The sequence below is a fragment of the Myripristis murdjan genome, chromosome 11, assembly GCF_902150065.1.
Source record: "Myripristis murdjan chromosome 11, fMyrMur1.1, whole genome shotgun sequence".
Lineage (NCBI taxonomy): Eukaryota > Metazoa > Chordata > Actinopteri > Holocentriformes > Holocentridae > Myripristis > Myripristis murdjan.
The window spans coordinates 20,710,252-20,998,609 of record NC_043990.1 but is presented as its reverse complement, the minus strand read 5'-3'; the positions used below and the strand labels follow the sequence as shown (position 1 = coordinate 20,998,609).

The following is a 288,358-nucleotide window of genomic DNA, read 5'->3' as shown; positions in this document are numbered from 1 at the left end:
AAGGGTCATTTGCTCAGCTTCCTGGCCGCCTCCCCAGGCTTTCTCTCTCCTTCTCTCATTGGTGAATTTCTACAAACCTCTGATTGGCTACTGCTAATAGCCCCTCCCCGCCATGACAGCCATCAAAACACCTCCCCTTTTACCAGGACACTCCCTCTTCAGCTAGGACAGCCTCTTCAAGCACTCCGCCTCCTCACTGGCGCTCCTCCTTCCTTGCACACAATGCAGAGAACAAGTGTCTTAGAGCGCCACCTGGTGGACCATGGCCTTGACAATGTGCAACATGTTATTCAGAGATCCACGTTACTTAGCAGAAGGCGACACAAAATCCATCTGCTCACCCAAAGACCAAAACACTGACAGTCACTGAATTACAATTAACAGTTTAAGAAGTAGAATTCAGCCAGGAGATCGATACAGAGAAATCTCCAAGCTGGTTTGGAAAATTTAAACCTAGTGTGCCATCTACTGGTTTTACAATGAAACTACCAAACCCTGGCAAACAGCAAAGCACAAATACAAGGTCTCTTTTAAAATGTATGGGAGAGTGGGCAAAAGTGTTCCTGTCAGAATTTGTGACTGCACAATACCTGCACTAATTGATGATAAAGTAAGTCAAAGTCAAAGAGAAATAATTTGGTTGGTGAAGTCTTCGCAGATTTAGTGATGTGGAATCTACCAAAGGTGTAACAGATTTAGGTCAAAATTAAATGGTTTAGTGAGAGGTGAGAACTGTTCAGTGTGTGTTGTGTGTGTGTGTGTGTGTGTGTGTGTGTGTGTGTGCAGGTGTGTCCATATGTAACAGATTAAATGCTTTCATATGATTATACAAAACCTAAAGAAATTTTATTATATCATCTATTCACCCTGAGTTGTCTTGAATGTTCAAAAGAAAGAATGAAAGGTTTTAATCGCACGTCGTTCAGTACGTCCCAAACCAGTGTACTTACACAAAAAAAAACAAAAAAGAAGAAAAAATGCAAAAGTATAAAAGATTTAATGTAAGTGCTGCTGCACTTACATTCACACTTTAAATTATGTTTATGTTTGACTATAAAACGCACTTAAAACTTTTTTCATTGGGTATTAAAGATGACTCAGGGTGAGTAAATGATACAAAATATGTAGCTTTTGGGTGAACTATTCCTTTAATTTATAGAGTTTATACTGAGGAAAGATAGATCACTTTATATGTGTTTTGGTTTGCAGTTTGCATTGGGCCTACTTCACCTCCTTTGATACTCTTCTCTCTCCTGAACCCTCTATCTATAAAGTTGAGGTTATTTAGTCGGGTACCTTTTAACTGGATGCGGTCGTATGAGAGATTTGGGTCTGCTATCATCATTACCCACCACAACCACAATAAAACAGTACAGGGATTACAGTGGCCACACATACTGTATAATACGAGCCTGTGTGTCAGTCTGCCTGGCGTCAGTTGCACTTCCCATCCATCACAATGCAGCGATCACATAGAAATGGATTTGATCATTGATAAAACTATAACCCGTCAGAAGGCCTTGATGAATGTGTCTCCATGCTGAGTATACAGGCATGTAGAGTGTTGTGATGATGACCCAGCTGATGTCTAAGTGAGGGGGAAGATAAAACTCCACATAAATCAGCTCAACAGGGGGATAACGGCGCGTTCCCACAAATCATCCCGAGAATCCGAGGGTGTCCCAGTCCCGGGCCGGAATTCTGGGAACGATGCCAGATCCTCGACGGAGGGAAACAGGCGAGGATCAGGGGTCTCTTTGTGGCCTGTGCCTCTCTGCTTCCTTTTCCTATCTCGCTCCCGTCTCTCGATCTTTCTCTTATCTCTGAGTCTTTGGATTTATCTCCATATATCTCTCTCTGTCAGTGAGTTCCTTCCTTTATTCTTCATTAGTCGTCCACAAAAGACAACGAAATCCCAAGGCAGACAGACAGTACGACATGGCGGACATTATCACTGCAGCATAGCATTTCAAGAAATCTGGCAGGTCTCATAAAAGTGATCTGCAGCTGATAAACATGCAACATTAAGGGTGCAAGATCAGTCCAAAAAGACATTAAGGATGGGAGATGCAAAGTCTGTTCAATTAAACCTCGACAAGGAGGCACTGCCTGTCTTCAAGCAAGCCGACAGACAGGGAGAGGCAGAGAGGAGAGGAGGGAGACAGAAGCGAAAGCAAGAAAATGGAAAGATGAAAAGGCAGCCGGGGCTGAGAGGGACGCACATTAAAAACATTAAGGAGAGAGAATTACAGTGGCGGTGAGCAAGGTCTTTGAAGGAGTGCTTGGATAGCCCGGTGAAAGAACAAAGGGAGAGCTTGAGGTAGGGAGGCCCTCTGCGGATAAGTCTCTGGATAAGTGTTGGAGACAGGATCGTAAATCCTGACCCCCATAGTCTGCAGGCTGCAGTCGAGGTCAGAGAGGGAGAGCGAGCCGCAGAGAGGATGACAGAGAGAGAGCACAAAGAGGAGGGCTGACGGGGAGGTGGGAGGAAAATGATAATACAGAGAGAGACAGAAAACACGGCCATAAAAAACATCTTAAGGCTGTTACTTCATCACCAAAACCAGATGCCGGTTAGATACTTTTTCCAGTGAGAGACTTCGAACTTCAAACGCTACAAAGTCACAGACACTCAGAGTTAGCCTTGGACATGGCAACAGTGGCAAAATGGCAATAATGTCAGGATCTTGAGGCATGGATCAAATTAAAGTTCCCTGTGGGTTGTCATTATAATCCTCTATATCTTACACACAGCATTCCTCACATTGTCTGCTCTGGGTGCAAATATAGCACCAGTGACTCATTCGTTCATTTAAAAATGCCATTAACGCATTCAGAGCCTGAATGGCGAACGACGTCATTCCAGCTCCCATGTTGCAATTTTTTTTTTTTCTCCAGGCTGGATGTTCTCTACTAGGTGTGTCCAGTTTCACAGCGGCAATGGTAAATGAATAGCAGTTGCCACGAGAGACAGAGAGAAAACAAACAGCTCCCATTTTGTGAGAAATTTACCTGTCAACTTTCAAACCTTTTTGCTATGGACTAAGATATGTACCATCTGAAAACTATAAAGCATCAAAACAAAATTTGGACAACATGTTGTACTTTTTAGGGTAAAAAAAAAAAAAAAAAAAGCTTACCACAACATTATACAGACTGGATCCTCTGAATTTTGGAGAAATTGAAAAATACATTTCAGAATTACTGTTTTTCCCTACAATGGACACCTCATTCATTGCTAATTTCTAGTTATGTTTTGGGGTTTTGAGCAAACCTAAGAATGCAAAATAAAACCTATGGAAGAAAAGACTGAGTAGGGAAATTAAAATGTAGTATAAATCAGGGATTTTGAAAGTCTGAGACTGTGTGCACCCCTGAGACCAAAGCTGAGTAAATGGTACCCCACTTACTGTAGCTTATCTCAGTACAAGGATGTCTGTGGGATCATGTAGGAACTATTTGATCTCTCAGACATCCAACAACTAAGCTATGATAGTCTAATATTGCTGACTGACTAACTTCAAATGGCACACAAACACATGAAAAGGCCTGTTGGTTCAGAACTACCTGTGAACTATCTCTTTATCTCACTTTATCAAATGACTCCTACTTAGGCTATTGACAGCATGTTTCTTTTTAAAAATTATTTTTTTTAAATAAAAAATCTGTTTTTTTTTTTTTGTTTTTTTGTTTTTTTTACCCTTTGTCCTTGAACCTGCTCTGAAACTATATGGTGCCCCCCCCGGGGAGGCCCGTATCTCAGTTTGAAAACCTCTGATCTAGATCATATCAAGAAACTGATGCAGTGTTATTTGTGTGTATCTGCATATACCAGATACCTATACTGATGTCTTACTACTATGCCATGATCACAATTATGTTCCATCAAATCTGCCCTGCATACTTACAGTATAACACAACTTATTTGGTCATGTTAAGGCTTCATTACCTTTAATTCTTTGGTAAAACTCAACAAGCGAAGTAGCGAGTTGCTTCATTAGGGCGTTTCATGGACAAAAAAGAACAAAGACAATGTTTTTTCTGACATACTGTTTTTCATTTTGTTTCTCCTCAGCGCTACATCAGGTGATATCATGGTCCTTTAAAAGGCCTCTAAATCTTGAGATTTATGTTGCCACCCCCACTGTAAATTCAGCATTGTGCTCTTTAAGGAGTGTGTGCGTTGATTAGCTCTTTCAGTCCTTCGCCTTTTCATGGACACAAAAGCTCATCAACAATTAACGTTTCTTTTGACGCATCATTGATATTCTCCTGTCATATTTCCTATAGAGCACCACCTCTCAGTTGCTATGAGCACCTGTCATGTTCCTGCTTTAACAAACTCAGGAACTTGTTCATTTCGTAGTCCAATTAGGGCATACATACTTTTAAAAATATATTTTCTCCGAGCTGGTGATCAGCAAGTCAGGAATTTGTGACGCTTAAAGGCAGAGGAAGTCCATCCAGATACATATGTCTATGTCTGTGTGTGTGTATGTGTGTATGTGTGTGCGCGTGCATGTGGCATGAGGATGGGTCAAGACAGATCAGTGCATCAAAGTGTGCATGTGCGTGTGTGAATGTATGTGGGTGTACCCAACACACGCCATAGGTGACGTTGACAGTGGTCTTTAATATGAGGAGCCAGCCTGGTCCACAGGAAGTAAGGCATGTGTCCCTCTGCTGTTAACATGTTACTGACAATGTTCGCCCTCTTGATGCTGGGACACCATGACAGAATAGCAGCCTTTGATCTCCAGGTCTATGGGAAATCCATCCGCAATGACAGCAGACACACTGTCAGAAGACAGCCACACCAACAGGTAAGAGCGCAGCAAAGCCAGGCTATGTCTCCTACCGGGCTGCTAGATTTTTTTTTTTTTCTTCTTCTCAGATTTGTCTTGTGCTCTCTGAGTTAGACATGACATGACACTTGCTAAAATGCCACACATTCACATTGGCCTGTACTGGAAATAGATGATAAGGGCCTGACAAGGTTCTGACAAGGCTGAGCCTGAGTACGATGTAAGAACTAATTTTCTATCCAGTGAAATCAAATTTACCCATTTTTTTTTACCTATTTGACCACATTTTCCCAAGTTTCCCACTGTACTCTTGTACTGTAGAAACTGATGCAATTACTGCCATGCCAGCAGGGAGAAATAAAGGCAAGCATTGATGGCAAAATATGGAATTATAATGTTAAGTGCTGAGGAAGATTGATTTTATAATTATAAAAGGTCATAACACAGATGGAAGAGTGGTCGACTGTCTTGAAAGTCAGGCCAGATATTCCCTTAATTTTCCACCTTAGGTAGCTTCAACATTAGAAAAAACTATATATTTCCACACTGTACAACAAAAGCACATAAACACATGCCATTCTTGTAAAATTCTGTATCTGCTTGTTGCAACATTTCACTGAAGCTACATTAGGCTTCTACTCTGTGAAATATTCAAAATCAAGATGCCATTGTTTTATCGCTGCAGCATCACATCAAACTAGATGTCTTGTGCATCAGGACATATTTGGTATCTTTGGAAACCTTGGGATCTCCACTATAATTTAAAATAAAGTTTTGGGGATTTGAACAAAGCACGACCGTGCAGCAATGGCACACCCATTAACAGGAGTGGTGGAGTTGAGGTTAAACAGCAGCAGCCACTGAGGATTTACTTTAACATACACCTTCATCTTCTTATTCATTAATGCAAATGGTGTAGCCAAGCTTAGTTGAAAATACCATTAATTGCTATAACGCATCAGAACGCATCTAAAATACACTGATGTGAATTTTTAACATGTTTCTCTCTCCAGACAAGCAATGGAATACGTAGAAGTTTGGATTTCGAGAACTTCAACATACATGTGGCCCCCACCAGCAGCAAAATAAGCCTCCCGACCATGGTCAGACTCTACCCGCCCACTGCCAAGCCTCTGCACATGCATGCCAACTTGCCCTTGCGCTTTGGAAGAGAGTATGATTCTGATGATGACAGGTTACCGAAGTCCTCACCCAATTTGCCACAAAGGTTTGGAAGGTCTTGGGAAGTGATTCGAATGTGCGCTGAATGCCCTGATGTGGAAGAATCATCTCTTCCCACCCTGCCTCAGAGATTTGGGAGAAGCAGCCTCTCCTGGAGCCTGTTCAGGACGCTGGCCAGTGATTGGCCATTGAACACTGACTGGTACAGGTAGGCATTTCTTCACTTAAGCATAATCACACTAATACATATTTCAAAAGAACAACACCATGACACTGCAACTTGCAAGCAAAGAAGCCATGTATCGAAGCAGTGCCTCAAAAAATGCTGTTTCACCAGTAAGTGCAGTGGGATTCTCCTTTGGACATACAATCCTAACTCTGATTAGCACTAATTTAGTGTAGTTGTTGAATATTTATGTATTTATAAAATAAATTTGTGTTTATTATGTATTATTTCCCTTTCGACAGGAAACTACTAGACTACAAGCAGCTCAGAAGAAAATGACATGCATGAAAACCTTTAAAAGATGAAGAGGACAGAGCATGTTGATATTAAGCCGACACTGCAAACTTGGCATCTATGCATGTAAAGCTCAATGTACACTGTCTCTACTGTGAAGACAAAGGTTTCAAATCAAAAGAGAACAGCCCGTTTTAATTTCCGGAGGGCTATATATATATATATATATATATATACACATAAAATTATGGTAAATGTAGTTGTAAATGTAGATTTAGCTGAAATGTACTTATGGGAAACACACATTAAACAACAATTTAAAAAAAAAAAAGTGAGTTGTTTGTGTTTATTTTGCACCATTCTTGATCACTACTGATTCTGACCATAATTTTTTTTACACACATCAACTACCCTCCCCCTACAATGGGATGGCACACACTGTGGCTGCACTCAAGGCCAGACTAAAGCCACATCTGTGCTTAGCTTGAGACACCAACTGTAAACTTCATTTGGCCCCGAAGACCAATTGGATTTGCAGCAAAGTGACATAAACCCATATTAGTAAAAACATACATAAATAACATTACAAAAACACAAGCATGGCTCTGAAAGCTCCACAGCAGGAAGTGGTGAACAACTAAAACACCTATAGAAACACAGCACTGCTGGATACATATGATGTTAAAATCAGTAGACACCCATAAAGAATCACCATCATTGCTCTACCTGAACTAAGTAAGGTGATGGCTACGGGAAAGAATGGGAGTTTGTGTCTGAATGTTTTTACTAGGGGGAGAATCTGAGGTATCTGAGGGGGAGCGCAGTCTGACCCTCTTTGTCATCTGCCTGTCACAAAGAATAAACAAGTTCCTCTGCTGGACACCTGCAATGACTGTTTTCGCCCTTAAATTCTTGGATTTGACAGATATAAGCCATGCCAACAGATAAAGCAAAATTGATTCATGAGAGATCTGCCACCTTCAAACTTGGGTAAAACCACATCAATTATATCACAGCTCCCCCCCAAAAAAACTGACTGAGAAGCCATTTTTATTTTAAGAGCATCTCTGCTGTGAGATCATCAGGTGGGCTGTAAGCATTCAGAGGACCAGACATGAAGCTCCTAGGGTGTGAGCTGGGCTGGTAGTGGAAGGCTTCGAGGATTTCACTAAACATCTGAATTTAGTGGATCCAACACCTGCTGTACCACCATCACTACCCCGAACTGACACATGGAGGCAGCAGGTAGTCTCACTCCAGAGATCTTGCATGCATGCCCGAAGATATCAATATCTGTCTGTGTGTGAGCAGAACTGTGTGAGTGTATTTTCTATTACCGTGAATCAGACTAACAGAATCTCTATCCTGTGTTTTGACATGAAACTGGGATCTAATTCCAGCAGGTAAATTGAATGCAGAATAAACATCTCCTTGACATTTTTTCAGCCATCAGGAGTGAAACAAGCAAGTTATTCCTCAACTAATTGCTTTGATAATGCCACATGTCTTACTTTTAAAAGGGCACTTTTCTGTGCAGGTGATATAAGTGTGAATTTATTCTATATCGTATGAATTAACTGATCTTGGATGACCTGAACTTGTTACTGAGAGTTTTAAGTGTGAGAATGTCCATCAAACAAGATGACGATGTCACTGTAGAATAAGCATGAGACAAAAGGAGAAAAATATTCTAACATGTTTCATAATATAGGGGAAAATCTGCAGAAGCATGAGCCAAAATACATTCAGACTAATTCCTGGTTAAATTCCTTTCAAAGGAATCAAAATGGTATTCTGAGTTTTTCACCTATCTCTACCACTTCCTTATGACTTCAAACCCACCTACATTACTATACAGTGCTACTGTGTGCATGTGCTGGTGACATTATCTTCCCCTAGTCATAGGAATTCAGTTTAGTTTAACCTATGCTGAAACATGTTTGTCTACCTGAGACTCAGATACAACAATTTGAACTGAAAAGCTACTTCACTTGTAGAAATAGCTTCATTGTTCCTTTAAGGCAATTACTTTGACTACTTCCAGTTAGTTTCTGGTCAAGTAGCATTAGAATCAAATCATTAAATATAAAATAGAGACATTACAGAGAAAATAAACCAAAAGATGGAGTATGGCGTTGTGAGAAAGTGACTAGCATAACAGCATTTGTTGATCTCAAGCAAATAAATAAATAAATAAATTTTGGGAAAATTTCTGTTACTGGGAGATTTCTGCTCTAATTAGACAATTGTGAACATATGTAGAAAAAATCTTTGTTTACTAAAAATCAGAAATTGCTTCATAAATGTCTTTTCAACTGATTGAAAAGTTATCAAGCAAGGATTAAATAACTTAACACATGATACATCATACAGTGTCATCTCGCTCAGTTTCTGTTGCTTAAGTCTATATACAGTAAATGCAACAGTGCTTAGCTGAGCGTAATGAGGCCATGTCCAACCTCCAGGTACAGGAACAAAAAGAAGCAAACAGCCATGATAGAGGAACATCAACACCACAAGCACGGTGGAGGCCCTTTACCTGAGTACTGAGAGAGTCCTCATGTCATTACCTTTATGATAAAAACCATTATATCTTTCAAAATCAGTTAACAAACATCATGATGTACAGTCAAGCAAATTAGAAAGCTAAACCATGCTACACTGATTTGTGTAACCTTAGGGGAGGTTGTGTCTGGATCAATGATCAGTTGTAAGTGGTGCCACACCATATTCAGAGTGTCCATCTGATATCAGACTTAGTTTGAATATTCACCACCTTGTTCAGTACAGTGACTGACCACTAGATGGAGACAGAAACCAAGCCCAAGTCTCTCCTGAGGCATTTGTCCTTCCTGTCACAGAGTTCCCACACCAATAGAGGTTAACATCAGGTGAAGTGCCACTTGTAAACATCATAATCATTTAGTGTTTAACCCTTTAGCAGGCCATTTCACAACAATTAAAATGGCTGAGAGAGGAGCACAGAGTATGCAGTTGAATGTATTTTTGTTTGATCTTTTTTAAATAGAATTTAGCAGAATTTGGTTTTAGTTTTTCTAATATTTTACTTGTACTGTTGGCATATGTAAAATTTCTGTTGTTTCTTATGTATTGCTTTCTCCTAATCACATGGAGACATTGTACTGAGTCATCTGCTGCCATATCTTAAAATGTCAGATAACTGTACATAGGGCAAATATAACAATTTGATGTTTTTATTAGCTTTATTACAGCACTTTGTTTTGTTGTGTACTATTTCTCAAGTGGTTGGGTCAGGGTTGCTGCTGTAATAACAGTATTCACAGCTACCATCATAAATAAAGTAAAGAGTCTGGAGTGAGGACGAAGGATGAAGAAACCATCTGCCAACCACATCACTGTCCTGTATAAAGGGAACAGTATGTATGTGGGGGACAGACAAAGAAACAGAGGCAAAATCACAGGAACGCATATTGTAATATAAAAGATGGTTCACAAAAAGACCGGAAGCAGACCATTTGGTTGCATTTACATGCATACCAACGCCACAGTCCAATTATCTAGCAGTTAATAGTCATTTGTGAAGTCTAAGACTAGGGGATACGCCTTCAGTGATATTAGTACTTACATTATTGAAGGGCTGTTTGGACATGTAAAACTCACATACAGCACCAAGGCGTGCCCTGGGTGAATTCGCAAGTAGCAACACTTGCCTGACATACCATGAAGTCTCAACTTTTACAGCTTCTTCATTTACATCCCACCCTCCCAGCTTAACTTGAGTCTCAGCACTGGGTAATGTGGGACTAACGGAAATGCCAAAGCAGATAATGGGAGCAGGAAACTGACTGATGACGCTTGTAGCCAATAGCATATGACGACGAGGCATAATTGCTGGATGAAAGATAGGACACCGCACCACCACATATTAACGGCACCTTATTCTGCTTTGCTTGTAGTGAATAATCAAATTACTGCGGGCATGTGAAGGTAGACACAGAGAAATAAAGTAAGACAGAAAACAGACAGAGATACCAGGCTACAACAAGACACAGAGACTGTAAAAGAGTAGAAATGGTTGATTACATTTCTAAATCACTGCAAAGTCACCCTCCTGATTTGTTGGGGAGGAGGGGCATTCTGTCATGAGGTGATTGATTGGAAAAAGTAAACCAAAAACTAGTCAGCTTGTTTGCCAGGCCAGCACGGTTTCTATCTGGTGAGAGGAGAGATGAGACATTGTGATGAATAACCACAGGACACCGGCTATTAACAAAGTGGTGGGGCATGGCGATGTAGCAAATGCACACATCACATTTTAGTTCCACTTATGAAAACAGAAATTATACATCACTGTCATGTCTTTTTGCCAGTGTGACTTCAGTGCTCTGGGTTCATCATTTGTGCCATGATGAAAATGTTCTTCAGTTCTCAAAGTGTGTGAGCAGGGAGAGGGAGGTGTTGCACGCATCATCACCCATGACGGTCCTCCCCAACCTAACCCAGCCCAACCCAACTCTGAGAGCCTGAGACATCAACGTGAGCCAGCACACAGCGAACATGTTTCACAAGCTGGAGGGGACACACATGAAATGAAAATTGAATGAAAATCTAGGGAAAACAGGAAATTAAAGTAATTTTTAATGTATTTATTAGCCGAACAATTTTTGGAATATTAGATTTATTTACTGCTTCAACCCTAAAATATTTGTATTTCTGTTGGCAAAACCCTTGTTCATACACACACATACAGCTGTACAACTGGATGACCCGCATGAGAGAATGACAAAAGCCCAGCCCCTACTCAGCTTGGCAGATGTTCCCAATCTGAGCTCTAATATGTTTGCTTCACCTTCACACACCCTGTGCTCCCTCTGTGATCTTTCAGAGGGATCACTCCAAACCTGTCCTGATCCCTGCACACCCAAAATACAAACTTAAGGCATGCCTCCTGCAATGACAACATCTCCTAGAAAGTAAATATTGGCCTAAATCCCACCAACATGGCAACCAGTTACACCCTGATGGCACAGCCAGCAGCTCCAACCTCTGCAATCCTTTCCCCAGGGATGGTGACTATGTATACAGCGCTCAACAATGTATCTGTAATGAGCAGATAAGTAATGTTCCTGCACCTTGTGGGGCATTTCAGACCAGATGATATGCCTGGTGTTACACTTCTGGTTCAGAAGGAACATGTGAATGCCAAACTCAGAGAACTCCCTATGAATGCAATCCAATTCCCAGGAAATTGTCACCTAACCTGAGCGATGAGGTCCAATCAGGATGTCTGTGTGGTATGGAGGAGATCTAGTGGAGGTTTCCCTACATCCACTCCCGAAGGCAGAAAGGGAGTGTGCTGAAGGTTAGGGCATAAAATAACAGAGGGAAATCCAAACAGGTTCTGTTCAGCCCTACGAGATTCCTTCACCATGACTGACATCCACAAAAGCCTTCGTGAAGCCATGAGGAGTGGTATGCTAGACCTGTGTGACTGCAAGCAACTGGGAGGAAGCAGTTATTGTAGAGCTTCAGCCTCCAATACTTAAATCGATTCACACTTGAGCAATGGAGGGTCTAGGGGGTGGAATGCAGTGGCAGCTATGACCTTGAAAAAAGGCCTTGCCACCCATGCTGCCACCCCAGTTTTGGGCAATCTAAAAAAAAATGTTGTGGGTTAGATATGTACAGTACCAAAATGCTGCTGTCTGAGTTCAGGCGAATGCAGCACTGTGTAGAAATCTGTGCACAACAACAAGAGGGATGAGACTACTATGTGATATTGGTTGGTTGGACTTTCTATCTATGTAGGCTTTGCACAAATAGATACATTGTATCATTAGAATGGAAGACAGAACACACATGAGCTGATACATTGTGCAAGCCTACATACAATGTATAAGTTCATGCAAAGTCGGTGGAGAAAAGGCCAAGGCAACTCACTGCCATCAGACAGAAAAAAGGAGTGCAACACAGTCTTTTGGACACAAGGGGCAGTACTGAGCACTTGCTCAGCAGAGTAAAATATAAGTCAATGAGGCTACCTGCTATAAAATTATTACTACATTTGATTTCGAATGTTTACAAGAAACTATACTGTTACTGTTATTGTCACATGGCCCAATATTTATGATAAAGGCATAAATATAAGTTGAGGTGAAACTGATGGTTGTAAAATCACTGCAATTTCTGAAGATTTTCACTGGCATTGAGGATATGTGCTGTTGGCTGGGTTTTTTCGCAGGTGGTTCCAGATTCCATTTATCTAAGCTGCTGTGTATCTTCACAGCCACTGTCCAGGACAGTTTTAGCACTCTATGTCCCCCGGTATAGCAACAACTCTTGGTCCTGGTTTAGACTATGAGGTCTCTGGAGAGATTGTCTGAGGAGTCTGTTTCCCTGAGGAGATTTCTTGTGAGGAGCTGTAGGCAATTATTATCATTGCACCTCCAATCTGAGTAAATTAAACTAATTCTCCTTAATGCTGCCCATTCTACCCTAAGCCACCATGCCAAAACTCCATGCCACCCATGAAAAACCTCTAGATCTGCCCCTGCACAATATGGCACTTCATGGTTGACAGTAACAAGCGAGAACCACAAAATTACATCTTTTCATCTGCTTTGAAATAAACTGTTTTCACTCCTGGTACATCCTGGATCCAGCATGATGTAGGACACCTTTCATTCCCTGTTAAACACGCCCTTCCCACCTACAGACACCGAACGGGTGTGACCCAAATAGCTGGCATCTTCCTCCTTGTGTTGCGCAAGTCTTTCACTGTTATGTAGTTTTATTATTGTCGTCGCACATCGAAACGATCCCCGCCTATTCACCTACTCCCGACGGAAATTTGAATGATTTTTCTCTGAAGGTTCAGTCCGGACGTGTTCTTGTAAGAGTTGCGGGCTATTTTTTCCTCTTTTAAAAGCTGCAAAACTAAGTTGCAGTCGAGCGATCACCTCGGAGTGGCGAAGTTGACTTCTCTTCCCGGAGAAATTGGAACAACTAATCTTCTATTCATCCCGTCAGGTCATGTAAGGTAGGCTAAAGCTTGTTATTCTGTTGTTTACGCTGCCAAATGCCCATCCCAAACAAAAACTTACTACAGTATTCCTACATGCTACATGTGCGGCTTTTTTTTTTTTTTTTTTTTAAACTCCTGTCATCATAACGTCCATATTTTACCTTTACTTTGATGTCTCCAAAATGTACTCTATATGAATACTAAAGGAAAGCTGATCTGTTATCACTGAACTAGTAAACACAGGGTTTTCATATTCCCTGTTTTAGGCTTCTGTTAACACACTTTCACTGGCATAGCTATATACTTTTCTAAAGCAGCCATCTTCACAAGTGTAGGCCATGGAATATTTATTACTGTTTTGTAACTGTTGCTGTTTTGTGTCTGTGCTGATTGTCACTTCTTCTGCTCTCACCCTATAGCTGGTGGTCATGGGGGACATCAAGAAAGGAAAGAAAGTTTTTGTCCAGAAATGTTCCCAGTGTCACACAGTGGAGGAGGGGGGGAGACACAAGGTGGGACCCAACCTGTGGGGTCTGTTTGGGAGGAAGACTGGCCAGTCACCTGGCTACTCCTACACACAGGCCAACATCGATAAGGGTATGCATCACTGCTGAGGCTGCAGATTGAAATTGTAGGCAGGCCATAAAAAATAGTGGGGGAGGGTCCAAGTTTTGTGTGAATTCCTGTAGCTCGAGGCCATTCCCTAGTGAAAAGTGACCAGAAAACCTTTTGTTTCTGCATACACAGCAGTGTCAAATGTAACTTCCTATCCAGAGGATTAAAATGACTCTCACAATTACAGTGAGAACAGACTATAGAAGTTTTAGGACTCCTGCAACACTTAGAACCACAACTTTTCAGAGTTCAAGTTCACTACCAAGTCAACTTCAATTTCAAAGAAGCAACTCTGGTCTGTAATGAATGAAAAACAATGGGAGAGATTTTTTTCTTTCTCTCTTTCATAACCACAACCTTTAGATGTAAGCAGGCCTTCAGTGAAATTTAACTCGGCTCGTCTGGCTATATTACTTCTGCCTCCAAGCAGATCTGCCTTCAAGAAATGTTGTGTAATTCCAATCTGGTCATGGTATGTGTCTGTATGCTTGAGTTGTATGAGTTTCAGTGGAGAGTTTTAGCACTGTACTGTTGTGGAGGCTTTTCCTCCCTGCCAGGAATAACATTCTGGGGAAGTTGGTGTGTATGTTTGCGTGCAATAAATGAGATGGTCATTGAACTGGGAACTGGGAACTGGGAAAAGCACTTAATACTTGAAGATCTTTATGTTTAACAGACTGAGCAGCAGGTCTGGACAGGCAGGATGACATCGACAAGATTCCTTCTCTGAGTCTGAGCATGTCTGTTAACAGGAGGCGATAAAACCTACTGCCCTACATTCACCTTAACACATTTAGCAGATGTATAGGAATGTGTCTGAACACTGAACATTGTTATTGCCACCAAAAAAATAATACGTTTTATTCTCAAAATCATACGACCCTTGTGTATGTGTGTGTTTCCAGGTATAGTGTGGGGAGAAGAAACACTGATGGTCTACCTTCACAACCCTAAGAAATACATCCCGGGTACCAAGATGATCTTTTCTGGGATTAGAAAGAAAAGGGAGAGAGAGGATCTTATAGCCTATTTAAAGGACGCCACCTCCTAAAGGAAACACACACACACAACACACATGCAGACGTGTGGAAGGAGGCATCATACATTTAGGAAAAAACACAGAAGTTAAAGGAGGCTGTCATATATTTATTTTGTCATCATGTCATATACTTGTATGTATATTTGCTCATTCATATCTGTGTTAGCACACTGTGGTCTGCTTTTTGCATTGTTCCACATTGCTGCCATGCTTTTGTGAGTTGGAGACTGCTTTTAATTATGGTGTGAGTCACCCTTACTTCAACTTGTGGGTTTTCCGGAGAGTTCTCAGTCAATGCCTCTTAAAATATGGCATCCTGCTCCAAACTTAACTACTTTTCCAAAGCTTGCACAAAGCGATACTGTATGCACTTTGTATTTTCACCACTTTTATTCTTACTGTGGGAATGGCTATTAGGCATTTTTGTTCTTTTTAAATTGCTTTTTTTTTTTTATCTTGTATGACTACTGCTTGCTAAATTGATTTTCTACTACAATCTTTAGTTAGGTAGATGTAATGTTGGTTCTACATGGATATAATCTAGCAATATTTTTGACCACAGAGTGTTAGAGTGATTTTCATTATTATCATTATTTTAATGCTGGCACGTTTCAAAATTAAGGGTTTGATTGTTTTTTTATATAATAGTTTGACAATGAGAATTGTTATTAATGTTAAAACAATAATTTATCACTTTGCTTTATGAGGACACCAAAGTGACAAAGTAAAGCAGCACTTGCATTTAAATCATGTTTTTTAGTGAGCTAGTCTTTTACACTTCCAAACAAATATTCTTTCATTGACTTGAATAAAATTTGATTGAAGTGGACATCTTCTGCTTGAGTGAAATATTTCAGTGGACCTATACCCATCCTTACTTGACTTATGTTTTAGCTTCAAATTCTGAAATGGCACATTTACTGAATGTTGTATCTTCTGCTCTTTGTCTTCTGCTCTTTGTTGTTGTTGTTGTTGTTGTTGTTGTTGTTGTTGTTGTTGTGTGTGTGTGTGTGTGTGTGTGTGTGTGTGTGTGTGTGTGTGTATACACACACAACAACAACAACTAGGTAGTAAGTAGTAAGTCAAAATCAATATATTAAAAAAAAGGAGGTAAAGGAGGTTAAGTGAGTTCACTATTATTTAAACATGAAGTAGAGTTAAATTGCCTTTGCCTACACATCTAGAAAGCAGTAAGCCTCCACTTTGAAATGAGGATATAACCCGGATTGGTGTAACTTATATATTTTTTTTGAAAATGTAATTTACTTTGTTTATACTGCTTATTTGTCTGATGATAATATTCCTAGTTTACCGTCCTTTTATTTACTTACCATTAACTGAATTGTATGCAGATGAAATCATCTTGTGCATGGACTAAAATGTACAGCAGAGGGCGCCATTACACTGCAGAAGAGGGGATAAACGCCTGTGAAAACAACTAGCGTCTCTGAATATCCAAACCTGAGTGCCAATGTCATCCCAGTTGTTCAACCAGAGACTACATTACAAATATAGCCTATTGATCCAGACCAGCTCTGGATAAAGCTGCTTCTCCTGTGTCGGCTGCACTCAGTGGCATCTGCAGGGCACTGGAGCAGCTGGAGAGAAGGTCCTCCCACCTCAATTGTGTTATTATTGACCACTGAGGAAAAACGCGGATCGATACGCGGATCTCATTGATTAGCAGCCCAGAGACAGGACAGGAGCCACAGTTGGGAGGACCGCACATCACGCATTTCATTTAGCCCAGGTCAGAGGAGCGCTAGAGCCAGACAGCGCGTCTGTGCGGGGCAGCTCCAACTGGAAGGTAAGACGGATCTTGTGCGTAAAAAAAAAAAAAAAGAAAGAAAAAAAAAATACGTGGACTGCTAAATCTCTAGGGTGTGGGGAAAATCATGCATGTTTCATTGGACAATGTGATTACCTAATATAACAGGCTCCCTCTGAGGCTGGGTGAACCGGTGCTGCAGCTTTCTGCAAAACACACGTGGTTCAACACGGGACTGGTGTGTTTCGTTTTTCAGGTTATTTAACTGTGTATTTCGAGTCCCATTGCATTGCATGATGATTTTGGCGACCATACAAACTCACTGCCTTTCACCTGTTTTATTTAATAGGCTATATCTATCGTTATTATTCCATATGTGAGCTGTTGGAATAGCCTATATGGTTGTGTGGATGAACCTGTTAGAGCTTTGTTTTGACGCCAGCCAGTGAGAGACCCCCCCAGTTTAATTCTGGCACATGGCTGAGGGGTGTTGGTGTACGGCTGGAATTACAGAGGTGCCTGCATCTGCTGCAGTGTGAGGCTCCAATAAGTTTAGGCTATATTGTAATGACAGGAAAGAGAGAGGGTGGGAGGGAGAGAGAGCGAGAGAGCAAGAGAGAGAGAGGGAGAGAGAGAGAGAGAGAGAAGGGGACCAAGTGGTGACAGCCTCAAGAGGGAATTAAGGAAAGTGGCAGCCACCAGTAAGCGCAGGGAGCACAGGCTGCCACAGGGAGTGATTGGCAGTGTGACAGCTTGACTTGTGTGTTGCAGGGGGAGTGAACTGACAGAATGGACCTGGTTAAGACTGCAGTGTCCCTCCACATTCTTCTTTGCTGTGCAGGGGCCCTATCCCACAACACCTATATGGACAGCATCCTCCCACCGCCCTCAGGTAAGTGCTGCCGCTGTGTGTGGGCGTTTCTTGTAGGATGATATGTGCTTTGTTGGACACTATCATCTAGACTGGCCGCTGCACAATCTCAGGAGCACATGTTGCATGCACACGCACCTTTCACTGCACTGTGATTTATTGTGGTGGATCGCCGATGAACCACGCTGCTATCTGTCTCCCCTGTCAGCTCTCAGGCAGCTGGGTGAGCCAATGAGGTTTGACCCCTGTTGTCTCATGTCACCGCCTCCACCACCGTTGTTCCCTCCGCCACCTCAGCTGTGGAAGCGTGGGACCCCTGTAGGTGTTCACACACACACACACACACACACACACACACACACATACTAGGGCTGGGCAATTTGGACAAAATCAAATATCAAGAGCTCGTCAGTTGAATAAGTTCAGAAAATTACATCCCTCTACTGTAATGCAGCCTTTCAAACCAGGGAAGACAACACTAATGCCATATCACCATATCACTGATATATATTGCCCATCCCTAATATGTACAAATGTGCCTAAATAAATACACCCCTATATGATTAAGCTTGCTACACCCACAGTGGGCTACTTGTTGGAAATTTTATCATTACTCTGAAGATACTGAGTTTCAGATTTGATGTGTTTTCTAAGGATGGCTCTGGCATGTTAGAGCCAGCTGTGGATAAAGAAGAGGAGAGAGAGCAGAAGCAACATAAAGAAGTGACTCCGGGGTGTGCAGCTGGACCTCCAGGACCCCCTGGACCACAGGTAAGACCCCACATTAGGTTAAATGCTTCACATATGAAAACAGTTGTTGGACTGCTCTCCAGTCTGATTAAATCATACATGCATCAGAAAGTGTAATTAGCTCGCTGTAACCATTTTAGATGGAAATGCTGTTAAACAAGCATGGAAACTGAACAAAATTACCTTTTTAGTATTGATCTTTCTAGAAATGTACCGTGCTCAGTGGCGATATGTGAGCTATTTAGAAATATGGTTTCATTTTTCAGGGTCATAGTGGATTGCCCGGCATAAGAGGACCAAAAGGGGAGAAGGTTTGTCCTTGTGTGTATGTCCTTGTGCATGTGTTTTGGTGTGTTGGTTACTGACTTGAATGTCTCTGATGTTACTTGTTATTAGAAGTATTTGTGTGTGTGTCCTTGTATGTCTCCACTGTAATGAGCGCAATGTTTCCTCTCCCCTCATTTATCCTCCACCAGGGGGAAATTGGACGTCCAGGGTCAAAGGTGAGCCACTCCTCCCCTCCTGCTTGTGTCATTCCCTCACTTATCTCTCTCTCGTTTCCTTGATTCATCCAGCGTGCCCTTGGCATAATGGGATCTGGACTCTCTCTCTCTTCCTTTCTCCCTGTTGTCTCCTCTGTGTATCTCTGTGATGGGTTTTGTCTATTGATATGCTCAGAATATCCTCTGCCACTGCTAAATGGGTCATGCTACATTAGTCTCAGTAGCCACTCTAACCACACAGCGAAGCCTGATCACCTCCTCAGCTGTCTCCCATCATCCTCTCGCTCCTCTCCTCTCCTCTCTGTCACTCCCCTCTTCTTTCCTTCTCCCTCCCTCCACTCTTCCTCTTTGCTTGGCCTTGCTCCATTAGCCCTTGTACTGGCGTCCAGTCCTGCTGATCCAGGCTATCCAGCGCTGCGCTTCTGCACTCTAATCTCCCTAAGTGCCTTTGCTCTCTATGATAAATCACTCAACACAGCAGCAGGATCCACTGTGTCTCTACAGGCTGCTGTTTTAATGACAGGCGGCTAAATGAGAGCACACTGCTAGAACGGCAGCACTGGGATACTTGTGCAGGTGTCACAGAGATATGAGGATATTGCGTAATATATTTGGCTCTTCTGTTGGGAGGGAATTGGTGATAGAACAAGATTGATTAAGTTCTTAGTCCCGTCCCCTAATTAATGTTTTCTCAGCGGTACTCTCTAAACCCTGCATCCCAGGTTTTGTCCTCGGCCATGTCACATTAGGAAATCATAGAGGGAGATATTAATATTAATTATACATTGTGTTTGTGTTTGTATTTAACCTTTATTTAGCAATGTTAACCCCAGTGAGACCAAAGATCTCTGTTTCTGAAGAGACCTGGGTAAGAGAGGAGCATCATGGCAATGTGGTCAACCAAACAAAATACAACAATGTTGTAAAAAAATGTGGTTAAACTCAAATTAAAGAAAGAGCAAGTAAAACACTGTATGAAATCAAAATACAGTCAAAACTGAAGAAAGGAGAGAACATGGTCAAATGTGTCGGTGCATCCCAAAAGACCCTTGTACAGTATCAAACAAGCTTCTTAAATCTTGACTTATTAACTTATTAGAATTGACACATGGCTTTTTTCTGATTTTTTTGTTGCAGGGACGGACCGGAGCCCCAGGCCTCCCAGGGAAACAAGGACTTCCAGGGTGGCCTGGTCCTGAAGGCCCCAAGGTGAGTCTCGTGCTGCTCCTTCCAGACACTTGACACATTGTTGTAGTATGATGGTTCCAAAATGGTGCAGTGTGTCACATTGAAAATACCTTGAGATTTTGCATAAATGTGAAGAAATCCAAAGTACTTTAAATACTTTAATTTTAACTCTCCACATTGCACTCATTAAGTCTGTGCAGAACTATGAAATATGAAAATGGTCACAGTCCACCCCTGACTCACACTGGCTCATAACTTGTATCATAATTGCTAATCTATCCATGCAAAAAAAAAAAAATCAGCAATTCTCTTTGTTGCACTAATATTGTTCATGTCAAGCAGCCATGTCGAGTTAGTCCTGTTTTTTGAAAATAAAACATTCAAGTGACCGATTAGAAAAACACATTTTTGAGTCGAGGGGGCCTTAAATGAAATTCCTAGAATAGTTTCTGCTAGTGAAGATAGTTATTTTGGTTAGATCATGGTCCAGTATGCAGCCCGATCTGTTTTCTGGCGGTCACACGTGAGTACACACAACTTTGTTCAACATGTCTATGTAATCACTAATTTGATGTCCCTCAGGATTTAGTCATTCTGCCAAAGAGTCCATCAGCACCAAAAAGAAAAATACAAAAAAATGAAAGACTGTGAAACACTGACATAGTTTGTCATTTTTATGAATTTTTATTAGGGCGAGAAAGGCGATCTAGGACTCATGGGATTACCAGGACTGAGGGGACCACCAGGGACAAAGGTTGGATGCACACCAAAATACACAAAGTCATGTACTTGGCTGTAACTGATCAGATCCTATGTTATGCATTTACCTGTTGTGAGTGTTTGAAGAATTATTGGATTTCCTGCTGTCTTATTTGCTGTTATATTCCCCCTTTCAGGGTTTGCCTGGTAACAAAGGAGATAAGGTAAGCTCAGGCTTAGATGTTCCAATATACTTACATGTCAGTAATCACCTTTGTTCATCCTTTATTTGGTCCTTCTCTCCTCTTTCTCGCAAAAGGGGGTTCGTGGAGACCCTGGAGTAACAGGACCAAAGGGGGATAAGGTAAGTAGAGAAATGTAATTTTTTAGCTGATGCAATTATCTTAGGCTGTTTGTAAGCATTTCATTCTGCTGGGTTATAGTGGGCCATGTCAGTTCGCGAGATACTGAAAGCATCTTGTTCATCTACTGGTCGGAGCTCAAAACACTTTGCAAGCCTGTTTCTTTCAGGTCCCAAAATGGCAAGATTAGTATTTTAAATTAGTATTTTTAATTAGCCCAATTTTGAATCTCTTGAGCCCCTGATCTACAGAAAAATGACATGCCTATTCTCATTTTGCCTCTATTTAGGGGTCTATTGGTTTGCCCGGGATGCTTGGACAGAAGGTAAGCATGATTGAATACCAAGTAATCTCTAAAAATAGACATCATGTTGAGTTTTGCTCAACTCTGCTCGGCTTTTAGGGTGAGATGGGACCAAAGGGAGAGCCAGGAGTCTCAGGGAAGAGAGGACCCACGGGACGACCAGGGAAGAGAGGCAAACAGGTGAAGAGCATGAGATATAAGAAGGTGTTGAAGGGAATAAGAAAAGAAAAATGATGGACTCGTGGACAGGGTGTTTGGATTCATTTATAGTATCGTATGTGTTTGTTTGACATGTAGTAGGCCTGGGTCAGTGTGTACACAGGGTTAGACCACTGGCATTAGATTTTCCATGCATTTCACACTCATTCTAGCACAGCACACTTTTACACAGCAACATCACTTAACCACAGAGTCAAACAGTGACACTTTGCTATGTCTCATTCTGTCAGCCGAGAGCTATGTCCTCACTGGCTAATTCAGTCTCTCAGGCCTCACTTGCAGCTCTAAGTATAGACTTCCGCCGGGGCTGTGGGGTCTTTAGTGTCTTAGATCTAGTCTACACATAGATCACATGCACGCGCATACACACTCAAACACACACACACACACGTTTCCCATGGACTAGATTATCCCAGCTATGCACAAGTGGCAATGCCATTCAGGTCACCTTCACTGTGGGTGTGTATATACTAACATTGGAGGTGCTCTTTGGTTTGTGTAGGGTATGAAGGGCCAGAGTGGAGCCCCTGGAGTCATGGGCCCCACTGGACCACCAGGTCCTAACGGCCTCCCCGGGCCTCCTGGTCTACCTGCCTCAGGTAACACACACACATACACATTCAGCCTGTTGCTATTATAGTGTAATATCACATCATAATACATGCGTGTTGACCTCTGTGTCTTGCAGGCCTGTATTTAGTCGGGGAGAAGGGAGAGAAGGGTCTTCCAGGACCACCAGGTCGCTGTGAGTGTGATCCCAATGCTGGGGCGAGCAATGCCCCTTATGGAAGCTACACACAGAGAGGCAGCTACAACAGAGTCCCTGCAGTAAGACCTCTTTCACACAAAACATGTCAGGATGCATACCGGTGGTTTTCAAGAACTTTTCCATGATTTCTCCACATTTTATAGCTTCATGTTCATAACCAAAAGAAACTGCTTTTTGGAGTTTCACAGGAAAGATCAGTCGATATTTCAAATACAGTACGTGAGCTTCGCTAGAACACAGTTTCACTCCAAGCTGAAACATAATTTGCAGTTGCCTTGACTAAAAATGTGGACAGTATTTACTCGCTTCAGTAAAATAAGCTATTTTCAACTTTCATCACCAGACTGAGACAAAGTGAAACATAAAGAAAGAACATTTTTTAATATAATGATTTGTTTAGTCAATTATTCTTTTGACAGTGTTGATGCTGCTGTAGTCATATTTTCATGACTTTTCCAGAAGTGACTTTTATAAAATTATGTTCATGACCATATGAACCCTGATGTTTTTTTCTCCAATCTGAATATTAGATCTACACTGACTGCATACTGGAACAATACTGAACATGTAGTCATCATTAGTCATTCTCATTCTTTATGTATATTTGGATGTATGAATGTACGTGTGTGTGTGTGTGTGTGTGTGTGTGTGTGTGCATGCTTGGTTTCATGCATGTAGATATTTGTGGTAAACAGTGAGGAGGAGCTGGGCCGTCTGCATATGGACAACGCCATAGCATTCAGGAAGGATCAGAAATCCCTCTATTTCAAAGATAAAGATGGCTGGAAGCCTATACAGGTACTGAAACCAGGCGTGGAGTGTAATGCAACCAAATTACAGCTTTTCAGCAGCTTTTCAAACTGTTCTGGAGGCAATAAGATTGAAATTTACAGTCTTGCTTACTAATAACTTCTGTAGCCTTTCCAGCCGTTCCAGTCCACAGAGAAAGTCCCAGAGAGAGTCGGTGTTTGTGGGGACGGGAAAGTGCAGGCTCAGCATGGAGAGGAGTGTGATGATGGCAACAAGATTGTCACTGACTCTTGTCTTAGTGAGTTACATTTCCCTCAAGCTTACTCACACACACACTCACACACACACACACACACACACACACACACACACACACACATATATGACTAGACCCAGTGATGCAGTGGTGAATACAAAGGTGTCTGAATACACTCAAATAAAATATTCTCATGTCCTAATTTGCATCATTTTGACACTACTTGTATGACATATGTTATGAATTTACATCAACATTTACATCATTCAAAAATGTGGGGCAACTATTCTGCAAATTAAAAGGATTTACATAGTTGAGGTGGGTTTGCGTTCCACTACATCTCTGCACAGAACACACACACACACACACACACACACACACACACACACACACACACACACACAACCATTCTGTTCTGTGCACAACTGCTCATAAGGTGCCCTGCAGAGCTTAACTACAGTATATCCATTTAGAGTCTGATCCCACATGGCAGAGGGTAAAAGGAGTAAGCATAGTAAAGCCTTTACTAGAGCTTCATTAATCTCACCCTCTCTCGTTGTGTCAGCCTGTCTCACTCTCCACTTCTCAGTTCAATTAAATTAGCAGAAAAATGCTGTATTGGCATCACTGTAACACACAGGAGTGCCAAAGCAATTAGTAATGTCTGTCCTCTCTCTCTCTCCCTCTCCCTCTCTCTTCCTTACCTCCCTCGCTTTCTCTTACTCCCATCGCTTCATTCTCTTTATCTCCTTCCCTTCATCACTTCAGACTGTAAGTGGGCTTACTGTGGAGACGGCTACCGGCATGAAGGCATGGAGGAGTGTGATGGAAAGGATTTCGGTTATCAGACCTGCAAATCCTATCTCCCTGGGTTTGTTCACTAGTAACACCTATTGAGAGTGAATGCACACACATGCACTCAGTATCCACCTGTCACTCAGCCAGAACCATTCAGGACCACATCTTGCCTCCAGGAAGGTGTACTTTAAACTGGCCACTGAATAGGGAGGGAACAGTTTGCTACACTGCTTCAGATTTTAATTATGTATTGTAACATTTTCATTTGCACATTTTTAAAAAGTCACATTTTTGCAGCAGCACTGACAGCACTCTGGGAATTTTTTAACCCTTTGAAGAGGGCTAGGTCTGATGTTTGGTCATATTTTGGGTTTTATAATAATGCTCAAGGGAAGTTAAGAGGATAATAAACTAATCATTTCAAAATTCATGATAATTTTGGTCACTATATACTTTTCATGTCGTCCCATATTTAGTTCTGAATGTAAATACAAGATTGCATTCATGCACTCACTCACATATGTTATAAATCACCCTCTTGTGTCTTCTGCAGATCCTTTGGGCAGCTCAGATGCACTGACGCCTGCCTCATTGACTCCACCGGCTGCAAGTATTTCACCTGAACCCCTTCAAGAAAAAAAAAAAAAGAAACAAAGAAAATGGCAGCTAGACTGGCTGCATTTTGGGAATGTTCATACTTCAGATTTTTACTGGAGTCTCACCCAAAAAGATAACTGGTGGACTGGTGGACTACGAAGGGGAAGCTTTAATGTTCTGAGCCATGAAAAGTCAGGGGAGTCAACTTTGATTTGACTGAACCCTCTGGAGTGTTAATTCCTTTGTTGGCCTCAGGAAATGGCTCCACACTACTGTGTTATACCATCAGCTGCAGCACTGTTACCGGCACTGGTGGTTGTGGACAACATATTTTCACTATGACCGTGTAATGTACTTATAATGTCAATGAATTCTTGACTGTTAATGCAGAAATAAGCTGTGTTCTTAAAAAAACATATTTTATAGCAAAGAGAGAGTTAATAAGGATGGAATTTCCAAAGAGGCAAATATAGTATGCAAATCAGGGGTGTGTAAATATTTATATTTAGGTGTGATGTATTATAATACATATATTTGTTAAATGCCTGCAGTGCTGTGTTGTTGCATGTGAATGTGTTGCAGCGCCTGGCAGACTGCTCTCAACTGTATGCCATTAGCTTTTGCCTTTAACCAATGCTGTGATTGTACTTGCCAAAAGTGTGAACCTGTTGGAGTGGATGTCAAATGTGCAATATCCAACGGGACGAAAATGAATGTTATATTGACAACAAGAGTAATAACAATAACAGTATCTGTGAATGTTGCAGCAGCATGTAGACACTGTTGTATTTCCGTCCATTACAATGAGACTATAAAAGTGGTGCTATATGATTGATAAGGTGGTCATCCTCGTGTGTCTGAAAATGACATGAAACACTGATCAAATAATAAAAAAAACACTAGTGAAGTCACCTGTTTTTCATTGCGTGGATGGCAAATGGGAGTGTTTAGGGGCGGGGCTAACAGAAGGAAACCATCCAATCACATGGAGACTTCCTGCAACAACTTGTATGATGAAACGTCACTGCCACGTAGAGGACCGCTGCACTACTGCACGCCTGCTGCTGTGTGTCACAGCTGTGTATTTGTAGCTGTTATCCTCTGTCCTCCACGGTCAGAGAGTTGTCTTGGTACAATGCTGCTGGCGGCGCTGAGCTGGCTGAGCTCCTCTCTTCTCGTCTTCGTCTGCGGAGGAAAACTTCCAGAGGCCGAGGTGAAGATAGACGTCCTGCACAGACCTTTCCTTTGCCACCGCAAATCCAAGTACGGAGACATCCTGCTGGTGCATCAGGAGGGCTATTTTGAAAATGGCACTTTGTTCTACTCCAGGTAAGTTGGTTGTTGAATGACAGGTGGGCTGTCTAAAAGGACGCTTGTAGTTTGTGCAAAGTTGCCCTCTGCTTTCCGTCACTCCTGATGCTGTGTGTACTCAGCTGGAGTAGCCGGGGGTCCTTTCCTTGCCTTTAGGAGGAGCTATTTCATGCCATTAAGCTTCTGTTCAGTCGCTGCTTCTTTCCCCCGACGCCAGTGTTTACATATCAGTGCGCGCATCACTCGCTCAGTCACTTCACACCCACAGGAGGGAATGGAAGTCTCCGCAAGATTTAGGGAATATTTGTAAGCCGATTCAGCGGTTCACGGTAGTTTGGATCATTTCTGATGTTTGATTTAAAAAAAAAAAAAAAAAAAAGACAGAGAGAGAGAGAGAAAAGAAAAGAAAAGAAAAAGAAATTCTATACACATATGGCATATAGTTGCAAAATGACTGGGTTAATGTGAACTTGATGTAAACAGTAGTAAATGGGCTATAACTCATAATAAGATAAGATAGTAAGATATATGTGGAAATTTGCTTTTGGCTTCTCAAGTTGGTTAGAACACATCACATATGCACACATGTCGTACAGACAGTAATACTGGACATGGTTCCAGTATAAATGGTGTTTCTGACTTAAGCAGAGTTACTTGCATTTGGTTTGAATGTTTTTTTTTTTTTTTTTTTTTTTTTTTGCTTGTTTGTTTGTTTGTTTTTTGGAAATGTTCAACCAAGAACATTTACAAAATGTCTTTAATACCAAATGCAATATTGGCACTGGTATTTTGCTTTCAGCGACTTCTGATTCATCAGAAAGAGATTGTACAAGCTACTTTACCTATTCCAAAAATGTGACACTCTGCTCCCCCATGTCTGTCTCTGGCTCTGTGGTTCACCCAGTCGTATCAATGGTGACAAACAGCCAGTGTGGTTTACACTGGGCATCAGGGAAGGCATCAAGGGCTGGGACGAAGGCCTGCAGGACATGTGCGCTGGAGAGAAGAGGAGACTAGTCATACCTCCAGCTCTGGCCTACGGGAAGGAAGGGAGAGGTATCCTGCACCCACATACACACATGTTGCTATGAGCACACATTGCACTGCCTCTTAGTTTTACAAAATGTGTAATATTGTCAATATTATGCATGATTGTACACCTAATTAAAAAGAACTGTTCAAACACTATGTTGTTTTGAATGGCATTCCAGGACTGCTATGCTGAATGGGGCCTCCATACACTAATATCAGTCCAGCTTTTTCTCAGCATGGAGCATGTAAATCATACGGTGCATGGTTCTGGTAAGGACAAACCACACTAACTCCCAACAGGACCCTTTGTATCCTGAACTAGTCTCTGCCATAACAACAAAAACGTAAATGACATGACCAGTTTGAAACTCAGACCAATAACACGGTCTAAGTTTGCTTCTCTCTGCTTGTCTAGTCACATCCGCTCACAGTGAATGGGATTTGTTCGGCACTAACCAAAAATATATTTCTGTGCCCTGTTATGCTCACAGATCCCTCAGGTAATATCCAGTGTTAGTTTAAATTGATCTCTGCTTTGTGGTGTTATCTGTGGTCAGGTAAGATCCCACCTGAGAGCACCTTGACCTTCATCATCGAGGTGATGGAGATCAGAAATGGCCCCAGGTCGCACGAGTCCTTCCAGGAGATGGACCTCAATGATGACTGGAGGCTCTCCAAGCAAGAAGTGAGGACAAGAGGGATTTGGTTTCTGTGTTTTGTCTCAGCAAGTATTTTCACATAGAGTAGATGCTGATACAGCAGCCTAGGGATGTCACAAGAATCGATACTCAGGTACCAGGTCAATACCAACTTTTTGAAAGCAATACCAACATTATTTTTGTTGATACATCTCCCCATAACTCAGTGTTCCTATTCTAATGTTGCCTTATATTGCTGTTTCAACACTTCCAGTTGCAGACATGCTTAAATATTGATATATTGTTACAACAGGCCATTTCCTAATGTTCCTATCATTTGAAATTAATACAGGATGTATTAAAGGGATGAAACATGGGGTGCATTTCTCTCTCTCTCTCACCTGGTTCTTTATCTGGACAGAGGCCACATTTTCTGTTTTTTTTTTTGTTTTGTTTTTTTTTGTCCCTTTATATTTGTTGTTTCAGTCTTTTTTTTCCCCCTCTCAAAAACTGACATTTTCACTCCATTGTGTCCTCTCTTCCCCCCGTTTGCCAGGTGAAAGAATACCTGAGGAAGGAGTTCGAGCGTCACGGCTACCCTCCCAACAACACTCAACATGAGCAAATGGTGGAGGATATCTTCGCCAAAGAGGATGAGAACAAAGATGGCTTCATATCCTCCAGAGAGTTTACTTACAAGCACGATGAACTTTAAAATCCCTCGGCGTCCCATGACTCACTCAGCGTCCTTCTCCAGTTTTTATTCATTTGCCGTGGAAACGCTTTATTGTAGAGCAACGTGAAATCGCCAGGGCGTTCTCAGGTTACATCAGTGTTTCAGTTTTGTACAGGCTTTGTACTCGGCGGTGTGTGAAACTTATGTGTGGTAGGGCCATGAGGTTATTAATGTACTGCTTTTAGTGTTTTATCAGTTTGGTAGATCATTGTGGTTTTGTGTGCTTGGCTATAGGAGCTCATTGTGAATCACTTATATTTGCTCCTCTTGAGACCATGGTCAGCCCCACTCTCTTAAATTCTAAAAACATCTTAACACTATACAAATCCAGAAAAATAATTCATTGTGTCCTGCATCTGAATTTTCAAGAAAAAAAATTATCTGTTTCTATAATCAGTATAACTAAATGTCTGATGAAAAAAAAATAAGGAAAAGCAACTGACTGTATTATAAGTGAGAATCTTAAATGAAATGAGATGCATGAGACTCTGAGATGTTTGTGTTGCTATGTAGTTTTGAAAAAAACAGAATGAACTTGCCCTCTTCAATGCGCACACATCCTCTTTAATAGTTTATTTTTATTCTCTTTTTTTATGTAGAGATGAGTGCAGTTTCATTCTGGTTTTTCAAACACCAAAGCTCAATTTAACAATGAACTGGAAGCTGCTTTGAAAGTTTACATATAGGTGAATCTTAAACCATAAAGTGCATTAAGTCTCTGGAATGTAATATTTTGTACTATCATGATGTCTACCAAGTGTCCTTCTGTCAGTAGAGCAACACTACAAAGAGTTTTGGCTCTTTTTTTCTAGCTTTGGATACAAACAAATCAAGACTAAATTCTCCAAGGTCATAAGGTTATCATGACTGTTATTACATATTTTCAAGTGTGTGTGTAGTATGTAGGAATTTTGCAATAAATAAAACAACCATGTCAACTTCTTACACAAAAACAAAATACAGTGGTTTAATTGGTGGCTCCTATATAATACTTTGCATATTGAACCAGTAGGTGGCACTGTCTTCACAAAAGTTAGTGTTGGATACAACATTGGAGGAAAATGAAATACCAAGTACACCTCACTCATCAATTTGCAGGCAAAGGACAACACTTAATCTACATTTAAACTTGTAACATAATAGAAATACATTCTCACAGTGCCTAAAATGTCAGTAGTCTTAACATGTTAGATTTTCCTTTACATTTTCATGAACTGGCTGCAGGTAAAAAAAAAAAAAAGCAGACAAACATGTAGAGCACCAATACTGTATACGTACAATTATTAATGAACTCTTGAGGTTAGCAAACCATTGCTGTGCAAGTGAACAGCTGCAGTTTTCACTTGTAATTTCTATTCACACAAGAGTTGAACTGAATAAAAGGGGTTTACTGGTTGCAAACCAGCCAAAGTTCATAGTCTACTACTGTTGGCCGCATGGGTCCTTGAAGTCCCACAGCAAAGGAAACTATTAATAACATCTCAAGAGGACTGTCATGCTGGACGAGTGAAGGATTGAACTAAAGACACTGTAAAGTTTTGGGAAAGCAGTGCATTTCATGTCTGAGCATGTCCAACATTTATTCTAGCCGCTAACTGAGCATCTTGTGGTTCAAAGTTGTAGATGTTGAGGGACACAATTACATATTTCCGTCTAAGAACAGTTTCAGACTGCATGGTTCAAAGGGTGTCTGGCCTAGACGCTAAAAGTAGTACAATATACCAGATCAGAACAGTGCATAACACAGATAGCCACTGTATCAAAACATGATACTTCATATCTTTAAGCTGTTTCTACTGGAAGACACTGTCCATGTATGTGTGTGTGTGTGTGTGTGTGAGAGAGAGAGAGAGAAAGAGAGAGAGAGAGAGAGTAATTGAGAGGGAGCACTGTAGGGAGAACCCTCCTCTCACACACATTCAAAACATTCCACACTGGAAAAGGTTAGAGGTCACATAGTCAGTATTAGGCGGGACCCAGTTTGACACTCACATACACAACAAACACACACACACACACACACACACACACACACACACACACACACACATAAACACTCACAGTAAGTGACCCATTTGTGATCCGCACGGCACACACAATAGACACGGAGCTTGCATCCAAACCAAACAAAGCCCTTGGCCACTGCCTTTGGTGTTCTTCTCATTAACTTCCCATCATCACAGTGGAGGAGGAGGAGCAGGAGGAGCAGGAGGAGGGAGGTTTGAGACTAGCTGCTTGCTGTGTGTGGGGATGAGGGCCAGTTTGAGGCCATGACTCATCTGAGGTGTGTCCTAATCCCAGGTGGTGTGGGGTTCACTACAGGAGAAAAGGAAAAAGAAATGAAAAAAAAAAAAAATCAATAGATGACACAGTCTTGAGAAAAAATTGAGCAGAGATGAGTATATCGTGCTGCTACCTCTGTTTTCTTTGCTGGGGTAGATCCGAGGGAAGGGCTTGAATTCCTCAGGAGGGGGTAAATCTTCTACAGGGTGGAACTGGAACTTGGATTCAAAGTCATCTACAAGGGAAGACCATAGATATCATTGCTTGAGGTTGGTATTTTGTCTGTCCTCACTTCAAAATAAAAGACTCTTCCCTCTTGGTTCTCCAGTGGTGGAATGACCTTCACACCCTTGACACTTTCTCCCTACTGAAGGAAAACCCCTCTATTATTCCATGTACTTCCTCTGTAAAAAAATAAAATGATAAAAAAAAAAAAAACCTGTCCCTTAAATCTTTCTCCTTATTATCTATTCAATTTCTTTTCAGAGCACATCACTCTTCAGTGAAATATTGTTACAATATGAACATTATGGCTTTTGCACAGCTTGTTTTTTGGCTGCTTGTAATGTTCATGCTCCAGAAACTGCAGCTTGTTCGGATGTCTACAATATATTCTGTTAAAGCTGTGAATTAAGTCACACAGAGGCTCACCAAGGCTGTGTAGGTGTCCATTCCTGAGGCTGGACGGGGGCAGGGGAGGCGCTGGAGGGGGAGGAATGCGGCTGGAGAGTTCAGTGGAGGGCGACCGGGCCGGAGGAGCAGGAGGAGGAGCCAGCCGACCCGAACCTGTTACCATGAGCAACAAGGCCCGACCGGATCAGCAAGATTTCATACAAAACAACATAAACTGATGATGATGATGATGTGTCCATTAAATACCCCTTTTTCTCTGAGAAAAAAGCAATGCATTAATTGTAGTATGTGCTGATAAAATAACATATTGCACAATGCACACTTTCTCTCCTGTAATGACAAGCTGCAATACCTGCCACTGTTATGTAAAACTCCCACAACACAGCATACCTGCTCCATATTGACTATTTATAAAAACTACAGTCAATGACCACCATTTTTTTCTGCTGGGGTTTTCTCCAAATTAATTCTGCTCATTATCTTTAACCGTGTTTCACTGTCAGCTGCCTTCATAGAGAGAAACCCTGCTTGTTCTTCTTCACCCAAGGAAGATGTCACGTACAGTATGTACTCACATACATTTTTGGAATGGAGATTTATGTCAGGTTACCTGCGTAGGCAATGCAAATTAGGTAGGTTGCAAGCTGTTGTCAAGATTTGTGCTGCATAGCAATGTAAATGATTTCAGCAGCAAGCTAAGCTGGTAGCAAAGTTAATCTTTTTCTGTCTCTAAAATAATACTTTTCTAAAGTCCACACACAGAAGGTTTGCAGCAAGCCTTGCTTCTTGAGACGCTTTATGTCCTATGAAAGCAGCCTTAGAAAGCTCTCCACCTTGCCAGAATGCAAAGATAAAGAACTTTGAATAACAACATATCAGATCATATTTTCTTCATATACATAAAAAACACATTTGTAGCAAGGAATCCTCAAATGTGGTAACCAAATAACCGAAACAAAGATATGCAGGTTTTCCTTCCCTCTTCCCAATTAACCGTAGGTTTTTCTGAGTTTTCTTGCCTGCTCTGAGGGTGAAACTGTGTCATCCCCTGTCTAAGCCCTTTGAGACTGTAAACTGTAAATAAACTTAAACTAAAGGCTTGATATTTTACGGTTGCGCAATTAACTTCTTAACTGCCGAACCCAACAATCAGCTCAGCTTTTATAATTTACTCTGCAATGAAATCTACTGGGCAAACTTGCAATATCATGGCAGCAACATGTCTGTGCTGAGCTAACACTGGCCGATAATACAGACCAGCCAATATGAAGATGAAAAGTGGGGAACGTCTGAACACAGTTTATGCTAAAATCTTGAGAAATTCCTAGATTTGTAATTGTTTTCCTGCTCCTGGTGTGCACATACCTGCACTTCTGGGCACAGCGGGTGGCCGTCGGGTGGGAGCAGTGCAGGGGTACGAGGGTGGAAGAGAGCGCATGGCTGGGGAAGGCATAGGTGGCACCTTGGGTGGGGGAGGGGGCAGGGTGGTTGGACAGCTGGGGGTAAAGGAAGTGGGGAGGGGAGGAGGAGGAGGTGGCGGAGGAGGTCCCAGCGGGCTATCCCGCAAGATGGGGAACCTGGAGGGTTCGGACTGGACAGGGGAGGGGGGCAGAGGGTAGAAGTAGCCAGAGGAGCGGTCCGGGACGGAGGAGGGCGGCGCAGAGGGCAGAGGAGGAGGAGGAGGAGGGGGAGGGGGAGTGGCAGGCTGGGACACAGCGGTGTGGTGGGAGTGCTGGATGGGGAGCCAGGCAGGCTTGGTGACCTGTGAGGGGGGTGGAGGGGGCGGGCAGGTGGGGAGAGGGGGAGGCTTGCCAGCGGGCCGGTCCTGGAAGGCTGGTGGTGGGGGAGGGGGAAGGGGAGAGGAGGGTGGGGCCGGGGGAGGCGGAGGGGGAGGAGGAGGAGGGGAAGAGGTGGGGGCAGGAGGGGGATGCTTGCTGCCATGAGACGGGGAGGGCGGGGCGGAGGACGGAGCTGTGGCGGGACGGTGGGCAGCGCCTCCTCTCTCCGCAGTCCTGTGAGGCTCGGAGACGCTCGTGTCTGCTGAGGCAGGCGGGTTCCAGAGCGGCTTCAGTGCTGCAGATGAGCTCGATCGAGTCACTACAGCACACACACACCACACACACACACACACACACACACACACACACACACACACACAAATATACACACACACACACACACATTAGACAGAGTCATTGGCATCCCCAAGACGTCCAGAAAACAATAAAAAACAGGCAGAAGATGTAGAGCTGGAGATAAAAAATATTCCACCAACTACGGCTGCCCCTGAGAGTGAAAAATTTGAGTGATCTGTGACAGAAAAAGGGAAAAGTTACAGTCAAGGAGTTGTTTTCCTTAGTTTTTTTTTTTAAGACAGTCAGTGTGCACTGTAATACCACATTAAAACAGATCAAATATAGCCTGTTTCTATAGAGACGCACCTTCATGAGAGGACAAAGAGCAATGTGTGACTGGGCACAGAGCGAGGGACTCATGAAGACATTCCTATAATATTTCTGTACTAATTCAATAATGTAAATTGTCCACTGCTATTGGAAATATGCATGCCGTTGCTGTGAGAAAAAAAATACAGGAGAAGCACTGAAACAAATGTGAATGTAGACCTATTTATGCTAAAGCTATCTAATAATGTAACGTAATTTAATAATTTATTTGTTTACATTTTCCAGTTTTTCAAAAGTGAAGCAGTAAGTTATACAAGTATAATTTAATCAGATTTACCTGTGTACTGCCTCATTTTTACACCAAAGCTGCCAGATAATTCAAACTGTCTTACAATTCAAATATTTATGAAGCTGTCTTAATTGATGTGATCAAACATAAATGTTCAAACATGTATATATGTCTTTGTTGCATCTTTATGATTATGACTGCTTTGGTTATTATTAATGTGGTCTATCAACACTGAAACTTGAGCCAATGCATTTTCTGATTGACACGGGGACTATTAAAAAAATCTGATCGAATCAGAAAGGTTGAAAGAAATGTATAGTAGAAGTTGAACCATCATAATGAACCGCTGATTATAATTTGACTGTGGAAATTCTGAGTTGGGTACAGCTCTACTACCAACCTGGCGTCTTGCCCGCTGTGTCTCTCTGACCTATTGGCCTGAGGGTGGGAAACCCCCCAGCGAAGAGCCCCCCCAGAGAGGGTCCCATGGGTGCCATCCCTCCTGATGAGCCTTGAGAAGCACCAACGCTGCCAGATACATCGCCAGCGCTGGCCTTGGGCTCTGGAGAGTAACACACACACACACATTACAAATTACTATAACACAAAAAATCAGAGTCTGAAATAAGATTATGAGCATGCGCTGTGTCATCATGCCAAAACCACTAAACACTGATTTTGGTCCTTTTTTTTGTTTTACATGGCACTCCTCCAAACACCTACTCAAAACATCAGGCTGATGTTCTGGAAAAAAAATGTTCCTCTTAAATTCTGACAAAAATTCTTCACCAATTCTCATATTAAAGGACCATACCAGTGATTTAGAGTAATATCTACACAATTAAAATAATTCAATTTTCTAATCCTTTCCAGAAGCAAGCAGTCATCTATTAAAACTCTGATCTCATTTTCCCTCCCTTTTATCCAGCCATTGGTTTCCATTCACTCCACTACGATTTGAAAATGAACTTTCAGAGACTTCAAACTTTCTTCACACCAGTATTCCATCACGGTAATAACTGTTGTGTTTTGATGACTTGAAATTGGGTGGAGTGAAACAGAAAATAGTTCCAGGGAGAAAGGTTTTCTTTACACGCTAAATTATCAGTTTATGAACGGTGACAACTTTGCTAGAAGCCGAACGTTATAAGGTGGCTGTTGGAGCCAAAAACTCAAGTTTGGACATCAAGGGATTTTGATTATATGCTGTGAAATCTTTAGGACACTGGCGATATTTTGCTAAATGATTTGTTGGGCCAAACATTCAAAATCACTGCTATGGTCCTTTAAGTTTTTATCTTCCTTCACATGAACATGTTGTTGTTTTTTGAGGCATATGGTGTAGCGGTGACATATGTCCTGTCTATTGTCTTTGCTACCATATACACTAGTTTCCTATTCTGACTGCATTCTTATCTGCTGTATGGCATTCCTTCCTGAAGTGTGCCCTTGGTTTTCTGTGTGTGTGTGTTTGTGTGTGAGTGTGTATGTGTGTAGCCCTGAGCCAAAAGATAGCCAAGAGACACAACAGGCTCTCTGTGAACACATCGTCACATCTAAAAACTATGTTTCCCACTCCTGTTTCCTCTCCCATTCTCTTTCTTTCCCCACTTCAGCTCTTATACTTCCTCCACACGTCCACGGCTTCATGCTGACAAATCAAGTTTTTTTTTTTTACATCTCAACTCTCAACATATAGACGCACTACCAGTCTGTCTCTCCCTCCCCCTCCCTCTTTGTGCCCTGTGAGAATGACTCACAGCCAGTGACACTAGCCGCATGTGAAGGTCATTAAGTATCTAAACCCAGACTCTGTGTGTGTGTGTGTGTGTGTGTGTGTGTGTAACAGTAAAAGGGGTTGCTCTTACTGTCTACAATAGGGGCACTGCGGTCATTGACCTGTGTGACTTTCTTGAGCTTGGCTCCTCTTTGGATGTCAGCCAGCAGGGCATTCCTGCCACCTCCTCCTCCACTGCTCTGTGGCTTAGGAGGGTCCAGCCGCAACTGTCACACACACGGAGCAAAGAAGACATTCTAAACATAATTGAGACCGGTGTTGCATAGACTAGGTCGTTAGAGATCTACCAGATCACTGCCCACCATGGTAAAATATTTGCAAAAGACTTTTATTTTGACTGAAAATGGTGGGTAGGTGAGATACTGCTTTGGTGTGAAAAACATTTCCATGCCACTCTTGCACAATGCAGGCTTCGTCTCGGCTGAGAAGCAGCCACATGAGAGTTAGACTGACGTTAGCTATCTAGATTCAGACTCAGTAAAGAACATTAAATCTAACAAGGAGGCATCAGTTGTCAGGAGTGGTAGAAACAGATTTGTTTTAGGCTAACAGTCAAAAAGAAATTTCTCTCAAAGCAACAAATCTACTGTAACTTTACTTCAGCAACCAATGCTTGGATTATATGTAGTTTTCATGTGGTAGTTAAGTTGACTTCATCTTAAATGTAGTCTGAATTTTAGTCATATTTCTCATTTTCTGACTGATAATAACACTGGTTTGGGGTGAAGTCTCTCTCCTTTTTTTATCATTTTCTAACATTTACTCAGACAAATGTTCAGTTTGTTTTCATTTTATTACTATTTTATTATGCAGGAAAAGATTAAAATGAACATTACAGATGTTAAAATGTGTTACATTTAAACTGGCCTCACTCAGTTATGTTCTGCAGCACATAAAAGACAAAGTCATATAATACACAATAAAATAAGAAACAATCAGAGACAAAACCAAAAACAAAGCACAGACACTACAGGGGAAAGGACTGAGTGAGCGAGATGGTGTGTGTGTGAGCTGAATTAGAGGTTGCAGGTGAGTCCTTCCATCAGATCATGTTTATGGACTTGTTTGAAATGTGTAAAAGAGGTTATTGAGCCAATGTAATATGGGATCTCATTCCAGATTTTAGTGCATGTATGAAAAAATGATCTCTCTGACCACAGTTGTTTTTGTAAGCCAGTATTGTGGTAAGTGCATTTGTTTACAAAAGCACAGACTTCACCACTTAGCCAGCTCTTAATAATGCTTGACGTGCACTCAGGCACAGAGATAGACACACACACACACATGCATGCAAATTAGAGGTGAGGGTGAAGCCTTAACTTCTATACATTCTCTAGTTAGGATCATTTCAGTGAGTTTAATTATACTGATGTAAACTGTCCCCAATTTTGTCTGGGACCCACTGGAAACCCCTCAAAGACTCCCACAAGTCTGCAAACCAAACCGAAGCGTTTCATGACTTCAGACAGCTGCAGTGTCCAGAGGCTACTCAGCCCTGTCTCAGCAGCGTGGCCCTCCGACTGACACATTGCTCTATTTACCAGACGCAGTAATTCATTTAGCATGAGGACACTGTGAGCCCGCTATGGAAACATAACACCACGCTGCTACTGTGTCTGCTGTCTGCCCCACTGTGGGCCTGCCTGTGTGTGATGTGTAACTGTACCTCTAATCAATAATGCAAATGACCTCCAGGTGTTTGGTTGGTGGTCAGTGAGAAGGACATGAGTCAGTGTATACAATTGCATGAGACAGAGACACAGAGAGAGAAATAGAGAACCTAAAAGAGAGAGAAGAGGGAGGCAGAGAGACAAGGAAACAATGGGGGGAAACTGTGTTTATGTATCTGGGTGTGTAAACATGTCAAATATTCTCAACTATCATTACAAACTGCTTGGTATGAGAGATGAGTGTGTTTTAAAAGAAAAAAGTTCAAAAAGAAAGAAAGAAGCTCAAACGGTCAAAAACTTCCATGTGCAAAAAATTAAACAGTTCCTTCCACAAACAATGACACAGATACTAATAATCCAAAGCCCTTGGAGCAAGGATTTTTTTTTTTTTTTAACTATTTCCTACCAAACAGCAGTGGCAAACTGTATCAATCCACCCAAAACAAGTAGGAACTAAAGGCGTAGAGATTCAGTTTGCTGGTGTTCTTTAGCAGGAATTAGTGCCAAACAAAACTCTTCACCCATGAGAGCTGTGGATTGTGCCAAGTATCTAGGTTATGCTTTTTGAAAGACCTGTTTTTCATATGTACATTTTTGACCATTTGAGCTTGACAAAAGAATACAATCCACCAGAGATCATGGCAGTGTGGAAACCATGCCAAATCACACAGAGACTATTTGGATGCATGGAGTGCAGTAGGGGTAAACGGAAACAGGTTTTTTCCTCTAATTTGGGTGAATTGTTCTTTTGATAGTTATTTAAGTCTGTTTCAATCAAGAATGTGTGAGCACAGACTTACCTGTGGCGGGGCGATGCTCGGTGGGGGTGGCGGAGGGGGTGCGGGGGGAGGTGGTGGCGGAGGAGGGGGCGCCGGCATGCCTCGGCCTCAGCTACCTGCACAAGACAAAGCACACCCTTTAACCACCCATAGCAACGGCACCCAAACACAGTCACCGCCCCGTTGCTGCACCACTGCAGCCACTGACCAGCGACTGCCATGTCTGTGACCGAATTCTCCCTCTCTGCCACAGAAGCCGCTACTGTGGAGAGGGGCAAATTCAGTGACCTCTTCCCTTCTTCCCTGAACAGGAAGAGCTTTCACCACCCAGCATCGCAAAACAGGAAACAGCCAGCGCTCCTTCCTCTCCAGGGAAATGTGAGTCCCCCATCCCACAATGCCTAGTGGCGGGGCTGAGAAGTGGAACAATGGTGTGTGTTGTGTGGAAAGTAATGCACCCCTAACCTTCAGTCCCTCACCAACAAGAGGTCTTCACTACAGTTCTGTGCTGACTGAATGGAAAACACATTAAGGAGGCTCTTCAGGAACATGCTAGAGTGCAGACACATTGTTTTTTTTTTTTTTCAGATATTGTGATTGAAAAAGATGATTCAACTATGTAAGGTATGTCTTGTCGAAATAAACATCACTAGCAACAAGTGGTAATGTGATTAAAAGGCTGAAACAAAGCAGTAATCACCTCAATGTCCAGCGTCCCATACACAACAGACTTTCAAGGTGAGAGCTCATTTGCAAAGTGAGTCCTGCTTGTCACAGTGTGGTTCAAACTCAAGATGCAGGCAGCCCAGCTAAGCTCCTGAGCCATGACACTGATAGTCACCAAGCCCTCCACCCAAGTTCATGACATCATAAATTCTTGCAAGGCTGTCTTCCATGGGACAGAGGGAGTGAAAAGAGTCTGAGGTCTGCTCAAATTCAATACTCCAAGGAATTTGTGCATGCCAGTCTTCTTAGCAATTTAATGAAACACAGAACAGAACCTGTTTTTGTTTCTGTGCTCCTGGCCTGAGGTTTCAGTCTAATGCTAACTGATGTGAATCTCTGTCCCAGCCTCTCTTATTTGTGTGTGTGTGTGTGTGTGTGTGTGTGTGTGTGTGTGTGTGTCTGTCTGTGTTTGTGTACATGTGCCGTGTTCATCCTGAATGCAACTGGCAGGCTATCCTTGGTTTCTATTTCTATCTTCATATCTGTGTCAAGCAGCTTCAGTGGCACGGCCAATGTTGATCTTAAAAGGGGGGCGATGCTGGCCAACAGTTGGCTGAGCTCTTGCAGAACAGGTGGGAGTGTGTGGCAGTGTATGTGAGTAAAAGCACCTCTCACAACAGTTCCTCTGTGCTCTCCTTTGACCTGTAATAGTCTGTTTCTGAAGCCGAGAAGACCTGATGTGACACGGTCCAACAGCTGACACCGTCAACTACTAGTGCACTAAGTGTATGGATCTTTTTATTTGTAGGACCCCTAAATCAATAGATTCATATGCCAGGGACCCCCATTTGATAAGACTGGGTCCCACCTGACAGGATTTTTGTATGTCTGACGGAGGACAGAGAGCCACTATTGAACAAAGCAATCATCCTTGCACATTTTTTCACTGTGCAGAGATATACAGAATGAGTGAAAGCCACTATGCCCCATTCCTTTGAGAGACAAAATGTCTCTGCACAGTCTTGCTGTTCACTGTTGTACTTCACTTTTACCCACAAAAGTAAGCGCACAAAGTAGAATAAGTGGGTCAAAACCGCATCCCAGATCCCTCGTGCAGTGCAAGGGAAAGCAAACCGCCTTGAAACAAGAGTCAGGTGCATTTGATGCCTAATGAATAAACTCTACGAGAAGAAAAACAAACAGAACCACATTGGAGCCAATCTGTTATTTCCAAACATGTCAAGAGTCAGATGTGGACAAATTATAGGAATAAGAAAAGAGGCTTACCAGCGGTCAAGACAAATGTACAGCAATCATAATCCACCACATGCATTTGAGCTCGGCTGTCTGGTTACTCTTACCTTCAAATAACAGCAGAAATCCACCTGTAAGCAGTCAGTGAGCTGGAGCGCAGCGGACCGTCATAGTGCGCTCCTCTGACCGGAGTGGGGGCAGCTACAAAGTTCCCAAGTTATTTTTAGTCAAACGAGGACACCATTACAGTTATCCTACAGCAATGCTGGCATCTGGCACGTCAATAACAAAAACTGCTGCAGGAGCGTCTTTAGCAGCAAACCTCTCCAATAAAGTTGTCCCCAAGCAAAGCCTTTTAAAATAAAAAATAATAATAATAATAATAAAATTAAATAAAATAACATAAAAAGCAAAATCCAAGTTGTTGGGAAATTTTAATTTGCGCCCAGATACGAAACGCAAAAAAACACGCCAAACTGGTCTGGCATGGCACAATGGTCTCTTTTATATCTCTTTGGGTCCTTGTTTACGCGCTGCCGGAGGCGGACATCGCAAGGCCACACCTTACCGCTCCACACTCAGCCCCTGACCAATGGAGGTGGGGAGGCAGTGCACTGCTGCACTTGCTCGGATCTATTACCTTCCTGCGTTTTGCAGTTGCCGAGGAACTTTCCCTAAACTTAAGTTACACCTGTCGAATAAAATAAGCATTATGCATGCATGAGAACAGGTTTTGGCGGGCGCAGAGATCCTTTCTACAAGCCCGCACAGGTGAATAGACTGTAACTGTGCCCAGCGCCTCAAGGGCTTACTGAGTAGAAGGTGTCTATTCTATTCTATTCTATTCTATTCTATTCTATTCTATTCTGTTCAACAATATGGAGCTATGGTATGGATATCAGCTCATTTTCTCCCTCTAGTGTCACAAACATGACATTACAAGTCGTCCTCACCTCCAAATGTGTGACTTAATTAAATATAAAAAAAAAAAATGGGACATCTATAGATTACCAGCCTTTGCTCAACATCATAGTCTATAGCATTTTATGGCCAATATTAATTTGATGTACTTGCAGTATCGCATATACTTTTCTTGTGCTTCAAGACGTGCTGGAAGCGAAGTGGGTGCAATCATAAAGCATGCATCAGGCCTTGTTACATAAAGAGCAACTATAGTGGAAACAGACACACACTCACACACACCCCTCAAACCTCAACAGTGACAAAGGAATGCAGCGACACAGGCATGCTCCTCCCTTTAAATGACAGTCAGGGCAGCATCACTTAGGCCAGGGTTTAACATGCAGTGCAAAGGTTGTTGTTATTGCCTTTCTCAGGTAATGTGACATTCACGCAGGAAGACTTTGTGTTTCTTTGTGTCAAGGTTGGATCTTTCATTTTATTTCACAGGGAGAATAATTGGATTCTTTTTATCTGAGGAAGACGGATGTAGTAAACATGTGCACATACACACACAAGATCAGAGATTAGAATTTTTTTTATTTATCACATTTTATCTTCATTTAAGTATTCACAATGATCCAAAATATAGCAGTGTTGTGTACTATAAAGAAAACGACATCAGTAGCTGGATCCACACTTCCTTAGTGACTCGGCCATATTTCTTTCCATATTTGAGTCATTATACGGTTGAATATTGCAAAATTCACTTCAAACTTCAATGTCATTGCTTTTTTAAATATTTTTCATGAGGTCACCCAGTATGTTGTAACACATGCAAGGATCCCATCCTTCATTCATGGCATGTACAGTGTCATTTAGGCATTTAGCTGGCAAGAATTCACTTCTTCTCATACTTTGTGCATGTGTGTATGTGACTAAAAACTTCTCATGAGTTTTCTGTAATTTATCCCACTGACTGATTTTTCTACACATAATAACAAAATCATTTACATGGTTATAAGCATCCTTCAAACCCGTCAGAATCAAGACATTTTTGTGAAGTACCATAAAATAAACATTATAGACTTATCCTTCATTATTAACCATATATTACACAAATAATGTAAACATCTAGAGCAATAATTTCCTGAAGTATATCACACTTTGCCATGTGCATTGACAGAATCTGGCGTCCTTAATTAGCTGACTGTTGCTCTCCTAAGAGAGGCCTGGTGAGTGTTAATCTGTTGTCCGATGATGATGATGATGACAGTGCCCATGACCAAAACAGGAGCACTGTGGGATATGAAGTGCGTGTTACTGCATTTATGTGCACAATGGTTCAACAATCATGCAGAATTCATTATCAAGTCACTTTAGATTTGTTACCATGGCCCTCGTTCACAAGTCCATGCAACATTTAAAAACAGCTGCATTTGAATGTCTTAAGTGTCTTAAAGATGCTTCTTCTGTTATTTAAACAGAACATGGGCTGAAAGGCCAGAATGGTCTTTGTTATCTTCTTAATATAGTTCAAGCATATAAGGCAACCTTCATGTATTGTAATCCCTCTTATTCTCTTCAAGCATAATCATAAAGCAGTCTTTGATCATCATCACATTCTATCACCTCCCTTTCCTCCTCCCGATAACCGTGAGTCCTCTTTCCCGGCTGTCGTCTGGTCTGAGTCTTTCTGCTCAATAGGAAGGCTGGAGCGCACCCTCCTCTTCTCCTTGAAGCGACCTGAGCGCGACACCCTCATGTTTCTGCGACACGTCTGCTCATTGAAGACCGAATCCAACTGGGAGTCATCATAGGTGTCGTCGCTGAGGAGACTGGTGTTGTTGATGGGCTCTGACTGTCCCGGCCGGGCCTGAGACAGGGATTGGTCACCGGGAGTCTTGGAGGTGGCGCTGGCGTCTTTTGGCTTCTCGGGTTTTGGTGCAAAAGGGTCAAAGTCGGGTCCAAGACTGGGGGACGCGTTTGTGTCCTTGGACCCTCCACTCTTCCTCTTCACCAGAAACGCCCTCCACCATGGGACTCTCTCCTCCATCTTTCACTGAGGGTGGTGGACTGAAGCCAAAACAACAATAAAGGTCTTAATTAATTCAACTGTAGTTAAGACACTGACTTCCTCACCAATATCAGCGTTACCTGTGCCATTTCCTCAGTGAGGTTGGTTGTTCAATCAAACCATTTTATCCCCTGGTAGAGCATCCTGGCAGCTCAGGGGTCATGTGTGCTCACCTGACCTCTCTCCTGATTTATCTTACATCATTCTCTTTCTCCTGCCTCCTCCCTGTCACTTCCTCTCTCTACTCTGTGGTTCATGAGACAGCATAAAATCATTCATCTCAAAATAATCTCTGGATGATAGCTGTTCTTTTAGCATGTGTTATCCTCCACATCTTACCCATATAATTATAATCATAACAAAGCATACGTTCAGTTTGAATTGGATACATGAAACCGGGTATAAATAGGTAGCATGCCATGACGTTTTCTGGCATCACCAATTTAATAAGCACAATCCACTGGTTAGGCAACTTCTTACCTACTAATCCTATGAATAACCAGTGTAACGATGTTTAACTCCTCGGTAAAACTGGTTCAATGAGTCGTGAGAATAAGTCAGCAAACCCAGGCCGTGATTCACGGGTGAACAATGCGCACAAGCACCTCTCTTCAGCGGAGCACTCACCTTACCAACACTGGAAAAGGGGGTGACACTTAAAATGGCCCAAAGCAATGTGTGAATATGAGACTCTAGACTGTGCTGTGGTATAAATCCATAGGCCTGCTCAGTGTCTTCTTTAGTGGAGGAGCCCTGGAAACAACTGTGGCAGCAACCCTTCAGAAGGTCTGAGTAGTATCCATTTTACGCACGGGCTGGCTGCTCGCTCGCCTCGCATCTCATAATTCCAGTCAGTTTTATGTCGCTCCTTTCGCTGTTGTCGAATATCTTTACTCTCCTTCAGAAATCCTTAAAGTAATGTACGAATGAATTGTCACATTTATAAGGAGCGTCTTTCGCCTGCCCGACCTGCAGGTTTCCGCCTCCGAAACTTTCATCTCGGAGCACCTGTCCGCGCTCCTGATTGGATGAAACCTGCAGCTCTCTCACGTGAGGGCCGTCCAGGTGAATCTACTACAAAGGTGGGTGGGGCTTATTGTTGCTTAGCAATATAGCCCGTGGGAGCGTGCAGCTCTTCAGCGACAGATTAAAAAAGAGCCCATTGTATCAATAGAACCCAACCCAAAGGAGCCACATTATGCTCAGATTTTCGGACGCCCAGTGCGTTCGTCGACAGGGACACTGTCATGCAAGGGAATGGAATGTTTACTGCCAATAATAATAACCACTGATGGTTTTTACAGCCACATCCCACCAGAAACAGGCTGGGCCCGGCGGGGTGCAGTGCTGAAAATACTAATCATTTGACAAGTTGAATTCGTGTGTCTGCTGAAATTACAACACTACTTAAACGTGCAATTGTAGGTGTCGCCGGCTCACATAACGTTGGGGAAGCAGTCTGGCCCGGCGCCAGTTTCACCTGCTGGGGTTCTTGTTGACATGACTTCTTTCCGGATGCTTCTGCTTGCCCACATACTGTACATTCAAGTGCACCTAAGAGTCATTCATATAGGTTTTATAGTATTGAAACCTGTACATATGCCTAACAGTTTGGACTTCTGAAGGGGTGAAGGAATTAGAGATGGGGGTTTATCAGGATGATCTGAATGAAAATGTATTTTATTCACTGAAGAGTTATTCATAGATGAGTAAGATTGGAAGATGGCAAGTGGCTCAGTGATTTGGACTGAGAACCAGAAAGAAGGTGCTGGGTTTGAGTCGCGGTCCTGGTCCTTTGTGTGCATTTTGCGTGTTCCTCCTGTGTTTCTTCTGGGTGCTTAACTTTCCTCCCACCATTGAAAGACATGCAGGTCAAGTGTTGATGCTAAACTGAATGGGTGAGTGTGTGTGTGTAAGTGTGTCTGTCTGTGTGTTAGGCCTGCGATGGACTAGCAACCTGTCCAAGATGTTTCCCCAAAAACTAATAATGGGATAGAATCCAGCCATTTGACCCTGAATTGGTGAATATGCTGAATAGGTTTGTATGGAAACTGAGTGAATTACCATCATGTCAGTAGGTCAATGAGTTGGACAGAAATGAGTTGTAAAAGGGTGATTTGACTCCCTCTGTTATTATATGCTATTCACAGATGAATATGATTAAAATTCATTAAAAACTGGATGATTTTCAAGATTAAAAAGAATTATCTTGCATAAAAGCCAGTTTGAATGCGAATGAGGTTGAATCCTTGTTATTTGAGAAACCACATCTCACAGACATGACGTGAGTCTAACAGAAGGGGTTTCTCTTGGCAAACCTTGGGAATGCCGGCACAAATGGTTTCTGTGTGTGTGGCTGCCAACAAGGAGGACCCGTTTCAAAACAGAGAGCGAGACAGAGAGAAGGGGAAGGAGGGTGGACTCAGGGAATGCCTGACTGGTTTCCTTCCTCCAAAGGTAGAGTGAAAGTTTGTGTGGCGATAGGAATGTGTGTCATTTCTGTCCTTATCGCTCTGTCTCTCTCTCTCTCTCTCTATGCCAAGCAGTCGGCAGTCTGCATACCTGGGAGACTCCCTCTCCCCCCGCTTCCCACCTGAGTCGAAACTCCGCAGAGTCACAGCACTCCACAGCCTCTTTTGCTGTGTCTTCCCATTCTCACACACACATATAAGCTTCACGGGCAGAGGAGGGTATGCATGCATGCACCCACCTTTGCATGTATGTAAGCATATGCACTCACATCAGATGACCCTCCTCCTCATTCACATTGTTAAATCATGTTTTTCAAAATCTCGACATCAATCCTTTCTGGTCTAAACAGTATAATGTCACTCATATTTATGGAATATTATATAATTATCCCATTTTTATGTTGCTACTAAGCCTCCCCATGCTTCTCCTTCTCTCTGTCCCATATTTCCCAATCTGTTTTCCACTCTATAAACCACCAATAGTCTCAGGCACTGTGAGAGCTGATTATTAACTTTAACCAGACCAGAAAAAAGGAAATCATGCAGAGATTTGCAGATGGAGACATGTTACAAACATTCACGTCAGTCCCTCCACCCCCCTCCGAGGAACGTCTCGGCAATTGAAACGTGTTCCACTGTTGACTGAAGAGTTTCCCCAAGTGAAATCTAAACAGTTGAGACAGAGTTATGTGGAGAATGCGAGTAGAAAGCTAAGGAATATTGTCAAGGGATACTGAAACAGGGACTTGAGTTATGTAACACATTTCTAACATGGAATTGGTTGACCGGATGCCATTAGAAACCACATGAAACACGGACTCACAATCATAGTGGATGAATATCAGCGACATGAATGAAGAGAGTTTAATTTCAACCCATGCATTCTTACCTTAAACTGCCAATTACCTGCTCCAAATTGGGGTAATAAATCACATAAAATACTGAACTTTGATAGCCTGTCATGAAACTACATTAGTGTCACTTATATTGCGACTCCTTTTCATCTGAAATGTACTTAGCATAGAGTAAACCTTTTTTCATTATTGTCATATACATTATCATACACGATGCAACCACTAACAATAATATAAAATATTATTATTAAAATATTAAATATTATTCCTTTTAAATAAAAAAAACTATATAGGCCTGGTCACCAGTCTCATTACATGTTGCCTTTTATCAGCTGTGTTCTGTGCTATCTCGCTGACTGAGATGAAATCTGCAGTGGGAGCTAAACTGAAAACCTACCAGAAAGTGACTCATTCAGCTGTGCTTAAATGTTGATGCATGCACTTCAGATTGTAGTGTCTGTGAAGGCAAGTGTGCCCTCTTTGTGGTTTGGTGTGTGATGATAGAAAGGCGTTGGCACTGCACTTGTGCCATGTGCATATGAGTTCAGTAAGTCATTGTGAAATGATCAACCTGAAAATCTGACTTTGTCATTGTACGGTATTGAACAACAGGTTGAACCAAGGTGTGCTAGCCATGGGAAAGAGAGCAGGGAGGCAGCCAGTTGGACTGGTAGAGTCAGCTAGCAAAAGCCTCTCAAAGGAAGTGAGCAGGCTACTGTATCTAAGGACAATAATGACACACACACACACAGACACAGGCACAAACACAGACAGACACACACACAGTTTACTGCCCTTCCCACACAACACAACACAAACCCTTCAAGCCCCCGAACACTGGTTGCCTCACAATCACATACCTTTCAGCTCACTAGTGAGTGACTAGTGTTTCATGGAGAGGAAGAAGAGATTCCAAATAAATAAATAAAACCATAGCGACTTGCAGAGTGTTTGGGTGGAGCAAGCCTAGGGAAAAGAGTTTCGATATGTGCCACTGTGCAGTTGTGTTTGATTTGAGGTCTCCATTGTTCCATGTTTATTAAACAGTGTGTACACCATGGCCCGTCAGATGAAACTGATTTTCTATCAGTGCTCCAGACTGTCGAAGTGAAACACTCTGGAATGCAGAGGTGACGCAGAAAGGAATCCTAAAGAAACTCACCGTTTCCCCACTATTTTCTCCTGTGTCTCTTCCCTCAAAACGGATAGGACAACACACTGACAAAAAGATGCAGCCGCACACAGACAAACACACACAGACACAGAAACACCACACACAGACACAGAAACACCACACACTCACCTGGCTACATACCCCTAACCTTAACCTTAACCGTCCCTGCTCCATGCCTAATCTATACCGAAACCCTGACCTAAATTAAACCCAATCCTTACTCTTTAACCATTAAGGCAAGTCCTAAAGCTAAACTAAGCCTCATTGTGCTCACTTCATCGTTCTGCCCTATACAACTGGAAGACAACCACCAAGTCTTCCAAACTGCTGCTGTTACAGCCATTCTTTGCATTGCAGCAAAGTAGTACAAGAAGCCAACACATGGGGGCGATCTTGTTGTTTTTGACACTACCTTGGTTTCTGTGATAGTGCTTTTTTCCCCTTCATTTTGTGAGGGGGAGATGTTGTAGATGCACCTCAGCTGCACCTGAGCTGGAGCTGCTCTGGTCTCTCCAGATATCTCACGTCACTGAAATATTGCAAGAAAATTGCATGAAAAGCAAGAAAGAAGGTGAACACGGTTATATGTCAATATCTGTTCTCCCCACCAAATGACATATGTTAGGGCAATTTCAACTGAATCTTATACAACAGTTCAACACTGGTTGCTCATTTGAGCGACTAGAGGGTGAACTGAGCCACGTTTAGTGAGAGACATACAACATTTATTGTCCATATAGTTTTGCCAATATGAACAACATTGCTGTATTCCATAACAAAAAAGTAGCCTACTAATTACCAGTTTGCAACCTATATGCAGTTTAAGTGTAGACTTATTCTTTCAGTACAAAGTAAAGTATAATATATTTTAATAGTAAAGTAAAAATTTGCGCTTGAATAAATGTTTAGTTTTGGGTATTAGGTTTGGCTTTGTCAAAATAAACCTTGTTTTTAAAGGCAGATATGTGAAGCAGTAGACTAGGGTCAAACACCAACTTGCTGTGCTTCTAAAATGAAAGAAAGACTGAGTGAGAGCTCCTTTTTCTTTTTGTTTCTGATCATTATTTTATTTTATTCATTTCCCCAACGCTTGTATAATCAGTGATGATAATTGGCATGAAGCTGCGATTAGAGAAAAAAAAAAAAAAAAAAAAAACAGCAGTACTGCATGTCTTTGTTATGTTGGCATAACACTGACAGAGATAAATTAAATGATGAAGACGTCCCTTTAACCACACTGTGACCGCTAGCAGGGTATTCCAGGACAAGACACTCTCGTTGTAATTCAGCTCAAGACCACTAGATGGAGCTAAATTTAATTTCTTAGATGTTACAAGTCTACTATTTTCCTCTACCAAAGAGGTTCTCCCTGTTTATAATCTGTAAGTTATGTTCCAGGAAAGTTGGACCTGGGTTAACGAAGAACTGATTCGATTTTATTATAGTAACATCATAATCATTCAGTGAGTTCACAGGAACTTAATAGTGCAGGCAGAGCTCTACACAGAAACAGAAATGTATAACTGCTGCCAAATCCAGTATCAAGTATGATATACAATCCCTGAAAAGCATGAGAAAGTGAAAGTCAAGTTTCCCTAGTGCTCTTAAAAGTGTGCACAAAGACACACACACACACACACACACACGTACAGTGCATTCAGAAAGTATTCAGACCTCCTTCACCTTTTTCACTTATGTTGCAGCCTGATGCTACAATCATTTAAATTCATTTTTCTCACTCATTAATTTAAACTCAGTACCCCATAATGGCAAAAGGAAAATAGAATTTTAGAAATTTTTGCAAATTTATTAAAAAGGAAAAACTGTATATGCACACTCAAACAGGTGTACATGTGCATGAGCAATAATAGGTAAAGGCTGATTTTACATGGTAGCAATTAGGCAAGAGCCTTAATTCCTGTGGTTAAGAATTGTTTCCCACAATCCAGTGAACTTAGTCTCTTTATCTTCCTCGTCTCCATCATCGTCATCGTGAGAGGAAACAGCTGCCAACAGCAGAACCTGTTCAGGCAAGGTTCAACAGGTTTCTTCTTTTAAAAGAAACAGGCGTGACACCATTTTCATTCGAATAATGTCACTGTGAATTTGGAGACATACACACACACACACACACACACACACACCGCCCAACCCTCACTTCCATGCAAGTCTTAACATGCAAAATGAGATAATTTTCTCATCATGATTTCATTGCTCAAATTTTTGTCTTTTACACTGTTAAGCTTTACACACCACAAGATTGCAGGGAGTGCTTCTCTTGGAAACACACGCAGGGTAAACTCAATCAGTAACACTTGTAATATTAAGTGACTTGCATTCTTTCAATCTGATAAAAATAAATAAATAAAAAATAAAAAAAATCCATATCTTACAGTTGTCTAATATATCAACAAAAGTCAAGAGGAAAGGTAAAGTGCAATGCTGCATTTGTTATTTTTTTAATCTCAAAAGCACTGTGCATATTAAGGATATTATTTATATTTAAGACCGAAAATGTTTGCTTTTTTCAGCAAAACTTTAGATTACAATACAGATTAGATTACAAAACTTTTTTTATGAACCAAACTTTTATACAGCAATCTGACTGACTGACTAATGTTTTATTAGTCGAGTAGTCTTTTCATGGGGCAGAAACATAGATATAGCAGTGAGTGAGTATCAGACAACAGGGGATAGTAAGGTGCTGAGCTGTCTGACACTGCATGCTGGTGGTGTTGTGGACTGATATACAGAGTTTGTGTTATGAGTTCAGAATCCGTGTGGCCTGGGGAAAGAAGCTCCTTCTCAGCCTCTCAGTCCGGGCTTTGATGGAGCGAAGCCGCTTGCCTGAGGGCAGCCACTCGAACAGTCTGTGGTTGGGATGATGAGTGTCTTTTAAAATCCGACTTGCCCTGGACCTGCACCGCTGGGTGTAGATGTCCTGGAGGCCGGGCAGTGCTGTGCGGGTGATGCGCTCAGCACATCGGATCACTCTGTGCAGGGCCTTCCTGTCCTGGGAGCTGCAGCTGCCGTACCAGGCAGTGATGCTCACAGAAAGCACAGACCCTACTGTGGCGGCGTAGAAGGTTTTCAGCAGTGTGGTGGAGATCTTAAATTTCCTCAGCCGCCTGAGGTGGTACAACCGCTGCCGAGCCTTCTTCACCAGGGTGGTGGTGTGTGTAGTCCATGTCAGATCCTCAGAGATGTGAACCCCAAGGTACCTGTAATTGCTTACTCTCTCCACCGGGGTCCCATAGATCCTGAGCGGTGCATAGTGGATCCTCTGCTTCTCTCGCCTGAAGTCGACCACCACCTCCTTGGTCTTGTCAACATTCAGGTCAAGGTTGTTGTCCTTACACCAAGAAGACAGCAGCTCCACCTCCTCCAGATAGGCCGTCTCGTTGTTGTTGGAGATCAGGCCTACCACCACTGTGTCATCCGCGAATTTCACAATGATGTTGGATTGGTGTGTAGCTGTGCAGTCATAGGTGTACAGGGAGTATAGCAGAGGGCTCAGTACGCAGCCTTGGGGGGCACCAGTGTTGAGGGTACGGGAGCTGGAGGTGTGGGCTCCAACCTTCACCACTTGTGGTCTGCCAGTCAGGAAGCTCTGAACCCAAGAGCAGAGTGAGGAACTCAGCCCCAGGTCCCTGAGCTTGGTGACCAGTCTGTGGGGAACTATGGTGTTAAATGCTGAGCTGTAATCAATAAACAGCAGACGCACATAATTCCCCTTACCGGTGTCCAGGTGGGAGAGGGTGGAGTGGAGGACATGGGTGATGGCATCGTCAGTACTCCTATTGGGGCGATAGGCGAACTGAAGGGGGTCCAGGGAGTCCGGCAGTGATGAGCAGATGAAGTCTTTGATGAGTCTCTCAAAGCACTTCATCACCACGGAGGTGAGAGCTACAGGGCGGAAGTCATTTAGACCGGCTGGGTTGGTCTTTTTAGGCACAGGGATGATGGTGGACTTTTTTAGGCAGGTGGGGACGACAGAGTGGGCCAGGGACAGATTGAAGATGGTGGTGAACACCGGAGCTAGCTGGTTAGCACAGGATTTTAGCAGCCGCCCGGGGATGCCGTCTGGGCCGGCTGCCTTCCTGCTGTTCACTCGCCTCAGAGCTCTCCTGACGTCGTGCTCCGAGAGCGAGAGTGGGCGGTCCTCCTCACCGGTCAGGCCGCCTGCCTCGATCGCGTTGGCCACAGCGCTAGCGCCGCCAGCCTCAAAGCGAGCGAAGAAGGTATTAAGCTCTTCCGCCAGTGAGGAGTCCACCACAGCCGAGGTGTTCACTCGTCCTGTATAGTCCGTAATCGTCCGCAGTCCTTGCCACATGCGTCTGCTGTCGCGGTCGCACAGTTGTTCCTCCACCGTATCCCTGTATCGCCTCTTAGCCGCTTTCACCGCTTTCCTGAGCGTGTAGGCTGCCGCTTTGTACGGTGACATGTCTCCGGTGATGAGTCCCTCGTTATAGGCAGTGGTACGTGCTTTCAGAGCCTCGCGGATAGACTTATCCACCCACGGTTTCTGATTAGGGAAAACCTTCACAGTCACCATAGGAATGGCATCATCTAACAGCTTGGATATAAAGCATGTAGCCACTTCCGTAAACTCATTAACGTCATCCGAGCTCGCCCGAAACATGTCCCAGTCTACGTCACTCAGCGCGTCCTGTAGTGTGGCCTCTGATTGGGCGGACCAGCGTCTGACCTCTCGCGATACCGGGGCTTCCTGTTTTAGCCTTTGTTTATATTTTGGTAAGAGGAAAATGGCGTCGTGGTCAGCCTTACCAAAAGCCGGCAGTGATATGGCTTTGTATCCGTTCTTGAATGGGGTATAACCAACAGTAGGTTGTGCATTATAAATAATGATTTAATTTCTTTGTGCGCCCTCTTGTGTCATTCTTGAGTAACTACCTGCTACAGTGATAGTGTATTTATCAGAATAGTGACTATAGAAAAAAGCAAGGGTAAAATTAGCCAACTACAGTCAAGAATGAATAGTTTTCAGTCAACTGTCAGTGGGGGGCAGCCCCAGCCAAGCAAAATTCCCATAAAAACATACATGTACTTTGAAAAATAACATGATACACACTGCAATAAACATTATATATCAGCAACAAAAGCGTAGCGGTTAACATGATAAACATGTTCATGGACTGCTGTACATAGTAATGACTTCACAAATAGTTCATGCATGTAGCTTGTGGTAGTCTGATATTAGAGGACGAGAGCTTAGCCTGTAGACTGTAATATAGCACAATGTGACATAAATCAAAAGTTTAGTCGTGTGCAGCTGATACAGTAAAACACCTATGATGGGCTTATCAATGTATCTGCAATCACTTACCTCACCACTCCTCTCTAAAATGAATTCCAATAATTAATTTTGGTTTTTTTTCTCTTTAACTATCTGTCCTCCTATCTCACACGCAGACACTCACAAGCATAAATACAAAAAAATTTCCTTGTGTTTGCGTGTTGTGCCTCCATCTCTGTGGATCCACACAGCCTAACCTGGAGGAAACCCTGCATATAGCATATAGATACCGCTTACTACACACAGTATTTTATATAGGCCTCTTTACTTTTATGTTTCAGAGGCTGTAAGAAAATGCTCCCTCCAGCCACGTCCTCAGGATTTTGAAGTTGAGGATGAGATTAAGGTGTGGCTACGGAATTCAAAAGACAGCGGGTGGACGAATGGAGCGCTACCATCGTCGGCTGACTACCCAAGAGACCTTGGGGGAGGAGTGAGCTTTGCCAATCAATACATCACCTCAATAGAAGTATGGACATGTTAGCAGCACACAAGAATATATTTTCAGCATCAGAGGTCAGAGTTTTTGCAGTTTTTGCTTTTTCTTTGTTTGAAGTATGGGCTGAAAAATGTGCCACTAGTAACTGAATTTGAATCATTCATATTTGAATGAATTCAAATTCAGTTAGGGGGTCACCAACAGTATGTAAGTCTCTACATATGATGTCTTAAATGAATAAGGCTGTAATGTGCAGAGGAGAACATTTTTCATTCAGTGTAATGTGTTTGTATTTAATAAATGAATTGATTTGAATCCTTTTGACTATTGTACATTTTTGACAATGCATACATCAATGACCACATCCATTTTAGATGTATGGAACTCCCAAAGGAAATTACACTAGTAGCTGAGATACATTTATGTGTGGAACTGATTTATTGTAGATTAATTTAACTGCAAAATCAGTGTGGGCCTAGTGAGGGCAGTGAGGGCTTCCTGAAGGCTAAGTCAAGGCTGCCTGCTGTGCGCCCTATAGCCAGCCCTAAGTGGGCCCATACAGGGCCAGTGCAGGCTTCCTTAGGGGTTTATGAGGGCTGCCCATGCGGGACCAGCACTGAGGGGCCAACGTTTTGCCAATGAGCAAATTCTCAGGGGACCTGTGTGGGCTGCCCACTGGGGGCCCTTAAGGCTGCCCTAAGTGGGCCTGTAAAGGGCCATTGCAGGCCTGTTTGCTGGGTAAAGGTAAAAATAAAACAAACAAACAACAAAAAAAAAAACGATTAGAAGGTTCAACTGTATGTGTTTTACTGGTAAGCTGCAGCAAACAATGTTTTAAGCCTGGATTTAAGTGAGCTAAGTGTTGTAGCAGTCCTCAGGTGTTCAAGAAGTGGCTTCCACAGGTGGGGAGCAGAGGACAGCGCCGCCCCTCCCTACACGCAGATGCGTAGGGCCTCACGATCTACAGGAACAACTGCAGGAAGGAGCAACTGCAGGAAGGAGCAACTACAGGAACGTCCTCTCGCTCGCCCTCTCAACTTCCATGTCTCCACTGAGAGGGCCAAGTAGGAGGAAGGTCATGTTAGCAAGATGAAGCCTTTATTATTATAAGCGTCAGTCTGCTGCTGCTGGGTAACATTTTTTTTTTTTTTTTTTAAGCTTCCCCATCCCCGATGCCCTAGCGGCGCCTATGTCTGGGACAAAGACAAGCTGGCTGGCCCTTAACTAGCTAACCAGTGTATGCTAACGTACCAGCGTTAGCTACGTTAGCTGCTTGCCGTTAGCCATCAGCATCATGCGTTCATATCACGTAAAGGGTTTTGCTGTTATGCCTTCAAATATTGACTTACCTGATTTCTTTCTCCAAAATTACAAAACTGCTGTTGCGGTCACACGTTTTCCTCGATGGGTCGTCCTCTCCTTTTTGGCGGAATGCGGGAAAGCCACACGCGCTACCACTTCCAGCTTTTCTAGCAGTCAATATGCCTTGCGGTACATTGCTGCCTCTCACAGGCCAGTCTAGGTATCACATCCTGCTGCAGATATTAATTCCAGGGCTGCTTTCATTATCTCCAGCTGGTTCTCAGGGAGATTTAGTAGGTGTCTTACATTCCAATGTATGACAAGGCAGAGCATAGCTGTTGCCTTTGTGTTTTGTATTGGTAACATTAAGTGCATGCTGAACAGTTTGTTAGTGGTTGCAGGTCCACAGGGTCCATCTTCATGCTTTTCCATCTTCACTTCCATTTTTACTTCATCTGTTGGGTTTTACTGTGAGGCCTACTACTATTAATGACACATAACACACTGAATGAATTAATGAATGAATCAAGAAATCAGCATAATACTTATATCAAAGTGCCTGTATTAAACCAGTACTCTCAAATAGTGGATTCTCCAATGTAACACTATTTTCTTCCTTGAGCAGAGACATTAACTTTCCTCTTTCTTTCTTGTTTATATTCATTGGAGCCTATTAGTAAATGTTTGACAGTTTCTGGTGTATTGCAGTCGGGTCCAGTGGGGTGTTTTCCTATAATATGCAGAGTCTGGTCAAGTCCTGTGTGGCCTATTTTTAAGTGGATCTCCTCCCTTGGGCTCCTGCACTTTATCAGTAATATTCCAATATTCTTGCCATATTTTGTGTATTTGATCCTTTATAAGATTTATGACTTCTGCCTTATGCCTATTGTCATATCATTTTCTATACTTCCTGCTTATGAAGTCTCATGTGATCTCGAGATTACATCTTTGTATTCGAATACACCACATGCACGACACAAACTCATCTGTGTCTATTTTTAATGTATAAAATGTATATTTTTTAATTTTTTAATTGAAGAACATTATGAACAAAATACAAAAAATGCTAGTAAAATAAAAAGAACCATCATAATGATAATATCAAAATAGAACATGGAAGAGGACAATAGGTTGTGTCAACATACAGATCTTGTAAAAATTTCAATGTTGATTTATTGATAGGTTGTCAACGTTTCCGCAATTATTTAGCTTTACATATTATTTCAACATTGTTTCAATGTTGAAACAACAACTGACATGTTTTAAATTATATTTCAATGTTGAACGTCGATTGAATGCCAGCTGGGTCTGCTCCTGGACCAGTCGTCAGCCACACTACAAACAGGTGGAAACTGTCACCGAAACGCCAGCGGCGCATTCAATTACAAAACAGCACGATGCCTTACCTGGGTGATAATACGACTTTCGTCGGCCACCACACCAAACAAAAGAGCCAAGCTGCCCAACACGCTGCAGCTACCCCGGAAGATGCGTCGGGGACAGAGGAAGACCCAGGCATGGGCATATATAGGCTCCGCTGATAATTAAGGTATCGAAAGGCTGGCACAGTGCCACACAGTGGCCGGGAGGGAAGAGACCTCTTGCCACACTAAGAAGAGTAAAAACACATAAGAAAAAAATCTTGACACAGGCTTTCATAATTCATGCATCAAAGGGTTAATGTGATGAAACTTGGGAAAAATGACTGGAGGTCACGCCTTGCTGTAGCTACCCTCTCTGACCTCATGATGTTTCAGCTGGCAATCCCCTCAACTGAGGACTTTGACCCCACCTCTGCCGTCCAGCTTTGGCACCAAGACAGCATTAGACCCAGGCAGCCTGATTTCATGGAGAGCAGGAGGGGACAGGGAACAAAATCGGTGTCAGAATCTGATTCTGATTCAGATGCAGATGAGGGATATTGAAGCCAAAAAGTGCAGTAGAGACTTTGTGCAGGTGGGGTAGATTATTAAAGTCTGATGTTAGAAGATCACTCCTGTTGGGGTGTCTGTATTTTGTTGTTCTACCTCAAAAGAGTCTGTGCTGGTGCACACATTTGGTATATTGTCACATCTCTGTTCATTAAAGGTTGATGCTGAAATATTGTTAAGTTAGCACACATGCAAGTTTGTACATACATTGAGTAAAATTAAAAATTGTTAAAAAAAAAAAAATGTAATCTAATCTAATACAATGAATTAAAAATGGATGAACATAAGAATGAATTTTAATAAACATTTTATATATGATAACCCTAACCCTAACCCTAACCCTTTATATAGGATTTTTTTTTTTAACCAAGACAAATTACAAATTACACAAGTAGGGGAGACCGGGGACAGCTGCAACAGGGGGACGGTTGCAACAGAGCTGGTTCAGCCAGTCAGAAACAAGCTAGAGTGATGACACTCACACTGCACATGCTAAGTAAGATCCTCAACTCAGCAAGAAGACTGAAGAAAGCAGGAGGCAGTTTTCTTCATTTATTTGGAAAAATGTGTTTTTGAGGTTTGAAAGTAATTTTCATTACAAATACTTTTGTAGTGATACTGTATCAATGTGTTATGTGAATTAATCAAATTTTTATTTTGTATACCTTTTTTGAATTATGAGCAAGTTATAGTTGGAGTACTATTACAAAAACATATGTAACAATATTGTGGATATAGATTTGCATGTCTGTAGGCTATGTGTTGATCATTAAAATGATCTGATTGTAGCTGTGTATTCCTTTTTTTCAGAACACATGCAAGAATCTCGCAAAGTCCTTGCAACCACTTTTAAAGATGGGAAAGAGATTTGTTAAAAAAAAAAAAAAATCTCAATGTTAACAGTGCTAAGGATCTCATACATGAAAGCCTCGCCCAGCAAACTGGCTGTGTGCTTGACAGGTTATTAAAGTATAACACTGATTTCATGGACTATATTGATGTTGACACCAATGAGGAACTTAAAGACTTGGATAGATTTCACATCTTCCTGTCAGCCAGAAGGACCCAGATTGAAAACTGCCATGTGGAGACTAATCAAAATCAGGTACAGTTTGTGGCTCCAGTTTCCAAAGACAAAAAAGTGATTCAACAGTTACTGTTAATCAGAATCAGATTAACTTGATGCATAGATACTAGCTGATATTAGTGCCAAACGGTATTGCATAAAATAAATTCATACTAAAGTGACATTAAACTGTAGAATATTTTTGGCTCATGGAAACACATTGAATCTGTTGTGCCTCATTTTGACTGTGTGACTGTAAATTAGCTTCTCAATTAGAATTTTTCTTGCTCTAGTAGTGACATTATTTTCTTTTAAAGTCTGATCAGTTGAGTGCCGGTGCAGCTCTTCCAAGTGGTCAACTGGAGGTATGAACAATATTGGTTTCAGATATTAAGCTGATACCATGGTAAAATGTGTAGTGACCTAATATTTTATTTTGTATGGGGAGTGGGACACGCGTGATGGAATATGTTATTTGTAATATGCTTTCCCAGAATGGTCAAGGGCAAATTGATGGTGCGCACAGATTTGATGCAGCCAGTCTGACAGTTCTTATTGAGAACAAAGCCCCAAGTGTGCTAGCCGAATATGGAAAATCAGGATCTCTCTCTGTCACATCCAGAAAACTTCTTGTGAGGACAGGTGTCAGCGATCTGGTGGAGCGAGGGGGACTGTGAGTTAATTCTTAACCTTGCTTGATATCATGAATATAACTATGTTGCTTTTCTATCAAGCCATTGTTACACAAATTTCATGTATTCTCGGTTACAAGCCTTTTAAATTTTTTTCTGGCCTCACAATACTCCATTTTGCTTTCAGTTACCCCTCAAATGCTGACAAACTGATGTTGGCTAAAAGCATTTTAACAGGCTTCCCATCACTAAAGATCAAGATCCAAGAAGAGATTGAAGGATTTGTAAGTGTGAACAGATGTCTTTCAATAGATTACAATTTTGCATAGGAATATTTGTTGCAGCTTATTGGCTGATTTGTTATAAAGCCACTGTTAGAGATTTGTTAAGATTAGATATCCTGGTGTTAGACGGTAACCCCACTGTTTCTGATGCGTTTTCTCCATGTTATTCTTCCCTTGATATTTATTTGTTACATTTGAAAATGAAACGTAACTTTGGGATTAGATTCCGAGTTAGTGTTGTAATTATCTGTGCACCAATGTTTTCCCACATAATTTTAAACAGAATTTATTAGCAGTCAAATGGTCACTATCAAGCAAATTATTCATTTGTGTATTCAGTATTGGAAACCATATTGTCTGAAATAAGCTCATATTAAACAAAGAATATAATAATAATAATAATAATAATAACTTTATTTGTATAGCACTTTTCAAAACACACAGTTACAAAGTGCTTCACAATAAAATAAAATAAAATAACAACAACATAAAAAAAATAATAAAATACAATAAAATACAATAAAAAAAAATAAATAAAAAAAATAGAAGTGAGGATAAAACAAAATGAAATTACAATAAAACCAGAAGGGGTCCCCATAAAATAGTAAAAGACCATAAAAGACAGAACCAGCAACTAAGAAAAGGCCAAATGGTAAAAGTGAGTTTTAAGAAGGGATTTAAAAGATGACAGAGAGTTTGCCTGCCTGAGGCCCTCCGGCAGGGCGTTCCAGAGTCTGGGGCCCCGGACAGCAAAGGCACGGTCACCTCTCGAGACCAAACGAGAGTAAGGGACCTCCAGAAGGGCCCGGCCAGAGGACCTCAGACTACGGCCAGGCTCATAAGGGGTTAACAAGTCTTGGATATAAGGAGGAGCCAGGCCATTTAAGGCTTTAAAAACAAGTAACAACACCTAAAATCAATTCTAAAACTCACAGGAAGCCAGTGGAGGGCAGCTAGAACAGGTGTAATATGGTCACTTCTCCTGGTGTGAGTTAAGAGTCTGGCGGCGGCATTCTGGATCAACTGTAATCTATGAATGTTATGTTGGCTGATACCAGAGTAAAGCGCATTACAATAGTCAAGTCTGGAAGAGATCAGTGCGTGAATGATAATCTCAAAAAGTGCGGGGGAGAGGAAAGGACGGATTTTCGACAGCTGTCTTAATGGGGCGAAGCATGTTTGAACAACCTTGGTTACTTGAGCATCACAGGATAGATTCGAGTCGAATAGGAAACCAAGGTTGCGGTTGTTGTACATCCAGGTTTTGACTTCACTTAAACAGGACAGAATGGATGAGGCATCAGGTTTAAGGGGTACATAGAGCTGGGTATCGTCGGCATAGCAGTGGAAATTGATATTGTGCCTACGCATGATGTGTCCCAGGGGTAGCATATAGATGGTGAAGAGGAGGGGACCTAAGATGGACCCCTGGGGAACACCACAGGAGAGGGGAGCACATGGAGAGGAGGCATCACCGAGACTGACAGAGAAGGACCTATTTGACAAGTAGGAAGTAAACCAGTCTAGTGCCACACCACTGACTCCGACACTGTGCTTCAGACGATTGATCAAGACACTGCGGTCGACCGTGTCAAAGGCGGCGCTGAGGTTGAGGAGAATTAAAACTGAATAAAAACCAGAGTCAGCGGCCAGCAGGAGGTCATTAGCAACCTTGACCAGAGCGGTCTCTGTGCTGTGAAGCCTACGGAACCCTGATTGAAATTTTTCAAAAACCTGATTTTCATTCATAAAAGAAATTAGCTGGGATGCCACAGTTTTTTCTAAAATCTTGGATAAAAAAGGTAGTTTAGAAATAGGTCTAAAATTACTAAAAACAGCTGGGTCGAGAGAAGGCTTCTTTAAAAGAGGAGAAACAATAGCATGTTTAAAATGAGAAGGAAAAATCCCAGACGATAAAGAACAATTAATAATATTTACAATATCCAGGCCAACCGTCGGAAGCACAGCTTTTAAAAACCAGGTAGGAATACAATCAGAAAGGCAGGTGGAGGACTTTGAGCCTGTAACAGTGCGTTCCAGGGTGGACAGAGAAATTTGGCTGAATTGTGTTAAGGTGGAACAGCACGAGACATAAAAAATGGTGGAATTATCCCTTATTAAACAATTTCTTTTGTTTAAATTTGGTCCAGGAACACTTCTATGATCCTGTGTCCCACTGTGGATTCATTGATCTGAGACTGAGGAACCTACGCAGAGCCCTTCATGATGATCAGCAATGCTAATGCAAGCGCGGGAGGTCCAGTGATCCCTCTGGAGTTGCTATAACACTGGAAGTGATTGCGGAAAGGGAAGACGAGTCCACTAAGGAGTGGATAACGGCCACCAAAAGAGAGCCACCAGGAGAGACCATCTCCTGAGAACCTCGCATATATCAAATTGGGCATGGAGAAAACCTTCAGCCACCGAAGGTTCTGGATCACAAGCAAGAGACCAACAGCAGAGGAGATTTTTCAGCAGTACCCTCGCTTTGTAGACCTGCCATATTTGCTAAGTATTTAGCGTATTGTAGTGTAGATGCACATCTGGAGTCTAGAAAAAACACAGATAAATACACTTTGATGCTTTAATGATGCATTTAGCGGTACTCCATTTTAATATGAAAGGGGAACACCACCTAAATTAAAGAATTCCAATATTTATTTCCATGACCTAGAAAAGTGTAATCAGTATTTGTGAACACAAGCTACTCTCTCCCTCAATGCCAGAAACCAGAAAAGAAAGTCTCAAACTTTTGATATCATCAATTATGAAGTCTGAAGGTGCTCCATAGACAATGAATGGGAGACTGATCTTGTGGACCCACAGAATGTTTTTCTTTCTTAATACCAAAATGAGCTTTATTCTATTTTAGTGTTCAGTTCTGAAACAGAAAATGTTCCCATATACTCAGAAAATTATTAGTGTCCCTGAAGGTCATCTATAACATCTTTTCCTATTCATTGTCTGTGGAGTAGTTCCAGAGTTTATATTAGATGACATCACAAACTTGAGTTTTAGCACTTTGCTTTTTAAATTTAGGGGAGGGATTTTCATGTTTACTAACATTATTGGATTGTCTTTGACCGTAGGAGTGACATGAATTTTGAAAATGGGTGTGGTTCACCTTTTGATATTATTGCTGTGTTATCTGCTACTTTTCAATTTGATGTAGAGTTTGGAAAAATGTTTCCGGGGAAAGAGGACCTCTTCCTTCAGAAATGGGAAGGACACATTGTTCCGAAACTCCTGAAAGTGGCTACACTTGAAAATGACCCCAATGTCCTGTCAGCTGGTGAGGACAGCAATGGTAGGTTATCTTCCATGTATACTAGATACAATGATGTAAATCTATTGTTTTTATTTGATTGACGCTAGGCCTGTGCCATTTATTTTTGTCAGACATAGTTTGAGGGGAATCCTAGGGCCTCATAACCATACTAGTAAATAATATCTAATTGTGTAATTTTAATTCATATCTCCACCATTGCTGAATGATTAAAAAAATCTTATTGTAATTATTTTGACTGATGGGTCTGAATTCCCCCAGCACACACTATTGGGCACTGCTTTTTCTGTTATGGTAATTTGGTGGACAGCTTATGTGAGAGGTGGAATCAGTAACTGTACGCATGCCAATTTGTTTTTGTGTTCTGCTCAGTCACTTTTCCTCAGAGCCCTTCAGTTGCTCACACATTATCTACCTCTGACTGCATCAGGAGGGACCAAAGGATGGACCAAATGCAGCGTTAAATCGGCCCTCTCTCACATCTTGGACATGAAAACGGTGGGAAAGTTGCCTTTGTCTATGAATGTTACATACTTTATTTATTTATTTATTTTTAAATCTGTGAATCCCACCTCAATTATCAGCAAATGTTGATGAGGCTTTTGCTTTTACATTGGGTCTGGATGGGTCTGGGTTCTTTAATAAATGAATAACTCAATAAACAAATTGTTATTTACATATTAATTTTCTAAATATATTACAGAAAACACTGACTTCAACTCTACTTTTTGATGAACATGTCAAAATAGACATGACTCCAAACGCAGGGCGTGACAGGGTTCAGTTTTTAGCTCATCTCAGTGTGGTGTTAAGTCAGTGAGCATCTGAAGAGTTTTTGTTTTTTTGCACAAAAAATGATAAAATGGATAGAAAACACCTGGAGCCTCATGCAGCCTCCCGAAGTGCAATCAAGCAGCTGATAGAAACTCACAGCTTGGTTGATGTATGGAGGGAGATGAATGAGAAAGAGCGACAGTACACATGGGTTCATAGTACAGATAGTATGGCACATCTAGATTGTTTTTACCTTTTTTTTAACCCTCTATGGTACAATGTTGCCATTTGGTAACAAACCCATTTTACGCCTTCTACACACAGACAATACATCCCCAGTTATGATGCAATGCATTAAAAGAGAGTTAGGGTTCTAAGTAAACCAATAGCAGTGTTTAAATTTGCCACAACTTTCTGGAGGCAATTTTGAAGCCCTTTTCTGCAGACGACTTCACAGGGAGGAGCCTCGCCATTTGACTCCTCAAAAATCATCTAAAAAAGTGTTTTAATGACATTTTTCAACTGGGAAAAAAATACATATTCAATAATAGGTGAGTTAAGTTGCACTGGTTAAGTTTGCACTGGTAAGTTTATTGCACTGTACTTGATCATTAAATAATAGAAAATGTTCAAATGTGTATGTTGCCATATGGTAATACCGTACCATTATGAATTGCTAGCCTGGCGTGTTGATAACATTTTGTATTTAGTTATAGGCCTACATTGTTCAAAAGCATATTGTAAACTTTATGGACTCAACCACAACCACATAGAATCATTTAGTTATTTTTAAGGTCCATCAGTTTGACAGATACACATTTGACTGTAAGTTGTAGTAAAGTTAATAGCAATTGCATTGGTGTACACTAATCTTATATAGTCTACTATAATAATGCACTTTGTGAGTCCTTTCCACATTGCATATGATGATATTTGACACATCTTTCTTCCATTTACAGAATGAATGCAACAATGTTTTATGGTTCCTCATGGAAGAAAGAAAAACTAGCTCTCCCAGTAGATGGTAGTGAAGATGAATTAGGATTCAGTGATGAAGAAAACGAGCAGCTGGCAACCCTAATCCAAAAATCAAATTAAACGATGAAAAATGTCTTTTTAAATGGTTTTTACTTTCAAATGAGATGCATTCTTAACTGTTCAGGCTACTGGGGATTGTTGAGACTATAACATGAGTTTTTAAATAAACGTTACCACAATTTTAAATAAAATTCTCGTTTTCATTACTTTCCACTATCGTACAGTGTTGCCGTATGGTAACGAACCCTAAAAACTACTAAAAAATAATATTTTTTGAAAATGTTTCTTGATTATGTTTACTTGGTCTATTTTAAGACAAAAAAACACCCAAAACATTTTTTTACTAACAGGGATCATAATGCGTACCATAGAGGGTTAAGCATAATTTTAGTATTTTCAAAAATTGTAGGATTCTGCCTGTAGGTTTTTCACATCATTCACTGGTATCATGTGATGTTTTCATTGCAAAAGTTAAACACAAATCTGCTTATTGGCATTTTAACACTGCTCTGCTCTTGGATGAACACTTTAAGGAGGCTTTTATTTTTTTCTGGAAGAAAAAGTGAATTTATGTCTCTGAAACAGTGGTGGGATTATGGGAAGGTAAATATTAAACAGCTCTGTCAACAGTAGACTTTCAATGTCTCTCGTGACATTACCAAATCAATGAGTGATCTGGAGACTGAATTAGTGGAACTGAAGAGTTCTGCAGAGTCCACAGGAAATCGAGATTGTTTGGACAATCTAAAATCCCAAAAAGCCATGTTGGCTGACTTGCTGGGTTTGAAGGCACAGGGGGCGTTAGTCAGGGCTCGCTTTCAGAGTGCTGTGCTGATGGACTCACCCACCAAGTATTTCTTTGAGTTGGAAAAGAAGAACAGGCAGAGCAGGTTCATGCATGCTCTGAGATCCACAACAGGAAAGTTGCTGACAGAAGATGGTGAGATTAGGCAGAGAGCGGTGGTTTTTACACTCTTCTGTACAGCAGTGAGTTCAAGGAGAATGAAGAACTGTTTGACTCCTTCTGCAGTGGACTGCCATGAGTCTCTTTCAGAGGCTCTGTGCAGCTGGAGCTGTTAAACTGAAACACTTAGTGGATGCTGCAGGTCCGAAGCTTAAAAACATGGGAGCTGCAGCTTCATTGTTGGGTTTGAGATCCAACCGACATGTCAGGGAGACTTACTGCTGAGGAACTGGATATGCTACAAGACTATGCTAATGAAACTGAAATTCCGGATAGTGGAGATCCTTTCCCTGAGTTGGGTCTCCTACAAGAGAACAGACCGGAAAAAAGGATCGCTGTTGAGCTCTAAGGCAACCATAAAGATGGATCTTTACGAGCTGAATAGACTGTCTGTAGGGGAGAGTGGGGTAAGTAGTGCCAATTTTTACTTAAAGTGCCTTTAAAGCGAGGGGATTACAGTAATGCCTCCAACTAAAATATGCACATATAGTTTAGGATGTTGTGCATCCCTGGGAACAATCACTTTGGATCTTATATAAACTGTTTGAGAAATATAGCTTTCGAAAAAAAAAGTGGTTTTGGGGCACAAGTTGCCCCCGGTGTGGGGTAAATTGTGCCATTAGAGAGAATACACTGGGGTAAATTGTGCCATTGATAATTGAAGTAAAACAGGTAATTTTAATCTCACAAATGATAATTCTATATAAAAGCAAAACAAATTCAATACGAAATTATTTATTTAACATTAATTTAACAAGATCACAGGCCACTTTTCTATAACAGCAGTTATAGAAAACAGCAGTGTGTGATGCTGCATCGACAGGACTTGATGAAATTAACAATTAGTTTTCTTATACAAACATAAACTTGGCAGGGGGGTTGGATGCAGCTATGATTCAGTTTTCAAGTTTTTTGTCATACATGTGTGTGTTTTTTTCATTTTATCAAACATTATAAACTTTGTTAAAAGGTAGAATCTATGGCAGAGCTGTTGCATTGAGCTGCATTAGACTGAACAGGTGGAGCTGATAAAGTGACACTGAGTGCAGAACACAGGAGAAATGCCCCAGTGGAAATTCTATTAGGGATAAAAACATAGTATTATTATGACTTATTGCTTCAAGCTGAAAAAAAAAAAATGCATGTACAAACAAGTTAATCATTGTTTAGGCTATTTCCTGACTTGATTGGAATAGGAACTCTAAAAGAAAATAATTGCTTATATTGTTCTTTGATGTTTTTTATTTATTTATTTATTTATTTATTTATTTATTTCAACTGTTGCATAAAAGGGTTTTTCTCCCAGTTATGCATGGCAGTTGTTAGTGTTGAGTCCAGGGAGATGGTTACCCGATGGAACGCTTTTTCAGGCATTTCCAGCACCTGGAGAGGAGAGAGCCTTTCTTGTTGGTGGGCTCAGGCGGTGCCGTCTCCATCCTCTGGTCCTTAGGAAGGGTCTTGTCCTCAGCAGGGGCCTTCCTCTCTGTCTTCTTCTTGCCCTTTGAGAAGGGTTTGGAGAAGATGTTGCGGAGGAAATGACAGAGGCCTTTGCTCTTGCCCTGCTCTGCAGCGCCAGGTCCCGACGTCCAAATGTCGCATCTGCGACCTCTTGGAGACGCAGGACGAGAGCCTGAGGGTCCAGGGACACCTTGGGACCCGCACAATGCGGAGGACATGTGACCCTGATTGGACGGGGCATGAACATCTTTTCCATCTTGTTGATGTGCTTGATGAACTGCTCTGTGCTGGTGAACATTTTGGAGACATCAGGGTGATCAAGGCTGGCCACGAAGTCCTCCACGGCCTCCTTTTTCCTCCTAATCCTGTCCACCGCAGCGTTGATGCACTCATCTATGTGCTGACTGGCGAGGAGGTTGATCTCACCAGTCAGTGATGTGATGGCCTCATCCAGGGTCCTGCTGGCCAAGGATGAGGCCATCTCATCAGTCTGTGATGTGATGGCCGCATCCAGGGCCCTGCTGGCCAGGGATGAGGCGGCCTCATTCAGAGCCTGGTCCAGCTGGGCCCTGCTCTGCCTGGGCCTGGTGCGGCTGGACCTGGTCCGGCGGGTCCTGGACCAGAGGCCGCGTGGCAGTTGGAAAACTGCGCTGATAAGCATGTCTGCTGTAACTGGAGAGCATGTGTTGCTCCCCTGACTCTGAGCACAGAAGAAAGAGGCAGAGAGCACATAGTAGTGTTGTATTTGACCACTGAGTTTACTCTGCATTTAACAAGATAAATCATACAAACACATTCATACAATGTTATTCTTAACAAGCAAATAATTTCTTTATGTCTTTATCATAACTTCAGCCTGATATGTATAAAGGCTCTGCATACTCTATGAAAGATGACTGCTTCAGTACTTCAATAACTTGAAGTTATGTTTCCTTTTATTCAAGGTCTTGTTTCAAATATAAAATAATATGAAAACTAAATGATAAGGTTGACACATAAACAACTGACCCCAGGTGTGGTGAGTATAATCACTGAAACTGTAGCCTACAACCTTATACACTATGTGGCAGAAGATAAATTATCCTTATTTCCTCAGCATAACACCACTCAATCAGCATAAATCCCAATACATCATTTTTAATATACACAGGGATCAGCAGAAACTTTGTTTATTGAAGCATTCTGACTGTTCTCTTGAATCACCGATTACCGATGTGGCTTGCTAGCTAAATGCCACCAGCTAAGCTAATGCTATGGTGAAAAATCGGGTGACTCGTAATTAATGCCATTCTCCATCAATATGTCTCTTAACTCGACCAAACCTTACACATCAGGTGGAAAACATTCCCAACTATCCCAATCCTGTGCAAAACATTGTTTTTTTTTTGAGGAATATGTACTAACCTGAGCACAGAAGAAAGAGGCAGAGAGCACATAGTAGTGTTGTATTTGACCGCTGAGTTTACTCTGCGGTTCCTGCTTCTGTGCGCTATTCCTCTCGATCACAGTCAGATGCGCCACCGTGTGGACTATTATGGTACTACACATTCAGAGAAACCAGTCATTTTCAACAGATAAACATGAAATAAAACAAAACGTAGGGGGTGTCTTTTTTTATGTTAGCTTTTTCACAGGGGTTCTGTACCTTCCTTATTTTTAACCTTTTAAATAACTTTTTAACCATCAACAGTTAACATTTTTAATCATTTTAACCTTTTTAACCATGAGCTATTTATGAATCTTTTAAATCACTATTTATCCATAACTTATCAGTCTTTTACATCATGAAATTACTTGTCTGTATTTTAATCCCTTTTATGATATACTTTATTTTTCCAACCCTGTACACATGCGAGACATTTTGTTGGGGGGGGCAGATTGTGTTTGAGAAAAGACTCTGGCATCGACAAACGTGACATCACAGAGGGCCCGGTTGCCATGGTAACAGCCTTAGAACGCTGCTAAACAAAATGGTCAGGTTCTGGCTGGGCGGCCAGAAGCGTGATGTCACAGAAAGCTGGCCCCGTTGCCATGGTAACAGCCTCATAAGGCTGGTTCTCAGCGGTCAGGTTTCCCTGCAGGTGAGCGGCATCTCGCCTGAAATCAAGACTGAATTTTTTCCATTTCCACTTCTATGTCGCCTCCCTTCTAATTGATTTCTGTCCATTTTCAATAATCAGTCGATCAGTAATCAATCAACATGAATGCATCTGCAGTATAACCGCTTGATCCATTTGACTGGCCGTCTGTCCTGTCAGATGCAGACAGGACAGACGCTCACCTGCAGGGAAATCTGACCACCGAGAACCAGCCATATTGTACATAGAGGGCCATTTCAAGTTGACCATCATTCACATTGCCGTTTTCACTATCACTATATGTACAGAACACTGGTTAATGAGTTAAAAATTAAGCGGAGTTGACTCATCTACTCCAAGATAAATAATGCAGTGTATTGTTTCTGTTGTAAATTGTTCTCAACCAAGTCATACAAGTTGGTTAAAGAGGGACTATCTGACTGGATGAACATTGGAGCCATTTTGAAAACCCATGAAAACTGTCCTGATCACACAAAACTCAAAGGTTTGATGACTGGGGGCCAATGTAGGGACCTGTCCTCCTGCCAGGTCTCCATGGTGATGGTGGCGTGGCTCAGGTCCCGTTTGTCACATCCTTTCTACATCTTATAAACCAGTTCTAGTGTTGCTGTGCCGTGAGTTATAACCCAGCACACTCCTCCACTGCTCTCCCCGAGGCTTCCTCCTCCTCCCTTTTCTCCCTATTTTTTTTTTTTTTTTTTTCAACTGTAATCTGTTTAACTGTAATCCGATGTGTGGCAGTTTTGTCATTTGTGGTTAGGGTTGCCAAGGGGTGGAAAATTTCTGGTAAATTTCCACTAACTTTCCGAAACTTTCCACGGGAAGTTTTGGAATTTTTGTTGTGCCTTAAGCAGACATGCATGCAGACTAATACAAATTTTAAAAATGACGTTTCTGACTTTGATTTATTTTGAGTAGAATTTTGATTGATTCTGGCATGCAGCTTGACAGTGAAAGTGAGTGTGTGACAGACAGCAGTGATATCCCACACATGAGCAGCAGTATGTTTGTGTGTGTACATGTGTGTGTGTGTATTGAGAAACCCCTGCTCTTGTGAGGACATTTTGGATGGTCGTTACAAAGGAAAAGGCTAATTCTGGCTTAGGGTTAGGGTTAGGTTAAGATTAGGCTCGGGACTCCCAGGAATTACTAATGGTATGTCTCATGTTCACATAGAAAAACACACAGAACCAGTGACATCTTCTGGGAGCTTGACCATGGCGTCGTCTGAACTACACGCACACGCACACACACACACACACACACACACACACACACAATGTTCAGTATGTATTTTTTTAAGTAGTATGTTAAATAGGTATAAAGATTCACCTTTTTTGGTGTTCAAGTTATACCTCAGTTTTTAGGCATTTCCCAACATTGCACCAAACCATTTCTCAAATAATATGGGGGTGCAAAAGATTTCACAGCATATAACTAAAATCCAAATATCAGGAACTGACAGGTAAAATGTATTTAAAAACAGGTAAAACCGACCAGTGAATAATAGGAGGGTAAACAGCTCTGCTGTGATGTTCATTGTTCTGGTTCTGCATCTGCTGATGTAAATGTCCTCAAGAGAAGAAAGGCTGCAGTTGGTGATCTTTTGAGCAGATTTCACTAGCTTTTGCAACGCCTTCCTATCAGCCGCAGAGCAGTTTCCATACCATACGGTTATGGAGGATGTCAGGACGCTCTCCACCACACACCGATAGAAGGAGGTCAACACAGCAGCACTGAGGCCAGCCTGCTTCAGTCTCCTCATGAAATACAGGCGTTGGTGAACCTTCTTGACTATGCTAGCGGTGTTCATAGTCCACTTGAGGACGTTAGAGATGTACAGGCCCAAGTTTTTAACTGTGGTCACCAACCCCACAGCCTCTCCTCCAGTGAAGAGGGGAGAAGGGGTGTGAACTCTCCTCCTAAAATCCACCACCATCTCTTTTGCTGTCTCCACATTGATGCACAGTGTGTGTGTGTGTGTGTGTGTGTGTGTGTGTGAGTAGTTGAGATCCTGTTATGTGCAGCTTCTCTGTTAGACCAATCGAGTCTAAGGATTTTCTCTGTCACCTCCAACCTTTCACCTTGGACCTACTGCCTCTGAAACTGACCTGTGTGTGTGTGTGTGTGTGTGTCTCAGTGGGAGTGAGAGAGTGTGTGCCTGCCTGCTGTGCTCAGTCCCCTCAGCTGTTTAAAGGTGTGAACACAATTTATTTTCTGTGGGAGGGAGCATCAGATTGAACGAGAGGAGCAAATCACCACCAAGCACAGGTCACAGCTGGTGGGCGGGGCCTGAGCCTCAGTGACACCTGAGTGCAGGTGTTGAACAGGTGAGTTGTGCGTTTTTGCTGCTCTGCTGTTGCCTTCCATAATTATGTTTTGATGCATTAACACAGCAAACAGAAAATCTACAGAAAATCTTTGTGCACACACACACACACACACACACACACACACACACACACACACACACACACACACACACACATACATACATACATACACACACACACACACACACACACACACATATATATATATATATTACACATATAAAAGAGGCATGGAAGCATGTGGGCAGCAATGGGTACATCATTTAATGTGTTAATTTTTAAAGGAGCATTAATGAGCGAAAAAAATGAAAAACACAAACAAAACATTAAAAAAAACAGGACAACAATTATGATATATTACAATATTACCATCTCCAACATCCCAGGTGAGATCCAGTCTGTCACATCACTTTCACATCATACACAGTTCAGTAGAGTCTATTCTGACATGTTGCTTCAAGCTGAACGCTCAGACACATGCACTTCACCAGACTGAACATTTGAACAAGCCTTTCAGAAATGCATGAACAAAAAAAGTTAATAATTGTTCATTTCTTGCCTTTATTGGTCACTGATGGTTCTCATAATTTTGACTTTTTTTTTTCTTTTCCTGGCAGAAATGAGCCTCCATCCTCCAGTTTCTCTCGATCAGTTAGAAGGGCTGCAACATCAGAGTGGAGATGGAAAAAATTCAGTCTTGATTTCAGGCGAGATGCTACTTACCTGCAGGGAAACCTGACCGCCGAGAACCAGCCTTATGAGGCTGTTACCATGGCAACGGGGCCGGTTCTCTGTGACATCACACTTCAGGCCAGCCAGCCAGAACCTGACCATTGTTTAGCAGTGTTCTAAGGCTGTTCTCTGTGCCGGTTCTCTGTGACATCACGCTTCAGGCTGGCCAGCCAGAACCTGTTACCATGGCAACCGGGCCCTCTGTGATGTCACGTTTGTCGATGCCAAAGTGTTTATATATGATCCTTCTCTCAAACACAATCTGTCCCCCAACAAAATGTCTCGCTTGCTCTCCACTTACAGCAGACATAGTTATCAGCGCAGTTTTCCAACTGCCACACAGCCTCTGGTCCAGGACCTGCCGGAACAAGTCCAGCCAGACCAGGACCAGGACCCACCGGAACAGGTCCAGCCAGACCAGGATGCGCCGGAACAGGTCCAGCCAGACCAGGACCAGGACCAGGACGCGCTGGAACAGGTCCAGCCAGACCAGGACCAGGACCAGGACGCGCTGGAACAGGTCCAGTCAGACCAGGACCAGGACGCGCCGGAACAGGTCCAGCCAGACCAGGACCAGGACCAGCCGCACCAGGCCCAGGCAGAGCAGGCCCAGCTGGAGCAGGCTCTGAATGAGGCCGCCTCATCCTTGGCCAGCATGGCCCTCGATGAGGCCATCACATCACTGACTGATGAGGTCAACCTCCTCGCCAGTCAGCACGTAGAGGAGTACGTCAACGCTGCAGTGGACAGGATTAGGAGGAAAAAGGAGGCCGTGGAGGACTTCGTGGCCAGCCTTGATCACCCTGAAGTCCCCAAAATGTTCACCAGCACAGAGCAGTTCATCAATCACATCAACAAGATGGAAAAGATGTTCATGCCCCGTCCATTCCGGGTCACATGTCCTCCGGATTGTACGGGTCTCACGGTGTCCCTGGACCCTCAGGCTGTTGTCCAGCGTCTCCAAGAGGTCGTAGATGCGACATTTGGACCTCAAGTCCTGGCGCCGCAGACGCCTCAGGAAGACAGCAAGCAGGGCAAGAGCAAAGGCCTCTGTCATTTCCTCCGCAACATCTTCTCCAAACCCTTCTCAAAGGGCAAGAAGAAGACAGAGAGGAAGGCCCCTGCTGAGGACAAGACCCCTCCTAAGGACCAGAGGATGCAGACGGCACCGCCTGAGCCCACCAACAAGAAAGGCTCTCTCCTCTCCAGGTGCTGGAAATGCCTGAAAAAGCCCTTCCAAAAGAAGCGCTCCATCGGCTAACCAGCTCCCTGGACTCAACACTAACAACTGCCATGCATAACTGGGAGAAAAACCCTTTTATGCAGCAGTTGAAATAAAATAAATTAAAAGAAAAAAAATCAAAGAACAATATAAGCAATAATTTTCTTTTAGAGTTCCTATTCCAGTCAAGTCAGGAAATAGCCTAAGCAATGATTAACTTGTTTGTACATGCATTTTTTTTTTCAGCTTGAAGCAATAAGTCATAATAGTCTATACTGAACTGTGTATGATGTGAAAAGTATGAAAATGCATTTTTAATGTTGCTTTAAGTTTGTGTGTGTTCTGTTTGATTCCTCAGGAACTCTGCACATCTCTGCTGTCAGATACAGCTGAAAACTGCAATGCAAAGCCATTAAGCTCACGTTTTTATGCCTAATAGTGAGGCGGCTTAGCTCAATATATCACAACAATCGTTCATTTTGTGATAAAAGCATAAAATTTGGTAGATGTGTTGGTGGATATATTTCAAACAACACCACCAAGCACAGGTCACAGCTGGTGGGCGGGGCCTGAGCCTCAGTGACACCTGAGTGCAGGTGTTGAACAGGTGAGTTGTGTGTTTTCGCTGCTCTGCTGTTGCCTTCCATAATTATGTTTTGATGCATTAACACAGCAAACAGAAAATCTACAGAAAATCTTTGTGCACACACACACACACACATACATATATATATATATATATAAATATATATATACACACACACACACACACACACACATATATATTACGACGGAGTTTTGGGGTCACATTGAGCAGAAAAAATATTTTTTGAGATTTCGAGAATAAAGTCGTAATATTACGAGAATAAAGTCGTAATATTTTGAGAATAAAGTCGTAATATTACGAGAATAAAGTCGTAATATTTCGAGAATAAAGTCGTAATTTTACAAGAATAAAGTCGTAATTTTACGAGAATAAACGGAAGTAAAACAGCCGAGAGCACAGGCAGCCTCTTTGGCGACCACCGTCTCCGGTGTTGTGCCCGGCCACATAATTACACGGTGGGCTGAAGGACGCTGTCTGCTTTCGTTTTGAAATGATCGATCCTCTGCGATAGTTTTTTATCACGTTTTTATGAAAATGGAGCTTATGTTTGATAAACTACCCAGGCAAACGCTATGGAATGTACGGAAGCGTAGAGCTGCCAGACCAAGAAAATAAAAACCGAGAGGCTCAGTATCACGTAATTACGTAAAAAGTTTATTGTTATAACAATATATTTTCACGTTATAACGTGAAATTATCACGTTATTTCATTATATGATTTTTTTCACGTTATAACGTGAAAATATCACGTTATTTCATGATATGCTTTCACGTTATAACATGAAAGTATCACGTTATTTCGTGATACGACTTTTTCCACGTTATAACGTGATAGGTATCACGTTATTTCGTGATACGAATTTTTCACGTTATAACGTGATAGGTATCACGTTATTTCAAGATAGGAAATTTTCATGTTATAACGTGAAAGTATCACATTATTTCGTGAAACGTGTTTTTGTTTACTGTCTGCTGGCCATCTGTAAATCATGGCTGCTTTACATGATGCCATTAGATCATAGGGGGTCGAGAAACTTTAACAAATGCCTCACTGTACTTTGCGTGACAACATATCCAGCTTGGATGCAGTTGAGGTGATGGAGCTTGTATCCATGCAGCCGGCCGTGTCCCTCCAGCTGATCAATGAGGAATGACGCTACCTCAAGAGGGTCCGACTCGTTTTTCCTCCGGTATAATCCCATTGTTTTCAAAATTCTTCTCAGGGTACGCATGCTTATATGAATGTCATCCACGGAGCCCAATAACTATAAAATCTCCCCATGTCTCAAGCCAAGCATGAAATATGATCTAATGGCATCATGTAAAGCAGCCATGATTTACAGATGGCCAGCAGACAGTAAACAAAAACACGTTTCACGAAATAATGCGATACTTTCACGTTATAACGTGAAAATTTCCTATCTTGAAATAACGTGATACCTATCACGTTATAACGTGAAAAATTCATATCACGAAATAACGTGATACCTATCACGTTATAACGTGAAAAAGTCGTATCACGAAATAACGTGATACTTTCATGTTATAACGTGAAAGCATATCATGAAATAACGTGATATTTTCACGTTATAACGTGAAAAAAATCATATAATGAAATAACGTGATAATTTCACGTTATAACGTGAAAATATATTGTTATAACAATAAACTTTTTACGTAATTACGTGATACTGAGCCTCTCGGTTTTTATTTTCTTGGTCTGGCAGCTCTACGCTTCCGTAGGAATGCTATACTGCAAACCAAGTAAATACGGCTACAGAAGCGACGATACTGCTGTCTGGTAAGGTTGAAATATCTTTTTAAATTCATAATTTCATGTTATAGCAATACTCTGTATGCTAAATCTTTGTAGTCATTACTGGGCACCCGCACAAAGCACTTTTATTGTATTTAAATAGCCTACTATTAACGATAGCATGCTAGTACGATAGCATGCTAGCATGTTGTAACACCAGAAAGTAAATTAGGCTCTTTGGTTTGTAGCTCTGTGGAATTAAACTGTGGACATGTTTGTAATCCAGACGAAACCCAAGACTGTATTACAGCAAAGTTAGTTTTATCCTCACTTATGTAAGTGACCAGACAAGACAGAGATTGAAGTGGTAAAGATCTAAACCGAATCTTACTAATTTATTAGTCTTAGTTTTTAAACAGTTCCTTTTTTAACTTGCCCAAAGGCCAACACATAGGCTTAGTTTGAAAAATTCTCACAGTCTAAACAAAGACACATGTCTGTGCATGGTGGCCCATTCATTTTGCATGTACATCTCCCTTCCACACATTGTGATTTTTACAGGAGCAGTACACAAGCTCCAAGATACCAACAGGGGCTGGGGGTAGTGTCATCGAGTCAATCCCAAAGAAGTCTCCCTCGATCTTCCAGCTATGGGCCGTTGGTGGGGGTATATCTGGCTGACTCTGCAAGCACCTCCTGTATATGGCTGCCTGGTTGTTTGCCTGCTGAGAGTGTTTCCCTAAAGCATCCCTGTTTGGTGGGAGACTTCAGTCTGTGCACTTTCCGCCCTTGTACATTTGACCTCTTGCATAGTAGACATCTCTACAGCCGTTCAGGTCACAGAGGGCACATGTAAAAACTTCAATTGCTTCATACAGTTCTGTTGTGGGTTGAAAAGATGTTCCCAACATCCTTAATGTGACACAGTTGTTCTTGATTGTCACCACAAGACAAGAACTTAGACCACTGTTTGGGTATTTTCTGTTCAGCTGAATATATTGTATATTTAAGTAAAACTATGCAAGCATCATCTGCAGAATGTACTGATACCTACAAAACAGAGTATAAAGAATGCAGAACAAGACCGACGAGGAAAAAAAAGGATGTCAGTTGACTACAATATATTCAGCAGAACAGAAAATACCCAAACAATGGTCTAAGTTCTGTCTTGTGGTGACAACAAAGAACTGCAACAGTTGCTTGTGTTGTTTTTACATTTTTATGTTTTTGTGTTTTAATGCTTCTTGCACTCTTATGTAAAGCACTTTGAATTGCATTGTGTATGAAATGTGCTATACAAATAAATTTGCCTTGCCTTGCCTTACCTATTATTAAGTCATGCTTCTGAACAGATTAAGTTACACACCAAAAGCTTATAAACTCGTCAGTTTATGGTCTATTATAAATAAATTATGAAAATTAATCTTGAATATTAGAACAATATGAGAAGATTACATATAAAAATCACAACACTGGCAATTTTAAGCACCTGCAAAAGAATTTACAGTCTGGTTATACAATTGGCTCTGTGCACAAGACGAGTGACGCACATCCGGTTTCGCCAGATAGCGGCACTTCAGTTTCCGGTCTGTGTAATGGCTAAGCCTAACGCTTACATATTCTCCCGGTGCCTCACGGATTTGCCCAGACTAACGATAAACTATGTCTACCGAAACGTTGCTGCCACTTCCCCTGCCCCCCCAAAAAAGCACAACATCGAAGGTATGTAATTTAGAGAACGTTAACGGTCGTTAGCTAGCTTTAGCTAACTAACGTAGATGGTTAGCACCAGGTGAATCACACCGTAACGTTTGTTGTGTAAAATGAATCTCGTTTTTGTATCCAATGGCAAGTTAACTGACTATACCTGAGGCCGGTATCATGAAGCAAGCTCAGTTTTCCCTGGATTTCTCAGACCTATCCGGCTACACTAACAGAGATCATGGTGATCAGGAATAACCGGTACCATGACGCTGGTTATCAACTCGCTCACTCAATCCAGGTTTGTCTCATCAAGAGCCGTGAACGTGCATGTATAAGGGAGGGTTCCGAGGCAGCTGACTGGAAAAGTATGAGGAGGAAAAACAAGATTTACACACTAAATCGAACACCGTGGCTGCCGCAAAGAGAAGGCAGCCACGGCATAAATGCGCAAACTACACATCAGTGGCTCAAGTAGCCCATATCTGACGCTGACACCTCTGAACTCACTGCACTGCACAGACGTGTTGCGTGTCTGTTTTACAGGCTATAATAAAATAAAGCGGACGCCAAAATTCAATCATGTCAGTACATCAAGTTGATAGCAGGGTCAACCCTATCCCTAACCCTAGCAGGCTAGCTTTCAGAACAGGTTTAGGATAGGTATCCTATCCCGATGAGAGGTGAACCAGCTTTGTGATACAGAAAATCTGGAGTTGAGCCTGAAGTTATCTCGCTAACACCTTAATCCCGCTTCGTGATACAGGCCTCAGGTATAGTCAGCTAACTTGCCACTGGATACAAAAACGAGATTCATTTTACACAACAAACGTTACGGTGTGATTCGCCTGGTGCTAACCATCTACGTTAGTTAGCTAAAGCTAGCTAACGCTCTCTAAATTACATACCTTCGATGTTGTGCAAATAGCTGGAGATGTATAACTTAAAACACTTTTCCTGTTTGCTTTTGGGGGCAGGGGAAGTGGCAGCAACGTTTCGGTGGACATAGTTTATCGTTAGTCTGGGCAAATCCGTGAGGCACCGGGAGAATATGTAAGCGTTAGGCTTAGCCATTACACAGACCGGAAACTGAAGTGCCGCTATCTGGCGAAACCGGATGTGCGTCACTCGTCTTGTGCACAGAGTCAATTATATTACATAAACGTATTGATGATGATGATGATGATGATGATTCTATACCATATAAACGTAGTCGTTCGTTTTGACCACAGACTGTAGGATTTTGACACAAGAAGTAAATAAGACGAGCTGTCAGTCTGCTTCCTCCCGGTTAGTGTGTTTGCATTGGGGTCCTACTAGCGCCGTGCGCCATTGGTTCATATTCTCAAAGCTACAATAAGATTGGTTCGTCAGCTTCAGTCGTCCGCTACTTGCCTGAGCAGAGCGACAAATAAAAGTCAAGTTTGTCAAAACATATGATCAAACCAGAGCGGTTTTGCTCATTGAGTGGACCCAGGTTTCCTGATATCTCTCTCCTGAAATATCAGAGACAAGAATTACTTTATTCTCCTAATATTTCAACTTTATTCTCGTAAATTTATGACTTTATTCTCGTTAATTAACGACTTTAATCTCGTAAATTAACGACTTTATTCTTGTAAATGTACGACTTTTTAATATTACGACTTTATTCTCGTAAATTTACGACTTTATTCTTGTAATATTACGACTTTAATCTCAAAATCTCGGATTTTTTTTTTCTCAGTGTGGCCCTAATCCTCCTTCGTAATATATATATATATATATTACTCACAAAAAGTTAGGGGTATTTGGCTTTTGGGTGAAATTTATGGAAAATATAAAAAGTTCACGCTACAGTGATATTATATCATGAAAGTAGGGCATTTAAGTAGAAGCATGTACTGGTGATTTCCTCATCTCAAACAATTTCTTGAAACAAAAGCCAACAACAGTGGTGGATATACCACAACAAAAAATGTCAGTGTCGATAACTTGTCATGTGCCCTTGAGCATCAATTACAGCTTGACAACGACGTCTCATGCTGTTCACAAGTCGACTTATTGTCTGCTGAGGCATGGCATCCCACTCTTCTTGAAGGGCGGCCCTCAGGACATTGAGGTTCTGGGGTACAGAGCTCCGAGCCTCTACACTGCGACTCAGCTGATCCCATAGGTTTTCTATGGGATTCAGGTCTGAGAAAGTGCAGGCCACTCCATCTGAGGTACCCCAGTCTCCAGCAGCCGTTCCCTAATGATACGACCTCGATGAACTGGAGCATCAAACACCTGATGTGAATTTTCAAAAGTTTACAGAAGGTCACATTAAGTTCACCTGTAAAGGTTATAATGCATTTTAGGTTCATCCTGAAATTTAACCCGAACGCCGAATATCCCTAACTTTTTGTGAGTAGTGTATACACACATATATATATATATATATATATATATATATATATATATATATTTTTTTTTTTTTTTTTTTTTTTTTTTTAAATTAAATTGCACATATAAAAGAGGCATGGAAGCATGTGGGCAGCAATGTGTACATCATTTAATGTGTTTATTTTTAAAGGAGCATCAATGAGCAAAAAAAATGAAAAACACAAACAAAACATAAAAAAACAGGACAACAGTTATGATATATTACAATATTACCATCTCCAACATCCCAGGTGAGATCCAGTCTGTCACATCACTTTCACATCATACACAGTTCAGTAGAGTCTATTCTGACATGTTGCTTCAAGCTGAACGCTCAGACACATGCACTTCACCAGACTGAACATTTGAACAAGCCTTTCAGAAATGCATGAACAAAAAAAGTTAATAATTGTTCATTTCTTGCCTTAATTGGTCACTGATGGTTCTCATAATTTTGACTTTTTTTTCCTTTCCTGGCAGAAATGAGCCTCCATCCTCCAGTTTCTCTCGATCAGTTAGAAGGGCTGCGACATCAGAGTGGAGATGGAAAAAATTCAGTCTTGATTTCAGGCGAGACGCCACTTACCTGCAGGGAAACCTGACCGCCGAGAACCAGCCTTATGAGGCTGTTACCATGGCAACGGGGCCGGTTCTCTGTGACATCATACTTCAGGCCAGCCAGCCAGAACCTGACCATTGTTTAGCAGTGTTCTAAGGCTGTTCTGTGTGCCGGTTCTCTGTGACATCACGCTTCAGGCCGGCCAGCCAGAACCTGTTACCATGGCAACCGGGCCCTCTGTGATGTCACGTTTGTCGATGCCAAAGTGTTTATATATGATCCTTCTCTCAAACACAATCTGTCCCCCAACAAAATGTCTCGCTTGCTCTCCACTTACAGCAGACATAGTTATCAGCGCAGTTTTCCAACTGCCACACAGCCTCTGGTCCAGGACCTGCCGGAACAAGTCCAGCCAGACCAGGACCAGGACCCACCGGAACAGGTCCAGCCAGACCAGGATGCGCCGGAACAGGTCCAGCCAGACCAGGACCAGGACCAGGACGCGCTGGAACAGGTCCAGCCAGACCAGGACCAGGACCAGGACGCGCCGGAACAGGTCCAGCCAGACCAGGACCAGGACCAGGACGCGCTGGAACAGGTCCAGCCAGACCAGGACCAGGACGCGCCGGAACAGGTCCAGCCAGACCAGGACCAGGACCAGCCGCACCAGGCCCAGGCAGAGCAGGCCCAGCTGGAGCAGGCTCTGAATGAGGCCGCCTCATCCTTGGCCAGCATGGCCCTCGATGAGGCCATCACATCACTGACTGATGAGGTCAACCTCCTCGCCAGTCAGCACGTAGAGGAGTACGTCAACGCTGCAGTGGACAGGATTAGGAGGAAAAAGGAGGCCGTGGAGGACTTCGTGGCCAGCCTTGATCACCCTGAAGTCCCCAAAATGTTCACCAGCACAGAGCAGTTCATCAATCACATCAACAAGATGGAAAAGATGTTCATGCCCCGTCCATTCCGGGTCACATGTCCTCCGGATTGTACGGGTCTCACGGTGTCCCTGGACCCTCAGGCTGTTGTCCAGCGTCTCCAAGAGGTCGTAGATGCGACATTTGGACCTCAAGTCCTGGCGCCGCAGACGCCTCAGGAAGACAGCAAGCAGGGCAAGAGCAAAGGCCTCTGTCATTTCCTCCGCAACATCTTCTCCAAACCCTTCTCAAAGGGCAAGAAGAAGACAGAGAGGAAGGCCCCTGCTGAGGACAAGACCCCTCCTAAGGACCAGAGGATGCAGACGGCACCGCCTGAGCCCACCAACAAGAAAGGCTCTCTCCTCTCCAGGTGCTGGAAATGCCTGAAAAAGCCCTTCCAAAAGAAGCGCTCCATCGGCTAACCAGCTCCCTGGACTCAACACTAACAACTGCCATGCATAACTGGGAGAAAAACCCTTTTATGCAGCAGTTGAAATAAAATAAATTAAAAGAAAAAAAATCAAAGAACAATATAAGCAATAATTTTCTTTTAGAGTTCCTATTCCAGTCAAGTCAGGAAATAGCCTAAACAATGATTAACTTGTTTGTACATGCATTTTTTTTTTTTTCAGCTTGAAGCAATAAGTCATAATAGTCTATACTGAACTGTGTATGATGTGAAAAGTATGAAAATGCATTTTTAATGTTGCTTTAAGTTTGTGTGTGCACTGTTTGATCCCTCAGGAACTCTGCACATCTCTGCTGTCAGATACAGCTGAAAACTGCAATGCAAAGCCATTAAGCTCACGTTTTTATGCCTAATAGTGAGGCGGCTTAGCTCAATATATCACAACAATCGTTCATTTTGTGATAAAAGCATAAAATTTGGTAGATGTGTTGGTGGATATATTTCAAACAACACCACCAAGCACAGGTCACAGCTGGTGGGCGGGGCCTGAGCCTCAGTGACACCTGAGTGCAGGTGTTGAACAGGTGAGTTGTGTGTTTTCGCTGCTCTGATGTTGCCTTCCATAATTATGTTTTGATGCATTAACACAGCAAACAGAAAATCTACAGAAAATCTTTGTGCGCACACACACACACACACACACACACACACACATATACATACATATAAATGTATATATATATATATATATATATGTACACACACACACACATACATATATATATATATATATATATATATACACACACACACATATATATATATATATATATATATACATACATACATACATATATATATAACTCACAAAAACTTAGGGATATTTGGCTTTTGGGTGAAATTTATGGAAAACATAAAAAGTTCACGCTACAGTGATATTATATCATGAAAGTAGGGCATTTAACCCTTGAATGACCCTTCAAAAAAGTTACACCCATGGCCCTTCAAGTGGACAAAAATGTCCATTTTCTAGAAAGTGACCACCAAAAGGTCACAGGGGGGTGATTTTTGGCAAGGGGGGGTAATTTTGGGTTAAATTTGAAAATCTCACATTTCAGCCTGAAAATCCATTATTTGACCCTGTAATTCATTTTTATCACACCCATGACCCTTAAGTGGACAAAAATGTCCATTTTCTAGAAAGTGACCACCAAAAGGTCACAGGGGGGTGATTTTTGGCAAGGGGGGGTAATTTTGGGTTAAATTTGAAAATCCCAACTTTCAGCATGAAAATCCATTATTTGACCCTGTAATTCATTTTTATCACACCCATGACCCTTCGTGGACAAAAATGTCCACCTGCCCATAGTCCTCTGAAAATCGCCTTTTTGGCTTCTTTTTGGCTAAACAACATATACCTTTGTTTTGAAAACACCGGATGTTGCCGGCAGGTTACCAGGGGAAAATGATTGATGATTGGCAAATGAGAGACAGCCTTGATTTGATTGGACTGTCTTGTCTGTCCTATCACATGAAGTTCTGCAAGTGTTTGGTTGACTTGGTGGTTAAAATCTTGAAATCCATGTCAAAAGTGACTTAGTGTAACTCCATATGAGTAAAAGCAGACAGAGAGAAATGGCAGAGAGAAAAAGCCGAAATGGGCACTCCTGAGGCCAGAGTTAAAGTTTTGGAGTACCTGAGGAAAGCTATAGAGTCAGAAAAACAAAAAGAAGAATCAGAAAGTGAATCAGAGGGGGAGAATGAAGAGGACTACAGCTGCTGCCGTGCTACAGGCCATGGGCTTCTGCAGGACCTGCCCCCCAGCAAAGAGTGCAAAAACAGCGACCTCTTACACTGGTTGCAAGAAGTTGGTTTGCAAGAGATGTATTCAGGCAATATACTGCTCGAAATGCACTGCTTGAGCCACCCCTGTCCTTCTCTCCTCCCCACTTTTATTCCTCCCTATCCTTCTCACCATAGTTCTGCCACACTGTTTTTGGTATTATTCTATTGTTATTGCACTATCTACTGTACTGTTATTGTTCAAAATTTACTGTGTTTATTGTTGTAAATCAAATATAATATTTTTCTTATGCTGAACTCTCATTTTGATTTTATTTCTAAGGTACACCTCTTTCACCTCTTTTAGTGGTTTTGCCCGCTATAGAAACAGCACTCAGAGGTGTTCAAAATGGCCTAGAAGGGGTTAATCTTGAAATCCATGTTAAAAATGATTTAGTGTAACTCCATATGAGTCACTTCAAAGATTTTGAGGATAATAAGTACAAATAGCAACAATAACAAAGGGATAAATGACAGGTGGACATTTTTGTCCACGAAGGGTCATGGATGTGATAAAAATGCATTACAGGGCCAAATAATGGATTTTCATGCTGAAATTCGGGATTTTCAAATTTAACCCAAAATTACCCCCCCTTGCCAAAAATCACCCCCCTGTGACCTTTTGGTGGTCACTTTCTAGAAAATGGACATTTTTGTCCACTTGAAGGGTCATGGGTGTGATAAAAATGAATTACAGGGTCAAATAATGGATTTTCATGCTGAAATTCGGGATTTTCAAATTTAACCCAAAATTACCCCCCCCCCTTGCCAAAAATCACCCCCCTGTGACCTTTTGGTGGTCACTTTCTAGAAAATGGACATTTTTGTCCACTTGAAGGGTCATGGGTGTGATAAAAATGCATTACAGGGTCAAATAATGGATTTTCATGCTGAAAGTTGGGAATTTCAAATTTAACCCAGAATTACCCCCTCTTGCCAAAAATCACCCCCCTGTGACCTTTTGGTGGTCACTTTCTAGAAAATGGACATTTTTGTCCACGAAGGGTCATGGATAGGTTAAAAATGCATTACAGGATTTTTTTGCTGAAAGTTGAGATTTTGAAATTTCACCCAGAATGACACCCCCTCACCAAAAATCAACTCTGGTGAGGATGGTGACTGTCTGTGAGGGAGTTTTGAATTTTGAAAATGGACAAAAACGTCCAGGGGTCACACGAGGGTTAAGTAGAAGCATGTACTGGTGATTTCCTCATCTCAAACAATTTCTTGAAACAAAAGCCAACAACAGTGGTGGATATACCACAACAAAAAATGTCAGTGTCAGTAACTTGTCATGTGCCCTTGAGCATCAATTACAGCTTGACAACGACGTCTCATGCTGTTCACAAGTCGACTTATTGTCTGCTGAGGCATGGCATCCCACTCTTCTTGAAGGGCGGCCCTCAGGACATTGAGGTTCTGGGGTACAAAGCTCCGAGCCTCTACACTGCGACTCAGCTGATCCCATAGTTTTTCTATCGGATTCAGGTCTGGAGAAAGTGCAGGCCACTCCATTTGAGGTACCCCAGTCTCCAGCAGCCGTTCCCTAATGATACGACCTCGATGAACTGGAGCATCAAACACCTGATGTGAATTTTGCCGTTAAACTCCTTGTTAGAGAACAGCAACTTGTGCAAAAAGTACTGAAACATTGAACAGTTGGACATGTGCATTCAAAAGTTTACAGAAGGTCACATTAAGTTCACCTGTAAAGGTTATAATGCATTTTAGGTTCATCCTGAAATTTAACCCGAACGCCGAATATCCCTAACTTTTTGTGAGTAGTGTATACACACACATATATATATATATATATATATATATATATATTTTTTTTTTTTTTTTTTAAATTAAATTGCACATATAAAAGAGGCATGGAAGCATGTGGGCAGCAATGTGTACATCATTTAATGTGTTAATTTTTAAAGGAGCATCAATGAGCAAAAAAAAATGAAAAACACAAACAAAACATAAAAAAACAGGACAACAGTTATGATATATTACAATATTACCATCTCCAACATCCCAGGTGAGATCCAGTCTGTCACATCACTTTCACATCATACACAGTTCAGTAGAGTCTATTCTGACATGTTGCTTCAAGCTGAACGCTCAGACACATGCACTTCACCAGACTGAACATTTGAACAAGCCTTTCAGAAATGCATGAACAAAAAAAGTTAATAATTGTTCATTTCTTGCCTTAATTGGTCACTGATGGTTCTCATAATTTTGAGTTTTTTAAATCCGTTTTTTTTTTCTTTTCCTGGCAGAAATGAGCCTCCATCCTCCAGTTTCTCTCTATCAGTTAGAAGTGGCTGCGACATCAGAGTGGAGATGGAAAAAATTCAGTCTTGATTTCAGGCGAGACGCCACTTACCTGCAGGGAAACCTGACCGCCGAGAACCAGCCTTATGAGGCTGTTACCATGGCAACGGGGCCGGTTCTCTGTGACATCACGCTTCAGGCCAGCCAGCCAGAACCTGACCATTGTTTAGCAGCGTTCTAAGGCTGTTCTCTGTGCCGGTTCTCTGTGACATCACACTTCAGGCCGGCCAGCCAGAACCTGTTACCATGGCAACCGGGCCCTCTGTGATGTCACGTTTGTCGATGCCAAAGTGTTTATATATGATCCTTCTCTCAAACACAATCTGTCCCCCAACAAAATGTCTCGCTTGCTCTCCACTTACAGCAGACATAGTTATCAGCGCAGTTTTCCAACTGCCACACAGCCTCTGGTCCAGGACCTGCCGGAACAAGTCCAGCCAGACCAGGACCAGGACCCACCGGAACAGGTCCAGCCAGACCAGGATGCACCGGAACAGGTCCAGCCAGACCAGGACCAGGACCAGGACCAGGACGCGCTGGAACAGGTCCAGCCAGACCAGGACCAGGACGCGCCGGAACAGGTCCAGCCAGACCAGGTCCAGCCAGACCAGGACCAGGACCAGCCGCACCAGGCCCAGGCAGAGCAGGCCCAGCTGGAGCAGGCTCTGAATGAGGCCGCCTCATCCTTGGCCAGCATGGCCCTCGATGAGGCCATCACATCACTGACTGATGAGGTCAACCTCCTCGCCAGTCAGCACGTAGAGGAGTACGTCAACGCTGCAGTGGACAGGATTAGGAGGAAAAAGGAGGCCGTGGAGGACTTCGTGGCCAGCCTTGATCACCCTGAAGTCCCCAAAATGTTCACCAGCACAGAGCAGTTCATCAATCACATCAACAAGATGGAAAAGATGTTCATGCCCCGTCCATTCCGGGTCACATGTCCTCCGGATTGTACGGGTCTCACGGTGTCCCTGGACCCTCAGGCTGTTGTCCAGCGTCTCCAAGAGGTCGTAGATGCGACATTTGGACCTCAAGTCCTGGCGCCGCAGACGCCTCAGGAAGACAGCAAGCAGGGCAAGAGCAAAGGCCTCTGTCATTTCCTCCGCAACATCTTCTCCAAACCCTTCTCAAAGGGCAAGAAGAAGACAGAGAGGAAGGCCCCTGCTGAGGACAAGACCCCTCCTAAGGACCAGAGGATGCAGACGGCACCGCCTGAGCCCACCAACAAGAAAGGCTCTCTCCTCTCCAGGTGCTGGAAATGCCTGAAAAAGCCCTTCCAAAAGAAGCGCTCCATCGGCTAACCAGCTCCCTGGACTCAACACTAACAACTGCCATGCATAACTGGGAGAAAAACCCTTTTATGCAGCAGTTGAAATAAAATAAATTAAAAGAAAAAAAATCAAAGAACAATATAAGCAATAATTTTCTTTTAGAGTTCCTATTCCAGTCAAGTCAGGAAATAGCCTAAACAATGATTAACTTGTTTGTACATGCATTTTTTTTTTTTTCAGCTTGAAGCAATAAGTCATAATAGTCTATACTGAACTGTGTATGATGTGAAAAGTATGAAAATGCATTTTTAATGTTGCTTTAAGTTTGTGTGTGCACTGTTTGATCCCTCAGGAACTCTGCACATCTCTGCTGTCAGATACAGCTGAAAACTGCAATGCAAAGCCATTAAGCTCACGTTTTTATGCCTAATAGTGAGGCGGCTTAGCTCAATATATCACAACAATCGTTCATTTTGTGATAAAAGCATAAAATTTGGTAGATGTGTTGGTGGATATATTTCAAACAACACCACCAAGCACAGGTCACAGCTGGTGGGCGGGGCCTGAGCCTCAGTGACACCTGAGTGCAGGTGTTGAACAGGTGAGTTGTGTGTTTTCGCTGCTCTGATGTTGCCTTCCATAATTATGTTTTGATGCATTAACACAGCAAACAGAAAATCTACAGAAAATCTTTGTGCGCACACACACACACACACACACACACACACACACATATACATACATATAAATGTATATATATATATATATATGTACACACACACACACATACATATATATATATATATATATATACACACACACACATATATATATATATATATATATATACATACATACATACATACATATATATATAACTCACAAAAACTTAGGGATATTTGGCTTTTGGGTGAAATTTATGGAAAACATAAAAAGTTCACGCTACAGTGATATTATATCATGAAAGTAGGGCATTTAACCCTTGAATGACCCTTCAAAAAAGTTACACCCATGGCCCTTCAAGTGGACAAAAATGTCCATTTTCTAGAAAGTGACCACCAAAAGGTCACAGGGGGGTGATTTTTGGCAAGGGGGGGTAATTTTGGGTTAAATTTGAAAATCTCACATTTCAGCCTGAAAATCCATTATTTGACCCTGTAATTCATTTTTATCACACCCATGACCCTTAAGTGGACAAAAATGTCCATTTTCTAGAAAGTGACCACCAAAAGGTCACAGGGGGGTGATTTTTGGCAAGGGGGGGTAATTTTGGGTTAAATTTGAAAATCCCAACTTTCAGCATGAAAATCCATTATTTGACCCTGTAATTCATTTTTATCACACCCATGACCCTTCGTGGACAAAAATGTCCACCTGCCCATAGTCCTCTGAAAATCGCCTTTTTGGCTTCTTTTTGGCTAAACAACATATACCTTTGTTTTGAAAACACCGGATGTTGCCGGCAGGTTACCAGGGGAAAATGATTGATGATTGGCAAATGAGAGACAGCCTTGATTTGATTGGACTGTCTTGTCTGTCCTATCACATGAAGTTCTGCAAGTGTTTGGTTGACTTGGTGGTTAAAATCTTGAAATCCATGTCAAAAGTGACTTAGTGTAACTCCATATGAGTAAAAGCAGACAGAGAGAAATGGCAGAGAGAAAAAGCCGAAATGGGCACTCCTGAGGCCAGAGTTAAAGTTTTGGAGTACCTGAGGAAAGCTATAGAGTCAGAAAAACAAAAAGAAGAATCAGAAAGTGAATCAGAGGGGGAGAATGAAGAGGACTACAGCTGCTGCCGTGCTACAGGCCATGGGCTTCTGCAGGACCTGCCCCCCAGCAAAGAGTGCAAAAACAGCGACCTCTTACACTGGTTGCAAGAAGTTGGTTTGCAAGAGATGTATTCAGGCAATATACTGCTCGAAATGCACTGCTTGAGCCACCCCTGTCCTTCTCTCCTCCCCACTTTTATTCCTCCCTATCCTTCTCACCATAGTTCTGCCACACTGTTTTTGGTATTATTCTATTGTTATTGCACTATCTACTGTACTGTTATTGTTCAAAATTTACTGTGTTTATTGTTGTAAATCAAATATAATATTTTTCTTATGCTGAACTCTCATTTTGATTTTATTTCTAAGGTACACCTCTTTCACCTCTTTTAGTGGTTTTGCCCGCTATAGAAACAGCACTCAGAGGTGTTCAAAATGGCCTAGAAGGGGTTAATCTTGAAATCCATGTTAAAAATGATTTAGTGTAACTCCATATGAGTCACTTCAAAGATTTTGAGGATAATAAGTACAAATAGCAACAATAACAAAGGGATAAATGACAGGTGGACATTTTTGTCCACGAAGGGTCATGGATGTGATAAAAATGCATTACAGGGCCAAATAATGGATTTTCATGCTGAAATTCGGGATTTTCAAATTTAACCCAAAATTACCCCCCCTTGCCAAAAATCACCCCCCTGTGACCTTTTGGTGGTCACTTTCTAGAAAATGGACATTTTTGTCCACTTGAAGGGTCATGGGTGTGATAAAAATGAATTACAGGGTCAAATAATGGATTTTCATGCTGAAATTCGGGATTTTCAAATTTAACCCAAAATTACCCCCCCCCTTGCCAAAAATCACCCCCCTGTGACCTTTTGGTGGTCACTTTCTAGAAAATGGACATTTTTGTCCACTTGAAGGGTCATGGGTGTGATAAAAATGCATTACAGGGTCAAATAATGGATTTTCATGCTGAAAGTTGGGAATTTCAAATTTAACCCAGAATTACCCCCTCTTGCCAAAAATCACCCCCCTGTGACCTTTTGGTGGTCACTTTCTAGAAAATGGACATTTTTGTCCACGAAGGGTCATGGATAGGTTAAAAATGCATTACAGGATTTTTTTGCTGAAAGTTGAGATTTTGAAATTTCACCCAGAATGACACCCCCTCACCAAAAATCAACTCTGGTGAGGATGGTGACTGTCTGTGAGGGAGTTTTGAATTTTGAAAATGGACAAAAACGTCCAGGGGTCACACGAGGGTTAAGTAGAAGCATGTACTGGTGATTTCCTCATCTCAAACAATTTCTTGAAACAAAAGCCAACAACAGTGGTGGATATACCACAACAAAAAATGTCAGTGTCAGTAACTTGTCATGTGCCCTTGAGCATCAATTACAGCTTGACAACGACGTCTCATGCTGTTCACAAGTCGACTTATTGTCTGCTGAGGCATGGCATCCCACTCTTCTTGAAGGGCGGCCCTCAGGACATTGAGGTTCTGGGGTACAAAGCTCCGAGCCTCTACACTGCGACTCAGCTGATCCCATAGTTTTTCTATCGGATTCAGGTCTGGAGAAAGTGCAGGCCACTCCATTTGAGGTACCCCAGTCTCCAGCAGCCGTTCCCTAATGATACGACCTCGATGAACTGGAGCATCAAACACCTGATGTGAATTTTGCCGTTAAACTCCTTGTTAGAGAACAGCAACTTGTGCAAAAAGTACTGAAACATTGAACAGTTGGACATGTGCATTCAAAAGTTTACAGAAGGTCACATTAAGTTCACCTGTAAAGGTTATAATGCATTTTAGGTTCATCCTGAAATTTAACCCGAACGCCGAATATCCCTAACTTTTTGTGAGTAGTGTATACACACACATATATATATATATATATATATATATATATATTTTTTTTTTTTTTTTTTTAAATTAAATTGCACATATAAAAGAGGCATGGAAGCATGTGGGCAGCAATGTGTACATCATTTAATGTGTTAATTTTTAAAGGAGCATCAATGAGCAAAAAAAATGAAAAACACAAACAAAACATAAAAAAACAGGACAACAGTTATGATATATTACAATATTACCATCTCCAACATCCCAGGTGAGATCCAGTCTGTCACATCACTTTCACATCATACACAGTTCAGTAGAGTCTATTCTGACATGTTGCTTCAAGCTGAACGCTCAGACACATGCACTTCACCAGACTGAACATTTGAACAAGCCTTTCAGAAATGCATGAACAAAAAAAGTTAATAATTGTTCATTTCTTGCCTTAATTGGTCACTGATGGTTCTCATAATTTTGAGTTTTTTAAATCCGTTTTTTTTTTCTTTTCCTGGCAGAAATGAGCCTCCATCCTCCAGTTTCTCTCTATCAGTTAGAAGTGGCTGCGACATCAGAGTGGAGATGGAAAAAATTCAGTCTTGATTTCAGGCGAGACGCCACTTACCTGCAGGGAAACCTGACCGCCGAGAACCAGCCTTATGAGGCTGTTACCATGGCAACGGGGCCGGTTCTCTGTGACATCACGCTTCAGGCCAGCCAGCCAGAACCTGACCATTGTTTAGCAGCGTTCTAAGGCTGTTCTCTGTGCCGGTTCTCTGTGACATCACACTTCAGGCCGGCCAGCCAGAACCTGTTACCATGGCAACCGGGCCCTCTGTGATGTCACGTTTGTCGATGCCAAAGTGTTTATATATGATCCTTCTCTCAAACACAATCTGTCCCCCAACAAAATGTCTCGCTTGCTCTCCACTTACAGCAGACATAGTTATCAGCGCAGTTTTCCAACTGCCACACAGCCTCTGGTCCAGGACCTGCCGGAACAAGTCCAGCCAGACCAGGACCAGGACCCACCGGAACAGGTCCAGCCAGACCAGGATGCACCGGAACAGGTCCAGCCAGACCAGGACCAGGACCAGGACCAGGACGCGCTGGAACAGGTCCAGCCAGACCAGGACCAGGACGCGCCGGAACAGGTCCAGCCAGACCAGGTCCAGCCAGACCAGGACCAGGACCAGCCGCACCAGGCCCAGGCAGAGCAGGCCCAGCTGGAGCAGGCTCTGAATGAGGCCGCCTCATCCTTGGCCAGCATGGCCCTCGATGAGGCCATCACATCACTGACTGATGAGGTCAACCTCCTCGCCAGTCAGCACGTAGAGGAGTACGTCAACGCTGCAGTGGACAGGATTAGGAGGAAAAAGGAGGCCGTGGAGGACTTCGTGGCCAGCCTTGATCACCCTGAAGTCCCCAAAATGTTCACCAGCACAGAGCAGTTCATCAATCACATCAACAAGATGGAAAAGATGTTCATGCCCCGTCCATTCCGGGTCACATGTCCTCCGGATTGTACGGGTCTCACGGTGTCCCTGGACCCTCAGGCTGTTGTCCAGCGTCTCCAAGAGGTCGTAGATGCGACATTTGGACCTCAAGTCCTGGCGCCGCAGACGCCTCAGGAAGACAGCAAGCAGGGCAAGAGCAAAGGCCTCTGTCATTTCCTCCGCAACATCTTCTCCAAACCCTTCTCAAAGGGCAAGAAGAAGACAGAGAGGAAGGCCCCTGCTGAGGACAAGACCCCTCCTAAGGACCAGAGGATGCAGACGGCACCGCCTGAGCCCACCAACAAGAAAGGCTCTCTCCTCTCCAGGTGCTGGAAATGCCTGAAAAAGCCCTTCCAAAAGAAGCGCTCCATCGGCTAACCAGCTCCCTGGACTCAACACTAACAACTGCCATGCATAACTGGGAGAAAAACCCTTTTATGCAGCAGTTGAAATAAAATAAATTTAAAAAAAAAAAAAAAATCAAAGAACAATATAAGCAATAATTTTCTTTTAGAGTTCCTATTCCAGTCAAGTCAGGAAATAGCCTAAACAATGATTAACCTGTTTGTACATGCATTTTTTTTTTTCAGCTTGAAGCAATAAGTCATAATAGTCTATACTGAACTGTGTATGATGTGAAAAGTATGAAAATGCATTTTTAATGTTGCTTTAAGTTTGTGTGTGTTCTGTTTGATCCCTCAGGAACTCTGCACATCTCTGCTGTCAGATACAGCTGAAAACTGCAATGCAAAGCCATTAAGCTCACGTTTTTATGCCTAATAGTGAGGCGGCTTAGCTCAATATCTCACAACAATCGTTCATTTTGTGATAAAAGCATAAAATTTGGTAGATGTGTTGGTGGATATATTTCAAACAACACCACCAAGCACAGGTCACAGCTGGTGGGCGGGGCCTGAGCCTCAGTGACACCTGAGTGCAGGTGTTGAACAGGTGAGTTGTGTGTTTTCGCTGCTCTGCTGTTGCCTTCCATAATTATGTTTTGATGCATTAACACAGCAAACAGAAAATCTACAGAAAATCTTTGTGCACACACACACACACACACACATACATACATATAAATATATATATATATATATATATATATATATACACACACACACACACACACACACACACACACACACACACACACATACATATATATATATATATATATATATATATATATATTACTCACAAAAAGTTAGGGATATTTGGCTTTTGGGTGAAATTTATGGAAAATATAAAAAGTTCACGCTACAGTGATATTATATCATGAAAGTAGGGCATTTAAGTAGAAGCACGTACTGGTGATTTCCTCATCTCAAACAATTTCTTGAAACAAAAGCCAACAACAGTGGTGGATATACCACAACAAAAAATGTCAGTGTCAGTAACTTGTCATGTGCCCTTGAGCATCAATTACAGCTTGACAACGACGTCTCATGCTGTTCACAAGTCGACTTATTGTCTGCTGAGGCATGGCATCCCACTCTTCTTGAAGGGCGGCCGTACAGAGCTCCGAGCCTCTACACGGCGACTCAGCTGATCCCATAGGTTTTCTATGGGATTCAGGTCTGGAGAAAGTGCAGGCCACTCCATTTGAGGTACCCCAGTCTCCAGCAGCCGTTCCCTAATGATACGACCTCGATGAACTGGAGCATCAAACACCTGATGTGAATTTTGCCGTTAAACTCCTTGTTAGAGAACAGCAACTTGTGCAAAAAGTACTGAAACATTGAACAGTTGGACATGTGCATTCAAAAGTTTACAGAAGGTCACATTAAGTTCACCTGTAAAGGTTATAATGCATTTTAGATTTTAGTTTCATCCTGAAATTTAACCCGAAAGCCGAATATCCCTAACTTTTTGTGAGTAGTGTATACACACACACACACACACACACATATATATATATATATATATATATATATATATATTTTTTTTTTTTTTTTTTTTTTTTTTTAAAATAAATTGCACATATACACTGATTCGGCGAAATAACCGGAAGTAGAGCGGCCGCCATTACTGCGGTGTGCGGTGTCCGGTGTGTCCTTTCAGTATTATTCTGTGGTCGTCCAAAAAGCAGTGTAGTATTTGGCCGACCCATCCAGAGCTCAGGTAATTCTGACCCTCAATCAATGACCTGTAGTTTTTGTTTTGCTGGTCATCGCTGGCCAGCCGATGAATAAAATACTCCTGAATATCTAAAAATGGAACAGAAACGTGTTTTTTTTCTTAATCATGTCATAGCCTGGCCATATTGATTAAACGCCACTGTTATGTGCAGAAATTGCTTCTCGCCGAGATCCACCCGTTTATGCAAATGAATGTGAATTTCACACATGCAACTGTGTGTGGCTGAAGAGACGGGATATAAATCTTGGCAGATCTTAGCTGTGCCGTATATCGCATCCATCTCCGACGTTTGCTGGTGAGTCTAAAAATATCTTTAAGCAAGTTTTAACTTAGTTCAAGCGGCGCCGTCCGCACATTTTATTCTATCAACTTTGACTTGGTTGAGCTCATGTTACATCCATTCAGTTCTCAGTTGTCGTGTGTAGATCTTGGCAGGCATGCATTTCTCGGCATAACACTGTTAGCCCACGAAACTAATGTTTAATCCCTACATTATTTTTTAATCACGAAGGCTTGTACACAATGATTAAATGCCTGTTAGCTTGCGAAGATCAGTATAAACGTAGAGTAGCCAGTGTTTACAGTCACACATTTCCCTCTACTTCAGTATTTCACACTGAAATACTTCATAGTTTTCATCTTATTAATTGCCAAATTAATATCGGTATTAATTTAAGATACCTTCATCAGTAACCGGAGGCCACTGTCTGACATCGTCAAACCAGGTGACTTTACTCATTCTGTCAATGATGCTCTCGGTCATAATTTATTGGCATATCGGTCTTTATTGATAGCATGACAGTTTTATGACATCGCACACCGCAGCAATGGCGCCGCCACAAGATGGCGGCGTACACAAACCGCTCACCCGAATCGGTGTATAAAAGAGGCATGGAAGCATGTGGGCAGCAGTGGGTACATCATTTAATGTGTTAATTTTTAAAGGAGCATCAATGAGCGAAAAAAATGAAAAACACAAACAAAACATAAAAAAACAGGACAACAGTTATGATATATTACAATATTACCATCTCCAACATCCCAGGTGAGATCCAGTCTGTCACATCACTTTCACATCATACACAGTTCAGTAGAGTCTATTCTGACATGTTGCTTCAAGCTGAACGCTCAGACACATGCACTTCACCAGACTGAACATTTGAACAAGCCTTTCAGAAATGCATGAACAAAAAAAGTTAATAATTGTTCATTTCTTGCCTTAATTGGTCACTGATGGTTCTCATAATTTTGTTTTTTAAATCCGTTTTTTTTTTCTTTTCCTGGCAGAAATGAGCCTCCATCCTCCAGTTTCTCTCTATCAGTTAGAAGGGCTGCGACATCAGAGTGGAGATGGAAAAAATTCAGTCTTGATTTCAGGCGAGACGCCACTTACCTGCAGGGAAACCTGACCGCCGAGAACCAGCCTTATGAGGCTGTTACCATGGCAACGGGGCCGGTTCTCTGTGACATCACGCTTCAGGCCAGCCAGCCAGAACCTGACCATTGTTTAGCAGCGTTCTAAGGCTGTTCTCTGTGCCGGTTCTCTGTGACATCACACTTCAGGCCGGCCAGCCAGAACCTGTTACCATGGCAACCGGGCCCTCTGTGATGTCACGTTTGTCGATGCCAAAGTGTTTATATATGATCCTTCTCTCAAACACAATCTGTCCCCCAACAAAATGTCTCGCTTGCTCTCCACTTACAGCAGACATAGTTATCAGCGCAGTTTTCCAACTGCCACACAGCCTCTGGTCCAGGACCTGCCGGAACAAGTCCAGCCAGACCAGGACCAGGACCCACCGGAACAGGTCCAGCCAGACCAGGATGCACCGGAACAGGTCCAGCCAGACCAGGACCAGGACCAGGACGCGCTGGAACAGGTCCAGCCAGACCAGGACCAGGACGCGCCGGAACAGGTCCAGCCAGACCAGGACCAGGACCAGCCGCACCAGGCCCAGGCAGAGCAGGCCCAGCTGGAGCAGGCTCTGAATGAGGCCGCCTCATCCTTGGCCAGCATGGCCCTCGATGAGGCCATCACATCACTGACTGATGAGGTCAACCTCCTCGCCAGTCAGCACATAGAGGAGTACGTCAACGCTGCAGTGGACAGGATTAGGAGGAAAAAGGAGGCCGTGGAGGACTTCGTGGCCAGCCTTGATCACCCTGAAGTCCCCAAAATGTTCACCAGCACAGAGCAGTTCATCAATCACATCAACAAGATGGAAAAGATGTTCATGCCCCGTCCATTCCGGGTCACATGTCCTCCGGATTGTACGGGTCTCACGGTGTCCCTGGACCCTCAGGCTGTTGTCCAGCGTCTCCAAGAGGTCGTAGATGCGACATTTGGACCTCAAGTCCTGGCGCCGCAGACGCCTCAGGAAGACAGCAAGCAGGGCAAGAGCAAAGGCCTCTGTCATTTCCTCCGCAACATCTTCTCCAAACCCTTCTCAAAGGGCAAGAAGAAGACAGAGAGGAAGGCCCCTGCTGAGGACAAGACCCCTCCTAAGGACCAGAGGATGGAGACGGCACCGCCTGAGCCCACCAACAAGAAAGGCTCTCTCCTCTCCAGGTGCTGGAAATGCCTGAAAAAGCCCTTCCAAAAGAAGCGCTCCATCGGCTAACCAGCTCCCTGGACTCAACACTAACAACTGCCATGCATAACTGGGAGAAAAACCCTTTTATGCAGCAGTTGAAATAAAATAAATTAAAAAAAAAAAAAAAATCAAAGAACAATATAAGCAATAATTTTCTTTTAGAGTTCCTATTCCAGTCAAGTCAGGAAATAGCCTAAACAATGATTAACTTGTTTGTACATGCATATTTTTTTTTCAGCTTGAAGCAATAAGTCATAATAGTCTATACTGAACTGTGTATGATGTGAAAAGTATGAAAATGCATTTTTAATGTTGCTTTAAGTTTGTGTGTGTACTGTTTGATCCCTCAGGAACTCTGCACATCTCTGCTGTCAGATACAGCTGAAAACTGCAATGCAAAGCCATTAAGCTCACGTTTTTATGCCTAATAGTGAGGCGGCTTAGCTCAATATATCACAACAATCGTTCATTTTTTGATAAAAGCATAAAATTTGGTAGATGTGTTGTATTTCAAACAAATCTGGATATTGGGCCATCACAAAATCGCCCCCTACTGGCCATAGCAGGCATTGGATTTGTTAAAATGAATAAAAATATTAAAATGATTCATTAAAATATTTCAAAAATGTAAATACACATTAAATTAAGAAGAAATACAGTTATACACACTCAGTTTCTCAAACACTTTCTGCCCCACCACCACAACCACCACTGCAAGCCAGCTAGCCAACAAGCTAGCTAGCACATAGTGAGGACCGAAAATTGAAAAAGCCCCTTAGAAAACAACATGGAAGGCATTTTTGAGGAAAATGTTTCTGTATGATTATTTAATGCTGAATCCATTTCTGCCGTATGCCAAGCTGTAAAGGTTACCGTTTAGTCATAATTATTGATTAATTAGCATAGCTATTGATTAGTCGCCCAAAGTTAGAAATGGCTATCAGTTTCCTATTTGTCAATACTCTATATATGATTGTTTGGTATCATTGTAAAGGGGACCTTCTCAGCTTTCATTTAAGCCCATGGGTGTCTCTTTCTGACAAACACGGAGGTCACATGACCCCCTTAAACCAAAAATTACACACATTTTCCCACATTTTTCGCCTAAACTATATAGTTTCTTTCATCCCTGTGGGATCAAGGGATATCAAGGACCCAAGAGACAACAACCACAATACCTAATGGACTTTGAGGATTCAGGAAATGTATGATATACCCATACTATTTCTTTGTGAGAGGTTATTGTGACCCTTAAAATAGCAGTAACCGGCTCAGGCCCATTCATCTCCATTCATTCTTTGGACCAGCATTACGCAAAAACGACCTCACCAATTGTTTACTGTAGATATAATGATATTATGACTAATACAAATGTAATAATAAAAGGCCAGGTAGACATTTTTCATCAATTTAATTAATTTTTTAAAATTAACTGAACGTGGCCACTAATTATTACAAATATGGACGATAATGATTGGATCAAAACAGTAGTGCATTACAATTTTTTTGTGATCACATTTTTTCTTCTTCAGTGCATTACATATTCATGCAAAGGTCACTTGACTTTCGGGCAAGACAGCCTGATGAGGCTGCAAGCCAAACCCATGCACTGCATCTTGTCAGTGCTGAAAGTCAACCCGACACAATACAATGCCGGTTTTGTGAAGAAACTATTGGAAAGGGACACTCCAGTCCCCACGCTGTCTGCAACCGGTACGTGATTTTTTTTCTCTGTCTCATCGAGACGGTAACATCCTGTAATAAATGGATTTGAGGTGGTTCAGGATCTGAGTCGGGCTCAAACTTGTGTAGTTGGCTAACTTTTTCATAGTCTTTACATAGTGGCAATTTGGTCATAATTTCGGAAGCCAGTATTTTTTATTTGCACCTAAACCCTGATTGCGCTTAGGTTTGATACATGCTAAAATGTTTTTTTAATTTAGAAGTTATAAACATGTTTGCCATATGCAAAATTTGGCTGAGAGCAAGTGTTAATTGCAAGCCTGGTCATAACATTAAAAGATACTTATTGGTGTTTATGCAAACCAGGCTTTATAGTGAAATCACAGAGTAGACACATAACCTTACCTGATATAAAATGGGCACTGCAAACGCGAGCATTTTTGATCGTGTCCTCAGTCCAGTCTACAGGAAGCTACATGATAGCTTGAAGCCACAGCCGCCTTCGGTAGCTTTGAAATGGTCGCGATCCGGTAGGTATCCTATAGAACCTGAGTTCGCCTTTAGAATACTGATTTTGACAACCATACACACAACAACTATAATGGAGGTGCATTTAAGACAAAGATAAACCTAAAAGTTTGTGTGATGATTTTGCTCTCTAATTTCTTTTGACCCTTTCTGAGTAAATTGTGGTGCAAGTTTACTTGTTGGGAATGAGACAGAACAACATAACAGAGTACATGAGCAGCTCAGAACAGAAGAAATAGTCGCACCAAACCCACGCAGTAATAGCAATTCGCTCGCACCACCCCGCTCCAACCATCCCTGCGGCCTGCACCTCGCACCGAATCGCTTAACCCCAATTCCTCTAAATACCGCTCCGCAATCGCTCCACTCATATTACTATTAATGATGATTCTGGGTTTCACTACAATAGGTGAACAGGCAGTCAACAATAGGCTATCCCAGAGCTAACTTAGCCTGCCCAGACAAGCTGCACAACAACATAAAACAAGTGATGTCTACGTTAACGTTAGCTAACGTTACCATGGTTACAATAAGGCTAACAGTTACCGGTATTCCAACAAGACCATCAGATAGCGTTAGCATGACAACACATAACTTGCCTGTTCCGCAGGCGAATCTGTGATGTGTCATCCAGATGCTTAAGTAATCGACTAAGGTCACACGTCAGCAAGTGATGGCAACTGTTTTCTGAGTCTGTTCATATATCCAGAGTGCACTGCTGTAGCCTAGCTGGCTAGCTAGCTAGCTAGCTAGTGCTAACGTTAAAGAGCATATTGCAGGTTAAAATTTTTACAAAATGTATACTTAACCGCAGGATTTAATATGTTTTACAAGATATAAGGGCACATATTCAGATGAAAAAGTGGCTGTTTTGAGCAAACCGCCTAAAAACGCTTTTTTTTTTTTTTTTTTTTTCAACATTGCGTCATATGACGTAACAAGTTTGTGTGTTTTAAAAACACGATTTTGTTATAACCAGATGGTCACCAAAGTGCCTATTTATCTTTAATCGTCATTACTGACTGACTGACTGACTGATTGACTGATTGATTGATTGATTGATTGAAATAAATTGTAAATTAAATTATTGAAATTGAGCATGCAAATGAACATTTTTTCAGTTTACACCGCTTGTATTAAGCAAAGCTTAGTTACAGGTCTCTCAATAATATTATTTTTAGTCTGTAGCTTGACCTAACGCACCAGGCCCTTTTTGTCAGGAAAAACCTCTAACACCTTGCCAGGAGGCCAAGAACCACATGGGGCTGAGGAATCCATGATGGGGATTGGAACTCCATTCAACTCCAGCTGAAATCAGAGCTCCTTGAATCTTCTCATGATTTAATGCAGCAAGAGCCTCTCGGAGTTCTCTTTCCGCACCGACAAAGTTGGTGCCATTGTCCGACTTGATATGGGTGACCTGACCTCTCCTGCGGATGAACCAACGTAAAGCATTTATGTACGCATTGGATTCCAATATGGTGCTGAGCTGAGACGTGGCTCCCAGTTCCAGCTACAATTATTTTACAAATCCTGTTTAAAGCTAACTAGAACCTGCCAATAGGAGTGGGACTTGGACACGTGTACACGGTTAGCCAATCATAAACGTTTCGGAAAAAAAAAAAAAAAAAAAACACCGAGCACACGTTGTTTTTGATCACATGACTTTAAATTCACACACTAGCTGATGGCATCCACCAAAAAGAGAAGCACTGTTTGGCAGTTGTTTGAAAGAAACGTAAGTGGAAACACTGTCAAGTGTACACTGTGTCTTGCTGAATTAGCCTTTAAGGGTAGCAGCACAGGCTCAATGGTAAACCACCTTACCTCGAAACTGGACAGTTATGAGAACTACAGCAGAAGAAACAATCTACGGTTGATAAATCTGCCAGTCTGCAAAAGGAAAGGATGCCTGTGCATTCCTGCAATCATGGCTCCCTGAGGCTTTGGGGCTAAATTCCCCGGATGTTACAGAGCGCTCGCATCGCATCGGCCAGAGAAGAGCAGGTGATGTCCCTCCTAGAACGCTCATCATGAGGTTCTTAAACCACAAGGACAGAATCCGAGTCCAGCATGCAGCAAAAGAAGCTGGGAAAATCCTGTACAAAGATCGCCAGGTGAAGTTCTTTCCTGATCCTGTCACCGTGGAGCTGAATAAACAATAGATGAAATACATGGATGTGAAACGCAAGCTTCGGGGGTTGAATATCCTAGATTACCGGGTCATCTATCCTGTCAGATTAAGAGTAAAACATAACGGGCGCTCCCACATCACAACCAGAGGCAGAGGCTTTCGTCGCAAAGATCCAGAGGGGAGGAGACAGAGAACGCTGTCTGAATGAACCATGCCGTGCGTGCATGCTTACAACTGCAGGAGACAACGAGTTCAACAGAAATGATTCTTTACATGGGCGAGGGACGTTTCGACTTGCCCTGTGTTTGCTTTTTGGGAAGGAGTAACAGCTCCCTCTACTGGTGTAAGGGGTTTAAATACATAGCTGCTGTTGTACTACAGTTTATTTTGTATGGCTGTTATGTGGTTTAGGTTGTTTCTTATAACTCTCAGGATTAAGAAAGCTTTTGGGTGTTTGTGTGAGTTTTTTGTGGGGGTGAAAGAACAACAGCTCCCTCTGCTGTTAGAATAGTTTTATGCACATGGTAGCTCCCATTCTGTTATAGTTGACTTTGTATGTGGCTACTATTCAGTTTTCAGTTTTGTTGGGTTATATAGCTTTTAAGATACAGGGTTTTTTTCTTCTCTTTTTTCTTTTTTCTTCTCTTTCTGTGCCTTAGTCTTTAAGTTTTAGTTATAAAAAGGAGAAGAGTAAAATACAGAAGAAAAGATTAATATTTAAAAGACCTACTTTATCTTTCTATTTTTCACACTGACTTATGGTATTGAATAGAATATTTTTTTGCAATATACAAGCCACAATTGGTATTTATATTTTACTTTCATTGAAATTCAAGTTGCTTGAACAGGCCTAAATGTTATTTTCTATTTTCTTTTTTTATGGTATTTCTCTTTTTATGGTATTTTACATGTGCTCTCTTGATTCAAAGTATATGCTGTTGATTGAGAAGGGGGTCGGGTTTAGAAGGGATTAATTCGGTTCTAGAAAAGTTAATTTACAATTTATATTTGTGGCCTGGAGGTGATAGGGACAGATAGGCACCAGTGTGGGTCTGGTGGTAGCTAGGTAATAGCAGAAGCAATATAAGGGTGGGGGAGATCCAAATATGGGTGTTAGGGGGAAATGTTGGGTAAGGTTTTTGTGTGTTGAAATATTGGTCTAGGTTTTTTTTACTTTTATGTCACTAGGGCAGCAACGGCTATCTATATGGTACTTTATATGGTCACATGGAAATTTGTAAAATGCAATACACTTAGTTTGAGGTATGTCTAATCCTATGAACGTTAAATTCACATCATGGAATTGTAGGGGCCTGGGTAAATTGACTAAAGTGAAGCAGGTACTTAGTAGAGTGAAACAAATAATCAAATATTGTCCCATATGATGCAATGTCATATATCCAAAATTAAGAAAAGGTGGCAGGGTCAGGTGTTTTCAGCTTCTCACAGTTCACATGCCCAAGGAGTGTTGATTTTAATTCATAAAAGCATCCCATATCATGTTGTGGATTCAATAATCAACCCCGTGTTGGAAGAGACAATAAGCGCTGCTGGTGAACAAGAGCAGCTGTGATTTCATTTTGTTTGTGCATAATAGCAACAACATCTCCAGATGGAATATTACAATTTTGGTGATTCATGTGTTGTCTGTTTGCCCAAGCAGTTGTGGTACCAGGTTGCAAAAATGGTGATGTTTTTCCATGTTGTTGATAATTTGCATCAGCATCTTGTTTTGCTGCACTTGAAACCTGCATTTGAGTTTGCTTTGCTTTGACGTCCATTGCTGGCTGTTTGTGCTGTGACCAGTCCTTTTGCTGGGCTGTTTTCTGTGCAGCAGGCTCATATTCCTTTGCTTTAGGATTGAGAGTGTTGAGTGGTTCCAGCTTCCTCTTTTCCCTTTCAAAATAAGAGTTCATGCCATTTGTTGATGCATGAGATGAACGTTCATCCGAAACCTGCAGAACTGCTAGCTTAGCAGTAGATGCTGCTAGCTCAGTTTCCAGTTTGAGCTGCTGTTTTCTCCTCCTTATTTGCTGCTCCTGTTCCTCCAACGTGTGCTGTTCCTTTAAAGCTGCCATTCGAGCAACAAGTGCAGCTCTTTCTGCTGCTGCTTTAATTTGTGCAGAGGAAGTGGTACTTGACCTGTTACTGATGTTACTTTTGTTTGAAAGTTTACCCACATTGGAAACACTCATCAGGATTAATTTCATCATGATCATCATCATTTATATCCCGATTACCACCAGTACCTTCATTTTCAGACACACACTTTTCATTGTTCAAAACCCACTCTTGTGTATTGGCAATAAATTCATCATTGAACATCATTTTTGCCTTGAACCATGTTTCATGTCTTTCTTTTTCATCATGTGGCAACAAACCCATTATTGACTCATGCATACATCTTATTTCATCACACAATTCAATGAACCTATCAAGAGCACTTTGCACCTCTGAATGTTTACCATTTTGCATTAAACCTTGTATCGTTTTTCTCAAACTGTTAGTCTTGGGTAGTTTAGTTTTTCTACCATTTTAGCAATCTGTCCAACCTGCACTCCAATTTGACAGCGGCTTTTTATGCAGGTTTCAGTGAAATGTTTCTTGTTGCCATGGAAACCACACAGACTTGGGCAATAAGATATAGGCGGAGTAATATTTTCAGTGATGAGGTATGTTAGCTTCTAAAACAGGGTTACTCCATGTCAAAATAAATGTTTTCAGCAATGTTGCAACGCCTTTAGCCTTTCAAATACATTCATAGATGGCTATTTTGAGACTAAAAGCATACCTGCCATTAAATTGTTTCAGTAGTTTTGATATGTGAACCCCGTCTTTTTTCAGTGTGTAGAACAACAGGGTGTCTGTCACTTTTCCTGTTGCGGTGAGTACTGACCCCACAGCAGGATCTAATGTTAAACTAAATTTACTGTCTGTCTGAGATTTTTGTTCAAATTGCTCCAAGAAATGTTCAGTGTTGATGTCCAGGTAGAGAGAGAAAGGGTTAGATGGTATTTCCATACACAGTTTGTATTGTGTACTGTACATTATGTTTGTGTGTGTGTGTGTGTGTGTGTGTGCATGCGTGTTCATGCATGCCTGTTTGAACCTGATGGGTGAATTGCTCATCCAGGACTTCAAGAACGCTATAGAGTATGATTTCATATTTACTGTAAAATATATATTTTTTTTCTTTTTCTTTTTTTTAACCAGTGTTACAGGCACCAATTTGAGGCCGTCATTTCCATTATTAACACAGTAGAGCTCTCCAGTTGGATCCACTCAATGTTTTAAGGTTCTTGTTGCTTTATCAGACATGTCCAGGTGGCGGAGTACAATGCAAAGAGAGTGAAATATATTGATATTAGTATAAAAGCACAAAATACATGTGGGCTCATCCAGTTTATAATGACTTCATTATGTTTTACACATACACTTGCATGTGAAGAGATCTATTGTTATCTGCCTTTGATATTACAGATGACAGATGTATTTCTATAAATGTGTTTCTTCAGTAGATCTTCACCCTTCAGGTTTTAATATAATGCATAATTTCATGTTGTAGGGCTGCGCTGGACAGCCGAGGCGGAGGAAAGGCTTGTCCATATGTGGCAAGAACACAATAGTATTACATAACGTGTCTTTCAATTAGTGATGCCCGGATCGGCGCTGACTGCATCCCGAATCCGTATGCACGCATTAATCATCCACAGTTACATGCTGCGCCTCGTGCGAAAATACGCACAGCCTCGATACGCACAGCCTCTCTTGTAATGAGGAGAGTTATCGTTTCTCCTGCGGGGATCACTGCAAGTATTTTATACCTCAACTGAGATTTTTTTCACCCACCCGCAACCCATCTGCTATTAATCAGAATGTTCATTGTTATGCCCAGAAACGTCCAAAGACACAACTAACCGTACACAGAGAGAGAAAGAGAGATTAATTTTTCAATTTTTCGTGTATGTTTTGTGGCTAAGAACGTCTGCCTCCTCTTGTCGTGAGCTACTTTTACCGTTCCTGCTCATTTCTTCCGTGTCACAATAAAAGTCGCTGTGTCAAAATAAAAGCCGCCGTTCATTTGGAAACTGGCAGCACAGACAGAGAGACAGAGAGCACTGTTCTTGCACAATGACCCTCTCAACCATGTGTCGCCTATACAGAAATCCCTCTCCTCTTCAGTGTCTCAACTTACAGTGCTAACACCAAATACTTTTTACAGTGTTAAAGTGTTTACAATATTTTAGAATGTGAAGATGTTATGACCCACACTGTTTGTGCATTTTATGATTTTCATGTGACCTCCAACACAGCCAAGTTGCACAGAACTGAAGTTGCAGTCAGGTTGCATCATGTAAATCCAGCCTTGGAGTTGCACACAGATCCCTCTCCTTGTGAGCAGCAGGGAGGGAAGAGTGTGTGTGTGTGTGTGTGTGTGTGTGTGTGTGTGTGTGTGTGTGTGTGTGTGTGTATGTCTGTGTAGCATGTATCACACCACCCTAGCCCCATGTTACAACAAGATGCAGGCTAAATACAAAGATAGTGGACTCCCACTTCCTGACAGCTACATGATCATCAGGCAGGACGGGCTGGAAGACAAAAATGGAAACTTCATGCATTTAAAGTGGAAACTCAGAAACTTGCCATATCATGGTTTGCAATATGTAACCATAATACAAATCCAATTTTACAGAAGCTGAAAATGTCCATGTACCATTGAGTAAAAATCAATGTTTTGGACTCTATTTGAGAAAAGACTTTGTGAAGCTGGTGTGACTGTCTTCATGGTCAAAATAGTAATCTTTAACTGATCTCTTACACAGGTTTCAAGTCTCACCAAAGATATTCACAGTCCAGAAAAATATATGATTGTCCAATGTTAGCTTTGTCAATTTATGAATTTTATTCTTGCTATGACATTTATATTCTAACATGCAATCCATTTTTGCAGTGGGGGCTGGCAGTATTTGTGATAATCAAATCATATTATATCAAATCAAATTCATTAAAAAACAACAATCCAATCCAACAATGGTACAGCACTGAAATTGTTTGAGGTTGTGGGGCCAAAACAAGAGGATTTTTCTTTTTTTAAATACCCTGGTAACCGCACCGATTATGAAGTCTAGCACATGTTTTTTTTCTAATTAAAAACTGTCTGACTAATTAAATCTAACTAGTCCCACATGCTTTGCACAAATCACATGAAAATCACTACAGAGTCAAAACTGACTCCACAGTGCATGAAAATGGCTGTAAAAAAATGCAATCTAAATAAATGAATAAACAAATAAAATTTCAGCTTAAATTTCTTTAAAAAAAAAATCTTGACTTTTAAAAATTATTCAACGTATGTCTTCATGGAAAGCTTTGCATTCAATGAGAAATTTGAAGATTTTAAATGTCAGTTTCTGGATTATGATTTATTCAGTCTGTCAAAATGAATGTCATATTTTTTACTTGTCATCCTACTGACTCTTCTATATCTCACTAAAAGCCTTTTTTCACCTCTTTTCATCTTTATCAAAGATGGGCAGCAGTTGTGAAAGAGAGACTGGATTTTTTAAAAACATAAATTATGAACAGCAGAGGGAGCTATCTGTCTTCATAACAGCATCTCCTTGTCACTGTTTTGTCTCTCCTACTGATAACTTATTTATTTTGTTCCTGTCTCCTATAGCCATAAACTCTTTATATCATATGTCTGCAAGTCTTTTCATAAACCTGTGTTTGTGCTGTTCTAAATGCTCTGAGGTTATGCAGGCCAACAGGGCCCGAACCCTAATGTGCAACAGCCAGAAAATACAGTTGACATTCAGTTGTGAGACATTTCAGATTAATCAGTGTGCTGCATCATTTGATTTAAGAAAAAATTATAACTGTCAAGTAGCTTAGCTGACCCAATAGTTAATCTGGGAAGCACTGCTGGACTGGTCAAGCTGTATTTTCATCTGGATGGGAATGGCTCACATTTAATAATGAAATAAGCCACAGAGGTTAGGGTGGGGAGTGGGCAGTGAGAAAGATCCTGAACTCATGCACAGCAATCATCTATCTGCCCCCTGGCACCGTGTGCTAATAACCTCCCATACTCCGGCACACCAGTGCTATTCTTGGCCCATGGTGCACTTAGCCCAGTCAAGTATGCCACTGTGGGGGTCACATCACCTATTCACTGAAACTCATTCATACAGTATGTCTACTCCCTCGGGGTAGAAGTCAAAGAGATGGATGAACAACATAGTGGTGATTAATACATCTTCTTTTCCATGTTGCATAACTCTCTCCACACCAGCTATTGACTCATTTGGAACTGCTGTGTTTCTTCACTGGACCACCAGAGTTCACAAACTAATTGCTTGATTGATTTTGCTGTGAAATGCAATCCGTGTTCACCTACACTTTGCTCGCGGCAGAGCAACCAAAGTGTTACCTCTGTGAATTACCTGATGCCAAAAAAGAGCAGAGGATTGAAGGACTGAAGCATAAAATAACACAAACTTCCACTTCAGTAAATTCCCATGTTGTATTGAGGCAGGGCAGCATGAAGACATCAATTTAAAGAAAGTGGTTTCAGCATTTTCAGCAGGAGTCACTGTGCCACCCCAACATATTTAGCTAAATAAACTTTCTAAATCAATTTAGCAGCAAATCATTTAGATGCTGCAAGGTAAATGATTTTTTTTTTCTTTTTCTTTCAGTGACCACAAGCCAAATCCACAACAACAGGCAGTAGGCTTTTGTAGCTTCTACAAGGCTTTCATATTCCCTTAATGTTTGAGAAGGGTCTATCTGCAGGGTAGTAGGTGTAGGTGTGTTTTCCTCTGGTGTAGGGTGCTTGTTTTGTATAGTCTGCAACAGATAGCCAGACCTACTTGTGGACTTCTACTGGATAGAGAGAAAGTTTGGGTTTCCACTTTCCACCTGCAGCACAGAGAGAGAAAGTGAAAATGAGTAAATTATAGAGCTCTCGGAGGTAATGTTCAGTGAAACTGCTGAGGAGACTTTAAGAGACTGCTCTGTGTGGAGGATTTAGCCCAGGAACAAAGTAAACTGGTACTGTTATCAAGTTGCACTTTCCTGATCAAATTCAGACGGACAAATCAAGAGACCAATGATAGGACAGTGGGTGGGACTTATTAGCTCCCCTCTTTTTCCACAATAATGTATGGAGGAGAAAGCCTGGAAATGAGGTTAGGCCATCAGGAATTGTCCCAATTCTCCCTATGACCAGACTTGGCCCGACACACACATACACACACACATACACAGACACCTGCTCCTCCATATGGTTGCTATGGTTGCTCAGGTGAGACAATGAATAATTTTCTTGAAAAGTATACCACAACCCACAATGGAAAATCCTGTTTCAATTTGGAGCAAAGTATTCCCTTAGCAACCCTGTGTAAAGTTGCCCTTGGAAAGCAGCACAGTCACATGTTGCAAGTTGGACTGGCCATGCAATATTCATGTCTTCAGAAGGTAGTGCATTTGCACAGTGACAGGTGTGATAGTGTGGCATGGTGACAGTATTGGCCAGGGGGAATTATGGGCACGTCATTGTGAGTGCATATGAGGAAAGCATGGTATTTGATGTTCTTGGTTGTACAATCCGTATTTTTGGGAGAAAGTCACAGAGCAAGGTGGATCTGAGACAGCAGCCCAGCTCTCGCCTGTCCTGCTGAACACTCCTAAGCTGGAACATCCATTTCTCATGTCTATTACTGCCTGACACATCTCTAAACCTATAGCGAGCATGCTGCTCTGTGTGGGATCTGGTGTCACAGTTTACAGCAGAATAGAATAAGATGTGTGAAAAACTTCCCAAAAGAGGATGTGAGGTAGTAAATTAATTATCAAGATCATTCGTGGCAGTCTCTATGGATTGTCTCATCAGTAAGCACTCAGCTTGAACATCCCGGTGAGGTAACATTCTTAGCATGCCACTACAAGTGGGAATTGAGTGTTTTGTTGGTTATAATGTATGGAAAATTAACAAAAGTGCACCCGACATGCAAAGACCACAGTGCAGCCGCCTAATTTTCTCTTCACCTGAAACTCACAGCCACCCTTCCCTTTTCCCCAGGACTTTATCCATGTCTACCTGCATCCACCATTTAATCACCGCTCCAGTTACTAGACACATCTCTAAGTGAGACTATGAGTTTTGGGCACTAACCTGACGGTGCAAGTTGGCTGCGATTGCCATTCTTTCACGAGTAGGCTCCTGTTCAAAATCTGCTTACGAAGGAAATTTTGGTTTTAGTTGTTCTTTCACTCAACTTTTGCACATTATGCCCAAATGCTTTTTCAAAACCAGAGTGCTGTGACACAAATGGATAAAATATTCATAAATAAACACTCAAGGACCACCAAAGCAATTTTAGCAGAAATTCAGCCTTCCTTCAATTTGGGGCTCTGGGTAGGCAGCACCCCTATTACCCCCACCGCAGCCTCCCTGCTGTTTATGAGGATCTGGGACAAGGTTAGGCAGCCATGTGCCACAGGGGTCCAAGAGTCTGCAGGTTTTCATTTCAAAACTGAGAAGGAGCAGATAAGACTGAACACAACAAATTCTCTGATTTAGATGAATTCAATTTTTATCCTTATCTTTAAAAATTGCCATCTTTCAAGTGGAAAACAAGTGAAAACAGATTGTCCAATTTGTGATATTGTCACTTAGTCCACTTTATGGTGGAGGAATGCAATGCAAACATAACTCAATGTCCACATCATGTACTCTGTGTTTCAGAGTTCATGCTCAGCCTTTTTCTGAGGCTGTGTTGACTCACCCATATCCACTTTGTGAGAGAGCTGTAAATAGTAAAGCAGTGTTTGGCAAACACAGTGGCTTAAGTGTTTTCTTGACTAGGCTCCACGTTTACACAGGGGATTAGGCTGCCTCATTTTTCCAATTATCTTTCCTCGCTCCATTCTATTGTAAAGCCTTCCTGTTTCTTCGCTTCCTACTTTTTCGGCCATCACACTCTCCTCCTCTTGGGACTCTTTTTTCATACTGTATTCCCTCCTCTCCTGAAACTGTTCTCTTGTGCTGTGTGACCTGTTTACCGTCACTGTCCTCTCCTCTATTTTCCATACATCCCTGAAGAGCTGTGTGGGATCAGTATTGACAGGGCATCATTGCCAGGGATGAACACCCACATCAAATGCTGATGGCTGTCGGGCATGTCATAGACTCACCACATACCCACAGACTCTTTGCTGCTGTTCTCTCCTCCCCACCATCCCTCTCTCTCTCTCTCTCTCTCTCTCTCTCTCTTACTCTCTCTCTCTCTCACTCTCACTCTGGCTCCCCACCCTTCCTTCCTGGGAACCTGGCTGACTCAGATGGATGTCAGACGCTGCTGCAGGAAGCTGTGGCCCCTTTATTAAGATCCATGGGTCTATTTCACCGAGGACTGTGGTGGTTGTACTTACGGTGTTGCGCCTCAAAGAGCCTTGGGTCTTCTCTGCACCGACACAGTTGTTCACAGTGATCTGTAATGTGGTTGTTGTGCAATTAGGCTATGTGGATGGGCCCCGGGAGCTGGGGGCTGACACTGAGCAAGGATTAAGTGCATTAAAATGTGACGAAAACTCAGCTTGCAGCAGCAATTAAAGTCAAAAACAAAAAAATAAGGTTCTTTAAATGTCTCATTTAAAATGTGTCTGGTGACACAAACACTTTACAAGGGCACCCTTAATATTCTGAAGCAATGTCTCACTAACACACTCACTTCTGTATCACTTTAAATACTTCACAGCTGCTCTTTCAGGTCAAAATATTTGTTTGCCTATGGAGAAATGTATCCAGCAATCACTTGTAGCCTATTTTGAAACAAGTAGAACAGGATACATAACCCATCATCATTATCTAAAGTGATACCAGTGATCCAAGTGACTGATCACAGAAAATGTTGTGGTGTCAGAATTTGTTGATGAATTTGTATCTTCAGCTTAGTCATCAAAGGAACCTATTTTCCCATTTAACCATTTTTTTTTTCTTAAGGTAAAGCATTTGAAGACTATCACGCTTTCCCAGAAAAATGAACAGAGCAACATAAACCTTTCAACAGCCATTTTTGAACCAGTTAATGTTGATAATATATCTCCTCAGTATCCCACAGATACAGCCAGGAGATTTTGCTGTCAATTTGAAAGCATGAAAGAAACCGCGAGGGGTGTGACAGAATATGCAAGAGCTTATGTTCTGCACAGTGGGCAGATTTTCCCTCCAAGTGTGCCGCCCCAGCCAGTTCAGTGGCCCTCTACACAGTGACTGATGATGTAAGCCACGGTCGCATCGCATTCAACAAGAATGCAAGATGTGCACAAAGCAGTTTGAGGACTGGAAGATTTTGCTTATCAGTCCCTCACAGAGAGGTGTTGCAAAAATATAGAATCTGGTGAGGGACTGGAAAGTCTCACTTTATCACCACTTCATCACCTGTAATGCTCCTGTGTTACTCGGGCCTGTTATAGGCAAAAACACAGACATTGACTGCACAGCAGAAGGTAAGGAAACCAACATAAAACAACTTAAAAAAGAAATAAAACAGTCAATTTGTGTACCTGAGAGTGTTATCCTTGTTGTCCAAAGAAAAGCAAAGTTTAGCAACTCATTATCCCTTGTATAAGGTGGATTTATGGGGCCAAACTATCCTCTGAATAAGTGTTTTACTGTAACTTTAGGAATTAAAGTAATAGCTCAATCAATGGTGCTGAATACACAGAGGCACATAGATTTCAGAACAATAAAAAAGCTATAAACAACAAATGGGCCATAACTCGGCATGTTCTTTTAAAAAGTAATAAAAGACAGGTGATTCATATTTTTGTGCTTACATAGGAAAAAAAAACATTGTTTAACATTTTTTGTGCAAAAGTTGTTGAGAATGTTGATTTATTATTCCACAGTCAGATGCTGTCACAGCGCTATCATCTCTTATCTGTAACTCACTGCATTCCAGGGGTTATGTTGTGATGAAGTCTTTCAATTTACTTGCAATTTATGCTCAACATTTTACACTCAACCTGTCTTGTCTACTTTTACTAGCTGATTTTCTACATTAGGAGATAGTCTTTCATAAACTCTGGAAAGTTTATGCCTGAACTTGTTGCATCCAGTAAAGGTAGGCAGACAGAATGACAGTGATCGCTACAGCATACTAAGAGAAAAAGTTTTTCTAGGTGCAAAAACATGACAGTCGTGCCCCTTATGCAAAACACAAGTCTTGTGGCTGCATATTATTGAGGTCTACTGAGACCACTGTCAGTGGAGAAATTGGTATTGGTCCTCTTCCAGAGTGATTGTTGAATGTCGGTGCAAAATGGTGAGTTTAGAAATAAGCCCTTTGTCTTTGATCAGTGTGACTGGCAACAAGACCTGACAAAACCTTTATTGTCGACGTGTTAGATCCTCAATGCCTGCCTGTGCTGCAAGCTTTTTGCTCCAGTACCACCGCTGCAAACCTGATCCAATTACAGTGTCATGAAAATGTGTAGCACTTAATTGGATCAGGTTTGAAAGGACAGAGCTGGAGCAAAAACAGTGAGAAACACTTTCAAATCATTGGAGGTTTTCAATCCTGGTCCACTTAATTGCATTCACCTGGAGTCCCAGGTGTAGTAGTCCCTAATTAGATGGCAACATTGGAGAACACCAGCAGGGCTGTGAATCCTGAGGACCACGGTTGTAAACTAGTGTTTTAGAAAGCTTTAGCTCCATCGTAGGTTTGATGGAATCAGCTCATCATGATGTCACATTATCTGTGTATGGACACCTGTCTGCAAGAATAAGAAAAATATACCACCACACAACAAAATGGACCCAAAAATGCAAGGTTCCTTGCCAAAAGCTGTTAACAGGGTGGATTTTTCCTTTACAGTCACACCACGTGATTTCTGTCCACTAGGGGGTGTTGAGAGCACAAAGTCCATTTGTAAACACACAAGCCACTCCTGCCCCTGGCAACCCACTTGTATAAATTGAAGGTAAATTGGGGGAAAATTTGGGTTGTTTATGGGAACGGGAGACATTTGACTCTCACAAGGCTTATGTTGGATTCTTTGAATTATTTTGTACCTGAACTCCAATTCAGATTTGCAGATTTGCAGATTTTCAGCTGCAAGGTAATCTCTGAATGAGCTTTTTTGTGGCTGCATTGCTGATTTCAGACAGAGGGATTTACGTGATTGATGAACTTTGGATATGTTTATCTCTGGAATGTGAGGTTGAATGAAGTTGCTCAAGATGGCAGCAAGGGGTTGAAATAAAGTACAGAGGTGGAGCTTATTATCGTGTCAACATAGACATTTAGAAAGCTCAAACAAGACGGTAACAGGACAGCTATGAACTGTATGGTGGAGAGAGACCTACAGTGATGACTCACATTGCAAAGGGCCATTTTTCTGAAAAAATATACATAATTTTGCTTAACATAGCTCTATCAACATACAAAAATGTTATTAGCCAGGGAGTCCCAGTGGCTCACCTTGTAGAGCACATACCAGGTATTGTACCAGGTACCATAGCGGCCTTGATTTGTCTCCGGCTCAGGCCCTTTGCTGCGTATCATCCCCTATCTCTCTCCCTTTCCTGTCACTTCACTGTCACTATCAAATGAATCAGTAATACAATAAAGAACGATCAAAAATGTTATTAGCCATACCACAATTTTGAGAAAAGCCTACCGTCTATGTCTAAGCATTATAATCCAAACCTTACAAGGGGGGCACTGCGTCCCTTTACACTAACACAATGGAGGACAAGCCTTTCACCAAGGACACTACATGGTGATAACATCCTCAGGTCTGGCAGCTGAAAATGCCAGACCACTCCCTGACAGGTGAGCAACAAAAGAGGCAATTTAGCAGCTGCTACGGTATCTTCGCTCGACGAGCATAGCCGGCCCTACACCTTCCAGACTGGAAACCTCCATTAATCTCTACTTCTGACATGCGCATTGTTCTGCTCCTTCTCCCCACCGCTTGTAGCGTGGCACCCAGGGGAGCTACTATCGTAGACTCATTTATCAAACACACAGGTTGTCCCGCATGCCCCCCTTTCCCCCTCCATCCATGCAAAAACATCATTTGGATGCGCAACAGCAGTAGCCGTCTCACCTAGAAGTGAGCAGATAAATGTAAAGCCCGTGTATGGAGAGGCGCTCTCTCCACAACGTACATACACTCTGGTAACCACACACAAAAACATGCAAACATGAGCTGGACCACACACATGCACACACACACACACACACACACACACACACACACACACACACACACACACACACAACTTGTTCGTGGTTAATCCCTCCATAGTTCAGCATACATCTAAGCCTCTTTTCCTGGGCAGGCAGCCTGTCAGCCCTCTAAGCATAGAATGGAAACACCACAGCTGACCGATTTCAACAAGGTGGTCACCAGCAACCTGCACAGCATTAGCAGTACTATGGCTGTGAAGATAAAAGGACAGAAGTGAACAGATTTTATTACCTGAGAGCGTGCAGAGTTTTTCACCGCTTGCACAGGGAGGGTGTTTTTTAGTGCTCAAATCTGGGGCGAGGGACAAGTGAAGTGGCTCTTTTCACCAGGATAAAGTGCTCATTTGAATGGAAGAATGAGTGTGTGTGTGTGTGTGCGCATGAGTATGTGTACGTGCACACACAATGTATTTCCCTGTGCATTTAAATGAAAAGAGTGGACAGGATTGAATAGTTGCTGTATTTGGGTCAGGGCCATCATTAAGTATTGTGAATAGAGTGGAATAAATGTACGCACACACATATTGCGATAAAGAGGCAATGAATATGTAACAGAGAAAAGTGTGTGGTGTAAGTTTTTAGGAGGAAGGATGAATGTTTTTGTGCTTTATCGCTCCACATCCCACCTTCTTCATCAATCCCTTTCTCCTTTTTCCTTTTTGTGCATCTCCCTTTTTCCCCTTTGCCTTTCTCTGTGCTTACTGGTGGCCCGTACTCTCCTCCCTGTCCAATTCACTCAGTCCCAACTTTAACAGAGGATTAATAGTGGAGGGGAGGAAAGAATGAAGGCATGCAGACAGGCCTCGGTTTCCTAATGATAGATAAAGGGAAATGGTTAAACACTGAATGAAAAATGAGCTGGCTAGCAGGTGGGTAAAATGGTGCATAAACAGGCAGGATGGGTTTGTCTGTACACCATTAAATATGAATGGGCCCTCACGAGCCCAGTCAAAATAACAAGATCCACACAGATGTGCTGGAGCCACCACTAGACACACAAATCATTCTCACTGCAAACACACCGCCCCGCCTGCAACTCCCTCCTCAGCAAAACACACAAGCCTGGAGGAAAATATTTTGGAGCCCACGCTCCAGCCGTTTAACTCTCCTTCTGTCCCTGAAGTGCACATATCCTCATTGTCGTCTGACATCTCTGCAACCCCTCCAAACGCTCTTACACATATACAAAAAAAAAAAAATTGTTTCTTACACTGCTATCTCCCATCATGTGTCTCACCTGCATCACTGCTACACATATAAAACTGTGAGAGTGTGGCAGATATATTCTTCTCTCACTGCTCACACCAACACACACACACACACACACACACACACACACTTAGAGTGGAGCGGTAGCTGGGCAGGTGAGAGCTGCTGATGACAGGTGTGTCAATGCAGTCCAAACCACACCCACATCACTAATAGGATGTGACGATGCCATGCTTTCACCTGAGATGAACCATAGCTGTAGCTAACAAAGAACACACACACACACATACACAAACAAACAATGCATACACGCTACTATTACAGAAAGAGGAAAGACAAACAACAATCAAGTATGTGAGAGATCAAGCGCAATTAAGTGTGTGACCATGAATGTGTATTGGTGTAAAAAATAAAAAAGAATAATTTGGTAACATGCATATCAAGGACATGTAGAGTTTGCTCCACAGTATAATATCTAGCCTACATACAAATCTGTGGAAAGAGACAGTTGAGGGATTGTTGTGCTTGGCATCCTGATATGCTTTGGTTTCTTCACAAAGATCCCACATTTAAAATCTTCCTTTGATTGGAAGAAATATACAATAAGCTGCTGGATATTCTGGATATTTTATGTACCATTGTCAGCCTCAGATACTCAAGGGCTTCTGTCTGTGCTCTGCTTGTCATTGTCTTCTTCAGTCTGCTAATGATGATGAATTATAGTCTCTGCCAAGGAGGTGATGTCTTCATTCCTGCTGGAAACTGACATAGACTTGATTCAGAATATTTAAGGTGTGCTTGCAGAGTCAAGAAATCACTTTGAGTTGGAATTTAGGGCAATATGAGGTGGATATTAGGTGATCGGTCAGACTCTGTGAGCATCTTCTAGTGGGCTAATGATTTGAGTGGATTCAAATCCATATCAAGAGTCTCACAGTTCCATGGTGCTGCAGTTACGCACCTTTTAGTCATAGGCCACACCCACTACCACACTCCCCTCTGGCCAAATTGGCGTGAATGTTTTCCCTTGTTACATGAATCTGTTTGGATGTTCTGTACCTTTACATGATAGGCCATGCCCCATTTTGGCCAATCATCATGAAAAGTTAATGTGCTCTTCCTTGGCCCATAACTAACAAACTTTTCACAAAGTTTTGTGCAAATCCATTCATAACTTTTTGAGATATCCTGCTGACAAACCAGCAGGCGGAATGGGGAGAAAGCATAACCCCTGTCCAACTCTGCTGGCAGAGGTAATTAGTATCTTCCTAAAGTCAATTAGCAAACATGGCCAGCACCTTCGACAGCCACCTATCAATTTATGCGTACACACAGAAGCCTCTTATGTTTTGAAAGCCATAGCTGCGTTTCCTGACAGCACTTACCTCATTACCTCATTCCACTCTGGTGAATGTTTCTGCATTCAACACTCATCTAGTGTTCACTCACTGGCACAACAAAACACCAGGACATAACAGTCATATTTGTTGTTTATTAGCATAACAGTTTTTTTTTATCTAATAGATATCAAAATGGTGAGGGAGAAAAAAAAAAAGAAATTTGATTACAGTACATTCCATTTGCAGAGAAGCTAAGAGTCAAACCTACGTGAATTCAAAAGAGAATAGTAGATCTGTTGGGACGAGGGTATCACCTTTATCTGGGTAAGATTGCATTGGCTGGTACTGGCAAACACCACCGCCATAGCTTCATACAGTAGCATCATTCACTGCTACCCCATATGCTTGCATTCTTTGAGATAAAAAAATACATCTTTAGTATCTATACATTCATAGAAATATAAAAAGTGTCTTTATTTTGTCTTGTGCTTTGAGGTGGTGGAGATATTGCCATCATTCTGAATAGCTGAAGATATGGATCTCAGAGTTGGTACCCATGGGCGATAGGAAAAAGTCAGGAAAAATGCCGTTGTCGTGGATCATGAACCAATTTACTGTTGGTTGCTTGCCTCAAGGTGAATTCACAACGGGGTTGTGTCCGACTACCTTGCACCTAAAATTACCCAGCTGTTTAAATCGAGCCCACATCCAATAAATATGCATCAGTAAATGCCAGGCTCAGTTTTTTAAAGAATGATCGATGTTTCCTTTAAATAGATAAATGGCAAGCTGGTTTTCCGTAGGGTGACATGCAGCGTGTTAGTGTGTGTCTACAGGCACTACTCAAAAGGCTTGGAAAGGCATGCAGAGAGCAAGAGAGAGAGAGAGAGGGAGAGAGAGAGAGAGAGGAGGAGGAGGAGGGGGGCTAGTAGGTGTATGGATAGAAACTGGAGAAAGAGAAAGAAAAAGAGAGAGTTCTTGTGCTCAGCGTGACAGACGACAGCAGGAGCTGTGTTGCCCCAGGCATAATTTAACATACTCCCTCCCCCCTTTCCCAAAGGACCAGCACTAAAGAGCACAATCCAACAATGCATCCCTTCTCTCTCCCAGTCCAACCAGCCCTGACCAACCACTCACCAGCCTCCACAATCCAGGGCATCTCTTGCTCTCTTGACTGAGCAAGAGATGATGGGAGAATGTGAATGGGGGGTGGGGACCCTTACAGCCCCCCAACCACCACACACACACGCACACGCACGCACACCTTCCTCCAAACAACCTAGTCAATCTGAAACAAAGAAAATAAGAGAGAAAGTACTATCTTCCTCTACCTCATCCTTCTTTTACCCCCCCACCTCTCTTGTCCTGTTGTCCCTCCTATTGGCCCTCAGGATGCGGAGTATAGGGTGGGCTCATAACCAGAGCAGCACACAGAGTCACAGTTACCATCATGAAATGACAACAGACCGTCTCTAAAATCCTGCTAACAATACTATGTCTCTAGAACATAAAGCTAACATACCTAAACCCTCTGTACTTGTTTTCATGCGATTGGATTTCTAAAAACATGCCTTTGAAACAAATGGGGAAAAAATTAGATTATATCTGAGTTGTGTCCCTGTGAGTGTACTCCACTGATATGGGGGACCCCCGATTTGTCAGATTGATCTATAGTCCAGGAGTAGATCCAAAATACAGATCGTGTAGAGTTCAGGTGAGTCCAGGTGGGGCTCTGCTACAAATCCCTGGGTTGGTGATGGTAGGTCCCACCTGGCTCCGGTTGAGGGAGACACCCAAAGCTCTGACCAGCGCTGAGGACGCCCTGCTCTCTGCCTTCCTGTGGTGGTGGTGGAGAGTCCTCCAGACTGTGCAAGGCAGGGTCCACGTGGTGCATCCCAGCATGCTGCTGAAGGAGTGTGAGGGAAGGAGGAGGAACAGTGTTGGGGGAGGGCGATGAGAGGGGAGTGTCTGTCCAGATGGGGGCAATCTGAGGGGAACAGGGGGAGGAATAGGACTGAGGGGGGCTGGGATGGGACAGGTATACAGGGAGTCCAGGAGAGCAAAGTGTTGGGCAGACCACTGAAGGTTGGGGCACGAGGGTCTCCATGAGCTGGGCCATTCTCTTCATGACTTGACCAAGTTCAGCCATGTCCTTCCCCAGGGTGCTCATCTGCACACACAAACACAAAGCACACAAATTCTAAAGCTTTCCATAAATTCTGAAATGGCCATTTTGGGTAATGAGTTTGTGGCTGGTCTGTCAAAGCCAGGCAAATCTCACAGGCTTTCACATTGTGAGACATGCCTGGCTACCCACGACACTGGTAGCACTTAGAAGAGGCAGGCTGGTCCAAGATTCAACCAACCAGCCAATCAGCTTCACCCCCGAGTTTGTTGCTAGGGACAGCATGAATAATGCAATTCAGCAGCTTGGTGAATTGTAAACAGTGTGTTGTGTACACTGGGGAATAATGGTTGATGAGGCAGTATTCACCATGGTGCAGAATTTGGAGAAAATACATCTGCGTCTCAGTTTGACTGCTCTGGCCACTCGAAATGGTTGTCAGACTGTCCTTAACAACCTTTGCAGTGTGACACATGATAAAGGCTTCACATGTGAAGCACCGGAAATGAAAACTATGGCGAGCTGGTCTCCTTTACCATTGATGTTTTCTACTGCAAGGAAGGAATTCTGCAATGCGACTTGATAAATAAATTGTGTGAAAGCAAGACTGATGTGCATGGATCAATTGCCATATGTACGCATGTCTACTCCATTACCACAGCAACCATGACAGATAGTTTAATGGTGCCTGAATACACCAACAGATCCAACCTGATCGCAGCATGAACGGTCTGTCCTAAAGATGGAATTTGCAACCAGATTTGCCTGCAGTCTGAATAAAGCCTCATTTTCTGGGTAACACCAATTGACATCAAGCATATTTATCTCGAACTGTAACTGTGGAGCAGTTTCTAACTCTCAGTACTAAAATGTCTAGCTAAAACCTACTGTATAAATTAAGGTGATCTCTACAAACTCTCTTGTGAATTATTTAGTCTTTACTAAGAAACAAATGAGATGTACAGGCCACAAATAAATGATGTGCAGGCCTGAGATGAAGACCTGTACGTCATTATGAATTTGGTATAAGAGGTCAGTCGTTTTGGGTCAAAATGTCTCCCTCTTCTTGCACAGCACTTTGCATGTAACACCCTGCTGTTATAATTGGTCATTAGACTAATGAGTGGGGTATGCGATTAGCTGTGCTCTGCAAGTGGCGTGTCCACAGAGGGCATAACCATGGAGCCCTGCCAACGTGCCATCTGCTTCTGCCAGTCAAGGAATTCATGGCCGTTTATCAGACCAATCAGGTGCATCGGTGCCACTGGATGCACATCAGCCCTCTGCAGGACACCCTTCTCCAGGGGGGAGCCACACCAATCACTGCATGAATAGGTCAGGGAGTGATCAGGCTATGCATGTAAGCCAGTAAAGGATGCTGTGATCATCACACACAAAATCAAGCTAGATCAAGCTTTTTCTCTCTCACTTTCTAAGACACATAACAACACAGTATCAGGCATACATCCTTGCACAGACAGATGTGCCAGCAACACCTAACAGCAACACTACATAATTGCACATATTTTACATATGTTGTAAAATGAACTGCTTACCCATGCATTAATGTAGCAGGAATCCCAAAGCCAACAGAAATTATGTTTAAGCATGATGATGAGCCGGTGTGTTTATTCATCCCTAAGCTATCAGACTCAGTGTGTCCTTTTTGTTGTAATTTGTGGTGTTTTGTTTCTGTACAATTTCTACATCTTTCCCCATGGAGATCAAGTTTAATTTTCAACCAGCATACTGAGGCCCCAGGTAATTTTAAGATAGCAAAAGCAATCTTTCACTTTGGAGGTGGAGATAAAAGTCAGGGTGTAAACTCTGGTTCTGATAAAAATAGAAAACCTGAGAGTGACAGGACAGTCCAATGTGACATGCTGTCAACATGATCCAAGTGCTCCATCCTCGGGAACAAACATGCATGGGGACTGCAGAGAAATAGCAGCCGCTGCATCTACAGGTACAAGTTTGGCTCAAGTTTGACATTTTCAAATCATCTAGTGCCAATTCTACCATTAACCATGAAGGGTATTAAATCAATATCAGTGATAATATGTCGATGATTATGTTTGATATTTTAACATTTACTGTTACATCGGAAACCCACTGAAATCCTGATTGCCCATTAGGCTGATATATCAATAAGTATGTAGTAAGGATGCAGTGTGACTCACGCTACAATATGACTAAACAGCTGCTAACAAGTATCGTACTCAGCAACACCAACACAGTCACAGCAGCCGGCAGGTGAAATGACTGCTACATCACATTGGTGGTGGTGTTCATTTTTTAGATCATTTTGAAGGTTTTTTTTTCCCTTTGTTAATTTACATTTGTATTTCTTAAACATCCATTTGAGAGCTGCAATAATCATTTCTAAATGTGTTTCTGTGCACTGTTGGTGCAGATAATTTTGTACTTTAGCATTTGAATTGGGACTGTCAGTCTTATTTATTTGTAGCAATTTAGTGATTAGTTGATTTTGTAATTTGCTAACTGCTTTGCTGACTGGTGTGCATGTGTGTCTGTAGGTGTACTCAAGTGTGCGCGCATGCACAAGCATGTGTGAGTGCCTGTTCTCTACTGTGTTGAGTGCAATTACTCAGGCTATTCAGAGAAATCATCACCATCTATCACTGATCCTGTGTAGGCGTTCATTATGATTTTCATGAGGTGCGGAGGGTGGCCTCCATGTTGACCTGTGTTCTGGCACACTAAGGCCTAATCCATCTCCCACTAGACTGAAGGCTAAGGAGGAAAACCCCTCAAGGTCACAAGGGCAATGATTAGAGGTCGCCAGGCAAGGCAAATGGTCACACAATTTGTCGTCCATTAAAATTTTGCTGGTTTTGTGTTTTAAAAAACATTTTTTAAAGTCTCACCATAGCTCCCTCCCTTCCCAGAGTCAAATTTTGGTGTCTTAGACTTGACATATGTCTTCTTTGTTCAGTGGGTCTCGAATGCCCCAATGCAGTTGTAAAACAGTAAAGAAAGTTATTGCCCATTTGCCCCATTGCCCACATTTCCCTCAAATCAAGTGTATTGCAATGGCATTCTCACCCTCAGGAATCATTACTGTACATCTAGGAAATCTCTCTGGCGTCTGTGTCTGTACAAGTTCTGGAAAGCCCACAGTGCCCAGACGCTGCCAAAACTGTCCACATGGGCTAAGAACAACATTTGGTACAACACAGAAACAAACTACAGTCCTTGGTAACCAGTACTGTCAATCACTGCTGTTTCATGTGTATGGATGAGGCATTTTTCTGTGCTCTCAGCATTGCAATGACACAATATAATTTTTTCCACTTGAATAATGTAAAATATCTTCCACAGTCTGTTTTGCTTCTTATATTTGGAGACAAGCTTGTCGACACACAAGAAAATAGCCATTATGTATTTTTAATACGTATAAACAAATGTATGGTACCAGTTAGATTAACTGCCTCGCTTGCAGTCATTATCTTGCTTTATGTAACTGTGATCGCTGCACCTCAGAATAGGTCAATGATCATTGACTACCAAAAAAAAAAAAAAAAAAAAAAAAAAAAACTCATTTTGGTCATCGGCCGATATTCAAAAAATCCAACACTTAACACCTTTAGTGCATATTGGGCCATTGAAACCATTTATTACATTTGATGCTTTTAGTATATTTCTGCAGTCAGAGCTGGCAATACTCCTTTCGGAATATTTTGACATTTTGCATAATTGTTCATATATAATTGAACTGAAACTGTGACTTACTTGAACATTTTGGGGGACAACTGACCAGGGTGTAAGTTGGTCTCGGAGGCTGAAGACTGGATAGACAGATAACTGATTTGTCTCCTTAATTTAGAAGGAACCCAAGTTTCATTGTGATCCCCACATATTCTTTAGTTTTAGTTGCATTGTCTTTGATAATAAACACTGAACTTTAGCCTGCATTAACCAACATACAGTAACTTATAGTTGACATGTATAGGACATCCCATGAGCAATATTTATATAAGGACTTGAGTTTTAAGTACATTTTAGGGGCATTTTTTTTTTTTTTTTTTTGATAGCTTTTGGCCTTTTTCCAATGTTAAGTCTCTTACTAGTCATCTTGCTATGATAAAAGTGACTGTGGGTCTGTGCATGACGTGTGTTTGTGTGTATACAGAGAGAGCAGGTAGGGGTTATACCAACACCCCCTTTCATCTCCAACGGTGATCAGAGTGGACCGATCCAGGTGAGGATTAACACTCTGCAAGACCATGCTGAGAGACATCCTGTCAAACACTGGTGACCCAGAGAGATGGAGAGAGACAGGATGGGTGTGTGTATGTGTGTTTGTGTTTGTGTGTGTGTGTGTGTGTTTCCTTGTATCTCTCATATCCCTCCTGTGTTCCTCTCCCCCTTCCTTGTGATTTCTTCTACTTTCTCTTTATTCCATCTCTCTCTCTCTCTCTCTCTCTCAGTTCAGCCTAGGTGACAGAGTGTGGCTCAGCAGGGGGAAATCAAACACTCCTCCTCACCTGACAAAAGTCTAATGTCAATTTAGCCACCCGCCAATCAAAACCATGGGATACTGCATGATAAACTGTGTGTGTGTGTGTGTGTGTGTGTGTGTGTGCGTGCGTGTGTGTTTGCCATCTGAAGATGAGAGACAGATTAATTCACACTAGAAAATGGTTGTCTAGGAGGATATGGTAAGGGATTGCGTACTATGCAGTAAAAAATAAAAAAGTAAAAACACCTGCGGATCAGCAATTTTCATGAGCTCTTACTGGTCACAATAAAAAATCATTGTCAGGTTCATGAAATCACAATTTGGAGAGCCAGCAGTGCTAAATTATATGACACATTCTGCATCACCAGCCTGTGAAAGCAGCATCTCCATGGTTGGAAAATACACTGTTGTTTCTTTCTTTTAGTAAAAGCTGATTTTTCACTATCCATGTAGTCTTGTCCTCTGGAGCTGTTTGGTGTGTCTGCTTGCTGTTTTGCTGGGTCTCTATTCCTGTTTTGTTTTTGTTTGTTTGTTTTTTTCCCCTGCCTTTCACACATCCAGTTAGCCATATGGCTGGTGTGTCGCTGAACACCAGGAGCTCACCTGAGTAATGTTACTGCTTTCAGCCAACCTATCATAGACACACACACACACACACAGCTCTACTGTACCTGCTGATCAAGGTGTCGTAGCTGTCCCCTGGTCTCCTCTACTTTAGCTGCTAACTCTGCTGTATTAATCTGCAGCATATCTGTGACACAAATGATAAAGTTACAAATCACCACAGAAAAACTGCAAAGTTGCATTCAGCAGATATTGCCTGAGGGCTGTTGATACACCAAACCGGCGCTGAAAGATACTTCAAAATCACATTAATAATCCCCATTGTACATAAACCAACAGCATTGCAGGTTGCTGAGTGTGAATAATATCCACAGCCAAGCACTCAGGAAGTAGAAATAATAAAAAATGTAAATAGTTCAGATATGTGCGTGTTTAACTGGGTGGTGTGTATCATGTGAAGACCTGTGGCTGAAGCTGAGGCACTGATTGGTCCGCTGACGGGACACCCTCGGTTGGGAGAAAAAGAGAAAGCCGGGGAGCTTTCTGTCCCCTCACTGTCCTCAGTACCGTCCACTATCCTGCACACAGAGAGAAAAGTGTGTCTCTATGTGTGTGTCAAGTCAAGTTTATTCACAGGAGTGGGGGCGGGGAGGTGGGGTGGGGTTGGAGGGTTGGGGGGGTTAATGTACCAACTATTACAGAGATTAGACGAAGTCATACACATAAACTTTTCTTTATGGTCCAGGAGGAAGCGGATGTGAGAAGTTAACATGTTGTTCCTTAACTCAGGACACACGTTGCATCCAAATTTTGTGGGAAGTTATGTGACCAATTTATCCTCACCTTCTGATCTCATTGGGTGGGTGACAATATAGAGGTGAGGTAGATCAAGAGAAGCAGAAGAGTGAGAGAAGAATTTTCAAGCTTTGAGACAATTGGGGTGTGAAATGTACATCAGAAGCTGCAGCCTAAGATAAGAAATATGTCCCTAATAGTGTGTACATTTAGTGTATAAACATAAACAGGGTGCAAACAGGGAAACATCAAGAGGACAGGTCAATCAATGGCCACAGCCTTAACAGGCTCTAACTCACCTCAGGCTGAGGTTGGAAGGGTCAAGGGTGGTGAGAGTCATCTGCTGGATCTTCGTCTTTGCCCGGGACCGAGTGAAGCTTGGGCCTGTGTTTTTACTCTTCTGGCTGGGCAGGCCAGGTGGAGACTTACCACCGGTGCCATCCCTGAGGTAAACCACGCTGTTCTGCTCTAATGATGGAGACAAAGACACAGCCTCGTCTTCTTCCTCCTCGTCTTCATCTTCCTCCTCCTCCTCCTGTTGCGTCTTCCTCTCGATGATGGATGGATAGCCTTGGATCACTCGTCCATTCCCCCTCACCCCTGACTGGAGATCAAAATAGGAAAAAAGGTGTGAAAGCGGCAACAAATATCAATCATCTATACTTTGGGTAGCAATGAGCCATATTCTGTGGATATTTTTGAATAAAGCCTTGTAGCACAGGTACTAAGAGAGCATTAGAATGATTACATAACTAGAGAAAAAGCAGAGAATGGGTATATCCATTAAAATCTATTCATTTGGACCAGTCAGCTGAAGCCCCGACCCTCAGGCTGTGAAATTTGCCTGCCAAAAGCCTGTCATCCTCTCCTTTTTGTCACCATCTTCAAAGATGATGAATTCAGTCAGTTGTATTTAATTGAGTCGGAACCCTTCTAAAAAAAATAAGTGAATACTGTGACCCTGAAAGAAACAGAGGTCTTTTCAATACAGAGATGCACTAATGACTGCTAAGTGCAGGGAACCAGACACTCAGCAGGTTTTTGTGAGTGGCAAGGCTGAACAAAAAGCCGTAGCAAAACACTTTGGTTAGAATGGTGACCTGTGGAAGAATAAAGGCAACGCCGCTGAACTTTGACACCGTTCATAATGAACACAGAGTCCTGGGACCTCCATTACCGAGGTCAAGGGTCAGCAATTCTGTTGGATCACTAGAATGCTGATCAAATGTAAGATGAGGATATGATCAGGTAATAAACAAAAATAAGGTCCACAGCTAATTATTGATCAGCTCTCTCCAGAGGAAAATCACACTAGCAGGAGGTTAATGGCGGCGACTGCTGTATTGATTTTTCCCGTAAAATATCTAACTGCAGATTATTACATTCACATTATTTGTGTAGGTTCTCAGCTACGTCGGAAAAGAGTGAGCATGTACAGCATTTCATCACTCTCTCTGTTCCAGTCCAGCCTTGATGGCTTAATGACTGCTTCAGCTGGCAATTGATTTCCTCATTCTTTCTCCACATCTCCTCTCAACCAAAAAAAATCAAGAAAAAATACCCCCCCTCTAATCTCTCCATATCAGATTCATTAAGTCTAAAAGAGTGATTGGGTCCATTACCTGTGAACAAGGTCAAGCTGCACTGCCTTTATCAAATGACAGACCAAATGATCTGGGGTTGAATGTTGATTCGAGTATCCTTATTTCTGGGCTGATTAAAATGCTCTGGATTGCTTTTCCCAAATAGAGCTGACCCGCTGATTTCAGAAAAGTGCCAGAGTTAGTAAAAAGCACATGGCTCAAAGCAAGGCATACACACTGCCTTTAGATTGTAAGTCCTCAGTCAGCATTTGTGCGGCAACTGTGATCTGTCTTTGGATGGTGTGTGTGTGTGTGTGTGTGTGTGTGTGTGTGTGAGTGAGTGCCTCTGGACCAATACCTGAGTAGCTAGGGTTGCTGAGGACATCCTGGACTTGACCTGGAGGAAGGCCACAGAAAAAATACAAATGAGAGTCAGGCGTAAATTATTTCATAAAGTGGACGTAATTAGAAAACGCTGCTATATGGCTTGGTAGTCGCAAGGTGGATTGTAAATAACCTCAGTGCACTGACACTATGAGGTCTCCTAATATCCCATGAGCAACATGTCAGTGCAGACATGGGCCACATATACACCTTCCATCCTGTGCTGCCTCCTTCCTTTCTCTTCCAACCTCCCTCCACTTAATTTTCTTGTTTCAGCTCCACTCAGTCCCGAGTTTTGGGCTGCCCAACTGAATATTAGTTTCACCTAAAAACCCTGCGGCATGGTAGATGTGTGTGTGTGTGTGTGTGTGTGTGTGCAAGAGAGAGAGCGAGAGAGAAAGTGGGCCAGTGGTGTTTGGGCAGGAGACACACCTGACTGTAATTATACCAGCAGAGCTCCTCCAGGAGACCAAGCTATTTCTGCACTCCACCACTTCTTTCTCTCTCTCTCTCTTTCTCTCTCTCTATGTTTTCCTGTTTGTCTATCGCTCTTTCTCACTTTTAATGCAACGTATCCCTTGCTCTCCCTTGCTGCCCCCTGCTTCTGTGTCTCTTGACCTCCACCTCCAGTCCTCCTTGCCATCCTCCTTCCTCTCTCCCAACACATCAGTCATCTTCACACATTATTACAGCACCTTGATTGATTACACCCAAAAACTGTCAGTTTCTCTCGCACTGGACTGCGGTGTGTAACGCGGTAATGAAACCAGGAATGATAGCAATACCTATAACAAGAGAATGGCTAAAACAGGTGCTAAAACCATCAGTTTGTCATACAGCGGTGGGACAGACTCACGTGTGTCTCATGTCCCTCCCTAAGGTTGTAGGTGAGATCCTGCTGGATGTCCTGGACGAAGCGGTGCGAGTATTCAGGGTAGAGGTCCAGCACCTCGTACAGCCCCTTCAGGTTGATGCACTGCAGGTCGCAGTAGGTCAGCGCCTTCACATCCGCGTTGGTCTTAATCACCCGGTCGTCGATGGATAAGTTAGCACCGATCAGGTCACCCTTACCTGGAAGAGAGAGCCATGGGTTGGGTAAGTCAAATTCATGGTCATGCTGGTAAAGGACATAACGGGAGTTGAGGATTTACACAGATCTCTTTCTAAAAGGCGTGTCTGTGGAGGTTATGCAGGCAGGCTGGCGCAAATGTCTACCATGGGACAGCCCTTGTGTCAGCAAGCACATGCTCTGCTGAAGTGTCTATGAGCAAGTCACAGCAACCTTACACTCTCCAGGGTGCTGTTCTCTAGCTGATCCTGACCTCTGACCTCCCCAGGGACAGGGGGCAAGGGGGAAAAGGATTTCAGAACATGGATCAATAAAGCATCGCATTTATTCGCTTAATAGTTCAGTCACTCCTCTGAGCAGATGAGATAAATGAAGGAATGCTGTACTTTACAGCCCTATACTGCTGATAAACCATACAGTATTTTTCACACTTGTACATCTGGTTATTGATAGTGTTTACTGTATGGCTGAAATGAAATGGCTAGGAACACTGACTCCTCTTCTCTTGACACATAACAGAGCAGTAAGCAAAATATCTTGTTCCTGTTCGTGCCCCTTCAGCAGTGACAAAATATTCATAACGGTCTTTGTGAACTGTGAGCGATCCTAAATAATGCTGAGGCTGATGGAGCAGCTGTCGTGACTGCTCTCATTGCTCCCCCCCACCACACTCCCCCATCTCTGTCTCCCTCCGTTTTGTTTTGCCGTCCGTTCCTCCTCACCTTCCCTGCCCTCACTCCAATCATTATTTCTCTCCCTCCTTCTGTTCTACATTTCTCGCTCCTCGGTTTCCCTCCTTCTCTATCACGACCCCACTTCCTACTCGTGCTCTCTTCCCTCTTAATCTTTCTTCTCCACTTTTCTTTCTTTCTCCCTTTCTCCCTATTCTGTTTTACTTCTCTATCTTGTCACTCACTCTCTCCACTGTCCAACACCCCGCCTTGCCTATGCCCTGCTCATTATTTCCTTCCCCATTTCACTTTTCTATCTTCATTTTCTCCACCTCTCCTTTTCCTTCTCTGTCACCCTTTCTCGCTCCCTACCTCCATGGCGTCCCTCAGCCCGGCCTCACTGTCTCTCAGCTTTTGTTTTCAGCATTGCAATACAGATTTTCTCCATCAACCACCCATCCTCCTCCGTCTCTTCGTCCTCATGTTTGCGGTCCCTCTCCCCCAGTTTCTTGCTGAAGAAACTGTCTGTCTCGCTACCTTTCCTAGCGGCCTGTCTGTGGCTGAGGATTTGTGGTCTGACACGGCTTTTGGAGACAGAGAGAGAGAGAGAGAGAGAGAATGAGAAGTTTTTTTCTCCTCCAGTCAGACACTCAAAGTCAGCCTGACCTTCTGCGCAGTCAGCAGGTGAGCAGCGATGATGCTCTCCACCTGTCAAACCTATGCACACACACACACAAGCACATGCACACACACTGGGGGAAGAGGAGCAACACAAGGAGGAAAGCAAACAAAAACAAAGAGACACAAACATCTTTGTGTGCAAGCACACAGGAACCTACTACATAAATACACACACACACACCACCACACACGGACACACACACGCAGGTTTTTATAATGAACATGGGCACAAGTTTTGGACAAAAAAATAGGTAGAGACATTTGACACAGATACGCACACACATGCGCTCACACACACACACACACACACACACACATCACACAAGAGGCTAAACGATCATTACAGACTAAACAAGTGTCTAATTAAAGAAAAAGTGATGGATGGAGAGGCAGGGGTGTTCATTTAGTTCTTTAACTCTGTCTGTCTCTCTGTCAGTCTTTGGTTTACACACAAACACACACACACACACACACACACACACACACAACTGACATATGTGGAAGACTGGTCTATAATGCTGTGCATGAAGGTCAGATAGAGCACCTGCCCTTAAGGTCAGTACAGGAGGTTATGTTATAGCAGCTGTCAGGGACTTATCTAAGACACAACACTGTCAGACTGACAATCACTAAAAGTTTGACCTCTACCACCTACCTCTGCACATAGCTCTGGATTAGAAATGACTGAAATGTACTGTTGGATAAGGATGGACTGAACTATAATGGGTTGGACTGAGCTGCACTGGACTGCATGCTGGACTGCTAACTCATGCATAAAATGATGCAAGCTGAAGTATCTGAATGCTCAGGGCTGTTTCATTAGTTCCATATCTGCCTATGGGCATTGTTCTCCAACAATGGACTTGCCAATATTTTTCAAGCTGACACTGAAGCTTATGTTGCCTAACACCCAGTAAAGCTTTGGAAGATAAGGCACTTGCCAGAAGGATTCCAGCTCCCTCATTGGCATATGCAACTATAGATAAGCCTTTCTTCAGTTCCTACACTAAGAGAATACTGCTGAAACAATGGCACAAAACTGGAGTTTATTTTATGGAGGTTTTATAACAATAGGCTCCAACAGTGAGCCGTGGCCTTTAGGACATTATAATGCTCCTTGTTCTGAACAATGGGCTCCATTACAGGACTCAGCTTTATCACAATGAGCCGCACAGAGCTTCATTACCAAGCCCGCTGCAGGGAGTTTCACTGTTAAACTATAATGATGGTACAGAGGGATTTACACTCCCTCTTCCCTGCCCTCTCCCCGTCCCCCCCTCCACTCATCCATCGTACCCAGTATGGCCAGCACCGTGTTGTCTTTCAGCACCTCCATAGACCCCGAGCAGACGAAGAAGATGGCCTGGAGCGCGTCACCCTGTCGGAGGAGGTACTCCCCCGGGGCACAGAAGGACGTCTTGATGTGCAGTGACAGGGAACGCAGGCAGCCACGGCTGGCTGAGGAGAACAGCGAAAGCTCCAGGATCTCCTTGTTGAGGTGCATGGTGATGTCGGAGCGCAGCTCATCAGGGAAGTCCTTCAGGAGCTATAAGGAGGAGGAGGGGGTTGAGGGAGAAAGAGAGGGTGGGTGTTGGGGCAGCGGAGGGGGGCAGTGAGACATGCAGTGAAAATGATGCATGTTGCAACTGATTGATTACATGACTAAAATGTGACCAAAACTATTAGCTTCACTGTGACAAAAGATGATGACTGGGCTAAATAAAAAAAAATATGTGATAAAATTCACAGTTATGGCAAAACTTACACTTATAAAAGACAGTAAAACTGACAGTAAAACAAAACCAAGCCATATGGACTTCAATTACTGGGGGGAAGGAAGCGTTTGTTGTCACACAGTGGATAAGGTAAGAAACAAAATGGGGAGACCTACTCCAAACAGTCTAGCAGATATCAGCAGCTAAGAAAAACATTCACACAAACCTTAATAATTGTAGGACAGTGCAACTATTTAGAGTGGCAGTAACATCAAGTTTATTTGACCCTAAAATCACTGTTCACAGTCTCAAACAGGGCCCCAAAGACCCACAAGTATACAGCAAACAAAACAGGATGCTACCCCCCGACTTAATGCTCATAATGGCCAATAAAAAACTCACAGAAACAGAACAGAAAAAAAGGAAGAAGTCTTGAGAAGGACCACGGAGAGACGAGACCAGGCAGGTGTGTAATCGCTGCCGTCCCACGGAGCAAATTAAAGAGCAAACAAAGCAGTAACCTCTGTATCAACACACAGTGGCGCCCCAGTCCTATATCCAAACTACAGGGTAATACAGTGGCAGTGCTAAGGCAGAAAACAGTTCTGCCATTTTGGAAACCAGCTGGCTGTGGAGTGTTGAAAGTGAAACCAAAACAAATGTGTGTTGTTGTGCGTCATTGGAAAAATTTTTCAGCTCACTGTCCCTGCTCAAAAAATGTGCTGCTTTACCCATCTGTATCTACTTCATTCATTTTGGGATAGTACAATCCTGGTGAAGCTCGTTCTTGTGACAGGGAAGGGGTTAACTGACCAGACATGGTGGGTGTATCACACTCACATGGACCAGTAAATACCACCATAAGGGTAAGAATCCAAACTATCACTTTAAAGGTCATTCTACTTCCATATTTATTTTAGGGCATTTAACTGATCATTAAACTCACTGATGTACCAAAGAAGGAAAACACCTGATTTCCTGTATACACAGTCGCTCAAACATTCATGCACACTCATGATCTATCTCTCCCCCTTGTCTGTCTCTATCACTCCCGTATACATAGACAACCAAAAACAAAGATAGCCAATTCAAATAAACCCAAACATCACAAGTCACCTGTCTGTGTGTCTGTCAGTCAGGTTCCTTGTCAGGACAAAGATCTGGCGCTCACTGTCATGTAGAGTCGATCAATGAGTCATCAGAGCCAGGCTGACTTTAATCAACGGGCCCATCTATAATTCATATGTCTGGGATTCATCATCATCACTCCATCTAAACACTGGGCTCTGACAGCTGTCTCACAGGCATTCACAGCCCACAGGGATGAGCTGCTATTGCTACCGCTGGCTGTCTGCCTCCGTTTCCCTGTGCTCACCGAGAAAGGTGATGTTCCACCTCCTTTTCTCTTGGTGTTTCCTGCAGGCTATTCTCGTTTCCACATTCTCAAACCTCACTCTCTCCACACGCTCGAGCCATTCTCTCTGCTGATCTGTATTGTTTACATTTTCACCATTTAGACATTTAATAGAGATGCAGATGTAAGTCCTGCAAGGGAATAAACCCCTGACGATTAATGTGACCAAATACTCCTGTCTTCTTAAAATGATTATCAATGACATAGACAAGTTATTTCTCTTTGTCTCTCTATCTCTTCCCTCATGTTGTCTATCTTGATGGTCAGTGCTGAAATAGGTATCATGCTCCAACATTGTGAGGGATTGCTTTATATTGATCATAGTCCCATTTGATAACATATGGGACTAATGGACTAATCTGAGATTTGAAATGAATTATTGACCCATATATTCAGTGATGTTAAGTATCGAAAGTAGAGGTTGACTGGACAAAAAACAAGGTTACAGGTTATGCCAACTTATGCAAGGTGTGCATGCAGGTGTACATTTTGTGTGTACGTATGCATGCTGGTATGTGTGTGCATATGTGTGTGTGTCTGCCAAAGTGTATGTTGTGATTTATAGGTGACAAATAGATGGTTCAAACTGAATCCCATTCCTACAGTACCTCATTGGAATCAATGCCGTTGTTGACCGACCAGGTGGTCTGGAAATATTCCAGCATACGCTGCTTGAGGATCTGCGGCAGACGATGGACACGTATGAAGTCCTTTAGGTCTTTGGTTCTGGTGTGATACTGGGACCAGCGAGAGTACATCCGCTGAATGATGGCTGTGACGTTACCAAAGACCAATGCATGCATCAGCGCTGCAGGGAGGGAAAGTGAAGGAGGGAGGGAGGGAAGAAGGGGCAGGTAGATGTGCAAGGATGAAGGATGAACGACAGTGAAATAGATTAGATTCATGATGAATCGAGACAGATAAAAAAGACAAAAGTTGGTTTATTTTGCATGACAGCTAAATTGTTTATGACGTTGTAGACTACTATGCTTTGTGTAACACCTTGTCGTTTCCAATCTCATTTCTCTTCTGCAGACATTTGTCATATTTCAAACTGTATAACAGGATTAAGGAAGAAGGGAATGGGTATTTGCGCTGTAACTCTCTAATAATGCAATAATCCAGTTTCTTCCCCAAGTGCACAAAGTTTGACCTACGCTCTGCTGTAAATCTGAACAGGCACTTTGTATATTTATGTTTGTTTTCATTTCACATTAACAGAGAGGGTGACAGTGTGAGTATGCCTGTGCATTTATGTGTGTGTGTGTGTGTGTGTGTGTGTCTCAGGGACTGTTATTGCCCCCAGGCAGCTAGGGACATTTAACATTTAGCCGAGCCAGAGTGGGGAGTGTCCACAGGGGAAACCCTGTCACTGTGACCTCCATTCATCCCCCAAAAAATAAAACCCAGTTTACTGATCCAGTTTAAGCTGGCTGAGACCAGCCTGCTGCACCCTGCTTAATACGAGTATTGGTCAGTGGGTTATGATGAAACTATTGTTAAACTGTGTGCATACAGTATGTGTGTCTGTGTACACCCTAAAATAGGTCAATCTTAAATGTGTCCAGGGTCCAAAATTAACATTTTGGCTTAAATGCCAAAGGTGGCTGGTGGATGAAAAAAAAAATTATAGCCAGACAGATTTATTACCAACTGAAAATAATTGCTTTTAATTTGCTATTATTACTTCTTGGTCTCATATGCGGTTCTCATTCTAACAAAAAAAATCATCAGCCATCAAACTATGGTTTGATGACTGACACAATTACATACTACACACGGCACACACAGCATGGCAGATAGCTGATTGAAGTGACAGCAAACCAGCAGCTTTCTCCAGCACATGTAGGAATTTTTTTTCTACCAGCCAGAGTGGCAGGTGGTCTTCATAATTTACTTGCCAAAGACTAAATTTACCCGCATTTTGTGACTGGTGAGTGTTAATTTTGGACCCCGAATGTGTCCAAAAACAAAAAAACAAAAAAACTTATCAATCATGCCAGAGCATATTAAGCAACTAGCCCAAACAGTGCAGTCATCGCTACTTTTGTATCTTCTAATCAGACATGTTGTATGTATGAGGAGTATGGCTATGTATGTGACAAATAAAACTCTTGAAAGTCTTGCATCTCTAAAAGATTGGATGGAATTCTACAGTGAAGTCTGGATTCAAATCCAGCAAGAGGCAATGTAAGGACAAAGACGGAGAACAGGAAAACGTACGCAGTAAATGCACAACAGCAAGATCTCATTGTTGTAGTGCGAACCTACAATACTGCAATACAGTGATGTGTTTTCATGAAACCAGCATTTTAGGATCAGATCTCAAAAATGATCTTGAACTGATAAGTGTAACCACTGTCATACGTGCACATGGTGCAGTTTGTGTATGCATTCTGTCCACCTCCTATAAGCATGGTGCAGATAGAAAAGATCTTCTCAGCATCGGTGTTGGCCGACACGTTGCCAAAGCCTACGCTGGTCAGGCTGCTCAGGGTGAAGTAGAGCGAGGCGATGTAGACGCTGCGGATGGAGGGACCGGTGCCCGTCCCGTTCACACCACCCATGGCGCTGTAGGGCGACTCCAGGCGCCTCCCAAGCTCATGGAGCCATCCTGGGGGGAGAGGCAGAGAGGATTAGGGAATGTGATGAATAATGAATAGAGACAAACAGACAGCCAGTGAGGATATTAACATTCGTCTTATGCAATGACACATTTTCCAGGCTAATAACCTTTTCCTCATTCTGTCTATCATGACACCACACAAAGCACATTCAGGTCAGTCGGGGTGAGATACTTCTCTTTACTTGTGCACTGTACTGTAAAACTTCTTCACAGTGTACAGCAATTAAGAGAACCCTTTTCTACTAATCATGTCTGTTTTCTGAGTAGTATCTAATTGTCTCCAAGGACTGAAAATCAGGGAAGGGACTATTTTGTCTCCATCGATCTGCCCACCCATCAAGTGCACTTTCCGAGCCTTTGCTGGGCGTAACTTGAGGGAATGATGGATTTTGACTCTGTGGTTTGGCAATTTCCATATGAACCTGATTGGAATCACCACAGTGCCATCTCCATACCAAGAGGACCCATAAACATCATGCTAAATATCTCACACACTGCCAGGTCAGCTGTGAGACCTTTGGACAAGGACAATTTTCACTGATATCCATTCATCCAACATTAAGTATGAATTCCTGCCATAACGATGCGTGTATAAAAAACTATACGTCAGCACCAAGACTGTTCCCTGGAACTGCACCAAATCTGTGCTTGTTATCAATTTAATTACAAGAAGCTGCACCTCAAATGTCAAAGCTTGGGAATGCTTGGGAACTGGAACTGATCCCTGGTCAGTCTGGTACAGAGACATTCAGCTCATCCCAAGAGAGTCTCCAGCAGAAACTGAAGAACTGTAATTGGACAGAGGCCCCTAATAGCCACCTGGCATTGGTGCAAGATCAGCGTCAGGCTCGCATAATTTACAACACATTCATCCTGCCAGATACACTGACCTGTGATCATGTGACTAATGCCCAAATGAAGTAATTGGTAAAAAAAGAAATGTGCATCCGTCTCATGACCCAGTCAATGCTGACCCAGAGCCAGTTTGGAGATGCCAGGCAGAGGTAATTAAAGCTGAGTGTGGCTCATCAATACTGACCACGGATCAGCCCTGGAGGCCTCATTATATGTGGGACCTTTAAGCTGAGGGTGAGCATTAATTAGGATGCGAATCACTCCATTGTCTCATTGTCAATTTCACACACACACACACACACACACACAGTCTAGTTGTTGCTGTCATGCTTTCATTCTATTCATATTTTACTTTCATTAAGGGTTAATAGAATCAATAAAGAAATCACAAACCCAATTTAACTACTGAAATGCAATGTTTACTGAGCAGTTAACAGAGAAAGTCACGTCAGCAGTAGTGTACCTGGTCTATTGAGGCGAGTTAATCTGCAGCATGCTAGCTTTAATAAAGCTGAAATTAAATCCTAACACGCAACTGCAATGAGGAGCACAAATAAAGCAGGTGACAAGGATGAAAACACCGGTGTCCGGTTTCAAATTTTTATGTCCATAAAACCAGCAGTCCTGGAAAAAAAGCTTGAAAAATCACTTCTTTTACTCACTTCAGCTGGTCAAAGCAAAATCTGACAATTTACTCTAATGGCTATAATGCCCATTTATTGTAATTGTGGCCAGAAGATTTCATCTACCCATTAAAGTCCAATTTTCCCTTAACATTGATTTAGGTGTGCTGGCCTGTCACAACTGGAAAATGGCTCCCACTGCTACAAAAGTGTACATAAAAATGGAAATTTATCCATAAAACGAAACAAACCAAAAAAAAAAAAACATTAACAGTGAGAATTGAAATGACAGTACAATTGCTCTTGTGTCATGCTATAAAAAAGAGCCATTTGTAAACTGATCCTCGAATGGACCTCGGACCAAACCCGGATATCAGAACCTAAACTGAAGCCACTGTCCATATTTTGTGACACATTGTGAAGACATTTATTCTTTACCACTGACCAATCACTGAGCATCTTGGTGTGAAATTGTTCTTAGAGGTAATGTGTGCCACCACTGGCCAACTGTACTCCATACCATGCTCTCTCATTTGACAGTTAAAGCATCTTGTCATAAAAAAAAATAAATAAATAAAAAAAATAAGCTTTTCACAATGTTGACACGTTTTGATTGTGCAAATAGAGTTTAGTTTCTTGACAACTAACTGAACCCATATCCACCGGACTGGTTTTACTGGTGGAAAGTCCGTCACTGAAGCATAAATCCCTTCTTTAATTTCTGTCCAGAATAATCCAGCATATGACTTTTACAGGTCTGTATAATAGATCTGGAGCAAAGTCCTAGTGTTTCATGGGAAACTTAGCAGTCATCAGATAATTGCAATCCACTTTCATCTGAATTTCCATAATGTCATAATGCATTACATTTTTTTTGACAGGCCAGCAGATTATCATAATGCATGCCTGGAAATGTAGAATGTATAATATGCCCTTTTACATCCAGGCGATGAGCAGGTAATTGGAGGCAAATCATATCAACCCTTTATCCCATAAGAACAGGCCTACACACTCTCCTCCAGTAATACTAATGCAGTTCAAATAGCGTTTAAGACACCTTCCATTACTCACCGATTTCCCAGGAGTAGGCGTTGGCCTCTATCTCCATCTTGCCGATGATATACCAGATGCAGGCCATCCAGTGGGCCACCAGGGCGAACACGAACATGAGCAGGGTCAGGACCACCGTGCTGTGCTGCGAGTAGCGGTCCAACTTCTGGAGCAGCCGGAGAAGACGCAGCAGCCGCACTGTTTTCAGCAGGTGGACAACAGACACCTGGAGACGGGACAGCGGTCAAAGATATCGCTTTACTCTGATCAAGTTATTGTCACAGGGCTGTCCTGATTTGAACTCTAATTAGAATTGCCATAACTGAAACACAGAGCTCAGCCACCACCGCCCTCATCACCATCATCATCACCATCATGACCATCATCATCATTTCAACAATTACAGCTACTGAAGGCAAAATGTGTTTCATTCCTCGCCGAGCAGTGATCAAATACCACTGCCACATAATCTCCTTTTCATTTCCTGACATTTGAGGGTGTTCTGCTGACGGCAATGTCAGAGAGAGAGAGAGAGAGAGAGAGAGAGATAGCAGACAGTTATTCTCTGATAAAAGGATGCCTGAACAGGTACAACATGTATTTAACAATATTCTCGCTGTTGTCTTCTTTTTAAAGACAGGAATGCTCATGGGAGGAGTGATAAACAAGAGGCTGCTTAACACGCACACACACTCGCACACACAAAAACACACATATGCGCACATGCATGCGCAACACTGCCTCAGCAGCAGAGAGGCCTTCCCCAAGATTCATGTCCTATCCACCCCCGCCCCCTTTCCCATGTAAAACATCACAAGCTGATTCAAATGCCTTCATATTCTATAATTAAAGCCTGGAAAATGCTTGTAAAAATGTCGACAATATGATCTCTGTGCACATTTGTGAGGATAATTGAATGTAAAAACACCAATTAGAGCAATCATGTGCTTCCTCACAGGTGCATTTTTGTTTTTGTGACCTGCCATCCTCACCCTCTATTTCTCACTTCCTGTTTTCTTTCAGTGATTCTCTGTATCCCTTTTCTCTCTCCCTCCCTCAGTCTCTCATGTGTTTCACCCAGAGCTTTCCACATTCCTCGAACCACCTACACACACTCTTTCTCTCTCTCTCTCTCTCTCTCACACACACATACACGAAAACCGATACACATGACACGTATGACTTTAAGTTCCCTTTCAAATCTTTCCTAGATTCCTGTGCTGCTGTAGAGGTGCTGTGAATGTCATCTATTGTGCGCTTACTCCTCAGGCAATCTCCAGCAGCAGTCTATCATATGGGCCTCACCACCACGTATCCCCATTAGACACACACACACACACACACACTCACTCACACACACCAGCCCAGACTATTATTTAGAACCATGTAGGACAGGGAGGATATTTGTAGCCTTTCCATGAGGATGTGTGTGTGTATTGTATGTATAATGTGTGTGTGTGTGTGTGTGTGTGTGTGTGTGTGTGTGTGTGTGTGCGCGCGCGCGCACGTGCATGTATGTGTGATAGAAGTGGGAAGTGAGAAGCATTACAGATAAGGGGGAAGTCAAAAGTGAGACAGAAATGGTATGCAGCAGGTATATAAATTAAAAAGTGGGGTGTGGGACACAAGTAAATACAGATAAAGAAAACAGAGGATGGAGCAGTGTATATGTGTGTGTGAAAGTGTGTGGAAGACAGAGAGTGAGTGAGAGAGAGTGAGAGAGAGAATGTCGGGTTCTTCCTCCACAGACAAATTGGAGGCAGCTGCCTTTCAGTCCCAGTGCAGTTTAACACATTTTTGTGCTCAGACTAATAACCATCATTCTGTACAACAGAATTTTCTAATTTTTGCACTATACCATAGTGCCATAAACTCAGAGCTGCCAAACAAGAAGATCACCTCTGAGTTTGTGCTCACTAGCCTGGCTAACTGGAGGCTAAATCAGACAGACCGAGTGACTGCACATGTATGGGGAAAATTTATTTCAGCAACTGTATAATAACTCTAGTCAACACAAAATACAAGGATTGCATTGGTATAATATAACATGTGGTATGTATTGATTGTCAGATACCGTTTAGAATAAAACCAAGGTATTTGTCAGTGTGCACAAGCACAGACTGCCGGCTAAATGGCTGACTGTGACACATTCTATGCTAGCTGTTAGCAAATTAGATAAAACAGAGAACACACAACATTCTTGATGTATAACATTACTATATATAAGAACAAAGACACCTATAAAGTGTATGTAGGGCAAGACAGCAAAATCTAGCATCACTGGCTTCCGAGGGCCATGGCGCTGAAAGAAGAGGTCAAATCGCTTCGATTGCTTGATTTGATTCATGCTCAACATTTTTGGTATATTGTATGCGTATGTTTAGTTCAAATTGTGGGTGTGAATAGCCCGGACAATGTTGTGGTGAATGCTGACAACTGGGACATTTTAGTGTATTAGGGATATTTGTTGGGACTCATAACACCCAGCTTGAAACCGGGACAATCCCGGGCACACCAGGACGTCTGGCCACTGTATGCCTTAGACATTGTTTGCCTGTGAATACCCACAAAACAGAATGTTGTTTTATAGTGTTTTCCATTTTTACAGGAAGCATAGATTCACAGTGTTGAGGCTCTTCATTTAAATAGTTAAAGGAAAGTTATGCCTTGGTTATTGTTGGACTCCGTACTGTTGACTACCTGTCTCCTTTGCAGGCGAAATGCATTGCAATTGTAGTATAATTAACATTGCACTACATAATTTATAGGCCTTCTGCAAAAAAATGCATTATCACAAGTTTAAGTGTATAAATGATGAGAAATGCTTTGACCCAAATGAGACTTAACTCATGGACGTGACTGAGTTGCTGCAGGAATATTATAGAGATGTTTGAGGTGACTTTGCCTCTGTCTCATTTTGTACCAAGAAAAACCGTGGAATGAGAAAACTGCAAAAGCGTATGATAGAGAAGAAAGAGTACTTGAACGAAGCAGGTGTGCAGACACTGTCCCATCGCAGCTCCTCCTGCATTCATCTTCACTTCTGTATGCTTTCGGAACATTTTAACACCCTGAGCTGTGAGAAACAGTGAACTGGTGCAGCGTGAGGGATAATAAAGCCTCTTGCCAAACCCTGGGGAGAAGCAACATCTCCTCTCCTCTATCTATCACCACTCTACCTTCCACCTATAGACAGAGCATCGGTGGGAGGTGCTTGCTTACAACAGGAGCAATGAACAGTGCACACATCACTCCTATACACTTCGCGCTATTTTCTCCTTCTTCACATCACCCCTCCTGCATCTGCCAATCACGTTTCCATTTCTGCAGCTTATCAAGTACAAAATTTACATTTTTTGCTACCTGACTTTGCTTCAGCTTTCATGACAGTATGTGCACACATGAGAATGAAGGGTTCATTATCTTTCCCCCTGCGGCCACACCTCTAGCCCTTCAGGCCAGTCACAACTGCGCATTCGGCTGTGTTGTCATTGTTGATGTTGTTGTTGTGGTTTGCACACTAGGTCTGGGCCAATAAGCATGAGTCACGTGGGGCTCCGTCGCACCCAGATACCAATTAGGCCTCCAGGCTCCAGAGACTCATAGGAGCCTTAATAATCACTGTAGCAGTAAAGTATTAATATCAATGGGAACTGCCTTTGGCCTGGGTGTAATAATACTCCAGCAGAGGAGACTGCTGCTTTAATCATCATCTTACTGATCATTTTATGTAGATGAGATTATACGCCTCTTCAAAATATAGATGGAGGGGACAGACAGGGTCAGCCAGTTTAGTTTAGTTAACTTTACTTGGACTGCTATAAAATTTAAAAATACAATGACGATGTCGATGAAAAAGATTCAGAATGAAGCGAATTTATTTGATGGATGGACAGACGAATATGCCCAAGTTTCATCGTGTGGGACAGTAAATTGTTTCTCCAATGACTTGGTTGATTTAAAATGCTAGAGTTATCGTGTCTGTGTGAGCCTCTACTTTTGCAGCAGTTCAAACAGTAGAAGGAAAAAAACTCAATACTACACAAGAATGGAGTATAAAATGAGACAAGGGAGTGTCGAAGTTGAGGGGATGAATGGTAGAACACAAGCACAGCAAAACAGCACAGGTGAGTGAGAGGGTACAGTATGCGCCGAACAGAAAAGAAAAGAAAAAAATAAGGCAGAGTAAAATGGGAACAATTTTTAGAATGAGGCAGAAAAAAGCTAAAATGACAGATATATAAAACAAAAAAGAGAGCGAGAGAGAGCCAAGGTGGAGATATTGCTGAGGCCCCTTGGCTCATTTTGGTGAAAGATGGCTTGTGTCCTCAAAGGGGACATCAGTCTGAATGCTCAGTCCTTAGAGGGCACATTGTGCCGAACGCTCCACAATTACTGGCCATTCCTGGCCTCCCCTGGCAGCGGGGAACTCGTGGCCCAGTGGACGTGCACCCAAGCCCCAATCCGCTGAGAGCACTTGGTATTTCCATTAATAGAGTCTGGAACCAAACAGGCCCCTTTGCCTGAAGCACCATGTCACTGTGCCCACACCCACCCACGCCTCCCACCCACCATATCAGCCGCCGTCTATTCTTTTCCGCTCACACTTTCTTTCACAGTACCTTTTTTCAGTTCAGCATCGGCTTTATTCCTATTCCTCTCATTCTTTCATTCAATGTATCACTCATCACAGCTTTCTTTACAATTCTGGACACTCACTCTGTTCAAACTTCTCTCTTTTCCTTTCTGTTTTTCACCTGTGTCCTTTATTGCGCTTCAGTTTAAATTAGCCCCAGTGGACCTGTTTTGATTTCCTGTTGTTCTGCCTACACAAAGACTCTAAAATGCCTATATTCTGTCTGTCTGAGTGTGTGTGTGTACGCTCTCATTCATGCAACGCAAGACTAGATGTTTGTGTGTATCTATTCAATATAATGGACCCATCTGATGTGAGTTACAGTGGTTGACCCAAAGTAAACAGCAGCACAAAGCAGTCAGACAGTCTTTCTGCCAATTAGGGGCCAGAGAAGCAAAATCTTCCATAACATCAAGAAACCAATCAAAACCTCCCAACAGTGTAGCTCTTCCACTGGGTAATATCATTCAGCCAGGGACAAGACAAGGAGGCTTACCTAATTGCTCTACATCTCTATTTTTTCCACCCATTCAGCTATTCTTAGGGGGACCGTGTATTTGGCTATAACAGAACAGGAAAAGGTTTTAATGATACCGCTTTGATTGTTTCCTCAGCCTTTGTAGAGTATGTGAAATCAATACACAGAAAATCAAAGAGGTGCTTGAGCGGTGCTGGAAATGTCAAACGAGGCACTGTGCTGCACACTGCATCGCTGTTTTGATAGCATTACATATTGGATCCACTGAATTGGGCAATCCATCAATCATGAGACGCGGTATTTTACAGTTATATTTAAAGGCATATTCTATAGGCTTGTATAAACACTTGCATATGTTCTTTCTTTCTAAAGGTAAAGAGAAAAGGAGCCTCTTAGAAACAAAATAAAGGAGTGGAATCTACACCTTGTCTTTTTTCTATGTAAATTCTTACATGAATATGGCATCCAACCCTGTATTTACAATATGAATGCACAGGAGCTGATTGATTATGTTTGTTTTATATATTGAACCCAGGAGGTTACGCAACGGGACGATGGCTACTCACCACGCTGACTTTGAAGGCATACAGAAGGTCGAATGGTAATGCAGCCACCAGGTCGATGATGAACCACGTCGTCAAGTAATGGATGCAGATAAGGCGAGCGTCAAAAATCACCTGGCCCGACTTGCTGACGTAGGTGGTCCGGAAGCTCAGTACAATGTCTGACAGGTGAAAAGAAAAGTGAGATACACAAACAGAGTTGGAGATGAGTGATAATAATTTATAGTATGTATCACCATAAACAAACTAAGCCAGGTTAACTAATTTGTTTGCTAAAGATTTACTTACTGAGCTGCTGCATTAAGATACTTTAGAGTGGTTTTCACACACTGGTTCTAAACTCTCAGTATTTATATCATTACCTGATAAAGGCTACAGACTGAATCTTTTGTTAACAATATGTCATCTAGTTTAACTTTGAGCCCATTAACCACTACTAACTTAGAGCTGTCCATACAAACTGAAACAAGGTATAAAAGCACATTTTATTGACCGTTTCACAAATAAAGTTTGCTTTTGCTCTGTTACCTCTCTCCTAATAAAGATAAACTAAACATCCAATGAGTATTTTTTTAATTTACTTCAACAAAGCTTATATTGTAGCTGTCAGATTTTATCAGTAATGGGAAATCATTTAAAGGTGTAGACTTCAGCTGAGGTTGGCAGAGCTAGAGATTATAGATTTAGTGATTATTATGCCTCTGTTCAGGGGTCGGGCATACCAATATGGCATGGCGGTGGCTTCATGTTTTATTATGCCATCAGCAATCCAGTTTATATTAGAAATTTGCATTATTGCTTTACAGAGGGATGCTGCTTTGCGGCACAAATAAAGGAAGAGGGCATTTCATTCAGCGGGGTTTCAAATGGGGTTTATGGGAAATGTGGTCTTGATTTTGATAAACAAGGCCACTGACAATACCACTGATACAAGATAGAAGCTGCCAATACTCCTGACCATGGGCTAATGATTTCTGTGATTAGACCACAACTTATTTGACAATGACATGTATGATTTAAAATGTTAGACATGGCCCTTTTATTGTATGTCCTCATTGTACTTTGTTATTTTATTGTGTTTTTAATATCTACCTGCCCTGGAGATGGAAATGAGCTGTTTAGCGAAATCTGGCACAAAACATCTTTGCTCTTTGAGTTTAATGAATTTTGTACATGATCCCTCATCAAATAAAGCTATAAATCAACAGGTTCAGCTATCTACCCCCTGCAGCTGTGCGACCAACCTATGATAAACAGTAGCTCTACGACGATGTCACTGGCAGTGGTGCTGCGGGTCATGTCATCATCGCCGATGAAACACACGTTGTAAGGTACCGTCACAGCGACATAAAATGTAGCGAGCAGAATCAGCCAATCCCAGCCGGCCTTGAACGTGCTGAAGTGAAGGAGGATGAACTTGGACTTCTTGGCGTCTGCGACCTTGTACTCTGGCAGAGCAGGAGGGTCCCCGAACACGTTCTGGATGGGAGAGGAAGAACAAACAGGTCAAATGTTGTGTCACAAATCTGTTACACTCCCAGGTCCACTCAGCGGTCCTGTGTTCCAACAAACATGGGAATTTCATACGTTCTGTAAAGAATGTGTCAAATATGAGCTCATAGGAAAAAATGTATATCTATTTAAATGTACCTGTAAGCATCGTAATGGTGATTATTAAATTTATTTACATACTTAATGCGTTTTCACAAGCTTATAGAATGTTTCCTTTGCTCTCTGATATACTGTTAAGTTGATTACCCTTTTATTATCAGCAGTAGCAGCACAGGCTAAGAAAACCTTTATGAAACTTGTCTTTATAAAACTTTATGACCACCTTCATGTGCTTTGTTTACTTTAAGTACAGTGTGAGCCTCACTACTGTGTATTATCAAGCTTTATAAGCCTTTCCCAGCTTATCCTGGGTATTTTATGATGGCAGTAAGACAATGCTCCTAAAATGTAACTGTGCACACTGAGCAAAGCAAGCTCTCTCAAAAGAATCATCAGTAAGATCAGCAAAATGGCTGAAGTTGATATTGCTAATACGCTCCTGAGAAACTGGACCTCCAGATTATGCAAATGAACCATTTGCACATTGAGCCAGGAGTGACAGACAGTTGCTGAGTCGCTTAAGCCCGCCACTCACGCTCATGTCTTGAAGTCTCCAAGTAGGAAGTAGTGCCAAAATGTTTTATTTAATAACTAGGTGCTCTGAAAATATACATGCTGTACATAATAGTGTAAGACTTTGTTATAGCAGCTTTCAGTTTGCAAATGGTATCTTATATTCAACTAAATTCTCAGCACACTGGCTTATCCTTCATGAATGACCACTGAAAAGAACTGCTTTGCCCGTCACTATTGCCTGGTTTGAGCTTTGTAAATTTTTGTTGCATCCAAATAAGCTCCTCCTCTGCCATCCTCTTCACCCTCTCACTGCCTCTACATCATTCAAAAGTTCTCTCAAACTACACACTCTGCAGATAAATGTATTCAAATTTCAGATCAGGCGCGTGAATGCCTCTGCCACTGCAAGCAGCAATGTGGCCACAGAAAAAAGAGGAAAATATTCTGTTCCCTAACTCTCCTAACATACACATTTACTACAAATGGCATATACATACTAAATTTAAATTTCCTGGTAAGCCTTTTGTTGCACTGTGTTGATCTGATATCAAGACTGAATTATCAACTCGTTCCAATCTGTTCCACTCAAATTTTTTTAAAGTGAACATGTGATTCACAGGTCTAGAAGCAGGCTTGTATCAGGCATACAGCTTTTGAAATTACAGCCAATAATATCATCACAGATTTTTCACCCAGAAGCACAACCTGGCATTTTGTGTTGTCTTTAAATGTTTTGTGCTCAGCGCAGTGTCTGCTACCTTGTTGAGTTTAATCTTGCTCTTCTTCTCCCTGCTGTGGAGGTGACCAGAGATGTGGTAGAGGATGGTGCTGCTCCGCAGACGAGCTGAGCTAAACGGAGAGCCTGTTTTCACCCTGCCTCGCCGGCGCTCTGAAAACACACCAACACACACACACACACACACACACACACGTACATACAGTTATTTCACAACCCCCCTACAATCGGCCTACTTTACCCCCTTTGGTTAACTCCTGATGACTAAATCTGTCATTATGCTTGATGAAACACTTAATGTCCTGAAAATGAATATAACAGTAAGAATGTGCCATTTCCAAGCAAATTGCACAATTTCAGAGTGCAGTTTAAAAAAATACCTGGGTATTTATAGTCATTTTGCCTTTGTAAATGTCAAAGAACATTTGTTACCTGCTTTGAAAAATGCTGGGTTGTTTCTATAAGCCAGTCGCTGGTTTAAACCACTGGGTTATTTTTCTGGTGTGTGTGTGTGTGTGTGTGTGTGTAGTGTGTGTAGTGTGTGTGTGTAGTGTGTGTAGTGTGGTTCTGTGTTGGTCCATTTCACTCACCCAGTGATGGGTTAGCTGCTTGGTTATGTTCAGTAACCCTGTGGCTGGGTCAATTCAACCAATTCAAGCCAAACTGTATGGGTGTTTTATGGCAGTTTGGTTTTTGAACAGTCCACCGTTTGTCCCTCAACACAGACAGAGGCAGCTTTGCAAGATGTACAATATATCGTAGCCTATTTGCCCTCTGTATGATGTACGATAAATAATACAAAAACATGGCCAAATGTAGCCTACGATAATTTCAACATTTCACAGATATAATGCATAAACTAATTTTATTTCCTGACTGCTGATGCAGGACCGAGTTTATGTGTGTGTGTGTGTGTGTGTGTGTGTGTCCACTAGTTTACAACAGACAAACCAGGATGACACCCCAACACCTCCCCCCAAAAAAGCAGCACCTGGATGGCTCATTTACACAAGGCATGCATACTCAAGCATATGAGACACACAAGAGACTTAATAAAGCAAGGAGAGAACGTGGTACATAAATGAATGAAGAAAGCAAAGTTTTCTTCATGAATATCCACACAGTGAGACAACAGAAAACAACACGGTCAACACAGAGACTGAAAGTAGAGAGGAAAGTGAAGAAGAAAGAAACTTGGGGAGACATCTACTTTGGCAGAGGCGAAACTAAATTAAGACAGGAGAGCCTAGAGGCAGAGACTGAGCCTCCCTCGCTGGTCAAATCAGCATTATATTATCCATGAGTTACAGAAAAGAGATAAGTCTTAAGCTTGGCTTTAAAGGTATCAAGAGAGTTTGCCTACCCAATTTCTGCAGCGAGACGATTACAGAGGAAGGGAAAGTGATAGGAGAAGGCTCAGTGGCCAGCTGTGGGGGCGGATGGACTCTTATATGTCAATAAATGGACCTTAAAATCTGCCCTGGCATGGATTCAGAGCCAATGAAGGGAAGCCAGGACAGGTGTGACTGGGTCAAGCTCCCTGGTTCTGGTCAGGACTCTGGCAGCAGCAGTTTGAACCAGCTGAAGACTTTTGGTAGCAGAGGCTGGCAGAGCGGAGTATTAGCACGTTGCAGTAATTGAGGCGAGGCGTGACAAATGAATAGAGAATGGTTTCTGCATCAGTGTGGCATGGGCCTAATTGTAGCGACACTACAGAGGTGATAAAAGGCAGGTTTGGTTGTGTTTTTAAGATGAATGTCTACTGGTTAACAGTGTCTGCTAAAACACCAGCCCCAGCAAAACAGAGCACTTTTAGGTTTTGATAAGTCACTATTGGGTAGGTGGTTCAATATCAGGTACATTGCTGCTAGCTCTGTGTGTGTAGGTTTGTGTGTGTGTGTGTGTGTTTCTTCCAAGTCCAGTAGATTAAGAAGATAGCGCAGAAGTGATGTGCTCAGATTGAGGATCTAGGTAATGGGAGAAGGCACTTTATTGCTGCTGGGTTTGAGGCCCCATTCTCACTGTTGCGAACCCACAGGATTGGCTCTGGGGGAATAACAGCAGTAACAGGACTGGAGAATAGAAGTGATAACTGCTTTTGAGTGTCCTTTGAAAGTGGGTGCGTGCGTTCTACGGGGTGTGTGCATGTCCGTGCATGTGTGTGTGTGTGCGTGCATGCGTACGGACCCCAGATGAGGCAAACAGACAGGGCCCATCCATAACTCGGCGCAGCCTTGGGGGACGCGACACGGCAGGAGCACAGAGACAGAGACGCGCTTATTTTTAGATCTAATGAATTTCCCTTCGCTTTTATAGCCATGGTGGGAGGTCGGGGAGTGGAGGGTGTGTGTGTGTGTGTGTGTGTGTGTGGGGGGGGGGGGGGGGGGGGGGGGGGGGGATGTAGGTAGGGGAGGAGTGGGGTGGAGGTGGGGTGGGTATGAGGGATAGGTGGGGAAGGGGTAGTTAGGGCAGATTAGGAAGGTGGGAAGGAGAGATAAAAGCACCTGGGATGGATGGAGGGGGGAATTGGCAAGATAGCTGAGAAAGGTGGAGTAAAGAACAGACAAGTAAGGAAATGTGTCAGATAGCAAGATGTGGCAGGACTGACAAAGGAGAGGAGAGGAGAGGAGAGGAGACAGGGGCTATTGACAACAGAGGCTGGGTTTCCCTCTTGTGCTCACGCTGTCCAATCAGTGTGGAGTACATGCCGAGACAAAGCTAACTGGGTTATGTCTGACGTGAGTGTCTCTGTGCCTGTCCGTCCTTGAAAGGCTTCCCCTGCATGGAGTGAAACGCCCCATTGTACCACGACTGCACAGACTCACGCATACCCACAAACACACAGCAACGCACCTTCTGAGAACAGCATCAATATGCAAATGTTTGGGAGAATTACCATGGCTGCGTTCCCATTTAAGAGAGCTTGTCAGACCCAAACCCATTATGGCGAGGCGTTCATCTCTGTCTAAAAGCATGCTGCATCAGCCTTTCCTTTTCAATCGAAAGTGCTTCATTATGTGGGCAAAAATAACTACGCTTTCTGTTTCCTGTTCGCCGTTATTTACAATAATGAGAGCAATTAGGCAAATCCAGGAGGAGCAGACGTGAGATGAGAACAGCCAGAGTTCTGCCTTCACACACACACATACACACACACTGACCTTCCCTTGTTCTTTCTGCTTTGCCTTTGGCTTTAGCTCAGGTGATGTCCTTAAGGAAAGCCTTTGGGGCAATTGATTTTGTGAGCAAAATGCGCTGCTTTGTTTTTCCTTCAGTTGTTCTCTGTATTTACAGTAATTAATATAATTAAAATCCTGAGGGGGGAGGCAAACGCTAGGTGAAGTTCTAACAAAGACTAGGGAGGAGAGGCTGATGATTCCTCAATCCCCCTCACACTCTCTCCACCCCGTTAATAAACCACAGTCAAAACACCACTAATGTTGGGCTGTGACCCCATCTGTAACCCCTGGAATCATCATGTTATTATGTGAGGATTCATAATGAGATTAGAAAAATCAAGTAACTGTAATCATGAATATAAATATGAATTATAAACAAACCAACTGGGTACCTACTGAGCACTAATACCAGACACCCACAGTGAGCTCCTGACTAGTTGTTTGAATAGGGATGGATCTAAGTGTGCAGTAAGACACTTTGTTCTCATCTTATTGCCCCTTTGGCTGAATTAAAGAAGTTGCAACCAACTTAAACTCTTCGACTCAAATTCCCCTTAAATTTTCCCTATTGTGCAAAAATGACACCCATTCTGTATATAATATATTGAATAAACTGTTCAAATTCAACATGCCATTGTTTTGTGACTGCAGCATTACATCAAATCAGAAATATCTAGATGCCTTATGCACCATCTTATACACATTTCCCTGTAATTCAACAGGACATGTTTGGTATGTTTGAAACCTTGGGATCTTACCAAGAATTTAAAATAAGGTTCTGTGGGTTTGAACAAAGGTATAGGTCCTGTAGGGTTGTAGACTTAAAAAGTGACACTGGGTTTGTTTTGATATGTATGTTGACTGTTTTATCTATAAAAAGCAAGCGCCATGCTATAAGATATGTGGGTTTGACTTGTTAGACCTGGCCTCCACACCACCAAAGTCAATATACCTCACCATTTCCCTCATTTAGTGCGAAATCTTTCCTTCTCACTCTCCTCCTCCTCGATCGGTTAGAGGGAAAATGGGCTGTAAACCACAAGTAATCCATCTGATAACAGCAACAACAACACACACGTGCACATGCACACACACTGACCTTCTCTCTTGTCATCATGGATGGCTTTGGCTTTAGTGTCGGTGATGTCTTTAAAGGAGGCCAGAAAGAGCACCACGTCTCCCTTTTCGTTCTTAATGGGCACGATGTCCAGCAGGCACCAGAACAGCACCGCTGCAAGGAAATACATACGTTAGCATGCACGTTCACACACACATGAAAAGTTTTTACACACATCACATAAATGTTCTGTTTCTTAGATTTAGATGACTGTAATTTTACTCAGAACAGATTTACAATGTATGTGTGTGTGTGTGTGTGTGTGTGTGTGTGTGTATTGAGTGGGGAAAAAAACAGAGTAAAAGGTTATGCAAGGTGTTCATGCAGGTGTACGTTTTATGTGTACATATTGATGTTTGTATGCGTATGTTATTGTGTCTGTGTGTGTGTGTGTGTGTGTGTGTGTGTGTGTGTGTGTGTGTGTGTGTGTGCGTGCGTGCGTGTGTGTGTGTGTGTGTGTGCGTGTGCATGCATAAAATAAGTAGATTTTCAGAAGCTCAGCAGGTCAATACCTGTGTGTGTGTATGTGTCCCTGCATCAGTGTTTGTGTCTTTCTCTTTGTTATTTTATCAGCTGGATAAGTTCATGATGTAGCAGCCTATGCTGCAGTCACTGTTTTTTTTTTTTTTTTTGTTAAAAAATGGACCTGGAACAGCACTATCACTTACCACCTGAACCATTTATTTTGCCTTATTGTTATTGTCCATATATTGTACCCAAGAAATAACCTAATCTTTTCTCTCTTTCTGGACACATGCAGTACTCCCTTACTTTTTATACTCCAACTTATCCAAATAACTGAGAAAATGTGAGAAAATATGCCAACACAACCTGGCAAATTATCCCTGCACCTCCTCTGATCAGACTCATTACAATCCAGAGAACACTTCCAGCATTTTATATGTAATAATAATTTATTAGCATACTATTTTGCTGCTAGTCTGCCACTTTTGCACATACTGTACATTACAGGACTTTGTAAGTGAATTACTGGTACTTATCGAATTCATTAACTGCCTTAACTGTAGGTTACTTCAGCCATGATACCAAAAAGCAGTTTTCCGACTTAACCCCAGTGCAATCGATCCATCCACATATTTTCTGTATGAATTGGCAAGGTTCCCTTCACCCCAACACAACTAGGTGGATATTCATTTGTCATAAATGTACATTTGAAAAACAAAACAGCAACAAATCTTCCCAAAAACAGTGACATAGATGTCCACCATGATCCAAAGTCCATGGTGGCAAAGGACAGTGGCAAACAAATACAAACTAGCGGTGGATAGATACAGTTTTTCGTGTGTATATTTGGCTGGTTTGAGCTCCACAGACTAATTCCTATCCAGTCCTGTCATATTGGGGTGAAGGGAGACAGATGAAATCATGGCACAGTGGAAACCTCACCAAATCACACAGGAACTATCTGGATGGATAGATTTCACTATAGTGAATGTGGGAAAATATTTCTTTTGTATTTTGGATGAACTGTTCCTTTAACTGTTAACTGCTCATATTACCTAGTGCTTTTCTTTAAAGGCCTCACCCAGCATTTCCTCTGTGTCTCTAGTTGTTTTGTGACATGCAAACTTCGTCAGCATCAAGCTTTCTAATGTGCAAGCTGAATTCAGGCCTTCATTCTTGTATTTGACTTAGCAAAGTGTGTTTAAACAAGCTTGAGCAGAAGCGAATGGCTGATGAAGAGGGAATTCCCATGGAGTTCCCTCCCGTCACTCCCACTCACTAAATCGTCTTTGCCTGGTGATGACTCAATCACAGTGTGTGTGTGTATATGTGTGTGTGTGCCTGTAAGACAGGGCAGCAACATCAAACACACAGTGAGCGAATGACTGCTCCTAATTGCGCACATGCAGCTTTCTCTTTTCTGGGCAGACAGATGGAGGATGAACCGAGTCAATCAGCTACGTCTATTTTGAGGACTCTGTTGTGACAGACCGAGAGGAAGGGATGAGACAGCATGAAGAGACAATGAGAGAGAGAGAGAGTGAGAGATGAGAGAGAGATGAGAGAGAAAGGGTGAGAGAGGCATGGCAGACAGTCAGAGAAACAACACTATCTCGAAATAGCGAGTGGGTGAAAAGGGAAGGGATGTTAAGGAAAAGGTGTGGCAGGCAAAGAGGGACAGAGGCAAAAAGCAAAACACAATAGGCAGCAGGGAATAAGAAAAGAAGGGAAATGGGGAGAGCAGGGAAAGGGAAGAATGAAAAAGATTAGAAAAAGAGAGACAGGAGGAGAATGATGCCCAGGTTTTAGCCAGGCTGTGTCTACACTGATTTTATGAACTGGGCTGAGCCAGCTAGCCATGTTTCATAAGCTGCTGGTCAGACTGTCCTAAAGCTATTGTAGCTGCAAGCTGTGACAGCGAGGATGAACAGCATTGAATTCTATTTAAAAAGTTTCCTATTTCCATTGGAAGAAAAAAGCCTTTCTTTTTCAGTAATTACCCATTCAAAGCTCTTGTCAAATCTGCATTACAAAACAAGCAGCTGGGAGACAAAAATACAGGAAAGGAAATATCTGACACAACCTGCACCCTGTCTGTGCAAAATTATATCCAGAAAAATACACCACAAGCTACCCTGGCGCTTGTTTAGTTTGTGCACAGACTAGAAAGGAGGGCAATCCTAACATCAGGTGAATCACATCATCTTTTAACAGTGATTTGTCATGGAGCAACAGCTGAGAATCTCACCGACAAATAGATGTAACTCTTAATTCACAGTAAAAACAAATCTGCACTTCAGTCTTATAATATTGATGGCACCCTGCAGTAAAACAAATACAGTGACTTTTCTTCTATTTATTTATTCATTTTTCCCCCCAAATATCTGAGAATCTGGTTAATTATAGAGTGAAGTTTGCCACAATCATGTATTGAACAGCATCAGTAAGCCATTAAAGAAGTCCATTAATGCCCATGTTGTGGTCTTCTGAAAATGTGGGCATGAGCAAAAGTGAAACATGCTAATTATTTTCAAATCCATTTTGTGCACTGCCAAGCTGGCTAATCAGTGCTGACACAAACCAGTGCATGCCACACCATGGCTACACTGGACTCTGTGTAGTTTAAGAAGACAATATTAGAGCATTACTGAGCTGACTGCAATGCAAGTTTAATGTGTCTCCGTGTTAAATAATAATTGGAGGATGTTTCTGACTGATGGCTTTGTTTAATTGCCTTTTAATGAGGGCGGGCCACTAAAAAGACCTATCTATCTATCCCTCCGTCTGTCTCCATCCATCATGGCTCCATCTATGTCCTCTTAAATGGGGTCTCTTCAGAAATAGCCACAGAGAAACTGTCATCTATTTAAAGAAATACACAGGCAAAGTACCACAGTAATCATTCTAAAAAACTCTGGCCAGGCTCGCTGTAATGGCTTTCTGTACTTGTCTACTTTTCTTGTCCCAAAACCTTCATTGCTGACTGGTTAAATGACAGAACATAATTTCTTCTTTGTCTAGATATCGTGACGAGGCACTTTAATGCTGAGGGGAAGGAAAGGGAAGGAAAGGAAAGGAAAGGAAAAGAAAGGAGAACAGAGTAGCACAGAGTAGATCAATGGAAGCAAAATGAACAGAACTTCGACTGAGAAAATGATGACCACTGAGACCGACTGAGGCAGCAACTGGGACTCAATAAACATTAAACATTTTGAACCTTGCTGACTTTTCCGAAGCTCACCCGTCTTCTTATAGAACATGATCTCATCCTTGAACTCCTTGCGCTCCTCCAGGGCATCGTTGATGCTGAGGATGATGCCATCGCTGGTCTCCGGCCCGTACAGGAACTTGCAGGCGCAGCTCTTCTGCATGACCTCGGCCCGCGAGAAGCCTGTGAGCTCACAGAAGCCATCGGAGCAGTAGACGATGGGGAAGCCCTGGGACACCTGAGCATTGGCCAGGATGAAGTTGCTGTCTGCAGGAGGGAGAGGAGACAATGTGAGAAAGTAAAAGACACAAATCAAAGGCAGTGAGGCAAGCTGACAAAATCATTTAAGGAGGAAAGGAATTAACACACAAAATGAGGAGCAGGCAGTGATTACTTTGTACTCTACGGCAAGGATTTTCAAACATTTTCATGTCATCGATTCCTGGATAGGAAAACATTAGGACACAGAGACCCACATTTAACAAGATTTTGTGCCAGGACCCATATGGGAATATTTTTGTTGTGATTGATTCTGTATTTAATTACATGGCGAGTCATCCTCTACAGAGTGCAACATGTGATGAGAACAGTTTGATTTCCAGTGAAGGGATTTTTAATTATTTATCATTTTGCTGGCGATGCCCTAGAACTACTTCAGCATGAGCCGCTGCAAAGCATGATACAAATGCAGTAGGTCACCATTACCATTGGAGGTTGTCGTTCATTTATTCATTCACTCCTTCATTCCTTCTCAATGCCCACTTATACCTCATCAGGCTCATAGGGCAGCTTAGCACCTTTTTGCTGTGAGGTGACAGTGGTAACCATTGAGCTACAGTGCAATCCTCATGGCAAGTTATGTTTTCTAAACCTTGATTTATGCATAGGGTGACCATATTTTTAAACCCCCAATCCAGGACCCCTACGTATACCGCCTGACAGACGAAAAAATATTTTGTCTCCCAAAAACTCTAGTAAACAGAAAACAAGGATTGCACTGGTGTAATATTACATTTGTATTGATTGTCAGATACCTTTCAAAATAAAATACCAGGTATTTGTCAGCCTCACAAGTGCACATTCTCTGCCACCAATTTTACTTATTTTATTAAGTGTTATAACCCTGGCATCATTACATTCAGCAGATAACAATGACCATTTTTGATGTATAACATGTCTATGTTTGTTTAAAAATGTGGCAACAAAGACGCTCATCAAGTGCTTGTAAAGCAGGATGTTTCTGTGGGGATCTGCCAGCAAAATCTGTGTTGAACACGATATTGCTGGTTTCCAAGGTTCATAGTGTCAAAAGTAGAGGGCGGACTGCAACGCTGAACATTTTTGGTGTAAAATGTGTTTGGTTCAAAGTGAATAGCAAAAAATAAGACAGTTTGGCAGTAAATGTTAAAAACCGTGACACGTTAATGATTAGAGATATTTGCTGCGACTTGGGATATCTGGTCACCGTATTTATGCAGTGAATGTTGACTGAGTGTGCACGCTCTGTTTCAGCTGCCCGGTATAACTGCAGTCCTGTACTTTTGGCCACTGAGCAGCTTTGTATAAAATGCCTTGCATAAGGGCACCTCACCAGTACTTTTTCAAGGGAGAGACTTTCACCGAGCTCATCCAGAAAGGTGGAGGTTGTTCATATCATCAACCCACTCCTGTAACCCCTGGGATACTGACATCCGGTAATAAATAATAAGAATGGGGGGAAAAATCAGCTGCTCTAAGAGTGCATCTCTGGGTGCTGTGTTGAATAAATGCTTGTTTGCCATCGACTGACTTCCAGGGGAAGGTTACCAAAACTAATGGCATCTTCAGCTCAGGCTTGAAGAAGGCCCGTGTGGGCGACAAGATGGAGGTCATTTGCCTCAATTGATGGCTGTTATATCTACTATTAAATGCACCATGGTATGCTTTTTTTTTTTTTGAAAAACATTACTCACTACCTGTATCAAAGAAAGTGAATTCATATTGCCTCCAGTGTGAGAGCTACAGTAAGGAGAGGTTATGTCATGTGTTAAGGAGAAAGTTTGGTGAAGGAGAAAGTGGAAAAAGGGGAAGGATCGGGGGAGGATCAGTGTGGAACAGGCTGGAGTAAGAAAGTGATGACAACGAGAAAAGAAACCCATACTGTAAGTGCTGAGGTCCATCATAATTAATTTGCCTATTTGTGTCTACCTTTGAATGAGTACCCTATTGAAATGGACCAGCTGTTTACACCTGGAGCCATCTATTAAAACATGCAAGCACACACAACCATGTACACACACACACACACACACACACACACACACACACACACACACACACACACACAGAGTGCCAGCTTACAGAGGGGGAGGATGGTGCTGAGCTGTGCTGATAGAAAGCTAATGTTTACAGTACAATACACAGTAGGCCTGTATCCTTTGGCTTGGTAGAATCTATATGGTCTGTTTGTGTGTGTGTGTGTGTGTGTGTGTGTGTGTGTGTGTGTGTGTGTGTGTGTGTGTGTGTGTTCAGAGTCTGCTGTAATTTGATAAGAAGTCAAACCTGCTGCTGAAAAGCTGAGTTAGGTAACATTCTACAAATCTCCACCCACACACATGCAAAAACACACAAAACCACCCTCAACTACATGCTATCACACAAACGCAAAGTGAGATAAAGTATAATCATTGCTTGAGACATCCCACAAAATAACTTGTTGCAATTACATTTCATTACAAAAATCAATTTTCTGCATCAATAATTCCTTTATCCACCAGCCCCTGATGTGTAATTGTTTTATGTTGTATGTCAGGCTTCGTCAAAGGAAACCACCGTACATTTGAACTGGGAATACAACAGCTCAGAAGAAAACCCTTGTATGTGTCCCTCAAGAGGAATTAGCGACACGCTGCTATTCATAATCCCATTCACCGGCCCACAATCGCATCGCTGTGCTCAATGCTGCTCACAGCAAATCGAGATTTGAGTCTGAGGCAGGGATGCACGACTTTGAGCAGCTTGATAGGATATAGAGGTAGAGATAACCTAGGATGATGTGATGATGAGGCGGTTAACGCTGGTTAGGGATTCCCATGTGGGAAAAGCTGCTGAAAGCCATACTGCAGTGTTGGTGACACTCTTGTCATTTCCAGAGTCACCATAAACGAATGAAACAGAGTGACAGTGAGCTGCATTTGCTCATGAAGGAGGAAAAAAAGGAAAATGTCTTGAGGAATGTCTTGTCAGCAGTTATAGTCTGCGTAACCCAGACAGCGGGTCGTAGCATTGGGACCGGCTGTCAGACGCAGGGCCCCTCCAGGCTCAGGGGTAAGCAGAGACTGAGCAACAGGGCTGCTCGCCTCCCAGGGGCCCAAAGCGGGGGCCTGCAGCCTGTCTGGTGGCAGCTTCCAGAGCGGGAGAAGATAGTGCTGAGCAGGGCTGACAGAAAATATTTACAGTATAATACACAATGTATTTGACAGAGGATTACATCAGATGGGTAGAATCATTATACATTATGACTGAGAGTGTGTGTGCACGTGTGTGTGGTTGTGTGTGTGGTGAGGGGAGACGAGGAAAAGGGATGTTGGGTAATTTATGTCCTGCTTGTTGATGCAGCTTGGACTGCTTATGAAATTTCAGCACACTGTGCGTGGACACACACAGATACTCCCTCACACACAAACGCACACACTCACACACACACACACAAGAAAAATACATAGTCCCCATCTGGAATTCCTTGCTGTGTAATAGGAAAGTTTGGATTCAAGCACAAGACTGATTTGGAGCCAGAGAGGTTGCAGATAGGTTTGAATAATCATGAAGCGAGGTGAGGAGGAGGTAAAAGAAGGCTATAGCTGAGCTCCCTTCCTTTCATCACTTACCACTGCAACTTTTACCAACTTACTGTCTCCCTCACTGTTTCTCTGCCTCTATATATTGATAATAATCCCATCTCACCCCTTTTTTCACTCCCTCCTCTCATTTTTGAGCAAGCAGGAAGGGTGTGTCTCTATTTTGTTTATTTTCCATGTAATATCTCAAATTCTGCGGATTTTGATAAAACTGAGGCATCTCACTGCAGACTTGAGAAGTGGACAGGGTTATATTGGTCAGCCATGTTTCCAGAAGTAAAAATCCCATTCATTTTCCCAAATGCAATCTTAGATAACAACCTCATCAAGTATTTCCAATCCTTTGATTGGGTAAGAAACTAGCTTTGAGTCAACTTTATGTGCACATTTTTTAAAAAATAAATTCAACACCTATTGTGTTCCTGTAGTGTGTATTTTGGTCCTGACTGCAGCAACTTATCTGTAATACAATTTGCCATAATGTTGAATATTCCTGAATATATTTGACAACCTTAGCTGGCGTCATCACCATATTAATGTCGCTGAGTGAATTTTGTGCCATTTGACAAATCGAGCCGAGAGAAAAACATGATTCCTGCAGAAACAGTTGAAATATTTAGAGGCGGCGGTCATAAATGAATGTGTTCATTTGTTCAGGAGACTCCTGTGAATCTGGAAAAACGACAGATGATTCATTTGTTACTGACTGGCAAAGGAGGGGATTTCCCTTATTGTCACATCCATTGTTCCCGTCCTCCTTCCTACCCTCCCTCCTTTCTTCTGCTCAGCTTTCCCTCCCTCTCTCTATCTATTTCTCCATTCCTCTCGCTCCGACCATAATCCTCACTTACCTCCTACCTTCCTTCGCTGCCCCACTCCCTCCCTCTTTCGCTCTAATCATCACACTCTTGCTCTCTTTCCATCTTTCCTTATCTCTCTTAACCTTCACTCCACCCCCTATCCTTCCTCCTCCCTCTCTTCCCTCCCAACTGTTCTTTATATCCCTCCTACCATTTTGGATCTCTCTGTCTAATTACTCTTCATGTCCTCTCAACCACTGGAATCCTTCCAGTCCTTCCCCAATATTTTCCCTGATTTATTTATTTGCCTCACTTTTTTGCAAACTTCATACCCCATAACCTCTAGGAGAGCGCCATCTATCTGTCTTTCTCTCTTTTCTTCCTCTGCACACTGATCCTTTAGTAAAGGAAACAAAAGGACGTTCTCGATTTGTTTTTTCCTCCTCTGAATCTTTTCCATCTTCCTCTCACTCTTTCTCTACTACCTCTTATCGCTCTTCGCTGCTTCCATCAACTCTTCTTTTGTTTCTCTTTCTTCCCGCTGTCAGCCCTGTCCTGTTCTCTCCCTCTCAAGCTCCCGCACCCTTCTTTACCCTCCCTCCTTTCTTTATCTCTGTCTTTCCTCTGAATTTCTTCTGGCTAATTGCTCCTGTGTAGAAGCCCATAGATCATCTCCCCTCGTGCTCACTACTGCCTGACAGCTGCTGGAGAAACCCCACAGGGATAGAGGGAAGAGAGGGAGCTGGAGGGAGGGGGGAAGAGGGCAAGGAGAGAGGGGAAAAAGAGATGGAGAGGAAGATGAAGAGAGACAGACAGTTAGAGAGAGAGAGAGACAGAGAGAGAGAGAGAGAGATCGTGAGAGAGCCTTCTTATGTAATCAAAGTCAACTGTGCACCGCGTAATTGTTGCTGAGAGAACGATTTGTCAAGCATCAGTCAAGAGTGAGCTATTAATAAATGAGACTTTCGAGTGTAATCATACATCATCAACTTATTTTTTTCCATGCTACTTGAATTCCCGTCGAGTTTTAATGCAAAGAGCGCGTTCTCCTGTATTTTCTCAGCAGGTCGTCGCTATAATAACTAGGTGGGTCAGAGGGAAATGTGTGGCAGCACGAAATGCAACATCAGGTACGCTCCCTCACTAAGCAAATGAGATATGGAGGAGGGAGGACGGTGGGGGGCTGAGGAGGATGTGTGGGTGGAGGGGGTATCTCATCAACACGGTGTTTTGTCCCAGATTTGGGGTGTTATAACACACACAAATGAAAACACACTCATAAACACTCCATGTAGAGTTTCAACCCCCCTCTCCTTGAAAACACCCTCACCACTACCAACTACAACCCTTGAGCTATTTAGGGAACAGTTGACGTGATGGGTGAGCGAGCTCGGGGAAGCCAAGGAGAGAGAGAGAGAGGGGGGAGAAACTGACAGGGAAACACAGTGGGGAGAGTGAGAGATGAATGGAGAGGCAGGTGGAGAAATCGAGACATGAAGAGATGCAGGGACAGGTAAAGAGGAAGAGAAGGTGAGAAAATGTATCGAGACAGACAGATGAGGGTTGGCGGAGGAGAGTGGGGAGTGAGAAAGAGAGTGACAGCGTGACTCGAAGAAAAGGTAGAGAAAGTTGAAACTCAGCAAGACAGAGCTGTGAAAGGTGGCGTGATGAAGGACGGAGATGGGGATGAGGATGGAGCGTGGTGAAAATGGGCGGGGCAGTGAGGAGGTGGATGGAAAGGAGCTTTACCTCCTCACCTTTCTGTGGGAATTCATACCAACCACCACATAAGCATAGGATCTACTAAACAAAGTCACTCCAGGGCAGCCAAGGTTACAACTTTAAAGTTTGTCTTAGCAAATGGACACAGCATCTTCTTAGTCAGCTCTTGGGATTTTGAGATTAATGTTACACAGTCAGTTCACTCAAATATTCATGGTATTGGGAGGTGTAAAAACTGCAAATCAAGTATATATTAACTGTATTTTTTGGTGGAATTGAAAAAAAAAAGTGCACACACCACCCAGGATATATGCAGACACACACCCACATCCATGAAAACCAAAACATGACCACAAATAACATAGCAGAGAGTGACATTAAGTTGTAATCCAGTTACACCGAATAACTGGAGAGAGAAAATCATTAGACAAATCCACAGCCTTAATCACTTGTGTGGCTCTTTATCATACATTCCCCGAGGCCCTCAGCAACAGAAACATTACACCAGTCATTAGCCTACATTCCTGCAATTTGTGAGCTCACCTCCCTCCCTTCCCATTCACTTTCCTTCCCGGTCAATATCACTTCCACCCTCCATTTGTCCATTTCCCTCCCTGCTTTCTCTAAAGTTCGTTCATAGCCAACCCCCTCCCACCCTCCACCTGCCAATGCCGATCCCTCTTCCCCATTTGTACAATTAATTGAGTCTAAAAATGTCCAACTTGGCCTAGACTTGTGCTGGTGAAACCCCGTTTGTCGATCGTTTTGGACAGTCCATTAGAGAGTGTGATTAGGAGAGGAATCTCACTAATTAGGCTCGTTAACGAGGCAGAACGTCCGCTGCAGCGGGGATGTGGACGGGCATGGAGACGGGGACGCTCTCATCAGGAAGTCCCTGAAGTTTGCAGGAACAGACGAGGGACTCACCCTGTATAAGTGCACAGTGATAATCAAGCGCAGTGACCTTAGAGGGAGGACAGCGATGGCGTGCAGAGTCCACAGTTTTGATGGTGACTGTCTCCCTTTAACTAAACGCTCTTTCAACCGATGCCAACTTTGCAGAGCGGCCTTGTTAAAGCCAGTGGACGCTCGGTTGCTATTAATTCAAAAACGCTCATTTCCATTCTCAACACTCAGCTGTACACCGTGTCTACATCAAATTACAGTTAGTGAGTATGAGGTTCAGTATCTTGCTAAAGGATACATCAACAAGATATTACATGCTGTAATGAGTACACCTAATGAAAATCCAAAACATGGTCTCATGAAGAAGCTATTTTTTCTATTTACAATATGGATAATATTTCACGAAAAGAGAATCAGTTACATTTGACATGACTTGTATGCCAAGTTGCAGCACAACACCATCCTTTTTGTTTATTTTTGTCCTCAAATAAGACATTCCCAATATTAAGTGGGCTTTGGAGAAAATGGAGCAGCAACACCAGACTGCTGCCAGTGAGTGAGAGCCACCCTGCGCACCCTGCAGCACTACAGTCAATGATGATTGATGACTCCCTCATAGTCTCATAACTGTGCTCATTACTTCTTTCGCCGTCATTCTCTGGCAGAGGGCAACACCGGACCTGCCTTTTCACAGGTAAGCATAATGAGATAGGAAGATGGACATCCCGCTAAAGCTCTGTTAACAGAAATTAATCAAACGTTGCAGTTTGGAGCACTGGATGACATAATCCAGGTGATTTCAGACAAATAATCTGAGTTACCTGTGTCTTAATGATGCTCATTTGAAAATGCCTGTGTGTCAGCAGTTAGTCTGTGGGTCTCAGACTCAGTAATTAGCTCCCTAGGTTTTCCTGGAGGTCAGAAGGTTGTCACTGAGATGGAGCCACAGGGCTAGAGCATCAGTGCTTCGTCTCCTCATTGAGACGCCTGGATATGCCAGTGACAGCTCCCTCTGTTGTGTGTGTGATGCCCAGGTGAGTTTTTAAGCATTCATTTGGCAGCAAGTGGTAATCATGACTTGGGATCCCCCAGCCGCATTTCAACAGCTTAATTAGAGGTGCTGTATTTAAGGGAAGTTAATCAGTGCAGGGGAAACCTCCGCTTTACTCCCCTTATGTTCAAAGAATGGGGTAGCAGAGCATATGGGCATGTGCACTCACACACACACACATGCACAAACCCACACACACATATATATATACACACACACACAAAAAGCTCTGTGGCACAAAGTAGCAGAGTGTTGAGAGTAATGCACCCTCTCCTCTTTCTCTTCCTCTATCTCTCTTCCACCTGTCTCGCTTTATCTCTCTCTTTTAAACACACACACACACACACACACACACACACACACACACACATACGGGCTTTCTCTGTCTTTTCATACACACACACACATATACACACTTAAGACATTACCACCGTCACCCTGTACCAACTCCACATACAGCTGTTCCAGGCCTTGGCATCAGTGACTGTGACAGTAATTACCTGCCTAGTGGAGGTGGTGGTACTAGTGTGTGCTGAGAGTGAGAAAATAGCAGTCTCAAACAATGGTGGAGAACGGGAGCACACGGCACACTCCGGGAGACTTTGCATGGCCCTCTGTTGCGACTCCACAGCCAAAAAAAATCTGCTTAATTTGGCAGTAGGACAGACCGGCATTGTCTCCATCTCCCCAATGAATGCTGTCATATGTTGACAGAGAGTTAAGTCAGCAAGTATTTGGCACTGGTGGAGAGATTACAATAATGACTACACTTTATAGGTATGACATTAACAATTCACTGTCCGGCGCAGGTGCCAAACATAGAGGAAATTCCAAATTAGTCTTACAAAATGATTCATCACTTAAAATAAGACAAATTATTGTCTTTTGTAACGGGTAGCAAGTGGATGATAAAAAACACACTGAATAATGAATCTCAGGAGATGTTTTATAGTCGATATATCATTGTCAAAATGTAGTCGTTAAACAAGTGTACTGTGGCAAAGTGATAATACACAATTTTAATGAGAGAAACATCTCCAAATCCAGCTCCAGTGATGGACAGATGATAAGCCTTAGCCTCCTGTATGTTGCATTGGAGCAGTGATGACAGAGGGTGTCACCGCACTCCCACTCAGCCATCACAGTGCCGTCCTACACCACTGCAGACAGATTCTGTTATTTTGGTTAGGATACAGGCAAACAGGGACACAATGAACTCAGCACCGTGATCAGGATGTGTCAGTCAATCTTTCTACACAGCAGACATGGGAAGGCATCAACATTGTTGGTCCCAATTTGACGTTACCCTTTAAAAAAAAATCAAGCAGGCTATCATTTCATTTGGTTTGAAATGACCAGCAACTTGGCTAAAGAAGATTCCCTGCTCCTCATCCTTGAAATGAGACAAATATGAATCACAAAGCCTTTGGTGTTTAAAAAGATCACTTTGGCTTGTAATTTTATGTTTCAAGCATTTAATTCAGACCCTTATCCAGAGCAACTTATGCAAGGGAAGCAAGCAGGGTTTCAGTGACACTTTGACAGGCCATACAGCAGCTTCTGGGATTGAACCTGAGCCCTACCAGTGATCAGAGTGTCTCTATACCCACTAGGCCAGCCCTGGGTGACCACATAAAAAGCAATACATTTTAATAAGTCTGGCTCTCAGAGTGGAAGACTGAAGTTTCTCCCCTGAGTGTGAAGGGGTTGAAAAAGTTTAAGAATCCATTTAAAAGACAGTTTCTCTGAGTGCATGCAACATCAATTTGAGTCCTCCTCTAAATTCTTTTCTATCCATTCTGATTATCATCTGTTTGCAGGTCTAACCCGTCTGCCTGGACTTTGGATGACGTCAAAGGGGATCATCTAGCAGTGATCCCAGGCCTTCCTTTCTATTTGCTCCTGGCCAGGCCATCAGACCCAATTTGTCCCGTCAGGCTCCACTGCCTTCAGTCTGGCCCATCTTGCGGCTCAAACCCACTGTTAATTTCCTCTACCTTGCAGCTCAAGGACAGTGGTTCATTCAGCATGGCTTGGCAAAACATTTGGTTGTGGTACAGTACCAGTCTAATTCCCCTGTGAGACTATTAAAAATAGAGTTTCAGTCCAAGCAGCTGAATTCCTGCTGTCATAGCTTACCTGAATAAGCAGAATTGCTCAGCCTGCAGAATATTTGTTTACGGGGGCTGAAATTAAGATGCATCTCTATTGATAGTATGACACTGAGTCATTTTGTAAGCGGCACAGTCACACTAGAGCATATGCAAATTGCCAGGGGTGCCGACAGGGTTCCTCCGTACAGGTATTCCAATGAGGTCTAAGATAAGGAGGGTTATGTCAAAACTCTCTTTGAAACAAAAGACAATCGGAATTATGAATAGACCAGACATGTTTTAAAGTAGGCTTCAAGAGGCTTCAAGAATGTTGTTTGTGCATGTTTTGGCAATTCATATGATATCCCAGGCTTCCTCACCAACTCCCGCCCAGTGGTAGCCTATCAATTATATGATACACTATGGTAACTTTTATAAAAGGGCAAATTCTGGACTCTTTTATCACAGCTAAAGTATAAAACCAAGCCTGTGCACATCTCAAATTTGCACCAATAAAGCCAGGCAAGTGACTCAACAAACAGCAAAATGGCCTAAGATGCTGTTCCTGATATACTCAAGTGTGCCATTAGCATGATTTTTGCCTTCAGATTAATTCAGTGAGCGTATGCAAAATCAGTCTGCAGTTACAACTCCGCACACTGAAAGAATGAGAGAAAATGAGAGCGGGCTAACTCAAGCCAACTAAAACTGAGCTGAAGCAAAAGTCAAATGTAAAACCATGGCGGATTTCAAAGAATCTCTGAAACACGGGTTGCTCATTATTAAAGCAGAACTGCTCAAGACAGAGGCGAGGGAGTTCAGACAAAAGTTGTCGTTTGAAAATGCCCGTGTGTGCCTCAGCCCGGGGAAAGACCTGCTGAAATGCAGCCGCCGACCAATTAATTTTGATAGATGCGACTACTGGCCTCAGCGCGGCGGGAGTAATATCGCACTCACCGCGGGACTTGTCGACCAAGGAGCAGAGATAATAAATGTTGACTTCACACCGACGCGATGTGTGAACGACTCAAAAAAACCCGCATTTACTCAGGTACGATCACAACAAATACGTGTCACAGGAATTATGGCTGTAACTTGGGAGAAAGTTGTCCTGATGTCTCGCTGCGAGTCTGTGTGGGCGCCCGGTTAACCCTCTGTCGCTGTCCGCGGTGCTGAAGCCTCAGCGACTTAATTGCGCTAACAGGCTTCAGTTTCTGTGGAAGCGCCATAGCTTCCCATAACTGTGTCTGTTGTTCAGATGTGGAGCAGCTGCCCTGAAGTTAAGCTGAATATCGACAAAACCATACAGACCCGTGATATGTGGCGCCCTGGGGTCTACCTTTAATTAAAAGGCCGTGCGCACCAAGATCAACACAGTAATTTGGAGCACCTGCACGCCTTCAAACCAGTCTTTGTCTTGCATGGCATAATGAAATCCGCTCTGAATGCATTAGGCTTAACAATTTGTGCAGGTAGACCTGTGTTAGGCTGTTAACCTCAAGCTACACCAGCTCAACACAGAACAGGTGCAGTTTGTTAAACACCAGAGATGGAAAACCGGTTGAAATGAAACCAAAATCTTTCATGTAATAAAAATAGAAGGTTAGAGATACTTCAAAAAAAAAAAATAAAAACTTACGAGTGCCGTCAAACCGTGTGGCTATAGTGTCCAGAAACGTGTTCTGCGGCGCTAATAATCCCTTCATCACAGGCATTTTCCCTCCTTAATGTCGAAGTCCCCATCAAAGTTATGGAAGAGCAGGTGCGAGTCGTCCAAACGTGTGAGGTGCGCCCATTAAAGCCGCTGAACCATACAGGAACAGGGAGCTGTCCGGTAAACTAAGCACAATACGATCCCCATCCACTGAAGAGTGCATGTGATGCGCGCACCCGTGTGTCTGGAACCTATGTTGCGTGTGGAAATGACAAGAGAAGATGATGCCCGCAGGTGCAGTTCAGGTAATAGCCAGGGACGGCCGTGAGAGAGTGTGACTCCCTGTCAGCATCGCCATTATTATGCCTCTGGATTCAATGATCATCTCTCCACAGTGAGCAATGGTAGGAGACATCAATCACCCTCAACAACTGTGATCAAAGCGCAAGGGGGTATGTTTCACATGCAGAGACACTCTGTTGTCACAAAGCAGAGACGGGAGTTTTTATTTATCGATTTCCCCATTAACTTCTCTGTATTTGGACTGTTTATTTCTCTATTTACCATACTCTGTTCCATTTTAAAACTTTTAGATATTCTACTTTCTCTATTTCACCGAGTCTCATCTCCACATCGACTGAACAATTTTTCGATAGTCTTATCTTTTTGCAATCACTCATTATGCAACTATTGATCTGCCAGAAACAATGACACAATAGAACAGTAGCGACCGACTAACTACCTTAATCGATGGAAGTCGCAGTTAAAGAATGCGCGTCAAAGAATGGATTTTCAATATATTTCTTCTTTCTGAATCTTTTTTTTTTTTTTTTTTTTTTTTTTTTTTTTCAGATGGACAGACCTTTGGTCAATTTAAAATAGTCAGCAACTTTGGCGTCATAGTGTCATGAACAGACAATGGAATTTTGGATCTTGGACCTCGGCCAGCCCAACAGTGTTTCCCTGCGGTGCAACATCTGATAGGCTCTGGCAGCGTTACACAAAAGAGAGGGGGACACACAGAGTTGGGGGTGGGGGTGGGGGTGGGGGGGGTGGGGGGGGGGGGGGGGGGGGGTTGCATTTCCTCAAGCCTTGTATTCATACGGATCCCATACAACAATTAAGGAAGGAGTGTCTAGAGCGTTAAAGGGCAAAATATCCAAGTATAAAATAGTTGCACAATGCATTATGGAGTAAATCTTTCCGGAGAGAGATGAATAAGTCATCTACAAGTTACTGGTTCGATGTCTAATCACTGACGTGTCCGTGCTGCTCCCTCTAAGCCCATACCTGTCAGACTGGTGCGCAGCTCACCACACGGGGAAACTATCACTAGGTTTTACCGCCACCTTCTGGTAAAACTGAGTTATATGCCTGCGGATGCTCTACATGTCACTACCGACTGGTGTAGCGCACATTGAGGTGTATGGAAATGTTCAAAAGGCCCATCAGCTGCACAGTAGCGCCCTCATGTGGATAACACTGAAGAGAATACCCCAAATACAGGTTCTTAAAATGAAATAAATTGTTGAACTGGTATAAGAGAAGCAAATTAAATAACCAAACCTATAACTAAGGCGTGTGGTTCCAAATTCACTATAGAAATAAATAACTGAAAAAAGATGCTTTTCTAACAAATTGGTCATAACACAAAGGCTTTCTTTCTTTTTCTTTTTCTTTCTCTCTTTTTTTCTATTAATCTATTTGATGTATTTATGCATTTATTTGAAAAGTAAATGGTAGCTTTCTACTATGAATGCTTACCCCTACGAAATGGTGGATATTCATTCTGTAACTGAACTGATTGAACACTATTAAATACTATGGATATGACATTCTGTCTGAGGTTATATGAATTGTAAAATCTTCAATGTAAAATGATGATTTCTAAACCCAAAGCCTGCTCTGTAAACCTACAGATGCAACTGCAACCCAAGTTTTGCCGGAAAAAAAAAATCTTCATGTTACAATTAAATATTACATCATTTACACCCGCGATTCTCTGGCAAGCAACAACAAACTTGGAACATATAATCATACACAGATACAGGCAAAACACAAGACAGAAACAACCTCAAATCTAGGTCAATCCCATTACTACCAGGGCTAAAGCATGGGAGCAAACACCAAAAGTCAAGCGCTCTGCCTCCTACTCAGATCCTCAACAAAAGTCAAGCGGCTGTTGCACCTGTTATGTCATTTGGACATAGTGAAGTCATCAGGTGCTCTAAGGCTGATGACCATGAGTCATATATCACCTCACTGGCTTCATGCAAAAACACACAGAAACGCACACATACAAACACATACAATATACACACAGATATATGAATCATCCCCCTGAGGCGAGGTACTATGAAGAAGTTCAGTGCAGAGAGATACTTCCATAAATGTGTCAGCTAATAAAATTAAAACAGACAGCCAACACACAGCAATGCTTTACCTGTGTAATTAAGCACTTAACGCATCATTTAAGCCTGATCTTTGCTCCAAACATAAACTCTGTGTGTGTGCCTGTCTCTCTGTCAGCCTATGCACATGTGAGCGTGTGCACCAGTCAATGTTTTTGTGTGCTGTGCGTGTGTATGTGCGTGCACCAAAGTTAAGTTCCGCATGAAGTGACAATTGAGTGGCGGTGACTCATTGTGGCCCACAGTGTTACCTCACCAAAAGCCCTATTAAACCTGCACAAATCAGCCTGAGTCTCATTACCTACACTACTGCTTTTAATGTTCAGCAGTCACTCAGTCATCGGGCAATTGTTCAACGCACTCAATCAAAGGGAATAAACAGTTTCAGGGGAAAAGCAGCTGAAAAGGAGGAGTCCTTTGAGACCTAATCTAAAAAAACCCAAACAAAGTGTATTTGAAAAAAGTCCCCCGAAGAAAAAAATGTATGAAAAAAAGAGGGGGTTTAACATTGTATGTGCAGGTTCGACTCTGGAATAAGGACACTGACAAAAGGACATTGAAACTCGGAACACAAGAAGGAACTGAAATGTAAAATGTCTTTGTACTGCAAATCCCTGAATAAAAATGTGAATTAAAAAAAAGAAAAGAAAAGAAAAAAGGCCCAATCCTGTATTTGAGTGTAAAATATAAGAAGAAGCAACATGAACAGGGAATACAGACAGGGTTTGCAGACAGTAGCCTGGGGTTTAAAGGCTCTATAGGAAACTCACTAACACTATGTGGTGGCAGAGGACACTAACATGAATTTGAAGGGCATATCAGATATGAGCAAAGGTTTGGAGGAAAGATTCAAACCTTCTGTGTTCACAAAGGGCAGATCAGTAACTGCTAATGTCATGTTCGAGGATGTCAGTCAAATTAGACACATATTAACCAAAGAACATTCTACTATATCACTTGCCATTTCACAGCCTATACAAGATTCAAGATTCAAGGTTTATTCGTCGCATGCATGAATGTACAGGTACAGCAGCAGTGAAATGTAATTGCAACAACTCCGGCACTGTGCAAGTAAAAAATAAAAATAAAATAAAAATAATAATAATAACGGTAATAATAATAAAAAATAAAAGAAAATAAGATAGAAATAAAGATAAAATAGAAAGAATATATGACATTCCTATATACAATGAACAACTATATACATCAAATATGAAATACTAACATGAAAATCCCTATCGATGCATCATTTGCACCTGTTATGCTCTTTTGCACCAGAAGCATGCAGTTCCAGTATTCTGATCACATTTGTTGTGTATTTCTCCTACAGGCTGTGTGAATTTGGTTTTGAGTAACTGATGTCCCACTGTTCTATAAACGCAACACCCCTTCTCGGTCATTCTGTGGTCTTTGGTTTCACGCGAAACAGTTCTAGTCAAACTCTAATCTGATCTGGCCTGATGCCTATATAGCACAGAGTCATGCATTTACGCTTTAAGTCTCCCTTGCTGCATTAGAAAGGCAACACTGTGCCAGCATTTTAACAGAATGGTTTTTATGATGCCCACTGGTGCCATATAGGAAGTGGGCATGGCTCTCCAGTGATAAAGATATAAGTTAATTTTACCCACATACTTTGATGAAGGCTGTTAATAGGAAATGGTACACACACAAATGCTATGTGTGCGCAGTATATACACACCCACATATGCACAATCATATAGCGCTAGTCATAAAAAAAACACTATCTGAGCCGTCCAGTATTACATGTGGTATTATGCATCATGGTTGTTACCTACTGTATGGCCATATTCTCTCTTCTCACTTATTGCATCTTTCATTTAAACTTTTGTTCTTTATCTCAAACATAAAAGCTGGGGACTATTACTTTCTATCTCCACACAAAAACCAACCCCTGTATCTCAGAGAGGATGGAAAGAGAAGGAAGGAAAGGAGAGGGACAAGGAAAAGGACAAAGGGAATACAAAAAGAAAGGGAAAATAATAACAAAATAAGATTTAATTATATTTTTAGAGTTTAAAAGAACTAAGACCTCAGGTTGCTGGGGAGTGGTGGAGGGGTCAAAAAGATGGATGTGGGGTGTGGGTAAAGTTATAATCTGGAACATAGGAGGTTGGAAAAATTATTTATAATTGACTGCAATCAATTTTTTTCCTTTTTTTTTAAGTTTGGCTAAGTCATAACACACTAATGTGCTTATCCTGGCTTCTGGGTACACATCCCTTTTATGTATTATTCACATTTATTTTCGAATTTCACTCCATCTCTCCATGTGAATGCAAATGTATGTACATTTATAATGCATACGTGATTACCTTAGTGAATAGATGTGGTTGTGTTATGCAGTGTCAACACAATATTTCAGTGATTTGATTTTGTTATGTAATGTCTGCTCCATAATGAAAGCAAAATGGGAAAACAAAGAAAAAAACGACAAAAATTTGGCCACAAAAAAGGCCATTCTTCAGTGTTCAGTGCCAGTGGGTTTGGAGGACAGCAGGCATATAGATTCTCACATCAGATAATGAGCACACAATCTCGTCTAAAATCTGGAGTTCCTTTAATTCAACCTTGAACCTCTTTTCTCATGAAGCCCATACACTTATATGCTTCCATGCATCAAATCTATTGAGGAATTTGATAGATAATCCACCTTAACCTCAGGGTATGGTTGTCCCATCTATTACCTGACACCTGTGCTGGGACATTATAAGGCCAAGAAGCATTTACACACCCCAGATCAGGCGAAACCTGAGGAGAGAGGACCTGCCTTGGAGCCCTGCTCTGGCACAGTGTCAGTGATAAGCTTATTGTATGGATATCTAATACGTCTGCAGAGAGAGGTTTCTGGGTTACGATGGTTCAGATTAGAGCCGTGACAAGGAGGTGGAGGTCTGTGTTTGAGGAGAAAGACATGGTTTGTGGGAAAGGTGGTGGGGTGTACGTGAAGGTAAAATGGGGCTATAGGGTGTGTGCTTGTGTGTGTTTGTCGGCACACACAACTGCTTATGCACTAGTGTGTGCTTGTATGTGTGTGCATTTGCCTTACTTTGTGTGCATCAGGTCTGAGTGTGTTTGTGTTTACGTGCATGCGTGTGTATGAGGTCGTGTGTGTCTGTGTGCAAATGCACTGTAGGATGCATCCGGCAGAGAAACAGAGATGTGGAATACCAGCCCGAGTGTGTCGGCGACCCCTTTCCTTTTTCATGCACCAACATGATGCCTTCCTCCATCTAAAGGCAGCAGGCTCAGTAACCATATCATGACTTTATAATAACCACATCACATCCATGGCGAATGAGGTGGAATGAAAATCTAACCTAATTTGGAGAGATACACGAGTGTGTGAGTAGTAGGGAGTCCCTTGAGATGAGGCTCCGATTGAGAGAGCTGTGCACTGCGTTGGTAGCATGCTCTGTGAGCGTGTAATGGTCTTAATTATCATTTAGCATGCCAGCCTCATTGACGAGGTATCAAGCCAGTGATAAAACAGGAGAGGAGGGGTTGAGATGCAAACATATAAACACTTAAAGGCACATGCACAAACACACACATACATACACACACCAAGTAGAAGGGTTTATTTTTGCAACTAACAGTGCACTTATACACGACTTTAATGTACTTAGGCGCTATGTGCATGCGCACAGATACACACACGTACACACACACATTTCCAGTTAAATGAGTGACATCTCTCTCTCTGAATTAGTCACCATGAATGATGTGTAACCAGCCATGACTCGTTCTGGCTGGGGAGATAGCTAATTCACTTTGTTTAATTAGCCAAAAGTAGTAGAGCCACAACCCCCCACCCCTACCCCCCCAAACATATACTCTTCATTGCACATCTCCAACCCCTTTCCACATTCCTTCTCTCTGTAGAGCAGATAGACCTGTAACCACGCCAGTATCTAACATGTCATGGGGCAATTCAGTTCCCTTTGAATCATATATCTGAAGTGGGTGATCTCTCTCTCTCCCTCTCTATCTCTGTCTCTCACTCACTATCTCTCTCTCTCTCATACACACACACACACTCACGCACACACTCCTCCCCCTACTTTGTGATGTGTTTAGTAAGGAGCACATATCCTTTATACCTTCAGAGAGATTTGAGGCATCATTTGGAGGTGACATCTCCAGAGGTGAAGTGCATCCTATCTCCAGCAGGCTGGATGGAGGAAGTCTGCTAGCACTTTGACTGGGACCTCTGCTATCTCTGAACAGGACAGTGACTAAGCTACTGCCTATGGAAATTGAATAAATCAGCTGCATCGAAAGTTCAAGGTAGAGTGATTTTTTTCTTAAATTTTCTCTGTATGACTCTTTTGAGTCCTGTTTGCTTTTCTGGGTACTTTAGTAAGATCTACAACTAAATATTTTATTAGGAGATTAAAGCACTACTACTGGGAGTCAAGTGATTATTTTTTAGTTTTACACAAAGTTATATACTATCCTGCTTTATAATATCCTATAGTATAGTATCCTGTCCACAATAGTATAGTATAGTATAGTGCTGTATAGCACAGCACAGTACAGTACAGTATAATATATACATGATAGTATTCTGTCCCATTTGTGTCCTATGTGCAGTATAGTCTAGAAAAAACACTGATATCTTACATTACGGCACAGTATTGTATGGTATAACACAGTAAAATATAGTAGAGCAGGCTGTAGCATTTTAGACTCTACTGAATATCCATATTTTATCCAATAATTTATTCTAAACTATGGTATTTTATGCTGTAGTATACTATATGGCCTACTACAATATGTTATGCTATGCTATATCATATTACATCATAGGGTATCCTGTGCTACACTATACTAGGCTACATATTATCTGCATACTACATACTATATACTGTAGTGCATGCCACACAACATAGCCTACTATCGTTGTGACACAAAGCAAAATTCTGGGCCCAAAAAACTGTAAAACTGTGATCATCTGCATTCAATTAAACATAAGCCAAGGATAATCTTCTGAAAATAAAACATCACTGTTGAAAAGTTAATAACAGGCAGCCAGTTCTACCTTGTCCTGTTCCACTTTGTTTCCATGGAGAGCTGGAATACCCTAAAGACAATAATAAGTGCGTGCACAGCATGCGGCAGAAAATAATAAATACATTTATGCGCAATTGTCACATTTAATACATTTACGGAGCGCGCTAGTGAATTCATTATTACACCATATGCTAATGCAGCTGGGTCCGTCTCTCTCTCTCTCTCTCTCTCTCTCTCTCTCTCTCTCGCTCTCTCTCTCGCTCTCTCTCTCCCTCAGTCTCTTTCTTTATTTCTCTATCACTCTCGCGTGCGCATAGGGCTTGTGAGTGTTATCAACAACAGCTGTCCCGGAGTCAGTGATGTAGCCTAATATATGATATGAAATCTACAGTGTGGAGGTTCCAGGCTGTATTGTTCTCTCTCCAGCTTGATCCACAATAACAGCATGTCCCAGTGCTCTGGATGGGAGGTCGCTCTGAACTTGCGCCAATTTACAACGCTTACAACGGAGAGCACAGCGCAGCCGGTCAGTGGGGCAAACAGAGAGGATGGGGGCAAAACTACTACGAGATAATGTCCATAATAAATAGACTACCGTGAGTAGGAGGTCGCATCGGAACATATTGGTACAGCTGGACACATCGCGACGGCAGGGGAAACAGGTCTGGTCCTCAACTGGAGATAAATGACAGCAAACATAACGTGAATGCGCCCCGGCGTCTACTGGAACGGCTTAGTTAATGATGACAGGTCCGACATGCACCTTGTGCCGACTGAAACAGGTTGGTCTCGCCTCGCTCAAACTTCACCATAAACGGACGTGGGACGATTTGCGCGCATTTAGGTCCTGAAGATGAACTGAATGACTGTGTGTTAACGGCGCGCCTGGAAATGACAGCTGGTTTATTATGGGGGGAATACAGCGCTGCAGCATTCACTGGACTTTTCCTGTATGGAGAGCGTTTTTCTAATCGCCGTATCTTTGTGAAGGTCATCCCCTAATTCTTACCCGGATATCCCTCTGGTTGGAGTCGCATACAAACACTGAGTACTGTTTGTGTGTATGTGTGTATGTGTGTGCGTGCGTGCATGTGTGTGTGTGTGTGTGTGTCACAAATGAGCTTTTCAGTTTTCTAATCCTGAGTGAGATATCTCTATTTCAAATCATTTTGACACTCACTATCAATATTTTAATTAATGTCAACATATTTTTGAAGGATTGTGACCTATGTGAAAATGCAGGGATAGAACAAGGCATGAAAAATTCTACAAAGTAAGGCAACATTACTATAAAGTCACTCATGAGTGTCACAGACAGTCTATAAGCTCCCATGTTTTTTTTTTTTTTTGTTTTTTTGTTTTTTTTTTCATGTGAGCACACTGTCCGTTCCCTGGCATCACTCTGTTCCATTCGTTTTTCTCTCATTCTTAGGTGTGTGTGATCTGAGGTGTTGGTGTGAGACTCCAGATGGACCCTCTGTGCAATGGAGCCAAGCTGCCTGAAGGCAGTGATCCTGTGGCGGAGCCCCGGCCTCCTCCTGCCAAGCTGGCCCGGCTGGAGCAAGGACCCTCGGCCCAGGAGAGGAGTAGGCAGGGGAGTCCAGGGGCCAAAGCCGCCGGCCTGGCCCTCAAACCCGCCACACTGAGGCCACAGGGCAAGAGCTGGCACAAGAGAGGTACACTCACAGCGGGAGTTATGGAAGAGAGAGGGTGCAGATGTGCAGTGAGGAGGCAGTGGGTTCTAGTTTCTAGAGATTGTTTTTCAGGTGTTAGACGTAGTGTAAATTGATATTAGTGTGTTCTCTGGTAAAGGGATATGCAACTGTTCTGTCAGACGATATGTCAACTAAGAGCGTCTTATAGGCTCATTGGGGATAGTGGTTGTTATTGTATAATAAAAACATTAATAATAATGATGTAATAAATATAGTTTGTGGGACATTATGTTGTCTTTGTGGCATCTATGTGTGTCTATTTTAAAACACATCCTTGTGACCACAGTGGCTAAACCTTAGAAACTTACATCACAGACTTCCCCAATAGAGCTGATGATAGGATGAATTAATAGCATATTAATGAGAAAAAAAAGATTTTCCTAATCTATCATAATTTCCTAATGCTTTACCATACAGAACTCCTAATAATAAACACCCATCTTTATATGCATGCCAAGACAGAAATATTAACTCAATTAAAATACTCAAAATTGAGTATTGACTGTTGTGAGGACTGCTTAGATTCAACTTTTGAGGGAGTTTTTTTTTTTTTTTTTTTTTAGTTAAGTCTAAAGGCTCCTGACTTCACCCGACCCTTGGCAGTCTTGCATAGTTCACCTAAAATGAGCTCATTAGCCTAAGTTGTCATGTTAAATGCCTCATATCATGATGTTGAAGATTTTTCATGCCTGAGAGGCTGAGAAATTGCACGTCTGCTGAAGCAACAATCAACTTTAATTGCAGTTATTTGCTTCTTCTACAATTTTATTGACTCAGTAACAGATTATAAGTTGACCAAATACCTGACTATGGCTCAGCTACGATTTGATTTTGGTTGGGGTTAACACAAAGAAATGATTGACACATTTTTAACTGAATTCCCATTGTGTCATGTACTCTGTACTTTTCCACTACGCACTTACATGTCACGCCTTGTGACACCATTTGGAGGCTGTCAGGTGCTTGTATTTGATGGTGTTGCTGCGTGTCTGTCACCTCAGGGAGCCTGCTGCCAGTGTTCTGTGTGGTGGAGCACAGGGAGAGTCCGGTGGAGGGTGAGAGGAGGGAAGAGCACGCCGAGTTTGTGCTGGTCAGGAGAGACCTGCTGTTTAACCAGTTGATAGAGATGGCCCTGCTGACGCTGGGCTACTCACACAGCTCTGCTGCACAGGCCAAAGGTATCACACACACTCGCGCTGTACAGTATGTAAGCACAGAATGATGAGAACACAAGCAGAGTCCATCCTCATGCGTTCTCACATGAGAGTGTGTATGCTATGTTCAGGTCTGATCCAGGTGGGCAGGTGGAACCCCGTCCCTCTGTCCTGTGTAACAGATGCTCCTGATGCCACGGTGGCTGACATGTTGCAGGACGTCCACCATGTCATCACCCTGAAGATACAGCTGCAGAGGTAGGGGGGCGAACATGCGGAGGGATGGCACGGCAGCTCAGTGGTAAACACTATCACTTCAGTCCAGAAAGATCCTGGATTTAATTCCTGGTCCTTTGCTTGAAATTTGCATGTTCTCCTATACACCAAAGACATAAAGTCAAATGGACTGGAGACTCTAAATTACCCAAAGTTTTGAATTTGTGAATTTTAACTCTGTTTGCCTTGAAAAGGAGTGGCAACCTGTCCAGGATGTTTTCCTTCTTTTGATATGTGAGACATGAGACATTTCAATAAATAAGTGAGTTAAGAAATTCACAGTGGGGCTCATGGGCTAAAGTTCCCACACATTTTTTTTGTTTGTGGTTTTCTAGCAGTCTCCGGTGAGTGATAAAAAATATCTTCCACTTGGGCTATTTTGATCATGTGATAAGATTAAACGAGTGATTTTGAGATAGCTGGCTTATCTAATGCATATTAACAAGCATTTTGATGACATAAGGCCACTGAAGTTATTTTCTACTTCTATTTATACACATTCAGTGTCCCACTAAAGTTTTCAACCTGTGGCTTGCAAGTTCTGTCGCACTTTTTGCCTTGGGCATGCATTTTAAAAAGCTGGGGAACCCTCATGCTCTCTGTGGAACAAACCTGCCACAGGGGTGAAAATGATACAGCAAGTAGTTATTACCGCCTCAAGATTGAATCTCTGCCCTTTGGATTGAGGTCACATCAGTTTCACTGCACTTAATTCAAATAATTTTAAATTGAAACAGCTGTTCAATCATTCATCAATAAAGATTGAATGATAATGCAGAGCTTTTTTATTGTAAACATTCTCTCTCCTTTTCACTTTGGAGGAGTGGGGAGGTTAACATGGTTGTCTCAGCAAAAATGACCCGGCTTCGACTCCCTGCCTCCTTTCTGTGTGGAGTTTGCATGTTTTTTGTGCATTTCCTCCGGGTCCAGTTTCCTCCCACAGTCCAAAGACATGCAAGTCAGTTGAACTGAAGACTCCCCTAAGTGTTTATATGAGTGTGTCCGTCTATGCATCTGTATCTCATTTAGCCCTGTGGTGGACTAGCAGTCTGTCCAGGGTGTTGCCCTGCCTGCTATGTTATGCTGGGAAAGGCACAGGATCACACAACAGCAATAAATAAATAAATAAATAAATAAAAATAAAGAATTTAGGAGGATATCGCTTCTTCAACAGAAAGAAATGAAATTGTTTGGACACATAGTGGCTTTTCACGGCATTTTCAAACCACCTGCTCTGTGTCTAGCTGTCCCAAGCTGGAGGACCTGCCAGCTGAGCAGTGGAGCCACTCCACAGTGAGGAACGCTCTGAAGGAGCTCCTGAAGGACATGAACCAGAGCTCCCTGGCCAAGGAGTGCCCTCTGTCCCAGGTATAGGACGTAAACACACAGACACACACACACACACACACACACACAGAGAGAGAGAGAACTGTGCTGCACAGTGTATGCATGCAAGCCAAGAGGAAGACAAATAGGCCTGAAGTTGTCCTTCCAAGTCCTATGCAAGCGTGTGTATGTATGTGTGTGTGCTTACCTTGGCGTGTTAGAATGAGTGAGCGTGTGGTCCAAAATCTAGACAGGAAGTCCAGATGCAGAGGAAGATAAGATGTGGGGGCAGGGAGCGAGGGAGAAATAGATAAAGCGAGATGGCTATCTCTTAAAGAGCCCCACTGCCTTGACTGCTGCTTATCTCACCGTGGCTTCATTCTACTGCCAACCTGTCTGTCTGTCTGTCTGTCACCTCATCTGTCTGTCAGCCCGTCGCCCTGTCTGGCTCTCAATCAGTCTATCTGTCTGTCACTCTCTCCGTCTCTTTCTGCTTTAGTTTAGCTCTGGTCCTGGGTGGTGCTGCAGTAATTCACATCCAAATCTGGTTTTCAGGTCCACTTCAGTTTGTCTTGTATGTTTTATGAATGTGTGCAGGCAGACGCTCTCAGCAGGCGCACGTATCCACATGCACACACATATACCCACATGCAACCGCACAAATGATTCTCTATAAATCATACAGTGTTTGGTGACGGCCTCGCAGTGAATATTTATAATAATACAGTCTATGTGTTATTTTGCCTGCGGGTGTGTAGGACATCTACAGTTTGATAAAGAGAAATCGCACGCTATCTCTCTCCTTCTTTCCTTCTCTGCTGTGTTATGATCTGATACCAGCCATGTCCCCTCCCCCACCCCCCACCCCCCACCCCTCCCTCTCTCTCTCTCTCTCTCTCTCTCTCTCTCTCTCTTTCTCTTCCTCTCTTTCTCACTCTCTCTCCTTTCCCTTTTCTTACCCCTCTCTTGTTTGCAAGGAGCAGATTAAAATAAATATGAGAAGATGAAAGGTGTAATCAGATGTAAAGATTGCACAGGATGGTCTTGGGGGAAAAACTGTGTGTGTGTATGCATGTGTGTCTGTGTGTGTGAAGGAGAGGGAGAGGGAGAGAGAGAGAGAGAGAGGGAGAGAGAGAGAGAGAGAGAGATGACTCTCTATGACGACCCCTAGTCTTTTTGTTTGATCACACACACATGCACACACACACACACACTGACACACACACACTGACACACTCATCTGTCTTTATTATCCTATTTACCTGGGGGTCTTTTTAATAACACAGATCTGAGTTCATTAATATCAGATGTGTGAACAGCTGAGACACCCAGGCAGCCCAGAGCAGACACTTGGAGAATGTAATGAATTTCTATTGTCTTTTCCGCTCTGTTTCAGAGTATGATCTCCTCTATTGTAAACAGCACTTACTATGCAAACGTCTCCGCCGCCAAGTGTCATGAGTTTGGGCGATGGTACAAGCACTTCAAGAAGACCAAATGCTTCAACGGTGAGGAATTTTTAATCAGGCTTCTAAACGTTGGGTGTGGCTTCCTTGATACATCTTCACAGACCGCTGAGGTGATTTGGAGCTCCAACTCTCAAGAATGGGAAAACGCATCGGGGTACAAAATTACTGCTTCACACTTGGTTCAAAGCTGCCATCTTTACATCTTTATGTCTTCATGTGTTGACATTGGTGTGGAACACGTTTTAAGCTGCAATGAAAAAAAAATTGAAAAATTGCTAGCATTTGCTAACTTGCATTTAAACAGCTGTCAAATTTATGGTACATTCCCGGTGCGTTAACTTGTTTCCTTTAAGCTGATTATCACATAACCATGATAAGTTAATGCTTATGTGATAATCAACTTACAAGCAAACTAACTACAAAATCAAGAATAATTATTTACAATTTTTATAGAAAGTGTATGTGCAGTGAAAAATAGTAATGTTTTTAGTTGGGGGAAAAAATACTCACCAGCCAAATGCCAGTTGCTGATTAATAGGAACCAGCAACACTATTAATGTTTGCCATATACAATAAAATAAAAGAAGTGCAAGTGCCCTGGAAGCCCCAACCACTTCAGTGGTCTGTATCTTGCCTGTTTGCAATTCTGTAATGTGTCTTTGTTTTCCTTTTCCTATCCCCCTCCTCTCTCCTGAACAAACCTCCCACTCAGAAATGGACAGTTTCTCTGACCAGTCAGCTCACATCACCGTTACCCAGCAGCCAATCCCAGGTAGCACAGCAGAGCAGAGCTCCAGCCTTCTCTTCTCTCACGGAGGAGTAGCCAACATTTGTGGCCGCCCGCCCCTCGGTCTCCGCCCGTCCGGGCTGGTAGCCGCACCCCTCAGCCCGCAGCTGGTCAGCCAACAGCTGGTGATGGCCCAGTTTCTCAACCAGCAATACGCTGTTAGCCGCATGCTAGCTGGCCAGGGTCTCTCACCCTCCCCGCAGCAGTATCTCAACCACCCACCTGTGGGGAGAGCGCCCCCTGTGGTGCATTCCAAAGCCCCCGATCACCAGGCCCCACAGCAGGCCCAGTGTGGCCCGGGAGGAGGCCCTGCAGCAGTGCCACAAAGCCAGACGTCATCTGGGTCGTCCGGAGGGCCGTCGGACGTGTCCAGTGATATCTACCAGTGTGTGAGGGAGGAGCTTAAGAGAGCAGGCATCTCCCAGGCCATCTTCGCCCGTGTGGCCTTCAACAGGACCCAGGTATGGAAGAGAGGAGGAGGAGGTAGAGAGTGATAGATGATGACAGTGGGATGAGAGGGGTTCAAATTCATAAGAGAAGGCAACTGTTTGCTGGCTTTTGAAAGTGTTTTCTGTTGTGGTGGTGGTGGAAGGTAAGTGCCTGTTCTGTGAATGAGCCTGTTTGATGGTTGGCACGTTGGCATGGCCTTTGCCGCAGTGCCCCCTCCTTCTGTGCATGTGTGCACATATGTGTGTATGTATTTGTGTGTGTGTGTGTGTGTGTGTGTGTGTGTGTGTGTGTGTGTGTGTGTGTGTGTGTGTATGTGTGTGTGTGTGTGTGTGTGTGTGTGTGTGTGTTTGTGCCAGCTCTCTGCAGCACAAAGCTGGTGCCAGCATTGAAGCAGCTGCTGGGCCAACTAATCACACCCCCTTGGAGAGATTCTGTCTCCCTCTCTACCTCTTCCTCCATCTCACTGTCCCTCCATCTTGCCACCTCTCCCTCTGGCAGCCCTTCCATCCGTTCCATTTCTCCTTCACGTTGACAATTCATCTTTTTTTTTTTTTTAAAATCTCTCCCTTTCTCTGTCTGTTAGCCTCCTTCGAATCCCCCTCCAAATCTCCCTCTACCATCGCCTCTTACACTAAAAGGCAACCCTATCTGTGTCTATCATCACACATACACCACCAAGCCAACAGAAACGGGGCTCAGAGGACAGGCTAAGCCTATTGTTATTATTATTATTACCGTCATTATCATTTTCATCATAATGAGCAGAGCCAGTTATTATCCACCCCCATGTTTCCCCGTTGCCAAGACCAAGGTGCTGTAGTGCCAGCCGTACCATTTGGGCACGATGCCAACATGCCAGCTAGAAGTGAGGGAGGCATTTGTCAACTGGTGATGCACGTTAAGTCTCCATCTATTTGGAAGGAGGAGTTTGGGGGTTGGATCCATAGACTTATAATAATCCATGATTTGAATAAGAATGCACATTCCTCTCGTGCTATTTCTATGCCAGCGTGGAATCTGAATTTTTCATGAAGGAAGCCCTAAAATCTCCATGTGATTTTTGAAGGCCTTCCTGCATAGACACTCACACCCACAATAAATGCTAGCTCTACAGGCAACCAGTGCACTTTAATAGGAAAGCTTTGGAAACCAGATGTTAATATATTGTCGCCTCTAGCTATGAAATTGTAGCCTGTTGAGACTTGTCGCGGTTTCTGTTTCAATGGGATCTGGTTTTGCTCAGTGCTGCTGGAGATATATCAGAAATTTAGTATTTGCCATTTTTACGTGAAGATAGGGTTTGATGGAAAAATCCATAATCTTTGAGGTGACGTGGATCATGATATCTCTTATGTGGGTGATATTCAAAATGTCAAGCCACACAGTTAAGTCAGTGAACATTTGAAAGATTGTCTGGGTTTGGAAAAATAATACATAGCTCTCATTATCAAAAGACGTCAGTATTAAAACATTAAACCACTTCAGAATGGGCATGCACCTTCTCCTCAGGCTCATAAGCTTTATCAACCCTCTGCCCAACTGAGGGTTTTCATTGGCATGTATCCATTTTCAAGAAACGTTATCTGAAATTCTTGAGTCAATATTTCAACAGACAATTTGAATCTCAAAAGCTCAACTACCTTAAGAGAACTTAAGTAGTAAAGCACGTGTTATTTTCACACCAGTAATCAGTTTCTGAAATTAGCTGTCAGTTTTGTCAAATGTTAGATATCTCATTTTGGAGTAAAAAAATCATTATTTCCTGTCACTCTTCTGTGTATATTATCTAAAATTGTTCAGTATTATCTGTCTCTTATAACAATACCTAGTATCTATGGCCATTTATGTTCAGAGGCTTACTTAAATAATATGGGCAGAGTCTCTCAAGAAAAGCATAATCACCACTTACAAGGCTGTTTATTCCATCTTATAATAAAATGTGGAACTGATGCATGCCTAAATGACCTCAACATGACTAAAAATGTATGTGTGCTTCATATGTGTGTGTGTGTGTGTATATATGTGTGTGTGTGTATACCAGGGCCTGCTCTCAGAGATCCTGCGGAAGGAGGAGGACCCTAAACATGCCTCCCAGTCCCTGCTGGTCAACCTGCGGGCCATGCACAACTTCCTGCAGCTGCCCGAGGCCGAGAGGGAGCGAATCTACCAGGAGGAGAAAGAGAGAAGCCTGACTGGAATCACACCCAGCAGCAGCAACACACCACCACGGCCCACACAGGTCTGAGCGACATGCATATGACAGTCAATCGTACAAACTTACTGTCATAAACATAAAGTAATGTGTAGTCTTACCTGGAGAAAAAGTGAAAATTACCAAAATATTCTACTTAAAAGTGTTGAATTTTACTTGAGTTGAAGTAAAATTGTTCTTGTAAAAATATTTTTAAGCCAGAGTAAATTGGTGTAGTCTTGAGTTGATTTAAAATGTAACTGGGGTAAAGTCACTCTCTCGATATAATCCAAAAATGATAAGAGGACAGAGTTCAAATTGTGCTGCTTCAAAGTAAATAAATAAATAAATGGATGGATGAAAGCGTAAATTAAATATAAATAAAATATAAATATATAATACATATATAAAAAATATATGTAGGCACTTGTTAGTGGTGGTTTCTGTGCAGGCCAAGGCAGTGGATTTGGATCTGTTGATATTCAGTAACTTTCAGGGTTCATAGAATTTCTGGGAGGTTTTCCAGACAGGAAAAGTCAGTGAATTTAATAAATTAGGACAAGTTGTGTAATATCATGGAAATTGACAGCCTCAATTTAAAAAAAAAAAGAAAGAAAGAAAAGAAAAACGGTAAGTCATTAGACTTAGTATTTATTTTCCACTGTATTCATGTCATGTTCACCTCCCCTGCAGAGTAAAATAAAAGAGAATACTAAACTTCTGAGTCTGAAGTGTGTTTAAAGGTTTCGTCAAGGAAAGGGAAATTTTACGTGACTGACAACCCTGGATTTTCCATTACCTTGTTTCACTCACTTATGAATCATATCTTGGCCACTTTCTGGTGCAGCGCTTATAACATGAATACTCGCTAACAGATGCAGTTTAAAATGTAGAACAATATGATAACTTGAGTCAGGACATACAGTATTTAAGTAAAATTACGCATTGCAAAATAGAAGTCCTTAAAGTAACAAGAGTAATTGGTATCTGTTGCTGATCTCTGTGTCTCTGTGATGCTGCAGTCCAGGAAAGACGAAGCAAACTGTGTGAAGGCGGAAGATTGGCCCTCGCGGCTTCCCCTAGCCATGTCTTCAGTGAGTCCTCCATATTCTTCCTTTTCCTCCCCTCTTGCCCATCAGCCCATTACTTTGTGTTTTAAGTAGCTCCTCTTTTAATCCAATCACTTTGCCCACCCCTCCAGGCGAGGCTGTCCCCAGTTACAGGAGACAGAGGCTTGAAGACAGACAGTTGTGTCCTCAACATCACCGCCTCAATCTATGAGGAGATTCAGCACGAGATGAAGAGAGCCAAGGTGTCTCAGGCCATGTTCGCTAAGGTGGCTGCCTCCAAGAGTCAGGTACACACATGCACACACACTCCCCCCAGTTGTTTCTATTGCTTTATCGTTCAAATCTAGTGCCTGTGATAAAGTCATTAATATATTTCCACAGTCAAAGCAGGGATGGTAAGTGTGTGTGTGTGTGTGTGTGTGTGTGTGTGTGTGTGGAGGAAAGCCCAGATAATCAACCAGCAGCTGTACTCTACAGAGGACTATCATCAGTGCATCAGACTGCTATTGTGTCCTAAATTACCGGTTTAATAGTCGCCATACACAAACATGCACATGCACAGGCACACACACACACACACACACACACACACACACTCGTACACATACATGCACACCACTTATTTGCATGAAGCCACACAGACATATTTTACAAGCACATGCATGTATGAGCAAACACACACACACACACACACACACACACACACACACACACAGACACACACAGACACACAGAGATGATTTGAGTGTTTATTGTTCCCATTTTTATGGCGGCGCCATAAGCTTGTTATTGCCTTTTGTTTTGAGGATAATTTCCCTTCATGGAATGGGGGGATTTCAGCTGTCTCATTTTCTCTTCCTGTCTTGAATATCTCCCATTTACCCTCTCTCTTTCTTTCTTTCTTTCTTTCTTCCTTTCCTTCTTTCTCTCTTTCTTTCTTTCTTTCTTTCTTTCTTGTTGTCTTTGTATTCCTCTCTCTCTGTCTGTCTCTCTCTCTCTCTCTGTTGCATCGCCCTTTTCTCCCTATAACTTTCCTCTCTCTCTACTCATCATGAGGGTGTTTAGGGGTCATTCAGCGGTCATGCCAGCACTGACAGGTGGTCCAGAACTCCCCATGTTCTTTTTCTTTATCTCTCTCTTCTCTGGCTCTCCTCTTTACCTCAGTTTCACTCCCTCACTCTCCCTCTCTCCCTCCCTCTCTCTCTCTCTCTCTCTCTCTCTCTCTCTCTCTCTCTCTCTCTCTCTGTCCCTCTCTCTCTCTCTCCCTCTCTCTCTGTATTACCCCCTCAGTAGCTGTGCACGGCTGTTTGGCAGGCAGAACCGTGTTGGATCTCTCTGTATTATCTGCACTGTGCATCTGGATGGCATTGTGTGCTAGAGCTGGGCTACAGCCAGGTGTGTGTGTGCGTGTGTGTGTGTGTGTGTGTGTGTGTGTGTGTGTGTGTGTGTGTGTGTGTGTGTGTGTGTGTGTGTGTGTGTGTGTGTGTGTGTGTGCATGTGCGACTGCTTGCACACATGCTTGTGCTCCAGTTCATGAATCCGGAACTAGCCTGGCTTTACGTTCCTCAATCTGCCACTCACAAGTTTCTCCTCCGCTGATGCAGAAAGAATTCTAGGTAATAACAAAATCTCACCATGATCTTTGGGCTTTGCTACGAGTGTAGATTCTTCTTCTACTTAAAGTAGATTGGGCAAACCGCCCTTCAACATTTATTTGTGTTTCTGTTGGTATACTGAGGGTAAGGCAGGAAATAGACGTGTCGTTTCATATCATGGACGGGGTTTGAATGAGTGCTGTGAAAGTAGATAGTTATGGTTTCACTTTAGTTTCCATGGGAAGGTTAATCGAGCGTGGATTCTTGTTTTCAGCAACACCTTGCTTCTCACTGTCATCATACACTTTCACACCTGAGACATTACCGGTCCAACCACATTTTTGGCCATAGTCCAGTTTCATTGGAAAAGTGAAATATATTGACCAAGGTTACACTGACAGCTGGTGAAGGAAAGAAGTGTGTTCATTCAAGGGTCAAACCCACAACTTTCCCGCCATGATCACCATTTTTATTACATTCTTTTATCTAATAGTTCAAATTACAGTGACAAGATTAATGAACACAATAACTCAAGACCAATACATGACAGAAACTTCATATCGACACTACAGGTTCCCTCATATGATAAGATTACTGTGGAGCTCCTTGCTTCATACATTTGCATATTTATGAGGAAATTTGTATTTTTCTTAAGCTACTGTAAGCATTTAATGCTTGAGATAGGCGGTTCATATTACCACCACCCATGTGCTATGTGAAGACAAGTATGTGGACAGAAATATTTTCTAATTAATGCATTAAAAGTCAATAGTTAATTAATGAGGCCATTAGCATAACCGGTTGTGTTTAATAGATCATAATGGTTATGGCAGGACATTAGACAGCTCAAGTGCCTCTTGTTGCAATACATTATTGATCACCAAAAGAAAATTCTCTTTTCAATTGTTCCTCTACAAGGAGGTCATAGCGCCGGGTCACACACAACAGCAGCAGCTCATTAGGATTCAGTGTGTTGCTCAAAGACAATTTACAGCTGTGGATGTTTGCTGACACCTGGGCTTGACCTCTCTTCGTTGAAGGACAGACTCTCTAATGATTGGGTCACAGTAGCTCTCTGGCCACTGACTGGATTAGGTGATAAATTCCTGACAGTTTTATCTGTGCCGTCTGCGTAGGGCTGGCTGTGTGAGCTGCTGCGTTGGAAGGAGGATCCGAGTCCAGAGAACCGCACCCTCTGGGAGAACCTGTGTATGATCCGCCGCTTCCTCAGCCTGGCCCAGACCGAGCGGGACGCCATCTACGAACAGGAGAGCAGCAACACCACGGCCCAGCAGCACTGCACTGACAGACTCACACTGCTCAGCAGTGATAATACACTGGTGAGGCTGCACACATCTGCACACACACAGACACACACTGCAAACGTTTCATGTTTGATAGGACTCCAGGTGTCAGGTAGCTCCTCTCATGGAAAGGCCTTTGATGCACAGTAACTGATGCATTTTATATTAACAGTTTGTTTGGCTAGTGTGACCAGTGTTAGCACACCATGGCTGTATAGACAAAGAAAAGAGCAGAAACTCAGACTTCATCAACAGAAAAAACACGGAAATTACAAAACGTGGATGTCAGTAGATTTGTAAGAGGTGCAGTGCAAAACCACCATCACCAAAGATGCCTTTAAAATATAAAAAAACAACTATTGGGCATTGATGGATTGCTTGAAATTCTAGCAGTTAACATACAATATAAAGATTTTATTTTTTGTTTTGTTTATTTCATTGTTTTTTCTATGTTGTGTAAGTACACATGCAAGCAGGTTGCGATGTAGCTGGGAAACTCCTGTATGCAGCATAGATCAGTGCCTGCTGTATCCCTCTGTGAATAGCTCACAGTAATGGTCACCACTATCTCCTTCACAGTGAAAATAGATTTTTCCCTGTTCAGAGGCTATTATGCGAAGAAATCTAATGGGTAATCTAACCCCTATTATTGTACTGACATGGCTGATTCTGACAGTATTATAAAAGAATACATCTTGCAGATAACATTTCAAAAAGACATCATGATTAGGACATCAAGCATAAGACATGACACATTCAGTCACTACGCTCAAGCAAGATCTTTTCTGCAGCAGTAAAGTTAAAAAAAAAAAACAACATCATGGAAGTGGAAGTGAACTATTCCACTGATACCAAAACAAGAGATGACTGAGAATAGAAAGTCTCAGAGCCCAGTCTGTTCTGTTAACCTGAAGCATGGTGAGAAATGCACCTTCCGTGTGAAAACCTAACATCAGACGCCCCTTGCATGTCTCTGTGCTTGACACCCTTAAAGTTCAAATATACCTTACATACGGAGAAGAAGCCCCTGCTTTAGATGCAAGGATCAATAGAAGCTCCTTGACCTGCACATCATAGGTTGGTTGTTGCTTTGGGGCAAATCACTAAATGATGGACAGGAATGTCACTGTCTCTACATTATCGGGAATTTCCATTCGCTATGAACCTGGATGTGAAAATGAAGATGGTGCTCATAGAAGCTGCTCTCCTACAAAGCTAAGGGAAAATGTGTGAAACATGACCAAAAATACAGAAGTAAACAAGATGATTACACAAACTCAAGTAACTTTAGCCTCAATTACTGTCTGCAAACAGTTCTGAAATCGTAGCAATACCATCTCATTGCTCCTTAATCTAACCGAATTTGGGTTTGTTCAAAAATTTGTCAAAATCAGTTCTAAAATAATGCCTCTTTGTTAAAGACAGACATTTAAAGACAGAATAATGAAATAGATTTACTAACTGGTGCATTTAATGCTCATTTAATTAAAGGATAATAATTAACCGCTAAGTTTGTCTGTAATTATTCAAGTGGCACACTAGAGGCTCCATATGAAAGCATATTTCATTAAGCAAAGAGGTAAATTCATTTTGAGAGGGATTTTAGTGTATTTATTTATTTTTTTTAAAATAGACTCGGACCATGGTCAGTTGAATTTTACAGTAAAAACACTCATGAAAAATTGTTATGGTAAACGTTTTCTCAGTACTCAATAGCCCTGAAATTTCTGTTGAGGCTGACTTTAACTAACTTTACTTTCCATTCCGAATGTGACACAGTACCAGAACACACACGGAAAATATTCGGGTAATATTGAAAATGTAGCTTTCAGTAGACCGAGGGTAAACTCCCTCTTTAAAAACTTTTAATCTCTGTCTTCATTGCTCTTTCTTTCAGTACCAGCGGCGCTCTCCATTGCCACAGCAACACCAACTCCAACCCCCGACCCCTCAGGCCCATCAACCGTTGCAACCCGAGATGGGACCTCACCTGTCTCCGCGGCAACCATGCACAGCATCGCCAGCTGAGGTTGAGGGTGGGGGCTGGGGGCACGTGAGAGTGCGGTTACGGGGCAGAGGCAGTAACACTGAGAGAGGAGAGAGTAAGGATTGGGCTGATGGGGGAAGGGGAGACTGGGGCAGTTTGGGCAGGGACTGGGGCAGCGCCGGCAGGGCAAGAGACGTGGATATCGAAAACAGTGAGCGGGTGAAGGACGAAGATGTGGGTGATAAAGTCACTGATGCAGTTAATGGAGATGGCAGAGAGGGCTGGGATAAGGAGAGGCATTGTGCCAAGTGGTCTGGTGTCAAGGATGAGGACCGAGGCAGGGTTGGGGTCTTCATAGAGGCAGACAACGAGATAGGAGGTGGGGACGAGGGGTTAAGAGTGTCCCGCGAAGCCCTGGGCATCCTGCAGAGCTTCATCCAGGACGTGGGTCTTAACCCGGACGAGGAGGCGGTCCACACCCTGTCAGCTCAGCTGGGCCTGCCCAAACACACCATCCTCAGCTTCTTCCACAGCCAGGACCACCAGAGTCGGAATGAGGGCCAGCATCAGCACCATAACCACAACCACAGTCACACCCAGGAGGACCAGTACGGCTGCTCCGACCCAGACCTGGCCCAGGCACCGAGAACTACTGAGCAACAGGAGGAGGTGAATGTGACGGCAGGTGATTCACATCAAAACGCTGAGACACAGGACGAGGACGAGGAGGAGAGCGCAGCGCGGAAAAATGAAGAAAGTGAGATCACGATTTTGAAAGAATTGGACGTAGGCACTCAAACAATTCCTATCATGAAGGAGGAGCAAGAAAACTTCATCTAACCCAAATACGTCCAGCGGCATAACTTGGACGAGCCATATGTTCCCTGTCAGCTACTGAGATGCTTCGCTTCTCTGATATGGCATAACTCAAACTTGGTCTGCTTGCAGCCGCTACACACCAGTAATGACTCGCACTGTTTTAGTAGTGGTCTGTCCCACTTGTGTGCACCAAAAGATTATGGAAAGCTGACTGAATTATATCTCTTTGGCATTGGAGGATGCTCGCTGAATTGTAAAACAGACACCTACAGTATGAAATAGCTCCAGCCAATTGCTTCACTGTTTCAAATGAATAAACTATATCAAGCCGACTATATAGCAATCCCGATTAGAGAACTGTTTCGCGCTTTGAGGATCTTTAATGCACTTGGACAGAAGATGTGAAAACTGTGGCTATATGAAACTCATTACATGCGGTTTCTGTGTAGATATGTATGTGGATCAATGGGGCCCAATACAGATCCCCTCAGATTACAAATCATTGTTTATAGAGAGAAATTTCCGTTGGTTGAATATCTGACTTTAGAGAAATGTTCATGCCAGAAATGCCTTGTAGAACGTGGCACTGCCAATCTGTCTTTTCTATGCTCATGATATTTCCATCGTTGTTTTTTTAATTTAATTTATTTTTTTTTTTTTGCTATGCTTCACGAGTGCTTTGTGTTTTGAATCATTTTTTGTTGTTGTTAATATTGTCATAAAAAGTTCAAATGACGGTTTCCCTCAGGAACCTCGGTGTTATTTCTCACTTTGTCCTTGTCCGTGTTTATTGCATTGCTGTATAAACGATCAAGTTTCATATTTCTGTTTTGGATGACATGCAGTGTGTATTAGAAAAAAAAAATATTATGGCTTCATATCCTATCTAAGAGTTTCATTCCAAAATGAATTTCATCTGGAAAAATGGATGCTTGTTCTTATAAAGTTCCTGTTGGGACAAAAGTAAAGCACGGGATCCTCACTATTAATGTTCTGAGTCATCTAAAGAGCTTTGCTGACAAATAAGTAATGTTTTGAAGAGTGTGGTCCTTTTAATGGATATTAATGGATGAATTTGAGATAGTTATTTTGAGATACTAGTAACTAGTATGTACAAATATTTTGGAATGAACCCCTTCATGCAGTATAGGCTATATTATACAGAATAGAAACAATGGCTCAGTTTCCAACCTGATAAATATAAGGATATCCAAAATGCCACCATGCAAATGTGTCCATTCTTGTCCCTTTGTTCAACACATCAATTTTGGTTAATGGTTATTAAAAAGAAATCATTTGCTCCTGATCACATAAATATTCCCACATTTCCACTGGTGCATGAATTTGTGAATCTGTCTTTAAAAAATAATAATTATTATAAGTGTTATGTTCATAAGCAGGTTATTTATCTCATTTTTGTAGGATTGTGTTGATTTTGTTATCATATGTAGCAGAGATGAACAAAACTAAAGTCCAAGGGTTATGAAAGCCGTATTTTAACATTTGCTTTGACAGTCAAATATTAAGTTTTTGTTATTTTAGACAGACTGCGCTTTTGGGGAACCAAGCGCACATTGTTTAATGTGTCATCATGAAAAAAATATAACAATCAAGAAATCAAAGAAACCAGAGCCCAGTGTTAAAAAAGTACTATCCTAGCAAACCATTAAACTGAATGAAGATGCGTTCATTTTTATAAATTAAGTTTTTTAATTAATCACACGTGTATTTTTTTTTTTTTTTACTTCATTATGTTCTAATCAACTGATCTTCCAGGAGAAATCATTATTTTCACATATATAATCTCTGAGTTTAATAAATATTCATGTGTTTTGAGTGCAGGGCTGGACTGATAATTTTCAACTTCACTTATTGATAAGACAGGGGGAAAAATATAGGGCAAAGACATTTGATAGACCCATCTCATCAGATAATAGGTTGTCTTATTCTATAGGGTCATGTTACTCACTTCTGTTCAAAAACTTGACACTACTTTTCTCACCCATCAGCGGTTTGTTACGCCAGCTTTGATGCATTATCGTCTCTCTCGTCAAGAAACACACGTTTACAATCTGGTGTGATAGAATCTGCGGGAGCATGCAGAGGCTGAGATATCTGGGAGGGTACACCATGCCTCCTCTACTTCCTGAATGATATCAAAATGTTTTTCTTCCTCGAAACTCTGCAGCCAGGTGCTGAGTGGCATGATACCACCAGATAAGATTTTCACTCTGAATATATCTTAGAGTCAGGGTGGTTTAGCTAAATATGGATTTGGAAATGGAGGGGGGTTTGCAAGGTTTATCAGCATAAAACAGACTCAAAGAAGCAAGCGGTGTGGTGAGAAACAGGTGGAACTTATGTATCTATTATTTTAATATAAACCTGGTGTTATTATTATGATCATATGATTACATTGGTACAGAGGTGGGTAGTAAGTTTACCCACTGCAAGTCAACAGCCTACAGGCCTCAACACTGTATAAAATGTCAGAGCCTTACATTTCACCACCAGGATCATGCTGGAAATAAGTGTCACTGGCCTGCATGTCAGCCCCTCTCTCTCTCCTGCCTTCCCTGTCTCTCTGCTGTGACTGTCAAATAAAGCAGAAATGCATTAAACAAAAATCTTTAAAAAAATGACGAGTAAAGTAAGCAGGCAGCAGACTGCAATAATAAAAATTAAAAAAGCAATATCTGTATCCCAAAACTGAAAATTGAATACCTACTCAACAAACAAAATTAAAATAGTTGAATATTCTGGTCCAGTAACACATTACGAGTCATGCAAAGGAGAAAACACACTTTTTGAGAGTGAGTGCCCTTCACGTTATGTTCTGTGGGCTGTACTTATACTACTCTAGCTCAAGTTGTTCTTTTCTACCGGTAATCGACTCTTTTCCCTTGTTATATTTGAGCAAATAGGTTGTATTACAGTGGTTTCTCTCTCCATGATGGTTTTAGAGAAAGTTGATGATTTTCACACAGTGAGCTGACAGACACACATCGCTCTGCAGCTTCACACTCAGCACCACAGAGCAGGTGATGAGAGAAGACGCCCGTGCAGCCTCAAGTTGCTATATTACAAACTTGTCAGTTAGTGAAACAATGTATTTAAGTGGTTTTATGAAATAAGAACAGGTTGCAAAATTGGTTTAAATACAGTCACTCCACTGTTACAACCATGTCAGTGTGCAGGGACAGTTGTAACACATGCCAGGGACGTGTGTTACAACTTAATCAATCAAATACTCAAAGTGATTATTTATCATACACATTATTGCAACTAATCATTTCTTTAAATAAAAAAATGATCTTTTTTCACACTACATGACAAAAAAGAAGGGATACTGTCAAATTATATTGCAAGAAATTATTTAATGGGTAGAACACGCTAATGTTTATGAATAAATTAATGAATATATTGATTATTGTACAATTTTAAACATTTTTAAGGTTTGTCAACATGTTTAGCACTTGTCAACACTTCTTGTGCACTGCATGTTGCAAGCAGATCGGAAACAGTTGGAAACCTCACATTCAGAGCAGCCTGAAGCCTGAGCTTTTTCTCACAGGAATTACTTTAACATACGTTTACCTCATCATTTGAAACTTTATATTTAATATCAACACACAGCATTGTGTAGGCCCCCTTTAAGATATAAATGAAAGCACTTGGGGCGGTTTTAATAGTAGCTGTTGGGATCTCTTGATATTTGGTATCAGGACAGTATGCAAAAAATAAATCTGATAGAAAAGTTAAATCTTTTCCTCAAAAAACACTTTTGCTGGTAATTTTCTCTGGGAGTTTCAAATGTGGTGCTACAAGCATCCCTGGTCTCCTCCACAAAAGAAAAATGCTGTTAAATCGCTTCTTTTTGAAGTTTTATTACATGGTGTGAAAATAGATCAAGCTAAAAATGTACCCAATGTAGGGTTTCTCTTGAGTAGTTTTCTTACACAGTAACTTTTACTCATACTCAAGTACTTTTGGATGAGTAACTGTACTCTTACTCCACTTAGAAGTATTCTGTACTCTACCCAGCCGTGGGTCAGTAGCAGTGAATTGGTGTCATTGTTTGCAGTTATTAGACAACATTCGACTGTGCTGATCACCCGGACTCTGTACCAGCAAAACTGTGTCTCTACAATCACATGCCCCTCAATGCTGCCTGTGTTTCCGTCTCCTGTCTGCTTTCTTTCTTTCTGTTGCTTCCTTCATCTGCACTGCTGCCTCCATCCCTGTTTCTCTCTGCTATCTCCCTTTACTGACTTTGCACATCGGCGCGCTTCCTCAGATGGTGCAACGTTCAAGCCCCATTTGGTCAGAATAGCTTTACGGAGTAATTCAATAAAGCTATATGCTCCTTTCTGTCATCTGTTTCCATGACAATGCCTCTGTCAGGGCCAATGGGAGGCCGCGGAAGCCTCATCATCACTAATATTAGCTATAATAATGATAATGGTGCTCCTGAAATGCTATGCTTGTGATGATGATGACGGTAATGATTATCACGGCTCTTTTGTCATGCACCCCATCCCCCATTCTGAGTCATTAGCCCACTGATATTTGATGTCCCCACCCCTATTTTCTTAAAGGGACTGCTTTTTTCCATAATGACCTTTATAGCTTGAATTATGCATGTTGTCAGCATTTTATGTGCACCACATCAGTAACTTTTATTCTCCTTGTTTTGAGTTTTCTGTTGTCTATACAGCATCATGTGCTTAAAACACTCCCTAGACAAATCTCACCCATCTGTTCTCACTTATTATTGTTAGTAAGTCTCCAATAAGTATCTGATTATTTCAACACTCATGTTGAAGAGACCCTTTAAGTGTTCATAGTCTGTTTTGTCTCAAGGTGTTTGTTTCAATAACTCATGCTGACTCATGCGGTCCAATGGTCCAACACGCCCTTGTGTCCTAGTTCTTTGAATAGTCAATACTCTTCAGCTGCTCCTGTCCTTATCTTTCTTTGTTTCTTTCTTTCTCCAGAATTGCCCATAAATAAATATAAAGATAGATATAGAAATATATAGAAAGTAGTGGCACTTCCACAAATCTTAGAATAGGTGAATCATGTTCCTCTTTTTTATTATTATGGCCTTTTTCTTTTGTTTTTATTTTATGTGTATCTGAATGTGTTTTGTTCTATTTAGACCCAAGAAAGAGTAGATGTTTTCATTCAAAACAGTTAATGGGAATTGTGGTAAATTAAACTAAACTAAACTAAATCGTCCTTGCCACACCACTATTATTTTATCTTTGTCTACCTGAGATTATGGGGTTTTGGCACTAACCTGTGCAAACTGGCTGCCATTACCACACTCTCAGCAGCAATCCCCTGCTTGTAATTTGTCAGAACAAGACCGGATGAAGGACATTTTTCCTTTAGTCTGCACAGGAACAGCCAAGCCACATTTTATCCTTCCTTCTTCCAGTTTGTCTGTGACAAAACAGCATTGGCTTTATCGCTTTTTGAGTTGAAGTCGGTTGTGGATTTGTATATTTCCAGCAAACGCTGTCCCTAAACCAGACCAGTGTGAAATATTATTTAATATTTGGCATAAGTAACACAGGGGTCCTGGGTGGTCAGTAGGCTGACATGTCTTCCTGCACCTCAGCACATCAGGATGCAGCATTTCTCTGAGGATTTATTCATGAAAATACTTTAAATGGTTTGGAAATAACATCGACAGTGCATCCAATATATCAAGATGCAGACCTGCAGACCACCTCTGAGCCTGGGCGAGGCTCCCTGGCTAAGCTGGCGGAAATGAACCTCAAATATTGCATCTCAAACTACAGGGAGAAATATTAAAATTTGTATGATCAAGACACAACAATTTCTATACACTGATTTGAGTTTTAGATTTAAATAAAGTGGTTGACTTTATTGTACTTTTCTGTTGTTATCTTGATAATATGAAAGTCATTTCTGCCTGCACAGCTTAGGGCTTTTACCATTCATCTACTTTTTATCCACTGTTTGGAGTTTTAATTTACTGACTGACTGGCTGACTGACTGACTGACTGACTGACTGACTGACTGACTGACTGACTTACTTACTTACTTACTTACTTATTTGTTTATTTATTTTCTCCTTGTCATGTCTTACTCATTTTATTACTATATTTATTTTGATATTTTGAGTTTTATCTATTTCTTCCTCTCGTTTGCTCAATTTCTGTTTTTATTTAATCATTCATTTTTATTTTACTTTATTTAATTTAATTTATTTTTAATTTATTCATTTATTTATTTTTCCCCGTTTCATATCTTACCCATTTTATTACGACTTTTATTTTGATATTTAGAGTTTTATCTGTTTCTGTTGTTTCCTCATTGCAAACTGCTGAGATTTATGAAAAGTTTCTGGTTTCAGTTTCTGGTTTTATTCATTCATCCATTCATTCATGTATTTCACTCTGACCCGTGCCGTGTGCGGGTCTGCAGCCAGACCTCAGCGGGCCCGTCCGCCTCGGCTCCCCGGTCACATGATCAGTCAGCTGGGCTTCAGCACATCCGCCTGACCCGCCGCTGTTTACAAATCAGCAGACCGAGCAGCGACACAGCAGAATGGGGAGTCCTGCGTGATCTGAACAGGTAGCCGGACCACACCGACAGTCCACGTCGCTTTGAAACATTACTTGACGCCGCTCTGTGGTAGTCACACCTGGTTTTAATCCGTGTGTGAGTGTGTCACCACTTTGTTTCGTTGCCTTTCACTAGCGCTATGTCGGAAGTAGGCCCCTTCCCGGCTCGGCTGGACGCTGCTAACCGCTAGCTAGTAGCTTGCTTCCCGAAACACTCTTGTCATGTTTGTGTCACCTTCACTAAGACAAAACCTAACCACGGCTTGTCTTTGTAAGTTCCTCTGAACTAGTTTTGCCTTCGTTTTGCCTTCGTTTTGCATTGGCTGGATACAAGCTAGCTGTTGTTTGGCGCTGTGTGTGTTTGCATCGATAATCCCGCTGGTTATTACCATCCATGTTGCATTTAATCGAGCACTGTATGCCAGTTCATGTGCAAACTGACTTTAATAGATGCGAGTTGTAATTTGAGAAGCGCAGCAGAAAAATAATAATAAAAAAAAATCTCTTGCATAACATGTTTGCAAAATGCAGTGCTCCTCCACATGCCATTGAATCCTGGTGGGCCACCGTGCCAGCAGGTTTCAATGCAGAGTTGTGGTGAAACCCTGCCCACACGGTGTAAAATGCTGTTTTAGAGGCCCGTCCACCTTGCTAAGAAACATTCAGTGCGAAAAACTGCACAGAGGCAGTGCTGTGTGACTGGGTAGATTGTGATTTGCATTAGGCAGTAAAACCACTTCTCATTCAGTAAAAGGCTGGTCTGTCGACCTTTAGATCCAGAGAGGAAGAACAGTGTTTTCTCAGAACTGAAACCAGCCTTTTGCCTGTTGTGTTGCACGGCTGATCCCTTTACAGTGTCTGCAGTAGTTTATCAAAGCTGCACACACACACACCTGCACTTGTCTCACACAGTATTGGGGAAAATAGGCTGTGGGTGGGTGATGTGTGATCACACTCTAAAATTGGGCTTCTAATGTGTTTCTGCATGTGTGTATATGTTGAATATGTTTCTTCCTGGTTTATTTATTTATTTATTTATTTATTGTGTAGGTCCTCCCAAAGATCTGCCGCTTCATGTAAGCAAGATGTTTTTGGCGTGTCAGCCGGTCGACCCCGGACACAGCATGTTCCCGATCTTGGCTCAAGTCAAGGTCCTGAGTGTAGAATAGACTGGCCTCCTGCGGATCATGTGACTGTTAAGGCCGTTGGGCTGTAATTGCGTGTTGAAGTAGAGGCATGTGAGTTTGTTTAGCACAGTGTTTCTCTCTTTGACTCCCCGGTAGTCTCCTATCACCTACACTAGCAGTGCCATCTCCTCTCAATGCTGTTTTCTAAATCCCCTGTGAGCTTTTGTACTCTTAGAGCCATGTGTTACATTAACACCCTATTTTGCATCAGGCAGTAATTTGGCAGTGACTCAGTGACACAGTTGTGGTGAAGTCTCCTGGGCTGTCTGAGCTAATGATGTGAGATTAGTGATTAAGTGTGGGCTACTTTCAGGAAAGATCAAATGAATTTTTCAGAGTCGTCAAACAAGACTGCAGCCTGGTCAGATCAAGGAAAATGCAGCTGCTGACATTGAAATTGAAACTCTTATGGTGCTTCAGTAACATATTTAACATTTAGTTTCAGTATTGTTTAGCCATTGTACTTTAAGTTTTACATGCTTCAACAGGGGTGAAGCTAGAGCTGGGTAATAAATCAATATCATATCAATGTCGGCACATGAGACTAGATATCATTTGGGGTTTTGGATAGCATAACATCTTTATCTTTCAATTTTCTGAACTTATTAGACTGTTGGAGCTGTTCTGTTATTGGCCTCTACCTGCTTGGTCATCATATCCACATTACTAATGATTGTTTTCCAAAAATCTCATTGTATAAAAATTTTGTGAAAGCACCAGTACTCATCTCTACAGTTTTGTCTCAATATAAACATTGAGGTATTCAGTCAGTGAATGATTGCAGGATTTAATTTTGTCCTAGTTGAAGCATTTCTTTGTGCTTTTAGGTGATCCCTCAGATTTCCTATACTGTATCCAATCAGTGACCAAAGGCAGGCTCTATTTTTTTCAAGCAGATCCGTTGTATGAAGTAGCTGAGTTAGTGTGTGACTGTTCTGTGTATCACAAGCCTGAATATGCCCTGTTGTCTGCAGTGATGTAATAAGTTTGCCCCCAGCGTTCTCAGCTGATCTGCCGCCCCTGGATGTTTTCATGATATTAAAAAAAATCTGAGGCTGCCTTGCTCTGATCCAGCGGAAAAAAACACAAAGAAGTGACAGAAAGTTATAGGCTCTAATCCAGCGACCTGCGTGTCCCCTTTGAGTTTGAACGTATTGTTAGTAACTGCTACCTTTCAAAAGTCAGCAGTATGACCAAAAACCATTTCTCTCTCTGTCACACGCTCTAATTCAGCTTTAACCTAGCAGGCTGTAATTATGAAGCAGAGTCGTTTCAAGAAGAGGGAAGTGAAATATTATGTGGAGCTCATTAATGAGGCTTGTTGATGGAGGAAGCTAGGGGCTAGGCAATGCGACTTTTAGTATTGCTTGAAGCCATTTTGATGTCAGCAAGACCCAAATAGGCTGTGTGAATGGTTAACAAGTCTTAACCAATGTAACAAGATAGTATTTGTATGCAGCCTGCATTTCGAGCGATGCAGTTTGGATTTAGCTCCATGGGCTGTTTTTAGTTAAATCCCAGGAACAGATCTTCCACCCCAGCAACAGATGGATGCAGTGTTATTTGTCTGTTGATTTATTTATGCATTTCATTATGTATTGATTTGATTATTTCATAAAAGATTCGTGTTTTGAATTATTGAGGCATCTCCAGGTGCATCGAAGTGAATTATGCAGAAGCTAATTTGCCTTGATTATTATGTTGCGAAGTTCGGACGTTGTTGTAGTGTACGTGAGGCTCCTCTCTGGGAAGGAACTAATGAAAGCAGCAGAAGGCTAACGGAAGACTTGCTTCAGGCAAGACTGTGCTAACACGGCAAGGCCTCAAATCTACTACCTGCAGCATCTTTTCACTCGCACACAAGGGGCTGCAGACACACTTGCATATGCACAATACATTCCTCCTCATAGGGTAAGTAGTGGTGTGCAATCTGAGGAGGTAAATGCATTATTAAAAAGTTAGGAATGACCTTTTCTTTGTAGCAGGGAGGGACAAAGGACTGGATGCATTTTCTAGGTTGTGGGGTTATGGCGAATAATGTGACTTCAGTTAGTTAGATATTTGACATGCTAGGGTACTTAAGTTGATACTACAAAGTTTGTAGCAACACAGGAAACTCTGATAGTCTTTCATCACCATCTTTTAACAGGAAACTGAGAAAACAGGTCATTATTGTATCTACCTATTCAAAACAATTCTCCCTCTTTGCCTATAGTTGTGGATTAGCTACGATTATTTAATAGGATAATGTCCTTTTCATAAGAGAGGGGAGAAAAAAACCCACTGACTTAAGACAGGCATTAGTCTTTGAGGGGAACAGATGTTGCCTAAGAAAACAGGCACATACATTATGCATATAAAATTATTTCTATTTTGATGACATGCGTAGCTGATTTATCGAGCGGTGTTCCATTCGTATGGTTAACAGGTTTAAGAGATGCCTTTGTTGTGTTATTTCCATAATTAATAAAGGGAAAAAAACATAATGCTCTGTGGAAGCATGCTATTCTGTAGGCCTGTGTATTAGGCTAACCATATTCATAAACATGGAATAATCCCAAGCCGGATAAAGAATGGAGGCATCGTTGGTTAACCTAGATTGCGGCGCTGTGATGTGTTCACAGAGAAAGTTTGTTGACTTTTTTCAGAACTGAATTTCCTTGGCATGGAGGAGTTGGCTCAGGGTTTACCTGGTGAGGACTGGGGGGGGGGGGGTTTGGAGAGGGGAGGGTTCCTGGCTCGTGCTGTCACTGTGAGACATTTTCAGACGATTCACTGTTAGCAGCAACCTATGCTGACTGTTAGAAGATTGAAAAGTATTTCTGATACCCATACCTTCATGTTGTTTGTGTGCTCATTCTGTCTTTTTTCACTCATGTGATTTTTATGTCCCGCCACTAAGGTTTGTGTAATGCAGGACACTGTGTCATCCTGATGGTGTCTCTGTCTGTGCATAAATACACTGAACACAAAAACTCAGTAACAAAACACAACAGAAACTTTTCACAAGGTTCTTCCTATAGAGAAGGCAATATGATTTCATTTTGGAAATACCTTGATGCATAAATTTACATATCAATGACAAAAATCATGAACTCCTTTATACTTTAAAATACATAGTTCCTAGTAATACCACCTATGTATTATGTGAAATATGTTGACATCAAAATATTTGCTAATTAATGTATTAATTAGCCTAATTAATGACCTCATTAGCCAACCTAGTTTTGTTTAATGTATCATGGTGATTATGGTGAGACATTAGGTATCTGAGGTGCCTCTTGTTAATTTAAGCCATTCTTCACTAGTTGTAATTAGTGTCATTATCTTAGTTTAGTCATTGATGTTGTGGTAAATACAAAAGGTGGCCTCCAGTCTGAAATCATCATACTGTAGGGTAAAGAATGATTAATAAAAAAAAATCAATAGTGAAGCATTCAGAAAACCTAAGACCATTCTCTATTTTCATGCATTTTCCAATTTTTACAGTGCCTTGCATAAGTGTGCACCTGAAGTGTGCATTAAGACAAAAAAGCACACATCTGTTGGATGCACAAATATTCACTCCCCCTCATTCAATACTGCTACCCCACCTTTCAGTGCAATTACAGAGGCGAGTCTACCAGCTTTGCACATCTAGAGTCTCCGATTGGGCTTTTCTAAAACATTAAAATTCTTTGCCTTAAATTATTCCATTGTATCTCCAGCTGTATGCTCAGGGTCATTGCCCTGCTGGAAGGTGAACCTCTGCCTCAGTCTCATGTCTCTTGCAGACTGAAGCAGGTCAGGAAGAATAGCCCACAAGATGGCTTCATCCATCTTGCCCTCAGTCCTGACCAGTCTCCCAGTACCTGCTGATGAATAGCCTCCCTGCAGCGTGATGCTGATACTTGTGCATCCAACAGATGTCAGCTTTTTTGTCTCTGTTATTGTTTGCGTCACAACTAAAAGTATTTTGCACCTTCACAGTATATGGTGTGTCAATCAAATGGTAAAAGCCCAATAATACCAATCTGAATACATATGCAAGGCACTATAAATATACCACTTTAACGCTATTTACTGTTTACTGTGAGTTTAATTTCATAAAGATTTAAATCAACTTCAAACAGAGTTAAATTTTATTTTGCAAATAAATAGTTGGCTGCAGGTCTGCGGGGTGACTGTGTTTCAGTGGGACATAGTACATGACAGTTGTTTTCTGAACTACCCTATGCTCACTTTTTCCACTGCCTTCATTCTTGGTTTCGCTCCATTTCTCATCAGTAATGCGGACGCATTTATGATATCAAATAATTTCCTTGGCCTATTTTTGAGCTCTGAAGGTCTTTCCATTCTTGTTTCTTTTTGCAGACAAATCCTCTTCTGAGTTTTGGCTGAGGAGAATTGCAAGGCTGTGACAGTAAGTAAGGATACGAAACAATTCAAAGCTGTTAATTAGCCATAGGAGTAGAAAGACTTAACTGACTGCAGTAGGGAGATTGTCTTTATGCCTGAACCTCTACACAGGGAGATCAAGATCAGACACTTTAGCAGCACAAATGCGTGTCAATGCAGGCTGTGGCTGATGGCCACTCTCCTATTCACTATTCAGTTGTAGCAGCAGTATTAGTCTTTTATTTCCCCTGAACTTAAGAGCCTTTTTATGACTTCAAAACGCACAGGCAATGTGCAACACACACATCAAAATCTGTTAGCTCTTTTTGATTTTGAGCCTGGTTTCTCTTTCTCCTCCTACCGTGTTCCTCTAGGTCCTGCTGGGTTGCGGTCATGCAGCACCCAAACTTCGAGACCCGCCACCCTCTCCAGACAGACGAGCAGCAGGAGACCGGCTTCGACCCGCTCCACAACTTTAACAAGAACCACAGCAGTACGTCGACCCCGATGGCAAAACACAAAGACACCCCACCTGCAGTCTAGATCTGGTTGAAACTCTAACATGGACAGCCTAACATCCAATTTGAGTCCCTGAGTACATTTTGAGAAACAAGTCAAAACGCTTTGTTGGAGTATTATTTCTTAAGCCCGCTTTGTGAGTAGCTACTTACCAGAGGTTTATAATAGAGGATTAAACTTACTTTTGCACTGAATAGAGTGGTGGAGGCTCTTTACAGGGACCATAACCAGGAGATAAGAAGTAGAAAGAGATTGGATGAAGTAAAGAGGTAGATGGAGAGAGAATAGAGAAGAAGCCAGCTGTTAAGTGTGAGTCAGACTGATGATGCCTACAGGCTGTGTGTGTGCATGTGTGTGTGTTTGTAGTTTTGCGTGTGAGAGAGCAAAAAGGTGGGGGGTCGGCATGTTGTGGAACTGATGAATATTCATGCTGAGTGTCCCTGTGGAATGATCCACTCCTGTAACTAATGTTGATAGACAGCTCTCCGACTGCAGTGCGTGTTCACCTGCAGGCCAAATTAGTCTTATTACCGGTAATAAAGGCGATGAGGAGGAGTATGGTGCTTTACTTTCATTTTTGCTGTCATCACTTTGCCTGCTTCACACTCTACCTCATCTCCTATCATCTTAGAGCATGAGAGGCCCCAGAAGGGACTGATGGGTCATCTGTTAACAGGAAATAACACACTAGCTTAGTTTTCAAAGCTGGTGCAGCGTTGCTTTTGTTAGTTTGTGTTGTATTTCGTATGGTCCCTCATTCACATGCACTGAAAATCATTGCTTCATAGAGTTTCATTCGTTAGCATAGGTTGATTAGATCTCCCCCTTGTGGCTCACCATGTAACTGTGTGTGTGTGTGTGTGTGTGTGTGTGTGTGTGTGTGTGTGTGTGTGTGTGTGTGTGTGTGTGTGTGTGTGTGTGTGTGTGTGTGTGTGTGTGTGTGTGTGTGTGTGTGGTGTGTGTGATCACAGGAGGATCCCTTGACAGCAGCTCATACTCACAGTCTCAGTCTACCTTCTTGTCATACAGGTAAGTGTTTGTGTTCAGTTTGCTGCTCTCAACTCTTGACTCTCCACTGGATGACACAGTATTTGGCCCATACTGGATGGAAAATCCTCTAAAACTACAACTCCTCTCCCTTTTTCCCATCCAAACTCCGTCCTCCCCCTGTCACGGCAGGAAAGAATGGGACGACCTGTTCCTCAACAGTAATTACCTTGCCAGGATCCGGCAGGCAGGCATCAACGGTCGACTGAGGAGCAGCCGCTTCCGCAGCGTGTGCTGGAAGGTAACTGCCAAATGGATCAGCTCGTCTTATCCAGTTTGATTAAAGTGGCTTGGGCAGATTCCCTTCCTCACAAAAGACTGCAGGTCTGGCAGTTTCCAGCGTGTTTTTTTTTTTTTGTTTGTTTGTTTGTTTGTTTTGTTTTTTTGATGAGGCCGTCTGTGGTTTGGACTGACATTACAGCAGCCTGGGGTTTGGTTTTGAGAGTGACTAGTGTCTGTATGCCTGATGACCTGTGCATCATCTGTGTCCTAGTTATATCTGGAGGCTCTTCCAGAGGACAAGAATCAGTGGATCAACAAGACCAAGGAGCTCCGAGCCCAGTATGAGAAGATCAAAGAGATGGTGAGAGTGCCTTGTCATGGTCATTTTCTCCAAGTCGCCCAAGGAAAACAGGCACACACCCAGAGCTAGCTTATTGCATTTCTAGCCTGGTACTTGAAGCTGGGAAAATAATTATTGGGTCATTTACCCGGACACGATCACCACTCTTAATCATCATATTTAGTCTTGATGATTTGAAGAACAGTGTTAATAATTTATGGCCACTCGGCATCTTTACTACTTTGAACTACCATAGTCATTCTACGAGAAATACAGTGTCGGTATTGACAATATGGCAGTAGTTCACTGCAATTCATTATAGAAACTCAAATCATAAGAGGCTTATGAGCTGTTAGTTGTGAAGCCCCAGTCAGAGTTGATAATGACGAGTGTTGAGTGGCAGGCTGTTGTTGACCAAGATGTGGACCTTTTCTTGTAGCACATCACCAACCCTCGGAAGGCCGCCGGCCAACAGGACCTGGTGGTCAACAACCCGCTCTCCCAGGATGAGGGGGTAAGTGTGAAAAAAGTGAGGGTGTGTATGTCTATAGCATGTTAGGTTTTCATCGTAATATTTATGTGTGGTTATAAAAATAATGCAGATGTAGTCTAATAGTCTGTCCCAGACTGTGCTGTTGCTACAGTCATGTACTAGTTGAGTGATCTATTATTGTTGATTCATTAGCAGATTGATTTAAGAAAAAAAAAAAACTAATTATAAAGCCACTGAATTGATGTTAAATCAGGCAATTAATAAAGCAGTTTTTAAATCAATAAAAAAGTCATTAAAATCTGTGGTTTTACTGTGTTGCTATTTATTTCCCCATCTCATAATCCCCTTTGCCTAGCGCTTTACCACTTACACTCTCTGACTGGGTGACACTTTTTTATTGGGCAGCTGTTTTGTGTCAGATGACATGCGCTCACAGTGTCATGCTCATAATAAATGGAAGGCACAACCTGCAGAGAAGTAGCTAGTTCTTCTTATTTGCCTGTTAATGAATTTTGAACTGGCCCCTCAATGCTGCAAGGTGCCAGTGAAGTATTCTCTCACCCCTCCATGGTTGGTCCATTCAGTAATTACCATTGCAGTAATTAATTCATCGATTAAGGAACAGAATTGGGGAATGGAATTATTAATTGAGTCATTCAATTATGTTTTTTAAAAATTGTTCTGTAAACAGTTTTTTAATTGCCTCGCTTTAAAGACACTTTAATTAATCCCTCATTTATTTGTTTATTTATATATTTATCTGGCGTTTCCTTGTTTACCAATAATAATTAATCCTTGTGCTTGTCAATAAGTGTTGTGCCAGCACGGTTCCTGCATTGCAGTTCCTTAGGCTCTGAAACATTGTCTTACAGCTTCATCTCCCTCTTTCCTTTCCCTCCAGAGTCTGTGGAACAAGTTCTTCCAGGACAAGGAGCTGCGCGGGATGATCAGACAGGACGTGATGAGAACGTCTGTCTCACTATCGTTCTTACTTCTCACTTTCGTACCATCATTTTTGCCCAGAAATTGAATAAAAGCGCTCTTGTGTTGATGTGAAGTCAACCCCTTCCCTGTCACTCTCTCTTTTCCTTGTCATCGGTTTGCATCAGGTTCCCGGAAATGCGTTACTTCCAGGAAGAAGATGTGAGGACCAAGCTGACGGACATCCTCTTCTGTTATGCCAGAGAGAACGAACAGTTACTGTATAAACAGGTGCGCTCAGTGAGAGTTCAAAGGTCAAGGTCAAATGGCTTCGGTGGTTGCGAGGTGGTTTTCTTGCTTAGCCATGGATGTTATTTATCGGCTGTTGTGTGTAACTGGTCCCTTGATGGTCTCAGCGTCTGTGTGTGTGGTCTTCAGTGTCTAATAAGCTCAGACAAAAGAACAAAAAAGTCTTTTGTAACATAATTGTTAACTGCATCTGTAAGAGGTGCCAGCAAATGAATGGAAGGATAGTGCAGTACTTCTTTTGTGAACTGAAAGTGACACGTGGCCAGGCGGTGGCTAACTATATCTGAATTAAAGCTGTCGTTATGGATTAGAAACCTTGTACATCACCATTTAAAAAAAAAAAAAAAAAAATGACTGACCACAAATGAACCATTTTTCATTCTCCTCATGCTTCCATCTTTCTTCCATCTGTCTCTCGTCTTTCTCTCCTGCCCTCTTGCCTCTCCCTCTCTCTCCCATCCTTCTTTTGTCTTCCCCTCTGTCTGTATCTCTGTCTACAGGGAATGCACGAGTTGCTGGCCCCCATAGTGTTCGTGCTGCACTGTGACCATCAGGCCTTTCAGCACGCCAGCGAGACGGCAAACCCCAGGTCAGTGTCTCCCTGAGCCCCTCACTGGTCACCAGGCGCTCACCCAGGCCTCCCATTGGCTCTAGAGCTACTCTGACGCCGAAAACATCCCTGCATCTATTTGGATGTCGTTGATTTGATATCTCTCTATCTCCATCTTTTTTACAGTGAGGAGATGAAGTGTCTGCTGAACCCAGTGTACCATGAACACGATGCCTAGTGAGTACACTCTATTGGACACGTAATTGATAAGGATAATTTGCTCTCCCCGAGTTCCCAGATTGATAAATTTCATTACAACTCAAATAATTGGAATTGCTTCACATGCCTTCACATGCTCTCTCTGTCTCTCTGTCTCTCTCTGTCTCTCTCTCTCTGTCTGTCTCAGTGCCATGTTCTCTCAGCTGATGGAGACAGCAGAGCCTTGGTTCTCCAGCTTCGAGAGGGAAGTCAGAAAGGTTTGTCTCGTCCAGCTATATCTGATATTGCACGTTGCACAGTAACTGTTACACGTCGTAAGCATAAAGACTCAATAATGGCTTGGTCTGCAGATATGAACATATAGATGTGATATAATGATACTGAGTGGGTGTACAGACGTGACAGTGGGGAAAAATTGGTTATTGCAATTTCAAACATTTATGTATTTTGTTGTTTTGTTGAGAATATTTGGCCAAAAATCATGTTATATATGAGAGAAAGACTCCTATTTTTATTTAAACAGAGCAAGTTCTGAATTGTAGTATTGAGTTTCCACCTCCCCTTTTCTTAAGCACCGGAAAAAGTAATTATGTAGAGAGAAGTGCACTTGCATATATTGTGCATGCAGAAAACACAGCTCAGTGTAACTCAGTGTTGGCATATTTTACTTCTCTCTATTCTCTGTACATCCAGTGGTTCGGTTTGGTTCCAAGTTGGAAAGAGGGTATTTTTTCCCAAAATGTTGGAGTATTCCTTCCTTCTGAGTTGTAATCTTAACTTGATCTCCTTTTCATTGCGACTGGTCACTGTGTGTTTACTTTATGGGTAAAGGCACTCATAATTAACACAGCATCACATAATAATGCACTCCTCCAGGGGAAGGAGGAGATGCTGACCAGCATCCCGTTCGCTCGGCCCCAGGACACGGGGCCCTCTGTTGCCATAGTGACCAAAGTCAACCGCATCCAAGACCAGCTGGTGAAGAAGCACGATGTGGAGCTGCACATGCATCTCAACCGGCTGGAGATCGCCCCGCAAATCTACGGCATGTCAGTAGATCCACATTCAGTGAGTCTATTCCTCATTGTGATGCCGGAATACACAAAAGCATCATTTCCCTGTCTGTGTGTCCATCCAGCCGGTGGGTGCGTCTACTTTTCGGCCGAGAGTTCCCTCTCCAGGACCTGCTGGTGGTGTGGGACGCCCTGTTTGCAGACAGCATCACTCTGGACCTGGTTGACTACATCTTCGTGGCCATGCTGCTGTACATCCGAGACGCACGTACGCCCCATTTCATCACCCACTGGGCATAATTGAGCTGTAGCATTTGTTGTTTTGGTAGCATGTACTTTGATATGACAGATTTAATTTAGAAAAATGTAATTTTACTGCACCTCATTTAATTAGATGGATCAATATTTTGTTTTAATATAATAGAGTAGAATATTTATAGCCACACAACAAAAGCTGGGGGGTTTTATGGTCAGCAGGGTGGCCTAGTAGTTAGAGAGGCTGCCCTTCAACTGTAGGATCTGGATTTAAGCTCTTGTATTCTCATGCCTCCACCCTGCTGAAGTGCCCTTGAACAAGACACTGAATCCCAACGAGCTCCAGAGGGGCTGGTCTGTATCTGAACCTGACCTCTAACCAGATTATTATAGATTACAATAGAGGCTGTGCTTTTGCATATCATCACTTGTATCTCCATAATGCCCGCTATTAAGAAGCCAAGAAACGGCCTTTGCATTTTTGTGTCCATCCAATGTGGTTTGACAGGGTTTTATAAAAAATCGAAAATAAATATCGGCAAAAAATCTAGAGCAGCAACACTGTAGTGACAGAGAAGTTAAGTGTCTTCAGCTGTGGACGGGAGGCTGTTTATGAGGCAAGTGCTTTTATTTTTCTGCGATCTGAAGGGTTTTTCAGTGGTGAGCAGGTAGGAAATATGATATGATGGATGTTAGAAGCTGGGGGAAATCTTCATTGGCGCATCTGAATATGCACTGGATGAAGAGGGATTCAGGTGTGGGTCAGTCAGTGTCAATGACTTTATGCTATGGAGAAGCTGAGCTGTTATTTTGCCGTTTGTGACTCACTATCAGTGCACACAAAGTCAGAAGTGTGCTTGAGCAAGGAGCCCAACCTGCTCGCTCATTGTGAATGATTACTGACAAGGACTTACCCTTACCTAACATTGAAAAATGTTTCATTTTGAAATACTAAATAAAAATGCATCACAGCTTTTCTAATGTTAAATGGCTCTTCTGGATTCTTGGTTTCGGTAACAGATATAAATGTTGAATCTAGTTAACTCTGAACCTTGTCCAGATTTGACACAGTCAGATTCACGTATAATGTCATGGATTTTGACTTAACCAAAAATGCATGTGTTGTCATTTGTCTGTCTCAGTGATTGCGAGTAATTTCCAGACCTGCCTGGGCCTGCTAATGCATTACCCTCCTATAGGAGACATCCACGCTCTGCTACACAAGGCTCTGTTCCTCCGAGATCCCAAGGTAAACAAACACACAAGAGCTGAAATGTTGTATTTTCAAATCCCCAGGGGAAAAAAAGTCCAGTGTGGTATATCAAGCGTGACTGATCAAATCCTTGGAATGCATGTCCGCGATCCATGTGACCAGAAGAAAAGTTGCAAAGCAGAAGCAGGCAGCTGCCGTGAGGGGGGAAAATAAACCTTACATATCAAAAACACTGTGTGTCTGTCCATTCACCCAAATCGCTCATTCATGCCTTTTATCACCGCAAGATTCAACTACTGCAGTAGCATTCTTTATGGCCCATGCTCCAAAGTCCTCAGTAAGTAAATACATCACATCCATGCCAGGCACTGACATGGTTCTGTACGTTAAAAGCTGATGGTGCAGCTTTGTTTACCTGATCTGTGTTGTTGCGCTGCTCTGATACAAACCATGTGCTTCCCTCCACGGCCACTGACCCATACTTACTTCGCCACACTCTTGTCCACTAATTTGTGGGATGGTGATCTAGGAATGGGCTGATCCAGTGTGACAGCAACACCCCTAGGTGTACCACCATGTCACGTCAGGTCCCCATCACAGTTACACCTGGAGGGGGGGCATCGCTTTTAGTAACAGGGGTGTGTGGGGGGGCTCTTGCATGGCTCATAAGTACTGAGTCAGAAACACCAAAGTGTAGCCATTTGCTTGTTTACGTAGTAATGCACATGCACACACAGATCTTGGGTTGGCTGGTGCCCAACATGATTGCAACCTTATTTTACTTGTTTATGAGGCACCACAGAGGCATTTTTTTCCCTTGTCTAGTGAAGGCGCTCATACATAAAGTGTTTACTCCTTGCCTCTTCTTCTAGAACAACCCTCGTCCCGTCAACTACCAGTTTCAGCAGAACCTGGACTACTACAAGACCAGGGGAGCCGACTTGGTGAACAAGACCCGGTAAAATACACACACACACAGCTTGTTTTCATCTATGTCACACACATAACTGCATCATCCAGTGGCCTAGATACTGTCAGGGTTTCTGCGGTCATGCTAATTCCAGAAAAGTCATGTGTTTGAAATTGTGTTTGACAAGCCTGGAAATCTTTGGGAAAATGATGAAGTGCCCCTAAAGTTTTGGAGAAGTCAGTGAAGATTTTAAACAATGATTGTTATCTTAACAAGTTGGTTTAGAGCCTGAGAAGCGAGGACCGTTAAGATATTTCTCTCCTCCTCGTTCACCTCCACTTCTCTGATTTCACCTGTCCTCCTTCCCTCTCTTCCTGCAGTGCCAGTGCCAAAACAGCACCACTCAACATCAACAAGGTCTCCAGCAGCTTGCTCAACTTTGGCAGGAAGCTCATCGCCCCGGCTATGTCGGGGGGGTCCAGCGGCATCTCGCCGATCAACAGCGAGGTGCAGTCCTCGTCCTCGCCCGCCCCGGTGGCCCCCTCACACCCGCTGGCCGAGCCCGCACCGAGCCAAACCCCCCTGCAGACCCAGAGCCATGTCCAGTCCCAGCACTACCGCCTGCTCAAGTCCGAGAGCATGCCTGTTCACCTCAGCAAAGGTAGGCACACTCTCTGTCATCAGCTACCAGCTCCTGTGTTAATGTCTGCAGCGGTGTAACCGGTGTGTTAACTGCATGTACAAATGAACACAAGTGTAGGTGAATCTGAATATTTGCAGCTCTTGGTTTGCGTTACATATGTGTGTGTGGCAGCATCATTCGCCTTGACTCTCCTATCTGCTAGATGTAGTTTCAGGCGGAGTTTCACAGGTCTCTCTCGCTGCCCAGACTCACACTGACACACAAGGTAACTGCTACCATGGCAACCGCTTGTGTGTACATCCCGTTCACCCCCTCCCCCTTGTCTTGTTTGTCATTGCTTCATGCGCATTTCGCTCACTGGTGCTCTTATCATTTACTCTTGCTTTCATCCAGCGCCGACCAATTTTCAGTTTCATTTCGTTGACTATCAGCCGTTCACCATCCAGTATCCCATCAAATATAATTGTACACATATTTATGTAATACCAACTTTTGACCGGCAGAGGGCAGTCAAGTCCACCACATTTGCAGAAATTAACTCCATAGCGCCAGTATCATGAAGTGTTTGGAGCGCTTCAGTCATTATTTTGAACTTGTGCCAAAAGAGCTTGTCGTGTGTTTGTGTGTTGATTCTGCTTGTTGTGTGTTGGTCCTGCATTGCACTGATGATAATATGTCGAGTGTGTGTGCTGTGTAATTGCCATAAAATGCTGCTCAATGTTTCTGGAGGTTTTGAGTTTGGAAAAAACGTGCGTTTTACTCGCATTTACAAGTGGAAATGTCCAGCTGGTGACACTTGTGACTGTGCTTTTTGCAGCTTGTGCCTCTTGCCGCTGTATATTCTGAAATTGAAATAGTGTAAGAATGTAACTGCAGCAGGACTTTATTTTTGAGATTTATGTATTCAGAGGTTTTTCACTTGGCTTTTTGTCTTTTGTACCACTGTGTGAATCGTTTTCTTTGACAGGGGTAATTGCTGTAATTCCTTCTAAAAATAAATAATGGGGGTGAATGTGAATATACGAGTAAAGTTATTTTATTCTAATTCATTTTGGTTTGTAAGCAGAATTTGTCTCCTCTCTCCTCTCTCTCTCAGGCCAAAGCTCCAGGACAGTAAGCTCTTCCCCCAGCACTGAAAGCCTCTCAGGTGGGTGTGGCCTGTCCACAGCCTCCCCACCCCTTCCCCCCTCCAGAGGAAGTGATGTCAGCACTTCGTCCCCACCCCTGTCTGCCACCAAGAAGGAGTCCTTCTTCAACATCACTCGCTCTCGCTCCCACAGCAAGACCATGGGCAAGAAAGAGACGGTGAGCTGTCACTTGTAGTCTCTCTCTATCTCTCTCTCTCTTTCTCTCACTCTCGCTCTCTCTCTCGCTGTCTCTATGTCCTCTTTTTTTCTTTCACTCAGATTTTTCTCCTACTTTCATCATCCTCTCTCATCAATATCTTCATCTTTGCTTTATTCTCTACCACCCAACTTCCTTCTCATGCCCTTCCACTTTGGCTTTTAAACTCTGACCCTCTCTCTTGGGGTGTGTGTGTGTGTGTGTGTGTGTGTGTGTGTCTGTGTGTGTGTGTGTGTGTGTGTGTGTGTGTGTGTGTGTCTGTGTGTGTGTGTGTGTTTGTGTTTGTGTGTGGGGGGTGTTATCAGGAGGAAGACTTGGAGGCCCAGGTATCCTTCCTGCAGGGCCAGATCAATGACCTGGAAGCCATGAGCAAGTACTGTGCCAAGATGATGAACACACATATCTGTGAGTTGAGCTCCTGAAACACACTGAATGTTCCAGTCACCTTATAATCATGTAAACCTGCGAATAATCCAAATATTAACCAAACACCCATCCAAACACTGCAAATCAAAGCTCAGACACACTGATGACTGACTGACACATGAAGTAAGCTCTTAATATAGCACCTATAGTACCAGTGTCTCAAATCCAATCCGGCATTAAATGCTGGTATTTAAATAAATAACATTTTATTTGTTCGGGAAAAAAATAACTAAATGGATAGACAAAATAATCACGTTGTAAATTTACTTCATAAATATTTTTTTTTTCTGTGGAGACAGTTTATTTCTGTTTTATTTAATATGCAAAAGGATTTAATCCATCTATTTATTTATCCAAAAATGTTTTAAATTTTTCTCTTTTTATCATTTGCACTGAAATGTTTACCTATTTGTCTATTTTCAGTATTTTATCCAGTAATTATATTCATTTATTTTAGGGCTTGACCATAACAACAAAATCATATTTATTGTCACAGTATTGTAGGGATGACTGGTGCTTTTATAAGATACTTAAGCATGGGAGTTTGTGTTAAGTGTTTTTTTTTTTTTTTTTTTCTGATTCCTCTATTCAGTATTTTCTCTCCCCTCTGGCTCAGATGTTAGGTGTGTGTGACCATGGGCTCTAACGTGACATTGGCTAATTGTTACAGAGAAATGTGTCCATGCCGTCCATGTAGTCGATGAATCTTTTGGATCCACATTAGAGGTCTTTTCATTAGCAGTCACTGTTGTGGAGAGCGCAATCATCTGGTCACTCACTCAGGCGCTGAAAATATCATCATCTGCTCTGTGCAGCAGCAGCCGCAACACAAATCTGCCCAGCCATGTCTGAGATCTGTATTTGATTGCTCTAGCCAACAGTGCTGTTCGATTCTCACCTCACCAAAATATTAAAGGAAAAAAATATTGGAAAACTGAAAATCAGAAAAATAGATAAATAAATACTTCTGCAAAAGTAAATAAAATAGCTTAATCCACCAACACAAGGTTAAATTTTTAAATGCAAAGGATATAAAGATGAAAATCTTAAAAGTAGTTCAATAAAAGAAATTAAGCAAAGTTGTGATTTGTGAGCCAAATTCTGAATCAAAACACATGATGTCTAAAACAAATTATTTATATTAGCTGATGCATTTAAATTTGTATCATGGATAATCTTGTTTGAGATGCTGGCACACCATGGATGCCATACATAAAGAGGTGAGAACAGCTCAATACAAGTTTGGGTAAAAGCATTAGTGTTTTTGTTACACAGGATGTTACACTGAAATATCTTTTCAGGATTATGAGAAACTTCCACTGAGCCCATTTTCCACTGACAAGAGATTATTTGAGCAGAGAGTCACTTAAACACATCTCAAAGACACGCAGCCCAGAGTAGTAGCAGGTGAAACAGCACAGTAGTGATGTGTTCCTCACTGTACTTGGACCGGTGAGTGACTGCTTGTCGTGTTTCAACAGGTAAGATTCAGGAGGTGATTCTTCAGGAACACTTGGAGAAAGAGGATGAGGTGCTGGTGTCGCTGGCCGGACTCAAACAGGTGTGTGTTTCTAATACTTGTGTTAATTATACGCTCCTTACATGCGTGTGTTTGTCCTCTGCTCTGACCTCTGCTGCTGGTGTGGCTCTTGATCCCGTCAGATCAAGGACATCCTGAAGGGGGCGCTGCGCTTCAACCAGAGCCAGCTGGAGGCCGAGGAGAATGAGGAGATCACCATCGCAGACGACCACTACACCTCCATGGCAGCAACAGCAGCCACGGCGACCGCGCCGCATGCCAGCAGTCACCACGACGACCACCAGCGGCATGGCAACAGCCAGCGGAACCGAGACTCTGACCACGACGGGAGCGTGAGCATGGACGAGAAGGAGGAGGAGGAGCAGGCGCTGACTCCTCCAGAGCAGCAGGTCGGTGGTCCCTCACCTGATAAACTGTCAGCACTGGAGCTCTGCTGCTGTTTCTGCAGACGGGAATTTAATGAATATACAAACATCGTGCTTTACCACATAATTGCTTTTTAAACACATTCATCCCATTGCAGCTCTATCAGCCTCATGCACAGCTGCTGAAAGCCTTATTCAAACGGGATTCATTTTTCTGCCTTTTAGTCCTTAATTTTACATGACATTTTGCACCAATATTCAGGTTTCATGCCTAGAAATAGCACTCAGCTTTCCCCTAGAATTTTATCTATGTATTTATTTATTATGATTATAAAAAGCCTGTGAAACAGCATTTAGACCGTCCATCCTTGGGAACTATGTATAACTCTGGAATGTAATCATTTCTGTGTTAGGGGTGTTACCATAGGCTAGTATTGGAAATGCACCATTTCAGTCTGATGTAATGTTATATGGCAAGTAACTGAAGGTAAAAGAGCCCAGAATCTTTGGTGGCACTGGCCTAAATTCACACTCTTTGCTGATGAATGCATCTCTCACTTTGTGTTTAAAATAATAACTCAAGTTGGTTTGATTGCAACTAAGACAGACTTGGTTCTTCTCGTGCCTCCAGGTGGCATCTTCTTTGGGCTCAGAGGGGAAGAACTGGGATGACTACATCATGGTGTCCCAGGACGAAGACCTGCAGGCCCCCGAGGGAGGCAGAGGAGGGGGTGGAGCTGAGCGCACCCCTCCCATCAGACGAGGGCGCGGCTCGGTGCGGATGGAGCCAGAGGGAGCGGCGGGGACCTTCCACGACCCCCTGATGGTGGGCACCGCTTCGGGCTCATCCAGCCCAGACGAGGGCTCCACCCACAGTAAAGACTCTGACTTCACCATTGTCAACCCGGGCGACCTGTGAGCCAGCCGGTTAAACTCCGCTCCTCCGACGCCTGAATCAGGGAAACCTGGACCTGGAATCGGACGGAAGCGGGTGGGGTTGGGATCTCGGGTCCTCGGCGGAGCACCACCGGAGCTGCCGCTGGGTAAAAACTTGCACATGTGAACTGTGATGTGGCTGGCTCGCTGAGGAAGCCGGCCAGTCACCGATACCGTATACTCTGTCTTTCAATCTGTCATCTGTGCCACTTCAGTCCTGTCTAACTCGATGCTGTATACTCTCTCCTCTACCCAATGCCTGTCCTCTCATCATGCTTGGGACTTCAACGGTTACCATCCAACCTCGGCTCCCACTCATCATGATTTTTAACTGCAGTGCACTGCTCTGCCAAGAGAGGGTGCCATTGAACTGCTTACTTTGTCACTACATGATTGCTCTCGAGAGTTGGACCTCAAACTGCATTTACTGACTGGGGAGGACGCTCTCCTCTCCCCAAAGCTCACTGTACTGATTGGAGTTTAGTACTCTGTTTCTCTGAAATGTGGAGATCTGGCCATACCTCTGTCTAATAGGTGTGTGTGTGTGTGTGTGTGCGCGCGCATGTGTGCGTGCATGAGTGTGTGTGTGTGTGTGTGTGTCTGTCCATCACTTCATTCATCTTCTCTCTGATACTCAAAGGAAAGATGCTGTCCTGATTCTGTGTCAGTGGTTGAGGGCAGCTTGCTCCCCATCTTAAACCAGTGCCTCAGACCGTTATTTTAAACCAGACAAAACCTGACTATTTGCTCTTATTCTTTTTTGTTACTTTTTTTTTTAATTTTTAAGAAAATATTTTAACCCTTAGACCTGCATTTCCTTGTTAAAATTATTAAATTATGGAATAAGGTTCTTTTTCTGTTTTCTTCTTTTTTTTTTTTTTTAATTGATTCCAAAGTGGAGATTTTTTTTTTTTTTATGTGGCGTAGATTTTGTTTCTCATATCATCGTTTAGTTGTTCTTGCTTCCTGTGGTAGCCATATAAAGCAGTGCACACAAAGAATGTCCCTCTAGCTGACCATCCAGTATAATTAACTCTAGACCAATAAAACTACATTGCTCTTGCTACACAGTGAAGTTATTGTGTTTGTTTGGGGAATGCGTGTACACTCTGTGAAGACCGATGTAAAAATGCGTGTGTATTTGTCTGAGTAATTAGGCTGCACAAATGACTGCATATAATTAGGTATTTCAATTTTAGTTTCCATAATCGTAATGTGGAGTGTTGCCAATGCTGAAACTTGTCATTTCACATAGAACACTTCCATAGAGTATTTTAAAGATTAAAAAGTGCACTAAGAATCTTTCTCAAATCATCAAATTTTTGATAAATCATCACAGCATCAGGCGAAGTAGTTGAGATTGTCATTTTAAATATGATCCTACAACCCTAGTGAGAAGTGGCAGTCATAAATTAGCATAACAAATGGCACTTGCTAAGAGGCTTTTATCCAGAGTGCCTTATTGCTCTATAAATGCATTTTTTTTTTTCATATGATGGAGTGTCTTCAGATGAAATCAGACCCTTAATTGTGGCAGTGGCAGTGCTATGCCGCACTCATTAAGCTACACAGGAGCACCCAAACATTTTGCATGTGTCAGTCTGACTGAATAGCACCAATGTAAAGGATTTATAGCAAAACAAATACAAACAGAAGGAGAGGCACTCATTAAAAACTAGTTTATTTCCATCCTGACCGCTGGGTAATGATGAACTGTAACCTTTTACTAAAGAACTGCATCTGTCAAGCCTCATCTACTGCACAAGTACATTGAAATATAACAACATTTGGAATGTTTTCATCCAGGATAAATAAGTTATGTAAAATATTTCTCTACAGCAAAAGGATAGAATTACATATTAAAATACTGTACAGTGTTCTGCACACACACAACGTAAGCATCTGTCAACATATTTGTTCCCTAGAGGCATACATTTACAATTCCGGATTTGATCGTCATGGTGAGTAACACTGGTTTAATTAGTGCTAGGGCTTCAGGAAGATATAAAAATATAGAATGTGTCAGACTGAGGACTTTTGGGAAGAGAGCCGCGGGAAAGGCAGGGGTGGTGTACGCAGTGAACATGCAAATGGGTTCACGGGCCGGTCTCTGAAGGACCCGCAGTCCCCTAGGTGTCGGCGAGTTCACTAGAGGAGAGCTTTCAGAAAACATGAGGGGCCGCCGAGAGGGTTGCAACATGGTGCGGATCAAAAAGGGAGATCCAGGGACCAAAAACAGTGACTGATCGACCTGAGCTGACCCCCCTGGGCCCAAGGCTCTGATGTTAAAAGACCCCAAACACCCACTAACAACACAGGGACAGCACAGTGGACCCAAATCTATTAGAGGATGAAAATACAAACCTAGCCAAATCGTATTCATGCAGCTGCTCCTTGTTCTGCAGTGGTGTCTGGTTGAGTGCGATAATGGCAAAAAAAATTTCCCAATAAATTCTGCTAAAAATAACAAAAGGAGAAATTGTCCTTTTGAAAGTATCCCCGACTGCATACATTCTTCTGTTCGCTTGGCTGGAAATATTTAGGATTCCAGTCCCATACATCACAACCATTCTTCTGCAAAGTCTGTCCCATTCAGATCTTAGAGAGAATCCCACAGTCACAAACTACCCACATCTGATTGTGCTTCAAATACATGATTAACCTTGCCAGATGAGTTGAAGTATTTAGTATTTAGCATTTAGTAGCCCTATAAGTACTAGCCCCTTGCATTTGAGTGCTGAAGCAAACAGTTGACATGATTTTGAACATTTTTTTTTTTTGGCTGAAGTTTGATTCATCCCAGACAGTGCTGGAAAAACACCAATGTCTACTCACAAGTAAGAATGAGCATTGCACGTTATCGAGTGGAAATAAATATCTGCTGTATTTACATTTTAATAGAGTGCAATAAACTATGTCTTTTGTTTTTTTTTTGTTTTTTTGTGGAGGGTTTTAAATTGAACTGCACTAATTTCCCCAGTTTTCTTTATTATAATTATTATCCACCGTCTCTCCCTCAGCAGTGCTATGGTTTCTACGAGTGGGAGACGCATCGCATCTGCAGGAGGTGGATGGATGGGGGGAAGCTGGCCACATTTTTAATCCTTTTCCACTCGTCAACTTCATTTTCTTCTTCCTTGGGAAAGTGGAAAAAGTTGTAGCAGTCTGAAACTCGGCCACATGTCTGGTAATTTGGCTGCATCTCCGTTCCCATGAATATCCGCTTGTGTCTTAGCCGCCGCAGCAGTGATTCACCACTCGTAGCTACAACCTGCCCTTGAGCACAGATGTTTAGACATAATGCAGGGGGGGGGAGGATATCTGGTTGTGCCAAAAATCAAGTTGGCACCTGCTCCTACATGAACACATGTCCTCCTCCAGCAGTGGTTGGTCTGTCCTGGCTGGTGGTGGCTTCCTGGCCACGTCGTGACTGGGGTCGGGCTCTTCCTCCTCCTGGACTCTCCTTGATGAGGTTACCAGTCAGAGCGGCGTAGTGCACCTGCTTCATGTTCTCCTGTACTTCGGCCTTGGCGTGCTTCAGCAGGTCAGCCTGGCCCTGGATGGGAGGAGGCAGAGGGAAGAGAGGGGAGAGGGATAATGGGAGGCCAGCAGGGGATGAAGTGAGTGCACAGAGAGAGAGAGAGATGAGCAACTAGCTAGAGGCCAAAACATAGTTTAATGTGGCCTGGCCATAGCCATACTGCCCGTCTGTGTTTTTGTGCATGTCTGCTGTGCACCGCTGACCTTAAGGATGGTGATGTTCCAGCTGAAGCTCTCCAGCGCTCGGCTCACCTTGCGACCTTTCAGCCCCTCTTTCACAGCCAGGCTCTGCAGCTTCTCATGGAACTCCATAGCTGTGGGGCAGGACACACACACACACACACACACACACAGTGCAATGGAGGCTGATGTCTCATTGCTTTCTTTGCAGCACATTTAAAAGGTCAAGCTTGAAAGGCATGGGAAACTAAACTCTGTGACTTCACTAAAATGCTTTTTTTTATTGTCATCAATGGTGCAGAAAACATGAAACTGAGAATCTCAAGTCCTTTCTATGCCAATAGAGGTTTATCAGTTCATCTCCGGAGTCACACGATTGGCTTTGCTGGGGATTAAAAGCTACTATGACATGTCAGAGTGTGGAGCCAATCAGAACACAACCTCAGTTTTCATTCCTCCCGCCCCTGTTTTGATTAACGCTGTTATCCTCCACAGAGCTCAACAATTAATAAGTGAGTGACAGTAGCTGTTAACTCATTCACGTGGCACACTGATTTCCTGCATATGAATCCATCATTTCACCAATCTGACGTTATATCAGAGGAGGCGAGGTGTTTCAATCTGATATGGAGCTTTAGCTAGTGATGGTGTGAGATGTGGACTTTCTCACACCCAGTCTACGGTTACAAACCTACAAAGTGTTTACCGAGTGAGCCGGCTCGCTTTTGAGTGTGCTAACCTGCTGCTGCAGCATGAATAGGAGACGTAGCTAATTCAGTTCCAGCAAACATGATGTTGTCACTTTGCTGGGCAGCTGGTTGGTCCTTCCAGGGTCCAGATAATGTTGTTACCATACAAGGAGAGCTAAAGCCCACCTAGCCCAGCTGGGATGCATCACTGTAGAAAATGCAGCCCCCAAACTCCATGTTATTACAGTTTTTGACTTCTATGAACTATCAAACCTTGGCGGATGATGAAGATGATGAATACTGAATAGACACACACCTCTCTATCCATTCATCTCACCGGGTGATGCAGCAGGGTCAACCTGTCACACCAGCTGTCTCTTCAGAATAAAACGAGCAGAGAGGCTTTCCCTCCAGCGCTCTAGTGTAAGCTAAAGCCAACAGTCTGCCGGAGACTCATGATTGGATGATTTTGCTGTTTTTACGTTCTCATCACCAAACAGGTAAATGAACCAACGGGCTAATCTCTGAACTCTGTGAATTCTTTTCATCTGGGTAGCCATATTGGCAGGAGCAGACTGTGTAGAGAGAGAGAGAGAGAGAGAGAGAGGCAGGAAGGAGCAGAGGATAAACAAAACAAAGGAATGATGTATAGTGGCTGAAAAAACACAGAGACTGATGAAGTGGGAGAAAGAGAGAGAGAGGCAGCGTCATATAAACCAGGCCGCCGGCTAGTCGGAGTGTGTGCACTGAGATGTGTTGTGTGTCTGGCTTCCTCTGGCTGCCCCGGGCCACTGTCCCACTGTTACCATGGAAACCCGGAAGTGGGTTAACATGGGGCACACATCACTGTGAGCCATCATCGCAAGCCCAGACATTAAACATGGTGAGTTGTGGACTGCACATACACACAATACACACACACACACACACACACTCTCCCTCTCTCTCTCTCTCACACACACACACACACGTACACAGCAGAGTGAACAGATTGGATATGAGTGGAATTCAGCGCTTCACACATAATCCCTCACTGAACGTGCACAAACATGGACACACACCTGCACGCACACACATACGCTGTCACTGCTCCACACGCGCACACACACACACACACACACACACACACACACCTACAGAAGTTGTCTGAATAATAACCATTCCCGCCGTTGCTAGGCAACTTGAAGCCTACGTGCCACTGTGGAGTATGTGTGTGTATGTGTGTGTGTTAGGAAGATTGTGTGTGTGTGGCATGCTATTTCCCTGTCAAACCAAGTGAAAATGATTGAGGGAACATTATTTCCAAGTAAAGACTCGGCCAGTGTGTATATGCAAGCAAGCATGCCAACACACACACACACACATACACACACACAGGGTCCTGACCCCGAGGTGACACCAACGTTAAGGACCAGTGAGTGAATCAATCTGCAGTTGCAGGAAGTGCCTCCCCTTCACTTCCTGTTTGTCACTACGCTCTGCGGGGAAGCCCTGCAGCATTTCAGAAAGCTGCAGATCTGACTTCCAGTCTGACGTCAAAACGAAACAACCAGTTTGTGAGCGTCTCCTGTCTCGCGGCGGAATTTCCAGTCCTCACTTGTCTTGGTTTCAGTGATCAACAGGGCTAGGTGTTGGCAAGGATACATGTGATTTGAGTCACAATTCACAGAAACAATCAAAGAACTGACTGAAAATGTAAAAATGGAGCTTCAAATATAACATACTGCATAACACCTGGCCAGATTGATCAAAAAATTAGGTAACAAACTGCATTTATTTGTTTTCATCTCTTCCCTGTTAGACATTTATCTTCTTTTTGCTTGTATGCACCACCTGTATGCACCTGCTATACTGTTGTGCAATGGCAATACATGTATTCTATTCTATTCTTCTCTATATGTATTGATACAAAGGGCTGGAGACTCTCTCTCACTCTCTCTCTCTCTCCCTTTCTCTCTCCCTCTCTCTCTCCTCTCTCCTCTCACTCTCTCTCTCTCTCCCTTTCTCTCTCCCTCTCTCTCTCCTCTCTCCTCTCTCTCTCTCTCTCTCTCTCTCTACATATATATTGTTTTGTGCAGCCTATAACTTAGCAGCTCCAGATGTTAAGAAAAGCATCACGAGTCCACTATGCATGCCAAGGCCTCATTAGAATAATAAGCTGATTGTTCCATAGTGTCTCTCTGGAAACTGACTGTTGTTAACACACCGACACATCAGCATACATACATCTCTCTCTCTCTCTCTCTCACTCTCGCTCTTTCTTGCTTGTTTCTGCTTTGATGTTTCTCTCGCCCTCTCTGCCTCAGAGCAACCTCCAGCTCTCCATCTCTGCCATTCATCTTCCCATGGCTGCCTAATCCTCTCGCTGCCCACCAGCCCCTCTCCCAGACTCTGAGGCCGACCTCTGCAATACAATCACCTGATCACCGTCTTCAGTTCATACTTACAGCACGAGCTTTGTTCAAATGATCAGGCCTCAGGGCCTGATTTTTAGCAGATAAACATACTGATGATAGTGCTTAACAGAAGATCAAACTCATATCTCACCGCATTTAGTGATAATAGGGAAATTATCGATACTAGTACCGGTACCAAAACCTTTACCAATAACTTGACTTCGATACCGGGTCCTGAATGATTTTTTTTTCTCAATACAAATTTCATAAAATCTTGTATATAAAATAACTTTTATAAAATCTTTGTGTGTAACATGTACAGGTTCCCTGTTTCCTGCAAGCCTCTACAACATGTAATGGTAGACAGCCAATCGCCAGCCGTATTAGATCCTGGTACAAGCATGCTGCATGCTTATTGGTTCAATGACACTGAATGGTCCTAATCCTTAGGTATTGAAATTTCAGTACCATGCCATACCATGCTATAAAAGCCATAAAAGCATCTCAGCTTGGTACCCAGCCCTAGATAATAATACATATGATTACACTGTATGTAAAATAAAGCACTATTGCAGCTGCATTTCACTCTGTGCTGGAGGATTTCTCCCAGAAACAAAGAAAGTCCCAAGAAAGTAATGTAAAAGCTTTCATGAACTGGCTAATAGGCTGAATCACTACTGTGGCAACAGAGGATAGAAAATAGAATGAACATGTCAAGGATCAGTTATGGTAACTTTAAGTTTGACATTTGGTTAGTGAGTGAAGCCGCAGCCCCTGAGAGCCTAAAGTAAAGTTCAGTGGAGGATAGAGGGGGCTGTCTGGAGCCAGTCTGCAAACTTATAAACAACATTCATCTCTGTCAAATACTTTCTTCACAATGCTGCCAGTTTCTGCTGTCTCCCTCTCTCCTTTCAAAACCTCCATTCACTGAAAATCCTCAACTTCTCTCCCCTGTTTTCTTTTTGTCTATTCATGCTGCTCTCACGGGTGCTATTGACCAGTGTGACGAGCCGCATGTCAAGCCAGAAAACCTTGATGAAAACCGTAGATATCTTCAGACACTTCAATATGTCGCTGAGTGCATATTCCTTCAAAACAGATGATTTCTACAATCCTGCTGTTACAATCCAGCACACAGAGGATCGGTGTGTCATGTTTATTCTTATTCAACAAGCCACTGGTCAACAATTCATGTCAGTCATCACCACTGCTCCTCGGTGGAGAGAGGGGTGTGTGTGTGTGTGTGTGTGTGTGCAGGCAATGGGTTAGGGGCGGAGGCTGACTAATATCAGATGACTCAAGAAGCCAAACAGTCGAGGTAAACAAACCTCTGCCCTGCCAAATATCACAGAAATGATATAAGATTCTTTTTTTTTCTTTTTTTTTGGTCAGTTATTACGCCTTTTGCCCATAACCGGGGCTACAGATTTAGGAGACTGAGGGGGCGATCAACAGCAGGAGCTGTGCCAACCTAAACCCCCTCCATCCAAAAGATACAGATCAAGTGGGTCAGTAAATACGTGTTGTTGATTGGGCAGATCTCGATGCAAGACGGGATTGTAAAATAAATGCTGATGGTGGAGAGGAGAGGAGAGGAGAGGAGAGGAGAGGAGAGGAGAGGAGAGGAGGGGAGTTTATGAGTAAAGCAGTCACTGCAGTGTGGATAACAGCTCTGTTGGAGAGGCTGTGTGGGAGTTGTCACGAATGGACTGGGAATATGGGCATGGGCTGGTTTCTACTCATTATACACACACCGTAACACACACTCTGCAGAGAAGCATCGCTCTCACACACACACACACACACACACACACACACACACACACACACACACACACACACACACACCTGTTGTCTGTATGTGTAGAATCCTGTCATAGATTCCATCGGAAAGCTCCATCACTGCTCTGCTTGCATGGACCATCTGCAAACAGACAGAATATGCATTAGATATATGTATATATGCATATGTATATATGCAATGTATATGTATGAAACACACACACCATGCACAGTAATCCCTAAACATTTTATATGCCTTTTTTTTTTTTTTTTGTTAAGAACTGATCATGACACATGCTTTTATTGTCATCTATAAAATCATAGCGTGACAAGTTACATGACAGCTCACCTTTCACAATAAATAAAACAGAAATACGATCATGATTTTTTGTTTTTCTTGGTGGCTGTCAACCTCATGGAAGTCATCAGTTGCAATTCATAGTTCAAACATTTATTTATTTACTACTGCATAATACACAGCACACACAAAATGCATGCGGATGTAAGCACCCATACAGACACACACTGAGCACATAAAACACACACACACACACACACACACACATATACACGCACTGTTAATGACATGAGTAGCTTCTGCCTGATTAATTCTGCACCTTCTCTCGCAAAGCCTGCTGGGACATGACCCCTCATTGTGAAAAAACGGTGTTTGACAAATGAGGATTAACTACTGTACACCGCCTTGACGAGATTCCATACAACCACAGACACACACACACACACACACACACATGCTCAGTCACACACATACACACACACACTCACCCGTCCCCATTTCCTGTCTGTGTTCTTTGCCTCTCCCCTCAGGCTTCAGGATTGAGGCGTGGAATCCGTTTAGCCAAATGACATTCAAATCTATGCTAATGGTATTCAGCACCAGGGCGAGCTTTTTCAACTCTGATCCCCCTAGCTGGAAACGGAAGTGGCTGCCACACACACACACATACACACACACACAGGCACACACACGTTCTTACTCACAAAGCTAATACACCCGAGCACGAACAGACAGTCACAGGTCCTTGCAGTTGCGTAACAGTGACAAACAACCTTGGTTAAATTAAAGTGTCACAGTTTATACACTGAGATCTTAATCATAACCTAATAGGACTAGAAGCAGCTGCATTTATTTCCACTCTAGCCTGGTTCTGGCTGCTTGGTTTGGACATACCTGTGTGTTACTCTCACTTAAACCACACACACACTTGCAAGCACACACACCACAGATCCGTTCCCCAGACAATACCGCTAAATTGGCAATTCATATTGACTGTCCATCATCCCAGCCGACAAATTCCTTCAGAATATCTAATATGAAACATGGAGTAGCAAAGTTGGAACGAATATCAATTTAAAAAGTATTGCACCAGCCAGACAACGGCAAGAACAGAGGTGCGATGTTATTTCCCACAACACTTTTTTTTTTTTCTTTCATAGCGCTACACAAAGCCACAGGCAGCCCGGCATGGACCACGGCTCTATCTAAATCACTTAGACTGGTCAGCCACAATCGATGACCGAGCCCAAGGGGGGGATAAGGGAGAGGGCGGGGGAGACCGGGTGAGCGAAAGAAGGAGTGAGGAGGAGGCAGAGAGGGAGAAAATAAAAGCGAGCATGTGGGAGATACAACAGCGCAGGGATAATATGCTCACAAGTGGGAACGGAAGAGACAACAGCCAAGACGTTGTGAGAGAAGATAAAGGCTTTCCTTGAAGTTGCAGCGCCAAGCTTGTAACCCACTACACCCACTCCAACAAACTGATTGGGTGGCTGATGGGCTGAAAGACAGAGCAGCTCACCTATCTGCCCCCACTCCCTTTCTCTCTCCCTCTCTCTGTTTATTTCAATCAGGGAGGTTTAATCTGTGTTTGACTTTATTTTCAGACATTATAACAAAAAAAAAACATTAATTAACTTTCCCTTTAGTCAAAGAAACAGTGGAATCAGGCCAAGGTGAGGGTATAGTCGATGTTGAGTCTGGTTGAAGCAAAAATAAACGAGGATGCTGCCTACAACAAGACAGTGCAAAAGCATACAGGCTGATGAGCACGCCTTTTTTCTGGTTTTCTGTGGTGATTCACGAGGAAAATCTGTGGGATTCTGCGGAGTGATTTTTTTTCGGCATCTTTTAGTTGTTAAAACAAGTTGGCTTCTCCTCTGTTGTTCCACCTCACGACATGACATCAGCCACAGACGAAGGGGGGAGGGGCGGGATGCGTTTAGGTACACTCCAACAGGTGCTGCAATACTATTGTGTTTAAATTCTTCTTTTTCTTTTGAGGGCGACAACTGGCCCACTACACTCACCATTTCATAGGTAGAGACCACACGGCGCAGGACATCAGGCAGGGGTCCCTGGGGCTCCAAGGTGGGGTAGTGGTCCCGGAGCTCAAACAGCAGTAAAGGCGTCCCGTCTGGTCCCAGCGCTCTTGTTCTCAGAGCCAACACACACTGCATGAGGTTAGCCACCGCCGACAGCCCGCACAGCTCCCTGAACACCGCTACTGAGTTCTGGTACAGCAGAGGAGATCAACAAACAGTAAATCTGAGGATGTAAATGCATGCACAGAAATATGTTGGACAATTTTCTCACGTGTCCTTGGGTCAGATCAATTCGAATATGATTCACCAGCCTCGCAAAAGGCTACGGAGGCAACAACCAGGAAAATAAAGAGAGTACAAAAAAAAAATCAAACAGCATAAGCATTCAATCTGTGATCCGTCCAACTCCCACTCTTCCACCCTCTTTTGCACTTTGCCTTCACTCTCCATCAAGCATACACACCCTCCCACTGACACACACACGCAAACAGGTATAATCAAAAGCCACTACTACAACAGAGCTATTTGTCTTTTCCTTGGACTATTGATTTGCTCTCCTGCAGTTCTCTCAGTTGTGCTGTTTAAGTTGTTTGGGTTGAAACAGAAGAAATCAAGCGATGTGGATGCCCAGAATCTCACCACAGAGTGACTGAACATGTAATTACTATTTTATTGCTCTGCGGTGAATCACGCAATCACAGAGCAAGTCACTGTCTGGCTTATAACAGTTGCACTGCTGAAAAGTCTCTTAGTCACTCAGCGTATATTTGTAGTTGTGCAATCATCATAAAATATGAATCCTCCTCAATGCAATTAAGACATCTGTTTTTCCCTACTACCTGCATTTCACAGTTAAAAACTGAAAGAAAGTAATTATAATTGGTTGGCAACACTGGGTGCTGCAAATGTATATTGTTCAATGTGCATGTACATGTAGGATGAATTGTCCTTTTTGCCTTTCAGTAGAACCATATTTAATATGAGCACATGTCTATAATAAAAGATGCTGTCCACCAGCAGTGGTACATCACTGTCCCATTGTATAGAATGATTTTGTCGATGCATAATTTATGTTGCCATCCTCTCCGCTCTGCCTCACCTGCATGTTCTCCCGCAGGTCGGTGGCTTCTCTCAGCGGAGCGGCAGCCATCTTGAAAACCTCATCCACAGCTCGGACGCCCAGGTCCCTCAAAGCGGTGTAGTTTCTCCCCTTCCTGGCCTTCCGCACAGACAGACCCCTTTTATGAGGCTTTCCCCCACCTCTCCGGTTGGTCAGGGCCACATGGACAAACAGCCTGCTGTAGGGAAGGTCTTCCCCTGTTAGAGTCTGGAGTGGGACGTACCGATAGCCTGGCTGAAGGCACTCCAGAGGAATGGTATACTGTCCTGTTGTCACAGAGGAGGATTCACATTCAAAACACAGCACATTAACTTTACAACAAAGAATACGAAAAAGGATTTGACAAAGATTAATGTGTTTCCAGTGTGAAATCCCTTACAGTATATTTTGAAAGGCAACACAAACATCCTCTGTTCATAGCACCCTCACATGATCAGCCCCCATATAACCATAAACTGTGAACTCATTGTCTGAGTTTGTCTCTATCTTGCAGAATGACCCTGCTGACCTCTGACCCTGACACTGACCTATGAACTCATCCCCTATGAAGTCGTCATCCAGCACCACAAAGCGGACCATGGCCAGCTCTGGCAGGTTGATCTGGAACTCAAAACTCTCGTCAAAGATGGGATTGTCCCCGTTCTGGGTCACCGTCCGGGTGCGGCGCTCGGTGCAATCGGCCGGGATGCCATGGATCTCAACGTAGACGTAGGGGTCCACCACGTCTCCTTTGGCCCCTGAACCCCTTGGTCTGGGCAGGTTCTGACCACTGATTACCTGAGAGGAAGGATGGGTAAACAGACTGTTTTAGTTATTCATTCATTCTTCCTTTTTCGGGATTTTTGTTTTTCATGTAATTAAGCATCGTGAGAAATGAAGCTAGTAGTGTCCTTGGTGCACTAATTCGGTTTTAAAAATGGTGTTTCATTAACAAACGCACTGTAAAGTAGCTCACAAGTTACTATATTGTTCTTGACAATAAGAGGGATGAAACAGTAATGTTGCGTCATGGAAACAGTGAGACATGAATGTTAACAAAGTCGCTGCCTGAAGCCGTAAACAGCCTACTGACGTCATGGCACTGATCCCACCACACCTTAATGTGGAGCAGCTGTGGAGACACACCAGGCACAGTGTCTCTGGTGTCGGCACTGAAATATGACACCTCTTGGCGCATGATGGCTGGCCGCAGAACATAGCCACAGTTTCCATTCTGACGGAACCAGGCCGTATTCAGGTCCATCATCAGGCCGGCTGTCTGATAATTCATGGCCACAATCTGGCAACCGCACTTCCACAGGTCCTGAGGGTTCATGTTGCTGGAATCAATGCGCATGGGGCTGGGGTACACCCGCGACAGGAAATGCTTGTTGTGGTTGACAAAGTCGCCCGGACTCTCGCCAGCGAGACACACAGCCAGGGACTCGTTGATGGAACACAGTTCCCAGGGTTTTTGGTTCTTGGATGATGTTGGGAAGTCAATAAAGCGTATTGAGTGGCAAAGAGTTACTAGGTCAGACAGCTCCTTCAGAAGCTGAAACCGCTTGGGAGGAGGAGGAGGAGGATTACACTGCTGAGTGACTGCTGGGGTGGAGACGCTTTTGTGAGAGCCCATCTCTTTCTCACTTGTTCCAACCCCTCCTCCAGGTCCTGAGCCCGCACTGCTATTAGCTGCTTTCATTCTCTGGCACATCTCTGCCCCTTCATCCTCCTCGCTCACCTCCCCCTGCTCTCCCTCCCAATCAAGTGGCAACTTCTTCCCCTTCAGCAGGATCTGACCTCTAAGGGCATGTGGCGATGGCAGGTATGATTCTGCCTCATCGGGGGTGGCCGTGTACAGCCTGTCCCCCAGTATTCGCAGGAGATGCTGAAGCAAAACTTCCTGTTGTTGAAGTGAACAGTGGTTCTCTATGCACAGAATTAATGGATATTCCGATGCCACAAATGCAAACCTCCCGATCGCTTCCAACACGCAACGCAGGGACAGGGGGGAGGTGAGAGTGTGTCCGGTACAGACCACTGGCTCATCATCAGGACCGTCCCAGACATCCACCTCTACACATCGACAACCCATCTTCAGTGCACGGATGTAGCCCGAGATGTCGGAGGGCCCCCTGAACTGGTCCTCGATGAGGTAGGTGTTGTGGGAGGAGTTGATGTAGTAGTGCGACAAAGGCTGCCGCATGTCCTGGCACACGGTGCTGTGGTCCCGGTCAAAGAGGTGGCACTCTGCAGAGGTGAGGTAGCTGGTGAAGCCGTCCAATGACAGGCATCCATGCTGACGGCCCTCCTCCGATGGCTCATGGGATTGGATGAGCCTCAGGCTGGTCTCCTCGCTCACCTAAGATAGGACAGAGGAAGCAAGGAAGAGTAAGAGTGCAGGAAAATTTGGATGGAAAAAAACACAAATAATAGGAATAAACATTAGTATTGTAAGGATAAGCTTCTGACTGACTGGGTTTTTGGCAATTTGTCTGTGCAATTAAATTTGTGTATATGTGTGTGCATGTGTGCACAAGCTACCTACCTGAAGCATGCCTTGCTCAGCTTCCAGGAACCTCATCAAGTCTTTGGTGTCCAGGAACTCCTTGTTGCTAGAAAACTGCACCAACAGGAAGTAGATCTCTGGACGCGTGCAAAAGTCATGGAAAACCTCGATGAAATCCTGCTTGGCCACTGCTTGGTGCATGTTTCTCGCCGCTTGTCTTTTGTTTTCACACTTGTCACATTCTCCAGCAGGGTGATCCAGCAGAGTAACCCCAGCCCCACATGTTCTCTCCCTGACCCTTTGAAGCTCTTTAAACCTGTGTTCCACTTTGCTGCTGCTCACTCCAGGGTTCACACTCTGTATCAGCCTGATGGCCGACTGCAAATTAATTCCCTCCTCCACATCCACCTCTCTGTCTGACTCCACAGCAGAGGAGAACAACTGCTCTAGCCAGCTGAGCCGTAGGCTGTCCTGACTGCTGGCGATGATGTCGAGGGCATGCTTCCCATACTGCATCAGATACCTGGAGCCACAATAGACAAGAGTGGACAAGGTTGATGCCACGGGGCAGTACATTCTAATAGTTTTACATCTAAAGAGACATCTTCCAGTGCCTGCACCATTCTTAGATTGCCAGAATTAAAAGACATCGTGACATGTACCACACAACAGACAAGGAAAGAGCCTAATTCTCTATATATAATGCAGTCAATTACAAGTCCATTTGATTTGGTTCTCTTTGTTCTTTGATTTTCATTATACTAACGCTGCTGTTGGACTTTGATATAATAGAAAAAGGGTGCTTTAAAAGAGGATTATCTATAAGCAGAGCATAATTTGTATCGAGTACAGCTGGTTCACAGATGGACAGTTGGACAGTATTAGATCAGCCCCTCCGTCTGTCATACCTGAGGCCAGTCACCCAGATGTTAGCCACTTCAGCAGAGTTGGCCACCAGGTCCAAGCTCTCATACGTCTCTCCATAGATGATGGAGAATGCACAGTCCTCTGAGATCTGATCATACACCCCACTAGTCCGGAAGGTTTCTGTGTTCCGACCCGTCCTCACCTAGAAGGCCAGAGCAAGATTGAATGAAAAAAACAAAACAAAAAAAACCACAAATGCTGTCGTCCATGTTGTTTAGGTTGGTTGAAACTTTCCCTGTCCAAGTCAAAAAGAAGAAACTGTGCAGTCTCCTAGAACAGTGGCAACCCACGAGCCAGGCAGGCTTTATCGAGTGCACTTAAAAACCTTTTTCTTTTTGGACACTCACCTCTCGTATGGAGGGGAGGGAGATGCGGGCTTTATCTGACTCCTTCTTGGACGGCTCCCAGCACAGAGCCTGCAGGCCTGCATCCAGGAGGTAGTAGCGCTGGTAGACCCGTGAGTTGGGGCGCACCTTCCTCAGTTCACTTCCCTCAACCTGGCATCAAGATATAATATGAAGTGATGACCCACTGCCCTTCAGTGCAAGTAAGCTGATTTAACTAATGAATGCCACAATGACAACATATTTAATGATTCATCCACTGCGCAAGCGAGTTGTTTGATCCTCCAACAGGATCAAAAAGCCTGTGATCTCTAATACACTCTTGATGCGTTCTTATTTCATGTCTGTGAAGCCAATATTTTATGCATGGCGTCACAAGGGAGCTGACCCACCATGGAGTGGATACAGTCGGCAGCACTGCTGATCTTCCTCTCCGACAGGCTGCTGCTGAAAGACACCGTCTTCTTCCTCTCCCGACCCGCTCGCGACCCATCCTGGAGGAGAGCAGAGGAAAAGCAAATGGTGAGAAGGAAGAAGGAAAGATACAGATACATCGGGGAGAAAGGTGAGATGAAAGGAGGAGAAAAAAATGAGATAAAACAGATAAAAATACACATTGGAGGTGAGAAAGACCAGGGATCTTTTGGAGGATTATTCTTTGCGTTACAAGATTACTTTTGTTTAGGCATAATAAACAAATCATTTTTCCCCTATTCAAAAGAGATGTCACAGGATTAAAAAGTACATCAGTTTATATAACGGTATATAAACACAGATTATTTAGTCTACTCGACAGAGCCCCCTCCTACCAGGCTGTTATTGTTTTTCCCGATACCATGCTAAAAGCCTTTGCCTGCCCTTGCCCTTCACCATTACACCATTAATCAAACCTGACTAGACAGAGGCAGCGAGCTGCAGCATTTTAATTTTGCCCCTCCTCAATGACATTGGCAGACCCAATCAGGTTATCTGAGCTCACCATCGCAGCTCATCAATCTGATCCATTGACCGATCAGATGTCATACCAAGAGAGAACATTGCAAAAACAGATAAGAGCATATATATGGAGGCGTAGTTATTCAATTACTGATACATTGGAGTCTTGATAAAATTAAATCAAAGACTTAATTGATGAAGATAATCTAAAGCAGGGTAAGCCATTAACTTAATTACAGTTGATTCAATCCCAAGTACACTGATCCTGACTCACTCACACACACTTCACAGCCCCCCTACCCTTCGCTAGCAAAGAAAAACCAAACAACAATCTTTTACTGACAAAGCCGCCATTCCAGCGTGGAACATTGTTGTACATTTGTTTGGAAGATACCCTCTGGGTCAGTAGCACAAGTGATGCATAAATAAAATTACTTCCAAATGATTAGTGAGCAAAGACAGAAGATTCTGCATTGTCGATGACAGCGAGGATGATATTTTTTCACCAGTCGCAGATGAAGTCCAGCAGTACAGTGCTCTCTGGGAAACAGACTGAACAAAATCGGTTTGGACTATTTCAGAGGGCCAATCACTTTGCTCGTGGCCGATCATTATTTCCGTATTTAGAGTGAACATCTGTGTGAACCCACAAGCAGCGCCTGATTGATCTCTACCCATCAGTCAACATGGCTTTGGTAACACAGATGTATTAGTTCATATGAGCATCAAAAGCATTCGGCTGTTTTATGATATAAGAGACGAGGGAACCCTGCATGTGAGAAATAGCCGGGGGATTCGAGAGGCAGAGAGAAAGACCTGAGCTGAACAGAAGAAAAAAGGGAAGCATCATTCACTGAGGATGAAAGGTTTTCCCTCAGTGTGTGTGTGTGTGTGTGCAAGTGTGTGTGTGTGAGTGTGTGTGTGTGGTGGGCGGTACCCGATCATCACAAATGCTACAACAATGACCTCATTAAGATGGAATAGTGTTGCCAGCAGCAAAAAGATTCCTGAGCATTTGCATGGTAAGTGAATGAGGTGAGACTCTAAAAATACAGATAAAGACAATTAAAGGAAGATCCTGGCAACCCCCTCTCCCAATTTTGCCCCTTTTTTTTTTTAAGAAAGCAGCAATCCATGAAAGAAACCAAACAAAGACTTCCATAATTAAGCTAACAGATTTTACTGGTGGTGTTTTCATTAAAGAGCCACCTCCTGTTGAGTGTTACACCATCAACTCTAAATGCAACTCCACCCCAAACAGCGAGGCTGTGATGCAGCTCCACCCAGCCAGCAGGGGGAAAAGATGAATGAATGATCAGAGCTTCTCCCTCTTTTTTTCTGGCCCCTCTTCCTTTTTATTACTTTTTTTTTTTTTTAATGATGGAAGGAGCAGCGAGCGAGCAGGGATCTGTCTTTCCTCAGCTCTCCTGAGACTATCATGGGAAATTCACTGACCCAGAATGAGGAGCAGAGCCAGCAGGACTAAGTTAACACACAAATGCGCACACACACACACACACACACACACACACACACACACACCACCATATGATTTAAACTCTGCCTTTCCTTTCCTGCAATGCAATGACATGCATGGAAAATCAATGTTGCCCTCAATCTATATCTCCATCTCTGTGTGTGACATTAGCAGTAATGGTCTCTCCAACCTTATCAGCACCAATCACAAGGCATGGCTGGCACACATTACCTCATGACGTAGGTGCTCTATAGACGTTCATGCACTATGTCACAAGCAAAAACTGCATCAGCCCTGACGGATGGAGAGGCAATGGACAGAAATTACACTCAAGCAGTGGACACCTTTGCTCCCACAGTAAATCTGCCATGATGTGAGCCTGCAACAGGCTGTGCGGTGTAGCAGGGGATTTGAAAAAGAACAAAATTTTCCATCTGACCTATTCAGTGCATGGGATACAATTATCCCATGTGGCGAGCCTGTCCTATACATTGAACTCTGTTACTGCCCAACATCAATAACTGATAGAGAGGGGATGGAGACAGAGTTCAAACACACATCTGAACGGCGCTGACGTCAATATGAGGGCCCCTGATTGAATTACACAGACAAGATAATACCAGACAGGACATGCACGGTCACAAATACTCCAACATGCAGATAAACACCTGAACAAAATGCAAAAGTAAATGTATTCATTTGTGTAAACCAAAAAAGCACACACGCTGTCTAAATAGATTAAAGAGATGCACACACATACAGACGACCAACCGCGTTATCTATCCTCACTAGGCTTGGCCAGTATCAAGGTATTACAGTGCTCCAGGGTACTTAGAAATCCTGAGGGTTTGATCAAAAATACAGATGCTCCTCTGATGCGGAGATGCTGTGTTGAGGCGATGGATTGGAGTTCACAGCATGAGGTCAAGTACTTTATCTTGCTGACTTCTTCCAAGTAAAAAAGCAGTTTACTATCCACATGATTTTATTCAACTGCCAGTCTGCCCCCACCACCCACACGTCATCTCCGTCCATTCCACTGACGTGTCGGTATCCACTGTGGTAACAAGTGTCATCGGGTCCTCCCAGTGCTCATTTCCTGCCTATTCATTATTCGAAGTGTTTGAACCCAGCAAGACTAAGTAGGCTAATAGTAGGCTAATTGCATACTCAACGCACAAAATGGCTCTCAGATAGGGGTACATGTACCCCTAGGGGAATGTTAGACTCCTACAAAGGGTATATGAGATTTTTTTTTTTTTTTTAATGTTAATTTAAAAAATATCAGTCATGCATAATTCCTAAAATAATTACTCTATCCTATAATATGTCCAATAATAAAGTGCAAATGCAAGTTTGATAAACCATATTTCATATTCAGTATTCCCTCCAGGTTTCCCCGAATATGTCAAATGTGTGTGTATCTGGTTTAAGTCTGTTCAAGAATCAAGAAAATGGATTTATGGCTGAAAGGTAGCAGCAATACAGCTGAAAATGAAAGAAAAAGAAAGCAAAAACAGAGCCAGTGAAATATCATCAGTATCAGGTAGTTGTGCCAGACACTGATGGAGTTGGACTGTACCTCTTTATATGCATTTTTGTTTTGTTTTTTTGCACTGGTCAGGAGGTACATGGCCGAAAAAAAAATATTTCAAAGGGGGTACATTACTGAAAAAAAAATTGAGAACCACTGGTAGACAATGTCATACATGCTGCAATGACTTCTAGCTCAGCTTTTTTAAAGGCAAGTACCACCATATCTGTACTCAAATTACATTTAGAGTTACACACCACTAAAATATCTGCGTCAGGACCCTATTATTTTCCCTAAGATAGACCAAGCATGTGTAAGATCGTCCCCACAACCACCAAAGCGCTTCAAAACAGGAAGCAGCCTGTCAGTCAGCCAGTCACAGAGAACTTCCTGTGGCTCCACAGGCATCACAGGAAGACCTGAGTGAAGAGACAATGCTGAAGAGAGACACACAAAGAAAGAAAGAAAGAAAGAAAGAAAGAAAGAGGGATGAGAGAACAAGAGCAATGCTAAGAGAAACAAACAACCCTGACCTAAGGAGACGAGGTTTTCTTTCCTCCCCAGTTTAAACAAGAGGATGAATGCTGAGTATTGTTGCCGCTGTGTGAAAATGTTGCCGTCCCAATTTAGAATTTTTGTTATTTGCAGCTTTTAAGAAAGGTTCGCAGGACGTTTTGTGGGGTGAGCATGAGATCATGAGACCCGTTCAAAACCCATTGAAAATTTACAAAACACAATATAGCCATTTTAGGGAGGGAATGTTTGATGATAACCGCTTATTATTTCAGAAATATAGTTTCCCTTTGAATATTACTTTGTTGTAAAGAAGAGGTCTCACTGTAGCCTTTAATTTTGCAAATACCTCACTGTGAATCTTTATTCCGTGCAAGCAATCCTTTTCTCTGAGCAGATATTACAAATCACAGATATCTATCGTTGGATTGGATTTACTCAATTTGAAAAATGCATGAAGCTCAGCTGGAAAACAAGGCGGCCGAGATTGAGAATTTTTGCCAGCATTTATCTGCAGGAAATACACAAAAGATTGCGGTCCAGATGTGAGTACATTAATATGATATGTTAGTACAACGGCCCAATTGTTCCTAAGAGGACACGAGAGTCGAGACTGATTGAACTGCGCTGTGGATGGACAGATGTGGGGGAGGAGGGAGGGACGGAGCGACGGGGAGGGACTGTGTGGCGGAGGAGATTAGATGGGAGTGATCAGGCAGAGAGATTGAGAAGGACACATGACAAGATCACAGGGCAACAAATCAAGGAAAGTTGAAAGTTGAGATGAGGAAATGGATAAACAAAAAAAGGGGGGGGGGGAAACAAGCTGGAGGGAGGATGGAGGAAAATAAATAGAGTGTCTCTTCAGTAAATTAGTGTCTGCCAGCATGTGGATGGCAGGGCTGGGAGACACATCCATATAATATCAATATCAGACTATATCATCTGGGATTTTGGATATTATCATATTGTGATCTGACATCTTTTCCTGGGTTTAAAGGCTGCCACACAGTAAAGAGATGAGACTTTCTGAGCTTATTGCACTGCTGTAGCTGCTCTGTTATTTGCCTCTACCTGCTTGGTCATGATATCCACATTGCTAATGATTGTTTAGCAAAAATCTCTTGTGTTTACATAACCAGCAGTCATCAACAGTCATACAATATCATCACCTGGGGCGTAACCATGCATTCTTTGAGGGGGGGTTGTGTCCCCCTCCAATACTGAGAAAACACCACAGTACAGTACAAAATATACTTCTATCTTCAGAAGAGAAGGTCATAGAGAGGCTTAGACAGAGGATGGTTACAGAGCCCATTGGCTCCTCCATTATAAGTAAATGGGAGAAAATTGAAAATTGAAGTGTCAAGCAAAAATCTATGGTTGATAGGCCATTTTGAGTCTATTGAGACAGTCATTTTTTTGATCGGACCATACTTTCATGCTAAAAATGTTTTGCATATTTACATAAACATGCTTTGGGTACATAGCCTAATGTTTCCCCATCAGAAGCTATCCTATTTGCTTCTACTGGAAAAGGCATAATAGTAATTGGTAGGTGTGTTTTAAGTCAGTAAAGAATATGCAACTGACCAAAACAAAGTTGAGGGCAAACACTATCTTGGAGAAATCACAGACTCTCATTTGAACCTCCCCCATGTCTGTACCATGGTTACGCCTCTGATCGCCACAATATCGATGTCAAGGTGTTTGCTCAAACATATTGTGATACTGGATTTTGTCCATATCACCCGGCCTTGCTGGTGGGTCCCACAGGCTTGAACTTTGCCTCTCAGCACGAGCATGGACTTGTGCTTTCATTCGCCAGCTTACCGTGCATGCATGACATGATGTATGACAGTGTATGTGTGTACGCCAGTGTTACAGAAGCTCCAAGTCAGCAGAATGAGAATGTAGGTCATTAGTGGGCGGCTACTTTGATCCACTAATTAAGACAGATAGATAAACAGAGACAGGGTGGGAGAGACAGACATGGAAAGAGAGTAGGAGAGAGAATCTAGAGAATGGAGGAGTGAAAAAACTGATTGGGAGGAGGAAACGTCTTGGCCTGTGGCTCTCTGTGTTTCACGGTGGATAATGGGTGATGGATAGCTCAGTTTATTCCAGTATTTCTCACCCTGGGGCAGAGATGATTTTCTGGGAATTGTGAGATGATTTATAGAATCTGTAGAAACCGATTTCTTCAAAAGTAAGTCAGTCTAAAAAGGGGAAATAAATAATTATTGGCTTCAGTGTACACTATTGTGAGCGTTGATGCTCTCAAGACAAAAAGAGATCCGGTGCATGAAGTCATAATGAAACCCCATTTTGAGAGCATCTTGCCTCCTTAATGTTTGGTTTAGTTAATTAGTTTATTTAACAGGCCATGTGCAACCCAGTAGTCTGCCAGAGTTAGGTAAATAGCTCATTTACATCTCTAGTCCCTGGGCAGGAGAACATTAAAATAATAGTTAACTGAACAATGCGTCACCTGGGACTGCTTCATACATAATGTACATAACATGCTTTCAGTGCTGGAAAACATCTGATTCCAAACAAAGGTTACTATCAGCCATCACATGATATTTGCCTGGAGCTGTATTTAATGCGTTCCTTTAAAAACGTTGAAGCTTGTGCGTTTCCTGGTGTGGGCGGCAGTTCACTTCCATTAATTTGCTGCTCTAACAGAGAAAGTTGCTTGTTTGAAAAACATTTTTTCTGAACCACACTCAGCTCTGACTGCCTGTGTCTCCCAAAAATGATCCCTGCTCAAGGACACACCTTGATGCACACATGGGACGACCTCCCTGTTGAAACAAGATACTGGGGCGGGGACATCACTCCAGGTGGGATCATTCAAAAGTGCAAACCAATCAGATAGCACTACATGCAGGGCTGGCTCATTGGTTTTGTAGGAAATTTTAGGCAATTTAACAATCGCTGCCATGAAATCTTTGTGCCTATATTTTGCCAAAAAGTGCTGTTAATAGACTATTTTCACAAGGGGGTGCTGAGAGTGACATTAATAAATGTTCTTTTTGATTAAGGTCTCACAGAGCCGGGGGTCTTGTTGTTTTTCGTGCTGCTTCACTGGAAACTTTCTGTTCTCACACCCACCGCTCCCTCTCTCCATTCACTCTCTAGCTTGCTTGACCACTGCTGCTCTCTCTCTCTCACTTGCTCTCTCTCTCTCTCAGCTGAAACCACAGCGGATCTGATTGTGGTCTCCAGGAGCGTCAGCGAAGGCAGAGCTACCAGACTGCGACCAAAACGGTTGCATAGCAAACCTTTTCTTCTTGGAAAGATTTCAATTTCATAATTGACTTTGTTGCATTCTGCCTGGAAGGCTGCACATCCACAGACGGATACGCAAAATGTTTTTATGAGATTTTTTTAGCTTGAGTCCTGCATATTAACAACTTTTTTTTTCCTTATTTGCCATTCAATCAATTTGAGCACTGTGCAAAAGTCATAATGACAGGTATTTTTCTGTGTGTGTATGTGTGTGTGTGTGTGTCTGTCTGCAGCTAATCTCATATACTACTGGGCCTGCCTAATATTTTTTGTGCACAGATATGACTGTATGATCAAATGGTTGCATTGATTCAAAACGTTTGAACCTTTGTTCAAAGGTTCGTCGCCTAAGTCTGCGCACAACAGAATGAGAGATACGCCTTGCAGAGATCTGCTCTTTACTGAGTACTCTCTTGTACTTGTGCTTTTTGTTCCTTGTGCTCATACTGCACTGAACTTAGGGAAAAGGCTTTTAAATACACTCTCCACAATGCTTGTAACAAAATGCAAGAGTTTTTTCAAGCTTGATAAATTGGTTCCCCTTGGAGTTTGTGAGTCACTGCTGAGGGACTTTGAGAGTTCAAACTTTGACTGACTTTGCTTCAGCAAGTTGTATTTTATTGAGGTGTGTATATTGTATACTGGTATAGTTTTACACACGTGTACCTTGCACGTTTGTTTGGGCTATGTGACTCATGTTGTTTGAAAATTGGTGTTCTGTGGCTCATCTTGGCCAGGACTCTGTTAAAAAGGACATTTTTAATCTCAATGGAAAGAAAGATGAGAAGCAGGAGTGTTAAAAAAAAAATCTGATATGGTGTTACTGGTAGGAATGGGGATGTTTGGCTCCTGGTTCATGATAAAGTCACCACAAAACATTTTTTGTGCTCCAAGAAGTAAAAATAGGAAATAAATGCAATAAAAGTACAATAAAAATAATTTTCTCATTTGTTGGCATGAAATGTAGGTGAGAGCTAGAATGAACCAAAAGGTTTCAGTGTGACTTTCAGTCCAATACACACATCAGGTTGCCAGCAACCACAAGCACATGTCTACATGCTGGTAGTCGTGTGTGTGTGTGTGTGTGTGTGTGTGTGTGTGTGTGTGTGTGTGTGTGTGTGTGCGTGCGTGCGTGCGTGCGTGCATGTGTGTGTGTGTTGCTGGTGTGGAGGAGTGTGCTAAATATGCACACACAAACCAAATTCCTTTGGTGTTGGGTAAAAAGTAGTGAAAAGCCTTTAGTGCTGATAATCACATTATACAGTGTTATGTATGGGGGTGTGTGTGTGTGTGCGTTTGTATGAAAGAGAGAGACTGAGAGAGAGAAACTGTTACTGAGCACAGGATATCAACGTAAAATATGAAACAGGAAACAATATGTGGTCATATAATTCCATCAGCGGAACAATGTAAGGGAGTATTTTCAGCAGAAAATGCGGTGAATATTCAAAATCACTCAACAGTTCAAACCGCTGCCCTAGCGGCAAGCAGAGGAACAGATGCTCTTTTCCACCACAAACCTTTTGAAGTCCCATGTGCACGCAAGTCCACGAGCACATACGCATACACACAGGAACACACTCTCGCTCACATGCGCACAATCAAAACCAAACACGCAAAAGGTTGGCTTTTAAAGGTCATCTCGTCAGCGAGCTGCCCGCGATTTCAGTTGACGAAAAACGTCACAGATGCGTCTTCTGAAGCTTGGATGACCACTAAAACCAAGTGCAGGTTAAGCGAGCCTTGTGGAGGAGACGAGCTGCAGCCAACAATGCAGCGATCAAAGTGTTGAATGTGTTTTTCACATGTCTCAGCGATGCTGCCCATGGTGAGACACGCTCGCAGAGTCAGGCGTCCGTGCAAACACACACACACACACATATCCATCCCTCCATCCCAGAGCAACTGCAAGATTAGCACGAGTTTCTATGGATCTGACAGTGTTTCTGTGCACTTTTGCATGTGGCTCTACAGTTGCTCTCTATGAATGTGCATGTGTGTCACCTGGACAGGTAAGGCTGAATGACAACGTGCTCTTACACAGCCTGTGTTTGTAATGAGTGCCTTCATCGCCAGTGTAACTCCAAGCAGCAGTAGTTTGTGTGGCTCCATCACCATCAGGGAGAAGGTTTATCCGGTTGGTCTGTGTGCAGCGCCACAGTTAAGCAGTCTAAAGTGGTTTAAAGCGGGCTAAAGATGTCAGTGCGAGCTGTAGGATGCGCTCAGGGCTGCTCTGACTCAAGCCATAACCCTCCCCAGCTGTCTGCCAAGGCCCCTGGCTAATACTGTTCCCTCACTCAGAAAAACACACACAAAGGCATCGGGTGGCTCCAAAACACACACACACACACATGTACGCACATACATACTATATACAGGGATCAGAATTGCTAAGATTTTATTGTTGCTGCTATTATTAATTCTGCTTTGATCCATTTCTTTATCAATTCCATTATTGATTCCTGATAAATTTTCTGTATAAAAAAAAAAGTAGGCCTAACCTGGTTTTCAGCATCAGCGCAACAGTCTAATTAATTCTGAGTCTAAAGTAGAAAAAAAGTAGACAAAGTAGAAAAAAGTCAGAAAAAAGTCATGCATGTGATTCACGTGTGCAGAAAATGAGTTTGACGTCATTGCTTTGCAACGCGTAACTGTAGGAAAAACACGGCAACACTGAAAGTGACAGCTCGGAGGCCGATGATTCCTATTTTATCGTGCAATTTGGAACCGGTTCTCAACTGGAACTGGTTCTTGATTTTCATTCTTATACATGCACATACACTCACACAGCCCTAGCAAAAACATAGACAGGCACACACATATGCATACCTAAAGCGCTTCCACTCACTCCGGTGCATTTGTACAAAAAATCTAAAGTGTGCATACACAGACACATAGAGTACACTCGTGTTTGTACAAGCACACATCACTATATACACTTATGTTTTCACACATGCACACACACAATCATATGCACACACACACACACACACACACACACGCACATTCTAGCCCATCTGCACAAACGCCCACTGAATCTGCACATATACTGTGTACATATACAAAAACACAGAGTGAGACATACACACACAAATACACACACACATTGATAACCCACACGCCTAAACAAATAATAGGCTTTAAATAATTCATATCTACATATCCGAGCTTGAGTTTCTCATTTTCTGTCTGGACTTGAGCATCACTGAGAGAGAACTGGAGAACAGACATTTGTGTTATGTATTCTCAGAGGACAAGTCTGTGCATGTGTGTGCAACTGCGTGTGTGTGTAGTGTGTGTAGTGTGTGTGTGTGTGAGTGTGTGAGTGTGCTTCAGAGTGAGAGAGAGAACACCTGATGGTTATCTGTATCTACACGGACTTGGACCAGACACAAACTAATGAGCAGTCACCAGATCACTTCTACCGCATGTATGCAAGAGCAGGAGAGGAGGAAGGAGCAGGGAGTGGAGAACATGATGAACATACTGATGAAATACAATGAAGAGCCATACTCTTGTTACATCAGCTGAAGTCAACATGAGGATATCTGAGGGACCTACCATTTGCAAATAGACACACAAGACCCAAATCCCCTGACTCTTGTTAAACCAGTCTGGAATGTCATGTTTCCTGTTTATCAGCCTACATACTGCCCAGAGGATTCTCCCATTGTGAGGAATTCTGACATTAGCCATAGGCTAACACTGCACACTACAGCAAAAATACACAAAGCATACAGGTGGATTCATGAGTCTTCAATTCATAGACTATGCTCCATCTTTTCCAAAGCTTGAGGAGTTTAGTATCAATCCATGAACAGACAGTGAAAGTGTGGACTGCACAAGTTGGTTTATTTATCGTTGGGTCATTCCCAGCATTAAACTGGCTCACCGAGCAATTACAATCATATATATAGCCACCCACATCTTCATATCAGCAATGCATGCAAATTTCTGCCTCAGTGCACGGGATGCACAGTATTTTTTCCATGCTCGTCTGCATTACCACTCTTTGAAGTGCATATACTGCACTGGGTGATGATGTTCTGGAGCCATTAGAGGCCACATCAAACATGGCAGTGGATATCAGGTGGTGTGCAGAGCACCGCCCTCACCAGGAGTCATTTAACACCATTTATGGCCCAGCATGAGATGCAGCGAGGATGGATGCCACAACTTTCCTGAAGCAGAAAGAGAGCTTTTCAGTCTTCCACGTCTGACTGAAGGTTAAATTAGAGAAATGGATAAGAGACAGGGGAGAGCAGGGAGGTCTGGTACACTGTGTGGGCATGACCATGGTGAGAAAACGTGTGTGTATGTGTGTGTGTGTGTGTGTGTGTACAAGTGTGAGCAAAGGAGAAAGAGAGGTGTCATCACCAACTGTTTGTGACTCAACAGCAATATTGCAACATGAACTGTGTGAGGAAATTGGCCAACTGGCCGGCTTCCTGCTTTGCCAAGCGCTGTGAGCCAATCAGACACAAATGAAGCCAGTAACATGTTCAGAAGATGATCATGTCTCTGCATGTAGAAGCTCATGAGACAAGCAGCAACCAGAGGGTCGATATAAAACCTTATGCACTCACTTCTACAGAAAAAAAAGACGAAACCAAATGAAACATTACTGACATGCTGATGTGTTAACGGCATTTGGATCTAAACCCAGCAGGAAAACTGTGGATTATACAAAACGCTCGACTTGAAATTTATTGCTCAAATAAAATCAGACTGACAACAGGATGAATTCCACCAGGACAACTGGTGATACTCATTTGAAGTGGATTAGCTTAATTAGGTGATCTCTGAAGCACCTTAGTGGGCTGATCTTGGACCTGCTCTTTTCACGGGCAGCATCTACCCAGCTCAGCGCCATCATCCTGACTGTGACATCCACGGCCCTCGAGGCTTCAGATGTACATCTTGAATCACTAAATGAGTCAGCTCATCTAAATTGCATTTAACTGCGCTGACCTGTGGGATGAAGCAATTGATTATTCCAAACAGACAGAGAGGAAGTCGAGAGGACGCGGAGTCAAGAGTTTATCAACAAATTATTTCAGGGTTCACTCAGGCTTCACCCTAATTATATCCAACACTGCTGGGAAGAGAACAGCCAGCAGTGTGTGTGGGTGGGTGTGTTTGTGTGTGTGTGCTGCTCACATGATGAGTTCCGGACAAATCTTCATTTACAATAAACAGATACACCTTGATTAACAGCATTGTTTGTTTGTTTGTTTTTTCTTCCAGTTTTTGATTAAAAAATAATAATGAAAATTACATATTTCTAAATATTCCTATAGAGTGCTTATAGTGACCTTATGGTACTTCATGTGATTTTTATAGACTACTACTACTGTATTGGCTTATATTGTGTTTGTGGGACTTTGCTATTTGATAGTATCCTTCGATAACATCAGTACATGACAGCTGTTTTTCTTGAGCGATGTGAAGGCCTACCTTGATCAGACTGCTCCTTCGGGGAATAGGTTTAGTGGCCGCATCTACCCCCGGGTTGTCGGACGTCGGGGACCCGGGGCTGCTGGTGCTCTGGATCCTCTTGGCGGCATCTGACACGCTGCAGTTTCCGTTTGACAGCGACTCTTCTTGGTGCGTCTCCAGGCTCAGCTCGCTTCCTGATGCAGCTTTCCACCCAACAACCGGTGGGCCGACGGCGCTCCTCTTCTCGCCAAATCCAGCCATGGTGAGTCAGACTCGGACTTTGACGGCTCTCAGTGGTGTCTAAAGCGGGGATCCCGATGCAGCGGTGCACACACACGGGACAGACATGCCATCGCGTCCGCCGTGGAGGGAACTGAACCAGCGGCGACCGTGCGCCAAGAGCTGAAGAAACTTCTCTCTCTCTCTCTCTCTCTCTCTCTCTCTCTCTCTCTCTCTCTCTCTCTCTCTCTCTCTCTCTCTCTCTTTTCCTGCATGCAGAGCAGGGCGTCAGAATGAGTCGCTGCTTTTAAAGACGAATGCCCGATACACCTTGAGATCCTACAAGTGCTCCTCTTCTCGTCTGCGTCGACAGCTGAGTGTGCGCTTGCGTTCAGGCAAATTTGATGTGATGTCAAGGAGTCCGTGTCTGTCGCCCTTTAAATCCTCTCCGCGACGTGCCAACAAATACTTACCATATGTGTATAGTTCTCTCTCCTCGCTTGTTGCTGCCCCCTCCTCCCTCACATTATGTGCATCTGGGGTTTTGCGCTCCTGGGTTTGAGCGCAGTAATACTAGAGTGCAGCTTTCGATTTCACTTGAGGGTGGTTTAACTTTTCCGTATGAAGTTGGCACCCATAACGTTTATTTTATACATATCTAACTGATACCAGGCTGTTGGCCGTTGACATGACAAAATAATGTTTTTCATTTATGCTCGTATGAAAGGTGCATTAGGCTATTTAAAATCGAATGGTGATTCAAGAACTGTTTAGACTCAGCTGCCAGAAAGGTGGACTAGACAGTAATCTATCAGCGACTCAAGCCCAATCTCAAGCTTATGCCACTTTTTGCGAGTTGAGTCTCATGCCCATACACATGATCAACATGCGTTTCGGGTGATCATGCTTATCATGCCTCTCCAGAGTGTCTTTGCAGACCACTTGTGTCCGGATTTCCTGTCTACAACTTCATTCGCATCGAGAGAGCGAAAGAGATGTGGTCAAATGCGTCCCAGAGCACCTCGACAAGCATTTGAGTGACTGGATCCCAATGCGTCGTCTTTACGCTTTACTTTTCTGCTCTTCATTTGTATTCCGATCACCCGCAATGCACATTACAATCAAGGTTTAGCAAGGTCTTAAAAAGCCTCCCCATCATGAGGCGCATGATGAAAACTGGACAGAATGTTAAAATTTCCTCCTCATTCCAGGTTTTTTGGTCAGTTGAGGAAAGGGTCCGTACTTTAAGTAGTGTATCTTCAGATAATCCCAAATATTCAATGTGCAAATGTAAACTTCATAATTTTGTCAGCAGGTTTGAAAGAAACTATCTTCCCAGTGTCCATAAAATAATGCCATTACAGACACATTTTAAACATTGCTTGTGTAAAATGTATTTCTGCAGAACCATATGGGTTACCTGGGTACTAAGTAGTCTTACATTAAGAAGCCCTTAATACAGTCTAGTACATGACTTATTAGTAGTACATACAGACAATGACACCAATAAACTCCCTCCTCTCTTAAAATTCAACAGGAATCAAAGTCACAGACGTCTTTGCTGGGGTTTCAGGGTCAAATTTTTATGGCGCCTTTGCTCAAGGATAAATGCCAAGTACTTTCTGCAAGGGTAAACGCCAAACAAAATGAATGAGGCCTGCAGATGCAATTTCTTTATTACAAAGAACAATCCAGCCTAATGCCCGTTTTTGAGTGCAAGTGCATTGTGGATGAACTAGATAACATTGTGCATGAGCACAGAAAATAGAAATGAATCTGTCCATGGCAGTTTGAGGCTATAGAGGACACTATCAGACTATTATTTATTGTCCTAGGGATTTGTTTTGCTTACAAATGACTTGTCTGCAAGTCATAGTCGACGTGATGACAGGCAGCATATTCTAAACACAATAGCCTATATGTTATTTTGCATATGTCAATACACAGTATTAATACTTAAGCATTTTGTGGTCACTGCTTACACAGAAAGTATTTTGACCCGAGTATATGTTAGAAATGATCCCTCAATTGTAAATGATTGCTGGTACAGTGAAATAGACAGACAAAGTCTGTAGTCTATTATTGAGGAAGACCTTATCTGGAGAGAAAGGAAGTTCCTCCATTTGATTATCAACACTGCATTTACATAATGTAATAACTACAGTGAATGTAGTGGGTGTATGGCACTGTCCTTGTTCAGTATGTTTATGTAGAACAGGAACACTGTAAAGTCAACTTTTTACGACACATTAGGTAAACAGAGGTTTCACATTCTCAGAAGGTGTTGGAGAGACATGGACTGCCGAGGGCAAGGGGTTAAGGACACAAAACTTAAAGGTAGGTAGGTTCATAGAAACTGATTCAAAATCATGCATCCAGTTTCCCTGGGGAGGTCATCGCAGTTGGTTTGCTGGTGCCCAGTGCAGTCAGAGGAGATGTGACGCTGTGGACTGGCAGAGACAGTTCTGCAGCTGTGTGACTACAGCTGCTATCAGCACACAGAGACTGGCAGGGGGCAGGGTGGTCATCAGTCATGACAGGATCGCTCAAGCCTCCATCAGATGCATTTACCGACTGCAGTCCTTTAGGCCATAATCCAGCGAAAGCATTCACACACAGGCCCAATTAAGTTGTCAAAAGAATGATGTACTAACCCACAAATCGTACTATAGAGGACGCCGGCCTTTGCTGTCATAAATATGCAGCACCATCAAACAGGCAGCACACAGGCAGCTGGGGTTATAGAGTGAGGCCCACAATATCTGAAGAGGGCTAAACAGGAACTTCTGGTGTCCCATATAACCAGCATCCCTCAACACCAAATACAGCTAACGTTCTTTCTACTATTCTTTACCTATAGATAGGATCCAAGAGTATTAGATCCCAAAGATTAGTTCACAATATAATTTCTGAAACTCACTCCCGACAACAATGGCAGGCTAATGGAGTGTTCAGCACTGTTCAGCAGTTTAGAAACCACCAAATTTTATCTATAGTTTAGTTTAGTTTGACTCAGTGGTTACAATCAGAGGAAATCATCATCCATAGTTATATGACACGAATTAAGCAGATTCAGAGGTTCATCAGGCAACACTGTAAAGGAATCTTTATGATGTAAGTTGATCAGGTGTCATTATTATACAAGTGATCTCTTTTCTTTAACAAAGGTGTCCATCAGACGTTCATCTGAAAAATGACAGCTGACTTCACAACCTGCAGATCCAGATTCTTTAGAAATGTTATATGTCATATCATTCAGCATTGTAAAGAGTACAGTACATTTATTCAAAAAAGTTAAACGTGTTCACCTTTCCATTTGGTGCAGCGCAACATGCAGATATGGGATTATAGTAGTCAGTAGTGCACAAAGCCTGCCCTCAGTGCACCTTAACTCAAACTGGACTGCTGATGATCTGACAACTAAGTCTGGTCTTTATACCCCTTAAAAGAGGAAGTCTCTCATGTTTGTGTAGATTAAATGGATTTTCTTTTCTTTGTTACCTGCTAGTTTTTTTTTTTTCTACATTACTTTTACTGATATGATTTAAGAGGGACCTTCCCTGAACCTTGATGTGATAATAATCCTTTACTACGCTAGTCTTTACCGCAGTGTTCTTGGCTCAGCAAAACCCAATATCGCCATGCAAGGAAGGAGGAAGAATATAGTTCTCTGTTCTGTCCTGCACTTGTGTCATCTAAAGGACAAGCAACAGCATCAGTGTTGCCACCAGAACAAAAAGTTTGTTTTCTTCTGAAAATCCCAATGTAATCCACCTTGATAAATCATCTTATACACATTTACTATACTAAATTAATAATCACAACTGTAACTCTTATTTTGTTTATGTGCTAATGACACCATAATGGAAAAGTAAGTTATAAAGTTTAGTCTCATCTAATGTAAAGTACCTTCCAGATAGCAGAGCATAAGTTTTTTTTTTTTATGAAATAATTCAAAACCATAGTATAAGGTGATGGTGAAATGAGGAAAGGGGGCGAGGAGTGTCTATCCATAAATTATGACGCATGTATGGTAGGATGATATGCATAATCTACTAAAAGCATCGCTCTTTGCTCTGTTTGTGAGGTGCTGTCTTTGTTCCATGTTTATTAGTATGCATTTGGTTAGTATTCAGGAATTCCTTGCAACACAAAACAGCAGAATAAATGCCTGCAAATGTTTTGCACTTGGCTATTGAAGTGATCCCCCCTCTGAGCCCCAGGCAGTCAAGTTAATCTGAAAACCTCTGAAGTCTGTTCATTTTCAGACTGCAGGTCCCTTGGAGATACAAGGAGCCCGTGTTTTTGCTTTTCTCATTTACAGCGATTATTGCAAACCCTCAGTGACTGTTGTTGAATCCTGCGGCCAGTTGGCTCATCTACTGTCCCAAAAAAAAAAAAAAAGACAACTGAAAACTGGTTTGCTGTTGCTACCATCTAGTGTTTGACTTCAGAACACAACTGGCCATATTTTAATCTAACTTTTCTCTTTTTTTAGTTAATTTATCATGATTTTGGTGATCATATGTGTTAAGTTTTTTAGTGTGTTAATCAATGTTTATATTTTATCTTAGCTTTCTGTATTTTATATGGTCTATTCTATTGTAAATGAGGAGTTTTCCTTAATGGTTCCTTCGAGTCAAAATAAAGTATAAATTTTAAAACCAAAAAATGGCTTTAAATACTTTTCCTTATGGGCCTACAGATTTGCATGATCACATGGCAGGCAGAATATTGCTGTTAACTTTGTAGATTTTGCTGCTGCTTCTCTAAAGGTGCTACACACTCAGAGAAGTCAAGTTCATGAGTTGTTGTGGCTCTCAGTTTTTTTTTTATTATTATCTGGAGTGACTGTAATCTAGCAAAAAAGCAAATTTTTATATGTAGTTTATATAGTTTTATATGGTGCTAATAAAATGATAATTTAAGGTGTCTATAGCTTCAATTTTTATCTGAAGTAATTACATTTTCAACTTAAACATTATCTGTCTTGGGTAAAAAAAAACAAACAAACAGAAAGTCCCTTTTCCCCTACTATTGTGCAAAAACATGAAAAATTAGGAATACGTTGATACTATGATGAAACAGCATGGACGGCACCAAAAACCCTGACTCTGCTGGACCTACATGGAGCAGAACCTCAATTTGTGTCATCAGTAACACCTGTGCTTACACTGCATTATCATGTCAACACGGCTGCTGTGGGACGGGTCTATTTGGGACTGGCAGTCCAGGATGGCAGCACACTGGACACACCTGTCCATCCAGTAGTTTTTGCCAGAGTTTGCTTTTTATTATTATTATTATTATTATTATTATTATTATTATTATTGTTTTAGAGTAACAGTTTATCATTCCAGGTGAACTTGAGAATCCACTGAATTCATTATGAATCAAAATAGAATCTATAAAATATTTACTGAATAAAGTGCAGAGTGCAAAACAACATCATAATGTTATCTGTAACCTGCTCCTGAACTAAGAATTTATTCAAGTTGCACTTGCAGCAATTTTTATACCTGAGTCATAAGGGTGCAACTTCACATGAACTATTTAATATACTAAGACCCCACATGCTGTATAATATAAATGACCAAGCCCAGTTGAATGTCTAATCTAGTTACCAATATATGTTGAAATGTAAAAACTTATCAGTTTGAGCTTTTACACCCACATAGGCTTTAAACAATAATGCAGGTTATTGTTCTCACCAGAAAAAAAATCCACAGTAAATCCAGCTTGATCCAGCTTGTCACTTTTTCCATTTTTTTTTACAGACTCTATTCTCCATGCAAGTGTATATCACTGTGACAGGCCACAGGGGACAGCAGTGACAAGAGCATCACTATACAAACTGGAATGTCCACAGTGGTAACATACTTGAAAGTTTAAATTTGGTGATACTCCACTATGAGAACTGCGCCTTATATATAAAAAAAGCTATTTTGTCTTATCTAAAACAGAATGAAACATAGTTTCTTGGGATTAATCGCTACAAAAAGGGAAAAGGGTGATGGGCATATCAAGCAACATCTTGGATCAGACAATCAGGTAGACTGATGGATACCTGTGTCATTTCAACATACTAACACAAATGCATTTGTTTTATATTTTAATAGTTAGCTCAAACAATTGAATTAGCCATAGAGTTTTCTCAATGCCTCTAGTCAGTTCTTAGTCATCCAGCTGGCAGAGACACGCTACCCCTCGGTTAATCCAGTGCTTCTGTGGTTTGTCAGAAGGCAGCTCAATGGGCAGGACATAGTTGGTAGAGTGGCCAGTGGTGGATAGGGTTCCTCGGCGGGCGCTGGTTTTGTAAACAGGACATGTGTAGATGTTTTCATGTTTGAACTTGGCCATCTCTCCAGGCTTGAGCCAGATGATGGGCAAAGGGTCAAAGAGGATCTTGGGAAGGGACTCTCCAATGACCATCTTCTCCCTGTCCCAGCGAGCCCCCTCTAGGAAGAGGCCCCTGACATAGGCCCCGTCCTCTGGCTTCTCATCCATATGGCTTTCCTCTTTAGTCACCTGAGACACAACTAAAAAGTATTAAAATCCACTTCAAAATGGACAGACTGGCAAAAACACTGAATAAACTGATTAACAATCAGGAATGGAATTTCATTTCATACCTCAAATTCAAAGCCAATGTAGTCTATTGGGATGGTGTACTTCCTAGCAAAATTCTGAGACACTCCAGTGAGGAATGACTGGGTGAAGTAGAAGCCAGAGAGCCAGAAGACTGTAGGTGGGCCATTGTCTATCCATTCCTATTAAAACAGAAATCCAAACACAGATGTCATTCATTCTCTACATATTTAGTGTTGTTTTGTTAAGATCTGAATGTGAGTGATCAGTGTTATAAGTTTGTTTTCAGCCAGTGTACCTCACTTAAGACCTGGGCAAAAATATTTTTCTATACTGACCCAAATACTTGGAATAGTTACGATGTGTTTTTTTATTCTTGCCAGACATATTCCAAATATGTTCAACAACTCATTTTGCCAAGGTCTGTGTCTCCCTAAAAAACATTTCTAACCTGTAGGAACTGCAGCCTGGCTAGGAGATCAGCCACATAACTCCCCATTGGCTTGAGGGAGGGGTATGACTTGGCTGCCCACATCGCTGGCACCTTGCCTACCAGCATGCTGTTGAAGACGCTCTCAAGCTCAGCAGACATAACAACCTGTCCCTTGAGAGCCTTGCGAATGTTGACCAAGCTGATACGCACTACGTGAGTGAGTCTGACAGGAGGGGAGACAAATATGATAACATATTAAGTCTGAAAGGTTTCATTGCTGTATTTTGCACATAGATGATAGAACATGAGATATTCATAAGCCTTAGGTGGTTAAAGTGAAACCTTTAGCATCAACTTCTTGAACAACTAATTAAATTAATGATTACGTAACAGTACATGAGTTGCATTACCTGTTGAAGCGTATTATTTCCTGCCTCAAAACAGTGTTCATTGACTCCTCATACATGACTGGGTATTTATCCATCACCATTTGCACATCAAAGTCTTCTGGCAGCTTGGACAGGATGTCCTTGGCCAGTTCGTCTACTACTTCCTACACAATTAAGACAAAATTAATTACATGTCACTTGTCAAATTGCAACATTACATGTTGCAATTTTTCCAGAGAGATGTGAAGTGTAAATTCAAACTATCAAAATGTTATTTGCATGCCCTCAAACTGCAAACCTGAGGAGACTTTGCCCCGCCTCCTGACTGCCTGGGCAGAGTCAGCAGCACTCCATCAAGCAGCTGATTGGTCTCTTGATTGTCCTTAGTGATGTCAGCATTGCTATGAAGTCCAAACACACTTGGGTCGGCAATAATTGGCAGACTGCGAATGTAATCGACATATGTCTACAAAAAAAATAAAAATAAAAATATATTGATGAATCAGTTCTATAGGCATGTCTTCATCAACTGATGTATAAACACTTGTGACAACATCAAACACCTAATGACAGTTGTTTTCAACTACAAACAATGGAAGTTATTCAAATTTTCATTCCAGTCAAACACTATACTAGACAACTTCACTGATTAACCCTTCTCTGTGGCTAACATATGTGCCTTGATGGCACATGAAGACCACAATCTTATGTAATCAAGATAATGATGAAAAAGCAGTCTTCAATGTAGTATTCTTAAAAAATGAGGAGACCACAGCTTTGACATTACCTGATAAGGGCCATGAGGGGGGACATAATACAAATCTCCCTCACACACGTGGTAGCCCTCCTGCTCTATCAACTCCCTGCTGTAGAAGATGGACAAGAGGGACAGCAACAGGCGCCTGTCTTTGTCATCTGTCACCCTGCCACCATAGTTGCACTCTCCTGGGATAAGAAACACCATTTGAACATTAGAAAACATAAGGTAATTCAGGACCATTGGTGAGATGTAGTCAAAGATTTGATTGCTTGAAACCAGCCCTGTCTCACCTGTCAGATATGTAAGGGCCTCAAGTGGAATCTCATCATACTCCTCCAGGAACATATGAATCTGTCTCATACTAATCCTGAGGTCAGACTCATTAAATTCATAGGGGATATTCCAACCTGAGGAGAGAGTAACGTAAAGAGAGCCACTCCATCACTTCAACAAATTGACATTCAAAAATGACTTACTAAGGAGGGGAAGGATGTTTCAAATGATGTCAAACCTGAAAAAAATGATACCACATTCATATGCCCTGGTGTTTTATTTTAAACAAGGCTCAATAAGATGTCCAGATTACAGTGTCTTACCAAGAGGTCCAAAGTTCCTCCTCTCCTGCACCAGAGCATGAAAGAAGGTGAGACCAAACAGGAACTTCTGCCAAACAACCTGTTTCTTGGAGCTGCCAAAGAAGGCACGGTCACAGATTGGGTCACTCAGGTAGGAGCGCAGCAGGTTGGCTCTCATTCCTTTAGGAGGTTCGTTGGTCATCTTCACTCCATTCTGCAGGATACTGACTGGGAACTTGTCTGATGGATAACTGGTTAACCACAACCTGTAGAAAAAAAGACACATGCGTAAAAATTAATATTGTGGCATGTAAAATCTGTTTGGTTGTCTGGTTTTCATTCATTCACTCCTTTATGGTGACTGCTGACCTAAAGCTGGGGGAGGTGTTCTCTGGGGTGATGTTCTCTGCACAGATTTTCTCCAGTGTGGGCATCCAGCTAGTGGCCAGGTGGCAGTTCTGCAGCACCACCCAGGTGCCCTCTTTGATGGCTTTGTCAATCATCTGGGCTGCAATGGGTCCCTGTCCCTGCCCAAGAGAAATGGTTTGGGTCTTATCACCTCCCATCTCCAGATCATCAGCAAACTTCAGCAAGCCTGCAAGAACAATGCAATGCTATCATGAAGGTTTTGGTGTTTGAGGATATAATCAGCAGTGACTTTTGATCAAAGATCTCAAGTTGATATCAGTATAATTAGAAATTGTTTTCCATCAACTGGAAAAAGGACTGGGGAATCATAGAATAAAAATGTAAGAAAGCAGATGGTGTATTAAATGTAGGAAGAGTACAGAGTTTTGATCAATACCTGCAGTTGGATCAGATCCTGGTGACAGCACAAAGATGAGAGGAGAGCAGCAATTGGAGTCACTATAACTCCCTGCCAGATCAAATGTGGGGGGTTCAATGTAAGCACGTCCCATATTGTCCACTATGAACTGCTGCACTGCTGGCACCAGCTTATCTGGTCTGAAGCACCTGACCACTATCATTCGGTCCATACCAACTAACATCCCCCACTGGTCAGGCAACTGCTCCTCCTGGGGCTTTCCTGAATCATAGATCTTCTTCCATTTAGAGATGTTTTCTTGGACATGCTCAAAGAGCCCATCTAAGTTTGGAAGCTTGGAAGCCCTAACAATCTCAGACCAAGATTTGTCAGAGAGCCATTCAGGGGCAGGGTTGGGGTAAGGGTTATCCAAAGCAATACCACCTGTAAGTAGGAAGCGCCACACTTGGTCATCAACCTGACCCTTGCCTTGCATAATACCCACAGTGAGCAGGAGAGAGAAAAGCAGCTTGTCCTTCTCAAAAAGTGAGCGGCACACATTATTGTAGATGCTGATGGTAAAGTGCTCAACAATATTCATGATCCTTTGGGCCAAGTCATCACTTTTCAAACTCTGGGCAATGGAATGGAGGTAGAGGTTGATGAACCAGGTAAGGGAATACTGGTACATTGGCTCGATATTGGCCAGTTCTGAGATGCAAAAAAACAAGATGGAGGAGTGTTCAGCCACAGGACGGTAGCCCATGCGAGTATCATCAATCTCCTTTTCAGTAACACTTGCAATTTCTTGTTTCTTAGAGATTTCCTCAGAGAGGACCTTAGAGGATGACAGGATCTTAATGGCTGTCTCATCTTCCAGGATGTTCCCTTCAGAAGAAGACAGCACCTGTAGGATCTTATCTTCAATCTCCTTAAGTTGCTTGTTGTTGGCAGCACTCTCCAGAATGAGCTGGTTCTTCTTCTCCTCCAGTTCAGGTTTTTCCTTGGCAGCCACAATCCCTAAGAGTTGGTCCTCTAAGCCTTGAGGGGTGATCATGAAGTTCAGCAGGCAGACTTTGACAGCCACTTCTGGGAGGTAGTGAGGATTTCTTAGCCCAGTGGTCATGTAGAACACAAAGTCCTTAGAATACTCCACAATATTCTCTCCTAGTTTCATGTACTCCACACCTTGCTGTTTGAAGGTCTGCTTTAGTAACACAGGCTCAAGTACTGCATCCAGTTCCTCCCCAACATTCTCCAAGAGAACTGGGGTTCCAAACTGGATGGCATTCTCTAAAATTCTCACATAATTTCCATCTGACAGTTTGATGACAGCAAGCTTGTTAGCCTTCTCCATATTCTTTATCCACTTGTTGGCTTGACCTTGGGGGTCAATCATAAGGGGCCAGCGGCGGGAGTTGGATACAATGATACCATTGTCTGTGGAGAAAGAGTCTACAGGAAGCCCAGCAATCTGCCAGGCCCTAATGGCCACTTGGTTGCCCAAAATGTTGCTGAGGGTGAAGTCCTCAGAGCATGGGATTTTCTTCTTTTGGCACAGGATGTGCCATTTTTGCTGGCACTCCATACGGTAATCTACTGTAAAGGCACCAAGATACGAAACAGTTCCAGAGGAGAGGAGTATGTCACCTGTCAAGTTGGTGTATCTAGAGAAGAGAGATATAGTCCCAGATGAATGGCTAAACTCATGCACATTTATATGGAATGATGTCAAAATAACAAAAATCCTCTTGCATTAATAAATGATATGTTCATTATCACCATCATCATTAACATCCATAAATTGTGAATAATTACGATGTCTGTTTTTCATATTTACCTAATTCCTAGTAGCCTGGCAGCCTCTGTCCACCTGTCCTTTTCTCCTCCAAGTCCTCCAATCAGCTTCTCTGCCCTGATCAGCTTCTGAGAGCACAGTTCGATATTGTCCTCCAGCTCTTTCTTCTTATTGTTCATTGCATCAAAAGTGTCATTAAGGCTCTGCAGTCTGTCCTCAACTTCTTTCAGTTCTGCTCTCTTCACCGCCAATGTCTCCATCTGGACAGCCAGCTCATCCTCAGCCTGCTTCAGCCTCTCCTTCTTGGGGGCCACGACTTTGGCTACACGCTCATACACCTCCATTGCTCGCACCCATTTACAGAGACCCTCACAGGCAGAAGAAACATTTTTGATGATAGAGGGTTGAAACTCAGGGTTGTCAATAAACTTTTCTCTGATTTTCTTGATGCAAGGAGCAGGGATGCTGTCTTTGTCATAGGCTTTTAGGCTTTCTAAAAACTTAATGTCTCCCAAGAGCTTCTTAGAGGGGCCCCAGTAGTCCTCAATCATCTTGCCTGGGATACAAACAAATAATTTTTCTTTAGAGTAATACTAAAATGTAATATCAGATATTTTGTGCTGAATTATTGTCATTATACTCAGGTACGATTAAAGTTTGCATGGCTTTACTCAATATAGTTAAAAAGAAGGCAGCTTAAAAACAAGAAATATCACTTATTGCAAGTAGAAAATACAAAAAAAAAAAAAAAAATATATATATATATATATAAGGTACTAGATAACTCAAATTTACTTTTTTCCATATATACAAATTTATAAAACTATAAATTGAGTCTGAGGTAGCAGTCTCTGGGGTGGAGGTGGGTGTGTACAGATATATAATGTGTGCAGGTAATCTTTGTCTATGAGGATGATAAAAAATATTCCTTTTAAAACCATGATTTTACCTGAGCCACCAGGATCAGGTTTCCTCTCAGGTTTGATGCCCTTCATGATACAAATGGACTCCATAACTAGTTTAACTTGACCTGGGGGATTCTGCATGGACTTAACTACTGTGATATCTGAAGGTTTAAGGGTGTCCAAGGCTGATAGGGCAGCCTCCAGGGCAGGCATAGCCTCTGCCAGGTCTCCCTCACATTCATCCTGCAAACAGACAGCAGGCAATCCTCTAAATATACAGGGTCAAGCCAATACACTGCAAATATGTCTTAGCAGACTATTCTAGTATCTAGTTTTAAAATCTCAGAATCCTGAAAACATCTGACAGGTGGTTGAGATAATTTCATAATTCAATTTTCAGTTTTTCAATTTTCTTGACACAAGTGACAATATCTTAAAATGAGGCAGATTACTATTCTAGTAACCAATTCGGTTATTTAATTTATTAAAAAAAAAAAAAAAAAAAAAAAAAAAAGACTTTCTACTGCACTAAATGACTCAAATGATTTATGATGAATAATTTTTGTCATGTCAAGACAGATGTGTCACTGCACCTGAAATATATGTATATGTACTATACCTTTATGGCTTTGGCTGCAGCAGCTGCTTCATTGGCCACCCTCTCATCAGCGGAGACAAGTTCTTTCTTAGCGTCCACTTCCACTGTTTCCTTTTCTATCTTTACCATCATCTTGTCTGTCTCAGCTGAGGTCTGAATGAGCTCTGGCTGCAAGGCTGTCAGCTCCTGCTGCATCACTGACACCTGTGGACATGATCAGGAGTAAGATGACAAGCATTATATCAATGTGTTACCATTATTCATTTTGCCATTGTAACAGTCATTCCATTTTGCCATTTTAACAGTCAGTCAAGTAAATTTTGAAACTTAATGTTACAGTTTAAGTAGGGAGATGTTTGGTCTGTAGCAAATTTCAATTGTTTATTATATTGCTCATCAATAATAATAAATAAACAAAATTCAGACTGTTGTCTATTATTGTCTTTAGCATATTAAAAAAAGGCTTGTCAGAGTACATCACCTGAGAGGCAGCAAACTCAAGTTTCTGAAGGCCAACAATGTAACGGTTCCTCACAGTGTCCACCTCATTCCTCTTGACACTGAGCAGAGTCTTGAAGGTGAGGATAAGTTCCAGGTAAGAGGTGGGTGTGACGTAGTTGTGCCTCCTCAGCCTAGAGAAGTACCTCTCAGACATGTCCTTGACACTTGTCTGGAAGGTCTTGCACATCTCCACCACCCTGAGATAACATGGAAAAAGAAACAACATGTAATATATTTAGGTACACATTATTTGGCATACCTAGACATTCCATATTGTGTTGACACAATTAAATGGTTCAATGTCAGTTCAGAAATGCTATGACTGCAAACTAAGCCCATGCCATTGTACAGCAGCTGGAACAACTTGTTTTATAATTTGTATCCTTACTCCAGTCTGACATCACTGTCCAGCTCCACATCCTCTAAAAACTTGTGGGCCACCATCTCCAGAGCATCATTTGGCCAGGCATGGAACCAGTCAATAGTGCAGCAGTTTATAAGGGAGGGGAACATCCTGAGACGATTCCTAAATGCATCACCAATGGGACTCATAGCTGTTGAATGACAGTTATTACTTAGATTTCAACAGAAACATATGTATTAAAGTAACTTCTTTCTACTATATAGAGCTGAACATGCATGGAAAGGATAAAGATGCCCACCAAGCACAATGTGAAGGTTAGCCTTGACACGGTCAATAAAGAAGTTGTACATAGACAGTGGAGTGACATCAATCTTCTTGCCCTCCATCCGGGCGATGCCCTGCATCTTCTCAATGATGTCAGCACGCTCATCAGCAGGGAAGATATTAGGCACATCACCAGTGTTCAGCAGCATGTTTATGTCTTCGACCATGGCTTCATCCTTGATCTGGCTGTCACTGAACAGAAACACGAGGCTCTTACCCTCAATGCCTGCTTTAAGCATGATCCGCTTCAGGTCATCACGCCAGTCTGACATGCTGTAAGTCTTGGTCAGCTCAATCTGGAACAGGACATAGTCATTGATGAAGGTGCTTAATTTAGTGGTGCTTTGGCGCCCTGAACCACCAATGCCCACCAACAGCAGGTGGCCATTGTCTTGTTTCAGCACACGACAGATGCGGGAAATGTGCTCAATGGCAAACTTGAACATGACAAGGGACATGGGTGCCTTGCTGCAGTTGTTGAACTCATCCAGGTAGAACTCCATCACCTCCTGCAAGGTGCACAAGTCTGTGATCTCATCATAGGCCTTGTTGTCAGTATCAGGTTTGGCATAATCACCAAAGAACAAGCTGCGGATGTTCTCATCCCCTACTTTGCCATTTTCACTGAGATGGCTCAGCAGCTGGACAAACATAAAAAACAGATTTAGGATTAAACATAGATCATCACTTTTAAAAACTAGAACTAGAGTCTGGACCTCCGCCAACACTAACCAATTCTCCAACTTGTAAAGCTGGAGCCTCCACTACAGTTTATGTTTGTTTATAATTTGTGTTGTATATGAACATACATTACACACATATCTGAATGCAGCATAATAGATGCCTATAACGAAAAAAAAAATGTCTGATGGGAAATCCTTGTGAAAACCCAACCTCCTGTCAACTTAATTTGGTGGAGTGAACAATCTCTCAAGTTGAGTAACACTACTAACACTACTAACACTAAGTGACTGTGACTTTATGCATGTGTGGTTTAATCAAATGGTGAGGGCCACACCTTGTCCAGGCTCTGTTTAAAGAAGTCGTAAGTTCTGTCTTTGACAATGTTGAAGAATGTCTCTCTGTCCTCACTGTCGATAAGACGGTCATAGAAAACACGGTACACTTCATGGATCCACAGGCGGATAAGTTTGTCTCCCTCCTGATATAAATAGTTAACATACATGAATAACAGACTTTACAGTATTCCTGATTAATTAATTCATTCACACATTTCAGAGTTAGTTCCAGTTTTACCTGAACGTGTGTGTGGGGGGCCAGAAGTACACCACGGATCACTCGAGCAAAGTCCCGCAAGTTGAAGATGTAGTGGGACTTGGATGGGGTGGGGAGGAAGTTGTCAATGGTATCTTTATAAATAGCCATAGTGGCCTGTACCATGATCTTGCCCAGTCTAGGAAATAAAGACAAAATAACATTCACTGACAAATATAATTTCTATCATTCTCAAACTGACTTTCAAATACATATTTGATAACTGACCTGTAGAAAGAGGTATCAAACCCCTTGTTGAAGTGCCAGTCAGTGATGGAGCTGAATATCTTGTTCAGTGTTTCATCATCAAAGGAATCAATAGAGATGATGTTCAAGTGACGGGTGAAGCGGCCTAGCATTTCAAATATTTTGTAAATACAACATCCTTAGCATTGTTTTCCTTGATGAAAATACCAATAGCATTATCCTTTCAACAATACCTGTAATGTCATTCCTCCCACCCCCAGGAGGACCCATTGCAGACACAAACAGCACATCCACTATGTCCAATCTGGAGGTGTCCTTCTTGTCATACCAGTGGTGGTGGTCAATGCACTGTCTAAGCAGCTCAATTGGCGGCTGGGCACCATAAATTTCCTTAGCCGGCATGTTCAGGTCATCTATGTGGGAGAGATAAATTAGTAAATAAAAAGTAAAGAAAGTGAAACTGAGGTGCTGAAGTGCAATCAAAATCATTTTAATGTGCAAAGACTCTAATACATTAACTTCTAACTGCAAATTAAGGAATTACATGTGTCTTCATCCTTACCAACATAGACTACACACTTCTTTCCTACTGGAGGCCCAAACATGCCCTTCCTTCTTCGATCCAGCTTGGCCATTATGATATCTTGGGTTTGATTTGCTGATGTGCGGGCTGAGAAGTTGATACAGTTAGGTGTGTAACGCTCCTTAGGCAGCTTTACTAAGAAACTGTTGTTGATTACAGATTTGCCGGTGCCGGTTGGCCCTACAAACAGCATGGGAATTTCATGTGACAAGTAGGTATGCAGGAAAAAAAGCTGACGTGCTGTCTCCATCGTGGCAATGATGAGGTCTGAAACCTGGTAAAGGAAAGTAGGGTTTCAGAGATCATGGCATCTAAGCAGATATCATCATCATAACTACTGTGACATACTTTGGCTTCTGCTGGGATGATGCTCTCCTCCTTTGTGATTGAATCAGTCCATACATTCCAGTGCCCATGTCCATCCTTGTGGAAGTAGTAGTCGTAGACAGTGCCTACAAGCAATAATCAAATCATATGCATTACTAATGTGAAAAAAGGACATGACAGATATTTTTAAATAGTATGACAAGTAAAAAACACAATAATTAGAATAGGTGACCTCTCTCAGGAAAGGTGTTGCTCTTGGTGAGTTTGACATTTTTGGGGCGAGGGTGGTTATCATCCATGCCCATGATCAGGTTGCGGTAGAAGATGTCAAACTTCTTGCGACTGTTCCCGTTGATAGTCCCACCCAGAGTCCACACTACAGAGAAAAGGAACAGGCCCTGCAGCCACATGGTTATCTGCTGACTGGACATATTTTCTTCTCCGTTGCTTCCTGATGCCGAAATTTCATCTGGATCGACACAGAAATATTAACACAAACACACTGGCAAAAAAATAGATTGACTTATTATGAATGAAATGCCAGTCATGCTGACCTAGCAGACATGTGTACAGTCTCATTAGACTGTAAGCCAGGTGGTTGGGAGATGTCTGCACCACAAAGCGACACTTGCTGGCTACAAAGTCCAAACAGGGCTGAACTAGCCAGTTAAACAAATCCAGAATCTGTGGGATAGAACATCAAACAAACAGATACAGGACACACCACAAGGAGTGAAAATCTGTCAGGAAGCAGTGTTTGCAGAACAAACTGTAGCATTAGCAAATATGTCTCTGTCATGTATGTCTTGCATCAAGACAGTCACACACATCAACGTGTGTGCCTGTGTGTGTGTGTGATCTCACCAGCTGTCTATGTTCAGTGCTCAGGCTCTCTGGCAGTGTGTCCATGTAAGAGTCTCTGAGAGGAGCCCAGCCAAGCTGCTGAGGTTCCATGTAGATCATACCACACCTTCAGACAGAAGCCAGCACTCAACGGACCAGTGACAACTAAACCCATAAAAACAGAGCTTTCAATTTGCATGCCACAGTGACAGGTGTAACCTCTGTTGCAGTTGCTTACCTACTGACAGTAGCTGGTGAGGCTTGCTCCAGGTCAGCAGGTTCAAAAATCAAACTCATCTTCGGACTCATCTGGATGATCTCACCACTCATCAGACAGAGCTAATAGAGGAAGGAAATCATCACACACCATAGACTGTCTATGTCCTGTTATTACTGATGGTGAAATTAACAAGAGAAAAGACATATTTGCAGAATTCAGTAGCAGGAAATGCATCAATTTGGCCAATACCTTCTTGTTGTCATCAAGCACAGTATTCATGTTCTCAATCCAGACGGCATCAATGGGCCCATCAAAGATGATCCACTGGCGATTGTCTGAGGTAGAGACAGCCTGCTCTCTGTAGGAGGTGGCCAAGACACCATCAGACCACTCATGGCTGACTGGATCGAAGCAGCCATACAGCTGGCCCATTGTAATAGCCTTGGGGTTGATGATGCAGTAGTCCACTGCAAACTCCTCCATCAGGTTGGCTGGATGTGGAGAACAGAGGAGCAATAAAGCCATATATACAATGACAATAGAGAGTTCACATCTGAGCAGAAGTCATATCAGTAAAACTACTCAAATACAATGAATCAGGGCCTATTTTATGGTGACAAATGAAAATGAGGTGACAGATACATGGTGACCTGAAGGTAACCTGAAAAGCCCACCTTCATAGAGGTCTCCGAGGGCAGCAGCAAGAATTTTATAGGCAGATGTCTTTCCCCCAAGAGGGTCTCCAACTATCATGAAGCCATGACGGACCAACATCATCTCATAAACCTATAAACCATAACGCAAATGAAGTATTTACAAGTATCACAACTTGTCAAAGAGAATGTTTATAAAGCTAAAGAAGTGGTATCTTCATTGGTACCTGGATGATTTTGCCAATGAACCATGGGACAGGCTGGAGCTTGAGCTTGGCAATGTTGTCATTGAGAGCCTTGAGAAAGAGATCATAATCCGGTTTGGGCAGAACTACTCCAGGGAATAAATCAGAGATGATACCCTATGGACAAAGGCAGGAGACTTCAACTTAATAGGAATGAAACATTACCATGTTGATGCATACATAAAAGGTAAAAACACAGTGTATGGGGACATGGGACATAAAATGTGTCACCTGAAAAAGTGGCACATCCTGTGCTAAAAACTTGGCCATGTTGACATCCATCAATGCCCTTAGCAGTAGCACACTCTCGTTCTCCTCTGGATACTTAAGTTTCAAGTTCCCTGCTGCAGTCAGCACAGATTTCACAGCCCTCATACCATAGTCATAGTGGTGTTGGGATGACAGCTGCTCAGAGCACAAACGGTAGGTGGCCACAATCTTCTGGGCCAGACTACCATTGAAAATTAAATGAAAAGTTTGATTTAGCATATGAGAAAACCAAGAACTGAGTCTAGCATAGGAAACAATTTACTGATTATCATGTTTTGTGCAAGACATTAGTTGCATATGTAATACCTGCGGGATTCAATGAAGCCCATAGAATACAGTGAGATCTCTCCAATGAGACCATAGTCTGGCACCATCATAGCCACTGTACGGAAAAGAGCCTACATGACAAGATTGACAGCTGTTATTTTGATACCAGTACCTATATATTACCTAAATATTTTACAATATGTTGCTCTACCTTGAGTATTTTCTATTTTATCTGGGTAAAATAGTAAGTAAATATGTCTACGTATTCTATTCTATTACATTTCTTAGATTATGCTTTGCTCACTGGTGTTTGATATAATATGATATACTGCTGTATACCTTTAGATTGTCAGGGAGCTCAGCCCTGCCAGCATAGCCAGGGTTCATAGTGATGAAGACAGAGCAGGTGGGGTTGAGTGACAGCTCTGTCCCCTCAAACATGAAGGTCTTCAAATCCTTGGCAATTGCCTGCTGTATGCACAGGACCTGCTGAGCCACCACAGACAGTACCTCTACCTGGCACAGACACACACACACACACAAACAGGCATATATATCAGCAGCATATCAGCAACATGGTCTATGAATCTCTGCTTAGCATAAAAATAAATTTAAGAAGTAAAAACCCCACTGGTGTAAAAACACCACTAAATTCCTTCATTGTGGCAGAGTAGTGCTGCTCACCTCAATACGATTGAACTCATCAAAGCAGGCCCAAGCTCCAGACTGAGCCAGTCCTTTGAAGAATTTACTCATTGCCTTGTAGTCCAGACCATCAGAGCAGTTGAATACCACACACTAGGAACAAACCACAGCTTTAAGGGTAATACTAAAGAAAATTAGTAAACACTGAAATGCAGGTTAGTGTCTGGGTGTCACACCACTTTACCTGTTTAGCCAAGGCTTTAGCAAGATCCTTTGTGGTTTCAGTTTTCCCAGTTCCTGCAGGGCCCTCCGGTGCTCCTCCCAAGTTCAACTTCAGCGCCCCCATCAGTGTCCTGGTGTGGTACATGTTGATTGTGTTAATTAGTGCTATGAAAAAACATCACATCTTGGACATTTAAAAGTATCTTTTGAAGCTATAATAGTATCTACATTAATTTAGTTAATATAACCAAGCTTAGTACAAAGCTCCCCTCCACATTTAAGGACCAACAAAATCATAACAGACCTGTAGCAGCGGTCAGTAAGTGGTGTGATGACCAGACGGGGGGAGTTGCCCAGATATTCATAGCCATATTTCAAGCAAGTGGTGATCATACGTAGCATCACATCTCCACCCTCCCAAAAATAACGCAGCTGAGAAATCCACGAAAAGTCATTTAGTGAGGAGATGCGGTCCTCTGCCAGTTTTGCCACAACATCTCGAGCTGGGGACGAGTGCACACATCATTAATTTGAAATTAAACATTTTTATAGACAGTCATTACTGACAATTTAGTTTGTATTGAGATATTACCATGCACATCTATCACAGTGAGAGCACCAAGGGTCATCCTTGCCCCTCCTGGCAACTTTCCACGTACCAGCTCCACTATATCAGCAATCTGGGCATTACACTTGTCCACATAAGCCTTTAATTGGTACAGAATGCATAAACAATACACATGTTAGAATATAATGTGATTATTTTTGAATAATTACTTAAACAGTTTGGGAAGCTTAGGAGTTATCTTGCTATGTGGAAATTTGTAGAGGTGGTAGTGGTGAATTTGAAGACTGACCGGTAGGGAGTTGGTCTGGATGGCTTCAGATACTTCACTAGTCCAAAAAACTGATGAAGCACAAATGACAACTTGGCCAGGCCACTGCAACACCCACTTTTTTCTGGGAATCTATGGAACATCACAGAATCAAAAATCAAAGAGAGGATATGTCTTAAAATCCATATGGTTTAAACAAGGTTCAAACAACATGGTTTAAAAAAAATTGATGGCCAAATACCTCAGCATACTGAACCAATCCTTGATGGATGACATCCCGGACACTCTTGAGCATCACGTTCTCCACCTGCAGTAACCACTTCTCTACCGTACCCTGAACATTAAATGGAAACATATCATACACTGTTACTAAATAAATTTAACACATTCTAGTCTCATTCCAGTCTATAATCAGTGCCGTGTCTAACAAGATGAATTTTGGGGAACATTCAATGAAATGGTCAGTGCATCACATATAAGCAATAGTGACACAACTCCATTTATATGCATGCTGAACTGTTCATACCTTGGCGTGGGCTGGGTAGATCTTTTCTGAGAAGGGCACAGTCTCCTTCTCAGAGCTGATCATGCCAGTGATCTCCAGGTCCTCGGTGAACTCCAGTTTGGCGATGCCCTCAAAGCATTTCTTCAGGTGGGGCTGGACACGCAGGGGGTCTTTGGTCTCAGACAGGATCTCCAGTAGCTCGTCATTGGACAAGAAGAAGAACCTTAGGGGATGATGAAGATAAGGAAGCAAGAGCAAACTGAGGTTTTGGAAATGACTATAGCAAGCAGAGTTGTGGCTGAGTGTTAGTCCATGTTGGTGGAAAGAGCTGTGAACTGCCTATCAGAGTAATGAAATTCACCTGCACTTTACTCGCCTTCCCAAAAATGCATATAGTATGAATATAGATAAACACATGCCAAGAAGAACATACTGAGGAACAGACAATGTTTTTTTGCACTGGTTAGTGCTGAAGTGGACAGTACAGAAGGACTGGCTTCAATCAGTTACTTCATTGTCAGTTAAGATGGCAACTGATCCAGCTAGTGTGGCACCCATATACATTAATGTACTCATAAATGAAACAGAGATGAGTAAATCAGTTTGAGTTCATTATGTACTGTCAGCCACCTTGGGAAGTAGAGCCTCTTCTTCTCCAGGTAGGTGTTGAGGCCTTTCTGAATGTCCTCCAAGAAGCTATTGGATTCTTGTAGCCGCCCCAGCATGTTATGTTGAGCTGTAGCCACCAGCACATGTGTGTCCTTAACCTGCACCCAGACATTCAGACAACAAATAAAGTGCACAATACGAAACACATGGTTCAACATTGAGCACAGAAAGCTGTGAGTGTTATAGGGTTGTTTACCGCCTCAGCAATGATATCCTTCCAGTAGCTGTCCACTATGGCAAATTTGCGTCCCTCCTCAGGCATCTGGGCAATGATGTCCTCAGAGCTGAAGATGGGTTCCAGGTAGAGCCAAGTGACTTGACACTTCAACATGGCATCTAAAATATCTTGCATTGACAGCAGCTTGTCTTCCCATTGCTAAGGAATGAGACAGTAAGTGTGTGATTAATAAAATAACACTAGCATTCTTTGTTTATGTAGTGCTACAGTTCACAGCGTTTTAACAATGAATTTAATCAAACCTATAATCTCACAAAACAACAGCTTCATCCCTATATTGATGAAGCCATTGTGGATCAGAGACCATTTGTATTGTGTCCTACCTTACAATCAGTCTCTACTGGCTTGATGAAAGGTGACCCACGCATCGTCTGTGTCTTAATGATGTGGTCATCCAGAAGTACTTGGATATCATCAACTGATGACACAATACTGGTACCCTAGGATAAAATATAAAATGTGTACATATAATGAGAAATGAGGTCAGTATTCTCTGCAAGACAGTAGGAGCCAGTGCGGGTTAAGAAAGGTTAAACAATTCAGTAGTTACCACCCACGTCTCATTTTCATGTAATAATTTAAGAATAAGTGAAAATTGCAATGTTTTTGTATCTTTGCTTGCTGTCTGTCTATTATGAAAGTACTGTATGGGTAAGCATATGGTGTGTTCTATCGCTGTGGTCGTACTGTATCTCTGTATGCAGTGAAAGAAAGGCGAAGCTCAGCCCATTCATTTTTCATCTTCTCCAAGGCCTTTTCCAAGGAGTACTCCTTACTGGCTGCAGCTCCAATCTCTTCCAGTCTGAGGAAAAGGTAAAAAAGAATCACATTTTGGTCATGATGAATATTAATGAATGTGTCATTAGTATAAAAATAAGTTTCACTTTTTCTCACAACATATAATACACTTTCCTTCTAATTATTTTCTGTATTCATGGTGTACTGCAATGTCAGGAAATGGTCTTACTTGTCAGAGAACTTGGAGAGTCCCAGGTCCAGCATGTTCCGCAGTGAGCTGTCTGCATCTGGTTTGACATCGCAGTCCACAATGCTGCTAATCTGTGGATGACAAGAGTGTCATCAATTATTCATGTCAGCTTCATGTGTCAAGCAAGACATTTGGTTATTAAACCAGAGAGAAATTGCGACTGGATTTAACTGCCTCTCCACTTTTGACATAGATAAGGATAAGATAAGGTGATAGATCTTAGATTTCCCTTTATAACTTTTCCACTGGAGAATGTCTACTGTGCATTAAAGTAATATATGCTTTTTGTCTGATTATTCTCATTCTTTGAGTTAAACACTGTGCTCTGCTGACCTTCTCCCAGTGCCGGTCTTTGATGCCGGGGTTACAGATGGTGGTGAGGATGGGTAGGTTTCGCTTGAACTGGTCTATCTTGCTCTTGAAACTTTTGGCCACACGGCAAGGGCCAGGAAGATTAGAGAAAGACTTGGTCAGTTTATACATGATCCTCCACATGGTGCCCACATCATCAGAGATTTTTTCAGCATTCAGGTTCAAGAAAGGGCCTGCAAGTAAAATAGACAAGGGAGTACACCCGTGTAAAGACAATGCTTTTACTTTATGTCCATAACCCTTGTTAGGTGCGCCGTGAGGCATAAGTCGAACCATTTAGAGTGTTTAAAATGACAGAGGGTGTGACAAACTACAATGGATGCACAATGTGTGATACCAACCATTCATCCAGACCTCTGACATGTTCTGGAAGTTAAGTGCTGTGGTCCAGAGCTGGTCATAGGGCTGCTTGTTGGCTATTAGAGTTTGCAGAATGGGGAACTGGATCTGCTCCTTCTCCAGCAGAGACTGCTCTTTGTTAATGTCCTATGGAAGTGAGAGTGATAGAGACATTTTATTCATGCTTCCACTGAATATGACTTTCCACATTAAGGAGAAATAAAAGTAATGTATTCTTTAGTTGGGTTGATCATAAATGTCTAATGTTAATGCAATGTCATGTCAGATGAATAACGACTATGTTCTGTGTATGTATGTAAAGTCTCTCACCTCCAGTTCAATGATGGCACCATCCAGGGTGGCAGTGAACCCACTGAGCTTCTCTACATTGTTCCTCATCTCATCCATGCTCATCATTTCCTTCTTCTTAAAGGACTCAATCTCCTTGTCCACAACTCTCAGCATCTCATCAAATTTGCATATCCTGAGGTAGATGAGGGATAAGGGAAGATTTGGCAGTTATGATCTTAGCCCCTGGCTTGAACTGTAGGCACTCTAGTCAGTTTGGTGTTATTTTTATAATGCGAGATCTATGAAATTGAGAAGTATAAATACGAAAGCTTTACTAAGTACAATTTTGAGGGAAGGGGTTGGGATCCCAAATAAAAAAGAAAAAGAATTCCTAGTGTACTTTAAAGAAAGATATGACAATGTAACCTCTTTTGGAGCCGCTCCTCAGCCTGTTCTCTGCTGGTGGCCAGACGCGTCTTGCTGACTTCAAGCACGGTAAGAATCTGATTTGGCCAGTGGAATACATTGGAGTTTAATCTGATGTCATCAGCTAGTGGGAGAAAGAGACAGCCAAAAAACATGAATCACTGCTTCCTTCCAATACCGCAGTGGAGTACATCATAATAATAAGTAAGAGATCAATGCTCGCTTAGATTTATTTCCATTGGGTCAACACTCTATCGGACAGGCTGACACAAAATAGATTCTGCAGCTGCTGCACTGGACTAGTCTTGTGACTGCCCAAAACCTGACAACTAAACTACGAACCACTGAAGAGTACAGAGCATCATCCAAATTTATGTCTACAACGGCAAAATGAATGTACATCTTATATGTCCTTACTGTGGGTTTGGAGGTTTCACATACCTGTCAGAGTGGCATAGTCCAGGAGAAAAGTCAGGCGGTTGGCTGCCTCTTCAATCTCATCTTTGAACTTGTGAAGGGTGACATCACTGGTATGTTTTATGTACTGGATGAGAGACACCAGCTCCTCTGTGTTGCCTGGGCTCCCTGTCACGGTTTTAGCAATCTCCTCAAACCGTTGACAGATGCTGGGAAATAACAGTAGCTTGTAGCCTCTCTCTTACAAATCATATAAACACAATTCATTTTCTGCATAACACAAATAAGAACTAATAGTCATCCCTACAATACTGTCACAACTGAAGTATATATGAGGTATTTGGTGAAAGATATTGTGATATTTGAGTTTGCCAATATCGCCCAGCCTGAAATAATACCACACACATATGAGACATTTTCAGCCTTGAGGGTTTGCTCTCACCTCTTGTTGAGTTCTCTATTCTCCTCCACCTCAAATGTGACAATCATGTCTTTCAGTTTCTCAGCATAGTCACACAGGTCTTCGTTCAGCTTGCCAGCATACAGACAAAACATGGACAGGGGCGCTGTGATGCGAAGCAAGGCAATCTCCCTCCACAAATGATTTATCCCTTCAATTTTCTGAGGGTTAGAGAGAGGGGCTTACAATTACCAGTGAATTAGTATTTAATAAACAATTAACAGCAAAATAACTTGACAAAAACAGTCAATTCAAACTATAAATTGTTAATGGTGCAAATATTTTGAAAGGAGAACCACATCAACCTTGGTAAATCCTTCCAGGGAGTGTTTCTCTTCCAGGAATGCTGTTATATCCTGCTTTGCTTTGTTGTCCAGCAGACTGTTGTATTTTGTATACACATTCAAATACCTGGATATTGACATTGAATATTACAATAAGTAAAAGTGACTTTAAAACCCAGAGGTACATGCAAATCACGTAAGTCAGGTAATTACAGAAGCTAAGTCTTTACTTTTTAGGTCCTACAGTGTTCTTGTGGAAAATGTCCTTAGCTTTGTTGATTATGTCTTTAACTAGAGACTCATGAGGACTGACAGTGCGTAGGTACAAGTTGTTGATCTCTGGAAAGAGATTGCACTCCACCTGCCCACAAAAAAAAACATGTAAAGCACAAATTACTGGCATGTTTAGTGTGCAAAGTGATAAAATATGTGACAGATGCAGTTTATATGTATGATATATGGCTTGTATGAGATATTCTAAATAAGGATAAGATGCTGAAAGTTGGCTGTGCTGAGAGTATACTGTACCCTCAGGAGCTTCTCAGCACTCTTGATGATTTCCATGAAAGCTCTGTGGATGAGTTCCCAGCATTCTTGGAAGCTGGGTCTAAAGACAATGCGGGGCTCCTCCACTTCCAGCTTTATCAGCAGCACCTGAGGCTGAACATACCTCATCTCATCAAACACCTCACCAAAGTCATTACCCTCCTGGAGGACACAGAAGACACATAAGAAATTGTTGGAGCCACTTCATAGTGTGATACCTGTAGTGGACTGCCACCTGCTGTGTGCCATTAGAAATGTATTGATGAGCACTGCAGCCAGTACTCAAGAGAGCAGATGTGCCAGAACTTGAACGCCACCAGACATGGAACGCATTTTATAACCACGTCAAATGTTTTTGCTTCATTTTTCTGTCAGTTGTCTTTTCTTTATTTAGATGTATGCATCAGTTCGGATGGGGCCAACACTGGCCGGCCACTCACGGCAACACACATTGCTGCAGGCTTACCCTAGGCTGTGTGCAAACACACAAACACACACATTCATCACTCATCAGGCCTGTCAATCAAAAAACCAACAAACCATGAGTAAAGCATCAACAATGTGACAGTGTCTTGTAAACATCTTTAGTGTGGCAAAATGGAAGATTAGTCACTCGTGATATCTGATGATGAATTATAGTTAAATGGGTGACATTTTATCTCTGGAAATGTGCAGTCAACTTACATGGTCATAGTACGTCATTGCTAAGTTCTAAGAGTATGCCTGGTTGCTGCCCGCACTCAATTCCAAAGACCACTGTACTATGGTAAAATTGAAAAAGAAACAACTGACAATTGAGTCCACACCTGGTATATGGTGAAGAAGAGTAGCAGGTCTTGTAATGACCTTATGACCAGACTTCGGAGCTGCCCTGACATGAGGGCTGCCACACAGGAGAAGAAGTTGTGGACACTAACTGAGGCCTCTCTCTCACTCCTGGGTACGAAGGGCAGCCACAGCTCCTTGAAGGTGACAAACAGTGATGCACAGTGTGGCAGCCACCTGAAACAGGAAGATGGCAGTGAGACACTGTTGAGTCCTGTGAAAAAGTAAACAGTAGCTACTAGTTAGAAAGGGAGAAGGAAGCGCTGCATGGCTCTAGAGGCTCATATGACAGGTGCTCTTTAGTGGGGCAGCGCATTTGCTGTACTTAAGATTTGTAGGGAAGTTTTCTGAAAGCATATTGGAGAAATCCTACAAAATGTTTTCTACATAATGGCAGTGGATTGGGCTCCATCCATTTCTCTATCCATCATGTGTGATTTCTGAGCGTCTGTTGGCCTGTTTTGAACAAAACTTGATTGGATGATGGACTTTGACTGTGGGGTCCAATATTTTTATTACAAACCTAATTAGCCCACCACAGCTCCACCACCAGGCCAACAGGGCCCTAAGCTTCACACTGAATATCTGAGACACTGCCAGGTCATATTTAATGAACATTTGAGGAATGGCGTGTTTTTCCATTGATATCCAGTATCAACAAAATGAAACTGATAAGCCCACTACAGTTCCACCCACAACCCAAAAAGTCTCCAAGCTTCAAGCAGCAATGCCTCAGACAAGGCACATCACACATATAAGAAAAAAAAAAAAAAAGCGCAGTGACACCCAGGCTTGTGTTTGTGTCGGTTCTGTTTGCCGTTTAAACATAGCTATGCAAACACATAATATCTTCTGGCTTGAATATGTTGGCATAAGACACTTAGCTACCACGGAATAATAGTATCCAAGCAGGTACAAATTGTGAACACAAAAATAAACAAACAGAAGCTTATTTCTACAAATTACAATGACTCATGTTTCAGTCACGCAGTGAACTGGGAAACTTGCCCTATCCTACAAGGCAGCTACAGAGCCCAGTAGGCTACACAATAGGCACAAAAGATTGCAATGGAATCCTCAAGTGAATTACTGAGTAAAGTGATCCGCTGAAAGGCTGTGTGACACGAGACTGACAAAGTGGACAAGAAGGAAACATGAGCCTGCACCTACAGCACAATAAGATTAGCTCTCTCTGGTTGTGTACATTGACCTGCAAGCCAATGTGAGGACAGACAACCATGATTAAGTCTGTACAGCAGCATATGATCTCACTTACACACAAGCCGTCTCACTAAGTGGCAGAACAAACTCACTTATTCATCAGTTCGTCTCTGGTGGTTTGGCATTGCCTCTGGATCAGCTCTTCAAACTCACACGGAGGAAAGGGGAAACTGGAGGAGGGAAGGTCCTCCAGCTGAACAAACCTTAAAGAGGAAAAGCTTAAAAAAGATAAATTAAAAAAAAAGTTACTATTTGCACGCTTTTCTATTTCACCACAAAAAGAGTCCCCGAATTAAATAAAGCAGCTCCTCACGAGTTCTACTATAAACCACTGTGTATATAATGTCCCCATTGGCTGCTCAGTGGTTACACCTTACACCATAACTCCTGTGTCAGTAAGCAGACATACACTATATTACCAAAAGTATTCGCTCACCTGCCTTTACTCATACTATGAACTGAAGTGCCATCCCATTCCTAACCCATAGAGTTCAATATGATGTCGGTCCACCTTTTGCAGCTATTACAGCTTCAACTCTTCTGGGAAGACTGTCCACAAGGTTGAGGAGAGTGTTTATAGGAATTTTGACCATTCTTCCAAAAGCGCATTGGTGAGGTCACACACTGATGTTGGTCGAGAAGGCCTGGCTCTCAGTCTCCGCTCTAATTCATCCCAAAGGTGTTCTATCGGGTTCAGGTCAGGACTCTGTGCAGGCCAGTCAAGTTCATCCACACCAGACTCTGTCATCCATGTCTTTATGGACCTTGCTTTGTGCACTGGTGCACAGTCATGTTGGAAGAGGAAGGGGCCCGCTCCAAACTGTTCCCACAAGGTTGGGAGCATGGAATTGTCCAAAATGTTTTGGTATCCTGAAGCATTCAAAGTTCCTTTCACTGGAACTAAGGGGCCAAGCCCAGCTCCTGAAAAACAAGCCCACACCATAATTCCTCCTCCACCAAATTTCACAGTCGGCACAATGCAGTCTGAAATGTACCGTTCTCCTGGCAACCTCCAAACCCAGACTCGTCCATCAGATTGCCAGATGGAAAAGCGTGATTCATCACTCCAGAGAACGCGTCTCCACTGCTCTAGAGGCCAGTGGCGGCGTGCTTTACACCATTGCATCCGACGCTTTGCATTGCACTTGGTGATGTGTGGCTTGGCTGCAGCTGCTCGGCCATGGAAACCCATTCCATGAAGCTCTCTGCGTACTGTACTTGGGCTAATCTGAAGGTCACATGAAGTTTGTAGCTCTGTAGCAATTGACTGTGCAGAAAGTCGGCGACCTCTTTGCACTATGCGCTTCAGCATCCGCTGACCCCTCTCCGTCACTTTACGTGGCCTACCACTTCGTGGCTGAGTTGCTGTTGTTCCCAAACGCTTCCATTTTGTTATAATAGAGCTGACAGTTGACTGTGGAATATTTAGGAGCGAGGAAATTTCACGACTGGATTTGTTGCACAGGTGGCATCCTATGACAGTTCCACGCTGGAATTCACTGAGCTCCTGAGAGCGGCCCATTCTTTCACAAATGTCTTGTTTCACAGTCTGCATGCCTGAGTGCTTGATTTTATACACCTGTGGCCAGGCCAAGTGATTAGGACACCTGATTCTGATCATTTGAATGGGTGAGCGAATACTTTTGGTAATATAGTGTAAGCACAGCTGTTATAGCTGTAAGAAATCTGAACAGATGAGGCACACTTTTCAGTTTATTAATTAATTTACAATTTCAGTTTCCCCTGCATAAATGCCACATTTACAGTCTTTAATCTCTGATGCAACATAATATGTGACAAATTAATAGCAGATTTGCATTAAAATAGCATCAGTTCTGTGTTACCTGTTTAGCCAGGTGTCCTGCAGTAGGAACATGATATGATTGACTGTGAACAGGTTCTCACTCAGCAACCTGTGGGCCTCCCTGTAGCTGGAAGCCCAGGGCATGGCGCCACGGATCACCCTCCTGGGGAAGGGCCTGGGGATGCTGGATATGGACAGACGCTGGCACTCCGACGGGTCCATCAGGATGTAGTCCACTGATGAAGAACAAGAGTCATACACAGATCTCCATGTTTAATGATGCAAAACATGTCCTATTCAGGGTAAATTAAAAGGAGAGCTGATATCCATAACTTGATGGCCATATTGATCTGAGATGTGCATTTATTGTGGTCAGACTATCCGTAAAATTAATACAAAAGGGATATTAGCTTCCTTTTGGATGGCAAAATGCAGTGACGGTAATGTTAAAAATCAGTTCTTTCACTGATGATATGACCACTTTGTACCTATGCTCTTCTTGAGACTGAAGATGTAATCTCTTTTGACCTCCTCCTGTAGGTCCTCCATCATCTTCTGGATGTGCACACTAGTATCCCTGATGTGCACACTAGTATCTGCTGCCTCCCTGACAGGAGGCAGCAGACTCATGATATTCTTCATCTGCTGGGGAGGCTGGGGCGCCAGCACGGAAGTGGGAACACCAGTGGTGATGTAGTACAGATATCTCTGTGGGAGTAAAGTCAGTGACAATGATGCGTTAAAAGAAAACACTTCATTAATGGTAGAGAAACTGCTCATTTCCAATCAGTGATGGACTAGTTCATTAATTGATTCAGAGACACTTGCTTCCAGGTCTTTCTTGCTAGGCTCTGTCTCAGTGGACCTCATCTTCTCCTCATGGCTACGAATAATGTGCAGCTGCTGGTCAGGGGTCAGAGGCGGGCTGCGAGGGGTTAGAAAGTCTTTAGGACTGGCCACTCGTCGAGATGAGGCTGAAGAACAAAAGGATGACTGTCTGCGGAAGGACAAATGAATCAGACTGTGCTTAAATGAAAAGAAAATTATTAGTAATTATTATTGCATTGAATACAATCAGCAAAATGAATTGTTCTTAATGCATATTTACCTTCCTTTGTGTGTTAACTTCTGTCTACATCCAAGTGGGGGGGATACTAAAAGACCAATTAAGACTAATACCTTCTGGAGAGTTTGCAGAGTGTTCACATCCAATATATGTCTACATTTTCTTCAGATAACAATGAAAGGAAAATGTCTATATCAAATACTTTTCCCTTAATCAGAAAAGCCGCAGGCAAAAATTTGGAGAGTTTGAAAGGATACATGGCACTGTTGAATCTACCGAGGAGTTATGGGCACGTCGTTTGCCATGTAGTTTACAAATTTTCAGATCCTGGGCCTGGAGGCTAAAGTTGTTTCCTATGGAATCACAGGGGCTTCGATGGTGACGCTGCTCTTTAAAGGGAGCTGCCTGAGTCCAGGAGGTGCTCTGGAGGATCGGGGGGTATTGGCTGTGCCTCATTACTATCTGGAAAAATACAACAGACAACAGATTGAATGGTGACATGTCATGGTGAATATGCGGCCAAAGGGTGAAACCACATATGTTATTTGAAATTATGCATGTATAATAACCGTTTGTGACACCACAGTAAAACGGAGGGAAGATGACTGGCCTGCACAACTAAGTAAAAGCCTGTGGTCTTACTTGATAAAGCTCTGAGGGCTCCTCCTTAGAGCTGTTGGGCAAAGATGGCAGACTAGGGCACCCTCTGGCCTGGCTCATGTTGTGAATGGAATCATCTTCCATCTGGAATTCACACATACACACTAAAGACTGCTACACACTCCATTATTCATTCCATGGAATAGATTTGTTTAACAATCCAGTTTTTGCTGCCAAAACACAATCGTGCTGTGTGTGAAACATGAAGAGACATATGTATATTTGTATATTTATAGTTTTATTGTTGTTCTGTGGCATTTCAAAAGGTAAGTTAGCTAACTAAAAGTAGAAAGAACACAACTATTGGCCAACAAGTTCGGAGAAGCGCTAACTAGCATAACTTACTAAGTTCTTCATTTAGCTAAAATGAACAGTGAAGTTCATTCCCCGGTGAAACCAAACACTTAGGAGAGCTTCAACCTACCCCGAAAGTGCAAGTGATAAGACGAATTGGCAGCGTCAGCTGCTTGGGGACCGCTAACCGCTAGATATAAAGTCACATTAAAAACCTAACTGCTAGGCCTATTTAAAAGGCGAACAACAGGTAACGGTTACCTGCTTTAGCCGCTCCATCCTCCTTCAGCTTTGACTCAGTTTAACAAGGAGAGATCATGCCTTCAGGCGGCGCAGAGTACGTTATTCAACATAACAACACTAAAGGTACTTGAATAAGCAAATCCAGACTGAGAAGATGATCATTTTTTGCCTATAAGATGCCGTGCAGCCGTTTCCACAGAGAGCACAAACAGTTTGGAACTCGCAACTGTTGCTACGCGAGCCACCTTCTGTCGCTCGTGACACCGAGCTGACCGGCTGCACCGCTGATGCTGAGTGCCTTTCCAATAAGCGTCTGCTCCCCCCTCAGAGGCAAACACACACTGCCGGGGGAGTGTGTAAGTTAATGAACAATTTGTCACTGCCAAACCATTGTACTTCTTGCTGGGCTTCGAAGTTATATTTGCAGTTTTGTTTAAGTTCTACATTTCCCTGTCACTCACCGCTCTGTCCCTGCAGCGGCTGCACGCTGCTGTTGTGAGCCGCCACTGTTGTCCTCATCCGGGAATTTCTCCGCGCCAACAACACCTCGTTACTAAGCAACAAGACACAAATTGAATATCATCAATCTATCATAGATATTGAATAATTAATCAATCACATATATTCAGGTTCTGTGACTGACACTTTATCACCTGTAGGCGAGGCTTAGATGATGCAATTTTTGTATTTCTTACAACAGTTTACAGCTTTAACTGTCATTCAGTTTAATTGAAAACTTTGCCTTAAATTTGAAGAACAAACATTTGTGTGGTCTCACTTCATGTTCCAATTTAAGAGATAATTCATACTTTACATCTCTTCCAACGCTGATTTGCGGAGAGACAATGCATTACCTTTTGGAGTTACAACCGCCAGCAGGGGTCACACTATGAGTTAGAGACCAGTTTCAGTGACCTGTATGTACTCTGCAATATGTGACCAGGACAGCTGAAATACAAATGCAAACTGTCTAGATAGACACATATAAGAAAAAAATAGATAGATAGATAGATAGATAGATAGATAGATAGATATAACTTATCAGTTTGGCATTTTGTCAGCTCAAAATCTTTTTTGCAAATAGAGGAGGCAAGTGTCTTATGATTTTGTATGTGTGTTGTATGTTTCCTCTCTCTCTCTCTCTCTCTCTCTCTCTCTGTCACTTTCAAATAAAGTAGAGATGCCAAAAAATAAATAAATAGATAAATAAATAAACAGACAAAATAAAATAAAAAGAAAGAAACTCTGTCTTGGTGTTTCAGTTTGAAAGGTCATCTAGAGGCAGCAGATATTAAGGACAATCAGGCTGGTGTTGGTAAAGTCCATCTCCATAATCCTCCACATCACCTATTGCATCACCATTGTTGCTTTGACCAGGACTGAGCGTGAAGCAGCAACTGGTGCTCTATGGCTGACAAAGAGAATATTGTTGTCATTGTCACAGGCAGACCACTGATCAGTCCCAGCTGGATGCTAGAGTCCAACGTGGAGGAGATGCTGTGGACTGGCAAAAACAGACTGCAGCTGTGGGCTGCTGTGTGACTGCAGCTGCTATCAGCTCACAGGATCTGGCTGGACTGGTGCTCGTCACTGCTGAAGCCAGGAGCATTCATCACAAGATCACTCAGAGCCCCTTCAGCTGCTGTTTACTGTACTGTTTACATGTCATTTTCCAGAATGGCTTGGACCATTCATTTGAATCCCCGTTCTCATTCTCATTAAACTCAGTCGACATTGAAAATGAGCTGAAAAATCTTTATTTATTTATTTATTTTTTTTAATTGAAACCATTCAGAAGTTCATCAGGTATCACTGTGAAGTTATGTTGATACCAGCAGGTGCCATTATTTAGTTTATTTCTTATCTTTCATAAAGGTGTCCAAGTTTACGTGAGAAACAGTGAAATTCAGTTTCTGCAGCGGTACAGTCCTATATTTTATCAATAACATGCTTGTGATATCCAGTATAAGAATAATGTTTGAGAAACCAATACATTTAACTTACTCGTACATTGGCTGAATACATTGTGTAATAATACTGTTCATTCCATCTACATCTTTCCTTAGAATGGAGCATTATCCTCAGTATTGCAAAAGGCAGTACACAAGAAAATAGTACATAACAACACCTTCCTCTACTGTACTGTGGATTAGAGTAATCAGACGAGTGCATAAGGCAGGAATCAGTCAAACAGAGTACAGCTTAACCCAAACCACTAGGCCAAATGTCATCCCCCACACCTTAAATCCACGATGGATTAATTTTTCACATGTGTGCAGAAACATGTCACATGAATTGTTATGGTTTCATACTGACTGGCAAACACCCATAGACAGATTCTGCCCCACAGTGCTGTTTACATAGTTTTTCTATGGCCCCTACCACAAGTAGACAGTGACTTACTACAGCTTCTCAACCTGCTGTATTAAAGAGTATTTCTTCTATCCTATTCTATTCTATTCTAATTCTATTTGAGTAATGCATTTATTCCTACAATAGTCATGATAAATAAAATCATATATCCAAGTACCACAGCAAAAACAAACTCACAAACTCATGTTGGCTAGTAATATCTACTATACAACTATCTAACCGACCACGGGACATGAACAAACGATTCAATTTCACAGCAAAAAATGAATTTAGAAGCAAAACTGCCATCTGGTGCCATGAGCGCCTGCAAAAGAGAGGATGCGCCGTGTGCGTCAGTAGGGCGTGGCCTCCAATTGGCTGTCTGGACTTTGTCGTGAGGCAGAACAAGCTGTGGTTTTTGTGTACTAAATTGTATCTAGCTAATTTATTATTTTTTCATTTTAATCATTTTAGATATGGTAAGTCATTGGCGCTTTACTTGTTACGGTTGTAGCCATGGTCAAATGTGTCGACTGATTTATAGTGCTAACTTTCTAGTGTTAGCGAAAGTTAGCCAGCAGCGCAAAGTTGGACACGAGGTCCTAGTTTCAAAAACAAAAAAAAAAGGCGCACACGCTGCTGGTGGTTTGCGGTGTGAAGTGGGGTGTATTCACAGCTAACTTCCAACTTCAGATAGAAACATTGTCATTATTAACTTCAGACTACCGACCTGTTCGGTATAGCATAGCTCAATGGGTTGCACGTCGAAGGTAAGTGTAGACTGTTTATCGTAGCGGGAAACTAGCCTCCATTTTGGTCCTGGTAAAACACCACGCTTATCTCTAGCTATCAATAGAAACCATTTGAAGCCATTCAAGCAACGCGTGTTTTTGGCGATGATGAGTCGAATTCATTTAAATCGGGGTATTTCTTTATCCAAAGGCCTCTATGTTAGGCCAGCTACCTCACGTAAACTATTCTTCACTAGAGGGTGCATGTATCTCTCAAAATAGCTTACAGCCACCTTACCATTTGAATTTCTAATTGATTCCATATAATGCAATTTCCTAGCAAGTGCATGTTCTGTCGTTTCTGGCTATGTTAGATAAGTGGATCTTCTCAGAAGTATTTTGGTTTGTGTGAAGTATTGTATTGTTTAGATGTGTAGTTGAAGACTGACAAATAGATTAACAGTGAACCTCTTCAACCCTGCCGGTTCCATCATTGGGTTCATCATTGCTGCTCGGCTTAACTTTGTTCAAACCCCAAAAAAACTTTATTTTAAATTCCAGTACATTGTCCAAGGTTTACCAAGATATCCAGTGTGTCCTGCTGAATTACAGGGAATTGTGTATAAATGATGCACAAGACATCTAGATTTTTCTGTTTGATGTAATGGCGCAGCCATAAAACAATGGGGTATTGGGTTTAAATATTTCTCTCAGTATAAGCCTAATGTAGCTTCTGTGAACTGCTGCAACCAGCAGATACAGAATATGTGCCATTGTCCTACAATAGGACAACAAATGTTTTATTTATTTATAACTGTGAAGCCACTTAGTGGGAAATCAGAGCTTTAGAGATTTTTTAAAAAATTCTAGTGAATTAAACAGCAAAGTGAAGCTATGCTCAGTTTTGTTTAGGTCGTGCTTGAAGCTAATCAAGGACTCCTCTTTGAAAACTGGGCTAGCTCATAGGGAAAAAAAAAATCCAAATTTAAAAATTGAGTGGTACCTTCATTTCATCAAGTTTCACATTATTCATGTCTTCCCGAGAGCAAGGTTATGTCACTTTTACATGAATGCTATTGTCAGAGTTAGAGATGTGCTCAGCTGGAAAATAAAGATGTTATGTCATGGTATTGCTTAAGTTACTATAGAAACCTACTATACATCCTGTATGTGCATTGATTTATTTTTAGGATATCCAGCAACAAAGGAGCAGCTTTCATGGGTCCCCTTCACCAAGGCTGGCAAATGGTTACATTCTACCTGAGGGCAAACTGACTCCCAACACACTTTTTGTTGGTGGGATTGACATGAAGGTCAGATGTTCTCGTATGATGTATGCACTGTATCCACGCAGTGCACACATATATGGATGCTACATGCTTAAGATAACATTTTTTTCTCACTTGAAATTCATAATACCCTCTAGGTGGATGAAAATGAAATCCGAGACTTCTTTGCAAGGTTTGGTGCTGTAAAGGAAGTAAAAATCATCACTTACCGAGGGGGAATTTGCAAAGGGTGAGTTTCACTGTATCGAGAGGTAATTTAAATGAAGCCCCCCAAGCATGAGTGCTTAGTTTTGCTTCTTAATACTACATACCAATTGGACTTTTTTTTTTTTTTTTATCAAAGCTGGTTGGTTGCCAGATTTGGCTACAGTATGGAAAGCGCTGTAAGAATAATTATATATTTTTTTAAACCATTTTCCGTTAAAATATTCAAATATTTTAGCATATAGTTTATCAAGTGGTTTAATTTATTCAGTTTTTTCTCTTTTGGGGACAGGTGCACTTTACTAGATATTTGTATTGGTATTAAAGTTAGCACTATTTTCTTCTCAAGGTACGGGTTTGTGTACTTCAGTGAAGACGTCAATGTCCAGACAATCATTGAGGTAAGAACAAATTCTGGTCTATATCGTTACAACTCTTGTTACATTGTTTTCTTTTTACAGTGACGAGTAACATTTCCTATGTTTACACTTAAACTTGCCATAGCAACAGATCAGTTTCAAGGGACGGAAACTCAAGTTGGGCCCTGCCATCATGAAAGAAAGGAGCCCTCGTATGTATTACAGAGAACTTCATTCATATTCAGTATTTGATTGTTTTTAGGCATATTGAAGATTGTGCTTTTGATGTTTTGCACCCTTTCCAGGGTCTTTGCCACCTCGCCTGGTTGGTCCGGCTCCCTGGATGAGCCCCACCCCCTACATCTACTGCGCCTGCTGCTCGCCTGTGGGAGGGGGCATGGCACAACCCCCACCCCTGCTCAATGGAGGAAACCCCTACTCTCAGGTAACACACACATATACATACAATGCAGAGTCTCATTGGAAAACAGAGATTGCATTAGCCAAGAGTCATGCAGTCATACACTCCTTCCTATCCTGTCTGTCATATTAGATCATATTAGCTTTATTGAAGCTGCCTCATTATAACAATAAAGAATAGAGATGTAGACTGGAGAATTGTCTTTCAATCTACTCTCAATTTACTAGTAAAGACAGTAAATCAAGTATGCTGATTGGACTTTATCACATCCTCCCTGTGAAGAAATTTAAAACACATCTGAACTGGTGAATCACTCAGAGAATATCAACTGTTAACAACACGATCAGCTGCCAGTGCAGCCTTGGCAGCCTTACTAATGTGAGAGAAACTCTTGAGTGGCTGATTGCTGCAGCGTTGACCTCCAGTCATCTCCAACAGACAGCATAGTGAGTCAGTGTGGATTTTAACATCTGCTCAGCGAGCACAGCTCACCACACACACTAACACACTTCCTCGCACCGCGGTTTTGATATTTCTCTCTGGCTCTATTTGCAGCCTTACTCCTATTCCAGCTTTGCAGGAGTCATGATCCCGCAGATGCCCATGAACTACGCACAGAATACCTACGCCTACCAGGTACACACACTCTCACACATACCCTGGCACACAGTATCTAAACAGCAGAGCACATATGGTGTTGCATATGAGATTAAGGCGTCCGCCTGGTTAAGATCCAGCTGTTCCCCTGCCCACTTTGCTTTGCTCCGGTACAAATGAGTGTGTTGGTGTGTTGACCGCTAACCTCCGGCCCCTCTCTTTCCCACAGTACACTCCTCCTCACTGGACTGTGGATCAGAGCACACGGCCTGTCAATCAGGTGACTCATGACTGTAGTGATGAATACCCAAGCTTTTTGTTGTTTTGTTTGTTGAAAACCCAACATTACATGGTCTCTGTGGGTCCATAAATGTCTACTCTCTATAGGGAAACTTTCAAAATACAGTGGATAAGATCAAAAATACACAGTCACAGTGTGTTAGTTCCTGAAGAGCTAACATTTTGGAGATGCTTGGCATCGGCACATTTTCCATTCGCTCATTCCTTGTCAACATGTTGTCTACAACCTGCGTTGTTCATTCACCTGCCACTAGATGGCCTTGTCTGGTCATGCAATGTGCATTAGCGGAGGCGTGAACCATTTCAGTCAATTTTAGATTCCCCCTTTATCCCCACTGTAGAAAGTAACTTGTCAGGATTTGCTTAGTATATTTGTGGTGAATTTTGGGGCAGCTTTTTGGCAGCTGTTAACATTTTTTAAGAATCATCCAGCTCACTTTGTGATGTGATGCCCCGTTTCCAGAGCTTTGTGGACTGTGGAGTCCAGACTTTGCTGACTGTGCTGTAGTCCACAGCCCACTGAGCCAGGTAGAGGACCACTGCAGGTGTAGGGCTCTGACATCCCACCATCCCTACCACCTCTTGTCCACTCTGCTGCTCCTGTTCTTTCTCCTCTCCTCAGTTTTGTCCAAACTGTGGTACATCTAGGGCTGCGCAGTTAATCGATAATGGCTTGAAATAGCAATATGGATAAGTGCAATAACCAAATAGCAGCAGCTGCATTTTTTTGGTAAAGGTAAAATGTGACCATATACCATGAAAATGAAGTGTTGTAGCACTACAGAAATGCCCTGGCCTACATATCATATTCTCCAAATGTAAAAAAGCATGATGGTTTGGTGCAGACCCCAGAAAAAAATCACATCATCCTCATTTCATTAGATTTTTCCAGATAAAATTATGCTAAAAATGTGACCAGTAAATAGTACTGCAATATTTGTTAAGATGGTTGCATATGATTTTCATAAATATGGTGCAGCCCTGTGTACATTCTTTTTCTGTTCTCACCATACCACCTCCACACAATTCCTACAGTTGCACACAGGGTTCAGGAGTAAATCCCAAGACTAAGGGTGATTGGTTTTAAATTGATCCACACAACTCATCTAGTGCTCACTGTATTGATTGCACAATTTTTAATGGAATCATAAGGGCTGTGTGATTTGTATGGGGAGTTGATCCCTGCTTGTGGTGTGATTCTTCTGCTCCCTCGGACACAGGGTTGGCTCCAATGAGTCCAGAGACAGATGACGTCCAGGACAACTGGAAGCAACACAAGACTTGCCGCAGTGTTTTCAGAACGCCCTCCTGTCATCTCCTTCCCTACCTTTTTGAGACCCATTTTAACACACAGACTGCGGCCACTCGCCATCATCACTTCTACTTGATTGGTCACGGTCCCATCCAATCATGGCCATGATTGGATGGGACAACAGTCTTGTGGTTGAACCACTTTTAAGCCTCATGGATCACAGCTGGTCACACTGAAAGAAGAGCACCCTCACTGCACTAGCCAATAGGAGGGCTCACCATTTCTCCTTGTTTTTCTTTTTTGTCTTTTGTTAATTATTCTAAGCCAAGATTTGAAGAGACTTTTAAGGTCACACTCTGTACCTATTTATATTTTATGTTTTATTATTTATGTTGGAATTATTTTAAATGTTTGGTGGGGATTTCTGTCCTCTGCAAAGGCTCTCTGTACTAGAACATACATAGACACACACACATAAATATATATATATATGTGTGTGTGTGTGTGTGTGTGTGTATATACACACACATACACACATCTTCTGATTAAGAAACTTCATTAACTCATCCTATGTAACTCATCCTATGTGGCACAATGGCACTTGGTCACCACATGTTTTCGAGCACTCTTTATTGTGTGCTCTTTATTTTATTTCACTGGGTGTCACCTAAGTTGGTAAATTGACTTAATTCCAATTTTGCCACCTTCTTTTAGTTTGTCATCAGCATCACTGAATTCCTGTCTGTCCTGGTCAAACACCTGAGTTTCAGTTTGAGTCACAGAATGGGTATTACAGCACAATGATGATCCGTCAGCTGATTGCACTTTGTGAAATCACCCGTCACGTGACTGATATTTGGGAAACTGTTCTGAGCTTTCATGCTTGAGGAGAATCACAACATCAGTTTTCCCAGTAGTCATCAATCAATCAACTTAATTATATGGAAGAGAGTAGAAAACTGTTTTAATCCACTTTAAAATGAAGGACATGATTTGGGTTTCATTACATCTGCATTGTTAAGAAAAAAAAAAGTTCGCTGTATACATAGTTCACTGCACTAGTTTCTCCCTTTTGCACTTTTTGGGGCTTTACATGACACATTTTAGTGACATAAGTGATAGATACAAAAGTATGGCATGTGCACTTTAGACATTTAATTCTGAGATGCACATTTGGCATTCAGGGTACAGCATAGGTTTTTGTTTCTTCCCTCTGACCCAGTTGTGCATAGTTTTATTTGGGTGGTGTCAGGGTCCTTGTTCCCTGCCTGTGTACTGCAGTTAAGAAATCTGATTGTATTGATATAACTATTCTTACGAGAGCCTTGGGATCTCACTGTTTAGTTTGGTATATTTGTTACTGTTGAGGTGTTCTGGGGTTTGGATGTTAGCGTTTGAAAAAATAAAACTTGAACCTAAATTATAACTCAAGCTGTTGCAGAGGGTGATTGTGAAGGTTTTGTTTTTGTTCTGTTGCTTGTTCTTACCTTTCCAAAGGTGAGGTTGATTCTAACGGTACATTTGGCCTGATTATTTGTCTATTTCTAAAATACAAATTTGATTTGGAGACATGCTCAAATTGTCTTTCTTTTACATGGCCAAAAAAATCTCCATATAAACAAGTCATTCATTCCCATTCAGTGATTAAATCTTTTTTCTTGAAAACAAATGGAAAAAATTGTCCATCTCATTTAATGAGATAATCCCACTTGTTTCCAGTGCTGATCAACTTGTCTCCAAAATTCTCTTTATTGTTACCAGAGGGCCGATTTTGCCTTATTCTGCCCTTTCTTTTCCAACATAATTGTACCTGTTTTTTAAAAAAAATTGTGACATAAGTGAAACTACATTGGTCAAAGTAGAATTATCTCATCCCACTGGCAGGTTTTTCCACTTTATTTAATAAAATATATGTATTCAATTGGTCAATATGACAATATATTATTTGTTAAGATGGGGATTTTTCCCAGCGTGTGGTTTGAATTAGGTGATCTTCACCAACATGGAGCTGCAGACTGTAGTCTCCCCAGCTCTGTTGCTCCCAGCCTGCTTGGGTTTGTCAGTCAGGGTTGGCTTGATTGTCTGCCTTGGCAACAAAGCCCATCATATCTCTCGGTCATACAGAGCGTTTTGTTGTTGTCACAGTCTGGTGGTGTGACTGGGCTCCCCAGGGTGCCCTGTCCTGCCCGCACACACCCACAACCCCCAGTCAGACGGTCTTGAATTATGGATAAGTCTGGATAGGTTCTTATCAAATATGAATCTGTAAAGGCGAGCCTATACCACACAAACAAGTCGCCAGACAACCTTGAAAACCCTGCTGGAGGACCCACACCCACATGTGACACACTGACACACTGAACCAGAGCAACCTTTAACACTTTGACTATAAGGACAAAAGAAATAATTGGACAGATATGGAAAAAATGACTGATTTGAAATTAATGCTATTCACCCCCACCCATTCCATTCCCTAAGGAAAAATCACTATAACATTCCTACAGGGACTTACTGTCTGTGGTTATCATCGTCATGCTGATACTTTGTGATACTTCAAGTACTACACCTTTCAATAATGTCACTGTAGTACTTTATAGTAGCCAAATTCCTAGAAATTTTATAGGATTTATTTTTTTGAAGTGTGTTTCTAGGCAGCATGGTTGCTTAGAGAGTAGGAGAGAGGAGGAGTGAGGACCGCCCTGTCGCCTTACACACACACGCACACACACACACACACACACACACACACACACACACACACACACACACTGGATAGAGAAGTAGAGGGGTGTGTGTTGATGAGCGGAGCCGCGTGTAGCTGCTTGAGAGATACAGTCGCATCCAGTTGCGGTTAGTGAGTGGAGGAGTCGGGCTTTCTCTCTCCAGCATGAGCCGGTGTGCGCTCCAGTCTTGCAGGCGTGATAACCCGGAGGACGGCGGGCTTGACGGGGACGGACATTAGAGACGGAGGGACGCCACACATCAACTACTTACCTGCCGCTTACCCAAGTGTTTGAGTCCAGCGCACCCTTCACACACACACCCTGAGCGACTTGACCGGTAAGTACAAACCTGTAGACTACTTATTTCTCACAGGCTACTGCAAAAAATAACCCAAACTCCTTAAGAAATACATGCAGAATTTTAGTTCAAAAGAAAGGAAAATGAAGTTGCACTTGTGGATAATATTCTCTTCAAGTATATAAGCGTTTGAGTGGCCAAAATATATTGTAGATTTTGGATATACTTGCAGCAGAGATTTGTTGTCAACAGAAACCAAAAAGTATTTCCAGTGTCACCTCCATGTTCATATTTTATTGGCCATTATCTGTCTTTCTTTGTTTGTTTTTTAAAATAAAGACTGAATTAAGTGGCCTATACCTTGATTTTAGGGTGCTCAAACAATAATAATAATAATAATAATAATACAAACTTTATAGGGACCGATCAACACAGTCCTATTTCAGGTTGTGAGAGAGACAGGAGGAAATAAATAATTTAAGATCAGGAGTCTGGAGAGGTGATACAGCATTTTTTTTATTTTTATTTTTTTGCTGATCATCCTCTTGGTTTGGAAATAGCCCTATCTTTGATTTGCTCTGTGCCATCTGTATTCATGACAAAACGAAATGCCTGCGCCCGGCGCTCCCTGTCACAGGTTCACTGTGATATGCGTGACGGAGTAAATGTGCCAAGCGCAGATGGAAGAGGAGAGCGCGATGGAGAGGGGAAGATGTGTGTGCGTGCGCGCGCGCGTGTGTGAGGAGAGGGTGGTGATTCGGTGCGTAAGCGACCTGTCATGTATCATTTCCCGTTCACTAAACTGCCGCCGTTAAGTGGCACCACCAGCCAGCCACGTGTAGAGAGCTCTCAGGAGACGGGAGGCGTGCGTGCGTGCGTGCGTGCGTGCGTGTGAGTGTGTTTCTGGTGTGTGTGTGTGTGTGTGTGTGTGTGTGTGTGTGTGTGTGTGTGTGTTTGGACGGAAAGCAGAAAAAAGACAAAACGGTATAATTCATCACCAAAAACATGTAATTTCAAGCTAGAGTAGAGTGCGGCCGTAAAAGCAGCGCTCTCCTGAAATGCACGGACATCAATTAGTCACAGCACCACGTGATCACTGACCATACCTTTACCTGAGTGAGGCCATTGTGAGAGAAAATACCTGCATTTGGAAAGCTGCACACTTAAAGAGCTGCATTCTAGCCCGATGTGTGTTTTTGGAGTGATTTCAAGTCATTTATCACACTGACAAATAGTAATATCTTCCAAATCATCAGTCACTGCTCCACTTGAAAAATGTACTCTATGGAAGTGGAAAAATTGGTGGGAAATCATATAATGCAGAAACTTTTTTCCTCGTAGCCCGGGTTTAGTTAATTGATGCCCCTGCAGGTAGTCTTTCTTTCTTTAATAAGATAACTGTTCTTTTTAGAGCAAAGTAGGCTGTGCGACGAGCTGTTTGACACACCAATACATCAATGTCATCATTTTGTTGTTATCGTCGCCACGGAGCCTCATTAAAACAGGTTTGAGGTGACTACTTTGTTGCCGGGGGATCATCACACCTTCTTCCGAG

The 288,358-nt window shown here is 42.4% G+C and overlaps 13 protein-coding genes across 22 annotated transcripts in view; 8 read left to right on the top strand and 5 right to left on the bottom strand.

Annotated features, from left to right (window-relative positions):
- The first annotated feature begins 4,703 nt into the window (after positions 1–4,703).
- On the top strand, positions 4,704–6,199 carry npvf (neuropeptide VF precursor). The gene is made up of 2 exons (XM_030062970.1): positions 4,704–4,823; positions 5,819–6,199. The coding sequence occupies exons 1-2, from the start codon at positions 4,704–4,706 to the stop codon at positions 6,197–6,199; spliced, it is 501 nt and encodes a 166-aa protein (XP_029918830.1).
- A 7,007-nt stretch (positions 6,200–13,206) lies between these two features.
- LOC115367221 (cytochrome c iso-1/iso-2-like) lies at positions 13,207–15,936 on the top strand. 2 transcript variants are annotated; one of them, XM_030062878.1, is made up of 3 exons: positions 13,207–13,463; positions 13,873–14,050; positions 14,974–15,936. In XM_030062878.1, exons 2-3 carry the CDS (start codon positions 13,882–13,884, stop codon positions 15,117–15,119), a joined length of 315 nt encoding a protein of 104 aa, XP_029918738.1. In that variant the 5' UTR covers positions 13,207–13,463; positions 13,873–13,881; the 3' UTR covers positions 15,120–15,936. The 2 variants fall into 2 exon arrangements, with proteins under 2 accessions (XP_029918738.1, XP_029918739.1); XM_030062879.1 differs by having other exon boundaries at positions 13,207–13,468.
- A 1,728-nt stretch (positions 15,937–17,664) lies between these two features.
- On the top strand, positions 17,665–25,422 carry LOC115368281 (acetylcholinesterase collagenic tail peptide). Its single transcript, XM_030064337.1, has 17 exons — positions 17,665–17,767; positions 17,955–18,064; positions 18,401–18,517; positions 18,763–18,807; positions 18,973–18,999; positions 20,137–20,208; positions 20,879–20,941; positions 21,084–21,110; positions 21,206–21,250; positions 21,538–21,573; positions 21,652–21,732; positions 22,274–22,370; positions 22,460–22,599; positions 23,219–23,338; positions 23,459–23,588; positions 24,315–24,417; positions 24,898–25,422. Exons 1-17 carry the CDS (start codon positions 17,665–17,667, stop codon positions 24,965–24,967), a joined length of 1,386 nt encoding a protein of 461 aa, XP_029920197.1. The 3' UTR covers positions 24,968–25,422.
- Positions 25,423–25,990: 568 nt separating this feature from the next.
- LOC115368282 (peptidyl-prolyl cis-trans isomerase FKBP14-like) lies at positions 25,991–29,591 on the top strand. The gene is made up of 4 exons (XM_030064338.1): positions 25,991–26,270; positions 27,157–27,308; positions 27,842–27,969; positions 28,479–29,591. The coding sequence occupies exons 1-4, from the start codon at positions 26,077–26,079 to the stop codon at positions 28,635–28,637; spliced, it is 633 nt and encodes a 210-aa protein (XP_029920198.1). The 5' UTR covers positions 25,991–26,076; the 3' UTR covers positions 28,638–29,591.
- A 38-nt stretch (positions 29,592–29,629) lies between these two features.
- wipf3 (WAS/WASL interacting protein family member 3) lies at positions 29,630–40,867 on the bottom strand. 2 transcript variants are annotated; one of them, XM_030064335.1, is made up of 8 exons: positions 40,543–40,867; positions 38,537–38,631; positions 36,137–36,272; positions 34,669–34,830; positions 32,940–33,671; positions 31,593–31,727; positions 31,075–31,176; positions 29,630–30,974 (listed from the first exon to the last, which is right to left on the bottom strand). In XM_030064335.1, exons 2-8 carry the CDS (start codon positions 38,612–38,614, stop codon positions 30,934–30,936), a joined length of 1,386 nt encoding a protein of 461 aa, XP_029920195.1. In that variant the 5' UTR covers positions 38,615–38,631; positions 40,543–40,867; the 3' UTR covers positions 29,630–30,933. The 2 variants fall into 2 exon arrangements, with proteins under 2 accessions (XP_029920195.1, XP_029920196.1); XM_030064336.1 differs by lacking the exon at positions 31,593–31,727.
- A 1,134-nt stretch (positions 40,868–42,001) lies between these two features.
- LOC115367945 (proline-rich protein 15-like) lies at positions 42,002–44,382 on the bottom strand. The gene is made up of 2 exons (XM_030063882.1): positions 44,040–44,382; positions 42,002–43,411 (listed from the first exon to the last, which is right to left on the bottom strand). The coding sequence occupies exon 2, from the start codon at positions 43,389–43,391 to the stop codon at positions 42,954–42,956; it is 438 nt and encodes a 145-aa protein (XP_029919742.1). The 5' UTR covers positions 43,392–43,411; positions 44,040–44,382; the 3' UTR covers positions 42,002–42,953.
- Positions 44,383–118,321: 73,939 nt separating this feature from the next.
- On the bottom strand, positions 118,322–165,856 carry kcnh8 (potassium voltage-gated channel, subfamily H (eag-related), member 8). Its single transcript, XM_030062969.1, has 16 exons — positions 165,781–165,856; positions 153,767–154,000; positions 150,043–150,174; positions 145,787–145,917; positions 144,146–144,380; positions 142,905–143,062; positions 137,246–137,450; positions 134,475–134,684; positions 132,679–132,878; positions 130,238–130,487; positions 127,377–127,591; positions 126,495–126,533; positions 124,853–125,157; positions 124,221–124,336; positions 123,866–123,945; positions 118,322–118,756 (listed from the first exon to the last, which is right to left on the bottom strand). The coding sequence occupies exons 1-16, from the start codon at positions 165,854–165,856 to the stop codon at positions 118,322–118,324; spliced, it is 3,021 nt and encodes a 1,006-aa protein (XP_029918829.1).
- An 8,855-nt stretch (positions 165,857–174,711) lies between these two features.
- Positions 174,712–189,951, top strand: satb1a (SATB homeobox 1a). Its single transcript, XM_030063852.1, has 10 exons — positions 174,712–174,919; positions 175,960–176,136; positions 176,244–176,370; positions 177,633–177,756; positions 179,111–179,222; positions 179,896–180,431; positions 182,462–182,659; positions 183,813–183,968; positions 186,413–186,616; positions 188,478–189,951. The coding sequence occupies exons 1-10, from the start codon at positions 174,712–174,714 to the stop codon at positions 189,405–189,407; spliced, it is 2,772 nt and encodes a 923-aa protein (XP_029919712.1). The 3' UTR covers positions 189,408–189,951.
- Positions 189,952–195,903: 5,952 nt separating this feature from the next.
- Positions 195,904–223,431, top strand: tbc1d5 (TBC1 domain family, member 5). Of its 6 annotated transcripts, none has more exons than XR_003928911.1 (24): positions 195,904–195,995; positions 201,526–201,574; positions 201,924–202,042; positions 203,040–203,097; positions 203,248–203,356; positions 203,609–203,698; positions 204,117–204,191; positions 205,072–205,139; positions 205,280–205,382; positions 205,901–205,989; positions 206,137–206,187; positions 206,357–206,426; positions 207,046–207,218; positions 207,308–207,450; positions 208,580–208,686; positions 209,523–209,608; positions 209,941–210,221; positions 210,406–210,468; positions 211,300–211,508; positions 211,853–211,952; positions 213,455–213,534; positions 213,636–213,902; positions 214,510–215,356; positions 222,847–223,431. XR_003928911.1 is itself a non-coding variant. In XM_030063129.1 (23 exons), the coding sequence occupies exons 3-23, from the start codon at positions 201,943–201,945 to the stop codon at positions 214,795–214,797; spliced, it is 2,610 nt and encodes an 869-aa protein (XP_029918989.1). In that variant the 5' UTR covers positions 195,904–195,995; positions 201,526–201,574; positions 201,924–201,942; the 3' UTR covers positions 214,798–215,889. The 6 variants fall into 6 exon arrangements, 4 of the variants coding, with proteins under 4 accessions (XP_029918989.1, XP_029918993.1, XP_029918990.1 ...); XR_003928910.1 differs by having other exon boundaries at positions 214,510–215,366; positions 222,847–222,865; XM_030063129.1 differs by lacking the exon at positions 222,847–223,431 and having other exon boundaries at positions 214,510–215,889.
- Positions 216,619–244,453, bottom strand: LOC115367412 (inactive phospholipase C-like protein 2). The gene is made up of 12 exons (XM_030063128.1): positions 243,835–244,453; positions 231,016–231,117; positions 230,627–230,776; positions 230,261–230,421; positions 229,392–229,875; positions 227,961–229,205; positions 227,392–227,641; positions 226,844–227,130; positions 225,730–225,933; positions 223,468–223,543; positions 218,559–218,668; positions 216,619–218,370 (listed from the first exon to the last, which is right to left on the bottom strand). Exons 1-12 carry the CDS (start codon positions 244,075–244,077, stop codon positions 218,170–218,172), a joined length of 3,513 nt encoding a protein of 1,170 aa, XP_029918988.1. The 5' UTR covers positions 244,078–244,453; the 3' UTR covers positions 216,619–218,169.
- A 5,566-nt stretch (positions 244,454–250,019) lies between these two features.
- Positions 250,020–276,422, bottom strand: dnah3 (dynein axonemal heavy chain 3). The gene is made up of 61 exons (XM_030063537.1): positions 276,296–276,422; positions 275,723–275,824; positions 275,345–275,542; positions 274,843–275,007; positions 274,503–274,722; positions 274,055–274,250; positions 272,303–272,428; positions 270,971–271,166; positions 270,147–270,326; positions 269,849–269,979; positions 269,640–269,745; positions 269,317–269,495; positions 268,899–269,083; positions 268,458–268,581; positions 268,071–268,224; positions 267,743–267,887; positions 267,363–267,574; positions 267,009–267,100; positions 266,729–266,843; positions 266,365–266,481; positions 266,000–266,179; positions 265,765–265,901; positions 265,156–265,357; positions 264,871–264,963; positions 264,651–264,761; positions 264,386–264,500; positions 264,098–264,296; positions 263,816–263,924; positions 263,611–263,724; positions 263,266–263,442; positions 262,966–263,057; positions 262,621–262,840; positions 262,372–262,506; positions 262,166–262,277; positions 261,741–261,982; positions 261,510–261,610; positions 261,293–261,398; positions 260,983–261,112; positions 260,661–260,897; positions 260,450–260,553; positions 260,081–260,375; positions 259,752–259,931; positions 259,540–259,663; positions 259,294–259,450; positions 259,055–259,198; positions 258,011–258,677; positions 257,737–257,902; positions 257,329–257,545; positions 256,869–257,051; positions 256,294–256,492; positions 255,387–255,900; positions 253,586–255,213; positions 253,150–253,375; positions 252,802–253,046; positions 252,496–252,612; positions 252,233–252,390; positions 251,744–251,911; positions 251,467–251,609; positions 251,075–251,279; positions 250,668–250,805; positions 250,020–250,563 (listed from the first exon to the last, which is right to left on the bottom strand). Exons 1-61 carry the CDS (start codon positions 276,311–276,313, stop codon positions 250,210–250,212), a joined length of 12,105 nt encoding a protein of 4,034 aa, XP_029919397.1. The 5' UTR covers positions 276,314–276,422; the 3' UTR covers positions 250,020–250,209.
- Positions 276,423–278,965: 2,543 nt separating this feature from the next.
- dazl (deleted in azoospermia-like) lies at positions 278,966–285,354 on the top strand. Of its 3 annotated transcripts, none has more exons than XM_030062915.1 (10): positions 278,966–279,108; positions 280,551–280,673; positions 280,787–280,878; positions 281,203–281,254; positions 281,358–281,424; positions 281,518–281,657; positions 282,189–282,269; positions 282,460–282,510; positions 282,994–283,058; positions 283,751–285,354. In XM_030062915.1, exons 1-9 carry the CDS (start codon positions 279,106–279,108, stop codon positions 283,036–283,038), a joined length of 654 nt encoding a protein of 217 aa, XP_029918775.1. In that variant the 5' UTR covers positions 278,966–279,105; the 3' UTR covers positions 283,039–283,058; positions 283,751–285,354. The 3 variants fall into 3 exon arrangements, with proteins under 3 accessions (XP_029918775.1, XP_029918776.1, XP_029918774.1); XM_030062914.1 differs by lacking the exon at positions 278,966–279,108 and adding an exon at positions 279,244–279,399; XM_030062916.1 differs by lacking the exons at positions 278,966–279,108; positions 282,994–283,058 and adding an exon at positions 279,243–279,399.
- Positions 285,355–286,775: 1,421 nt separating this feature from the next.
- rftn1a (raftlin, lipid raft linker 1a) overlaps positions 286,776–288,358 on the top strand; it is a 23,701-nt gene continuing 22,118 nt past the window's right edge. The window contains exon 1 of the mRNA XM_030064123.1: positions 286,776–286,842. The gene's annotated coding sequence lies outside the window, so the exon portion shown is untranslated. The remainder of the gene's footprint in view (positions 286,843–288,358) is intronic.

What these genes read in the sequence shown, in the direction of transcription:
- LOC115368281 (XM_030064337.1), top strand. Translation starts at nt 17,665, where the DNA reads ATGGACCTGGTTAAGACTGCAGTGTCCCTCCACATTCTTCTTTGCTGT. An exon ending in CTGGTAACAAAGGAGATAAG is followed by an intron (nt 21,111 to 21,205) that starts GTAAGCTCAGGC and finishes TTCTCGCAAAAG; the next exon opens with GGGGTTCGTGGAGACCCTGG. An exon ending in GCTACAACAGAGTCCCTGCA is followed by an intron (nt 22,600 to 23,218) that starts GTAAGACCTCTT and finishes TCATGCATGTAG; the next exon opens with ATATTTGTGGTAAACAGTGA.
- satb1a (XM_030063852.1), top strand. Translation starts at nt 174,712, where the DNA reads ATGGACCCTCTGTGCAATGGAGCCAAGCTGCCTGAAGGCAGTGATCCT. An exon ending in AGGAGTGCCCTCTGTCCCAG is followed by an intron (nt 177,757 to 179,110) that starts GTATAGGACGTA and finishes GCTCTGTTTCAG; the next exon opens with AGTATGATCTCCTCTATTGT. An exon ending in TGGCTGCCTCCAAGAGTCAG is followed by an intron (nt 183,969 to 186,412) that starts GTACACACATGC and finishes CCGTCTGCGTAG; the next exon opens with GGCTGGCTGTGTGAGCTGCT.
- dnah3 (XM_030063537.1), bottom strand. An exon ending in GTGCTGAGAAGCTCCTGAGG is followed by an intron (nt 269,980 to 270,146) that starts GTACAGTATACT and finishes TTTTGTGGGCAG; the next exon opens with GTGGAGTGCAATCTCTTTCC. An exon ending in GGCTTCATTGAATCCCGCAG is followed by an intron (nt 262,841 to 262,965) that starts GTATTACATATG and finishes TTTCAATGGTAG; the next exon opens with TCTGGCCCAGAAGATTGTGG.
- wipf3 (XM_030064335.1), bottom strand. Translation starts at nt 38,614, where the DNA reads ATGCCGGCGCCCCCTCCTCCGCCACCACCTCCCCCCGCACCCCCTCCG. An exon ending in CGCTGTGCCCAGAAGTGCAG is followed by an intron (nt 31,728 to 32,939) that starts GTATGTGCACAC and finishes TCATGGTAACAG; the next exon opens with GTTCGGGTCGGCTGGCTCCT. An exon ending in TGGACACCTACACAGCCTTG is followed by an intron (nt 31,177 to 31,592) that starts GTGAGCCTCTGT and finishes CTTCCCTTGTAG; the next exon opens with ATGACTTTGAATCCAAGTTC.
- LOC115367945 (XM_030063882.1), bottom strand. Translation starts at nt 43,391, where the DNA reads ATGGAGGAGAGAGTCCCATGGTGGAGGGCGTTTCTGGTGAAGAGGAAG.
- LOC115368282 (XM_030064338.1), top strand. Translation starts at nt 26,077, where the DNA reads ATGCTGCTGGCGGCGCTGAGCTGGCTGAGCTCCTCTCTTCTCGTCTTC. An exon ending in GGCACTTTGTTCTACTCCAG is followed by an intron (nt 26,271 to 27,156) that starts GTAAGTTGGTTG and finishes TGGTTCACCCAG; the next exon opens with TCGTATCAATGGTGACAAAC. An exon ending in CTACGGGAAGGAAGGGAGAG is followed by an intron (nt 27,309 to 27,841) that starts GTATCCTGCACC and finishes ATCTGTGGTCAG; the next exon opens with GTAAGATCCCACCTGAGAGC.
- LOC115367221 (XM_030062878.1), top strand. Translation starts at nt 13,882, where the DNA reads ATGGGGGACATCAAGAAAGGAAAGAAAGTTTTTGTCCAGAAATGTTCC. An exon ending in ACAGGCCAACATCGATAAGG is followed by an intron (nt 14,051 to 14,973) that starts GTATGCATCACT and finishes GTGTGTTTCCAG; the next exon opens with GTATAGTGTGGGGAGAAGAA.
- kcnh8 (XM_030062969.1), bottom strand. Translation starts at nt 165,856, where the DNA reads ATGCCTGTGATGAAGGGATTATTAGCGCCGCAGAACACGTTTCTGGAC. An exon ending in CATGTTCTATAAGAAGACGG is followed by an intron (nt 150,175 to 153,766) that starts GTGAGCTTCGGA and finishes ATTTCCTTGCAG; the next exon opens with CGGTGCTGTTCTGGTGCCTG. An exon ending in TGCCTCAGCTTCAGCCACAG is followed by an intron (nt 123,946 to 124,220) that starts GTCTTCACATGA and finishes TTTGTGTCACAG; the next exon opens with ATATGCTGCAGATTAATACA.
- tbc1d5 (XM_030063129.1), top strand. Translation starts at nt 201,943, where the DNA reads ATGCAGCACCCAAACTTCGAGACCCGCCACCCTCTCCAGACAGACGAG. An exon ending in ATGAGAAGATCAAAGAGATG is followed by an intron (nt 203,699 to 204,116) that starts GTGAGAGTGCCT and finishes CTTTTCTTGTAG; the next exon opens with CACATCACCAACCCTCGGAA. An exon ending in GATGATGAACACACATATCT is followed by an intron (nt 211,953 to 213,454) that starts GTGAGTTGAGCT and finishes GTGTTTCAACAG; the next exon opens with GTAAGATTCAGGAGGTGATT.
- LOC115367412 (XM_030063128.1), bottom strand. Translation starts at nt 244,077, where the DNA reads ATGGCTGGATTTGGCGAGAAGAGGAGCGCCGTCGGCCCACCGGTTGTT. An exon ending in ACCTGCGGGAGAACATGCAG is followed by an intron (nt 225,934 to 226,843) that starts GTGAGGCAGAGC and finishes CTGCTGTACCAG; the next exon opens with AACTCAGTAGCGGTGTTCAG. An exon ending in TCTACACATACAGACAACAG is followed by an intron (nt 218,669 to 223,467) that starts GTGTGTGTGTGT and finishes CCTGCCCCACAG; the next exon opens with CTATGGAGTTCCATGAGAAG.
- dazl (XM_030062914.1), top strand. An exon ending in GAGGAAACCCCTACTCTCAG is followed by an intron (nt 281,658 to 282,188) that starts GTAACACACACA and finishes CTCTATTTGCAG; the next exon opens with CCTTACTCCTATTCCAGCTT. An exon ending in GCACACGGCCTGTCAATCAG is followed by an intron (nt 282,511 to 282,993) that starts GTGACTCATGAC and finishes CCCCGTTTCCAG; the next exon opens with AGCTTTGTGGACTGTGGAGT.
- npvf (XM_030062970.1), top strand. Translation starts at nt 4,704, where the DNA reads ATGTTCGCCCTCTTGATGCTGGGACACCATGACAGAATAGCAGCCTTT. An exon ending in GAAGACAGCCACACCAACAG is followed by an intron (nt 4,824 to 5,818) that starts GTAAGAGCGCAG and finishes TTCTCTCTCCAG; the next exon opens with ACAAGCAATGGAATACGTAG.